Below are 288,358 nucleotides of genomic sequence, written 5' to 3'. Positions count from 1 at the left end.
ACCAGCGCTACCGGGTTGTTGCCCGCGTAAACGTACGGACTAGCGTACTGGCTCTGTGGATCGATTTGATAGAATCGGCCGATCTCCGGATCATACAAACGCGAGTGGAAGTTGTACAAACCGGTTTCTTCGTCCCACTCCTGGCCGGTGTATAAATAGCACAATCGCCCCCTAAGATCTTGCTCCGACTTTCGGAAGATGTGTCCATACGGATGGTAATCGTAGGATGCTTTAACCTCACCGTCTTTGATCACCAAGCGAACCGATCCTTCATGATCGGTAAACACACTGTAGAATTCACCGTCCCTCACAAATCCGATTAAACCTTGCTGGGAGTAGATGTAGTTCGTAACCTGGATGTCTGGAGGTTTGCTTCCCGTCAAAAATGTCATTTGCATATCCACCAAAACCCTACCGTTCAAATCTCTAAGGTAGTACTTTTCGGTCCACACGTTGCCATCCTTGTCCAGCACCTGTTTGAAAGTTCTCTCGCCGCGTACGTCATACTGCAACAGTATCGATCGTCCATCGATCATACTAATTCTGGAAGGTCGATTCGTCAGCCGATCGTACTCAATTCGCTTGATACCCTTGTGCGTGGCTACCGTTACGCTGCCCTCGCTGTCGTGTTCCACGGTGTACTGCTCTCGGGGACCAACTCCGTCGAGCTGCTGTTTGCTGATCGAACTTATCTGATTAGTTCCCGGCTTGTACTGAAAGCTGTACTGATCAAAACCCACGTAGAACGTTCGGTGGTTTCCGTTAGCATCGTACTGACTGGATAGGATGTCACCCGGTGATTGTCCCAACCGAGTTCCGAAGTGCTTCTGCAGTATGCCAACAATCTCCGGTAGATGGCTTGTAAATTGCTTCAACGCGTTCTGCAGGGCCGGATTGATTGCGTTGAACGTTTTGCGCGAGTGAGCTCCGATGAAGTTCTGCGATAGCAGCTGCTCACGCAGCTTGCCGCAGTCGATACCGGCCGACCAACCGGTGCATTTTTCCTCGAACACAACCGGGGCGATAGTTTTCCGGTCGGCAATGGCGTTCAGCAGCAGAGCGTGGAGTGGTCCAAACGGCGGAACGCTTGCTGCCAGTGGTGATTGCGGTCCGGGTCGACCATAGCAGCTTCCCGAATCGATACAGCTGTTGATGATGAATCCTTCCTGCGTCAGGATGTTCCAGACTTTTTTCGAACTGCCGACGTTCAGAATTGGATCCCAGGAGGTGGCCGTCAGTGGTTTGAGGTTTTCCTCCAGCTTATTTTGGAAGTATTTGGCGTCGATTAACTGCTGATGGCTGTCGTAGTTGTACAGATGACCGTACCGCTGGGGGAAACTTTGTTCGTGAATCAGTCTGCGGAAGGCGTTGGTTCGGCATGCGTCAGCGATCGAATCGTCTAGGTTGGGGTAGAAGGATCGCTGCAAGTGTTGCTCGGCGCACATGTAGCCGAGCTTCAGGAAGCTGTCGATACACGTACGTGTTTGGGTTTCGCTCACGTTAGCGGCCACGATATCTTGTAGCAGAAGTTTAGACATCGAAGGGTTACTCCTGTCGTACCATTTCGCAGTGAAGGCTGTCTTCGATATTAGTCCTTCGGTAATCAACGGGTACAGTGTTCCGTATCCTTCCGATTCCGAGTAGCTGATGTTTTCTTCGATAAAAGGATCCTTGATTGTCGTGAGGTATCCGGGCTCGTTGTATTTGAACTCCCTTCGATAGGAATGCTCCGAATCAGGTTCAAAATGTATGTCTTCCGTCAAGCCGTCTGCATTGTAGCGCAAGCTTGCAAACAATTCTGGCAACACTGGCGTTCCGATTTGGATCATATCGCCTGCCAGGTTGTATCCGTAGGCCACCTCGAAACTGCCGTTAACCGCGATGGGATAGCGGATCAGGGTGAGCTTATCGCCGGAGTACTCGTAATCGATCGAGTAGGACGTGTTGAGAGCCGGCACCACGTGAACCTTACGGACTATTTGATCGTGCTCGTTGAACAGCAAACTCTCCATCATCTGATCGGTTCCGATACGCCTAATCGATTGCTGCGATCGATGCCGAATGTGCGGCTGTGGGTCAAACTCACCGTGGTAGTAGGCGGCGTAATCCTTCGTCATGAGCGATAACAGAACGTCACCCAACGATTCTATGACAGTTTGATAGTAGGGATCGATCACGGCTTCTTTTACGATTTTTCCCGTCGGTCCGTAGGAAAGGTAGATTATTTTATCGGCATTTTTGGTGGTTTCATTCGGTAGATGCATTAGGATGCGAAGTTCTCCGTCAGTACTGTACTCGTAACGCTGAACTCCGCTGTCTGGCGTTCGTTTACTGATCATACGCCCGAAATCGTCGTACCGATAAGCAGTACCCCAGGTAGTTTGTAGTGTTTTTTCCTCCTCAGATAAGCGCCCTTCCCAAAATGGTTCACTACGACGGAAAGTGTCCGCTAATCGATGGTATACCGGGGGCAACTCCAATACCAAACGATCGGCAACGTACTCGTAGGTGGTAAGTCGTTGATCGACATCAAACAGTTGAACATACTTAGCAACCTTCTTGCCGGTCGAATTCCACACCGTGACGTGCATCGTTACGTTCTGTTTGATCTCCACTTCCTGGTTAAAACCTTTCGATGGAGGAAACAGAACATCCAAGAACTCGCAGTTCGATTTTTGCGAGTATTTTCGCGAATATTTATCACCGAAAGCATACGCCTCGCCCGGTATAAAAACCTGCGTTCTGGAACTCGATGGATTGTTGGCGTAGTTATTGCGGAAGTACGGGAACTCTCCGCAGTTCGGATTGAACTGCTTCACCAGTCCGGTCATTTTGTTCGGTTCCGTTTCGACGATGAAGTCCTGGTAGTAAGCGAACATTCTACCGCCACCTTGCTTCGGCACCTTGGTCCACTTGGTAATTTTGACCGGCCGATCCAGGTCATCGTACAGGACTTCCTTGACGCGAACCGTTGCGGCGTCGTGCAGCACAACCGTCTGCACCGGCAGTCCCAGCAGATTGTAGTAGGTGATCTTCACCGATGGGTCGTACAGCGCGATCATTTCGCTGAGGGTCACCTTCCCGGTGATCAGCAAACCGAACTGTTCGATTGCGGACGCGGCGGAATTCTCCGCTTCGAAAGCTAGGTAGCCTTCCAACCAGATTGCTCGGTGAGTTCGGGAAACGAGAGCTACGACTTCACCGGATTTTGGAACGTTTTGGGTGACTCCACAGGTTTGAATGTTCTCGCAATTTGCTGTGTCTGATGAGCAGAGGATGTTCGTCAGATTGTCGTTCGTATGTAGGCTGATTCCGGCATCGTTAGACTCCAGATTGTACAGGAATCTAACTGCAAAAACTTCACACTTCGTGTGTAATTGCCTGCTAACTCTATGAGGGAGTTCAGAAGTGTGCTTCAACTGACCACCGCTTATGTTCCAGAACTCTGGCTCATCCCTTATCCAGTGTGCTGCAAACGATTCATCCAGTGACACGTACTCCCCTAGACGGTGTGGCTTCATTTCCATCACCTGCGGTAGCTTGTCCGGGTAGATCCCCTTCAAATGTACCTTACTGTAGGTTATAAATTCCGTAACCGATCCTTGTTCCGAAAAGTGAACAACTATGTTACCGTTCGGATCCAACAGATACTGTTTCAACAATCCACTGTTTGTCAGCGTGGCAACCGGTATCGGAAAGGGGGCTCTGTAGATGTGCGCTTGAAGATCAACATTAAGCGGCGAGAAACGAACATGGTCCACATCCAGAGCAGAACCTTGGGAAGGTTTTAAAGTAACAACGGCTTCGGTTGGGTGTAGTGATGGCAAATCTTCGCCGGCTAGGCGCAGTTCCACATAACTCCAATCGCGAATTTTCTGTTTTACCTCGGCCTTGGTAAACGTTCGTACAATTCGGCCAGTTTTATTCACCAGGTGGGCCTTGATAACGTCGATACTGTCCCCGAAGCGGAGTTCCCTCTTCAATCGCATCCAGCAGGAAAACACGAACATATGGGTATGATCGTCGACCGTAAAGGTCCCCCGAATACGAGCTTCCTCACCCGTCAGTCGGACAAATCGGTCACCTAGTTCGGTAATAAACTCTTGCCCACTGTACGTCCACCTTAGCTTTCCACCAATCTCATTTCTTTCATACGCTTCAAATCCATGATAGAGGTACTCCCCGGACTCCACGGTCTTTGGATTAACAACCACAATCGGAAGTTGTCCCGACTTGTCGGTAAGCGTTTCCGTTTTGTTGAAACCCGGTCTTTCCGGTTCCCGTTGGGGTTCAATACTCTCCACAAACTGCCCATCGCCGTCGAACAACGCTCGCGCTGAAGTCCGTTCCCGCGTATCGAAGCTATGCTCATACCACCCGTACCGGGACGAGTTTCCACCGGGCAACATTCGACAGCGGCGAAAAACCAATCCACCCTCCAGCGGTACGATATCTTCCGCAGCGTATTCGTAGACCGTCACGCGCTGCTCCCCGGACGACGAACTGCCCAGCCGCAACGTTTGATTACGCAAAGCCACAACCTCCGGCTGGATAATTCCCTGCAGCGGATAGAAAGCCACGGTTTTGTTCTGCTGATCGATTGTCCCCACCAGCAGGTTGTTACTGACCCGACTCAGCCGTTCTCCAGCGGGAAATTCAAAGATTCTTCTAGCCGGAAAGTTGAACATTCTTATGTAGCCAGCCCTTGCGCCGACGTTAGCTTGCGCCAGCAAGTACTGAGGCCAGGACAGCCGAAGAGCTTGCCCGTCGTTGGTGTTCGTTTCGAATACCAACTGCTCACCCTGATACAGTTTATAGGTGTCCGCAGGGTCGTCGGTTTTTCGGATTTTGTAGTCTTCCCCTAATTGCATCTCTTGCCCCGCTTGGGGCGGTTTTTGATGGAAGGTTTTTCCATCAAAGTAGACCGTTTTTCCTGCGACGTGAATCCCTTGCCCGTTGACAACCATGCCGAGCAGTGAAACGTCAAAAGCGTAGGGGTGTGCCAGTAAAATGTCGGTGTGAAGTTGTTCCGTTTTGTTGTTGTGCGTGTGAACAGCTACCGCGTACATTTGTTGCTTTCGCACGGAAGATTCTGTCGACGATTCGATGCTGTACTGTGCCGCGGCAAGCTCGGCGTCGATCTTCGTCACCGAAGGGCCGCTGCATTCTTTGACAAATGCTACATATTTGTTGTTGTTCAGTTTGTAGCCCAGACGGCACTGATCACCAGCTTTCGACTGGACATCCAGCTGCAGATCCTCAATTCGGCCATGATATATTCTCCAGTTGTCCTTCAATTGAAGCTGGTGCTTTTCATCTAGGATGTGAAGTACCAGGCGAATTATCAGTACACCGTTGCTTATTTCCAAAGTTCGGATCACGACGATGTGTTTGTAAAATTGGACCATGTCTAGTTTTAATCCATGAAGCAGCGCGCTCCGCGCTGCCGGTGTTAGCTGAAAGCGATCAATCACCTTTTGCATCAATTGGATTAATTCCGGTTCGCAAGGTACTGTATAATACGTTGCCGTTGCTAACCTTGCATGTTCGTAAAGAATTTTCATCGTTGGTGAGTCATCATACATGATGGTTCCGAAGGAACTAGCATAAATCGAAAAATTCTGTGAGAGCTGATTAGGATCCTTCTGACGTTGAAGTTTCCCATCACCATCCAAACTAATCCGGGTCAAAAATTGTTGATCCGCAACGTAAATTATTTCCGAACTAGCCGTTACGGTTGCCTGTTGCGTTAACAGTTCCCTTTCACCAACAATCCATTTATTTGCAACAAAATGATAACATATTAAAACTTTATCCTGCTCATCTGTCACAACAACCACAACAAACAGGTCTTCCAGTGTAAGAACTTGGTAGGCGACGATTTCTCTTGTCCCACTGACGTCTCCGTCTTTAACAACGATTGCTAGCGGTTCGATATCGTTGGTTGCTTTGATGTGGTGCATCCCAGCAAGCAAATCTCGGACGCGAACCTTAATCGATCTGCCATCACCGGATTTATCAACCAGCACACTGTAATCCGGTCCATAGGATAGGCTGAAATCGTCTACATTCAAAGTCTCTCTACTCACTGTGTGGTTTAACCGGTTCATCTCGAACTTACTGTATTGCAGCGACGAGCTTAACCCGTTGGGAAACGTAATTTTCGACAAAAGCTTCGTGTCCGAATCGTACTGAAAGTCGAAAATAACATGCCGATCTTGATCGATTCCGGAGAGAAATTCATCGGTTTCACCCAACCGGGAGTAAGTGAAGCTTATATTTTGACTGTAGTTTGGTGTTTTGACTTTAAATTGGTCCATCCTTTGGCCGGTGTACTTAAACTCAACGGAGGCATCGGCATCGGTTGTGATTTTGGACATTTGCACATCAGCGTCCGCCAGAAAATGGTACTCATAATCGACGAAACCTCCGGTTTGCTGTTCCTCCCGCGACAGAAACCACGAAACCGGCCTAGCTCTAGCTTCGTCTGCCTTCCGATATTGCGTCGCATTCCTAGTTCCGTAATTACCGAAAAAATAGGTGATCGACGTATTTTTGCTGAGCATTTCCCACCGGTTACCGGCTGTGAAGTACTTAAACTCCAGATCGTCATAATTCTCAATCTTAAACTCCCAATAATCTGCGTCCGGATTGGATTGACGCGACAGCGGAACTTGGTTGTTTTCCTTTACGATCACGTACCGATGGTTCTCCTCGAAAATGCTTCCCCGGTCGTCGACCGAGATGTAGTCGAGCGGAAAGGACCAACCACGACCCAACGCTTGTTGATCCGGAACGTCGTGGTACAGGAAATGTTTCACCACATGAATTCCGAACGGATTGTCCAACTGAATCAACGGCAGGGAAAGCTCAATCTTTCCGGTCAGAGCATTCACCGGTTGAAGCAGTTGCTTCAGATCCAACTGCTCATGTACCCAACGCTTGTACTGGGTGTCACGATAAATTTTCGGTATTTCTGGTGGCGGACTGGCCGGTTGCTGTTTGTTTTCCGGGATTGGAATGTACCAACTTTTGGTCGGTTTGATTTCGACGGTAAGTAGCTTGTTTTCCTTCAATATAACTGCTTGTTGAACTTGGTGATCCAGTTTGGGCAATAATTTTTTTAAAACTCCAAAACGGAACGTCAACTCTTTACTGGAAATCGCAACAGTTTGCAGATAAAAACCGAAGCGATCGGTTACTACTTCATAAATCTGAAATCCAGCTGGTCCAGTACAAAGCAACTCGTCGAGTCCATCGTTGGTTAGATCACGAGCAGTGATCGTGTTAATGTAGTCGGCGTCCCAGTTGTGATAGCTGGAAAAGTCCGTACTGTAGTATTTATGTTCGTATGATTTGCTGGTTTCGTTCAACTGATAAACGTCCAATCCTGCAGGATTGAAGTGAAGCAATTCCTTGTTCGTTGAATTGGTAGAAAGTTTAGCAAACATAATTCTGTCAAATGTTGTAGATTCTGTGTTTAGTTCAATAGCTTCACAGGATGCAATTTGCACAAACTTAGAAGAATCATCCATCCGGAAGATATGAAGTCCATCCATCGTTCGTAGCAATACAACATTCAGATCACTTTCGTCGAAATTAGGCGCAATTGAAATTGCGCTACCCGCTTGCACTGGTATTGGCACGTTCTGAACAATCCACAAAGAAGCTGCGCTGTAAAGCGATAACAATTTCAGCTGTTCACCTTCTCGCACCAACACGTCACTCTCTGATCCCCGCCGGTTAAACTTTCCCATAAATACCTGATCATATCGATCGCTAGGTGAACAGTTGTTCATGCTCACAAACCTATCATTCACAAGTTGATATAAGCAAAATTTTCGATCCACTCGCAACATCACAGTTCTTCCATCACTTAGAACTTCCCACGGATAGCTTGAACCGATCGGCGCAGCCGACGGAAACGCATCGTACAAGGCATCCACAATAGTCCAACCACCCGTCGCCTCCACGCGACGAAACGCCATCAGTTGTCGATTGTACTTCAAATACAGCACTTTGTCCGCAGGATTAACCATTCTCACTTCAACGGGTCCGTCCACAGCATTTAACACCTCAACCGGTGAGGAAACTTCGAACGCATCGCGCCGTAACCGAAATTCGTCCGATTTTGCTTCCATGATCCCCAATTTATTCGAGCTAGTATCGTTCCGAAACTTGTCCATGCACTTAACCGCAGTTCGGCGTACCCTTTCAATTTATATCTAATTTGTGTGTATCGTAGCACGATTTGAGCAAATAATTTCAAGTGGAATCTCGTGCAGAGGTTGACATGTTTTCCGAGCCTGATAAGAACGATAAACTTTGTACGAGGGTACACTCATCGACAAGGATGTAGTCTTCGGACGAGTGACTCTTCGATACAAACTATGGAATTTACGCACAAATAACCCTTTTTTTTTAAACTATCAATTATCTAGAAAAATTAAAATCTTATGAACAAGGGTCTTGGCATCCAAGAGCCAACATTAAAGTTTTTTAGTTCAATTTGTTTGATGTGCAACCGGGTAACGTTTGTCGATCTAGCAGTCCATGCGCGTGATCGGTAAACGTCAAAACGTTGGTAAAGAACACAGTGTTGTTTTAATTCTGATTCATTCCGAAAGAACAGGGGTCAAGATTGGATTTTAACCGAAGTTGTCACTACTGGGTCACAGAATTAATAAAGTATGTCCTGAAAATGAACCATTATGGGTTAATAGTGACAAGAGGAGAATTGTGGAGCCTAGCATTTTAACTAGTGGATAAAAACCAAGTGAGTCATCCTTTTTCTGTCGAAACAGAGCTTACGTCTCTTGTTCGATTGAAGTAGATGGTTCAAGGCATCTGGGTTGACCATTTATTCGAGTTCCTCCAAGAGATTTATAACAGTGATCAGTTGCTCCCGAGCCAAATATGGAACGCGGATGAGACGGATCCGTATCGTAAGTAAGTACTGAGCTATGGTTTGTGTTGAAGATCGTGTCTGAGATTATTTCGTTTTTATAGATTCCCATAAGTTTTGGCAAACAAAGGGGCACGTCAAGTAGTGGGAGCAGTTTCTTCAAAAAAGAGATGAGTAAATATAACAGCCATAATGGCGCTGTCCGCACCCGGAGACTATATCGCTCCAATGATAATTTTCCCCGGAAACGTACTAATGATGCTCTGAAAATTAGATCATTTTGGGGAACAATTTTTGTGCGTTGCAAGAGTGATTTGAGCACAACAAAACAAGCACGTTCTCCATGTGATTTGATCATTTTATGGCGCACGCCAAATTTCCCTAAAAAAGGAGGTAAATTCGCAAATAAACCGTCAGTTTAATTTGCAAATAAAATTGGCATTCTATACATGATTCTACTGCAACCATTCCCTTTGTCCGACAGGTTGCTTCGATATTCTATAAGAATATAGTACAAATTGAAGTCTCGTGCGAAAACGCACAAAAAAATGACGGAATATAAAACTCGACTCAGTTAATACCGGGTCTAGTTCAACATACGAAAAGTATTAAGTAGTCAAAATAAGCATTTTTTATTACACTTTCATATCAAAATCAAACTAGGGTAGATGCTCCAGTAATGGAGGGATTATGTCGGGGGATGGTGTGTAAAGACAATTTGAACGCTCAATTTATCAGTTTCCAATTGAACTACCTGATAATATGGTGCACCATAGTGTTGGCATTAAATACATACCAAAATTATACCATTCTGCAGATTAATATATCTAAAATATTGCTTTTCCTGACATTAGTATGTGCTCCTAAAGTAGTGGTAATGTTCCTATAATAGTGGAAAATTTGCCTATAATAGTGGAATGTTGTTTACCGCCTTAGCAACGCTTGCAATGAGCATGGCAGCAGGTGGATAACAACGTAGGCTTGTTAAAATGCTATAGATTGTTACGAATTTCTTAAGCAATTGCACTCTATTGGACTGCTGAAAAGGAATTTGTAATTTTTTCACCAACATCTTGAATTTTAACTGTGTATCTTAGATAAAACTGTTAACAAATATAGATATTTAACAATAGAAAACGGAAATTATCTCGAAATCCGCCAAAATTATGATATATTTCGAGTTTCCACCACTACTGGTACTACCACAACTACTGGAGCATCTACCCTATTTATTCCGATTTGATTTTGTTTGAGCTACTAAGTTCTCCCCGAATTCCTCGCTTTATCTTTTCTTCACGGGCTGCTCTGATCAACATGGGCAGCCACTTTATTAAACTTTCTCTCCATACCATAACTACAACATCCCGAGTCACTCTTTGTCAGCTTTCGCCTGACAATTGCCAAATATTTCCCGATCGGGTGAAATTAGGAACAATTAGGTGGATTGAGGTCTTTTTCAATTAAATCCTCCCCGGTTCTGACCATCGAATAACCATTGAATAATCGAATCTCTCGGTGGTAATGGCAGGCAACTTTGATATATGGCAGAATGTGTTTTAGGCACTCTTGCCTACAATTCTTCCAATTCATAGCCTGATTTGTAAGGAAATGTAGATCAGCCGTTGCCAAATAAGTAGTTGTCTAGCGAATTTATCAGCAAAAGGAGCGAATTTATCAGCAGAGGGGAAACAGCGAGTAGAAAAAATTAGAGAGAAAAAGATGGAAAACGATACAAAGAGAATACCGTTCTGATTCGAACTTAAAACAGTTTCAAACTTCGAACACTTAGAATAAAATGCTCGCTAGTATCGCTAATATGGTAAAATATTATGCTTATTGCATACCACCGGATAAAGGACATTCTAACGAACAGGGTGGTATACAATTAGCATAATATTTTATCAATTTAGCGATACTAGCGAGCATTTTATTCCAAGTATTCGAAGTTTGAGACTTTTTAAAGTTTGAATCAGAACGGTACGAAACACAAAACAATCGAAATCAAAAGCGAAAAGAAGAATAGTGAAAGTGAAAAAAGAAAATCGATAGAGGAAACGAGGAAAACGGAAAAAAGAAGTGAAATGCAATGTAAAAGGATTAAGATAAGACATAAACGGGAAGAAAAAGGAGAAAAGTAAAACAGAAAAAAACAGACTCGAGTACGACAAAATGGGAGATAAAAAAGGAAAACCGAAGAGGGAAGGAAAAAAGGGAGCCAAAAACAGAATAAACGTGATAGAAAATGAATGGGGCGAAAAAATGGGGCATCAAAAAGGCGAAAAACGAAATCGGCGAAAGAAGGAAAAAAGATGACTGAGAATGGGAAAGAAAACAACAATAGTGTTCAAGTGAAAAAACCGGACTGAGAAGAAAGATAAGAAAAGATGGGACAGGCCAACGAAGAAAAATTGAACAATTAAACAGGAAATACGGAACAGAAAAAATGGAGCACAAGGGAAAAAGCGGAAAAAGAGGAACGGAAGTGAGAGCAAAAATCCAGAAACTGGTACAGAAAATGAAAAAAAAAAACGAAACAAAAAGTGGAAAATTGTACGATCGAAACAAAACAAACTCACTCGTCATTAGGACCAAGTCACCCCCTTTTAGCGTGTGCGTCATATTAGCGGCTCACGGTACTTTAGTTTGCACGCATTTTTTTTTCAACCGAACGAAGATTGCTTCGCCATTTTGAGTTTTGCCATCACTACAGATGTTGTTCTATCGACAATATCGATTTCATCGGCAAAGCAGACGAACTAACTAGATTTGCTGAAGTTTGTGCCTGTGTGTTGCTCCGTTCATAGCATCCTGTAGCGGCATATTGAACAGCCCACATGAGGGACCATCACGTTGATAAAGTGCCCTGCGAGGTTAGAAGGGCCATGATTTTACGGTCGATGGTATCATACGCAACCTTGAATTCAATGAAACAATTGTGCGTTGAATTCTGTATTCATGGACTTTTTAGAGGATCTGCCGCAGCGTGAATATTTCATTCTTTACTGACCGTCCTTCAGCGAACCCGGAAGAGCACTTTCCACATTCTGATGAGTGCCACTGTGCTGAACTTCTAAAAGTGGGGAGCGAGCAGCTGTACGTAACAATTCGCCGGCTCATTGTCTGGAACAGGGGTGGAAAATAAATATCGGGAGAGTGGTTGATTGGCCTCATTTCGCCACTATCGAAGCATTACGTTGCTCAATTTAAGGTGCTCTCCCTATCCTGTATTGTAGACTGAGACCGGTAGCGGAGTTCTTCGCCGGCGAGTACTAAGCTGGTTTTCATGAGGGTCGCTTCATGATGGATCAGATATTTACCCTGCATCTAGTAACTGCCGAGTTCCGAGAGTACAACTTGCAGACTCATCATCTTTTTATGGATTTCAAGGCGGCATACGATTCAGTCAAACGAAATGAGCTGTGACAGTTAACGCTAGGACATGGTTTTCCTACAGAACTAGTTACGTTGATTTGTGTGACGCTGATGAGTAAAAATTATGAGTCAGAATAGCGGATGAGACCTCACGTGCTTTTTGATTTTGATAAATGTTGAAATTGGCTGAAGTTTTTTGAGCGTTTCAGTAGAATACGAAGATTGAAAATAAAGAAAAAAAATCCCGATTTAATTCCATTGTTAATTTTATAGTTTTAAATGGATTTAAAAATCATAATAGAATTCTTCTTGAATTTCAATGTTAAATTTCCCGAAAAGTATAACAATTAGCGGAATTTCCTTCGTGAGTAGTTCGATTAGGCGCAAATCGTAAGTTTTCCGCAGCCTTGCTTCATCTTCCTCATTTTTCACATCGCAGTTATTTTTAGTATATAAAATATTTTCAAAAACATCTTCATATTGCGAATATACGCGTATAACAGTAAAAGTTCGTGTTAGTATCTAAAGGGATCGTAAAAATCGTTTAATTCAAGCTTATTAAACATTCTTTTAGCTTCTTCGCTTAAAAAACAAGATTGCGAATGTAACTCTTTGAATGCATGCACTATTTTAGTATCAACCATGGTCATTGCCAGTATATTTGTTGCGTATAGTATTCCATGGTCGCATACTTGATTACTTGAATGTGAATCTATGAAGAAAACGACAATTTTAGCTATAGTCAATCATAAAATTCAAAGAATTTTATCTTATTTAAAAAAATTACACCTTCACAATTTTTAAAAACTTTATGCATATTTGTATATTAAATCGCCAAAGTTTCATCAAGATTCGTTCGCACCTTTTCGAGTTATGCTTTAATAAAATTGGCATGTTTTTAACCTGAAATCGGTTATAACTTATCTATACCTATAAAGAAGGATTTCTGTCTGTCTGTCTGTCTGTCCTGTGTTCCTTAAAGAATCAAAAACTACTGAACCAATCGGCGTGAAAATTTGCATGTAGAGGTTTTTGGGGCCAGGAAAGGTTTTAGTGATGGTTAGAGACCCCTCCCCCCACTAAGAGGGGGGGCTCCCATACAAATGAAACACAAATTTCTGCATAACTCGAGAACTAATCAAGCAAATAGAACCAAATTTGGCATGTGGGTGTTTTCGGTGACAAGAATTTATTCTAGGGTAATTTGAGACCCCTCCCCTCTTTATAAGGGGAATTATAACTCCTCTCCCCTTTAAGAGGGGGGGTTTCCATACAAATTTCCTCATAACTCGAGAACTAATCAAGCAAATGGAACCAAATTTGGCATGTGAAGGTTTTCGAGGGCAAGAAAATTTTCTATGTTGAATTAGGACCCCTCCTCACTTTAAGAGGGGGGGCTCCTGTACAAATGAAATACCAATTTCCTCATAACTCGAGAACTAATCAAGCAAATGGAACCAAATTTGGCATGTGTGTGTTTTTGAAGACAAAATTTTTTTCTATGATGAATTGGGACCCCTCCCCACTTTAAGAGGGGGGGGGGCTCCTATACAAACGAAATACAAATTTCCTTATAACTCGAGAGCTAATCCAGCAAATGGAACCAAATTTGGCATGTAGGTGTTTTTGGAGGCAAGAATGTTTTCTATGATGAATAAGAACCTCTCCCCACTTTAGGAGGGGGGGCTCCTATACAAATGAAATACAAATTTCCTCATAACTCGAGAACTAATCAAGCAAATGGAACCAACTTTGGCATGTGAAGGTTTTCGAGGGCAAGAAAATTTTCTACGGTGAATAAGGACCCCTCCCCACTCTAAAAGGGGGGGCTCCTGTACAAATGAAATACAAATTTCCTCCTAACTCGAGAACTAATCAAGCAAATGGAACCAAATTTGGCATGTGGGTGTTTTTGGAGGCAACCATTTTTCCCATGATGAATTAGGACTTCTTACCTTTTTAGGAGGGGGGGGGCTCCCATTCAAACGAAATACAAATTTGCTCATAACTTTAGAACTAATCAAGCAAATGGAACCAAATTTGGCATGTGAGAGTTTTAGATGGCAGAATTTTTTTTCTGTGGTGTATTACGACCCCTTTCCCTTTTAAGAGGGTGGGCTCCCATACAAATGAAATACAAATTTCCTTATAATTTGAGTACTAATCAAGCAAATGGAACCAAATTTAGCATGTAGGAGATTTTTGAGTCTTGAATTTATTTTATGATAGTTAGAGACCTCTCACCCCTGTGGTAGGGGGATATGGACTCTCATACAAATAAAACAGAAATTTTTGCGAAACTCAAGAACTAATCCAACTCGAGAAATTCGAGACTCTTCCATAAAACATTAATCAATAACAAGACCACAAAAACTATCTATAGTAACACTAGATCATTCAGGACGAGCCGGTCGCGAGTGTTGCCGGTGACCCGCCGTCGGAAGCGCCGCCCACTGAGGGGCTTGCAAAACTCGAGAAGTGACAAAGATCATCCGAGATTCATGATTTATGTACAACACAGGTTAATTTGTGGCAATACGAAGTTTGTCGGGTCAGCTAGTTAACTCATAAAGAGAAAGCAACATAGTATTCTGCAAAAATATTCCTCTCTTATGTATAAAAAGGTTTGTGGAACATTATATTGAGCTACCTGTTGAGATAAATGAGTTATAAGAGGAAATATGATTTTACGGGTCGTCCATAAACAAACGTGTACTGCTGAAAATACGTAAGAGTTAGAAATTTGAAATGTTTAGAAAAGTTATGTGAAATTAATCTATTTATAATGTTTCGAAACTAAGAAATGGAAAACAAACTAATTTTAAAAAAAATATTACTTGAATTGTTGTTACGGTATCATCTAAACATTGGACGACCCTTTCAAAAGATGCATCATGTTTTCATTCAAAAAGTTGCCGAACACTTCATTGAGCTAGAATCTTCTGTAGGCGCAAACTTTTTTGTCCGTCTAAAATCGCTTTCTGGACCATAGTGCAATGTACATAGATCATTATAACGTGGAACAGAATGGTCATTCTGTTCCAAACCAAAAATTCAACCTGAAAAAAGTAGATTGGAAACCTACTATTTTGAAGGGTTTATTGTTTGCAGAGTACCTCTATACAAAAGATACGATTTATGCAAAAATCTCATTTTTGATAAAAATGGTCAATATTGTCTATATAATTCGGAACAGTTCAATTGCAGCTGCGAATTCGCCTTTCTGCGTATTGCGTTTTGTAGCTGAAGTCCTGTAGCTATTCCTCTCGGCGGCCCTTTACGGACATGAATCATGGACGCCAAAGGAAGCCAAAGGATCGACGAGTGCTTGGGGTTTTAGCGTAAAATTTTGCAAAATACAAAATGGAGTGTAGCACAGACGCATGAACCACGAGCTGTATTAAGAATGTAAATATGCTGTTATAATGAAGATAGTACAGTGTGACAGTCTGCGCTGGGCTGGTCACGTGTCTAGAATGCCCGACGAAAGAGTAACCAAAATTATTTTAAGCATAGAATCAAGAAGAGGCCGTAGACTTCGGTTAGACATCGCACTGATAGATGTGCGCTATCGAGGATGATGCACGTTCAGCTGGTGTTCGAGGGGTTTGAAGAATGGTAGCACAGGATTGAGTACTGGAGGACCATAATCAATTCGACGCAGGATCGATAACGGACCGTCGCCACTGAAGTAAACTGAGTATGGAGCCTAAGCCGACAGTTCAATATTTATAAGTAGTCAAATAACTACGGATGAAATACTAATTCTACTTTTAAATTCTCAGAATTGAAGCTGGTAATATAAGTATTTTCGGAGCTTGGACCCCAACAGCTTAACTTAAAAGATTTCATGAATCATGGGGCCCCAGCAATTGAACATTCGTGGGTCGCAGAAAACGTTTCACTGAAATTAAAATTTTGGAAAATCTTATTTTGTGTTACGACGAAATTTTTACTGGGGCCCACCGGGCGTTTGCCCGTTTGCCCGGTGGGCCAGTCCGCCTCTGGAATTGCACCCAAAAGTCCTACGTTTTCAACCTAATCGGCCGGTATTTTGCAGATTACTTTTAATATACTCGCTATTCTACGATTACTTCGTTTTTCCAGACCGAGGCATTCTTCTGAAAGGTCGGGTGCCCCTCTTTTTTTTTGGGCACGCTAGTGCAGATCATAGTTACCCATAGTAATCCATAGTAACCCACGAAAAAAAGCCGCAGTATGTTACTGTGAAAACGACATTAATTGGATATCTTTCAAAGCTAACATTGCAATGCATTGGCTTTCTCAAAACAGACAAGGATCTGTCGTAACAATTGCGTTCTATATTTCAGCAGTACATGCAGAGCACTGTCAAGTTAATAATACAATGTATTTTTCTTTCGTGACATAACTTTTACACACTATTTTCGTACTTTTCGAAAAACTCCACCGCTACCAGTCCCTCCAAACTATCGAACCACGCTGCGCTAGCAATGACAGTCTCCCGGACAGCATCCATAGTTTCCTCACTGACCACAGTCTGCAACACTGTTAGTAGCTGCTCCAGCTTCTGCCGCTGCGTCTCGTTGTTCGTTCGGCGTGCAATTCCCGTCAGCATGCTGCTGAAACCACCCTCGCCAAGAACACTGAAACGAAATCACCCAGTTTCATTTCATTAACCCGATCGCAAAACCGAACCGAAATCCAGCTTACCTGAGCAATTGTCTTGCGTTATTATCCGCCATCAGATAATCCACCGCTATGGCAACACCCTCGAGACTTCCGCCTACTATGGCTTCCACGATCTGGGTCCTTTCGGTAGACAGATAGACTACATTCGGCAACTGAATCGCTAGCAGCAATGCTTTTATGCTGTTTTCGTCTTTCGAACATCCAACGGCACTGATGAGTTCCGTTCGTTGAGCTTGATTGGTTGAGCCGACCATCTTCGGAAGCAGGTAGGACAGCTCGCGGTACGTTCCGTCAAGAAGTCCGTGACAGTAAACTGCGGATGCCACATCGGGATGCACCGCAGTTCCGCCGTCAACTTCCTGCTTTAGTGCCGTGTACGCTTTATCGAGACAATCTTGGATGCCGACACGGCAGGCCCAGGTGGAAATGGTCTGCTTCAGATATTTGTGAAGAGTTGGTTCTTCCGGGGAAACGGTGTCGATCTGCAGGGTTTTGTACACTTCGGAGACGATTTCGGTGACGAATTTGCCGAAATTTGCGTAGTGGGACGTTCCGAGGAGTTTGTCGTAGAAGTAGTTCAGAACAGTGTTGGCAGCTGCCCAGGGAGCGTATTCCGTTTCGTAGCGTAGGTATTGCAGCAACTCTAGTGCTACGGACATATCCAACCGTTCCGAACGGGCTAGGTTGAATGCATCGTCAATCAGTTGAGCACGGTTCGAACGGCTGATCGAGAGAGGATTGGTTAGCAATGCATCGATGATAAGCTTCCAGTTTTGCAGGTCATAGTTCACTCGGTAGTAACCAAACTGTTCCCGGTTGAAGATGATCCACTGGTTGTCTGGTGTATTGATTGTGAGTTTGGCAGCCTTGCTGGTTAGCCAGTGAACGTCCTCGGGTTCGGCAGCCCTCGGTGCACTACGTGCTACATAGTTGTAAGGTATGCTCCAAACGTGATCGTTTGGCAAACGTTTGTTGGCGATGAACCGTTCTTGTGATATGATCACATCACCATTTCTGTATAAACGCTTGACATTCAGCAGGGGATATCCTGCCGCATCGGTCCAGGATTCCATCAGCAACTTGACAGTGAGCCCATCTGGCAGCACGCTTTTGTCTTCGATGGCTGTCTGCAGAGCAACGTACAGGTCATCCGGTGTTGCCGAACTTAATTTGTGCTTTTCGAGGTAAATATTTAAGCCCGTTTGCCAGTTTTGATCACCAAGAACTTGACGGAACATATTTAAAACACTTCCAGCTGAAGCATAAAAGATCGAAATTGATGACGCTTATACAATGTTATTTTTAAACAGAAAACTCACACTTCTGATAGGCTATTACATCAAAAAGATGCCAAACTTCATCCGGCGAAGCCGCAGGATGATTCATTGGGCGGACATTTTCGGCGGCATCGAAACCGAGCGCCCGCTGAATAACTTCCACATTGAACAGCTCCCAATACTCCAACGCCGGAAAAGCCAGTGTCGCCGCATAGTACTCATACAGCGTGGCAAAACCTTCGTTAAGCCAAATATATTCCCACCACTTGGGGCTAACCAAATTGCCGAACCACTGATGGGCAAACTCATGGGCAATAACCGTCGTCACTCGTTTACGACTGCGATAGCTATTAAGCGCCGAATTGAACAGCAATGCCGGTTCCCTAAAAATATACAATCACAGAATTATTATTACCGCGATAGTTTAATCTCACATCCGCAGCAATAAATCGCGATGACCTACCCGTAGGTGACGAGACCCCAATTCTCCATCGCACCGGTACCCCGATCCGGAATGGCGATCTGCGTTATCTTGGGCATGTAGTCGTAGTAGGGCACCCCCGTGTATTGGTCTAGTGCGGCCAATATCTTCGTTCCAGCGTCCAAAGCCAACTCCACCTCATCGAAGGCATTTTTTCTAGCCATAACCTGATGTCGGTCGGCGGCTTTTGCCGCGAAATTGGTCACTGCAAATGCCAGCAGATAAGTGGACATCTTCGGGGTTGTCCGGAATTTTGTCACCAAATAGTTCGAATCGCTTTCATCCGGATAGACGGAACTTATCATCATGTTCGATACTGCACTGTAGTTTTTATCGTGCGTAATCCAGAGTGTGATGGTGGTTTTCAGGTCAGGCTCATCGTAGCAAGGAAACACTCGCCGGGCTAGAGTTGCCTGGAAATGAGTCGATCCAACGTACTGCACTTGATTATCTTCGTCCCTGTAGGACGACACCAAGTATCCGCTCTGGTAGTTTCGCATTGTACCACTATAGGTGACCTTCAAGATGTACGTTCCGATAGTTAGATCACTTTTGCTGGTAAATACTACGTGCTCAGTTCGGGTGTCGATTGTAAATTCTGGATTATCGATCACCTGTGGAAGGCCCAACCCTACGACCTTCGACAACTCTGTTGATTGTATGTTCAAATCTTGCAGATTCATTGTCACTATTCTAGTCAGCTCCAACACCTCAAAATATATCTCCGTGGTAGCTTGGAACGTTAGATTATTTTCATGAACATCGGTAAACAGCTGAATGAAGTAATGCGAAGGCCTGGTATTCCTTGGCAGAAAATAGGTACGGTCGATTTCTCGAGTCGCACGCTCCGGGTTCACTTCCGTTAGAAACGAGCTTTTCTCCGGCAGAGGACTTTTCGATGCACTTTCGCTCACAATCAGAACGCTGCTTAGAGCAAGTAGCAGAAAGTTTCGAATTAATGTTCCCATTGTTGTTTGTGTGCTCGATTGTGACCGTTCCGAGCAGCGACGAATATGTACTAAAGTTTTTCCCATCGAAGCGTGAGATTTTAAAATGCTTATTGGAGCAGACAGATAACGAACTATGGCATCATTAATTCCCGGGACAGTGGTCAGTTGATTGGAGAGGTGACAGAGATAGGGGAGCGTCTTCCTTTTACTACCCACCGCAATCGATATGCAACGAACGAAGTGATAAGAGACTAATCGATGGTTATTTTTGATTACTTTGACTGCACTGTCTCGTGTTCTACATTTAAGTGTCTCATGTCCAATAGGAGGAGATTGTTGATTCTAAACAGCATGTACTACAGGATTGTTTACCAAACTTCTTTTGGAATTTCGAGTCAGGCAAATTTTGAAATTTACGTGTTTTTTTTTGACGGATTCAGGAACTTTTCGAATTTATGCTGTTTTTTCACAGCTCCAAATCGTGACGAACGGTAAAATACGGTGGGAAAGTCACAGGTCCGGAAACTGTACTCCCAGATACTGACGAAGCCTGATTGTCATTGTCCGGCAGCCCATCGTAAAATGCTGGACTATTACGAAACAGGCAGTACGGAAACATGAACAAAAAGTGAGTTTCCGTACAGAAGAATGTAACAAAACACAAATAAAAAACTACATAATCACAAGAAATTCACAAGAAAACAATACAGATAAGTTTATAGAAAATGGCACAAAGCAGTAACAAAATTGTTACAAAACAGACAAAAACAGGCAAAAGTAAATTAAAACAGATTTAGTGACAATGGCAATGAATAGGTCATTGATCATGCTGCAGTTTTGGATATATTTGAGACTGACATACAAAGATAAAACAAAAAGCTCAGACACAAAATGATAAATTTATAAAATTGACTGTTTTCTGACAGTTTGCTCTACACTTCTAGAATATTTTTCTGTCTCGTTTCATCCGTTTTATTGTCACTTTTCTCCCACTACCGTTATTTTTAGTCGCCATTTTTTTTTATTTTCCTGGCAATTCTTTGGAGACTTTTCTGTTATTTTCCTGACATTCTTTTCTTTTCCTTCATTTTTCTTCCATGTTCTCAATTTTTCTTCCACGTTCTAAGCCATGTTTTGGTGACTATTCTGATACTTTTCTTTCATTTTTCTGTAATTATTTTTCATTCTTTTGGGTTTTGGTTTATTAACCATTTTTGGTGTTTTTTGTCATTTTATGTTATGTTGAGGACGAATAGACTGGCCGCACTGCCTGGCTACTGTCGATAAGTTGTGAGTCGGTGAGTAAATGCGATAAGCGGTAGATGACGTTTCTGATCTTGACAAGTGAAGAACAGGAAACTCATGTAAACGTCAGGAGAAATAAAAACATTCGGATTAAGTATATTGAAGTGTAAAGTAAAAGGAGTAATAAATTGAATATTTAATAATTGAATACTATTAGTATTGCGGATGCAGATTAGTACGGAATAATTAATAATTCTTTATTTGTTATTGCTATACACGTAAGGTTAAACAGAAAATTGATTATCCTAGTTAAAATAGTTCTTAATCTAAACAGGCTTACAAAAGAAAAAGATTGATTTCCGTAGTCGAACAAAGGATTACAAGATTGAACATTGTCACGATTAAAAAACTTATAAAACTGTAAGTAATCTATCTAAAATCTAAATATCTAAAATATCTTACCTGCTAAAACTTAAATGTAACAAACACTTACACACTATTTACAAAATTAAAATAGGCATTTATAGTGTCAGTTATAAAAGGAGTGGATCCGTCTGCAAGTGAATTCTCAGTTTGATTAATAAGTGTTTAAAACTTATTCTAAAATAAAATATTACAGTTTTGATCAGCTTTAAAAGAGAGATGGCAAGGACTTATACAATTTCAATTCCGAACATTATCAAAAAATAAAACCTCAAAAGATGGAATCCGCCAAGGAATGTATGTTTTGCGATGCTCCGAATTCCGCATGCGACATGGTACAGTGCGATACTTGTGAACTTTGGGCTCACTATTCCTGCGCTGGAGTGACGGAAGCGGTGAAGGATCACGACTGGAATTGTAGAAACTGCACTAAGGAGTTGCAAGTTCCAAAAGCGAAGAAACCGTCGTCCAAGAAAACCGGAAGCCAGAGATCAAAAAGTGACGGAGGATCGGTACAAAAATCGAACATGTCGTTGGAAGTTATACCGAAAAACTTGGAGATAGAACAACGTGCTAAGGAAAGGCAGTTGGAAGAGGAAATGATCTTGCAGGAGAGAAAGATAGAATTAGAGAGAGCGTTGAAGGAAAAGCGGAGGCAGAAAGAAAAGGAACTCCGTGGAAAGCAGTTGCCACAAGAGCGGGAGATGAAGCAACGTCAGCTGAAGGAAGAGCGAAAGATGTACGAGGAACAACTGGCGGAAGAAGCTGCTTTTTTGGAGGAACGTAGGAAGATGCGAGATGAGTTCCAGAAGGCGAAGCAAAATGTCGTCAGGCAGTATTCAAAAGAAAACGAAGCCTTTGGTGATGCGCGAAAAGATAAAAAAGCTGTGCCTTTCGATAAGAACGTGGAATTCTGGTGGAATAAGCAAGGAGAAAGTTCGAAACCAGCTACTAGGAAAAGTTCAAGTGCAGGAGAAAAGTCGTCGAAGGCCGCAGCCAATCTCGAAACCCTAGCCTGTGTTTAAAGGCGAACCGGAAGTGCGGCCAATTTTCATTAGCAGCTACGAGTTCACGACGGAGGCTTGCGGGTTTTCTAATCTCGATAACCTCAAACGGTTACAGGATTGTCTGCTGGGGAACGCGCTAGAAGCTGTAAGAAGCAGGTTAGTTCTTCCGGATTCGGTCCCGGATGTCATCGAAGATCTTCGGCGTCTCTTTGACAAGCTTGAAAAACTCCTAAAAACATTACTCGCTAAAGTCCGCAACTTGCAAGCTCCCAGAGCCGACCGGCTGGAAACATTTATTCAATTCGGGCTCACCGTGAAGCAACTGTGTGACCACTTGGAAGTTGCAAAGCTAAGGGAACACCTCCACAATCCAATGCTGGTCCAAGAGTTGATAGAGAAGCTTCCTGCGAACTGTAAGTTCGACTGGGTACGCTTTAAGAGAGGGGGAAAAGGCGCGCCTCGCCGAATGTTCACTAATTTTATGAACGACATTGTGTCTGACGTTTCGGAGGTATCGGAGTTCTCGGTCCTAGATTCATACTTTTCCGAATGGTTCCAGTTACCATCATCTACTTCGGAAATCGCGCGCTATATACACTAGCTTTCCTCGATGAAGGCTCTTCCACCACACTCGTAGAGGAGTCGGTCACAAAGCAGTTAGACGCCAAGGGCTTCGCTGAGCCGCTGGTGATCACGTGGACCGGAAACGTTAAGCGGTACGAGAATACATCCCAGAGAATGGATCTGATGCTATCGGCTAAGGGATCGAAGCAAATGCTGCAATTGATGAATGTGCGCACTGTAGCGGAGTTGAAGCTGCCGAAACAAAGCCTGAAACGACAAGAAATGGCCGCCCGTTATCCGCTTCGAAATGTGCCTGTGTCAAGCTACGATTACACCGAACCTGGAATAATCATAGGCCTAGATAACCTACATGTATTCACTCCTCTTGAATCGCGCGTGGGCCAGTGCGGAGAGCCGATCGCAGTGCGATCGAAACTGGGATGGATGCTATACGGACCCGAGCGCCTCGCACCGACGGCTGAGACTCATTTGAATTTCCACTCATTTGATGCGCTATCAAACGAAGGCTTTCACGATCTACTCCGTGTGCAGTACGTTTTAGACGACACCAACGCCGCTTCCGCAGGGCTACTTGAGTCGGCAGAGAAGCAACGTGCGCGGAAAATCCTTCAAGCTAGGTGACCGATTTGAAACGGGACTGCTGTGGCGTGACGACGTGCGATGATTTCCTGATAGTTATCCTATGCCCGTTCGGAGAATGAAAGCGTTAGAGAAGAAGCTAGATAAGGATCCAGAGCTACACCGAAATGTGCATCAGCAAATACGTGACTACGTTATCAAGGGCTACGCACATAAAGCGACAGCTGAGAAGCTAGCGGAACCGAATCGAGCGAAGGTATGGTATCTTCCGTTGAACGTTGTGCTAAATCCACGAAAACCGGGGAAGGTACGTCTAGTTTGGGACGCGGCGTCAACCGTAAACGGAGTGTCGCTGAACAGTGAGCTCTCCGTGTTCAGCTCAGTTCATCAAGAACCTGAACGCGTCTGAGCTTGCAGAGGAATTTCCTGAAGCTGCGGCGGCGGTAGTAAACAATCACTACGTAGATGACTACTACGACAGCGCTGACTCTGTGGAGCAGGTTACCATGATGGCCAGGGATGTATTTTACATCCACTCTCGCGGTGGGTTCTATATTAGGAATTGGGTATCAAACTCGCCGGAGTTCCTGCAAAACATTGGTGAGTCGTCTCAAAACCCATTCACTTCAACAGAGATAAAGATACGATGGACGAACGTGTGCTGGGGATTATTTGGGATCCAACTGAAGACGTTTTTCGCTTTTCTACCGCCGTGCGGGATGAATATCAGCCTGTAATCCAGGGAATCGAAAGGCCAACGAAGCGTGTAGTATTGAGCTGCGTGATGTCCATGTTCGATCCGCAAGGTCTTCTTTCGCCATTCACTGTGTTCGGAAGGATGCTGATTCAGGATTTGTGGAAGACTGGTTGCGATTGGGATGATCCAGTGGACGACACGTCGTTTGAAAAATGGATGTGATGGACGAAAGTGCTACCTCAAATTGCCGCAATCAAGGTGCCACGAAGATACTTCGGGGATGCCAAGTTCGACGACATCGAGAACGTTCAGCTCCACATCCTAACGGACGCAAGCAGGGGAGCCTACGGTTGTGTCGCCTGCCTTCGAGCGAGAGTGGACGGTGAGCCGGGTGAAAGTAGCGCCCTTGAAACCGACCTCCGTTCCGCGACTGGAGTTGCAAGCGGCTGTTCTGGGTGCGAGACTGGCAGCAGTGGTGCGGAAGAATCATTCCTTCCACATAAGTCGACAATTCTTTTGGACGGATTCGACCACTGTGCTTTCATGGATCAGGTCGGATCAGCGGCGTTATAAAGAGTACGTCGGTCTGCGCATCGGGGAGATCCTGACCTTTAGTAGGCTTCCGGAGTGGCATTGGATTTTGGATCCCCACAAAGTTAAATGTGGCGGATCAACTAACAAAATGGACACGAGATCCAGAAATGAGCTCCGCCGACATCTGGTTTAACGGCCCGGAGTTCATGTACAACGCAGAAGAAGACTGGCCGAAGCAGAAAATAACGCAAGCGTCGACGAAGGAAGAGTTGCGGGCGCATCTTCTAATTCACGACGTGGCACTCCCAGCTACCGTGATTGATATCCAGCGAGTATCAAAATGGACGGTGTTAGTTCGTACGGTAGCGACAGCATTCCGTTTTCTGTCAAACTGAAGAAGAAAGGTGAAGGGATTGCCGCTAGAGACGTTGAGAGCCACACCGGCACCGGCGAAGATTTTGAAGACGCTAACGTATCCGGTTGTAAGAGTTTCGTTGCAGCAGTGCGAGTTCGAGAAAGCGGAACGGATACTGATGAAGATGGCGCAGGCCGAGGCGTACGGTGCAGAAATAAAGAGCCTCCTGAAGAATAGGGAACTACCAGCGGATAAATGGTTACAGGTCGAAAAATCTAGCTTGCTATATAAGCTAACTCCGCTCATTGACGACCAAGGAATCCTTCGTTCAGAAGGTCGTTCGGAACGAGCCGAGTTTCTGCCGTTCGATCTTCGTTTCCCTATCATCCTGCCGAGGGAACATGGTGTAAAGGCGAAAATAGTGTTTTTTTCCTTCATTTTCTGCCAATATAATTTGGGATTTTATAGGTTTTAGTTGGTTGACTATTTTTTAGAGAATGTTCTGTCATTTTCCAGTCACCCTTCTATTATTTCCCCTTCACTTTTCTGTAATTTTTGAACATTTTTCTGTTTTTCTGGTCATTTTTATATATTTTTTCGTTCATATTCTTCTATGTTTTGTGATTTTCTATAATTTCCGATCAAATTTTTGTCGTTTCTACCGTTGTGACCATTTTATGCCCGTTTTATGATTATTTCTTTGTCATTTTCATTTTTGTTATTTTGCTGTCGTTTTTCTCTTTTTATCATTGTTATGTTATTTTCTCATCATTTTTCTATAATTTTTTACTTTTTCTGTATCACTTTTCCATTTGTTCCATGTGCTTTGTCTCATTCGTCTGCCTGTTTTCTTTATGGCATTTTGCTCTCACTTCGTTTGTCATTTTTTACTATTTTTCTCATTTTCACATTTGTACATTTTTTCATTTATTCACCTTTTTCTGTCTTCAATTTATTATTTTTATGAGTTTTCCTCAATCTTTCGGTTATTTTTTTGTAATCTTTCTGTGCCTTTCTTCTCATTCTCCCAGTCATTTTCTTAAGAATTTTATGGACTGTTAAATTTCAGTTCCTTTACCTTTTTTCTGTCAATTTCTGGGTTTTGGTTTTTAACCTTTTTTTTCATTTACCTGGTTTTCCTGTCATGTTCCTGTTCTTTTTTCGTTAATTTTATTGTTTTCTGTTTATTTTCCTCCCATTTAGTCACTTTTCTGCCATTTGTCTGTTATTTTTTGGTAATTTCTCCGTCATTTTTTTCAGTTTCTCACTTTTCATTTTCATCAATGACTGGAAAATGTTTTGGACTTTACTGTTAGTTTCTGGCAATTATTCTGTAATTGTTCTTTTGTTTTCGTGACCATTTTTTGGAAATTTTTCTGTTATTCTCGCTGCATTTTTCGGTAATATCTTATTTACCCGCTTTTACTGTTATTTTTTTCAGAAACATTTCTGCCATCTATTTTATTTTCTGCTCATTTTTTGGTGATTTTTCTGTAATTTTTCTTGCATTTTCCCGGTCATTTTTGGTATTTTTTTTTATCATTTTACTGTCACTTTTTCTTTGTTTCTCAGTCATTTATTGTCATGTTTCTGTTTCTGTTCAGCCGTTTTGCTGTCACATCTGTGCCATTTTTCTTTCACTTTCCTGGACGTTTTTTGGTTGTTTTTCTGTCATTTTTTTTATATTGATTAAAGCAGAGGAGCGTTTGGTGCGAAAAATGTTAGACTAAATACTGGGAAAGTTTCGATCTGCGGCTAAAAATATATTGGGTTACTTTGTGGCAGTGGGACTCCAACCCGCAATTTCTCGATTAGTACTCGAGTGCATTACGCATTTAAACTATACCACACCCATGGATTAATTAGTCTCAGATCTAGTTTTGTGCCTACCAGTCCAAGCTTTCCATCTTTCGCACACATACGCTCCCCCGGAGAGTGTCATTTTTTTATTTTTCTCTTCATTTTTCTGTTTTTAAGTCACTTTTCTGTTAAGAAAAACCTTGTTATGTACTGTATAAATGCTTTTCTGATATGCCAAAATATTTTTACATTGCGTTGAGAATTCCTGCTTCAAAAAAAATATTTAGCTCTTAGTTTTACATAAAAAATGGAATTGCTTGCTTTAAAATGCTGAATCTCGGGATCGGCAAAGAATACCTCGGGGCGATGAGTGATTCTTATGTAAAAAAATCTGATGACGAGGTTGAAATTTTTGAGTTAAAATTGTCTTCATTGAGAGAAAAATGTAAATTTAGTTTTCAAATTGAGTTTAAAAATGTTTGGCAGCGCTGGTCATCAAAAATAATATCTTTATCGAATTCCTTTGATGATTTCCTTTGAAAATGTGAAGATAGTGTCTTTCTAAACTTAATATTTCCGGAGACATAAGCAAAAGAAAAAAAAAGATTTTGACAAAATCGGGTATTTTCCTTAAAAATGGAGGTGCTCCCATTAATCAAGGAAATGTTCGATCCGTACCAAATTTTGGATTTTTACTTTCTGACCGAAAACGAACATTCTGGCAAAATTTGGTTCAAATCCTTGAAGGTCGATTACACGTTTGAACTTTTTCCCGATCACTTGGCATGGAATGTCCCTTATGAACTGTATGAAGCTATATGGTAATGAATCTCAAAAAATGAAGTTTTTTTGATTTCTGCCTAAAAAGTATTGATTCCTGGTGCCATTACTCTATTTTCAGTACCCCCGACAAATTTCTCCCATAAAGTTTGGGTTGGTAACATCTCAAAAGCAGGCGTAAAAGCTTTAAATTTCTTTACCCTATTCATCATAAACAACAAAACAGCTTTCTTTCCCGAAAGAAGTCTTTGAAAGCTCTGAAATCTTGTAAGAAAAGTACCATTTTCCTTTGTCTATATGAATTTCTTAACTTTCTTCTTATTTATCTTTCCACTATCTACTCTAAAGCAATCTAAATGTAAATGAGCTGAATTATTCTGTGGTTCAGCGTTCCCATGAACAACAAATCTACTTCAGTAGGTCCAATAGGATGCAAAAATAGATGCACGTGTGCATCATCATCAAAACCAAAGCTTTTGTTTGCGGTGTTATTTTTACGTCCCTTCCCATTCTCCATGCTATAAAACCATTCCGACAGGATTTTCCAAATTGAATTTCTCCTTATCCTGACCGAAAACAATGGGATTTTTTCAGAATCGTGTGAAAGCGATGTCCACGACAGTCCGGAGTCCAGCCGGTTGTTGTACATATATCCAATTGGTAACGGGGGTGCTGTAAGGATGTGCGAAAAGCTCCGACCGGTCGGTGTGGTCACTTCACGCATTCAGCGCCTGTCCTTTGTTGTCCTTTGAGCGGACAGCAGGAACAGCGGGTAAAAAAAATAATTAGTTTTGCCTGCGCTTTTGATTTGCGGTGCGGCTGCGTGCAGGTGTTGCGATTTTTTGACAATGGATCCAAGTTACCTGTGACTGATGATGACTCAGATCGGTACACTGCGTAAGTGCATACGTGATGTGACTGGATGTGATCCAAATAAATTTTATTCAATTAAAGTGTTCGGTTTTATTTTACCAAACGCTAATGGTTTACATTGAATCAATTTTGATATTTTCGGCAACAAGCCGTTGAATGACTCCTTGCACGTATTTCATTTTAGCCTTATCTCATTGCAAAAGCGGTCCATGCTGTAACAGCACGCCTAGCATGCTTGCTTTGCCCAATAGTATAGTCAATCTAAGTACGGATACAATCTGCCGTCCCATTGGAGTGGATAATATTCTGGTCTAGCCGTAAATAACCGTGCGGTTATTCGGGCAACCCTTATCGGTAATTAAATACAGTAATGACCCGATTTTGTCACCCCCATGATGAATTTAGTGGTGACAAAATCGGGCATTTTTTCAATTTTTATTTTTTTGCAAATAACTTAGAACATACTATACATATTCCATTCTGATCACTTTTAGGGCATTTCGCACTCTCTTCAACCTCTCTGTTGACATTTGTCACCTTTTAACAGCACAGCTTGCAAAGGTATCAAAGCACGCGTTTTTTAATTGTGCCGAAATGGTTGATTATAGTGGTTAACTTTGTTCAGAGAAATTTCTCAGCGTAAAAAGCTCTTTCTTATAGTATGAACGATTCTTTGGTTAATCCCCCTAAAAGTAAGACACAAAATTTATTTTTTAAGCAGTAAGAGATAGAGCAAAACACCGCTCTGCAAATTTTTTAAAAAGATTATAATAAAGAAATTTGCCAAAGAAAGTAACCTTCTAGCTATTATAGTTGTGGAGATAAGAAAGAACTTTTGTGGAAACTCCACGATAATTAACTTTTTTAACACAGTTCTTTCCACAGTGTTTTAACACATTTGACATGTTCGACAATGATTTTTAAACAGTCAAATTATATACTTTTCTAGAATACAGTAACTTGCTATCGTCAATATTTGAGAAGAAAATTCGAATTTTCTTGTAAAAATCATGCAACTTTCAATAACAATGACTCCCAAACATACAAAAACGTGCAAGTCATTCATTACCCATGTAAAAGTACAACAAAAATACTACGGAACGCTGAACAAATTAGCCTGACCCTGCATGACCCTCTACAGAAATACACGCATTGAAATTTGTTACTCGGTGGGCTTTAATCTCTACCTTTGAACAAACAACAATCAAAATACAGCTTGTAGAATGTTTTGTAGAAAATGTGTTCGAAAAACATGCCCGAAAAAGTTTTTTAGAATATTTTGGGATTGATTTTTTTGTCTATCAAATAAAATAGAAAAAGGCAGTAAAATGCATAAAACCATAGTTTTGGACCTCTATTTCATCACACAGACAAATTTTGAGTGAAATAATTTACTCAAAAAATATTACATAAATTTTTACAAACTCGTCGTTCGCTCCGGTTGTGAAACAGTGAAGTTCTCCGGTTATGAAAAATTCAGAAAAACGATTATTCAATACTTTAATGATCACACACATTTTCAACACACTTTTCAGGTACATGAGAGCCAAATCCGCATATTTGAGATCTCGAACTTGCTGTTTTTACATACATTGATTACAATTTAGATTTAGATGACTAAATTAAGAAACTGATAAATTACTTTGCATTTAAGGTGTTTTCCGTTAATAAATGAATGTAATATTTTATTTTCATTTCATATTTCTTTATTTTCTCCTTTATTTTTATTTTCTTTTATGGACTTTTCGAAGTGTTTCACAACCGGGGGCACTTTGTTTTTGGTCAAAAAATTCTATGTCTCCCAATTTCGCTATAACTTTTTTGTTTCAAGCAAAAAATATGTACTGTCTTTAGCAAAAACATACGTAAGTCTTTAATCTTTCAAATGCTTTAAAAAGATTTGGAATTAAATAATCCGTTCAAAAGCTATGACCAAAAAACAAAACCTGTTTCATAACCGGGGACATTCCCCCACAAGTTTCAGTGTATTTGAAGTTACGTAACTATGAAGTGTATTTGGTGTTACGTAACTATGAAAGCATCCCAGGTAACCAATAAGCATCACCAATGCTATTCAAATGCAAGTCAATAAGCACTTAAATCGCCTTAAATGTTACTTAAATGCTATTTTGGCAAAATATACCGCTACTTTACTGCTAACTTTGTTATAGTGCTGACAATGCTGATATGCAGCTAATTACCGACACGAAGAATTTTAATATAATATTGGATGCCAGTGGCCGGCGCTTCCGACGGCGGGTCGCCGGTAATACTCGCGGCCGTCTCGCCCTGAATGATCCAGTATTACTATAGATAGTTTTTGTGGTCTTGTTATAGACTAAAACATAAGTCACTCTCGTATTTCTCGAGTTCGATCACCCTACCACAGGGGTGAGAGGTCTATAATCATCACAAACTTACTCCACTAATCGATGCAAACGGTCTTCTGCGTATGGAAGGTCGACCTGGACCAGCAGATTTTCTGCCGTTTAATTTGCGTTTCCCCGTGATATTGCCCACGGATCATCCTATAACCTGGAAAATCGTCCAACACTACCATGGTTCAGCCCAAGGTTAGTCAAGAGAGGTTTTCTGATGTTCAAATTTGTTTTTCACCCCCGCTGGGTTACTCTTGACGACCACCGAAATTTTCAATGCGGAAACTGTTGAATGTATAAACAACGTCGATGGTTGCTAACCAATCGTTCCGCGCACTTCTCTTCTACAAACTGTGAAAACTAGATCACCTATTTTAACTCACCTTGGTTCAGCCATGGGTATCGGGAAACTGTGAGGAACGAGTTGCGACAACGTTTTGCGATCCCTAAGGTGGGGTCTGTAGTGGCTAAAGTAGCAAAAGCATGCGTGCGGTGCAAGATAGATAAAAGTTGGCTACGCTGTCCTCGGATGGCTGCGTTGCCAGTACAGAGAATTACACCGTATCTACGGCCGTTCTGCTACGTGGGACTAGACTATTTTGGACCAGTAGTCGTGACCTCTGGGCGCCACAGCGAAAAGAGATGGGTCGTGTTGTTTACGTGCCTGCTAGTTCGAGCGGTTCACCTCGAAATAGCGCACTCACTAACTACACAGTCGTGTATGTTGGCCATCACTCGTTTTGCTTCCCGTCGAGGTCCGCCACTAGAACTGTTTTCCGACAATGGAACGAATCTAAGGGGAGCAAGCAAGGAAATGGTGGAGCAAATTCGTAGTATCAATGAAGATTGCGCAGGGGAAATAACGTCAGCATCTACAAAGTGGAACTTCAATCCTCCGGCTCCGCCTCATATGGGGGAGTCTGGGAAAGACTGGTCCGTTCTACGAAAGAAATACTGAGGAAAATTAACGATGGCAGACGACTGACGGACGAAATTCTCGTTACTGCGATAGCCGAGGTAGAAGACATAATCAACAGCCGTCCACTTACGTACGTCGCTCCTTCTCGGATAATTCCGAAGCTTTAAGCCCTAACCATTTTCTTCGTGGAGTTGCTCCGAATGAACCAAGGTTCCAGCGGCAGCATTAAAAGACTCTTATCAGCGGTCACAGCAGATAGCCGAAGATATGTGGAAAAGGTGGATTAAAGAGTATGTTCCTACAATTAATCGACGCACGAAGTGGTTTGGCGAAGCAAAAAATTTGGCAGCGGGCGACTTGGTCTACATCGTGGACGGTGATAAACGGAAATGTTGGGTGCGAGGGGTCGTTGAAGAACCGATAATCGCAGGAGATGGTAGAGTACGGCAGGCCTAGATTCGTACCAATAGTGGTTTATTTAAGAGAGCGACAGCGAAGCTTGCAGTGTTGAAGATCAGTGAGGGTGACGCTGGACCGGATGTAGCACAGTGGTCTGAAAATCAAAATAGTTGGCAGAAACTCCATTTTGCAAGTATTTTGAATTGATCAAATAACTCAAAAGTGTTTTTCTACATACCCATATGAGCTTAAATCTTCGTTTTGGTTGTTCGTTTCTTAGTTTTCTAAAAGCTATAGCCTTCTGAACTTGTTGAATAACATTAAAGCCGGTGAAATCTTTTCAAAAACACGTATGGTTATTTCCTATAGGTATGTAGCAAACGTTGCATAAATATCATTAACAATAACATATTTAGTTGAAAGACATCTATTTCAATATTATTGAGAAGGTTACACTTATTTAAAATATTATTGGTTCACCGAGTCTGGCTTGATTATGACAAAAATGAGGACGAATATCTAAACTCTTTCGAATTGACAGTCGTAACTTATGGAACCCGTCGAGTTCCGCTGCCATATTACTTTTAGTGTCAGGTATACTTGTAAGGAACCGATTAAACCTAAATTTGGCTGCAACTTTCTGCAACTAAGAAAGTAAAGACAAATCTTAGAGAGGATGTACGTATTCATGTACGCAAATTCCTTGCAATGGTTTCAATATATGATAGTAGGCATTGATTATTCTGCATCGATTATTCCAGGATATCGTGGAAATGTAAGGGACAAGCACTAATATAGTTTAATAAATTGATTTTGAAGTATACTTCAAAGAAAGTTTCGTAGCGCAAAATAACAATTTAGTTTGTTTCGGGAATATCGAAACAGAATGAGGCGCCTCTAAGGCACATCTGATGCAAAGGCTCATTTCAACAGGATTTACAGGAGACATGGCACTCCCATTACATCTTATTATTAGGCTTGCATTTTAGATTGAAGGCCCCTTTACGATAAGGATATACAAGGTCCAAAACTAATGTTTAATTTAAAAAGTAATCAAAAGTATTCAAAATGTAACACAACATCGAAACAAATCATGGAACTGTAATTATCGTTCGCTGTATGTTACAGTACATTAATGTATGCTCCAGTCTAAGTTCGTAGCTATTATCAATATATCTAATACAATAAATAAAATATGAAAAAATAATTTCACACATTTCAGTGGAAGAAAATAGAAGTCTAATATTAATTAATCAAGGGCATAGGGCCGCAAACAAAGCAATTACAAGAAAGTTTTTCTGGTTAACTTTTATTCGTTGTTTCATTAGTCAGACCGCTACGTATTTCGCCTACGACTTGCCGGCTTCATCAGTGTCTGTTTTGAATTAGAACTTCATTTGTATTTCTTTATTTGAAAACTTATTTAATAATAAATAACTTGAGTCGCAGAAATGTGAAAAAATCTTTCAATAAAAAAAGTACTTAAGCAATTATTGGATAACAATCCAATCAAATGAAAATGTAATGTTATCCAACCTTTCAGTGCCTTATAAGGCAACTGAGAGTTATCAAATCAACTCAACCATTACATAAAAACTTAACCAATAATTAATGTTATATTATGGTAATAACGTGTATTAAAAAGTTAACCTATAATTTAAGGGTTAAGCACTAGTTGAATGATATCACATAGTTCTCCTGAGTATATCTACCAACTTCGCTAATGTTACCTACCCTCTAGGAGACCGTTTTGACATTTCGGCCAGCTTTTTGGACTTTTGGACCACTGTGCGTAGCCACCGGACCAGATTCACGGGCGGGGGCATGTTGCGATGGAAATCGCCGAGCAGGCAACCCTGCCGGAAGTGACAAGCGCGCAGTTCGCGGTTCCTTGCAACACAACTTCTGTTGATGAACGTTTTGCTGCACTTTGCAACACGTATAATGAAGGCTAAACTCGAATGTAAATAAACCGTATTGCAAGTCATGCTTAGGAGAGAAGTAAAGTAAAATCGTGAATTGGAAAAATCTATTTGATATTGAAAACTAAAATTAAAGGAAAAATCTGATAGTCAATTGATGTATTTAAACTAACTAAACCTATCTTACCGCTAATTTAAAAATCTCAAGCCATCGAACAAATTATAAGTAGGAGCTAGTAACGAACGCAAATTGCTTAAAATATCTTACTATCTAGTTGATTCGTGGGAGCCGTGGGGACGGATCTGAAACTAAATTTGTAAGTTAAAAAATAATTTAAAATGCAAAACTAAATGAAAATAAAACCTGTACTTAAGGTACCAGTACACTGTTTGCTGAATCATCCAATATTTGATCTATTTCATCAAATAAATTTGAAAACCCGTGTACTGACCCAACCAAATATTCGAACAAATTTTATTTTTCAAAATGTCGCCGAGCTTTTCCAATAAAATTTGGTGGTTTGTAAAACAGTGTAATATGCCAATCAAATTAAATTTGTTTTCGTAACATTTTGCGCCGTTCGCCTGTTTGTTTGCTTGAAACTTATCAAAAAAGCTCACAATGTTTATTATTTGAACTGCTGTCAAAATCGAATTTGGTACAGGAAAAATCGTGCAGAAAGGAAGTTTTGCAAAGGAAATGACACTGGAATAAATCAGGACATTATTAAATCAATAGTGAAAAGTTAAAAAGATTATGAATAATGAGGAAATCATTTTATAGACCTATTTTTCGAACATGATTTGTTTAACGAGAAATTAGCAGTCATTAACTTTTCGTCGGAGAGCCCAATTTCAGAAGCAGTTTTTGGACCCAATAGCTGGGGTCTGGTTGTAAAAATATAAATACTGCCTTCTTCTTGCCAATCAGAACACAGCGAATATATTTTCATGAACAGAATTTTTGTTTCAAATAAAAAAACTGCTTTTGAAATTGGCAGAATCGATGACGACTAATTTCACCTTAAATACCCTCTAAAATTAGGCACTACCACGTATATAATACTACATATGTGAAACATTATTCTAGTAAATCTAGTAAATAAATAGTCAGCATGTAAACGTTCATTTCAGGATCGAAAGGCTACATTCTGTTTCTGTTAACATGGATAATTTACTAGAAAATATGAACAATATTGTATGCATATCCACCTGTTCGCGCGCTTAATGGCGGCTAATGGGTACAGTTTTCGACAATGTTTATTTGCTCACGTATGCTTGAAAGTTCTACAACAACTAAGGCTGGAAATATCAACTTGCCAAAGGCATGCTAACGTTCTCCCAAATTGTACCCACTAGCCGCCATTACACACGCGTAAAGGTCGATACCTAAAAACTATTGTTGGCCATATTTGTTTATTTGTTTATTAATTAAAAGTCAACAAATTTTGCTATCCTACTGACTATTTAAAAACTAATAGCAAGAGCTCTAAATCGGGTTTTCAATACGTTGCGGCTGACGTCAAAGTCGAAAACACAAAACGGTTGAAGTTCCGTTGTAAGCCGGTTATAGTACCGAAAGTACTGTAGTTAGTTCTCCGGTGCGGTATATGCAAGAAGAAATTGTTCCGCGTTAAGCGAGACCGAGTTAAGATGTCTAGTCTTCATAGAATCCAAGGACAGTCAATCCGAGATGTCAGAACATCTGATACGAAGACGGCTCTAGTTACGTCCCGACGTGTTAGCAGGGTGTCCAAGTTGATTAATCTGCAGCGCTGTTCGTAGCTTGGTAGCCGGAACGGGTCATTCCATGGTAACCTACGGAGGGCAAAGCGGATAAACCTCCGTTGCACCGACTCTATTCGACTAGCAATATTAATATTGCTGTTGTAGTTGGAACCCGTAATCCACCTTTTCGCGCGCTTAATGGCGACTAGTGGGTACGCTTTTCGACAATGTTTAATTGCTTTTGGGAACTCCGCTCACGTATGCTTGAAAGTTCTACAACGACAATTATGGCTGGAAATATTAACTTAACCCTCTCTGTCCCATGGTAGCACATGTGCTCCATGACTTCCGATACTAAAATCGACCGATAAAATTTTTGAGGCATTCAAATATGGATATTTTGATTTTGTAACGTAGTAAAAACATTATTTTACAAGGTGTATAGTTGCGTTTGACGAATTGTTAATTAATAGCTTTTTTACATGACCAAAAACTGTAAACCACCAAAACACCCCTGGGACAGAGAGGGTTAACGTGAATAAAGCTGCCAAAAGCATGCTAACGTTTTCCGAAAGTTGTCTCCACTAGCCGTCATTACGCACGCGAATAGGTGGATAGCTGTGTGACATTCAATTTTATTCTGATTTTGTGTGTCGCAAGTAGTGCGCTGTAATCGCACAGTGATGCGCTATCCAGCTTTTTACATCTGCCATAATAACGGACGGTATCAGGATTGCTAATGTGCGACTAATACAGTGGTTTGTGTGCATCGTGAAAATTTTTTCGCACCGAAAAAAAATTGGATATGCAAACAAACCGCGTATACGTATACGCGGCGAACTGTGCATGCGGTAAATGTCAGCAACCTCTATAATACGTACTAGTACTTCATAAACTATGTACATTACAGCAAAAATTAGACTGCAAAAATGAAATACTGCGGAAAAATAATGTCCCAAATTCATTTTTCTTGAATAGTAGGGTTATAGATTACCGGATAATAAGCGCTTGATTAACTGTTATTCAACAGAAATGTTTGTTGGATATATCTGGCATCTGCTTACGACCTTTTGAAAAGTTGGTGCCGAATTTATTATATACCAAGCAATGCCTTTATGTAAAGAGCATTTTACGTGACAAAGCGACATGCTGACTTGCTGATATTGATATTGCGCTTTCCCTGTGCTGTGCTGGTACTTTGACAATCCGCAGATGCCCCACGGGAAAGCAAAACAGAGCTGCCACAAATACAGATTTTGGACCCATCAATTAGTTCAGTTGCTGTGATTGCTGGCTCTACTAATGTTCCTGAATTTTAAAGTAGTCCATAAACTATTTATGTTATTTAAAAGATTAGATCGAGAAAATTTAATACTCCGGAGAAAACGGTAGGGTCCCAAATTTATGCATGCACAAATATCTGTATTTATGGCAGCTCTGAAGCAAAATCAATATCAGCAATGTTGTTTGGTTCGTAAAATGGTCAATTCGGCTCATATTGTTCTTGGACAAACGCGACACGGCTGACATTGGTATTGATATTAGTGATGTCCGAAGTTTTTAATTATTCGATTACCGATTAATCGATCGAGTAGGCACTGTCCGATTAGTTCAGTATTCGTGCTAGTAGTAGTGTTCGACATCGGAACGAAAATTGAGGTCCGGGTTCCGGTCCGGTCCGGTCTGGTAAAAATCGGCACGAATTTTCTTATTCCGACTTTATTCCTGTCCGATTTGGCTCTGTTCCGGTTCCGGAACCTGAACAGAGCCAAATCGGACCGGATCATTAGTCTTTTTAGTCGGAATAACAAAGTTCGTGCCGCCTTTTAACCGGACCGGACCGGAACCCGGACTTCAATTTTCGTTCCGATGTCGAACACTAGCTAGTAGTATTCGACTATAAATATTCGAATATTTCGTTAAATTCGATTAATCGTACGATTATGAACGATTAATGGGGATTATTCGCATTTTTTTATCTTATTTAAACTATTCGATTAATGAATCCCTCGTGCCGACAGTATTCGATTACAAGTTATTCGATTATTCCATGCTGTAATCGATTAATCGAGCGATTACCGGACATCACTAAATGTAGAAATTGAATTTACACTCAAGTCGCTTTTTACGCGAAGGATACGTCCCGCGTAAATCAAAACCGCGTAAATTCCGAAAACCGCGTAAATTCTGAAAACCGCGTAAATTCCGAAAACCACATAAAAAAACCGCGTAAAAAACAAAATTTCGTGTAAAAAACTGTGGATTTCAACACTACGTGAAAAAATAGACGTTTTGAGCACATCCGCGTAAATTCCAAAAACCGCGTAAATTCCGAAAGCCGCGTAAAAAAACCGCGTAAATTCCGAAAATCGCGTAAACATAGTCGCGTAAAAAAACGCGTAAAAAGCGACTTCAGTGTATATAAATTGCATTTTTTCATATCGCAGTAATTTGTATTAATTATTTTGAATTAATAATAATGACTGTATTAAAACGTTTAAAAAAATTAAAATGGCTTTCAGCTTCCTGTTAAATGAATAGCCTCACTTTCCGAGCGTACTTTTTTGCATATTTGATCTGTTTGATCTGCACAGAAATCTGCTGGGGCAAACATTTTCGGGCCGAATGTATTTGATAATCTCACGAATTTCATGCTGTTTTGCAAACAGTGTACTGGTCCCACAAAATATGTCAAAATTTATTTGATTTTGTAACACGGGTAACGTCTCAGATCGAATTTTTGACATCAAATTTGACAAACAGTGTACTGGGCAAGACAAATATGTCTGTCAAATACCAAAATTTGCCCAAATTCTGACAGGAAGAAAATTTGACGATAAAGCAAACAGTGTACTGGTACCTTTACAGTTTGATCAGTCGTGAAGGAATACGCTGATTTTCATTAAACGGTTGAAAGAATCCGAACAAATAAATTCAAGACTCCAAAATTCCCCACATGCCAAATTTGGTTCCTTTTGCTTGATTAGTTCTCTAGTTATGCAGAAATTTGTGTTTCATTTGTATGGGAGCCCCCCGCCCCTCCCCCCTTATTAAGGAGGAGAGGTCTCTAACTGTCATAAGAAGCTTCCCCGGCCCCAAAAAAAACCCTACATGCAAATTTTCACGCCGATCGGTTTAGTAGTTTTTGATTCTATAAGGAACATACCGACAGATAGACAGAAATCCATTTTCTAGGTATAGATTTTCCAACACGCTTCCTCCCGTGGTACTAGTATTAAAATACACAGTCCATTCCTCTTTTTTCTCTCTGAAAGTCCGATTTTACTGCTACGCAACTGCACACTATACATAATAAAAAAATGACATGAAATCTGAGCAGAAAAGTAGTTCATTTTGACAAATCAAAAGCGTGACAAAATTGGGTCAAAAACATGACTAAATCCGGGGTGACAAAATCGGGGAGTGACAAAATCGGGTTACCACTGTATAACAAAGATACATAGAGATGTTGACTTGAAACTTGATACATAGTTTATGAAAATAAACTTTTAATATGAACTTGATACAAACCGATTACAAAAAAAGTTTAAAAAATAATATTAACAGGTTGGTCTTTTTGGTAAAATAGGTTGATTACGTACGTTATTTCACCTCATCTGTCAACTATGCTGCAGCAGGCCTTGAGCTCTTGGTGCCAAAAAGGAATAAAATCGCTCAATCATTTAGATACCTATCGTTTGTGACAGGTATTTTGCGATCTAATAGAGATCGTAATACCACCGAAATAATAGTTCTTTCCTTTCAGTTCCTTTTGTGATGACCAGACCAAAACAAAACTGACCTGACTAACGGGGCTCTGTTTCCCTTATTTTCCAAGAAACTTACAACCGCAAGAAAATTGATCCGTTTGTTTGAGACTGATTGCTGTTTTGTTCTGTTCTTTCTGTATTATTTTGAGTTCTGTAAAACAGGAAATGTTTTAAAAAATGTTTATTTCTCGCACAAATTTTTTGTGTTTAGTGTATTGGACGATATAAAAACCAAGCCAGATGAAACAATATTCATATTCCAGTAAAACCAATCAATTATTTCAATCATCAAATCACAGCTGCAGCTTACCGCAATCTAACGGATGTTTCTTTTTCACTTCTCCACAAAAAATTTCAGCCTTCTCATCGTTCCTGCAGCGCGGCACCATGTCCACCCTGAACCAGATGCATCGCAGCGGGCCGCACATAAAGCAGCGTCCCCCGAGGCAACCGCTGGACGGGAAACCCTTTGCCAAAGGCATCATCCTCAAGACGCTCATCAAGAAGCCGAAAAAACCGAACTCGGCCAACCGAAAGTGCGTCCTGGTGCGGCTCAGCACCGGCAAGGAAATGGTCGCCTACGTGCCCGGCATCGGGCACAATCTGCAGGAGCACAACATCGTGCTGGTGCGGGTGGGGCGAATGCAGGATCTGCCCGGTGTTAAGTTGAAATGCGTCCGCGGAAAGTACGATCTGCCGCACGTGATCAAGCAGCAGAAGTGAGATCGCAGCAGGCGGATAGCGGGTTTGACATGTAGTCGGCATTGAGCAAAGCCGAAGAAGTTTTGTGTATATTATAGAAGAAACAAACGATTTAACAGTTGGATACGAAGGAATGGAAACGAAAGAAGGCACTGTATGGGTTAACGTAAGTTTTTCCTAGAATATTCCGGTTCGTCCATGGAAGAAGGTAAAAGAGTTGCAGAAAGTGACTCAACAGTTTTGTTGCTGCCTACCTTATGACATATCTCAGAAGAATCTGCATTGGCAAAGCCGCATCGGTCATCCGTAGGAAAAGAGCAAACAATGGAAGTTGTTAGAAGGAAATTTGCTAAATCACCGGTCCGTTTTATTTTCTCATTTGTTGCATTGATTTGCATGAAAAGGTTACACAGATCGGTAGAGAATGTGGTTTACACGCAAATTGATGATGAAGGAAGCGTTTGAAGGTTTTTAACGAATTCTATGGGGAATGCTTCAACTAAAATATTTAAACTTCTGTCTGCAAATTGTATCTTCACATGTGAATGTGGGGGTGGGACGCGAAATTGTCCCAATTACCTGATAGAGAAACGTTAGCAAAAATTTCGCGTACAGTAAAATGCATTTTCAAACAAAGCAAAGAAAAGCATTAAAAGCATCACATTGCACGCAACCCGCGTATCAGCCACATGTCATCGAAATGACCCACAATGCGGAAACAATCTGCCTGCCTGGCTGCCTGTTTATCCTGGACTGGACGTTAAGTACCCATTCGCCGAGGTCCTACATCGGCAGCAACCCTTGCCGATAGTAAGGAAAATAAGAACAGGGATTAATATTTCACAGCCTCCTCTTTACCCCGCACGTTGTCATCAGTGTCCTCGCGCACAGCCTGCTTCGGGCCTGCACTGTTGTGCAGTCTGCACAGAACACAGCCATCGTCATCAATTGGCGAGTGAGTTATTGAGAAATATGCAGCACAAAAGAGGTAAAATACCGTAAAGGATTTTCCAACCATACGGCAAAACTGCCCAATGCCCAAATGGCAGGTGAGATCGGGTTCGGCGAAAATTAACCCAAGCGTTATGAAAATTGACGACAGTTGGCAGGAACGAACGGTGAGATCGTTCCTATCCTCTAGATTGCTATCTGTGTTTGACCATACGGCGATATTTCTGAAGGAATCTGTAAACTTTATCCTTTGTCAGTTCCAGTGCATTTGGTTCTCATGTGCTTGGATTCGAAATTATGAAGCGTTAATTTTATGCAACCTTCTCCGATGCGATTTTGATGTCTTTTCGAGTCGCTGTCTGTCCATAAAAAAGTGGTCATCTGTCAAACAAAATCGTTCAATCATTCGCAGATCGCCTTTCGCAGATCTTTTTTGTTCAATTCAAGCTGTGAAAGCCTGACACGAATTAATAGAGATCGTAACGCCACAAAATTGCTTGTCCTTTCTTCGATTATGCTATACGTTTCTTTTTGTGTGCGATGGCCAACCAGAACGAAATTGACCGGATTGGGTTCTGGTTTCTTTGTTTCCCGAGAAAGTTACAATCGCAAGAAAATTGATCCGTTTGTTTGACACTGATTGCTGTTTTGTGTGGTTTGCATTGTTCGGGTATTCTTCTGTGGGGTGATTTTATCCAGTGGGATGTTTATGGACTTTGTCCGAGTTGCCTATCTCCTACTACGGCATCTATTTTATGGAAGACATAATAATAACTTTTGCTAAACACCGTTGGAATTCAGCGAACAATTGTTGAGCCCAATTTTAAGTCTAGCTACAATTATGGAAGACATAATAATAACTTTTGCTAAACACCGTTGGAATTCAGCGAACAATTGTTGAGCCCAATTTTAAGTCTAGCTACAAGTCCAATTTAAAACCAATTCATTTCCACTTTTTAAGTGTAACTTTAAGTTGCGTGATGGTGGAAAATTGTAAAGAAAAATCGGAAAATTCTAATCTTTGCCACATGCCACAGAGATGTTTTATTCTCCGCTTTCCCAATCATGGCTAAATCGGTTCGCTTAACTGTAACGACCAGTTCGTCGAGTCTACCCTGTCGCTTAGCTCGGCAAACCACTTCCTGTCCTCTTAAAATACTCGCATCATTTTCACTGAAGATGACTTCCATTCACCATTCCTCGTTCCACAACTTGCTTTACGGAAAATAAGTTGCTAAACAAACCAGACACGTACCGTTTCCAACCGTCGACACCATCTTTTCTTTACCGGCACTCGTATCTCGTAATTATAATTACTCGTAAAAAACACTCCAGAGTTCACGACGTTTATCAATATCGGTGTTTCTAATTTCCGAATCCGCTATCCACTTACTTACTTACTTACTTAATCAGCTTCGGGTCGTGGTTTCCTCTGCTGTACGAAGAAATCGTCTCTATTCCACTCGGTCCACGGCCGCAATTCGCCAGGCACGTAGTCTGCGTAGGGTCCGCAGGTCGCCTTCCACTTGGTCGGTGTTAAGTCAGACCGAACCAAGTGACAAAGCTCTAACTTCGAGAAAAACGCGTTCAAAGTTTGCTATTCTGTATGGTTTATATGTATCAATCGTTCGAAATCATCTCATAACTCTGGCTGTTTGTAATATTATGTAGTCTGGTTAGAGTAAAATATAGCTTAGAAAATTCTTGATCGTTTGCTGTCATTAACTCATATTTTTCAATTTTGCGACTTGGTCCGGTCTGATTTAACATCGACCACCTGATCGATCCATCGATCCGTTATTGAGAACTTTTTTAAACGGACTGTCATCCGACATCGTCACGACGTGCCCAGCCCATCGCAGGCGACCGATTTTTGCGGTGTGAGCGATGGGTGGTTCCCTAAGCAGCTGATGCAATTCATGGTTCATTCGCCTCCTCCACGTTCCGTCTTCCATCTGCACTCCGCCGTAGATGGTGCGCAACACCTTCCGTTCGAAAACACTAAGGGCGCGTTGGTCCTCCACGAGCATAGTCCATGTCTCATGGCCGTAAAGGACTACCGATCTAATCAGCGTCTTGTATATTGTTAACTTCGTGCGGTGGCGAATTTTGTTCGATCGCAGAGTCCTACGGAGTCCAAAGTAGGCACGATTTCCTGCCATAATGCGTCTTTGTATTTCTCTGCTGGTGTCGTTGTCTGCGGTAACCAGTAAGCCCAGATATACGAACTCTTCTACCACCTCGATTTCATCACCGTCTAAATGAATCCTGGGAGGGAGGTCAGCATTCACTTCTCTAGAACCTCTTCCTCTCATATATTTCGTTTTCGATACATTAATGACAAGTCCAATCCGTTTGGCTTCAGCTTTCAGTCCGATGTACGTTTCCGCCATCCTCTCAAAGGTACGTGTAAAGATGTCAACCTCGTCAGCGAAACCGAGAACCTGGCTGGACGGACTTCATGAATATCGTGCCACTCGTGTCTATCCCCACTTTTCTTATCACATCCTCCAAAGCGATGTTGAACGATGAAATACTGCATAAATGATGCGTGGGCAGGTTGTATTCGTGACATTTCTGCAACACTTGCCGAAGCGCGAAAATTTGATCCGTGGTGGCACGGGCACCCATGAATCCCGCTCGATATTGCCCCACGAACTCCTTTGCAAATGGTGATAGTCGACAACATAAAAGTAGGGAGAGTACCTTGTAGGCGGCGTTCAACAGTGTGATTGCGCGGTAATTACAACAATCCAACTTGTCGCCCTTTTTGTAGATCGGACCCACGATGCCTTCCGTCCACTCCTCCGGTAGTAGCTCCTCCTCTCAAATCTTGACAATGACCCAGTGCAGCGCTCTAGCCAGTGCGTCACCACCGTATTTCAGCAGCTCGCCGGGTAGCTGACCAGCCCCAGCCGCTTGATTGTTCTTCAGCCGACCGATCTCTTCTGCTACCTGCTGGAAGTCGGGGGCTGGTATTCTGTCGTCTTCTGCACGCGCTCCAAGATCTATTGCCGTATCGTCACCTTCATGTTCAGCTACATCGCTGTTAAGGTGCTCGTCATAATACTGCTTCCACCTCTCGATCACCTCACGTTCGTTCGTGAGAAGATTACCGTCTGAGTCGGCGAAAAACGTCTCTCGGCTCCTCTTTCGATAGATTTTCTCGTTGCCTCCTCTGGGTTTTCTGGGTTTTCAGATGGCCTTTCCTGCCTGTTGTCGGGACAGTTTGTTCGTTTTTCCACAAGCGTGGCACTTGAACGTAAATTTCCTCCTGTAAACTCCATCGAACATTGCTCTACCGGTAACGTTTCCAAAACGCTTATCAACTGGTTGTATGATTTTGGCATCGTTTACAGCAGCAAACTTCATCTCGGCGGATTGTAGTTCACGTACTACCTTTTTGAACGCAAGGATATGTCCCTCCATCGACGATTTCGTTCCGGTCGGCCGGTTCAGTAGAAAGAAAATTCCTAACACATCCTTCCGCTCAAATGTGTGTTTATGCGTGTTCCAAATGTCGTGTTGGGAGATCGTTTACCACCAATATATTGCAGCTGAGATTGTGAAATTTCGTGGATCAGGATTGACTAGCAGTTGACGTCTTCTTGCTTCCATCGTTGTTTCATTTGCTTTCGCTTCTTCTCCGCCATTACGTTCACAGCATCAGTCCCGTATTCTGGGTAAAAATCTTCGAATCATGAGCACGGTTCTCATCCATTTTCGGTTCTTCCAACAAAATGGTGACGTCTAGCAGATTCGATGAATGAAAAACTTTTAACACGACTCACGATTACTATGGTTACCCACCCGTTGCCTGGGAGCCCATAACCTGCAGAGAAACACGAGTTGTTAACGCAGTGACGATTTATTAACAAAAAGTTTAACTCACATCAGACCTTACTGGTATTTATAGTAAACATATGAAGCTAAGGTTGCTAAACTTTGCAAAACTAAGGCTGGGTCTGTATATCAACAATTCACAGATGGATTACCGGATCTAGAAGTAGTCCGTCTTCTTCTGCTCTTCAGTAAAAGAAGCAAAAATGAAAAAATGAAGCAGAAGGAGAAAAAACGACGGAAAAGAGCACGAAAAAACGTGACCGCGATAAGCGCGATAAAAATGAGACTCTTGATAAGAGTCAACTAAACTGATGAGATCAACTAAACTGGTCGCAGTGATGAGTCCACACAGGAAAAAAAAGGTGAAAAACGAGAAAGAAAGGAGATAAAGTTAGAAAAATATGAAAACTGGAAAAAGAGAAGAAGAAAGGGGGTCAGCCCCGGCGTAGTGGTTAGCAGTCACGCCTCTCACGCCGAGGACCAGGGTTCAAATCTCAACCCCGCAGAAGTCACGAATGACCCAAAGCTGGTTAAAGTGACTATAATCTAAAAAAAAAGAAGAAGAAGAAAGAGAAGACTGAAAACGGGAAAATTATAACCAAATAAACGAACTAAGGAAAAATAGGACTGAAAATAAGAGAAAATGAAACACGGGTCATAAAAAAGGAAACCGAGAGGAAAAGAGGGAAAACGGATAAAAAGTGCAAAAACTAAGAAAACGGTGAAGAAAACAACAAAATGGAACAAAAAGCGGAAAAACGGGACTGAAAAAGACGAAAAGCGACATAGAAAAGAGGTAAAATTTGTGAGAGAATAAGACTAAAAATGTAAATTTTGGAGAAATATAAACGAAAACGGGAAAATGGGACAGATAGAGAAGCGAAAAAAACAGTAAAACAAAGGACTACAGAAAAAGGTAACACGGAATAAAAAAAGATAAAAATCGGGAGATAAAAACAGAAAAGCCAAACAGAACCAAAAAAGAATAGAATGACTGAGCAATGGGGCATCAAAAAGAAGAAAACGGAACAGACGAAGATGAAAAACGAGAAGGAAAGAAGATAGAGTTAAAAAAATACAAAAACTGGAAACGAGAAAAAGGGCAAAAGAGAAGAAAAAAACCTTTGTTATATAGTATAACAAAGGTAAAAAACTGAAAACGGAAAGATTATATCAAAAAACGATTGAAAATGGAACAGGAAATACGGAACAAAAAAAGGAATACGAGAAACTGATAAAAATACAGAAGAGAAAAGAAGAAAATGAGATTTTCTCTCAGGAGGAAATAAAACAGAAAAAAAGAAAATAAACTGGACAAGAAATAAAAAAATGGTTGGGGTGAACCAACCAACGGTTGAAAGCCCCATCAAATAGTAAATAAATAAATAAATGAAAAAATGGGATAGAAAAGTAAAACAGTAAAAGAAATAGAAAAAAATACGGTAGTCGAAAAATGGAGAAACCAGAACAAAAAAAAAGAAAGAAAATAAGTCAATAAAACATAAGAAGGAAAAATTTAACCAGAAGTCAATTGGGGTAAGGCAGGACAGAATAAGATAAAGAACGGAACAGACAAACGAAAAACGAGATAAAAAAGAAGTTAAAATTCGAAGAAAACCGTAAATCGGGACTGAAAACATGAAAAACAAATGGAACAGGACAGAGAAAGAAACAGGAAAATTGGAGAAACGGGCTTGAAAACAACGGGGAAAAATGGAAGAAGAAAGAAAGAAAGGGAAAACTAGACGAAAAAGGAAATTCGAAACTGAAAACAAGAGAATCCAAACGTGAAAAGTAGAATAACGAGAGAGAGAGAGAGAGAGAGAGAGAGAGAATAAAGAAAGCTGCAAGAGGGAACGAGAAAAACGGTTAAACGGGATATAATTGGTGAAATATGGGACAAAATGGGACAGAAGCAAAAAAAAACAGTAGAAACGGAGAAAAGAAAAAGGTAATACTGAAGAGAAAAAGATGAAAAACGGGAGATCAAAACGGAAAACCAAAGAGAAAAGGGAAACTAGGGAGCCAAAACTGAATAAAAAGACGGAAACCACGGACAAACAGTGCGTTAAAAAGGCGAAAGCAGAACAGATGAAGGCGAAAAACGAGAAAGAAAGAAGATAGAATTCGAAAACTGGAAATAAATAAAGGAGAAAAGAGAATGAAATGACTGAAAACGAGAAAAATTATTACAAAAAAAAACGAGCCGGGGGAATAATGGAACAGGAAACATGGAACAGAAAAAAGGAAATCGAGAGCCAAGAGAACGGTGCAGAAAAGGAGAAATAATAGAACTGTTCAAGCTATGTTCACTGGCCGGAATAGGACCCACAGGACGGAATGTGATTCGAAAGTAATTCACTTCACTAGTAGGACTGTAATTTTATTTCCGACCGGCATGACCAGTAATCGAGATCGAACTGAACTCATACTGCGAAACGATCATCTCCTCACGCGATAACACTCAACTGTAGGATCTCACCGATCTGCTCAATAAAGTGAGCTTCTATAACATACGTAACAAGAACAAAATACGGGAAAAGGGCACTGAAAAAAACTGGAACAAATAGGAGTAATTCTCGCTGAAACGGGGCCAGTACTGACACGTGGTTTTCAAATATTGGAACTTTTGCACTTAATTGGTTGAAAATGGTTAAAAAATAAAAATTACACTTTTAATACCTCGAAATAGTGGACCCCTCGTTCGCCAAGGGGCCTAGCAGTTTCAAAAAAAGGTTGAAATTTGAGCAAACCTTGAGATCTATATCATGTGATATTTCATAAATTTGCCATGAAAAAACTAACAAATGGCCCGGTTCTGTAAACAAGAAGAACAGGGCTTTCAAATGGAGTAAAAAAATTTTGGCGGTCATTTTGGATTTGGCCTCCATATTGGATTTTATCAAAAAATCGCCGTTTTCACCATGAGCCCCCCGACCGATTTTTATTTTAAGACCACCGTTGGAAAGCTGAGAAAAAATGCTACAAAAAACATTCATACAATTAGGTTTTTTGTGTCAAATAATTTTAAGTCTACATTCATTTTCGAATCGGAAATAGGCGAAAAAATTGTCGTTAACTTAACTTGTTAGAAAGCGATTGTCAACGTAAACAAAATGGCGTTTATTGCACGCGAAGTACAGTTTAATTGTTATGTAAACATGACTGAGATGGATTTTTAAAACAACTATAACTTTTGAGGATACAAACAGATACAGTCAATTGACACTTGCTTTTACAGGTTTTTTGTTGTACTTTTAAGTAGGAGTTGTTTGATCTGCCACCATTTGCCACCTTGGGAAATATTTAAGCTCAAAAAAGTACTATTTTTTACCAAAGAAGCTCAAAATTTCCGAAATTTTAGAAAATAACATATAATAATGTTCTACAGAAACGTTGATTTTAGCAAGACAAACAACTTTCTAGAACACTATGAACACGTAAAAATTTACTAGAATAAGTCAGGGTTTAAAAACTGTTTTAAAGGGTTTGTCCACGCTTCATAGATAATTTCCATGAAGAAATACAAGTATGGTGTCTTTGACAAAGTTGTTTGTATTGTTATTTACTACAACTTTGCCCACAGTGCCAAACCTGTATCTCGAATATACGAGAAAATAAATTTCGTATCTCACTTTTAAGGATATTAATCACCCAAAGATTTCTCTCACAAGAAGCGGTTTGTTATACCAAGAAATGTTCCTAAAGATACTACACACGAAAAACTTCACGTTTCGACGCAATGTCACACGATCACGTATTTGGCTGTTTGGACCACTGTGCCAGGGAACCAAATTTGGCATGTGAAAGTTTTTAGAGACAGGATTTTTTTTTCTCTTGTTGATGGAGACCCATCTCCTATCTGAGTGGGAGTGAGGGGGAGGTTCTTTCATACAAATGAAGCACAAATTTCAACCAAACATGAGAATTATCCTACTGGCAACTAAAACACAAAATGTGTATTTCTCGGGTAAGAAGCATGTTCTGAAGAAAGTTTGAGCCCCTCCTTAGTCAATAAAGAAGGATGCTTGAACTCAGTGCTACACTATGCTCAAGTAGTTATTCTAAGGTTATGCAAGAGAAAATTACGTTCAAATTGACAAGATACACAAATAATCTATAAAATCCGGTGGTCAGCTAACTATTTCTTCAAAGTAGAAAATTCTCAAAAAAGTGCACAATTAACGAGCTAGCAACGGTGTCAATAAGCGGAAGTGAAAATCGATGTTAAATAATCAACATTTCAAGGTTCGAGCAGCCGGCATTTAACAATGTTAAAGGCATGTATGCTTGTTGCAGAAGAACCGAGTGATTTTCCAGATGGATAAACAGGAAAACCCTCAAAACGAAAGTTTTATAAAATCTAACGTAAGTTATCTTTTGTTTCTGAACTTTTCTACCTTTGACGAAAAAAAAAATGGAAAAAGAGTTGCCGAAAGTGACTCAACATTTTTCTCTGTTTCATTTTGAATCTCCGAAGAAGCAAGCGATTTGCGTCTTTTAAGCAAAACCACACCGGTCACCCGGACAGAAATAGCAAACAATAGTACGCAAAAGTTGAAAGTCGCTCAAAGAAAATTGCTAAATCATCAGTCCATTTGGTCCATCCATCGCATCGGTCGGTAAGGCTGATTTGCATAACAAAAGTTACACAGCTTGGTATAGAATGCATTTTTCATAGAGAAGAACTTCATTACACGCAAATTGATGACCGAGAAAAAGCTACCAAACATGTTAGGCAAAGTTTGCAACACTTTGGGGACTCCGCCGTGGAATGACTAAGTACAAATTGAACCTTCCGTTGTATCATCTTCATCTGAACAAATGTCGAACATGGATTTACTGCGAAGCAGACTGTAAATCTCCGAATTGGCAGGCAGAGCTTGTAAACCCATTGAATCAGAAACCCATCATCGTCTCGATGCAGAATTGTTTTTCTCGTAAAATTACACCTCGGTGACACCTACAATCTGTAGATTTTGTTTTATGCAGTTTCTCCCTGCTAAACCCATAATTGTACGCCTAACTTCGGACGGATTAGGCAAGTAAAACAAACAAATCCTGCTTCGATCTTCCTCCTTATGTTCAACATAAGCAAATAACCATCCCAATTTTAACCATTTCCTTGAATCATGATGGACAAGAAAAAGAATCCGGTAAGCTTATCCGCGCCACAGCACAGCACAGCACAGAACAGCACAGCCTGATGCAAAGCGGAGAGGAAGCTGCAGTCAAGGATCGGTGCTCCGGTTAAACAAGAGCCCAACAAGCCGTTTGGTCGAGCAATTGTCACATTAACACCTTCGAAAAGTGTTTTTTTTTCTTCATGCTCTGCTAAAATCCTGGAAGTAATCTGTTTCTCGTTTTTTTTTTGGTGAATCGATAAAAATTTAGTCCCTTAAATCCTTTTTCCCAGCATCCATCCCTGACTGTGTGCTGTGTGTGCGCATCAGTCATTGTGCGAATTTGAGCTGATGAAGAAGCTGATGGCACACTGTGGCAACCAGAAGAACCCGTTAGCTATAAATAGTTATGAAAGGTGTGAAAGAATCCCTCAAGCTAAACCGTTCTCGTGTGAAAGATAAAACCATTTAGGGCATCATCCGTTTTCGAGAAAGCTGTCACTTTCAGCCCCCGGAACGAATATAGAATAATAGATGCAGAGCGATCATGATATTAGGTTAGTTTCAAAAGCTGCATCAAGCCGTTATTTACGTGAGAAGGCAATCTACTCAATTGTGTGAGGTTCACGATTGCATTTTTCTTGGTTATGGTGCTAGGACATTTGCTATCTAGTCAAAGTTCGGAGCAATATTATATTGAATGGCTAATATTTTGGCATTTGTTCATGACTTTTTATAAAGGATGATTACGAAATATGCTGCCAATTATATTATAAGTAAAAATTTCAAAAAGTCATCGAATTGCGTTAAGTGTATATAGAATCCCAGTAGGCATTTGTTGTCAGGATAAGTTAATTTCATAAGTATTTCACGAATCAATTCTAAACTTTCGCTATGAAAATCTTGGACTATCCACCCGTGAGTTGGCTGAACTGTTGGATCATCTCGGTTTGGATACAAAAGCTCTGTTCAAACGAAACCTGCAGTTGTCATCGAGAGACGTGGCGAAAATAGCAAGAGTTTCACAATCCTATTCCCAGAAAACAAAGCAGAGGTAGATTCTGGACAACTTTAAAAGCGCAAATTATACCGGGCCAAAACGCAGAGCAAAATCTGGAGGAAAAGAAACACTCAACAAAACTCTACAACAATTCTACTTGTTGTAAAAACGTACCTGCTGTAAAACAGTTTTCGGACAAATTTTTCAAATTTTATTCCTCTATTAAGGGGGGGGGGGGAGGGGCATAGTACCTTTTTCAATTCTAAAAAATCGATTTTTATTATTGTTTATATCAAAAGATTAACATTTTTAGCATATGTGTTTGAAGCCATTTCGATGAATTCCAAAAAATGACAAAGTTACAGTTTCCGCGCATGTCTGGAACGATTATCGGTACCATAAATATCTCAAGAACGCGTCAAGCGATTCTGTAGCTTCTTTTTTTGTTTCAAAGCTTATAAAATTGTCTTGTCTTTGACCCATCCCTTTTTCGATATTGCAATTTATGTATTTTTTAGAAAAGCTTAAAGTCAATTTTTCGGCTAAAAAACTGATTTTTATGTTTGAATGTCCGCCATTTTGTTATGGGTTCGAATTTTAAAAAAAGGATTGGTCAAAGACAAGATAATTTAATGTACTTTCATGTCGTTTTGGAATTTTTCATTCCGGATAAGCCCCCGAGCGCCAATCCATGGTACCGCAATTCATGTTTTTCTCGTGTTCAAGGAGCCGTAGGGGAGGGGCAAAGAGGTTCCCATATGTTAACAAAATTGTAAATATTAGTACAAAATACAATTTTGCAATGCAAAAAACCCGAATCGATTCGCCTTTCGCGTTATCCAGAAAAAAATATTTGAAATATGACCAAAAATATGGTGTAAAAAGTACTATGCCCCCTTAATCAGAGCAGAGTGTATGCTGTAAACTGCAAAATAAAAAAAGAGCACGAAACGTTCAATCTAGAACCAGAGAGAAAGAGAGAGAGAGAGAATAAAAAGAGAAATCTACAGAGAGAATCTACAAAAATCGAGGTAAAATCCGCAGACCGTAAAAAGGGAAAAAAGAAAAGAATAAAACGGGAAAAAAGGATAGCGAGGTAAAACAAGGAGACAAGACAGAAAAAGAGGAAGAACGGAAAAGAACCGACGGAAACAGAAAAGAAAGACAGAAAACAAAATACAAGCCTGAAGTGGAAAAACTGGCCTATAAATGATAGAAAACACATTTACAGAACGGAACAGAGAAAGAAAACCACAATGAAAATTAGGACCGAAAAGTGTAAAAAACGGGACAAGAAAAGAAGAGAAAGAGGATTGGCAGAAAAAAAGAAAAAGGGAAGTAAAAACAAGATAGAAAAAACGCAAAGAAAAAGAAGGAAAACGAGACAAGAACAGAATGGAAAATGGAACGGAAAACAAGAGAATCCAATAGGGGAAAAAATAGCGAGAGTGGAACAAAAAACCGACAGAAGAAACGAAGAAAACGGGAGAAAGATCAAGCGGTATATAAAAGAAGAAAGATGGGGCAAAATGGGAATGGGATGGGAAAATTTCTACCCATTCCTACCAAAAGACAAGAAAAACAGAAAAATGTAAAACCCGAGAGCAAAAGGAGGCCAAAACAGAATTAACGTGACAGAAAAGAAGAAAAACCCGAGCGAAGAAACAGAACAGACGAAGATAAAAAAACGAGAGGAGGACAAACAAAAGGACGAAAACAGGAAACGAAAAAAAGCAAAAGGGAAGAGAATATTCGGAAAATGCGAAAGAAAATTGCAAAAAATGACTGAAAAACCAAAGGAAAAACCATGGGTGAAAATAAGAAAAAATGGGACAGGAATGCAAAGAAAAGTGGAACAATGAAACATAAAACAAGCGTCAGATAAAAGGAAACTGAGAAAAAAAGAATACAGAAGAAAAAAAGATAAAAATGGGAGAGCAAAAACCAAGAGAATGATCAAGAAAAGAAGAAAAAGCGGAACAAAAAGTGGAAAAACAGGACTGGAAAGGAGAAAAATGGAACAGAAGAGTGGCAAAACATGTGAGTGAGTCAGACGAAATATGTCAATCCTAATTTCAAAAGAAACTTCGTGGCTAATTTAGTGTCAATGTTCAAATTCAAGTCAGTTAGGGTCAGTTCCGGCGTAGTGGTTAGCATTCACGCCGAGGACCCGGGTTCAAATCCCAACCCCGCAAAAGTCAGGAATGACCCAAGCTGTAAATAGATTGAGCGTAAAAGGTAAGTATTATAACTTTTCTTACATTTCAGTGTTTTTCTTCTTCACAGGATTTCCTTCTACTGGATACAACAACAACGCGGGCAACGTACAGGTAAGTATATGGATTTTCAGGTTACGGACTTTCAACTGGCTACAGTGTATAACGGTACGTATTGTGTGATTTGTGCAACGTACCTGTATTGAAATACTGTAAAATGTTTAACCTTCAACTGCTACTGATGCGAAAACTGATCGCAATTGCTTTTTATTCAAATTGCACTATTAAATGGCTTTACCTTCAGCCCACTCTTTTCCGCGGACTAATGATATTTTTTATATTCGACACGGTATTCGATTTGTTTATATAAACAGTGAACCGTCAATCCGTCAATGTATTCGCTCATAATGAAAGGTATGTTGTTCACATTTTTGCAATGACGAGGGGCTCGTCAACATCCCCCGACCCGTGAACCACTTCCTTTCCCATACCGACTACTTCCATGACTGCCTATTTCCCCGCATTTATATCGTACTCTGCCTGCGTGGCGGTGCACTTCACTTGCCGAAATATTATCTGTAGAGTAATTCACGCCATCAGCTGCGTAATTCCGACTACTATGCAACAACGTATGATGACGTATGCGGCATCCATTTATTGCACACTCTTTCTGTGAACGGCACGGCCATCTCCGATGCGGAATCAAGCACAATCGGCACAGATTCTTCTGCCGCATTCCTTTCCAGAGCTCCGATATCCAAAGACTTGAAATTGGAGCAATTCCCGATCTGATGGCTGCCCTTCTCGCAGTACGAACAAGCTTTCGACGTTGATTCGCCGACTTCACTCTCCGTGTACGACGTGGCCGGCGACCCACTCCTGTGAGTGAACAACCTCTTCTTGGGCTGGCGCTTCGCGTTTGACTGCTTGCCGTAATTGTTCCCGTCGTCGCCTCCAACGCATAGCTCAGAAGCTAGATTCACTAGCTCCGACATAAAGCTGTTGAACGTCGCCAAATTAACGCAGACGAATCCTCTCTTGAAGGAAGCCCACTGCATCTTCAACTCCTGGAGCAGCATCGGATTAGACAAGTGCGCTTGCTGATCGGTCAGGATAATGTGGTCGACAAGATTTTGAATTAGCAGACCGTATGCAACTACGCTGTTCAGATTTTCCGACTTCGGCGGCGGAGCGTTTCTCACCTTCTTCAGCAGTGAACTAATCAATATTTCCGGCCTTCCATAGAGCTTGTGCAACGTCTCCATCACGTATGGTACGGATGCGGGCAAAAGCAGACGACTCTTGACTACTTCCAATGCACTTCCTTTTAAACTTCGTTGCAATCAAGCCAGATTCTCGGCATCCGAGTATCCGCACACTTCCGTTGTGTTCTTGAATGAACTGTAGAAAAGGGGCCAATCTTCGGGATCTCCACTGAATTTCGGTAACTCCCGAGGCATGACTTGTCTAGCCGCCAACTGGGCGCTGGTTGGCCCTATCACACTGACCGACGGATTACTCACAGCTTCGCTGACTCCTATTGCTGGTGTCGCTAAAGATATTACTCCTTGTCTAGTTACTGGAACCGAAGATGTTGTTCCTAGTTCAAACCATACGGAATCAAACCAGCAGTTTTCGAAACTGCATTTGTTCTCGAATATGAATACGGAATCGGCAAATGTGAATACGAAGTACAAGTGGCACAAGACTGTTGTGAATTACCGTTAATGGCGCTTAACACGTGCGGAATTACAGGAATCAAGCCTGCTGAACTTGCAATCATTGCATTCATAGGATATGAATAAATCGGTGTCGCATCGTAACTACTGGGGAGGTTATAGATCCCGGTCAACGTTGAACTGGGAATCACTGGAATCGCCGGCACAGACAAAGCAATCGCGGAAGAAACAATTGGCGTCGCAACTACAGACGTGACAAAGCTTTCACCCACTGTTGCCACTAAAGTCACTGGGATTGTAAATACACCGGACGAGATATTTCCGGGTATTGATGTTACAGCTAGAGCCTCGTAAAACTTTGCCAAAGCTGTGACATTGCCACCAGGGATCGGAATTGTGGGATCCAGACAGAGCATACCCTGATTCAGTGAACTCTTCTGAGAAATTCCTACGATCGAGGAAGCTGTGGTCGATGGTAGTGCAGTGATTACTGAATTCAGCTTACTAACGGTGGCAACTGGTAGGGTAGCTTTCTGTCCGGATGTAGATGGCTTCGACTGTCCCATTCCGTCCGTTTGAACGTCTTTGGTGAACCACTTCTCCATCCGATCGCATTTACTTTTCATGCTAACTCCGCTCTTCCTACTGCACGGCTCCTTTTCATCCTCAATCTGCGCCATCAACTCGTACTTTTGCCTCACGTACTCCTGCTCCTCCTCTATCTCCTTCAACTTGGCCTCCTCTTCCAGCTTCCGAGCACGCAGCTCTTCTTCCGTGCGCTTCTTTTTAAACTTCCGCTGCTCCTCTAGCAGTTGCAAGCTGAGCTGCAATTTCTGGGACACTCGGCTACGCTTACTGACTGACGACTCGTTGAACGACACAGCCGACTTCGATCCGACATCCGAGTTTGTCATGCAATCACTGCACTTCCAGCTTCTCTCTGGCTCGGCAATCGATTCGGTCACACCCGCGCAATGAAAGTGCACCCACGTATCGCACACGCCACAACACACCATGCCTTCCTGCACATCGGTACGAAGCGAAAAACGCTCCGATTGGACGATTTTACAATACTTCGCGTTACTCGCAGCGGTCGTCGCGTTATCGTTCCCGTCTGACATTTCGAAAACCGATCTAGTTTGCCTAATAGTTGAATAACTATATCTTTACTTAAGATTTATCTTACAGATATCAGCAACCACAATTAGCGATCGATGGCGGTGACAGAATAAAAAAGGGGTACCGCCTTTACTTGCATATGCTCCACTCTAGGCTGCAATCAACGCTTCAGTTAAAACTCGTTGCTCCGGTAACACCGTTTTATATTTTTGCTTCCAGGCAGGTGAACTGCAACGACCGATGAATCATCCAACTCCGGATGAAATCTTTTTAGAATGTTCCCGACAGTCAGAACCCCAATTTAAAGTCTAGTTCAATTCCGATTCGAAGTAAAATTTCAAGTCCAATTTCAAATAAAAACATTGAATTCTCCCTTAGGTCCGATTTCATGTCTAATTCGTACTAAAACTTCCAGTCTAAATTATTCCAAATTTATATTCAATATTTAATCCAATGGTTAAGTCCAATTGCCAGTTCAATTTGTAGTAAAGCTTCAAACCCTATTTAGTCCAAGTTCTAGCCTAATTTGATGTCCTATTTCAAGTCTAATTTCGGGTGACTCACCTTTTGTTTATATTTGGGCGCACCAGTGTTTATAGCCAAAACCAATGGACGCACCCATGAGCACGACTCCTATACCTTCTCTATAAAATCTTTCGCTTCCAATCCCTTGAGTTTGGATTCAACTTTCTTCAGTGTCGCAAATAGTAAACGCACCAACGGCCGGGCAACAGGTTCCACAAATTTGTCGATAGGAATGTGAATTTTGATGTTATCCGCACAATAAATGTTCTGCTTACCTAGTGTTCATCTGGTAGGGAAATTGTGTATAATGTGCCCCCCCCTAAGAATAAATGGATATATCTCTGTTATGGTTCCCCAAATTAACATGACAACTACGAGTATATGTTGGTATTCAAGCTGACAACCAATTGCAATTGTTTATTTCAGTATTGTGGAATAAACATGCTAGGAATTATTTAATAAAAGCACCTAAATGTTGTGTTTCTCGTCTGCACGGGGTAAAATGCCCCACCTGCGGTATAATATGCCCAATGCGGTAATTTGAGTATTTCTACCAGTGATAGACCAACTCTATTTTGTAGAAAGTAAAACTATTTCCTTTGTTTTGCAAAATATCGTTATTTTATGTAAAATAAACCTAGTTTCGGCCCTCTGGTGCACTTTTTCTTTTCTGCATGGGGCTAATTATACTGCAGCTATGGCGTTTTGTACCGGGTAGTTGAATTACCTAGAATTTGGACGTTGGTAATAAATTATTCCCACCACGGTTGCTCTACAATACTAATTGAATTAAATAATGGCAATTGGCTTCAACTTAGATCTGTTTACCTATGTTTATAGCCACATTTGCAAGTGGGGCATATTGGCCTGCTTTTACTTATTTGAAAAAATATTAAATGCTAAAGCAAATTAAGCGTTTCATACCGTTATTTTTGGCAGGGATGTCTTTTTAAAGTTCACTTTACGCAATCGAATAGCAACAACCGGTTATTTACAGATTTTGACAAGAAAATAGCTTATGGAAATGACGCCAAAAGTTACATCGGAAGCTGCTTAAAAACAATTTTTTTTTTGCTTTGTTTTTACAGCATGTGACAACTGTCATACTTGCATAGTAGGCTAATTCCATCAAATACTATGGTTTCTGAGTGGTTTTGCATTTTGATTTCGCTTGTTTAGCGAAAAACGAAGGGGGGGCACATTGGCCAGAGGGGCACGTTATACACAATTCCCCTAGATACTTTTTGCTGACTTGACAGCCTCCCAAGAGCACACCTAATTTCTTCGCCCGTGTTATTATCCAACAAAGCATGAATTTAGCCATCAATAGCAATACCCATTGGCGGAACTAGAGGGGGGCTAGGGGGGGCTAAGCCCTCCCTAGAAAAGATTTAGCCCCCCCTAGAAAAATTGACTAAGTTTTTTAATTTTTGAAAAACCAATAGTTAGACAACTATAGATACGAAAAACTTCAGAGTAAAGTTTATTTGCATGACTGTTATAAGATTCCAGGCATTAATGTGCATTAAATTTTAATATGCCGACGAAATAAAACGGTTGAAAAAAATTCCGGGGGCTATAGCCCCCCCTAGAAATGAGCGCTAGTTCCGCCAATGGCAATACCTAACTGTTAGCTTTGATTGGTCACGGACATTTCCGCATCGAACAAAGCCGATACTTTTGCGCGTGAGCCTTGTATTTCTTATCTGGTGGTTTAATTATTGCATTTACACTGTTACGTAACATAATGCTCTCAATTATGTTGGACTCCGGAATCGATTTTTATCAGGCACTATTCCGTCGATTCTCGCACATTAAAATTCTTTACAATCGTTAGCCAAAAATATCATTTCCACTAGTTTTGTTGTTCTCTTCGTCCACAATTGCATACAACCATTATTTTGTCGGCCTGTTGGAAAGCTTCGTCACCAGAGTTTAATTTCTGGGATAAAGTTGTCCAAATGTTCGCACAACGAAGAATGCGAGATACAATATCCAAGCTTCCGAACGACTCCTGCAGGCCATGTCGTTTCGTATACGTTTACTTGTATGTTGCTGTATCTTAACCGACAATACTGCCTCTAACAAACGCGCATAGTTACAGGAACGAATTGGAGTTACTTACCTACTACAGCAATTCCCGAACTTCCGAACAAAGTTTCCCGAAATCTTGATCGACGTCGCAGATCTAATCATGTAGCAACCGCTTGCCGTGGCATCTCGTCCTGATCTTAATCACCAATCCCGGCTCCAAGTTGCATATCTAGGGCTTTCGATCATACGCTAATGCTAATCACACCGCACACAAGCAGATATTTTTTTCCTCGTTTATGTATCCTCCTCATAATTTGTCACAGCAAAAGACATTGAAAATATTCACTAATTGAAAATATCTCCCTAGCCAAAAAAGACATACTTGATACAGTTTGTGATTCTAAGGACACAAGCCGGGGTAGCTCTTGCTGTATCAAGAATTCCTACGCCCACGCCACTCTCCGCTATTCGTTTGTACTCCACCAAAAACAGTCCGCAACACCTTTCGTTCAAATACGGCAAGTGCACGTATGTCTTCAGTAAGCAAAGTTACAGTCTCCCAAGTTCGAAGAGGACTACCGCTCTGATTAGCGTTATATACATCGTCAGCTGTGTAAGGTGGCGTATGCTCCTTGATCGAAGCGTCTTGCGGAGGGAAAACTAGGCCCGACTTCCAGCTTGAATGCGTCGTTGAATTTCCTTACTCGTATTCTTGTCGGCGGTGACCAGAGATCCCAAATATATGAATTTATCAACCATTTCCAGTTCATTGCCGTCAATAGTCACTGTCCGTGGGAAGAGAATGTCGTTTAATCTGAAGTTCTTTTCCTACCAACCACCTGGTTTTTGGTGCATTGAATCGTAACCTAATTCTCCTAGCATCCGTTTTTGATCGGCCATAGATTGCCTCCGCCGTCTCAAGCTAATGGTGTCAAGGTCGTCTGTGAAGGCGTGTAGCTAAGTGCTTTGCGATTGTTTACGCAATCGGTAAAAACATTATAAATTGTATCAAATTTCGACTTTGACACGACCATTCAACAGAAAGACTATTGAGCTATCTAGTTCAAAACATCAACCAAAGTTCAAAACGAATGCAGCGAATGTAGCAATTTGTACGAAGTTTGACAAATTACCACTCATTCCAGTTCATTGAAAACTTCTCCTGCCAACTGCTGTTTTGTTTTGTGCAAAAAAACTCTAAGTAGGAAGCAGAGTGCCATCATTTATCAAACTCTTTTGCAACCAACAGCAGCGGAATCTAGCACGAGGCAAAGACAACACAGGCAAAGGATTCACCATTCTTGCCTATTCGGTAGGAGAGACAACCCGGACGTATGTAGGTACGGTACGGAGACGGACATATCCTTTTTCCTGAAGTCAAACAATTCGCAGAAGCGACTGCCAGACAGCCAGCCAGCCAGCCAGAACAGCCAAGTATTGAGCGAAATTACATCGTTTGTTTATTTTTTCGACTAATTTTGGCCCAGTAACGGCTTGTGTCTGTCTGACTGTCTGAATTGACTTTTTGTTTATTTTCACTTCGGATCCTCGAACAGCAAGCAAGCAACTCATCTCGGAAGAAAAGCTTTAGCTTTGCCAGCAGCACATCTGCTACGCCTTGCAGTTCCGCCCTCCGGAGTAGTGGTTTGTTTCTTTTCTTGAAAGTTGTGATCATCATCATCATTAGTGTGCATCATGCGCTTGTTTAGGCTTGCAGCAGAGCTAGGGGGTCGCGTAGCGTAGTGGTCCCAGAAACGGTTGCAGACGCAGAGCAAGATCCGTACTCTTTTGAGAGGCTCGAGGGACAAGAGGGTACGTAAACAGTTCCGTCGTTGATGAGAGGAAGAAAAATAATTTTTTCTTCGTCTCTAGAACGAAAAGGGTTTCGCTTTTGATATTTTTGGCTCGTGTTGGCTATCACTGATTTTTTTTAATATCATGTTTCACGATCATGTTCGCAGAAGGTTTTTGTTTGAATTACGTTCGCTAGAGGGGATGAATGAAACTAATTGAAAGTGAACTTTAGAGATTCCACGTGCCTCGGAGTTTGATCTTTTATTCTTTTTACTTTGAATTTGTATAATTTTCAAATCCATTCAAACTTATTTTTGAGATGGTTAAAATGCAGGGTAAATTAGTACCGGGCGATTGATTGTTTTGATTTGAAATGTTTTTCTGCTATGATTTTAGACACATAAACGTGTCAGATGAGCAAACCCATGTGGCATTTTTTCCGTCAGGAGCTGGGTCAGGAGTAAACAAAAAGTAGGTAACTATGACAACTCACGTTTTTTTGCGAATTTAACTTTATAGCGCTTCATGTAACAATTTTCGCTCAATAGCTTAAACAGAAAAATGCAAAAGTGCTTTGAAATCTCGTAAATTCGTATTTAGACTTATCTGTGGTCAGACTAATATTTTTTCTCCATTGTTACAGATTGTTCCTCGATAATAGTGGCAAGCTTGATGATCCATCAAATCGATAAATCTCCAGCCGTCAACACTTTCTTCCGAAACTCTATACCTATACAGCAGAAATCGGTGCATGCGCTTTGCCTTCCCGTCCTGAAGCGAATCGGCAACCCTAGACGAGGTAACCCTCATTTGCCTACGTACATACATGCCTTTATGACATCCCTTCAGCTACGCACATGCATCACGCACGATCGATCGAAGTGGCTGCATGTGACCGAACAGTTATAGCCAATGGCTGCAATGTCAAACGGTAGTAATAGGCGATAACCCTTCCTATCCTGGGTGCTTTCACTTTTAATCCTGTCACCCCCGCCTTCGTCATCTCCGTGCATCCTTTTCAGACAGTCAGACAGACAGACCGGGCTGCTCTATTTCAGGAGTGTTTATTTATTTATCCAAAGGCATGTGCAGGCAATTGAATCAAAGCCCGAGGACAGCAGAAAAAAAGGTTTACCTTCTATCGGTTTTTAGCCCTATTCAGGCAGGGTTTTGCATTTTTTGTTCGATTGTCAAATGTGAGAAAGGGCGTTGCAAATCAACACTTAATTGATGATAAAAACGGTACCGGGCTGCGCTTCATTGACTTTAGATGCAGCTTGATGGGTACGACGACAAAAGAGAGCGACAAAGGAATCTAAATTATACCGTTAATCTGTTCGAGTTAGATTGGTGCCTCGAACAAGTTCGTCGCTGTGGGCTGCATTGAAATCACCTAGTTCCCAGTTCAACTGGTTATGACTCCAGCAGCGGGACAGCCAACGAGAAAACCCTAACCTAAACCCGGTTTAGAATTAGTGCGATAAGTCGCTCCGATTGGACAAAATAATTGTATGATTCACATCGCGTGACTATTTATAGGAAACAAACAGAGTTGCATAATTTCGGGTCGGTTTAAACCGTTTAAACTCAGCCCTTAACCCGTCATAGTTGCGTCAAGTTTGGTGAATGAAAACTTGTTTTCATTCTCGTTTCGTTTCCTAATGAATGTCTGTACATGCAAAATACGAGGTAAACAAAAGCGTTTATTTGCGATTTTCTTGCTCAGAACCTGGAAGCAGCGGCAGTGGCACTGGCGACAGCGGCGTCTAAATGTATTTACACCGCTTCGCCAAATATTTACCCGGTCTAGCAAGTCGGTCCGGTATCGTTTTTCCACAGTCCGGTTTGAGGCACCGAAGCACCTGCTGTTTCGGAACGAACAAGGCACCGACATTTGAGAATCGGTACGGTATGAATAACTGTTCTTGCAGACGCAGTTTTACCACCCACATAACAGCTTCGACGGGAGAAATATCGTTGTCTTCACGCTCAATTACACAATGTCCGGAAGTCCGACGTATGATCGATGATCGATGACTTTCTTCGACTGGATAATAATTCCCATTTTTTTTCTCATGTCATTTAGCTACCGGTATTCCCTCCTATACAGTCGAGATGAAGTCGTTTCTCACGGAAGTGGTCGTCAGAGACAATTCGCTGCGCTTCGATGACCGATGAATGAAAGTATTCTTTCGGAGAAAGCCGTTATTCTTTTCGGTATATGTACTGGAAAATCCAGAAACTCCAGGCAAAGGACATCCGTTGATTAGTGGCTAATATAATCATATAATCAGATTATGTGTCCAGGACCCGATGACATTCGGCAGAGCAAAGACACCGAAAATGGCTTTAGATTTACTGAGCAAAGATAACACCGGCGGAAAGCGGTTGCAGTAGGTTGCGACAGGTAGCAAGCAGACTGCTGTTCTTTTCGTTATGCTTGCGTGCCCAAACTTGTAATCGTAACCCAAACTGTCATTCATAACAAATTCGGTAAGTTTCTTAATCTGTTCATAATGCATGTAGGTATCTTCTAAATATAGACATTAAAAGTTGTGGTACCATTTGTTTGTATGGTCGGTTTCCGACCAGTTCAAGTATTTTGTAGATACAATATAAAATGAGTTTAAAATTTGTTCACAATCTTCAGTCGTACAAAGTTTGCTGACGTCTACTAACAGGGTGTCGATTTCCTGGAGAAACCTGGAAAATCAGGGAATATCAGGGAATTCATTTTTGGATCAGGGAAATCAGGGAATATCAGGGAATTTCAAATGCTATCAGGGAAATTTTATTTACCCGGAAATATTGTTGATCAACTTTGGAATCGAATCAAATTTCGTGTAAAATATACGCAGATTGATCGGTTGAATTAAAACTTGTCACATGTCTAGTGGCGATTCGATTATCTTTCAGTTTGTCGTAGATTTTTTATTTGTTTTGCGCCGTACAATTGTCAGACTTCACTCGCTGTAGTGCTCGAAATCGGCAATGGCAGGCCTCACGCACTTCACGGTGCAGACATCAAGAGCCGAAAGTGGGATACAGACTGTTATTTACACGCGATCAACAGCGTTTTCACCAATTGTAGAATTTTACACTCAGATGCCCCAAGCATTAATTATCTTCCTTCAGCGTCCATGATTCATGTCCGTTAAGGGTTACCGGGAGCATTAACGTTCTGTAGAATTTGCGTTTATGCGATTTGGCAACCTTCAGGACTGGTTCAGCTGGTTATGTAATACGCAGAAAGCTTACATGTTTCTCTGTTCTGACGTGATCCGCAGTGAGCCCGCGACTTTTGGCCTAGTTCTTCTCATCTGTCATTTACTGGCATTCGACATTAAACAAGCTGTTACACTGTCTTCCACACGTTGTGCCTATCACTTCCTTCGTAGTTGTTGGCGCCATGGAGGATCCTCCACAGCCCTCTTACATCTTATTCCCTTTCTTCCTGCTGTTCTGCGATTCGTAGATCAAGCTTTCTGGTGTACTCCACTGCAACGTCATATGCTGTAAACCGCTTAATGTTGAAATGCAACATCTTCTCAGTGCGAGCCTTCACCGATTTCGATAACCTTGCGCGGGTCTTACGACGAGATAGTGGTCAAAGTCGATAAGAAAATACCGTACATTGATGACTTCCAAAAAGTATCTAACGTTAAGGATCGGTCTGGGAGCTAGAGTTTTGAATTTTCAAGTCGTACGCACCCCATAAATCCTTTCGAGCCTGTCATCGAATTCGTTGCTAGTAAAGCAATGTCAATATAGCAAGTCTTGGGCTTAAACCGTCAACAGACATTACCCTTCTTTATCGACAGACTTCGCAGCCGGTTGTTAGTTGTTAGGTTGTAGAGTTCAGGAAAATTACGGGGTCAGTGCAACGATCCTACTGACTCTATCTAACAAAAACCGCCTCGCCGAGATTCGTACACGACTGGCTTGTTAGATAAGCATCGTACCTCGAAGCTAACTGCGCGGTTCAATTCGTCCCTAGTATCATCAGATTTATGATTTGTTGGTGAGTATACGTAAGCTGTAGTTGAAGAATTTGCCATATACGATCATCGGACCGAACGGTCGGCCACCGAACTTCCTTCGAGTCAATGCAGGTCTCAAGTCTTGATAGTTGCAATCCGAAATCATGACACCCAGCTTTAGTCTTAACTTCGCATACTGTCCACCATTGAAGGTTAAAATATTTGCCATGTGGACATTTTCTAACAATTTAGCTAGCTAAACTTTTGCCGTACCTCGAGGCCAGCAAAACGCACAGTTTTGTACCAAAAATCTTAAGTGAATCATCTCCTTAACCCCATACTTTTTGCAGCAGAGATAATAAGCTGAAACTTCCAGGATACTTTTGTTTTAGTTCAATTAAAAAACCGCAGACATGTGTCCACCTTTCGGCAAAGTTACTAGTTTGAGCGTTCTGAAAGTTAGCAAGATTTGTTATGTTTACACGGCTGTAATTTTGTTGTATGTAACATCTAAGCTTTGTGGAAAACAGATCGATTAGATTATTTCCCAATCTTTGTTTCTTTGGATGCAAGTTGATACCTCAAACATAATTGTCCCTATAGAATCGATAGAAGAGTGCGTTGCGTTTTCGAAACGCTGGTAAGAAATAGGTTAAGAATCTTTGATATGTGTTCTTAAAACATGAAGAAATCTAGCTTTAGTTAGCAGGTCGCATAAGCCATGGTAAAGGGTTAAAAACTAAAGCCAGAAATCGCCCAAATAAGCTTTATACTCGAGTTTTGAGGGTCAGGGAAAAATATTTAATGCATCAGGGAAAATCAGGGAAAGTCAGGGAATTTTATTTTTGGATTTGAGTCGACACCCTGACTAAATAACAGCAAATCACCAAGACAAACAAAAATTACCATCTTTTCGAATACATATTTTTATAGTTTACTGTTGTCACCTTGTCAGATCAGTCAAAGCAAACTGTGGAATGGTACAGTTTTTCATAATTTTCACCACAGTTCATTGCTAGGTATTGTGATACCTAAGAATTCTCAGATGATAACTTGCAGTAATTAACACAGAAAAGGAGGATCATTTTGCTCGTGAAACTCAATCAATTCATCGGTAGAAAAGCAAAGTGAAAATCAACCTTCGGATATTTTCGACCTGCATCCAAAGCCGGGGTCCATATGTTGTTATCAAACGCTGGCGATCTTTGAACGGAACGAACGGAAGCGGCGCAATTTCCTGCCCTTTGCCCATCCCAACCAACAATTATGAAATTATCTCTAATCCTTTTTCACGCTTCACCATATGGTATGGCCACACCGGAATAATTTGTTTCCAAAAAACCGGGGTTTTTTTTTGTTTCTTCCGATTCCGACACAATGGGTAATCCTTTTAGAGAGCGCATATTGAGCCATTATTATTCGCCAACCGAAGAAGTGCGACGAAACGAATTTCCGATTCGGCCGATCTCGGTCGGCCGCCCGAAATAGGATTAATTTCAATTAGAGGCTCACGCGTAACCGGCCGCTCATCTTGAGGCAAAGCCGGACTACACCGGAACACCAACGTCTGTCCAACTACGGCAAAACTGAGGCATCGTGCGCCATTGTTGTGGTACTCGAACTCGAAGTAGTTGCTAACATATTTTCCACCTGAATGCACACAGCTTTGAACGCGGAGTAGAAAAGTTCTGGTCCTTGGAAAATGAATGAAATAAAAAAAAGGTTTTGAAGGAGTTCGCAATTGAATAGAAATCGTTTGTTCGTCAAATGAAAAAGGAAGTTGAGGGAGATTACTGTGGGCGTTCATTGTTTGTTATTTCCTTGTTACTCTACTCAATTGTAAGAAAATGTCCAACTCTGTCTGAGTACGATGGCTTGGTATTGCAACAAAAATGTTCGGATTTATTTGTCATCCGAAGCGTTTTACATTTCAATTCTGGGCAATTTATAATAGCTACAAATCTTGGTCTGTCTGTCTGTCTGTCTGTCCTGTGTTCCTTATAGAATCAAAAACTACTGAACCAATCGGCGTGAAAATTTGCATGTAGAGGTTTTTGGGGCCAGGAAAGGTTTTAGTGATGGTTAGAGACCCCTCCCCCCACTAAGAGGGGGGGCTCCCATACAAATGAAACACAAATTTCTGCATAACTCGAGAACTAATCAAGCAAATGGAACCAAATTTGGCATGTGAAAGTTTTCGAGGGCAAGAAAATTTTCTATGTTGAATTAGGACCCCTCCTCACTTTAAGAGGGGGGGCTCCTGTACAAATGAAATACCAATTTCCTCATAACTCGAGAGCTAATCCAGCAAATGGAACTAAATTTGGCATGTAGGTGTTTTTGGAGGCAAGAATTTTTTCTATGATGAATAAGAACCTCTCCCCACTTTAGGAGGGGGGGATCCTATACAAATGAAATACAAATTTCCTCCTAACTCGAGAACTAATCAAGCAAATAGAACAACATTTGGCATGTGGGTGTTTTTTTTGGTGACAAGAATTTATTCTATGGTGAATTGAGACCCCTCCCCTCTTTATAAGAGGAATTATAACTCCTCTCCCCTTTAAGAGGGGGGGCTTCCATACAAATTTCCTCGTAACTCGAGAACTAATCAAGCAAATGCAACCAAATTTGGCATGTGAAGGTTTTCGAGAGCAAGAAAATTTTCTATGGTGAATTAGGACCCCTCCCCACTTTAAGAGGAGGGGCTCCTATACAAATGAATTATAAATTTCCTCATAACTCGAGAACTAATCAAGCGAATTGAACCAAATTTGGCATATGTGTGTTTTTGGAGACAATTTTGTTTTCAATGATGAATTGGGACCCCTCCCCACTTTAGGAGGGGGGGTCCTATACAAACGAAATACAAATTTCCTCATAACTCGAGAACTAATCCAGCAAATGGAACCAAATTTGGCGTGTAGGTGTTTTTGGAGGCAAGAATTTTTTCTGTGATGAATTAGGACCTCTTCCCACATTAGGAGGGGGGGCTCCAATACAAATGAAATACAAATTTCCCCATAACTCGAGAACTAATCAAGCAAATGGAACCATATTTGGCATGTGGGTGTTTTTGGAGGCAACCATTTTTCCCATTATGAATTAGGACTTCTTACCTTTTTAGGAGGGGGGGGGGCTCCCATTCAAACGAAATACAAATTTGCTCATAACTTTAGAACTAATCAAGCAAATGGAACCAAATTTGGCATGTGAGAGTTTTAGATGGCAGAATTTTTTTTCTGTGGTGTATTACGACCCCTTTCCCTTTTAAGAGGGTGGGCTCCCATACAAATGAAATACAAATTTCCTTATAATTTGAGTACTAATCAAGCAAATGGAACCAAATTTAGCATGTAGGAGATTTTTGAGTCTTGAATTTATTTTATGATAGTTAGAGACCTCTCACCCCTGTGGTAGGGGGATATGGACTCTCATACAAATAAAACAGAAATTTTTGCGAAACTCAAAAACTAATCGAACTCGAGAAATTCGAGACTCTTCCATAAAACATTAGTCAATACAAGACCACAAAACTATCTATAGTAACACTAGATCATTCAGGACGAAACGGTCGCGAGTGTTGCCGGTGACCCGCCGTCGGAAGCGCCGCCCACTGGGGGGCTTGCAAAACTCGAGATTGTGACAAAGATCATCCGAGATTCATGATTTATGTACAACACAGGTTAATTTGTGGCAATACGAAGTTTGTCGGGTCAGCTAGTATATAGATATATAGATTGAGAAAATTGTTGTATATTCGGGTTGCTGTCACATTTAGGCAAGTGCCCTTTGGCCGTGTGGTATTCGGGCTAGTGTGATAAAATCTTCTGTAACACCTCCGTTACCAAAAAATCACAGAAAATGAAATTAGCGTTAGACAAAGATTTGAATTGGATCTATCACGCTGTATAAAACTTCGAAATGAAATGCAAAGCCAGATGACGCACGCTGTGCCAGCAGAACTCAACTGTGTTTTAGCTTGAAAAACAGAAAGCGGCTTTGTCGTCGATGTGAGAACTAGGAAAAACTAACTAGGGTCAGTAGTCCTAGGAAAGCGAACCGGTTCGCCCTGAATCACCTGTTTGCAGCATCTGGCTAGTAAGCTGACTAACCACTTCGGTTCCTCATCGTTGTGTAGGTGATCTAATGTCTATTCGGCCTCGCGTCCATTCGGCCTCGTGTCCATTCGGCCTCACGTCTATTCGGCCTCTCGTCTATTCGGCCTTGCGTCCATTCGACCTCACGTCCATTATGCCTTTTGGAAATATGTCCTCCATCCAGTATGCCTCATATCCATTATGCCTGACGTCTGTATGCCTAGCGTACTATGCCTTGTGTCCGTATGCCTAACGTCTGTATGCCTCGTGTCCCGTCCCCGATTTTTACTGCAATGAGATGTGACGAGACGTACAACGCAGTATCAGCGATACTTGAAGATGGTCCGGTGTTATGAGGCGTCCACCCATGAACCGTTGGTTCTGACTATGACCGAATGAGACGCCCATCGGAGTAGTAATGGGTTCAAATTTAAAAACCTGAAACCAATAGCTCGATGAGACGAGACATTCAGGTTTTCAATTGGCAGAAAAGACTTAATATAACGAGACGTCCATCAAAGTACTGTTCATCAGAAACAGGAGCGAGACGTTCATTGGAGCAGCTTAGAGTAAACGTGAAGCATAAAGAACTTTGTCAACGGAGAACAAGTTAGCCGCAGTCAAGCTGCAAACCCAAAACACGCATAGAAAGAACCAGGTTCAAGATAGTCTGATGAAGTTGTGGTGTGTGTTGATTTCATGAAGTTAAATTAATTGCATGCAGCCATCAGTATCGAAATCTACGAATGCTGTGGGGTTGGTTGCTTGATTGAATGCGAAACGTTTGTATTTAGCCAATATGTTTGAACGCTTGAGCGATCTGGGAAGAATAGGTAACCGATGGAAGCGGCTATGGATTCGTTGCAGGATGTGGTTGATGTTGCTAAACACTATGTAGCCGATGTCGACGCATATTGAATTTCTTTCCACGAGTTAATGATTTGTTAGCACTGCGCAATGTAATGCTGTCTTTCGAAGTGTTTGAGCAGCGCCACTAACAACGGCAGTCACAAAGTAACGCGTAGTTAACAGCAACTCCGACACGAAGATCCGCGCTTAGCATGCGCTGCAAAATCCATGGATCAAAGCATGCAGAGAAATTCCCTCATAGAATCGTCCTCTTTTCCTACTGAGTCACCAAAGAGGTAAGACGTGAATTGATAGACTTTCTGCGCTAGCTGGCAGAGCCATACAGAAGCTATCTGTCTGTCAAAAACTTCCAGGTATCTGATTAGTGTGTATTCGCAAATATTTAACCTCCCTGGAGGTGTACCTCAAGGAAGTATCCTGGGGCCCATTCTGTATATCATTTATATATCTGACATTCCTCTCCTCCCAGGCGGTGGTGTATTATTTCAGCGGGCGACACAACAATCATGTACGCGGGTCACGTCATACGTATCTTTAAAAGCAAGCTTCAGAGTAGTAGAATTAGAGGATTGCACCCAGGTAACCAATAAGCATTAAAATAAGCAGCGAAGCAACCGCTTATTGGCATATCTGGCATTTTATACTGCACGCTGTTGTATATTAGCTTTTTGCTGCATAGCTGTTGTAAATTGGCATCCAACATTCTATTCATATTTTTCGGGTCAGTAATCAGTTGGAAATAAGCATTGTCAGCACTATAAGAAGGTTAACAGTAAAGTAGCCCTATATTTGACCAAAATAGCATTTAAGTAGCATATATGGCGACTTAAATGCTTATTGGCTTACATTTGAATAGCTTTAGTGATGCTTATTGGTTATCTGGGCAATATTTTTTGTTTTCTTTTTTATCGTTGCTAGAGACTAAGTTTAATGGATATAAACTAAAATACGAAGAGATATGTTCACACTCGGTAAACGAAATCATTTGAAGTTTACGTGCATTAGAGCAAATGTCCCCGGAATACGTGGATGAATTGAGTGAAAGTGAGAGCATCAATGACGTCCTAGATCCGAATGTAGTGTTTTACTTCGCAGGGACGACGAAGTTGTTCAAAAAATGAACACCTCCCCTCCACCCTGCTATAAGTCCTTGCGGTTGCATTTTCGCTAAATACATTTAGCGCAAATACAAACTTGAAAAACCATTTTTTACTGAAATTGAAGAAAAGAAGAAAACTTCCAAATTAGGGTTGTCCCAGTCTGGGCACGCTAGTTAGTATTCGAAATTTAACCTTGTCTAAAGTTTGAATCAGAATATCCTTGTGGTATCTCTCGAGTGAAGCTCAAAATTTGAAAAAAATCAAAAACACAAAATCTATACCTATACCTATACCTATCTATACCTATAAAGAAGGATTTCTGTCTGTCTGTCTGTCTGTCTGTCTGTCTGTCTGTCTGTCTGTCTGTCTGTCCGTATGTTCCTTATAGAATCAAAAATTACTGAACCAATCGGCATGAAAATATGCATGTAGAGGTTTTTTGGGGCCAGGAAAGGTTTTAGTGATGGTTAGAAACCCCTCCCCCCACTAAGAGGGGGGGCTCCCATACAAATGAAACACAAATTTCTGCATAACTCGACAACTAATCAAGCAAATAGAACAAAATTTGGCATGTGGGTGTTTTCGGTGACAAGAATTTATTCTATGGTAAATTGGGACCCCTCCCCTCTTTATAAGGGGAATTATAACTCCTCTCCTCTTTAAAAGGGGGGGGCTTCCATACAAATTTCCTCATAACTCGAGAACTAATCAAGCAAATGGAACCAAATTTGGCATGTGAAGGTTTTCGAGGGCAAGAATATTTTCTATAGTAAATTAGGACCCCTCCCCACTTTAAGAGGGGGGGCTCCTGTACCAAAGAAACACAATTTTCCTCATAACTCGAGAAGTAATGAAGCAAATGGAACCAAATTTGGCATGTGGGTGTTTTTGGAGACAAAAACTGTTTCTATGATAAATTGGGACCCCTCCCCGTTTTAGGAGGGGGGATCCTATACACATGAAATACAAATTTCCTCATAACTGAAGAACTAATCAAGCAAATGGAACAAAATTTGGCATGTGAAAGTTTTCGAGGGCAAGAATATTTTCTATGGTGCATAAGGATCACTCTCCACTTTAAGAGGGGGGGTTCCTATACAAACTAAATACAAATTTCCTCATAACTCGAGAACTAATCAAGCAAATGGAACAAAATTTGGCATGTGGGTGTTTTTGGAGACAAAATTTTTTTCTATGATGCATTGGGACCCCTCCCCACTTTAGGAAGGGGGGTTCCTATACAAATGAAATGCATATTTCCTCATAACTCGAGAATTAATCAAGCAAATGGAACGAAATTTGGCATGTGGAGGTTTCTGGAGGCAAAAATATTTTCTATGGTGAATTAGGACCCCTCCCAATTTTAAGAGGGGGTGCTTCTACACAAATGAAATACAAATTTCCTCATAACTCTAGAACTAATCAAGCAAATGGAACCAAATTTATCATGTGGGTGTTTTTGTAGGCAAGAATATTTTCTATGGTATATTTTCTATGGATTTCCCCACTTTAAGAGGGGGGGGCTCCTATACAAATGAAAAACAAATTTCCTCATAACTCGAGAACTAATCAAGCAAATGGAACCAAATTTGACATGTAAGTGGTTTTGAACGCAAGATTTTTTTCTATGGTGAATTGAGACCCCTCTCTTCTTTAGAAAGCGAGTTATGGCCCATCTCCCCTTTAAGAGGGTGGGCTTCCATACAAATGAAATGCAAATTTCCTCTTATCTCGAGAACTAATCAATCAAATGGAACCAAATTTGGCATGTGGGAGTTTTAGATGGCAGAAATTTTTTCTATGGTGAATTACGACCCCTTCCCCTTTTAAGAGGGGAGCTCCCATACAAATGAAATTCAAATTTCCTTATAACTTGAGAACTAATCAAGCAAATGGAACCAAATTTAGCATGTGGGAGATTTTGGAGCCTTGAATTTATTTTACGATAGTTAGAGACCTCTCACCCCTGTGGTAGGGGGATATGGACTCTCATACAAATAAAACAGAAATTTTTGCGAAACTCAAAAACTAATCGAACTCGAGAAATTCGAGACTCTTCCATAAAACATTAGTCAATACAAGACCACAAAAACTATCTATAGTAACACTAGATCATTCAGGACGAGACGGTCGCGAGTGTTGCCGGTGACCCGCCCGCCGGAAGCGCCGCCCACGGCACTATGGGCCAGAAATTAAAATTTCGGGACAAAAATATTTGCGGTTAAACAGCATGTCTCAGCTCAATGTGGTCTTCGGCAACTTTTTGAATAAAAAATTGATGCATATTTTGAAGGGGTCGTCCAAAATTTAAGCGTTATTTAAACAACAATTTAAGTAATAACTTTTTGAGTAAACTTTTTTTTACCATTTTTGCTTCAAAATATTAAAGATAAACCAATTTCAAGTAATTTTTGTGAAGATATGAAACTTCTACCTTTTACCCATTTTCAGCAATAGACCTTTGTTTATAAACGACCCCTCAAATCACATTTCTTCTTATAACATGTTTATTTCAACAGACAGCTCAATGTGATGTTCTAAAAAATATTTTGCACATAAAAGAGGAATATTTTTGTTGAGGACTGTTTTGCTTTATATGCATTAATTAATAAGATATAACTAATTTTAGGTTAAAAACCGTCTGATGAAAAATCCGAATATCTTAGCCATCTGCAAGTATCTGCAATTAGTTTGCATACCAGTTTGTAGGGAATTATTAATGCTATCTGACCAAATGTGTATTTCAGAGAATACCTGGGAATACCATGGCTGGGAATACCTGGGAATAGTGCGGATTTCTTTTTCATACATTTTATAACTTAATAAATATGCGTCCTAGCATCAAACAGTCTTCACAGAAAATATATATTTCAACATACTAAATAACTTTGTAGAACATTTTAAAGCAATAAAATAATCGTGTGCAAAGTTATTAAGTGTAATTGATTTTAAATGCTCTTTTTTAACACATCATTATATTTCGTAACCGGTAAGAGATAGATAGTTACTTTATTCAGCAAAGTTGCTTATTTTAGTGTTTTCTGCAACTTTTGGAGAAAACACTTTTTTTTAAATTATTTATGAAAACAAAAAATTTGTATCACCCTAATAGGTGAATTCATGGTCACCCTAATAGGGCAGGAAGATACGCTATATTTTATTATTTTACTTCTTCGAAGACACCACCCTTGAAAAAAATACACATTTTTTATCAAACGGTTTTTAGCCTAAAAACAGTTATATCTTATTAATTAATGCAGAAAAAGCAAAACGGTCTCTAGCAAAAATATTCCTCTTTTATGTGCAAAATGTTGTCTAGAACATCACATTGAGCTGTCTGTTGAAATAAACATGTTTCAAGAAGAAATGTGATTTGAGGGGTCGTTTATAAACAAAGGTCTATTGCTAAAAATGGGTAAAAGGTAGAAGTTTGACATCTTCAGAAAAAATACTTGAAATTGGTTTATCTTTAATATTCTGAAACCAAAAAGGTGAAAAAAAATTTACTCAAAAAGTTATTACTTAAATTGTTGTTAAAGTAACACGGAAATATTGGACGACCCCTTCAAAAGATGCATCATTTTTCATTCAAAAAGTTGCTGAAGACTACATTGAGCTGAGACACGCCGTTTAACCGCAAATATATTTGTCCCGAAATTTCAATTTCTGGCCCATAGTGCACTGGGGGGCTTGCAAAACTCGGGATTGTGACAAAGATCATCCGAGATTCATGATTTATGTACAACACAGGTTAATTTGTGGCAATACGAAGTTTGTCGGGTCAGCTAGTCTATACCTATAAAGAAGGATTTCTGTCTGTCTGTCTGTCCTGTGTTCCTTATAGAATCAAAAACTACTGAACCAATCGGCGTGAAAATTTGCATGTAGAGGTTTTTGGGGCCAGGAAAGGTTTTAGCGATGGTTAGAGACCCCTCCCCCCACTAAGAGGGGGGGCTCCCATACAAATGAAACACAAATTTCTGCATAACTCGAGAACTAATCAAGCAAATGGAACCAAATTTGGCATGTGTGTGTTTTTGGAGACAAAATTTTTTTCTATGATGAATTGGGACCCCTCCCCACTTTAAGTGGGGGGGGGGCTCCTATACAAACGAAATACAAATTTCCTTATAACTCGAGAGCTAATCCAGCAAATGGAACCAAATTTGGCATGTAGGTGTTTTTGGAGGCAAGAATTTTTTCTATGATGAATAAGAACCTCTCCCCACTTTAGGAGGGGGGGCTCCTATACAAATGAAATACAAATTTCCTGATAACTCGAGAACTAATCAAGCAAATAGAACCAAATTTGGCATGTGGGTGTTTTCGGTGACAAGAATTTATTCTATGGTAAATTGAGACCCCTCCCTCTTTATAAGGGGAATTGTAACTCCTCTCCCCTTTAAGAGGGGGGGCTTCCATACAAATTTCCTCATAACTCGAGAACTAATCAAGCAAATGGAACCAAATTTGGCATGTGAAGGTTTTCGAGGGCAGGAAAATTTTCTACGGTGAATTAGGACCCCTCCCCACTCTAAGAGGGGGGGCTCCTGTACAAATGAAATACAAATTTCCTCCTAACTCGAGAACTAATCAAGCAAATAGAACAACATTTGGCATGTGGGTGTTTTTTTTGGTGACAAGAATTTATTCTATGGTGAATTGAGACCCCTCCCCTCTTTATAAGAGGAATTATAACTCCTCTCCCCTTTAAGAGGGGGGGACTTCCATACAAATTTCCTCATAACTCGAGAACTAATCAAGCAAATGCAACCAAATTTGGCATGTGAAGGTTTTCGAGAGCAAGAAAATTTTCTATGGTGAATTAGGACCCCTCCCCACTTTAAGAGGAGGGGCTCCTGTACAAATGAAATACAAATTTCCTCATAACTCGAGAACTAATCAAGCGAATTGAACCAAATTTGGCATATGTGTGTTTTTGGAGACAATTTTTTTTCAATGATGAATTGGGACCCCTCCCCACTTTAGGAGGGGGGTCCTATACAAACGAAATACAAATTTCCTCATAACTCGAGAACTAATACAGCAAATGGAACCAAATTTGGCGTGTAGGTGTTTTTGGAGGCAAGAATTTTTTCTGTGATGAATTAGGACCTCTTCCCACATTAGGAGGGGGGGCTCCAATACAAATGAAATACAAATTTCCCCATAACTCGAGAACTAATCAAGCAAATAGAACCAAATTCGGCATGTGGAGGTTTTTGGAGGCAAAAATATTTTCTACGGTGAATTAGGATCCTTCCACACTTCAAGAGGGGGGGCTTCTACACAAATGAAATACAAATTTCCTCATAATTTGAGAACTAATCAAGCAAATGGAACCATATTTGGCATGTGGGTGTTTTTGGAGGCAACCATTTTTCCCATGATGAATTAGGACTTCTTACCTTTTTAGGAGGGGGGGGGGTGGGCTCCCATTCAAACGAAATACAAATTTGCTCATAACTTTAGAACTAATCAAGCAAATGGAACCAAATTTGGCATGTGAGAGTTTTAGATGGCAGAATTTTTTTCTGTGGTGTATTACGACCCCTTTCCCTTTTAAGAGGGTGGGTTCCAAGGGGTCGGTCACTCAGCACAGCCGTTTTTATGTTAGGCGACTTGAAACAAACCGAACTGTGCCGATGCTGTACCGAAAGTGCCTAACTGCAAGATTTGTTAAATTCGTTCTAATCTGATAGATCTGGCAACCGTGCGAGATGATTTTGACAACTGGCAGTGCTCCCATTTCATCTGTAACATTGAACCGGAGGTGTGTAAAGCCATATAAATGGTATTTTTATAGGGCTTTCGAGGTGTGCCGCTTGATATCTCTGGAGTGCCTGGGCACAATGTGCTGAGTGTCCGACCCCTTGGTGGGTTCCCATACAAATGAAATACAAATTTCCTTATAATTTGAGTACTAATCAAGCAAATGGAACCAAATTTAGCATGTAGGAGATTTTTGAGTCTTGAATTTATTTTATGATAGTTAGAGACCTCTCACCCCTGTGGTAGGGGGATATGGACTCTCATACAAATAAAACAGAAATTTTTGCGAAACTCAAAAACTAATCCAACTCGAAAAATTCGAGACTCTTCCATAAAACATTAATCAATAACAAGACCACAAAAACTATCTATAGTAATACTAGATCATTCAGGACGAGCCGGTCGCGAGTGTTGCCGGTGACCCGCCGTCGGAAGCGCCGCCCACTGGGGGGCTTGCAAAACTCGAGATTGTGACAAAGATCATCCGAGATTCATGATTTATGTACAACACAGGTTAATTTGTGGCAATACGAAGTTTGTCGGGTCAGCTAGTTATCTATAAAGGTAAATTGCAACAAGCGTGATCGCAATTTTTATCGTATCTTTTCAAATGCCAAGTTTTACAACAGACTGAACTCAACTAACTTTGATTGATGCACCATCATTCCCATGATTAGCTCGTTTCTCACACAATCATTATTCAGAGCTTTTTTTTATATAAACCAACAAAATATCACAGATTCTGAATCATTCCAGCTTGCTAAATACGCTGCCTAAAACTTATTCTCCCACCCATAACCATTCGCGAAGAATATGAGAGACAAAAAATTCACACGATCCGCCGTAAATTACCTGTCAAGTTTTGCAAACCAAAACTCTTCTAAATTACGAGGCCAAACAAAGCCAAACTTTCATTCTATTTTTTTCCGGGTCGGCCTAGCCGTACAACTGATTGACTGACCATCAAAGGTATAGCGCCTCGAGCCGAAACATACTTAATGGTGACCTGCGACTGCACCAATATTTAACAGGAATAATAAACCCTTTTCTTAGGCGTTATTCGCAAATGTGACACACCGTTGTTGCTGCCGCTTCACTTTTCTAATCTACGCAGATTTCCACATATGGGAAAGCGAATGCCCGGACCGGAATGCACGTAAGGGACAAATCAATAAAGCCATTCCTCGTTTCGTGAAAAAGGTCCCCGCATTGATGCGGCGCAGCACATCCTAATTCAATGCAAACAAATTCTCACGCATTCGGTTGTAAGCATGACGAGACGACCTGCGTGAGACAAGGGGACGCGTGTGATCATTTCACTCTCTCTCGTTTTGTGGTCGTCTGCGTCTCTTCTCTATAGTAGCGTCGACCGGATCCACCCCCACCTTATTAGAAAGGGTTCGGTTGTGTTTGCTTTTCCTAGTTGGTCCGTCCGGTTGAGCGTCGTTTCGCTTTCACCGGAATGAACGAACGGGATTTCTGAATTCCGTTCAAAATTTTTCGGCAGAGTTGTTGTCCCTATTGTGGACTGCGGTGTGTTGTTGAGTTTCCTGTTCATTTTTCCCAATTTTGATTGGGGAAGCTGACTGTATCCCAATTGAAACATGGTTCTTCGGCGCTCCAATTCGCATTAAAGTAACCGCTGGATTATCTCTTGCATAGTTTATATCTGTCAAACTTTTGGTGTAAACATCGCAAAATGTGCAAATATAGGGATGTTGACAGTAAAATTCTGATTGTAAAAATATAGATTTTCCTTTGTCCCGAAAAAAAAGCGGTGACTAAAAGTGAACAAAACTACTACGGATACGAGATTTGTTCAATCATCATTCCAAACTCTAGTATCGCGCACAATTCGGGTACTGATTTTTCAATTTTCCTTTACTTTCTTTCCAGCTTCCCCGTTTTCACCCCAACAAGAACGGTAGAAACCGGGAAGGGACCGCAAAAAGTCACAGGCAAGTGTGTCGTCCTTTGGGCTAACGGCAGCAGAGGCAGCACCCAACAAATGATGCGAGAGCATTTCAGGGAAGAGGAAGAACGCCCGCTAAATCCTAAACAGGGAAACAGGCAAGTGCGGCCCGGGTGCGCTAGGCTAGGCCGTTGTGTTGTGACCCTTTTCATCTGCATTCGCTCACTCTCTCGCTGCCGGTCCTCTTACCATCGTTTCGTTTCGCACTTTCTCCGTGACAGTTAGAAAGGTCCGGCATGCTACGATGTCATTCGAGGGTAAGTAGGATAGCGAGTGTGAAAGAGTTTCGCTTTTCAAAATTTTTGGCAAAATTTTTGCATATTCTCGAACCGCCGGCCGGCCGGCTAGGCGTGGGCGAAAAGGGTTCTCGGGCGGCAGGTATAAAAACCCTATCGTTGGTCAGTTTGCGGTCATTGACGAAAAGAATTTTCTACTATACGGTTGTGGTTCCGAACGGTGACGAGTTCCAAAACGTTTCAATAGATTTTTAGTGAGCAGAAAATTTTGATGTGATTTAGTTGAAGGACTTTTCTTATAGTGAAATTATTGTTCCGGTTTATCGTGCTACGTACAGATAATTTTGTGCTAGAAGTATTCGATATGATCGCCCAATTTATGATGGACTTAAAAGCAGGTAATTATCAGTTTTATTCGTAAAAAAATACGAAATATTTTTTAAGAGGAAAAAAATTAAGCTTCGATGTTCGTTGCACAACGTTGCTAATCACTTTCGTTTTCTTACTTACAGAACATCGCACCAGTCCGTCACTGTATCCCCCAGTGTCTCCAAAAATGCAAGATATTTACCGTCCAAATTCGACCGACTCGGGTGTATTAGATCTTTCGAAACGGCGTGATTCGGTGGAAACGCGCAAAACTCCGTCGCCGTACAACAGTTTTAGCGAGGATGGATCACCGCCAATGCAGAGCTCACCCATCAATGCAACCAACCAAATCCTGCTAAATTACCAAAGCATCCAGCATCGAGACCTTTCGCCAAAAACCCAACACCGTTTCGATTCAGCAAACCTTGCGCAGCAAGGTCACCAGTTGCCCCACCCTGCGAGTTTTCATACTGCTCAAGGATTCCCGATCGGACATCCAATTATTCCGAAACAGGAAAATCTTCCGCATCGCCCCGAAATCATGCCGTATTTACTCCAGGCCGGCGCATTACAACAATCGCAACACCAATATCTACACAGCCCAATTCAGCATCATCGCGAATCCGACTCCCTTTCGGAGTCCGGATCAGAAGGTCACATCCTTCCTCCAAACCACAAATTACCTCTGCTGAAACAAACCCCAACCGATCATCTATCATCCAACCAGTCGTCAACCAACAATCCATATCCAATGGTTATCGGTCGAGACGGCAAACTGGCTCGTCCTTTCAAAGCTTACCCACGGGATCCGCTGAGTCTGACCGCCGCCTTCATGGCCAGTGACTCCATCTTGGATACAATGTCAGCGGAAAAGTACAACGCTTTCCGCAAGCGAATGCTCGAGCAGATTCGTGCCGCCAACGGCGGCCAGGCAACGGTTTGTAATCCTAAAATGCGCCGCCTGAACAAGTCGCTCAGCGACGCATCGGAAACCGAAAGCGTATCGGACAAGATGCCGGAACCAGCGCAGAAAAACGAGCCAGCATCACCATCGTTGCACCATCAAGCCACACCTCCATTCACCGGCGGCGGCGCCGCCGCCATCGCAATCGACTGCAACAACAGCAGTGGCAGCAGCAGCAACAACGCAAGCAAATCAGCCAACGAAGCGACAAGCGGTGGCAACAGCAATGGCGTCAGCACAACCAACGGCGGCAGCGCAGGACCGAAAGACTCCGCCTACTACGAGCGACGCAAGAAGAACAATGCTGCGGCGAAAAAGTCACGCGATCGACGCCGCATCAAGGAGGACGAGATCGCCATTCGGGCCACCTTTCTGGAGAATGAAAACATGCAGCTGCGGTACGAACTGGCCGCCGCGCGGAAACAACTGGCCCTCTACGGGGTCACTGCGGTGTCGCCCTGAGCCGTTGCTCTCATGTCGGGAGTGTGTGTGTATATAATAGGATGATGGGGGTAAAGTTCCTTCAAAGGCGCCGTTAGTTGTTTATTTTTTCTGCTGGCAGTATTTAACCGCAAAATTTTTTGTGATATATAGGAGGCGTAGATTTGTAATTATGACTGATTTTGACTTATCCGCAGACTGATGTTGGGAAGACTGAATAGATTGTAAGATAGTATAGCTTTTATTTGTAAATAGTTGGAAATATATACGTATGCCGCATTGTCTACTTAACCATTACAGTTTAATAATTTGAAAGAAATTTATATGATCACATTGCGATTGTTTCGAGCTCAACAGATTTAATAAATTCCCTCCACAATTATGGATCACCAACAATTATGGATCACTTTTGTGTTTCAAGTTAAATAACTCAGTTAAACAAACTGTTTGAAGGTATGAAGCATTTTTGCAACAAAATATACCCTATTAACTAACTTTTAACACATAAAACATCCTTTAGATCCCGACATTGATGCTTTTTCAATGAGCGTACAAAGTTGTTATCGAGAATCTATCAAAATGTCTGTCGTTTTTTCAATCAGCATAAGCAGTACGTTACGTTCCTCATTCATAAGGTTGCTATGTAACATAATCACCAATTTTCGAGCAAAAAATGACTCGTACATCTTTACGATTCAGCGAAATATTGGTGGTTGCCAATGATTTTCCTGTAAAAATAATTAATTTTCAAAGTGATCCATAATAGGGACCAAATCAAGGTAATTTATCACAATTATGGATCACTTTGATTCCAATGTAATTTTTACAAATTCAAACAGTTTAGCATCTATTACAAACATTTTTTAAGCAGAATCGAAAGCTGCACAGAGCTGAGTTTTTGGAAAATGCTGTTTCTAAATTACGCAGGACAGGAAAGCTACGTAAGGCAGTAAAACGCTATGATGGTACATATGCAACGGTTCATCGCAAAAGTTATGCGAATATTAGCTCTCATGCAACAATCTAAAACGTTAATGTTTTCCTTAACTTTGTAGAGAGTTTGAATTTACTGGATCTTCGAGCTTTCGGTCACATACGCGCGATTTCCTTCTATGTTTATTTTTCATTTTTTCGGTTTATTGTCGCCTTTCCACTGTTTCATACAGAGTCGCATCATAGCAGCGATTAAATTAAAGTTTTGCATCGATTAACTTTTCCGAGATCCACTGTACTTACATCGTTAATAACAATTCGGAAAAAAGAAAACTTCATCCTATACTAGTCTTTTCGGAGCCAACGCAGCTGGTAAGCGTAAGATTCTTTTTCCAGGACAAAAGGATTTCAGTCGTTCACACAAGGTCTGTCATACGATTTGAAACATGTTATTTTTATGTTATTACATGATTTGAATAAAGTTCATTGAGTGAATTCGCTGCAAAAAGTGTATTTTTATTTTGATCCATAATCTGATAAAAATTGTTTCATAATTGTGACCGCTTCCAAAAGTGATCCATAATTGTGTATTTGATCAGTCATAATATAAGCTTAATTTCCGTGGGAAACTTGCACTAAATGGATTTAATAACTGAATCAACTGAAAGATTACATATTTCTGTAACTAAAAACATTTTTTTTTATTCTATTGCCACAAATTAACCTGTGTTGTACATAAATCATGAATCTCGGATGATCTTTGTCACTATCTCGAGTTTTGCAAGTCCCCCAGTGGGCGGCGCTTCCGACGGCGGGTCACCGGCAACACTCGCGACCGGCTCGTCCTGAATGATCTAGTGTTACTATAGATAGTTTTTGTGGTCTTGTTATTGATTAATGTTTTATGGAAGAGTCTCGAATTTCTCGAGTTGGATTAGTTTTTGAGTTTCGCCAAAATTTCTGTTTTATTTGTATGAGAGTCCATATCCCCCTACCACAGGGGTGAGAGGTCTCTAACTATCATAAAATAAATTCAAGACTCAAAAATCTCCTACATGCTAAATTTGGTTCCATTTGCTTGATTAGTACTCAAATTATAAGGAAATTTGTATTTCATTTGTATGGAAGCCCACCCTCTTAAAAGGGAAAGGGGTCGTAATACACCACAGAAAAAAAATTCTGCCATTTAAAACTCTCACATGCCAAATTTGGTTCCATTTACTTGATTAGTTCTAAAGTTATGAGCAAATTTGTATTTCGTTTGAATGGGAGCCCCCCCCCCCCTCCTAAAAAGGTAAGAAGTCCTAATTCATCATGGGAAAAATGGTTGCCTCCAAAAACACCCACATGCCAAATGTTGTTCTATTTGCTTGATTAGTTCTCGAGTTAGAAGGAAATTTGTATTTCATTTGTACAGGAGCCCTCCCTCTTAGAGTGGGGAGGGGTCCTAATTCACCGTAGAAAATTTTCTTGCCCTCGAAAACCTTCACATGCCAAAGTTGGTTCCATTTGCTTGATTAGTTCTCGAGTTATGGGGAAATTTGTATTTCATTTGTATTGGAGCCCCCCCCCCCCTCTTAAAGTGGGGAGGGGTCCCAATTCATCATAGAAAAAAATTTTGTCTTCAAAAACACACACATGCCAAATTTGGTTCCATTTGCTTGATTGGTTCTCGAGTTATGAGGAAATTGGTATTTCATTTGTACAGGAGCCCCCCCTCTTAAAGTGAGGAGGGGTCCTAATTCAACATAGAAAATTTTCTTGCCCTCGAAAACCTTCACATGCCAAATTTGGTTCCATTTGCTTGATTAGTTCTCGAGTTATGAGGAAATTGGTATGGAAACCCCCCCTCTTAAAGGAGAGAGGAGTTATAATTCCCCTTATAAAGAGGGGAGGGGTCTCAAATTACCCTAGAATAAATTCTTGTCACCGAAAACACCCACATGCCAAATTTGGTTCTATTTGCTTAATTAGTTCTCGAATTATGCAGAAATTTGTGTTTCATTTGTATGGGAGCCCCCCCTCTTAGTGGGGGGAGGGGTCTCTAACCATCACTAAAACCTTTCCTGGCCCTAAAAACCTCTACATGCAAATTTTCACGCCGATTGGTTCAGTAGTTTTTGATTCTATAAGGAACACAAAACAGACAGACAGACAGACAGACAGACAGACAGACAGAAATCCTTCTTTATAGGTATAGATTAGAGAGGTTTTCAGCCTGCGGCTGGTTCGCCTCTTTGTAAAAAATAAAGAAATTCAATTTTGTTTCTGCCAAAGCATTCAATTTAAATTTGGTCGAATAAGCTGCAGTCTTTCAGGAACAATATTATCGTCGTTTCAGCTACAGCTACAGTCCGATCCTCGCTCAGTGCCTCCCTTACGCTTGATGAGATGTTGTAGGTGCGTCGTGGTCCCTCGAACTCCGGACAGAACGTAATTATGTGCTCCACAGTTAATGTGACATTGCATATCGAGCAGGTTTTCCTGAATTCTCCGATGCCTGTTAGATTGTGCGTTATTCCTGTGTGTCCAGTTCTTAGCCTTGATAATACTTTTCTTTCTTTCCAGTTCTTTCTTTCAGTCCAGGCGATAGTTGCGTTTTTTATTTTTCGCAAGAAAATATCTTCACAGCCGTGCCATCTTTCTTCCCATGCTCGTCTCATTTTGCTTTCCAACCACTTTTTGACGTCTATGTAGGCCACTTTTTTGGTGTACAAAGTTCCTTTTCGCCCGAGTCCGGCGAGTCTATCAGCAGCTTCGTTGCCAGGGATGCCACAGTGCCCTGGAACCCAGATGAAAATTGTGTCTGTTCTGGTATCTTTCTGTGTTGCCTGAATCCACGGGTGGCGAGCTGTTTGCGATTCGAGTGCCTGAATTGCGCTGAGGGAGTCGCTAATAACTGCGATTGATTGATCAGACGGAGATATTCCTGCTGCCTCAGCTGAGAAGACCGAGTTGATGTTCGGGAGACGGTGGAATTGGTCTATTAGATCTTCGTGGACGCCGAAACCGACACGTTCGTATGCCTTTGAGCCGTCAGTATATCGGTGTGTATGATTGGGATACTTCTCACGTAAAAGTTCCGCTGCAGCCATTTTGATGCTTTCAGGGTTGCGATTCCGGCGCATTTCATGCTGTAGACTACGGTCAGTGCGTAATGGGTGAAGAGCCCAGCCCCTGTCACCGGTCCAGTGTATTTGGGTCACGGGTGGAAGCTTTTGCCCCATTGTCTGTCGTAATGATTGGTTTGCATGGGTAAGGAGGTGTATCCTTCGGTCTTTTGGTTTGGTTTTCTCAGCGTGTCCTGCGGCTCGTTTTGCGATGGTAAGGCTTACCAGAAAATCGAAAGGTAGTGTTCCCAGCTTGGCGTGGGTTGACAATTTTGGAGTGGAGGGGAGTAAGTTGGATATGATCCTCCTAGAATGATTATAGGTAGGACCAAGTGTGCGGACAAGTTCGGTATCAGCGCTGCAGGTCAGTTCAACACCGTATAGTAGCCTGGAGTCTAGTATTGCTTTTGCTACTTTCAGTCTCGTTTGCCTACTGCTGTTCGTTCTGCGCCCCGATATCGCTCTGAGGAGATTTATGGTGGTTTTGCTTCATCTGTGCAACATGTTGTTGAAACGATAGCTTCCTGTCCAATAAGACGCCCAGGACTCGCATCGTTTTTTGATGCTTAATTGGCAGGCCGTTTAGAAGGGTCTGTCGTGAACTGGTTTGGTGATTACTAGAGCAGCAGTGGAGTAGTGTGCTTTTATCTGGAGCGAGCTGGAAACCGGATGTCGTCGCCCATTTTTCCACAGCTCTGACCGCTGCTTGTGTTCGCCGGAAGAGAGCTGGCATTGTTTTGCCACTGCCAATCAAAAGGATGTCATCGGCACAGGCTATTGCGTCGATGATTTTTGGTAGGTTGCGGGCAACGGTGTCCATTATGACGAGGAAGAGAGTGACTGCTAGAACGGAGCCTTGAGGAACTCCAGTTTCCTCCTTCAGTATTCTCGATCGTGTGTTGCCTACGGTGACCTGGAACGTTCTATCGGTGAGAAAGTTTCGAATGAAATAAAGGGTGTTGCCGGATAGTTCCCATGTTATCAGTTGTTCGATTGCTTTTGGCGTCCAAGCCCTATTATACACCTTCGCGAGGTCTATAGAGACAAGATTCGTATGCAGATTAGCCTCCTTCGCCTTGCCCAGAATATCACCTAGTGCAGCGAAGTATGTACCAGTTCCATGTCCCGATCTAAATGCATGTTGACGGTGGTCAAGGAGCTTTCCGGTCTTTAAAAAGTGTGTTAGTCTTCTGTTGACCATTCTTTCCATGGTTTTGCAGATGCAGCTTGTCAGTGAGATAGGTCGATATCCTGCGGGATCCGTATTGCTGTTGTTCGGTTTGGGGAGTGGTATTACAAGGCTGTGCTTCCAACCTTCCGGGAATGTTCTTCCAGTCCATTCGCGGTTGATTAATTGTAACAAGCATTTTTTGCCAGATGGGGGAAGGTTTTTTAGCATCGAATATCCCACCTCGTCGCCTCCTGCAGATTTTCCCTTGGCTTTACAGAGGGCGAAGCTGAGCTCGGTCATGGAGAAGGGCGAGTTAATATACTCATTCTGCCCTGATTCCGGGATGACGGTATTATGGATTGACTGGTTTGATACGTCGTTTTTTTTTTGACAAAAGCTAGAGAGTAGTTGCCGATCGATGACATGTCCGCGAAATGATTAGCGAGTTCATTTGCCACCGTGTTTGTGTCGCGCGTGAACTGGCCTTCGATTTGTAGAGTAATTCCCGTGGATCGCCGCTTGCAATTCATGGAATTGACTCGACCCCAAACCTCAGCTGGAGTCTGCTGCTCACTTATGCCATCCAGAAAGCTCTCCCATGATTCCCGCTTGGCATTCCGGATGACTGGCCTGCATTCATTTCGTAGGGTACGATATCGCTCCATGACTGCCTCCTTGGAAGGGTCTTGATCTGCCATTCGTTTTGCGGCCCGGAGAGCCTTTCGCCTAGCTTTCACCACTTTTTTACCTCCGGCGACCACCAGTGTATGGCCTTCCTGCCTAATTTTGAATTGTTTTGCCTAATTGTTTTGGGAATTGCGACTTTAGCAGCTTTTACAATCATGTTCGTAAACCCCAGGATATTGTTGGGGCGACGTTCTTGGATCGTGGTTGACAAGTGACTGTCGAAAAGGGCCCAGTCTGCCTGCTCGAACAACCACCGTGGTCGTTTGGTAATGTTGATTGGTTCGCTGTAGGAGTTGATAACGATGGGTGTGTGGTCACTTCCCATCATATCGACATTGATATTCCAACCCAGTTTTGGTAGCACTTTTTGACTGGCCAGAGATATGTCGATTGCAGACTGAGTGCTTCCTCGGAAGAAGGTGGGAGATCCGTCATTTAGTATCGTGAGCTGGGCTTCCTCAATAACGTCTACAACGATGGATCCTCGCTTATTCGCTTTTCTGCTTCCCCAAGCTGGATGGTGGCTGTTGAAATCTCCTAGCAGGAGACGAGGAGCAGCAGGGATTTGTAGGATCGTCTCCCTCAGTTTCGATTTAAGATTCGGGATTTCCTGGCACGGCAGGTACACGCTAGCGATATAAAAACATTTATAAACTGCTTTCAAACAATTGTATGCGCTGCAATTGATTGTTTTAAAATCATACTTCTGCTTAAATGGTCCATAATTGTGGGGGAACTGTACTCAGATTTCATGGAGATTAAGGAGCACCGCGAGCATTTTCTTCCACTTTGAACACATTTTCTTTAGCACTGCCGACTGTCGTCCACCCGTTTTTCAATATGTCGAACCTCTGGACTATTTGGAGGATTCATCTCTTTTGGAACTAAATCGACATTATTAGCTGCATATCACTCTAGCACCACTTTAGAATTGTCTAGTGAAAGCGAGCTAAATCAGACCAGAATTCGCTATGACCGCGTTGCTGATATTGTTCAGGGTTTTGCGTGAGAAAAAAAGAAAGGGAAGCATTTTTGCTTTTGTCATCACGCACACGTTGACAGTTCGGCATGAGATTTTCTGTAAGTGCGAGCAGCCTATGAAATCTTTTTCAATGCCGTCATCGCGAATGTAACGGTACCTTTATGTTAACGAATGAGTGGCAAACTTGATGTCATTGTTGAGAAAGCGGTGTAAGGCTCAGCCTTCTCAGCCTACACCAGCTATATGTTCCTTACCAAATCATGACCTTCTAGGCAATTTTATCAGCAAACACAAACTTTACATGTCTGCTACATCACCACGCTCAGTTGCAATATAAAAATTTTATCGCGAAGTTGTCCGAAATCCATTATTACGCAGGTTACGTCATTCCTCATCGTACAAATGCCTCGGGCATTGGTTAGCTACCGAATCCTGCTTCAAGTGCCGATTCGGATGTTTACTGGCACTGTCTTCTCGTGCGAGGATATTCCGCGTGGTTTCTCCTCAGCTCTCGGTCCCTAGTTTCGGTTTTCTTGAAAGTTCTTTGTTCCCTTTCCACACCTATGAACATTACACACTGTTGATTTTGGCATTTTTATCACTTTAGCCTACTTTGATGCAGACCACTTTGGATTTGTGCAAGATTTTTTTTTAATTGTTCGTCAAAAACAGTAGGTGCATATTAAGAAAACTTTCAACAAGTTTTTGAAAGAAATAAGGGTATAATTTGCATCACCTCTATATATGTTAAAGTACAAGTCTCTTTGTGTCTATGATGCAAAGCTCGTTTTTCTAACGTTAACGTGACTGAAATTTTCAATGTTCAGAAAGAACCGAAATCGATTTCCGGATCCAGCACAGAGCTAAAAGCCTTTCATTCCCCTAGCCAACTGCGGGAACCAACTTTCTACTCCATCAGTGTTAGATTTAATTACGTTTCAACGAGCAATATCGCAGCAGCAGCAGCCGCACAACACCCACTCGTTCGTTCGTAAAACGCAAAAACCATCCAACATGCGGAAGTGTTATCTCAACGTGTCCTCATGTGTGTTCAACTTCCTTCCTTTCCCTATGCATCATCAGTACGCACATCATCAGTTTGCTGGAACAGTTTGCTTAATTTAGACATGACAGACCCCATCTAAATGCCTTTATTTTGATCCGAATGGCACGCCATCGCTTATTGGTGGACGGAATGCCTGGAATACATATGCGGGACGAAACGCGGTAGGCAAACCCTTTCAAACTTTCCTTCTTCTTTTTCTTCCTTGCACCAGCAGCATCCTATAATCCTCCCACATAGGACAAATTTTCTGCAGCCACATTTGTTTCCTGCAACAGAAAGGGGAATCTATTCGGTCGATCGGCCGGTCGGAGGGTACTGCTGAATGACGTGCCTGAATTTGCACAGAAATGCGGAACTTTTCATCATTCTTCTGTATAACGGCACACTTTTGTTGCATCTGCCGAACCGGTGATGCAGGGAGATTAGAAGATATTGGTTGTTCAATTCAACGAACCTCGAAGTTTGGTGGAGCTGCATGGTGGGTTGATTAATTAAGAGAGTTTTATTATTTACCATTAACTTCTCGGCTGCCGCTTCGAAAGAAAACTGACTCGAAATGGGTTAGTTTGCCTGAAGGATAACTATGTTAGCAACTTTTTCCATAAAACTGCCGGTAGGCATTTTATGTAGGAAAAATTAAGCTGAGCTAAATTTCATCACACCCTTACGGTCCGAAAGAAAGGGTCAAGCAAAAAGATTCTTCGCAGGCTAGTGGGCGGTTTTACGACGGAGGCTATTAGCAATTTTGCAAAAGGTTTGTGAAAATGAATTGCATGCATGCAGCGTGTCCAATGGGTACTGAGAAGCTTACAGCTAAAATTTCTATTACTATTAGAATTGATTGCATGTTCAATAACGAAACTTACTAGTCCGAGCGAGCCTATCCGTATAAGATTATGCTGCACGAGACACCTCGGTTCCGTCTCCTTGCCAGTAATCCACCGTCAGTTCTTGCATTCACACCCTTATCAGTATGTCGCAAAATATCTCCAAATTCGGACAATCTCCTTACATAAAGGATTCGCTACGGTCAATAAACACAACACTGTCCTCTATTAGGCTCAAAATTCGGTCCGTAAGCAACGTCCAGCAAACGAAGAAAACGGCAATAGACATCGGTGGCAATATTTGCATATAGGGCTTAACTCTTTTTGGATCTTCGGAAACGAAAAAACCCTTTTTCATTAATCATTAACTTTACTTTTGCCATTTCCCAACCGTTCTTTGTTGTTTTACTGCCCAGCGTGAGGCCTGCTGCGATCCTGCCTTACATGGCAGCTTTTCTCTGTTGCGTATATGGACATTAGGTATACAGTTTCTGTTTATTGCCAAATTGCACGATTGCCAATAAGACAACCGAGTAAATGGTACTTTTATGTTTGCTCCAAATTTCCGACACCACTTCCATCCCGCCGAAACCGAGGGCTCTAAAGGATTGAGAAAAAAGAAAAGAAGGTAGAAATATAACCTTGAGTTTAGAAAAATATTTATCCAGGAGTTTAATTTCTCATCGATCTTGGCTCCGTAGTCGGTGATGTGGCTGTTGGGTGTTTGCTTATTCTTGAGTGTCCGAATTCCTACAGTGCACTTCAATGCGACCCGCCTTGTTGATATTTTCGGCTTGTTCAAGTAGTTTGTAGCAACACGACACAATGAGCCGTTATGCAAACAGGATCTGTCCACTCGATGGCTCCGTTCATCTGCCGTAGAGTTACCTTCGAACGGATCCGTTTAAAGTCGTCTGCTGGACAACGTGTCTTCTTCCCTGAGGCCACTGTTTTTTGGAACAGCTAGGCTGTGATGCTTTTACATGAATCAACCAACGTGCGCCGATGATGGACCCGATCCGATATTGCAGGTTAGGCTGTATGTGGTTTTATGAATTCTTTACGAAACATGAAACTAGGAGTTGAATTATTTTCAAACGACACTACAACCTGACTAGTGGAAAGCTCGTCTTGAACAGTGCAAATCTGAGATTCACATCCTTATGCTTTATTCCGACGCACAGGGTGCTGGATGGGTTCGTCTACGGCGGGTCTTCGTCTACTTTCCAGACATATGGACAAGAAACCAGCAATATAACCAATTTTGATCCGAAGTACAGTCAAACTAACCTGGTATTAATATTTATGGATTGTTTCTTCGCTATCGAGGAAAATATTATGTTAGAAAATTACTACTTCTCACTATTTGTTCAAAAAATAGAAGTCCTCTTGATTTTTCTACCAGTTTTGAGTATGACGAAGAGTAACTACTTCACTAATTGAAATTTTGAGCTGCGATTCCACTTTTCTATAGTAGGGTATGTTGCTACATCGTCGTAATTGCCTATTCCCGTCCTATTCAACACAAATTATTAAAAATATCGGCATTTTTATGACACACAATGCAAAATTAGTTATTCCCTAATATTTTAGTTAGTTGTCCATCATACGCGATCAATCAAAGTGAGCTGAGATCTATTCAAATGCTTTTTATCATTAAATAAGTCCTGCCAGCCAAATTTCCTACGTTTTTTCGTGCGACGAAGAAGAAAATGTCGACTAATCGTTTTAATTTCCGTCCTTCATAAATGAAAATAACTCACGCAAGGCATTGTCGTTATTCTACAGCCAGGAAAACTTACCTGACCTGCAGAAATTTTGTAGAATAACATTTGTCATGCCGTCCTACAGAAACACATGCGCATTAGCGTCGTAAACATTATTGTGATTTTTAGTTCAGACGATGAAAAATTTTGATGGACGGATTTTAAAACGGTACGACGAATTTTAGAAATAAAGTCAGTTGCGTAATTTCAATAATATGCTTTAATAGTCGCTTTTTAGTGATTTCAAAGTTCACGGATCGGAAGGTAAGTGCGTTTTAGTCAAATCAGCACAAGAACTTTTGGAGTATTCATTAAATCCATCCAACAAATGATGAAAATTAGAATGGCTTTACTTATTACGACGGGAATTAGAAAATAACTCTAGTTGGGTAGCTCTTGCACACGGCTCAAGGAATGCGTGCATAGATTTTTGTAAATAATTCCTGTCTGTCCAGGATAAACGCAAGAAATCTTGCTTATGGCGAAGTGAATTTTCGTATGACGGTCTCCCGCTGGAACATGAAAAATTGTTCCACTGAAAAATGTAAGATCCGAAATATTTTTTCGGGCTAAATGGTTATACATGTACTTGCGGATTAATTCCTATAAAAACTCACAATAAAATATGGATCGTGTTTACGTATGATGAAGAGGGTCCGTAACCCTACTGATCTTAATTTCGATTGAGTTGTTTGTCCATTCAATTGAAGATAGAATTAACAAAAGGGCGAATGTCGCAAGCGTAAACAAACCGAGTGAGAGTTGAATTTCCTATGCTGGTCCAGCAAAAAATAACTCTCACCCGTTTTGTTTACATTTGCGACATTCGCCCTTTTGTTAATTCTATCTAGAATTTTGCTGGCGGAATGAACAATCTTTCGATCTGAAAACCAATCGGTCGGAATCCAAAATAAGGGTGCTAGTTCTTGAGATATGGTTTGAAGATAACAAAAAAAACAAGTAACAATTGTAAAGCCGCTTGATTTTATTTGAATTTTATGAAACTTTTATTGCGGTAATAATCATTGCCTCATTGCCTGAATCAAAAACTACTTAAAGTTAGGCATAAAGCCACAATAAAACTGTTAAAACACCAAAGTTGTTGTTGCTGTTTATAGTATAACATGATAAAATTAATTGACTGTGCCACATCTCTTATAAACTTACAGGGTGTGTGGCCAATCCGTGCACCTTTGAACCGCAGAGGCGCTGGACAAAGAGAGACTGTAAAACCCCCTTACTCAGGTAGCACCTTAGGTAGGTTCAAAGGCACACGGGCACCAGCGAGCCACATGCCCTGGCGCGTGTTGTGGGTTCAAATCCGGTTATAATCTTAGATTATAGCTTGGTTCAACCCACGCACCTTCCAGTATAGGACAAAAGGTAGGAGTCACAACGACTACTTGTTGAGCGTAGCTACCAATGACCCCCCCCCCCTCACCATCTCGCTCTTTCCCCACCCCTTCAAAAAAAATTTCTTTACTTTTCCCTAACGTCCCTCCTTTAATTATGTAGAACCACCGTTTCAAAAAAATTGTAATTGGCTGACCGCATTTCAAGGTCAAAGACTAAAAACACGAGTTTGGACCTTGAGTTTGGACGCTAAATTTCCAGTTAGCGATGCCCACCCCTGCTCTCGACATTACAAAAATTACAAATATCATCTTGTACAAAGCCATAATTTCGGCGATGATATCCGCCTGTACAATTTCGTGTCACAAGATCGGTAAACAGGTTTAGATCTACTTACTTACATATCCTGGCTCGCTGTCCCTCAGGATTTGACCTACAATATAATGTTCTCTTAGTCTGATGGATCATTGAAGGTAACTGGTTTTGCAGTGATAACAGTTTGCTTCTGGCGCTAGTGTACATTAAATCGTTCATATACACTAGCGCCAGAAGCAAGTGGTTGTTGCTGAAAAACTAGTAATTTTCAATGATCCGTTGAGACTCAGCAACATTTGACTCAACTCAATACACGGTTTTTATGGCATTTTTATTCTGGTGAATTGCAGAAAGAAAATTTTTATTAGTTGTACAGTCAACTTTCGTTCGTTGGGCTATCTTTAAGTGGGCTACGTTTTAATCGGGCTCCCGTTAATTGGGCTATAGCCCATCTAAAACGAAGTCAAACGTCATTTCTGACAGCGTATTTGTTCTTCTGAGGGGCTCTTGAATATAGTTCATTCAAGTGTGGAAAATATTTTATATAGAAAATATTAAAATTAATTAAATGTAATACAATTGCATCACATCGTTTTCCGATCAATTATGAACTTGACCCTCCCATTTTTAGAATCACGGTGAAACAGTTAAAAATGCCAATACAGCCTTAATTCGTTAATTGGGCCACGACTGCACCCTAGCTGATTCGCTAATTGGGCCGACTGACAGTTGTTAGAAATTTCTAAACTCGAAAATTCCATACAATTTTGACATTCAAGTTGTCACATAGCCCAATTAGCGAACACCCAATTAACGAACCGCCCAATTAACGAACCACCAATTAACGAAACTTTGCTGTATATATTAACATTGTCGCTTGAAATTCTACTCTTTACTTGTTAAATAATCTAGAAATAAAACAACAACGAAAAGATTAGTTTCCACTTTGATTCCGTATTTAATATAAGTGCATATTTGTATAAACCTTTCTGCGACGATTTCGACAAAAACAATCGATACATCCCTCGGTTTTGACGTCTCAGCCCAATTAACGAAAGTCTTTCACTAAATGGGCTAAGAGCTTAGTGCAATCAGCGAAAGTTGACTGTAGTTGAGTTGTACGAATCATATCCGACAGCCTAATTCTAAAAAATAATTCTTTTGAAAAAAAACTAATTTGAGAAACGAGCAAGCACCAAATCGGGTCTTCGCTAAGGCCGCCAAAATGTCACGCTACGGTTCTGGGTCCAGGTCTAGAATCTGGGTGCAAAATCTGATAAAAAATGTGGCGTGAAACATGGTCCACCACGACTTAAATATACGAGGCTAGTGTTAGACTTTTCGAAGTCCGTTGGTTCGACGAGACTCGAACTAAAATAAATTTTATTAGCGAATATGAAGTTAACAGAAGTTTATGCGTGTTACTCACAATTCGCTATGTAAGCACAAATCGATTAGGATTGGGCGATACCGTATCGATACCCGCGATATCGATACTCGAAGGCCGATATTTCGATATATTTCATCGATACTTACGACGTCGATATTATGCTAAATCGATAATTCCATCCCGATACTGTTTTGATAAAGCAGGATATGCAGCTGAAAAAATATAGACTAAAACTAGGCCAGGAAATGCTAAAAAAAAACAAATTTTTTAGGATTTTTTTCGCGCTGTTTTCAGGTAGCTACTAAGCTTAATTCTCAAATTTACTTTATTGAAAACGACCTCGGCACAGCCGTTTTTATGCTAGACGACTTGAAACGAGCCGAACCGTGCCGATTTCGGTACAAGTGCCGAACTGCAAGATTTGTTAAATTCGTTATAATCTTACCGATCTGGCAACCGTGCGAGATGATTTTGACACCTGGCGGTGCTCCCATTTCATATGTAAAATTGAACTGGAGGTGTGCCGCTTGATATCTTTGAAGTGCCACGGCACAATGTGCTGAATATCCGACCCCTTGGAATTGATTCTTATGCAAAACCTTGAACAATGTAACTTACATGTCTAACGCTTATTGAATAGCGCGTACGATATGCGATTTTCAGCAATTCAAAACTGACCAGAGAGCACATAGAGTAGTATTGGGCGTTGAAGGCATTAACAAAGACTTTCCAGCTTTTTACGCGCCATAATAGCGGTAAAAGTGGCAGAGGTGAGACAGAGATCGAGCAGAGCTAGAACCGGAAAGGAGCAACTCCCGGCGGAACTCTACAGGAGTGGCCAAGAACCGCCAGCAACGACACATCACTGGATGGTTTCAGGGGTTTGGGAGAGAGCTACCGGATGAGTGGATTGAGGGTGTGGTTTGTCCCATCTACAGAAAGGGCGATCGGATAGATTGCTGTAATTACCGCAGCATAACGCTGGTCAAAGCCACCAACAGATTTTGTTACGTCGTCTATCCCCGGTGGCTGGAGAGTTCGTAGAATAGTACCAGGTGGGCTTTTGAAGGCCCGTGCTACTACGGATCAAATTTTTACTCTTCGGCATGTCGTCTAGATGTGTCGGGAGTGCAACCCATCATATTTTTGTAGATTCCGGGGCAGCATACGATTCAGTCGGGCGTAAACAGCTGTGGTGCGGTTTTTCGTACAAAGCGACGTGTCCGAAATAGAGATGTACTGGAGCGAGCGATGTGTTGCGTGCGTGTTTTGGGGGCACTCTCTTTGCTCAACATGTTTTTATTGATTAATTTTTATGAATCCCTTTTTTTGAGTAGCATTTCCTAATCCCAGAATGCCGCCTTAAATAGTATCGATAAATCTAATATCGATGCTTCACGAGCGATATATCGACGGTATCGATAGAGCGGCGGATTTGATATTGATATTCAATTATCGATACCTTCGGGAATTTTGCCCAATCCTAAAATCGATCTCTTACTCTCATAGGACTGCCATATGGAAAGTTTGTGAAGATTTGGTGCAAAATTGTGTCTATCCTTTTCACTCTTTAACAAACCTGTGCACCGACTTCACAAATAGAACAAACTTAGGAAGGTGGCAGCACCGTTTCGCGCACATAGCGAAAAAACTGTGACCGTCGTGCAGGGATACCAGACTTGCAGATTTGTCTGCAAATTACAGATTTTTGGAACGGTCTTGCAGATCACAAATAGATTATAAATTTGCAGATATTTGCAGTTGTTCTGACTTTTATTGTTTTGGTACAGATTTTTGTTCGAAGCTCTTTAAACTTTCACAGACTTCCTAAAAAAGTGTGCAGATTTTCGCAGATTATTTTTAAACTAGAAAATTCGAGTAGCCGGAAAACTGCTCGATTTTTTCGGTTTTCGAGCAGTTGCAGACTTTTTTTTTAGAAAATATGGCATCTCTGCCGTCGTGACCGTTACTTCTGGGACAGGGGGGGCTAAACTTACCGGTTTAGCTCTGCAACTATCGAGTTTGTTCTTTGTTATATGGTTGAGAAATTTGTTTTGATTCATATTATTTTCATATTTGCTATCGTTTTTATAACCGATCTGCCTACCAAAGAACCACAAAATGTCGACATTCCGGCCTTTTACTTGTAACGATTTTTTCAAATTCAATAAAATGTGAGTAACTACGTTTGTTTGCAATGATAACTCTTTTCAATGCATTTTTTTTTTCTAATAGAAATCTTGATCTGTTGATGGAGACTTACATTATGTTACACTATATACGTCAATTGGCCCGCTGGCCGGAGTACTGTCAAGTGGCCGAAGCGCCGAATGGGGAAATTATGGGCTACATCATGGGTAAAGCGGTTGGTGAAGGCGAAAACTGGCACGGCCACGTGTCGGCGCTTGCAGTATCTCCCGACTATCGCCGCTTGGGACTGGCTACAACGTTTATGTACTTCCTTGAGGACGTATCGGAAGAGAAGCGCTGCTACTTTGTGGATTTGTTTGTACGTGTTAGCAATGAGGTGGCAATCGGTATGTACACCAAACTCGGTTACATTGTGTACCGAACCGTGTTGAAGTATTATGCCGATGAAGATGCTTACGATATGCGGAAAGCATGCTCACGAGACGTACGACGGAAATCGATGATTCCAGTGAAGCATCCGTTTCAAGCGAAAACTAAGTAAGTACTAAGTAGTCATCCAATTTGTCCAAAAAAATTAAATCTATTGAAAAAGTTTGTCTCAAAAACCGTATAATTTATTGTAATGTTTTTTTTGTTCACTTAAGTAAACGATAAAATTTTAAATTGTTTCTATAGTTTTCTATTACTTATTCTGTAGGTTGTTGGTCGATACCAGCGTCATTGGTGCTGGTTTCGGTGTTAGGACTGGACGTGCCTGGCGCAGAGGGTGCAACGTTTTTGGCTGCTGCATAAGCAGTTTTAGATTTGACCGTGCCATCTCGTCCTCGGGAAAGATAAAATCGGACACCTCTTCCCAGCCTTCTTCGACTCCGCTTTCGCACACAATTTTCTGCCGTTTCTTGACTTTTCGGGGCATCTTGGACATCACCTTACGCAGACTTTTCGCGTCACCGTGTTCTTTTTCGAAATCTCGGTATTATCAGCGGTGAAAAATTTACTGGCTCTCTCGTAGACTGCGCAGTTCCTTATAGCGCAGTTCGAAATTTTTGTAAGTTGGCCAAGCTTACTTCTCCGGTTGCCACTCCATCCAGCGCTCAAACACTTGCCTTGCACCAGCCACATTTTCCAGCATATCTTCCATGTAGGTCTACCTATACCAAAACTGGTTCACCCGGAGAAGTACCGTCACGGCTCGGTCCCGCAAATTGCGGGCATGATTGACCTGGCGGTTCTTCATTTCCATTTCGGCATATTTCAACCATCGTCTTTATCGTTGGAACTCTTTCTGCGATTCCTCCCACCTCCCCTGCATACTTGATCCAGTTGCTTACCACCATTCGATTTCTACGCAGATTATCCTCAAACGTTTTGCGCTTCCGCTGCTGGTAATCGGCCAATTCGGCTACATCGGAATCGGAAAGCTGCTTCGGCTGTGGTGGTAGGATTTCCAAATCACGCTCTTTAACTTCCCTAATCGATTGTTTCACAGTAATTTAAACTTCTGTCGCAGCCTTGTTCTTGACCCTTGCCACTTTGGGCATTTTTTGCGTGTTCTCCTTTATGATGTAATAATTTTTTCAACAGCAAAATGCACTAACTGAACCGATTTTTAACTGATTCTCAATCTCAATCAAAAATCAACGTTGTTCTAAAAATGAACGTCACTGCTAGTTGACTTCGTTGCTTGACTTCAACCAAAAACATCGAAAACATCCCATCAAGAAGACTAGCAAGTGCAAGGTACAGACGGTAGATAATCTACAGACGCGCAAAGAGCGTGGCATAAAACACCAATCGAACCGTCAAATCGAGGCACCAAATGAGCAAAGTAAACAAACTTGTGTTTCTTATAGGCAGGGAAGACTAAGTTTTGTAATCTACCTGAAATGTTCAAACTTAAACTATTGATTTACTAACAACATATGGATTAGTCACCCTTAATATATCATATAATGCTATAAAAAATTCGATTGGCTTGTTCAATTTGCAAAATATGCGTGGTAACTCGCACGTTCCACGAAACGTATCTCGCGATTCACGCAACTTACTGCTGATTATAGGAAGATTGATCCAATTCTTACTGGTTGCCAAAACTGTTTAAATAAAATAAACAAAAAAAAGTGTTGCCGAATTGGTAATTTTTCTCTTTGCGCGTCTGTAGATTATCTACCGTCTGTAGTCAGGGGCTTGCGATGGGTGCCATGTTTTTGTTGCCAACATCTCAGCACATCTCGACAAAGGTTGGCAGCAAATCTACCTGTCAGACGGGCGCTATTTCTTGCATTTTTTGAAATAGCGCCCTTCGTTAAGTGGACTGTCAAACACCGTTCGTTAAGATACGGATAGCACCCCGCTGTCTGTAGTGCAAGGGGGATCTATCGGTAAGGAATTGTGAAACTCACATGCGAAGGGGCAGTCAGGTAACCATAATTTTCAATGCCGCTCTTGCTACTTTTTTTCTTACCGATTTGCTGCTCTTACCTGTATATGTAGCTTCTGAAAAGTTTATTAGTCTGTTTTATTTACGCTAAAAAGCAGATAAATGCATTATCGGGATCAAAACAATACAAACGACAATTGCGCTGCGTGTTTGGGCTTGAGTTTTTGTCAACTGCAGCAGACAAAAATAGAGTTGCGAGTCCCTTGGCTCGAAATCAATCACACGCCGTTTGGTCCATGACAGTACAAACGTCATGGACCAAACACCATCTGCGGTAACGCACACATGTATGGAATTTGACAGCAATAAATCCCCCCTGGTTTGGTCCATGACAGTACAAACGTCATGGACCAAACACCATCTGCGGTAACGCACACATGTATGGAATTTGACAGCAATAAATCCCCCCTGCAAGTGGCAACTCTGCCAAAAGTCGAGCGACAGCAAGATCCAATGTGTTATATACAGGTGTGGCAATGTTGGTTAAGTGGTGTTAGTGCAATGAAGAAATTTCATCATGGTGTGGGTGGAATCGTAAATCGACCAATCACGATGTAGCGTGACGTCAAACTCCAAAAACAAACCCCATTATCCGACGCGGTTTGTTTTTGTAGTTTGACGTCGTTTTCTGATTTTTCGCTACTACAGCAAAGTTTCGTTAATTGGTGGTTCGTTAATTGGGCGGTTCGTTAATTGGGCGTTCGCTAATTGGGCTATGTGACAACTTGAATGTCAAAATTGTATGGAATTTTCGAGTTTAGAATTTTCTAACAACTGTCAGTCGGCCCAATTAGCGAATCAGCTGGAGTGCAGTCGTGGCCCAATTAACGAATTCAGGCTGTAATACCATCAAATGTCTTCATCTGCCACACCTTTTTAAACCTCATTGAGCAAGACTCGACAGCCAAGGCAGAGCTGCCATAAATACAGATATTTGTGCATGCATAAATTTGGGACCCTACCGTTTTCTCCGGAGTATTTAATTTTCTCGATCTAATCTTTTAAATAACATAAATAGTTTATGGACTACTTTAAAGTTCAGGAACATTGGTAGAGCCAGAAATCTCAGCAACTGAAATAATTGATGGGTCCCAAATTTATGCATGCACAAATATCTGTATTTGTGGCAGCTCTGCACTGAGAAAACTTTTCGTATATAGTTTCTATGTGTTTCACACATAGATTTTTTCCAAATGCCCAGTAAATGAACTTTATGTACCAAACAGTTACCATTTATGTGTTTTTAAAATTTACCTTTAAAATTTGCACATACTATTCATATGCATATAATTTTCATGTGTACCTCTAAGCGGATTGTGTTTATATGTGGCACATAATAATCACAGACAAACAGACGAGACACTCGCGATAATTCCATCGTCCAATCAAAAACCACTCATTTTTCAAAAAAGCATGTTTCGCAACATGAGCACACCGCGGCGCGCGAGTGTTGCTTTGAGTTTTCAGTATAAAACAATTCAAATGTATCCAGCTTTTTACGCGCTATAATGGCGGACGCTATAAATTGTGTTCGTAATATTCGAACAATCTTTTTGACAACTCTGCATCCATCAAAACTGGGCACTCTTCTCATGTACGGCAGTGTTGCTCTTTCTTTCGTTTACGCAAAAAAGGAGAGCAATAGTTTTGTTTACATTTCGCACATTTTTGCTCTCCTTCTTTGACGTAAACGAAAGAAAGAGCACGGTAGTGTTGCAAGAGAAAAGTGCCAGATTTGATGTATGCAGAGTTGTCAAAAAGATTGTTCGCATATTACGAACACAATTTATAGCGGCCATTATTATAGCGCGTAAAAAGCTGGATACAAAAGCCTACACCATAAAACCCTGCAAATGCTAGCTACTCCGCAACATGCATAACAGAGGGTGCTAGTGTACAAGCAAAATGTGCAGGACGATGGTTTTTAAAGGATTTTCTTCTAAGTGTCATGTCAGTTCGTCAGTGTAATAATCATAAGGATTTTCATATGGAAATTTTCCATTAGTTATGTGCGGATTATTTTGAGTGTGAGCCAAGGAGCGACAGTATATCTAGATAGAATTAACAAAAGGGCGAATGTCGCAAATGTAAACAAAACGAGTGAGAGTTACTTTTTGCTGGACCAGCATAGGAAAATCAACCCTCACTCGGTTTGTTTACGCATGCGACATTCGCCCTTTTGTTAATTCTATCTTCATACAACAGCAATGCCACAGACAAACAGACATAACACTCGTTTTTTCATTCTTCGCACCGATTAAACCGTCTTTTCAAATTTGGGCTTAGTTGGGAATGTCTCCTTTTGGTCAAAGTGGCGCTGTTTAACGGAAGAAGGGGATGTCCCCCATAAAAAATACTTGCTATTTCGAGGGATATTCATGTTGCTCTATGATATTTGGGAACATCGTTCATAGATGGCACTAGTCTTCAGGCAAAATGTGTGGTACGATAATTTTTGTTGATTTTTCTTACAAGTGTTATGTCTGTTTGTCTGTGGCAATGCTATCTGCCGAGTTAAAGTTGAACTTTCACACAAGCTTTCACATACTAGTGTGTGTATATTAGAATATGAATGTATACACAAACGACACAAACACGTATGCAATGCATTGCCACGCTCGCACACATCTTTTCCCACCAATACATGTACACACAGCTTCAACTTTTATCGGGAGGGGTGCGCTGTTGCCAATGAGGTTTAAAAAGGTGTGGCAGATGAACACATTTGATGGTATTAGTAGCGAAAAATCAAAAAACGACGTCAAACTACAAAAACAAACCGCGTCGGACAATGGGGTTTATTTTTGGTGTTTGACGTCACGCTTCGTCGTGATTGGTCAATTTACGATTCCACCCACACCATGATGAAATTTCTTCATTGCACTAACACCACTTAACCAACATTGCCACACCTGTATGTATCACATTGCGCTGTTGCTTCTGTTGCTCGTCATTTGTATAAACCTTTGCACGGTGCCTAACCTCAACTCTGGTTTGACGTTTTTGTGTGTTTTGTTTTGATTCCCTTTGTAACCTAATATTATTGCTAGTGGGTTTATTACTTGTAATTCGTACCACTTGTTTGCGGAAACCGGAAATACCCGACTTTTCCGAAGCAGGAAAATGATAACAGTTCTGTACAACATATATTTTTGTCCTTTTTGCAGTTTTTTGCTTCTGGGTCTTGCGAATAAGTAATCAAAACAAACCCCACAACACTGTCAAACCTGGGAGGAAAAAAACGCACTGACATCTGCGTGCAATGCTTTATGGGGACGAGGAAGAGATGTCAGTCTTCTTGATGGAATGTCTTTGCTTCAACGAGGCTTCAACCAATGTGATATATACAGGTGTGGCAATGTTGGTTCGGTGGTGTTAGTGCAATGAAGAAATTTCATCATGGTGTGGGTGGAATCGTAAATCGACCACTCACGATGAAGCGTGACGTCAAACTCCAAAAACAACCCCCATTGTCCGACGCGGTTTATTTTTGTAGTGTGACGTTTTCTGATTTTTCACTGCTAATACCATCAAATGTCTTCATCTGCCACACCTTTTTAAACCTCATTGGACTTCAACTGCAAATCTAGATAGAATTAACAAAAGGGCGAATGTCGCAAATGTAAACAAAACGGGGGAGAGTTATTTTTTGCTGGACCAGCATAGGAAAATCAACCCTCACTCGGTTTGTTTACGCTTGCGACATTCGCCCTTTTGGTAATTCTTTCTTCAAATGCCTTGGCAAATGCACGAAATGCACCGTAAAATTGACCTATTGGAGTAAAAACTGTCGTCGTGACGCTACCTGTTACGATGGGGATAAAAACGAAAACAAACGTCAGATGCGGTATACAGCAAAGATTCGCTAATTGGTGGTTCGTTAATTGGGCGGTTCGTTAATTGGGCGTTCGCTAGTTGGGCAGAAATGTCAAAATTCACTGTCAAAATGAATCATTTGAGGGGTCTAGAGATGCGATTCAAAATTATATTTATTGTTGCTCATGGAATAATCCGCTGGATTCAACGTCACAGATTACATCTAACTTTGTAGCTAGAGGTAATGTGGTATATTTGCGTTTTGTCGCTGTTATTCCCGGCGATACAGCCATTGTCTGCTTAAAAACAAACTAGTCATATCAACAGTCGATTATTAAGCATCATACTTGAATGCAAAGACAGCAGACCGAAATGTTTACTTACTCAAATTTCAAACTTAACCACATTTGCAATATGTATTCCAAATCATGAAAGTTTTTAAAATCAGAAACAAAAATAATTTGCGTACCCCTCAGGAAACTGTCAGTTCGCCCAATTAACGAACACGAGTCGATAGTCGTGGCCCAATTAACGAATTCTGGCTGTATTGCTCTTTGCATTGAAAGTTGGATTTTGAACACACTTGTTCAGTCAAACAATTTGTAGGTGAGAAAAGTTGCCAAAATTTCGTGGGAACAAACCATGAATCTTGGTTGATTCCTATTTGAATTCTAATGCTTACGTAGAGTTATTATCGACACTAAGAATAATATAAAAATAGTTTCTAAATACACAATTCCACGCATAATTCATAACTTGAACAAATATGCAGCATATATAAAATAAATGAAAAATTAAATACTAATTGCTTTTCCTACAACTGGTACTGGCGCCACTGCTAAATCAAATGTCAGCTCAGATGGGAGAGTTGTAATGATGGGAAATGCCGATCAAAATCTATATCGATTATTGATAAAGTGTTCTTATCGTTAATAATTAATAACGATAATATGATAGTATAAGCAAAAATACCTGAGAAATAGAACAAAAATGTTAAAATAATAACAAGCCAAGAAGAAGATTTCACTCAAATTTTCGATATTCTTCCGTGACGATAAAGTTTGATGGTATTATCGATATAAGATTACTAGCGATATTATCAGTAGCACACTTTTCATCACAGTTTTGAAGGTTGCACTTTATAACTGTGCAGTCCAATTGAGAGCGAAGAGCGCAATATTTCTCAAAAAATGTTCAGTATTGCTCGTTTCTTTGGTGGCAAAACGCACTGCTCACTTTTTTGATAGCTTGAAATCGTCGCAGAAAGAATCCGTTTGGCTGTATGTAAGTTATAAGTATATATTATGCTTGTCTAGCACGTAAGCTATTGATTGTCAAGTAAATCATAAACGATTTTTTCCCCCGCGACTATTCTGGCGACGGTTTCGCCCGCGACGGTTATAATTCATCGCGTACGGAAGGGTGAGAAATTGATAATAAATTTAATTTTTAACTAGTTTTCGATTGAAAACTTCACTAAATTTTCATCCTTAATCGGTTTTTGCACATTATTGGAATGTTTTTCTACTTTGCAAAATCTTTATGTTTGTTTTGTATCGGTTCAAGCTTGGGTTCAAGACAAAGTTTTGAAGATTAACATCTGTCAGTCCTAGCGAACCATGTTGCTCCGGCACTGCATGGAAATATGAATGTTCTCTTTGGTTATCCTGTATCCTGTATCTTGCTTGCAATAGCAGGTTTCTGTTAATTTCACAAAAAAAACAACTTTTTAAAAATTGGGCACGTCAATTTTTATAATTTAACGTAATATCACTAATACAGCAAAGTTTCGTTAATTGGTGGTTCGTTAATTGGGCGGTTCGTTAATTGGGTGTTCGCTAATTGGGCTATGTGACAACTTGAATGTCAAAATTGTATGGAATTTTCGAGTTTAGAAATTTCAACCCGGTAACAATGTGACAGCTCCCATACTAATCAAACGTACCTAAAACTGCTGGTTCATGGTTCACGACAGATGCTTGAAAGCGGCGTAAATATCGAAGAAAGAGTTTATTATCATTTGTTTTGGCAAAAAAATCCCTTGTGCATATAAGATCTGAATTAGTTTATTATTTCAATAGAGTATTTTACGAACTGACAACATTATGTCAAGTACCAAAACGTTTCCGTGGTAATGACAATAGCAGCATAACTGGTTCTTCTGTCATAATAACATGCTCTATTTAGTTTTGTCATGTAACAGAGTGTTTTTTGTACAACTGCAACGATCTCTATTACTTGGATTTACTCTTAAATTTTGCTTAACTTGTTCTGTAACGACAAAATCGATCCGGCAATCATGAAAGAGCATTTCATTTTGAATTGTGCAGCGGATAACTTTCAATGAAACACGCAATATTTGAATACTTTAGAGCAGACAACTCGTACACAAGAGTGACAATCTTGTAATAAATACCGCTTTTTATCTTGTAAACAAATCAATCAAACAACCCACCAAGAATTCAAACAGTTTTACCGAAAACATGAAATAATGCTGAAATAATCAATACGCACTTTTCAAATCGTTGTCCAGACAGCTTTTTGCGTTCACATTTAACGTAACAAAAATTAACATTTCCTTTGGAAATGGAAGGTGCGTCAATTTTGACCGGCACGTAAAAACGATCGTCGCGACATTTTTGACACTGGCGCTTGCACTGGCGGGTGTTATGGGAAACTGTTAATAACTGTCACTTTGTTACGGGGTAGAGAAATTTCTAACAACTGTCAGTCGGCCCAATTAGCGAATCAGCTAGAGTGCAGTCGTGGCCCAATTAACGAATTCAGGCTGTAGTGATAGTGGTGGCACAGACAAACAGACAAGACACTCGCGTTAATTCCGTCATCCAATCAAAAACCACTCATTTTTCAAAAAAGCAAGTTTCGCAACATGGCTACATCGCGGCACGCGAGTATTGCTTCGAGTTTTCAGTATAAAACCATTCAAATGTAAAAACCCTACAGCATAAAACCCTGCAAATGCAAGCTACTCCGCGACATGCATAACAGAGGGTGCTAGTGTGCAAGCAAAATGTGTAGGACGATGGTTCTTAAAGGGTTTTCTTCTATGTGTCATGTCAGTTCGTCAGTGGTGCTAGTGTGCAAGCAAAATTTGTAGGACGATGGTTTTTAAAGGATTTTGTTCTATGTGTCATGTCAGTTCGTCAGTGGTTCAACCGTGGGTTCAACCAAGTGGTTTCCAACAGCAATGATTACTTCGCACCTTTGAAAAAAGTTACTGATTACCTCTGATTACCAGTAATCAATCTCTTGAGATTACTAAAAATTAATCATGATTACCAATGATTACTTAAGACTTCGAGTCAAATTTAAAAAAATAAATTGTTGGACAAATTGAGTTACACACTTTTGAATTTTACAAGCAGAATTCTTATGCGAATCAATAATTTTGTTTAAATAGCACTTCCAAATGGAGATAAATCGTATTGCGCATATTTTAGGAGTTTTGAGCCAGAGATGCCAATGTTCCTGATTTTTCAGGATTATCCAGATTTTTTGGTGAATATCCTGATATCCTGACAAGTCGCTCTTTTATCCTGATTTTGGAAAAAAATCCTGATTTTTATACATGTGAACTAAAACCTGTAGAAACGTAACCCTCATTTCTCTTCTCTCCAGCGTTATACTCTAGAGGAATCTATCTCTATTTTTCTATAACTCTTTACTTTGAGCTCACTTTCGTTTAGCTGCCGAAATTGAACCCTACGAAGATGAAACTAGAAACGTCAATGCCGTCTTAACCCACAATTACTCGCAATGTTGTATTTTGTACAACACCTGTGGAACGTTAACTTTAACTCGGTATATCTCGGAACTCTGGCAATAAAGAAAATCACTGTTTTCAGCCAGGTTCATCTGCAGACCAAGATCTTTCAATCGGTAGACAAGGTTTCATAAGTTTTTCGCCATGTGGCGTTAGTATTCAAGTCAATTTCGTTCTGTTTTACCTTGCCTATGAATCGATGTTGGCGCGAGTAATGAAAGGCTAAGGACGTTCGTTTTCATTCCAAATTTCGTGTAATTGCGACTGTGGTAGATAGTTAATGCATAAGTTAATGCATAAAATTTGGGCATATTGCTTTCTTAAAAAAATTGAAAGAAAAATCCTGAATTATCCTGATTTTTATTTCCTGTGCATCCTGAGTTCTTAGAAAAAATGTTGGCATCTCTGGCTGTAGCAGTCCGGATAGTCCCGGAAATGTTACCTCAATCCATGCTAAAACGCTATTCACGGTCATGCTGTTGAGCGAAAGTCATTCACTTTCGGCACTATAGAGCTTGCTAAGCCCAGTGCAAAAGGCTACAAAAACTTATCGTTTATCACTCAAACGTATGTTTTTTACCGGGGTATAACTGGGGGAAAACAAAAACAAACGTGTAAAATCAATGTAAAATCTAACAACAGCAACAAGCTGGAAACTCCGCAATAGCGTCCGCCATTATAGCTCGTAAAAAGCTGGATACTGCCCAAGTAACAATTTCAGGCTGATCAAACGCTTTTATAGCTGATTTTATTCAACTTGTGGCTGATCTATGGTTTAGGTTTAGAAATGAAAACCTTTTTTCAGCTCTTAAACATCTAAATCTGGTGATTTTATCAAGCTTCAGGCTAATTAATAGCTGCTTTCGAAGCTGCAATGAAGCTTAATAGAAACTTTTTTGCACTTTTAAATAGCCAATTTGCGCAATGCTGTCAATTCTATTTTTAGAACGAGAAATAGTTTTGCAATCTACTTTTCCAGTCGCTTAATCAACGCTTCATCAACCTTTATGCAGCCAAAAAAATCTATTTTCAAATTTAAAAAAATGGAACGCTTCATTTTTATTTCGCCGTGAACGCGATATTTTTAGTTTCGAATAACTTTAATTCTTACAAGTAAAGCTAGCTAATTAAAAATGCATGTCTTTTTTCCGGGAATTGAACCCGCCATCTTTTGATCCATAAGCACTCACCGTATGATCCGCCCCATTTGCATCTGCAGAACAGATAGTGAGAATATCTTTACACCTGAAGCCTAGCCCGTCTAGCGTGTAGCAGTCGATAATGTCGATAACTGACAAACTTTTGCTGTCAGCCAAATTGCGAAATTCTATGATCTGACAGTATGTGTGCTGTGAGCCGAATGAAAACTTGGTAGAAGTTTGTAAAGCCACTTTAACACCCTTAAGCAGACTTAAAGTAGTTTGAAAGCTGTGAGCATAATGAAAGCTTCCACTCTACATTTTAACACCTTTAAGCAGCCGTAAAACGGTTTGATGTTTATGGCTGTTTAGATGCAGATTGTTTAGCAAAAAAAATCCGCTATTAAGCTTTTTTATCAGCTTTTGGGAGAGAACTGGTTTGAAAAACTTAAAGTAGCTTACACATCGCTTATTTAAACACCATTTGAGCGCTTACTTTATGCAGCTTTGATCGCCTTAAACCAACCCGTAAACAGCCGTTGCTCTTGCAATTCAGCTACCGTTGTTACTTGGGTGATTACCTTTAATTACCTAATTAATTCGTAAATGATTACAAAAGTAATTACTGGTTACTACGCGTTGATACGCCTTGCTTGGGTTCAACTCGCCACATCGAATGAGACGCATACATTCACACTTCATAACATCGCTGAATAACGATTATCGTATACCACGTATACCACGCAAAGGTGCGAAATCAAACGTGTTGATATCTCTCTAAAGTCTAAAAATTTTCTTTTTCAAATGGCAAAGTTTCTCTTAAGGTATTTTACCAGAATTCCAAAATAAGAAAATATTAAAAATATTTTCGTGAAATTTTTTTTACAAACTGTGAAAACTCGATCACCTACCTGTCTTTACTAACCTTGGTCCCAGTGTTGCCACATGTACAGATTTATCTGGAAAAGTACAGATTTTTTCGAATTTTTTGGTGCAGATTCTGTACGGTACAGATTACAGATTAATGCCAAAAAGTACAGATAGGTACAGATTTTTCTGAGTGTCAAAAACTCCTACTTTTTCTTAGTGCTGTTTCTTGAAATCAATAGAGAAACAATTCTTAGTATGAATGAAATTAATACAAAACGTGTTTATATCTAAGTTTAGCAGAGATATGTGCAAACATCATCAAACAAATAAATGATTTGAGACTCGTGCATTTTTTTAATGCTAACAAACGAAATTTATCTATGCAATCATTATTTTTAATGGTACAGATTTTGGTACAGATTTTTGGAAGAAAAGTTTTTTTTTCCTGTATGGACTCATCACTGCGACCAGTATGGTTAGATCTATTGTGATGTTTGTTGTATAACCCGCACTGCATTTATTTTGGCTATAGTCGCTATTGATTGAGCGATATGCTTATTGAATTTTATGCGTGCTTGTGTGTAATTTGAGTACCCTTCCTTCAATGCTTTTTCTCTACTTTACCCACCTCGTTCCACATGACAGCGCTGTCCCCAATTATAGCCATCCCTGGAACAGCTTACCAGTGCATTGAACTATAAGGGTGTCATTTTTGCACTGTCAATAGGCCATAACGGGATTAGAGTGACTGTATACAGAGTGGCGACAATGTCAAAATTGGAATGATAATTATCTGTCAGTGTCATTCCAATCGAGCAGACGACCTATCCAACGCGTATGCAGGAAAGAGAAAGAAAAACCTTGGAAAAACCGCATTGCATACATTTGGGATGACTTGTCGCCACTCTGTATATAGTCACTCTAAACGGGATAACATAGAATTTAGCACGAAGGAAGGGTGGTGCTGGTGAGGGGCCTGGGAATAAACCCATGCTAAAGTCACTTTGCCATCGAATGGCCTGATTCTACTAAGATTCGAACCCATGACCATTCGCTTGTCAAAGCAGACTCGATAACCTTGCGGCTACAGAGCCCCCCTCGGAAGAAAAGGTACAGATGAAAAAGATTTTTGCCCCTATACCAGTACAGATGAATATGTGGCAACAGGGGCAACAGTGCAACACTGCTTGGTCCATCAGACTTTCAGACTTTACATTTGTAGGGTTTTACTCTAGCATCATCGGTGGCAACTTGAGTGACAGTGACGTTCGTTTGCAAAACAAAACTTTATTGCAAATCGTATTTGTTTGTTGTTCTTTAAATTCATTTTCCTGTTGAAAAATTCATTAAATCGCAATGGAAAAACCACAAAAAATGCCCAAAGTGGCAAAGGTAAGAAAATATAACACAGCCATAAAGAGACGTGCCTACATTTTCGATTTATATTTATTCAAGGTCAAGAACAAGGCTCCGGCAGAAGTTCAAATTACTGCGGAACAATTGCTGAGGGAAGCTAAAGAGCGTGATTTGGAAATACTACCACCACCGCCGAAGCAGAAGATCTCCGATGCAGCCGAATTGGCCGATTACCAGCAGCGGAAGCGCAAAACGTTCGAGGATAATCTGCGTAAGAATCGAATGGTGGTAAGCAACTGGATCAAGTATGCACAATGGGAGGAATCGCAGAAAGAGATCCAACGAGCGCGATCTATCTGGGAACGGGCGATCGATAATGACCACCGGAATATTACCATTTGGTTGAAATATGCCGAAATGGAAATGAAGAACCGCCAGGTCAATCATGCCCGCAATCTGTGGGACCGAGCCGTGACGGTACTTCCCCGGGTGAACCAGTTTTGGTATAAGTATACCTACATGGAAGAGATGCTGGAAAATGTGGCCGGTGCAAGGCAAGTGTTTGAGCGCTGGATGGAGTGGCAACCGGAGGAGCAAGCTTGGCAAACGTACATAAATTTTGAACTGCGCTATAAGGAGATTGACCGAGCCAGACAAATTTACGAGCGGTTCGTTATGGTACATCCGGAGATTAAAAATTGGATCAAGTTTGCACGATTCGAAGAGGCACACGGCTTTATTCATGGAGCACGTTCAGTCTACGAGAGAGCCAGTGAATTTTTCGGCGATGATAATACCGACGAGCGGCTGTTTATTGCATTCGCAAGGTTCGAAGAAGGTCAGAAAGAACACGACCGAGTTAGGGCTATTTACAAATATGCGCTGGATCACTTGCCGAAGGACAGAACCGGCGAGCTATACAAAGCGTATACAATTCATGAGAAGAAGTATGGCGATCGGTCGGGAATTGAGGACGTGATTGTCTCTAAAAGAAAGTTCCAATATGAACAGGAGGTTGCTGAAAATCCCCTGAACTACGATGCCTGGTTCGATTACCTGCGGTTGGTGGAAAATGAAGCCAACGTGGAATTGATACGAGAAACGTATGAAAGGGCCATCGCAAACGTTCCTCCCGCCATGGATAAGAATTCATGGCGAAGATACATCTATCTGTGGATAAATTATGCCCTGTATGAAGAACTGGAGACGGAGGACTTGGAACGAACGCGCCAAATATATAAGACCTGTCTGGAATTAATTCCGCACAAAGTTTTTACTTTCAGTAAAATATGGTTGCTTTACGCACAGTTCGAAATTCGTTGTAAAAACCTGCAAGTGGCACGCAAAACGTTGGGCATGTCTATTGGAATGTGTCCGCGAGATAAGTTGTTCCGGGGTTATATTGATATAGAAATCCAACTTCGCGAGTTCGACCGATGTCGAACTCTGTACGAGAAATTCCTCGAGTTTGCTCCGGAAAACTGCACCATATGGATGAAGTTTGCCGAATTAGAATCACTACTCGGCGATATCGACCGAGCACGGGCCATTTACGAGCTAGCCATCCAGCAGGCACGTCTAGATATGCCGGAGTTACTTTGGAAGAGCTACATTGACTTTGAGGTACAGCAGAGTGAATTTGAGCTCGGCCGACAACTATACGAGAGACTACTGGAGCGAACAACGCACGTAAAGGCTTGGATTTCGTATGCCAAGTTTGAGATGGCCGCCGAGAATGAGGATAACATCAACGTACAACTATCACGTCGTGTTTACGAACGAGCAAATGACAGTCTGAAGAATGCCGCCGAAAAGGAATCTCGAGTGCTGATTTTGGAGGCGTGGCGAGATTTCGAAAAAGAACACGGTGATGCGGAAAGTCTGCGTAAGGTGATGTCCAAGATGCCTCGAAAAATCAAGAAACGGCAGAAAATTGTGTCCGAAAGCGGAATCGAAGAAGGCTGGGAAGAGGTGTTCGATTTTATCTTTCCCGAGGACGAGATGGCACGGCCAAATCTAAAACTGCTTGCGGCAGCCAAAAACTGGAAAAAGCAAAAAGACGTTGTTCCACCCTCTGCGCCAGGCACGTCCAGTTCTAACGACGAAACCAGCACCAGTGAGGCTGATACCACCAAACAACCTACAGAACCATTGGAAGAAAGCTAACTATTTCACATTTTAATGTTGAAAGCTCTTAAGTTAAGAAATTAAAACGTCTACAATAAAATGCACGGTTTTGCGACCAAAAAAAATTTATTTTGGACAAATTGAATGGCTACTTAATACTAGTTCTCTATCAGTCCACCTCGTCTGGTCGAACCGGATGCGTCAATGGAATCACCGATTTCCGCTGTACGTCTCGCGAGCATGCTTTCCGCATATCGTATGCATCTTCGTCAGGGTCCCCGACGTAATACTCCAACACGGTTCGATACACAATGTAACCGAGTTTGGTGTACATATCGATTGCCACCTTATTGCTGACACGTACAAACAAATCCACAAAGTAGCAGCGTTTCTTTTCCGATACGTCCTCCAGGAAGTTCATTAGCGTTGCAGCCAGTCCCAAGCGGCGATAATCGGGGGATACCGTCAGCGCCGTCACGTGGCCGTGCCAGTTTTCGCCTTGGCCAGCAGCTTTACCCATGATGTAGCCCATGATTTCCCCAGTCGGTGATTCGGCCACTTGAAAGTACTCCGGCCAGTGGGCCAAATACTGCATGTAAAATGACAGACAGTAAGTCTCTGTCAGCGGATCCAGATTTCTACGAGAAAAAAAAGCAAGTTGAAAGGGGTTTTCATTTAAAACAAACGCAGCTACTTACACTTTGTTGAATTTGAACATATCGTTACAGGTAAAAGGCCGGAGTGTCGTCATTTTGTGGTTATTTTATTAGAAGATTGGTAATAAAAACGGTAGCAAATCTGGGGAAAAAGCGTGAATAAAAATAAATTTCTCAATCATAACCATAACAAACTTGATGGTTACAGGGATGTCCAAATTTAAGACCGGTAACGATAAAATGTAAAAATGAAACTCAGTCACGATAACTTACACGTTAATAACATTTTGTTCAATTCGTATGCAAAGCCAGGGTTGTGTTGCTTTTACAGATCACTGAAACCATTAAGGCTGTGCGAGATTGACTTTTTCGGTGTCGAGACGAAACGAAACGAAATTCAAGCTCAATTTCGATCAGGCTAAATTAGTCGAAACGAAATTATGACCAATTTCGAACTCTCGAAACGAAACGAAATTACATTTTAATTTCGTCGAAATTGAACGAAATTTTTTTTATTGAAGAAGTTATAGGCTGGAAGATGAAGTGGGAAAGGTGCCAAACAGCAATGTCTCTATTTATAAACCTAGTTGCCCTGATCTGCGACACAAACCAGACCTCTCTAGGCTCTAAAAGGCCCTTTTTGAGATACTGCAGTCTGCGTCTTATTAGTGCTCCGCAATTGCAGAGCAGGTGTTCCGAGGTTTCGTTCTTCGCATTGCAGAAGCGAAAGACATCTTGTACAAAACCAAGATCATAAGCTTGATAAACTTGCTGAAATCTCTCATTGAGATAGAGCAGGTTTTGAGTAACCTTAATACTCGAACTTATAAATCACCCACATATGCTGATAACTGAAAGGAACCGTAGAATGACATTCTAGCATCCTTGATAAAGACCCGATTTGACGCCTTCCTCAGTTTTAAACTCAGTTTGCTTTCAAGTTTATCATTCGATAGCTTAAAAAAATATTTTTTTCGATAGCTTAAAAAAATATTTTTTTATAGCTATATTCTTTCTAAAGCGGGGTACGCTGTTGAAAAGTAATGGGTAAAAAGATAGGACAAGAAATGCTCAAGAAATCGATTTCGTTTACGATTTCTTAAGCAGTACGCACTTCATAAGAAATATTATTTCACGTTCAGATGGCGCAGTTTTACATGCAGGTGAATTAAAACGTCACTTTTCCGTACGGAATAATATCCGGCGCAATTATTACCACAAGAAAAAATGACAGGTGGTTGCTTGCATTGGAGTTGTCAAAATTTCTTCGGTAAATAGCAAGATTTTTTCTTGAGCTGTTTTCTTTTCAGCAGCGTACCCCGCTTAAGAGTCGAAGGAAACAGTAGGAGATAGTAATGAAACATATGTGTGTTATAGCACAGAGAACAGACATCCATTCAGGAACAAATTTTTCGAGAATTCTTGGATAAAATTTCAAACTAAAATCACCTAATATGCTAGCGACACCACCACTATAGTTTCCCAACTAAATGATTCTTTTGATTTGCACACTGACAACCTTTGGCTCTTCTGGCGCTAGTATATCTGGACTGTGACCGGTAGCGCCAGAAGCTACTTCCCAGTAAACCATTTGGTTTGTATATCTCGATTGCAACTGAGGTATACGAAATCATATCTGAACGAAAAAGTTATATTTCACGCCATATAAGACCATATATGTACCAAAGTGGAGGCGATATACGTGCGAAAATTTTGACAACTATTTGTAATTCTATTTTGCGCAGTTTTTATAACACGCAACTAAATACTCCTGAATATATGATATAGATATAATGAAATATTGCAATTGTCTATCCTGCTTTATAATTCACAGTCATGAATTGTATATGAAGACACGCACGACTGCAAAACAACTTATTGTTCACTTCGATTTGACATACTCTAATCATTATACAATTCCAATGTGAAATTGACATGAAAACGATTTAATGTGGACTTTCTATTACGATTTTGTGTTATCTGGGTTAGCTGTTGTGAGTTTAGTGTAGAATTTGATGCGCCTTTAGCGACATCATCACTATAGTTTCCCAACTAATTTGACATAAGTTTTATCCAAGTGAGGACCTTTCGCTTGGATGTCTGTTCTCTGTGGTTATTATTTCCAGAACGAGACAAAACTTGATTGGGGAAAGAGCCGAAATTAGATCCGGGAGGAGGATTAAAGCAACATTTAAAGGTTTGAAAACCGTTCTTTTTATCAAACTGGGAGAACGGATTGAATCAAGCTATAATGGAAACCAATTATAATCGGATTCGAATCCATCTTTTCTGTCAAGCCCCATGATTCGCCGCTATAGGCGGCTGTACAAGTTAACTAAACTTGCTTTTTGCAGCTGAAGTATTTTTTATGCAAAAATTTGGCTTTGAAATGAAAATGTCTAAAATGTCCAAAACTCCTGTTCAAAATAGATGAATCACCCTATTTCGTTTTTTAAATTCAAATATTTGTTCAAGTCAGAGAATCAGCGTTGACGATTTCTTTTGTATCAAATTCCCATAAAACCTTTCGACTCCGATTTTGTCACGTCGAATGTCACTTTGCTCGACTGGTCTACTTTTGGTATTATGTAAGTCACATTCGACACGATTTTGTTGCGCAGCTTAGCTCAGTCAACCGCTAAAAAGCGAGTGACTCAACCATCTGCAAATGACGAGCGAGCTGTTTTATTTTGGAGGTGCATTGAGCCGCTATGCTACCCGTTCTCCTCGTACTAGACACTCGACAGTGACTGAGTCAATTCGAGTTGCTCGACATGACTTACATAGTAGGGCCTTATTTTTGAGTTGATATTTCATGTTCAATTAAGGTTACAGAGCTTTGGCTGTGAAGAGAATGCAACATAAATACTATTTTTTTTGAAACGATGATTCTACACTTGATGAAGGGACGGTAAGGGAAAGTAATGAAGAAGGATTTTTTCGGGAATGAAGGGGAAGGGTGGAAAGGAAGGGGGGGGGTAATAGGTAGCTATGCTTAACAAGTTGTCGTTGTGACTCCTATCTTTTGTCCAATGCTGGAAGCCTTTCCACCCTTCCCCTTCATTCCCGAAAAAATCCTTCATTACTTTCGCTTACCGTCCCTTCATCAATTGTAGAATCATCGTTTCAAAAAAAAATATTAATATATGCCTGACCGCATTTCAAGGTCATGACTCTTGCAAACTGTTATATTGTCAATTGCAAGGAAAATTATCCAATCAATAAGTGCGCAATCGCTCATAAAAGTGCTATTTTAGCTTAAATCGTTTCGGTCTCTTCGGTGCACTTATTGCTTGGAAGATAACGAAAAAGTGCGCCGAAGATACCGAAACGATTTAATGCAAAATAGCACTTTTATGAGCGATCGCACTTTGGATGGTACAATTTTCCATGCAATTGACAATACCTAATTCCATTATCTAGAATTCGGTTCGAAATTTCGCGAAATCTCGCAAATGACGAAATTTAAAATTCGGTTTCGCGAAATTTCACATGAAATTTGACGAAATTCAACGAAATATTTTTAAGATTTCGCGCCTAGAAACCATGAAACCTTGCATGAAACGAAAGCCTGAAACTAGAAATATTGCTCTTGCAGTTGAAAACCGTAATAATCGATGTGCGACATTCGGTTTTATTCTTGTTCTGTGTGTCGCAACTACGTCGCATGTGGTGCGTTGTGTGCGACATAGTTGCGACACACAGAACAAGAATAAAACCGCAAGTCGCACGTCGATTATTACGGTTTTTAACTGCAACAGCAATACTCACAGTAAGAGATACGCGGAAACTAAAGCCGACGATTTGGCATCAGTAAACAAAAACTGCGAGCACTTGCTACGGAGTAATATGCTGTAGCAGTGTGACTTGATTGTTTCCAACATGATCCGTTTCAGTTTTATTTAGGTAGAATCTAACACACACTTTAAGCAAGGGCATGGTGTGTTGCTATCTCTTTCTCATGTAGGAGTGAAGAGAGCAACTTTCAAATGGTCCTCGGTAAAGGGGAATTCCCAGCAAATTTTTTGGTTCCTGTCAAAATTAACATTTTGGTACCTATGCGTGGGACATCGAAAATGTATGAATTTGACAGCCACTTCACCCCGTAGACTTTAAGGGCATTTTGAGTAGTTTCTTTCAACCAAGTTTTAGCTACATGCGACTTATTTACAGGTAGACTCATTTAAGAGTAGAGTAAACATAAATCAGTTAGAGATGGGCGAACGCTCACAAGCCGTTCAAATGCACCGGTTCACAAGAAAGAGCGTTCAAACTAACGGCACTTGAAAAAAAACCACGGTATTTCGAACGCACCTGAAGGTAATCTTGGCGAACGTACTGGTAGGGATGGGTGAACGGCTCACGAGCCGTTCGTATACGAACCGGTTCAAAAAAGGAAAGCGTTCGAAACAGCGGCTCTTGAAAAAGAACCACGGTTCATCAAACATACCCGACGGTCACACGATGTTTGTTGAACTGTAATTTACCGAACTGTTAACATGAGCCGCTCGTTTGAATCAGTTAGCATCAGCAAATGAACGGTTCAGAGCCGCTCACAAAGAGAGGGGTTTTACCCACTTCTAGTTTTGAGAATATCTTGTTTAAAAACTGTTAAAAGCGCATAGTTTGTACTGCAAAATTTAACGGAAAATGAACAGTCATTAACTTTTCGTCGGAAAGCTCAATTTCGGGAGCAGTTTTTGGGGCCAAAACAGGGGTTCTGTATTTAACATGTATTCACTGCATTCTTCTTGTCAAACTGAACACAGCGAATATATTTTCATGAACACAATTTTTGTTTCAAACAAATAAAAAATGTCCAAAATCAATGACGACTCATTCACCTTAATGCGATTTTTTCGGGTGTATTCTTGGCCCTTTTTGGCACATTAGAATATTATAAATTGAATATAGGAGATTTTTACCATATTTTTTGCGCAGCAAGCACGTAACGTGTATCGAACGTCTGAGTTGTCAATAATGTCAATTTTGATGTCACATCTGCGCGAAAAATGGCGTCCGTTGATGAATTCGAGCAGTGCAGTACTAGAAGCCAGCAACCATCAAAGCAGTGTGTTTTGTGTGCGAGCTAGAGCTAGACTAAAGCCAACAATCGTCGTGTGTGGAGCAGCTTGGCTGAAGTTTGTGCAATTTGTTTGCCCAATTTGATGTATTCGTGGCGTTAAAACGTGTGCAAAAGTTAGTGCGAACGTTGTGGCCCACTTTGGGGTAATTTCCGCGTACGAAAAGTGTACTTTGGAAGGTGAGAACGGTGTTTGAAAAAGTAGGCGATTTCCATTTTCTTGATCAATTTCTCGTCGGGACAGAGAGAGAGAAAGAGTGCAAGTGCTTTGTGCTGGTTGCCCTTCTCAGTAGGCCAGAAAGAGATGGCTATGGTAAAATGTCCAAGAAGGCTTGTGTTCAAGAAAAAGCAGAAGCAAAGTGCCGCTGTTGGCTTTAGGCTGATGATCTGATCGCCAAAGTGTTTTCTGTGTTATATATTATTTTCGGAAAAAGTTTTCCATTCCGATCGATGACTAACCAAATTTTCAGTTAAGAGCCATCATGTGTTTGTAGAACATCGAACAAAATTATAGTTTTCGGGTTAAGGTTAGGTGTTTCTGTTCCTCTCTCTTGTGCTGGTTGCATAAAATGGAAGCGAAATCGTATGTGAGACGGTGAACTTTCGGTAGTAAAAAGAAGTTGAAACGTGTTTTTTGTAATGCGGTTTAAATCAAAATTTTCCTCTATCTGCGCTGAATTTTGTTGTCCCCGCACGCAAATTGTTTTGATTATCAACCGCAACAGCATTTTGGCATTTTCCCATTATCAAACGGGTCCGAAAGAAAAGCAGTCGAAAGCACACAGAACGTAAGTGGATAAAAGAACAAAGTGAGCAAACGAAGAGAGAGCCAACAGAGCAAAAAGCGGGCAGTCGAGAGAAAAATAAAGTGTGCTGTGGTTGCAGAAAAATATTTCATTGCCCCCAATCGAGCAGTATGTGTCGAGCTCGGTGCGAACAGCTCGAACTTATTACGAAGAAAAACGTTCGTCGAAGTTGGTCGCATTACGAATAAATACTACCGTAGTCCGTACCGTAGGTACAGAGCAGCAGAAGTAAAAGCAAATAGAAAAAACGAAAAGTAGTGTGCAAGCGAGCATCAAAGCGAACACACGGTTACCGTTGTGTGAGTGTGATGCCAAGGAAAAAGCGGGCCATTTTCGACCAGAAGCTCTGCGAGTGTAGTGATAAACGGTTACACTAACACCAGTACGTCTGCCTTGACGGAAAGTGTGGATTTCGCACTGTGGAATTGGTTGCTTCAAGCCGGTTATAATTTAAGTTCTTAGAAAATCTTTCACAGCGTTGTTTTAATATTTTATTTATTATTTATTTGACTAACTGTTGACGTAAGACATTTGTTTTTTAAATTGTCAATTACGGTATTATACATGACATCATTTTTACATATATATTAATTATTTAAAAAAATATGATAAGAAAATTTGCAAAGGTAAAATCAAGTAAAATTACCTTAATGTTAGTAAATATAAAATTAAAATATGACGTCGAAAACCAGAAGTTTGATACTTTTTAATACAAGCTTTTATCTTTTACACCGAAAGCATGTGGCGAAAGTCACTATTATAGAGTAAGGAGGGGTAAAAGTGCGATGCGGGTAAAAGTGTGATTCAATGATTTATCAGTGCAGATTCCGAGTAAATTTTCTACATTGGCATGGATGGGTGACTACTTTGACAGCTTCAATCTAACGTAAACTTTGGTTGCTTACGAAGCCTAGTTGCTGAGTTATGTGCAAATGTTCTTTTAGGGCGGTTTCGATGTAATTTTTCATTATACGGCAAATACGATATCAACAGGAGGATATTACCTGTTGAAAATTTATAGCAGTGCTTTACATCAGTCACATATCTGTTTTGAACATACGGTGAAAATAATTTACAAAATATATTTCGCTTTTCCGTAATTTAATCTAACCCCGTCAAGCGCCTAGCGGGGTAAAAGTTCGATTCACGGACGAGGCAAAAGTGCGATTCATGGACGAGGCAAAAATGTATAGCTAATTATATACAGCTTCAGGCACTATATCACAGATACTAGAAATGAAAGATCAGAAAACTGTGTGCTCTACAGATGTTGGCCGAAGAAAAACAATGTGTTTCCGCTGATGAAACAAAAAACAAACGTTTGGAAAAGTTTCGATCTAACGGAGGCTGCAATACACCAGCGCAAAATAGAAAAGATGCAAATTGAGAATATTCCTTACCGAAATATAACGCAGATTGAAGATAATACGGTTTTGATAGCTACTGCTGGGCTAATTTCATGGATTCTAGCTTCGAACTTTTGCCCCGCTAGTGGGGTAAAAGTGCGAATCTGCACTTGATCAGAAGAAATAAGAATTTATTTTGCAAAACACTATTACCGCAGATGATTTATAGTTGAATGTGAAGACATTGAGTTACTGCATCACTATAAAATATAATATGTTGTCCTTCTTTATATCACGAAAATTTATGACAACTTCAAACATCGCACTTATGCCCCGCCCTACTCTATGCTATTTAAACTAAATGTGACTACATTAAGGTTTTAGCGTAACGGTAATGCAGGTAATGAAGTATAAGCAAAATGCTCTCTCACTAAAAAAAGTTATTTTAAAATATACACTAAAGTCCCTTTTTACGCGACTCTACACGAATTTTAGAATTTACGGTTTTTTACGTGGTTAAGATGGTACTTCATTCAATGTAAATGTTGAAAAATATTTTAATTTTATCTCAAACAGTTTCGCTGAATGAATTTGTTGATTTTTGAAACAACGGATTGATTAATGATATACCAAAAAATCGTGGATCATATTAACTCCTTTAATTTCAGTGGCCCCGTGGATTCGGATGACGCGCACAATGACTTGTAACCTCAGCAATGTTACTGATATGACCACAGTCGATGATTTGTTAAAAAAACATGTTTTAAACAAATTTCAAAATTTAGCAACATCCAAAAAAGCCGTGTCACGGTCCCCCAAGGAACACCGGAGTTATTTCGGAACCGTGTGACATGGCAAATTTGGTAAAAAATATATTAAGTCAAAAAATTACTGCCATTTTAACAAATTGTCGACGCTAAAAATGACTAGAGTTGAGTTAATACACTTGTAAATTGTGAATTTAAATGCTATTTTGGCCAAATATACAGCTACTTTACTGCTAACCTTATAGTGCTGACAATGCTAATTTGCAGCTAATTACAGACACGACAAATTTGAGTAGAATTTCAGACCAAACTCGTGACTTTAGTCATGACCTTGAAATGCGGTCAGGCATATATTAATATTTTTTTTTGAAACGATGATTCTACAATTGATGAAGGGACGGTAAGGGAAAGTAATGAAGGAGGATTTTTTTCCGGGAATGAAGGGGATGGGTGGAAAGGAAGGCGGGGGGTAATAGGCAGCTACGCTTAACAAGTTGTCTTTATGACTTCTACCTTTTGTCAGCGACACGCCCTGGCAGGTGTTGTGGGTACAAATCCGGTTATAATCTGATTACAGCTTGGTTCGACCCATGCACCTTCCAGCATTGGACAAAAGATAGGAGTCACAACGATAACTTGTTAAGCATAGTTACCTATTACCCCCCCCCCCTTCCTTTCCACCCTTCCCCTTCATTCCCGAAAAAAATCCTTCATTACTTTCCCTTACCGTCCCTTCATTAATTGTAGAACCATCGTTTAAAAAAAAAAAAAGAATTTCGGATGCCAATTTACAACACTTATGCAGTCAAAAAGCTAATATACAACAACGTGCAGTATAAAATGCCAAATATGCTGATTTGCTGCTTATGTTAATGCTTATTGGTTACCTGGGATGGGTAGTTTAATATACAAATCTGCAATTTTTCCTAACAGTAAAGTAGAAACCCCCCCCCCATTGCTTAGCCAGAAAGCGGATAGCAATATTAGCCGTGATAGTACAACATTTCGCGTAAAACCTTAAGCGGAATGTACCATTTCACGGAAAACTTTTTTGTGGAAAGTACCATTTCGCAGGGGTGATCCTCTCCTTACTTGCTGTCGCTCGTTCGGACCCAACTCACTAGACCAGTAGGTCAGTAGACCTAGGAAAACAAATAAATAGACAGTGGTGATTTCTGCGGGGGGTTTGCCCCGCCCCCGCCCCAGTGACCGGCGCTTTCGACGGCGGGTCGCCAGGCAACACTCGCGGCCGTCTCGCCCTGAATAGTCTAGTGTTACTATAAATAGTTTTTGTGGTCTTGTTATTGACTAATGTTTAATGGAAGAGTATCGAATTTCTCGTGTTCGATAATTTTTTGAGATACGCAAAAATTTCTGTTTTATTGGTATGAGAGTCCTTAACCACCTAGCACAGGTGAGAGGTCTCTAACCATCATAAAATAAATTCAAGACTCCAAAATTCCCCACAAGCCAAATTTGGTTCCAGTTCTTTTGACATCCATTGCAGGAGCGTCGAGTTCGCCCTGACGGAGTTACTATGGAAACATCCACGATTGTTTGTTGCTGGAATGTAAGAATATAAACATTGTTTAGTTTTGCAGATCAGCTAAAGAGGAACATAATTGAACGGATAAGAAGTGTTATGTATTTTGGTTTCGCAGTTTTCGCAAACTTTAGGGAGAAAGTCCAAATATGCTCATCGAGAGCAAACTTGGTAACGGCTCGACCAATATGAAGTTATTCGCACAATTGTAAAAAGTATTCCAAGCCGGTACTTTCAGGAAATTATGGCCGCAAACCACTACAAAAGTTTGAATCCGTTCAGTTATGTTCCATTTCAGCTGATCTGCAAAGTTAAACAATGTTTACATTTTTACACTCGAATAACTCAATTGCCGCCATTATTGCTCGTGGAAGCTGGATAGATTAATAAACTCAAAACACTTCCATTATGGTCTAGCAGGGTGTCGATTACCTGGAAAATCAGGGAAAACCTGGAAATGTCAGGAAACTTCGTTTCAACCTGGAAAAGTCAGGGAATGTCGGAGAATTTCATTTCGAAATTTAGAATTTCATGAATGTGCGACTGACCCGCTGTCTACCAGAACACGTTTCTCAACAACGGTTGGAGCGATTTGATCGACTTTCGGAAGGGCTCACCACCTAATTGATCATTATCAATATTTATTGGATTCTTCGATATTGATCGGATATTTAGCACAAAAGCTTTATGTACAACTCGTGCTAAATTTGTTTATTTTGCATGGAAAGTGACATAAAAAGTCCGTGTTAGGCTAGCGGATGTTGAAATGCACAGCGCATATTATTAGTCTGTGCATCACTATGGTTGAAACAATACATTTTCTGCTTACTCTGCGGGTAATGTTGCAAGATTCTTAAAACTATTCTCGCTTCGAGAACAACTATTCATTGGGTCATGGGAGTTGACATTTAGAAAAAATCCAACCTTTAAAACAAAGAAATTTTGCATCTAGATAATTCCAGACTTGCGGACCGAAATCAGACTGTAACCGAAACAAGAACGAATCAAACTGAACCAAAATCAGCTTTTGAAAATTAACTACGACATTTAACCCATTTGTGCCGGAACCCGGATTTTAATTTTTATTCTGATGTCGATCACTAGTGAAAACCTACGATTAATTCGTTTTGGGAGAATGAACCATTTTAGCCTCAAAATCTTGATTTAGTCAAACAAATCAGTCATATGTTTGAAACTCGACTGGGAGCACAGAGTCGATAGAATCGCAAATCCGAAGTTACCCTGAATATTAAAAGCTAGCTGTAAGTAGATTGAATAAAAACGATCTGGATCTGGATTCGAATAATAGAACGAAGCGCGTTGCTCAATTCATCGTCGCCAAAAAGATGAATTTGAATTAAAAAAGACAAATGGATTCATCAAGAAAGAGTAAATTAAAGAGTTAACAACCAATTTAGTCTATTAAACAGTAATAAAAGAGAAATTAGCGAGATATTTTGCAACTGGATTATTTTCGAAATACACCTGGAAAACCCTGGAGAAGTCAGGGAATTTTATTTTCACCGGATAATCGACACCCTGTCTAGTCTATCCATTCAAATGCTTATTTTGATTCATTACGTTACTTTGAAACGTTTATTTCATGCGACAGTTTAAAAATTCTTGAAAACTAAGTTAAACTTCGGAGCTAGGATTAGACGAGGGTAGGAGGGTAGACGATCTGAATTAGAAGCTGGTAAAACCATAAAAATTGATAATAGCAACTTGATAAGCTTGCTATAATGAATATGGAGCAATTTTCAAATTCGTTTTCTGTTTGACATACTATGTTTACAAAGTATTGATGATAACGATAACAGACATAACTTTGCTTTTTATGCGAAAAATATATCTAAAACTAAACGGACTTGTAGGAGTGTTAAATAAAATGTTTCTTCTTATTATAGGTAAGTGATTAAAAATGGAAAGTTTTCAGTCTTTTAATCAACCATGGTAAAAATTTCGCGTAAAGGGCATATAAAATCGAAAAAAAGAGAAGTAAAACGCTACAGCAAATGAAATATCTAAACCGTGACCAAATTTCGTCGTCAACAATTCCACAGTGCAAAACCAGTGAACCACGGCCAACGAACGAGCGATGATTGCTGAAATCCGCGTAATCGTTTACCACTACAGCTACACAGCATAAAGCCTACTGTGCTGTTGGGTTGTGTTCGTGAGGCCATACAATGCCATATTCGTCGAATCGCTCTGATGTGTGCTGGTTGGCTCGCTGCTGGCTGGCTGCGGAGCGAACTGTCTGAATCGCGGTTTGTTTCGTTCGCATTTCGTAGCGCCCGATTGTGGGCCAGAGCGCTGGGTAAATGATTGGAAATGATCTCCAGCAAGTGATTAGATTCGAGCTGTTCTGCTGTTCCCCGTATCTGTTACGAATCATCGACGGCAGGCAAACCGGGCAACGGATGATGGCGACAGAACGTGTGCTTTCGAAGATAGCTCCCCTCCCCCGGGGGATGTTCCGTGGCCAATACGTTTCCTTTCAAACTGTTTCCCAGTGGGGAATTGTGTGCGTTTATAAAGCTATCTCTTCGTACTCGATTGATGATAATGTTCGTACAATGGCTCGAAAAGGCGAATCAATATTATTACAAATTTACAACCATATTTTCTTCGTTTAGTGAAACCTACCTTCAGTGCTGTGGAAGTGAATTTATGAAAAGTAATGCAAAAAGCTAGTATGAAAATTGAAGCATTTCCAAAACGTTCGAAAAAGAACAAGTGTTATTGAAAATTGTAGGCAAAGCTTGTGTTGAAATAGTGTAAAACCAAAATCGTAATTGACTGGAAGAAACACGAGATGCGTTCACAACAGGTGAAGAAGAATGGTCGATTCGTGTCCGCTGGCTGTCGCTGAGAATGTCCGTCTTCATTGTGGCACCAACGGCAACTACAGCAGCGGCAATACCAGTAGCGACGAAGACCATCATCGGAAGCAGCTGGAAGTGATAAAAATGAACAGTGCAAATGTGTTGGAGGCTGAAACATCGTCACCCGTCGAAATTGTAGAGGAAATCTATCTCAACGATCAGCAGCACCACGGTAATCTAATTATCTTGTCGGAAACGGAAGAGGACGATCAGGAGAATGGTGATGGACCGGATGAGGATGAATCTGGTGTGATTGTAATGGGAGGTTCGTCCGAGTGTGATCGGGGAGATATCCTTACTAATTGTCAAAGAAAAGATCATTCGCAGCAGAAGGATTCGCAGAGCGAAGCAGCAGAGCAACCAGTCGATAAAGAACTTAATGACGATCTTGAGATAATAGAACTTTCGTCAACCCCTCCCTTAGAAACCGAACCTAAGCAGGAAGACGATTCGGAAAACGTAGAAAACGAGGCTGAAACACAATTTGTAAATAATAACGATAGTTCAGCAATTAAGCACAAACATACAGACGATTTGGAAAAGAAAACTGCCAACAACGTTGTTCTGACGAATTGTATAGTACGGACGACGTCACAGGAATCTCTAAAGGAAGAAGGTCAGAATTCTTCCAAGCGAGAAGAGATGGGTGTTTCGGAGGAGAATCGAAAAGTCGAACCGCTGAAAATAAATCTGAACCGGGAACCAATCCGAACAATAATAAAACTTCCGCAAAGTTTGGGATCTGCATCCGAGCTGCAACCTTGTTCGCCCAAGATCACAATAAAACCTCTCAAACCACCACCAGCGTCACAAGATCCCGATGCACCAGCTGTCAACAGCATTCCGAAGTTAACCATCAAACCTATCGTGAATCCTGAAGAATGCAGCACAAATACTTCTGCATCATCTTCCGACCAAATGCAAATCATTCCCAAATTGCACATCAAAAATCCTCCCTCGGACAGTTCCGGTGCAGACGGAGCTGAGCCACACATTGTGCCTAAGCTTACGATTCGCGGCGTCAATCATAGCAATCTGTCTGCTGGAACTTCCGGAACCAGCAGTAGTGAGACGGCGTCCGGTTCGACAACGCAGAATTCCTCCAGCAGCTCATCGCCTCCGATGGTTCCTAAACTAACAATAAAGAAGGATAATCATCATCACCACAGCAGTCATCATCATCATCACCATCATCATTCGCACCACAATAACCGGGTGGTGACCAAGGAAGACGAGTCAACATCATCGACAACTCCTCCAACGATACCGAAGTTACACATCAAAGCAATACCGGAACCGCCAGCATCATCAGCATCGAGCTCTAGCGGAACTAGCGGCTCCAGTTCTGGCCCTGTGCTTACCAGTTCCGAAGGTGTCAAGCTTACGATCAAACCAATTCCAGAACCTCCATTGCCAAAACTAACCATCAAAACAAGTTCCCTGGACAGTAGCGATGCCGCCGTAGTGTCATCCACTAGCAGCAGCTTCTCCCCAAAACTTGTATCACCTCCGCCAGCGTCTCCAAGCGATCAACATTCGAGCATTACGTCCACCATTCCTAAGCTTACTATCAAACCTATTCCCAAACCGCCACCGGTTGTGCCCCGAGATCCGTCTGAAGTACCAATTCCTAAGCTGACTATCAAACCGATGCCACCGAAGCCGGCTGCAGCCTCCGAAGATAGCTGCTCAAGTGAAACCAGTATTAACTCGCTAGAATCCTCACCAATCTCGTCGTCTTCATCGTCGGCTCCAAGTTCGGTCATCAACTCGCCGTCGGTGGTTCCCAAATTGACTATCAAGGTACCAAAAGAAGGGGATTCCGTGGTAACTTCCCTACCACAACTTACCTCTACCTTTAACAGCTTCACCGCAACATCAACCGCATCTACCATACCGCCGATTCCTGTCGTAACCAAGTTGAATATCAAACCTATTCCTCCGCTATCGCATAAATCAGCACCATCGCCGTTGACTTCGGCGACCTCACCTCCCAAGCAAGAGCAGCAACCACCGAAGAAGGAACCGCAGATTACGGTTAACATTGCTTTGGAAGAGCCGGAACCAATCATCATTTCGAAAATCACCAGCAAAACCGTTCCCGGTATGAAATGTCACGATGTCGAAACGCATGACGCTGCATTAAAATCGCTGAAAGCGGAATCTTCGCCGTCGACGACGGCAACATCGAAAGTCGACCCGTCCAACAGTTCAGAAGGGCCCGTACCGAAGCAACCATTGGAGGTAACAACGAATTCCAAATGTTTGGATTCCGGCTCAGAATCGCCACGGATTATTCTCAAAATCAACAAAGGAAGCTTGTGCGCGAAAACGATTGCCGATCCGGTCAGCAAATCGGCGGAAGAAAATGTATCCAACGAGTTGAAAAGACCGGCTCCGGAGTCCGCTAAGAAGGAAACCTCCGACGCGTCGGAGAGTAAGAAAATTAAAATGACATTTAATCACCAGTCTAGCGCGTATGGTGCATTATCAAAACTTTCGAACTACCTAGAAAACGACGTGATAGTGATAGATGACGACAGTAAATCGGACTCTGTGGAAGATACGGTAGAACGCAACGAGGTGGAATGCCCCGTACCCAGGCCACCGCCGCTAACTCAAATAGCAAGAATGAACTCTATCCATCCGGAAGCACCGAAAAGCACGCCGCCGGTGCAGCAGCCGGTTTTCGAAACCGGAAACAAGCTGAAGGAAATGCTGACCAAAGCTAAACGTCAGCGAATGCCGGCCATCGCATCACCCCTGCTAGATTCCGAATCTCGTCCGAGGCGGGCAGCCGCTCTGCAAGCAATTCCAGCGTCCGTACTGCTGCGGAGACATCCGACCGTTGTGCCACCTCCACAGCCACCGACGGTGGTAGAGCCACCGTCAGCGATTGCAGCATCGAACATCACCAGTGTGTTACTGCTAGAAAACGACGGTGGTTCAAGCTCAGACTGCATGATCATTGACGATCCGCTAACACTGGCTGAAAAGAATGGCACTTCCAGCAACAGCAATAGCAGCGGTTTCAGTACTCCTTCCACCATCACCACCGCAACAATCACTTCTGCTCCGTTGAATGCTGTTCCTTCGCTGATCACAACTCCAGTCGGGCTACCAATTATCCTTCCTCCGAAAGTCCGCATGAGCACCCGTAGCGGTGCCGGGACACAACCAGTCGCTGCTAAGGAAATGCCCATGCAAAAAGCTCCGGACAAAGACTCCGGTTTGGATGAGGGCAAACCGGAAACGGAGGATTTACCTACGCCTGCAAAGCGACCACGCGGACGACCAAAGAAATCGACCCTTATCCGAAAGGTGTTGGAAGAAGTGCCGCCTCAACCCGTACCCGATCCAGCAGTGGAAGCTAACGGCAGTACGAGTTCCTCCGAACTACCACCAATGATACCTGATTTGTCGCTTTCGAACGAAATTCGTGTTTCACCCCGAATAGTGCTGAAACCTCTAACCCCATCTCGGTTGGAGGGCAAAACGTCTCTCTCACCGGCAGAGATTCCCAACCTAGCAGCAGCAGCCCATCCGGTAGCACCCATAATACCCGCTACCGGGGATGCATCCAGCTCAGCACGTGATCCGCTCACCGTAGCGGAGGTGAAACCCCTGGTGTGCGACGCTACGGAACCCGTAACTCCAAGGTGAGTGTGGCTTTTATATCGTTATTTTAGTTCTTAGTTCAATTGCAGTTCTACAAACTGGCTGTGGTTACGAATTCTTTCTCTCTTGAAAATAATGGGGGGAGTACTTAATGCCAATTTTGCTCAAAAATACCAATACGTATCGATCCATATTTCTTACTTAATTGAATAGTGTATTTTATGAGAATCTTTCCTGTTTTAAAGAGTCCGGTACCTAATTGATAAAATTCAATTCATCGTACGAATCAGCTCAATTTGTTTCGTCGAAAAACCATATTCTAACATCTGCCACCGCTCGTTTTGTTTCACTAAATCGTACGCCGCCTTAAAGTCCACAAGCAGATGATGGAGTCTGCCTCAAGTCGATGTCCTTTTTTAAAAATAGAGCAAAAACACTTCTCCTGCGATTTTTTTATTTCGCCCAGATCCTGGCAATGATCAGGTAAATTGTTTCCCAGTAGCCTAGCTCATTAGTTGCCTTCTTAACCTGAAACTGCAGTAAGGATGTAACTCCTGGCCTGATTTTTGTGACTTGTTGACCAAGCTTTCTGGTGTATTCCATTACCAAGCTCTCTGCTGTCAACCGCAGGATGTTGAAACGCAGCATCCGCTCAGTGCAGGTGTTCGCTGCGTTCGTCAACTTTGAGCGATCCAATCTTACCTACGACGAGATAGTGGTCAGAGTAGATATTTGGCCCCATAAAGACCATGATCGATCTGGCAGCTAGAGTCTCCATTTCGATGCATCCAGTAGGTGTATTTTTGAATATTCAGACATGGAAAGCAAGTGCTACAAATTGCCATATCTTTGGCCACGGCCTTCATAAGTGACTTCATAAGTCTCAGATCGTTTTCATTGATAACCTTTTCTTCTGATCTGTGGATTTACAGCTCCGATTACGATTTTCACGTCGTGGTTTGGGTACTCTCCTGAGGACCTCTCGAGCCTAATATAAAATCCATCATTTGTCGTCGTAGACGTTAATCAAACTTTGGTTGAATTTTCCAGTATTTCTCCAATTAAGTCTTATCCCGGAACTTTAGCCCTCGAACTTCCCAAACAGCAGTGATCTTCACTTTAATTCGAGGTAATTCTTGAGCAAGCAACCCAACTCGTACAGGTTCATGGAGGGTTCGGACATTCGCTACCTTGCGGGCTACAGCATTCCATATTCAGCCGCTTGCTACAATGCAGACGCTGTTTGTGCCATCCCTAACTTGAGAGACGGACATTTGACGGATGCGCCTCCGACAGACAGAATTTGAACCCATTACATTCCTGAATGTTGCATTGTAAATCCAAAAGATGAGACAATGATGTTGTAAATAATAGGCCGTGTTTCTGCAAATAATAGGCCTTGGAAGTAATACACCACAGCTAGTATTGTTAAATGGAGAGCTTGGAGACTTTCTGTCGCTTTCACTAGATGGATGAAGTCTTCCCGAGCAAATTGAAAACAGTTGTGACTATCTGAAGTTCCTCAAGGAAACAACCTGGGTCCTTTACTCTTTACTCTATCTATATACGAGCAGTCTATACTGCTTACTTACTTACTTACTTAGGTGACTTGCCGTCCTGAGACAAAACCTGTTGAACAAGGTTTCTTCAATTTATTTAGTTGTGGGCTTGGCGAATGACCAATTGGTTAAAACCACATTAAATAACAATAAAAAAAATTAAATAGCAATAGTTGTGGGCTACTACTCTCCAATTCCTCTGACACCGAATACTCTCGCCCAATTTCCGATCCACCTGGTTTAGCCATCTTGCTCGTTGAGCACTTGTTCTTACCGGATTTGAGCTAAACACCATTTTTGCAGGGTAGTTGTCCGGCATTCTTGCAGCATGTCCTGCCAATCGCAAACCGTCCTGCTTTAGCCAGTTTTTGGATACTGGGTTCGCCATAGAACTGTGTGAGTTCATGGTCCATCCTCCGCCTCCATACTTCGTTCTCTTGTAAGCCGCCAAAGATTGTTCTTTGACTCCTTTCCTCCTCCTCGAGCATTGTTCATGTTGCATGCCCGTAAAGAGCAACCGGTCTAATGGTAAGCTCGACTTCCGCTGATAATACGCCTCTGAATCTAACGACTGGTGCTAATGTACCTCAAACTAATCGCCGTCGATCATTATACTACTCCTCGAGCGGTGTCGGTTTTAAACGTATTTACCTTTAACCCTATCTTTTCTGTTACGCACTTTAGTCTGGTGTACTGTTCAGCTATCGCCACAGATGGTCTGCCGATAATATGCATCAATTTGATGAGCTTCCTGGGAAAGCTGTTCCCGTTCATGATTTTCCACAGCTCTTTCCGGTCGACGGTATCATATGCGGCTTTGAAGTCAATGAACAAATAGTGCGTGGAAACTCTGTATTAACTGCCCTTTTGGAGGAATCGCCCCGTTAGCTTCGAGGTACGATGCTGGTCTAACTAGCCACAGTTGTCGTATGTTCGAATCTCGGCTAGGCGGTGCTGCTAGATAGAGTCAGTAGGATTGTTGCACTAGCCCCGTAACTGTCCAGTACTCTAACAGCCGGCTGCGAAGTCTGTCGATAAAGAAGGATAATGTCTTTAGATACGGTTATGCCCAAGGCTTTGTTTTTTGGAGGATCTACCGCAGTGTAAATATTTTATCCATTGTTGATCGTCTAGTGATAGTTGGCGGAAAATGATTTGGGACAGCACTTTCCACTCCTCCGGTCGCTTTTCCGTATCCCAAATTCCGCTCCGATGCCATTGGGCTGCTGGCACATTTTCGCCCTTTGTTGCACCGTCGAAACCGCTAACAGTAGCATGTTGTCTGTTCTTCGTGGGTGATGTTAAGATATACTTGTCCATAAAAACACGCTTGATTGTTTGAGATTGCAGCAGCTGGCTGGACCCGATTTCTTTCAATTATTCTATTCTGTGTCCTGCATTGCAAGGGGCTAGTCAGATTTGTGCCCCAGGAGCTGGGACGTAAAATGTACTGGTTGGTGACCAAAATCTGAAGACATTTGACATTATTTCTTGCGACCGGTCATGCGGCAGATTTCTAGTACACACGCACCGAGAAGAAATAATAGAATAACGATAGCATCTACAAAAGTTCAAATTAATGGATCAAATCCCATTCAAAAAAAACGATAGCATCGCTTGCTCATCGTGTCGTACATACTTCGGAGCGGCAGAGACACGCTTCAACGTTCTAGCACTATGCATGACAAAAAGTGTTGCGGCAGAAAGCCGCATTGTAATATTCCTTGGCAGTTAGCTTCTATTGTCCTGCTGAATCTAGTCACAAAAAACTATTGTCCGTTCGACCGAACGGGATACGCAAGAGCTATTGTTCTGAATGTGGAAGAAATCTATTTACAACAAGTGTATAAAAGGCGTTCAATAAATAGCAATCAGTATTCAGTGCACTAGCAGTCACCGCCGCTGGCGGATGGTTGTCTCTCGATATCTTGTTTTATTTTACTGTGACTGTGACTGTGTGAGTACTGTTACTACTTACTTGTGTGAAGAAACCAGTCCCGTTAGTACCTACCCTGACGGCGATCCCGAACAAAAGGTATAGTGGTTTTTGGTATTCTCGTTTGCTGCTTCATTCGTGTGCCTACGGCTTTTCCCTAAATAATGCGAATTTAAAGAAGAACGTTCCCAAAAATAAAAACGAACTCTACTGCATCTATTCTCGCAAGATCTTTAAAGTAGTGATCAACTTTCAAAACCGTGCCAAAATGCAACAATTTTTATTACATAAATTTCAGGTGAAATGCGCATCGATAATTACACCTAATTCTCTATCGCTTGTCCATACTGCGTCATTTTCTGTGACTGGTCACAGTGCAAATAAGAATGTTTGCTTATTATCATGTACCTACGTATTCGAGCCAGTTTCAACGCATCAAGAGACAGGCTCTCTCGATACAGACACAATACGAAGCGACGGTATTGGCTGAAATTTTGACATGGCGCTGCACATTGTCAAACGTATAGAAAAAATGTAACCGTTTTGGTCCCTGCCCAGGAGTGAATCTAGACTGTGCGCTCGGCAGAAGGAGAAGAGAAGAAGAGTGATCTCTCAAGGGCTAACAGGTGACACAGATTCATCTTTCTAATTGCTAATGAGTCTCGGGATCAGTGTTGTCTTCGTTCGCTATACCGCTCTTTAGTGCACTCATTACTTGAGTCCTGCTCAATAGTTTGGTATCCGTTTCAAGCTAGTTGGCTTATGAGGATCGAAGCGCTGCAACAAAAGTCGTACGTTATGCTTTTCGTACGCTACCATGGAGCACCCGTTGAACTTGCCTCGATATGATACACGGTGCAGATAATTGCTAGGACTCGAACCCCTTGAAAAGAGACGTATGACAGCTCAAATTGTGTTCGCTGCTAAGCTCTTGATCGGGCAAATTGACTGTCCACGTATCCTGGAACAGCTGAATCTGTACGTTCCGGAAGGGGTCTTTCGAACAAGGAACTTCCTTCATGTTGACGCTCGGAGACATTCGAATCCGGATATTCGTGCATCGTATCTACTTTCTAGCCCTATCCTGGATAGATATGCCACGATTGGACCTAACGCACCTCAATATCTTCCCCTTCAGCTGCCTTCGGTCCCTAGCTCCGGTTTTCTTGAAACGTCTTTACCGCTTTTCCACACCTACTTTCTCTTTTATAACCCTTCAGAATATTACACTATTGATTTTTGCATTTTTAGCACTTAAGTCAACTTTGATCCAGACCACTTTGGATTTTTCAGGCGTTTGTGCAAGATTTTTTTACGTCATTCGTGCTTCATTAGGTATTGCTCATGCATTCATAAACATGCTAACAAAGTTCTGTTCCTACCTCACCAGCATCTTTGGCTCGAACAGCCCTTTCCTACCACAAGACGCGTGTCGGTGACACATGAGGAGCGTCCAGATTTATTCGCTTTTTTCATCGAATGATCCGCATGCATTTTCTGTGAAATTTCTGGATATCATGAAATGCTTGCAATTACTGATTTGCCTCCCCAAGGTAAAGCCAGAAAATTCTTTCCAGCGAATTTTTTCAGTACGTCAAAACCACCAGCTGACGAGAAGAAGGTTGGGATATTTGGAATCAAATTGGCAAGTAATAACAATGATCTTTAATTGAATCCGGAATTGCCTCGTCCAATGGCACGAATAAACTATTTGTTGTTTCGCTGTCGATATTCAACAATGCTTATTCTGCAATCGGCGATGTTCAATGTCCCGGCTATCACATTAAAGTGCGTTTAAATTGGGCAATTTTTGGCAACATATGGAATGCGACACATTGCTAGTTGTTGCTCAATATTGCTTCTGCAGCTACCGTTTCCTTGCGTTACGTTGCCTTAGTTACTGGTAAACATCGGGCAGTTAGGAACAAATTGCATGTTACATATTGTCAATCTAGACGCAGCTTTATGTTTAAAGTGATTTTACGGATTTCACGGATACCGAAGCAAAACCTGCATCCAAAAAGGAATTCCTCAACATATAAAAAATATTGAAATGAAGTAAGCAGGTTCAACGCAGCGCTGGAAAATGGTTTTTTTTTGTAATAATTTTTTGATTTGCTGGTAACGAATTTAAAGGTTTCAATTGTCGAGTTAAATTGATGAATTTTTTATAACAAGTAAGTTTCCGTAGCAATCTCGATTCCCGGACGTAAATTCTGTTTAAGTAGAAGATTTTAACGTGGATCAGTCATCCATTTAAAAGTCGATTGCCTACCGAAATCCCGAGCTTTTTCATTTTCAGTCTAAACTTCATCAACCTATTAATAACCGCGGATGTAATCTTATGTTTTTTATTAACATGATCAATTTTGCCCGTGCGTAATGAATCAAGCATCCCGGCAGTTCTCGTTTCGAAGCAGATTGCTCTTTACTCGAGCGTGTTTCTGCACCTGTTTTAATTTACGTGTTAGTACGTATAACCAACCATGCCTCCCGCGGACGAGAATGCTGCAACCGATTACCGCTGGCGGCAATCAGCTGATTGTAGTGTCCCCCTTTTTTTCGTATCTCTGCATTTGAACACACAACAATCGGCGGCCGATTGAGAGACACTAATGGTAGTAGTGGAATCTCGCAAGGACGGACGGGCTGTTTTGTACCCTTTCGTTGTGTTTAGTAGTAAGCGCCAAGCGCGGCACCGCGTCGCACCGCCGATGATGAAGGCCGTTGCTTCGAGCCGACAAAGTTCCTCTCGCGTATTCTACTATGCCCACCACTGCCAGTTGTAGTTCGCATTCGCACCGGAACGATGACCATCACAAAGCAGGTATTAATCCACTTGTTTCGTTCGTTACAGACCCCGAGGTAGAGGCCGTGGTCGTGGTCGCGGCCGTGGACGAATCTCCGCATCTGCCAGAGGTGCAAAATCAGCACCACCAGCACCCGTAATCAGTAAGTATCCTTATAAGTTGTCCTTATAACATTACAATTTATGTTTGTTTTTTGTTTCCTTGCAGATGAAGACGGTGTTGTTCTGCCGCCATCGACGGACTCCCTCATGGCAACACCCGTTCGGGGTCGGGGTCGGGGCCGTGGACGGGGTCGCGGCTTGGGACGCGGTCGTGGTCAAGGGCCTGGTCGCGGCCGAGGACGCGGTGGTGGTCGTGGTCGAGGACGTGGTAATTGGCGTTCGAAGTCTGCCAGCCCGCAGAAAGCTCCTCGCAGTCCGGTGAAAAATGCCACACCAGATTTCAACGCCTTTATGACACCGGACGGAACGGTAAGTTTGGTTGAATGTTGAAAATAGCACAATATTTATAGTTTGATTCTCTGTTTACACAAAGTACAATGAACTTCGAAATTGGGCTGATTGCCGTAATCGTGAGGCTTGATTTGAAATGCTTTAGTAACCAAACCTATGCATCAACGCTGTTGTAGGACTGTCGTTATGAACAACTAAGTGCTCGAGGTTGGATCCTATTTCACTCTCTCGTGGGCGGTCTTTTGTTCCATTCTACTCCGTACACGTTTTCTGCCAACTGGCCGACTAACCGTTTCACCTAGCCACCCACCCGCTCTCGTATGTTCGCTCATTTGTGCTCACCCGCCCGTCGGTTCGTCCGTTCGCCGGTTAGATAGAAACTGGTCGCAAACTGCTCGATTCTTGGATTCTGGTCGCCGAGCGCATCACTTTTGGGCCGCCCAATAGCTGCTGCTGCTCCCAAGCATCTGCAGCGCGCGACCGACCGCCCGTATGTACGAAGGAGAGAGAGGAAACCGGCAAACGCATTTTTTCTATAGGATCCGTCATTACCTTTTTTGTTTTGCTCCGGATATTCCGCTCCGCGCGCGTCCAGGTTTCCTCTCTCTCTATTCGTAGGGTTTTTTTTTCGGTCGGCACCGGTGTTGTTCGATCATCTATCCTCCAGCGAGTCGAGCGGTGACGGGTGGTGGTTGGTAGTACTAGTTAGAGCGGACGGACGGAATGCAAAAGTCCTTGCAAAAGATTCTAGTAGCAGCCCGATGATAACTGATGGCGAACTGTTTCTTGATCGGTACGCGAGTGCAGTCGTGTGGCAGCAGGTTGCCGGTGTTTGATTACTAGCTGCTGCTGCTGCGTGTTTTGATGAATAACTATTTTTATTATTTTATTGGTAGGTGTAGCACTTTCTGTGCACCAGTTAACGGACTGTTGATTTCCTAGTTGGGAACCATTAGGCGTACTTTACCGATTCAGTTGAGCATCATTAATTTTCCGACAATTTATTATTTACTCAATTGAAGTAACGCGAGTTTTTTTGTCGAAACTAATAACAAAACAATACCTACGTCGTAAAAGATTCCTTTGACCAACAACAAACTTCCGACACAAAAGAGGAATGCAATTTTCTGATTTAAGAAGAATTGGAATGGAATCTTTGTCCCTCGAAAACTCTGATGGAATCTAGTACATAGTATGTTATGATGGAAAGAGAAGTCGTCAGACGAAAAATAATTTTTTACACTTATAATTATACAATTGCTAAGGAAGATAAATTAGAAAATCAGTTTTTGCGGATGCGTAGACTACATTATGAAATAGATTATTGATATTTTGCTTAGTAAAATGGTTGAGAAAATTCGAGATGACATATTGAATTAGTTTGTTTCATCTAACAGTTGGAAACAATAGAATTAAATCAATTACAGATCGTGCTTTACATCGTCTAATTTGAATGTGAAATGCTGTATCGCTGTTATAATGTTTTGTAAATCACCGAAATAGTTTATTAAAAGGATCCACTTTACCAGCTTTTTCTCACAAACGACTTACAAACATACTAAAAAAATGCGAAGCAAACGCTTTCCGGAAATTTGTCATCATCTTTGTGTGCTCCAACCGATACATTCTGGCTTTTGAGTGAGTCATAATCGAACAATACAAGAAAAAATGCGCGTAGAATCAACTTGTTCGACTTCAAGTGACTCGAGTATGATTTTTTTTGGATTCTCCGACACCATTCCTTCTTGCTGAAAGTATTCTATATTACCAACAGTGTATGTATGCTCTTGCCAGGATATGTTATGACAGGGTGGCAACTACCTGGAAAAACCTGGAAAACCTGGAATTGTCAGGGAATTTGAAATTACCTGGAATAATCAGGGAATTTTTAACAAAATCAGGGATTTTTTCAAACAACCCCCATGATCGATGCATTGAGCAGTCAAGAACACTTAGAAATAGAAGAAAAAGAAGTACGGCATACAAGCGATAGATTGGGCTATCGATAATTAGCTCAGTTTTTTGCAAAGGGCCTTATTCTGCGAGGCAAGTGAAGTAATATAACAAATTTAGTTTGCACTTACTTTGCGCGTTTCGTTTGGCGTTAGTCAAGTCGAATCGAATGACATTGAAGTTTCAGGACGGAAATTTTGCGGCATGTGACACAATTCACAGAACATCGAAGTAAATCCCAGTGGCAACGCAGCGAAATTTGGTTTTCGAGAAAAATGTTGGAGAAATTCCACTGACTCACGGCAGTGCATAAACTTGCCATACTGTTGAATGTTACAAGTTGTAACCGAAATGCGGGTGTAGCGACCCTACCTTCCACGTTACGAATTTTTGGCTCTAGCTTGGGCCCGGAAGAGTAAATCCCGATCAATCCATGCAAAGTGAAATAAGTCGCGTTGGTCAGAAAGTAGAACAACCACCAGTGGTAAAGCGAAATCAAAAATTAGCTCAATTAAACTGCTTTTTTGCATGGTCCTTGGCTGGGAGAACGAAAATTAAACGCGTGGCTGGCAGGAAAAGCGCCACGGCGGGTTCAAGAGCTAGCCGCAATGGGCACTAAAACTCCGCTTGCGCCTGAGTTTGCGAATAAACTTGCGCGGGCAAAAGAACAGATAAGGAACTCACGGGAGGAGTGTAATTTGCTGGTCGGCAGAATAAGAGAAAGTGATTGAAGAATTCCCCTAGGGAAACAGAGTAGGTGGGGAAATTTTTCTCAATACCTCGTAGATTGATAAACACATTTTCAGTTAAAATTATATCGCAATATGAAACCTAGAATTTTATTAAACACCGGGAAAACCCTGGAAAAATCAGGGAATTTGGTTTTTCGTATCCAGTTGCCACCCTGTATGAATTAACCAAGACAAATTATAGCTTGATTCTAATCTCTGGAAGATTAAAAAATCAAGGCCTTATAAGTTTCCGGAAAATTGCAAGTAAAATTCGCGTCAATTCATAGTATTTTGGTGACAAAAATTTTACGAAGACGTTTTTTGGTTGTTTTTGTTGTTGTTCAAGTTTGAAGAACAAATATTTTAAGTAAAAATTTTAGCAAATTTTCTCAGCGATTCAGTAAAAACATCTAGAGGAAAAGTGATGATGCAAAAGCGAAATGTGAATTCGTAAAATTCACATGCAAGTCCACCCGCAAACAACAGAAGCCGCGAAAAACGTCTCCAAACGTTTTTGCTACGAGCGAGGAACGAAGTCAAACGACGCTAAAGAGTCATTCCACCCGAAGTGTCGGAGTCCCGTGCAATTGACCTTAAAGCAAAGCCTTAGACTTAAACGACTTAAACGTCTTTCCAAGACTTGACCCTTCTTTATCGACAGACTTCGCAGCCGGCTCTTAGAGTACAGTCGTTTCAGTAATTACAAATCGCTTTCGACCTGGTCGAGCCATCTTGCATGTCGAGCCCCCCTGTGTTTAGTTCCGGTAGGATTGTTGACCAGAACTGTTTTCGTCGCACTTTCGTCAGGCATCCTTACGATGTGTCCGGCCCACCGGAGCCTACCGACTTTCGCCAGATGTACGATGAAAACCTCTCCAAGCAGTACCTGTAGCTCATGATTCATACGCCAACGCCCCTTTCCTCTTTCTGACTTTCAGTCTGGTGTAGACAGCCTTCGCCGTCGCGATGTTCCCGGTTATGGTATCAAAGTCATCTGCAAAGCCTAGGAGTTGGCTATCCTTGGCTAAATCGTGCCTGTCGTTTCGACGCTCACTCGTCGGATCATCCTGTCAAGAGCGATGTTGAGTAACATGCAGACTAACCTGTCTCCTTGTCTCAACCCTCGCCGCGTTTCGAAGGGACTGACTCGAGAATGTCCCCGAGATATGCACGAAACACTCGATCACTCGATCCAATGTAGCGCGGATCGGTCGCATCAGTCTATCCGGAAAACTGTGTTCTTGCATTATCTGCCATAGCTGGTCTCGGTCGACTGTATCGTATACTGCTTTGAAGTCAATAAAGTTGTGATGCGTGGGCACGTTGTACTTCCGACATTTCTGCAAGTTCTGTCGGATGGTAACAATTTGATACGTGGTTGCCTGGTAATTTCTTACGAAACCTTATGCTATCAGTGACAGCCGGCGTAACAGGATCAGGAAGAGTACCTTGTAGGCGAAGTTTACTACCGTTAAGCCGTGATAGCTGCAGTCGAGCTAATCACTCTTTTCGTAAATGGAACCCGTCCATTCCTCCGGTAGCTGCTTCTCCTCCCAAACCTTGGATATATTCCAGTGATAGAGCCGTTGCCAGGATCTAGGCAGTCCGTACCGGCGGTTTTGTTGGTCTTCAGCAACCCCATTTCTCGTTTGACTTCTGGGACATTACTATCTTCCACGGGCACTCCTAGGTTAACTTCCGCTTTGGTGCTTTTTACTCCTCAGGATCATCAGTATTTGGCCAAGTTCTCCCTAGTGGCAATGTTCAGATAATCTCTCCAAGCATTTTTTTTCTTTTCACCACTTGTTGGCATTTCCCATCAAGTCAATCACTTTGTATACTCTGGAGCTCTTCCTCTGCCCCTGGTGCGGTAGCGGTCTCTCCGTTGGCCGAGCATATTTTGCCACAACCGTCTGCGAGATTTGAAACAGTCAACTCGTAGTCAAGCTCTCGGCAGATAGCGCGTTATCTAGCCGCCCAATGTTGTTCAGCCGAGGAGAACGGTTTTAGCGTGTCTGGTATACGGTTGACAGTATTGAGCGTACATACAGTGCTACTGCATTGGTCAGATGATCCGTGTTTTTTTTTAGCCTCGCGTACAATGCTTCCTTCTCATCGTCGTGTCTGCCTTCGGGCGGGCAGTCCACTTTTGATGATGCTGTAATTGAAGAAACGGCCTTTTATCCTCAACAGCACATTCTCTCGGTGATCTCGTTCCAATCTATCAACCGATCCTGCATACTGCCCAACACTACAAAGCCCGTTCCCAGTTTGTTGGTAATGCTGCCGCTCTGGTAAAACTCGGCCTTTCCGCCGCGGATCTCCCAAATCCTCTCTCTTTTGCGATAGATTTCCTCCAGAGCTACGATGGCGAATTTACGGGGTTCATGCTGTTCGAACACCAGCGAAATTTAGCGACTTGCAGTTCCAAGTTCCGAGTACCCATTCGTCGTCCTTATTTCGTCGCCTTTTTTCCTGTACGGACTCATCTCTGCGACCAGCAACGTTTGATCTATCGTGATATCGCCCGGGTGTTTGCTGTATAACCCGCACTGCATTTATTTTTGCTATAATCGCTATTGATTGAGCGATATGCTTATTGAATTTTTTATGCGTGCTTGTGTGTAATTGGGTACCCTTACTTCAGTGATTTCTCTACTTTGCCCACCTCGTTCCACATGACAGCGCGCAGTCCCCAATTGTAGCCATTCCTAGCGTGGCAAAACCAGTGCACCAGTGGGTCTCATTTTTGCACTGTCAATAGGCCATATCGGGATAATATAGAATTCAGCATGAAGGAAGGGTGTTGAGGGGCCTCGTCGCCTTGGTCGATTCCGAATATTTCGATTCTTATTTGCTTGAATGCTCGTAGTAGTTTGATTCAAGTGGGTTTCCTTGCTTGGGCCACCCTATCGAGTCTCGAGGTGGGGCTGCCGTCTCATGGTGCCGAAACAACACTGTACCCCCTTTCCTGCCGGTATACGACTTTAGTTTCCACTGGGATTAGTTACCCGATCTCCGCTAAGGTTGCTCGTATTCCGGCTGGTACCCCGAAGAGACGGTAAGGGAAAGTAATGAAGAACAGAGGCGTTGTGGTTCATAGGTACCAGCGAGCCACATGCCCTGGCGGGTGTTGTGGGTTCGAATCCAGTTATAATCTCAAATTATAGCTTGGTTCGACCCATGCACCTTCCAGCATTGAACAATCTGTAGGAGTCACAACGACAACTTGTTAAGCATAGCTACATATTACCCCCCCCCCCCCCTTCCTTTTCCCTCTTTCCCCACCATTTCCAAAAAATCCTTCATTACTTTCCCTTACCGTCCCTTCATCAATTGTAGAACCATCATTTAAAAAAAAAATATTAATATATGCCTGACCGTATTTCAAGGTCATGACTAAAATCACGAGGTTTGGTCGACCCCGAAGAGGTAGCGATAAGAATTGATAGATAAGAGACTAAGGACCACTATGGGGACTGTATTACGCATTATCCAGCCGCTCACCAACCAGCGAGAATCATGGGTAGAATTAGTTTTTGTAAATACTTCTTGACGTATATTTCGATGTTCGTCGAAGCAGTTGTAGTGAACAGTTGTGAAATTTTACCCCAGCCACAAATAGTTTGTCAGACCATAGTCTTTTTACCAATTTTTTTACTTGAGTGGGTGTTTTAAACTACTGGTCTAATAGTTTCCGAATGTCGGTACAGTATTCTCCCAAAAACAGAATTAGATCGGATTCAAATCCTGAAGTTAGAAAGAAAGCATCTGCAGCTGTAGGAAACGATCAAACACAAAAAGTTTAAAACCTTCTAACGGGTAAGACCGTCTGTAGACGGCCTTCGCTTATGGAGCTCCACAGCCACATACGAAATTTGTCTTGAATTGATAATATGAGAAAAGTGTTCAGAACAGATTTCCTGACATGTTGATACTAATATCACAACATTCTGACTATGCGTTCAAAAGTTATCATCTTTCAAAAACAAGAATTCCGGAAAATTCGGAAAACATTATGGTGCGAATATTCCCTTTTTTATGTTTGAAGAAAAAGGACATCTAGAACACAATGTTCGATCTTAAATTTTTCCTATGAGTAATTTACATGCTTTTTTTCAATTTTGTGATATATTGGAACTGAAAAAATATTTGGGTAGAGCTGTTAGGCTTTAGGCATGTAAAACTAAAAAGAGAAATCGGACTATTTCATACCTAGCGGCAGTGCTGTTAATATTCATCAGCATAGCGTTCAAACTTCTGGATTATCAGTCTATCTTGCATTGAAAATCTGCTTGCTTTGATCAAACGTACATAATAACTAAATGCAGTAAGCATGAACTTCATGCACGAGAATATACAATATCAGCGCCCTGTGATATTGTAACAAACTGATATTCACGTTTGAGCAGTGAAAATCAATAATAAAAAATTATGTTGTTATTTAGCATCTATTGCGTTCAGCTGTTGGACATAAGATTTTTCTTTTCATTTACTGCATTTAAAATTGTTTTTTTCCTGAAGTGAATATCACCTTGTGGATTTGAAAATCACTTTCTCCTGTTCTATTTTCACGATATATTGAACTTGTATACTACGATGAAAATCACTGTGCAGTTGTACATACGAAACTCAGAGGCATAAAAAACAATGTATGCTAAGAAAAAAGATTTTCTGTTTTGTTTGAAATTCGGTGATAATTAAAGGCCCTGCCTAGCGGTCCCCCAGATAAATATTTTCCCACGAAAATCAACACTTGATCTTCTTTTGAGTGTACTTTCATGATAAAGTAATCATTTGCTCGATCGCATCGTTTTTACGATGTTGCCCGTTAGAGGGTTAATGCGAATAAAATCTTGTAGAACTAGGTCCTCGAGATAAAGGTTCCCGAGGGTATCACCAGCAAGTGGAGGCAGTACGTTACCATTGACAGAGCGATTACATGGTCATCAAAACTACAGCTCGTGACAAATGAAGTTACTACAATTACAATTACAACGGTTACATCCGGGAATTCGGGTTACTTCGGTAGTTGACACGAGGTCAAGATGTGGAGTGTGAATCGGTCGAAGCCTACTTAAATCTTCTGATGACCACTCGGTCACAAATTGGCTGCAATCGGATTAGAAGTCAATGATACCATTGAATGTCCACTATGCTGTTTTCGGGACTACCGAACAGGTACGATCCCATGATCATGGGTCTTGAAGTATCCCGGTGGATACTGTTAAAACGAAGATTCACCTGGATGTCAAGTGGTCAGATGGTTCGGCAGGATGCGATGCTGAAAGGACGTTCTATGACCAGAACCGCTTTCACAAGCGAGTGGTCATGGGTTCCAATCATAGTAGAATCAGACCTTTCGATGTCAAGTGACTTAAGCATGGGTTTATTCTCAGACCCCTCATTCACTCTTCCTTCAAGCTGAATTCTATCTTAACAGATAAAGCGTCTTGACAGTGCAAAAGTTCCTTTTATACACACTTAAAAAATACGGTAAAATTTACCGAAATATTAACAGCTGAACGTTCGGTAAAATTTCGTTGGTGCATATCGACGTTTACGGATCTTTAGTAAGGTTTGGTATCAATTTTTTTTACCTGAACGCTCGGTTGTTTAGATTTCAGTCAAGTTTCACCGAATTCGGTGCTTGTGTGTAGTTAAGTGATATTGGTCAGAGGAACGCAATGAGTCTGACTGCTATAATATGGGATGAACTGGCAGCGAGGCACGAGTTGGCAAAGTAGAGAAAGCTTTTAAGAAAGGGTTGGGGATTTACCCACAAGCACGTATAAAATTTAATAAGCAAATCGCCCACTAAATAGCGATTATAGTAAAAAGAAATGCAGTGCAGGTTATACAATAGTAAACACCCGATATCACAATAAATCAACGATACTACACAATAAGCTGGTCAAACATAAAAAAGCATGTTTGACACTAGGCGTCGGAATGCAAGAAGGAACCGGAACTTTCAAAGGAACCACAGAGGGAGGGGTAAGAACAAGTCGTATACACATTCGACGTTTGCGCTATCGAACGAAGGAAAATTGATTAAGGAAGATTGGACTTTCGAGTCTGGATCTTCGTCCCATACGTGTTGTGATCTTGAAGGGCTGGAGAACCCTCGAAGTGTGATGATTGCCAACAATATGGGGATGTTCGTGGTGGCTAGGGGTGACCTGGAGATAGAAACTTATATAGTTGGTGAATTCTTGAATTATGATCAAGATTGCTTGCAGTGACACCAACAGAAAAGGTCACCGTAAAACTAGCGTAAATTTCGGGACAAAACTGACGGTCCATGTTCCGAAAGTGCGAAGGAAGAAATAGTCCAAGTCCGATGCTGGAGTATTCGTCGGATATGCAACAGGAGGACCAAGGGATACCGTGTCTACAACCCACAAACCAAAAAAGTTTTCGTAAGTCAAGACGTTGTGTTCTCGAACGAGCAGCAAAGTGGACAACAGAATATAGAATCGTTTGAGCAATAAGTGATGAAGTTTCCCGTAGCAGAATAGGATGTTGCTGATGGGTTGCATTCCAATCCGGCGAAAGATGATGTGACTAAGCATGCTAAAGCCAGAGAAACATCTGGAGGACAACGTATGCTAATCAGAACAAGCATCATCATCATCTGCGCTCTATCCACAATCAGAACACCAACTCGAACTTGTAAGGCGCAGTGGACGGGAGCACCGGCTTCCAGGCAAGTACCTTGTTTTGAAATGAGTTTCGACATCACTTCTCAAAAGAATTCTGTATCTCAAGTGCAAAACAAGCAGACGAATCGCTGCAGAAATATTATGTCCGACTCAAGGGATATCAGCAGGTGAAAGGCGTAGTGTACCATTAAATTTACGCGCCTGTGGTGAGGTATGCGAACTGCATTTGGAGGTGTACTCGTTGGATGCAGTTACTGCGTCAAGGTCAAGGAGCAACTGATGGCAATATTCTTGATGAAAGTTCTCGGCGTTGCGAAGCAGATTCTCAGCTCGTCTGAATTCGCGGAGTGGATAATTATGCTGAACCAGAAGCGTTACATGGATGAAATGAGCCGGCCGAATTCAGAGACTTTAGCAATGCAGTCTGGGGAAACGATGCTGAAACCAGATACGCATTTGTCCATCCTGGAGGAGTGATAACGTGGCATTGTAGGCATCAACCAACTGTTGTCTTATCAACAAACCTAGGCTGAATATATGACTTTTTCGGCTGCGACGCAAGAAGCTTTATGGTGCAGATCGTTCACAGTCGAGCTGTCTGAAAGCGAATCACCAGTACCACTGTATTATGATAGCAGGAGAACCATTTGCCTAGCGGAACTTAAGTATTTAGGTTTGCGTCATCGTTTTGTTAAAGAACAAGTTGAGAGAAAATCCATCGTGCTACACCACGCTGAAACTTGATTGCAAACTGCAGATATCCTGATGAAAGCAGTTGCCTTCCTCAAACTACAAAAAGCAAATTGAAGTTAAGGGAATGCATGGGTGAGGGGGATCCCAGAAATCCATTAAGTTAGGCAATAAACTTACTATCATTTTTCTACCGCTGCTATCGGACGTTTTTCTATTAGGGTAGACGCACTAGTAGTAGTGGTAGCACTACTCCACTATTTTTGCAGACTTTGGTACAAGCCTGATAAGTATCGAACTACCTTCTTCTTCTTCATCTTCTTCAGCAGCATAGAGCCGGGGTGGCTCGTGCTGTTTCAAGCACTCGTCTCCATTCAACTCGGTCTTGGGCCACTCGTCGCCAATTTCCTAGTCGTCTCAGAAGTCGCAAATCGCTTTCGACCTGGTCGAGCCATCGTGCACGTTGGGCCCCCCTGTTCCTGGTGCCGGTGGGGTTGTTGAAGAGGACTATTTTCGTCGCACTGTCGTCCGGCATCCTTACGACGTGTCCGGCCCACCGTAGCCTGCTAACTTTCGCTAGATGTACGATGGGAGTCTCCCCAAGCAGTGCCTGTAGCTCGTGATTCATACGCCTCCGCCACTCTCCGCTTTCAGTTTGTACTCCGCCAAATATCGTCCGCAGCACTTTCCGCTCAAACACGGCAAGGGCGCGTATGTCCTCCGTAAACAGCGTCACGGCTTCACGTCCATAAAGAACTACCGGTCTAATAATGGTTTTGTACATTGTTAGCTTCGTGCGGCAGCGTATGCTTCCTGATCGTAGCGTTTTACGAAGGGCAAAGTAGGCCCGATTTCCCGCTTGGATGCGCCGCTGGATCTCCTTACTAGTGTTGTTGTCCGCGGTCACCAGCGATCCCAAATACACGAACTCCTCTACCACTTCTAGTTCGTCGCCGTCAACGGTTACCGTCCGTGGGAGGCACGCATTTGTTTCCTTTGAGCCTCTTCCTTTCATGTATTTGGTCTTCGACGCATTTATTTTTAGCCCAATTCTCCTAGACTCCACTTTCAGTCTGGCGTAGATTGCCTCCGCCGTCGCAAAGTTCCTGGCAATAATATCGAAGTCATCTACAAAGCCTAGAAGTTGGCTACTCTTGGTAAAAATCGTGCCTCTCGTTTCGATGCCCGCTCGTCGGATCACCCCCTCAAGAGCGATGTTGAACAGCATGCAGGATGCACGCTACTAATAATCGAACTACCAGTAACAGTATTATTTGATAAGTATCAAAGTTGTACCAAAATCCGCAAAAACAATGGAACAATTCGAGCTTCTACCACTACTGGTACTACCACCACGAATCGTGCGTCCACCCTAGTTTTGACAGCTTCTGTTTTTATAAGTTCACAGATTTAAACGTTCTTTTGCGCGATGAACGTTTGATTTCGACGTGTGAACCTTTTTGGTCACATCCCGTCCTGAAATCGCATCCTTTTGCTCAAGTGCCTTCATTATACGATTATCCAAAAGAGGGCTGGTGGGACCTTTTATCGGTTTATTCAGTTTTCTTTCTTAATGACAATTAGTCATATACGAGTAAATAAAAAAACATCAGGTGGTGATTTTAATTATCGCCGCAGCGACTGTCGGCAACGTACTGCTTGTTTCTACGGCATTGACCGACATCGGTAAAAAAAAGCAGTCATACAAAAAATATCGTCGCATAGTAAATGTGTAGCGCGTATACAGCAAATGATAGAAGTGTAAAGATAATACAAAATTAGATATTAGATTAGTGATTAGCTAAAATAACTGGTGGCAGCAGTTTAGTGAGTAATACATTCGAGTGCCAACCGAAAGAGCGTGGGTGTAAGCCTCACCTGCTATTGCACAACCAGATATATCTTCTATTTATATCAAAATTTTCCAGGTTATCCAATTAATCATTCTTTGCACTTCCTCCTTTTTCAAAATATTCATTAAATGTCAATGTTACGTATTAAGTACAGGAGTAGTTTGAATGATGGATTGAATTAATTTGAATGAAGGATAGTTTATTTTTTTATTGGTTGTTTATTAAATAGGGTAATTTGCCAATCGTATACTCAAGCCTGGTTTTTGTCTCAAACAAAAAAAGTAAAGCCATGGCTTAAACGTGTTTAACACTTGACTCTTCTTTATCGACAGACTTTGCAACCTGCTGTTAGACTATAGGTCAACTACGGGGCTAGTGCAATGATCCTACTACTGACTTTGAACGGCACCGCCCAGCCGAGATTTGAATTATTGTAAACGGGTTCAATGATAGTCAAATTATACAACATCAATCTGACAAAGTCTTAATGAATAGTAAAGGTCACGTTTAAGGTTAACTTAAAAATGTGAAATAAAAATGTGAAATCAGTTTTCCATTACCGTTGACCTTTTTTTCTCTAAACTCAAATGAGCATCCGACTAGTGAGCTATTGAACATAAAGCTAATAAACGTATCTCATACAACGATATGATTTTTTTTTAAATGTTACACAAGTAACAATGCGGTGGCTTCAGTGCCATTTCAATGCCACAATGAGACTTTCTGTCAGCGCAAAACAAAGAAGTGGTATGGTACTGATTGTGATTTGAGGAACAACATATCAGGAACTTCTCACAAAAGGGTATCATTACCTACGCGTAGGCTATCCGAATGGCTGCAAGCGAAGCGTAAAACACCTTCTACATGGGCTGTGGAAGGGCGATGTAAACCAGTGAGATAATCATACAGACCAACGGAGCCATAAAGTTTGCTCACTTCGATCCATATTGATATTAAATCGCAAACCAGTCGGCTCTGGTCTTCCCAATTAAAAGCACACCAATCGCAAAGATATACATGTACCTTTCTCCCCAGACCAGACATCATGTTCGAGAAATGCTTTTGTGCATGTAAGTGAGAGAATCAGAATAAAAGAAAATTGCACAACCGCAGAAGCATACGCTGGTAACATGCAACAAACAGCAACCAAAAGTATAACATAGTTTCTGCTCTCTTTAATTGGAAAATGCTTATAATTCTCTTGAAAAATTTATGAAATCCTTCATTGTAGCGCATATTTTGAACAACACCCACCACCCACCACTCTCCTGCTGCTTGGCTCTCGCTGTTGTCAGCAATCCCCATGATGTCACACGAACTTATGCTGCTTTCACATCAGAAGTCACATAACATCGGTTGTTCCGCTCCTAAAAAAATCACCTGCTCCACCCGACCGCTTCTTCCTTCTTCGCATGGGTTCCCTCCCATTTGACAGCACCATAGTTCAGTCCATCCAGTCGTCGTGTCCCGTGTGTCAGATGTAGAGGGCAAACAGGTTTTCCCGAAATGGCACTAACGGGAACACCACGGCAGGGAAAGGCGAGAATCGGACGTCGTTCGTTTTTTGCCAGAGCCGGGAGAGCAAGAAACAGAAACGAGAGCGATCTGGAGAATTAATCAGGCATGAGCTGAGCATAGCGACGACGACGACAACTCTTCAGACAAGAAGCCGATAAATTTGCCCCGATTCTGTTGAACGCATTGAATGGCAATTAAAATTGGGTGGAATTTCTTTTTTTGCTTTTTTTTCACCCAACTAAACTTAAGATAACATTTTATTTCGACGCACGAAAGCGTTCGAGTGGTTACTAGCAAAAATCAATCGAAAACTATGCATTACTCGGATGGATTTTATTACTGTTTTGGTAAATGTTGAATTATTTTTAACCTAAGATTTTCAAGCGATTATACATAAATTGCTCGCTGTCTTGCTCGATGCAACACAAACAAACAAAAAGCCCATTTGGAGCGGATTAACACTATCACCATGGAAAACACATGCTTTTGACCATTTCCTTTTCATTGTAGCAATTATTGTACATCAAGCAAGTCCGCGAAAGACATTGATTCAGATTTATTTCTCCCTCCCGTGAATCATCGCTTAAAATCTAATAATATGTAGAAAGCAAGCAAGCGCTCTACAGCAGCAGCGGCAGTAGCAGGGGCATGCATGGATGGAACATATCAATCGCAGCGCTATATGATTTTTTTACGATTAATTCTGATCGCAAATCGTCATAATTTGCTAAACACTAACACCACGGACATACGGTTGGTTTCCGTTGATGAGGTTGGCCTGGCACTGGCTGCCCCCCCCCCCCCCCCCCATCCATGGTCTCCTCGGTTTGAGTTGTGTGTGCCACAAGCCGCAGACACAATGATGAACCTTTTATTAGTACGATATGCTCGAGAGTGTATTCTGTTCCGACCGAGTACGGATACAAAGTCGTACAGCGCTTCTCACTGTGAGTGTATGCATTTGGATGTTGGTTGGAATATACATGCTTCACTCTCCCGCTCCGCGGTTTGATTGCGTAGTTCGCTGTGCATTTTGCAAAGGGCATTGAGGGTTGAACTGGCGGTAGACGACACATCGTGCAGTCAACGCAATAAACCAATTCCTCAAGGTGGGAGAATATTTCCGCAGTTGAGAGATGTGAATGTGACTTGGCAATCATTTTTCTTGGCATGATTTAATAAGACATTTTTTGGGAAATGTTCGAAAACATGAGTGAACCGCAGTATTTTTCCACATTGTTGGCTAGCTGGCACCCCACGTTCTCCTTTTTTTAATGTTTGCACTCAGTGCTGCAGTTCCCAGTCCAGTGCAATCAAACGAGGATAGAGCTAAGAAAAACTGAAACATTATCATAACACTTGTGCAGCATACCATTCCGAGAATATTCTCTTTCTTGACATGCCATAACGCTATTTAAGCAACATTGTAGGAAACAAGTATCCAAAGTACCCGAACTGGAACTGCTGTGGAATGATTGTCTGTAGAATAACTGAAACGAGAGTTAAACGAAATAAAGTGGCAGGGGAAAAATGGAGCTCGTTACTTTGCAAAGTACAAATACTTGCGAGCTACTCTGTTGTAACTTTTCCACTCTCTTATGTTTCAATATCTCCCAGGCCCTAGAGCTAAACGCCTGCTTTGCTGCCTTGCCTTACGTAGTACGGTGTGACTGATGGTTGCCAGTTTGAGTGATGATGACGATGTAAAAAACAACCGACCATTTAGTAGGTCTTCCATTCTAAATGAGACTATAAAGAGAGCATACAGAAATACATGCCTACGACAAACATGCAGGCAAAGCTCCTATTAATCGTTATACCACCCTCGCTCGTTCGTTCGCTCGCTCGCTGAGTTCGGAATTAGCGTCCCTCAGTTATAATTGCTTCCATCCCAGTAGGAAGTTAGTTCAACCCGGTCGGAACTTTTGCTTTCCGGACGGACGGTACAGCGTTTGTTGGCTTACTAACACAAGATATCGAATTTCACGACATATACCTACCTGCTCAAAAAAAACTAAATCAATCGCTATAAATGACACCTAGGGTGTCTGTTCACTTTTGCTGGTTATTTTTTTGTTAAACATATGGTTTTTTTGTGATGTCAGTCAGTGACCGTATGTTAGTCAACAGTACGGTTTTTGCTTTTGAAGTAGGACTGGGTCTTACTGGAAATGAAGGTAGCAAAGTATTTTAAAAAATCAACAAATGTGAGCGTCACGAAAAAATGATAACAATGCCTTGGGCTTAAATGTCTTTTCTAGGACTTCACCCTTCTTTATCGACAGACTTTACAGCCGGCTATTAGAGTACAGAACAGTTACGGGGCTAGTGCAAAAATCCTACTGACTCTATCTAACAGCATCTCCATCCCAACAGGATGGATGCGCATTATTTCTCTTTATATCAACAAATTTGATGTCCTGAACGTAAAATGTGTTCGTAAAGTTTGCAACCACTCCTTGTGTTGGACAGTTTGGACCGATATTCTATTAGAATCTAAACAAAATTGATGTCTCGTGCGAAAACGTGGGTGACGGAATACGAGTTCTACTGACGCTTTTATCCCAGAATTGATTGGCGACATTTCATTTACTTGGTCGCAGGGTACAACAGGGCAGTTAACTGTTGCAGGGTGTCAATTAACTGGAAAATCAGGGAACACCTGAAAATGCCAGGGAATTTCGTTTCAACCTGGAAAAGTCAGAAAATGTCAAGGAAATTCAACGGAAGTCATGGGTTGTTGGCGTTGGAAGTAAATATACCGAACATTTCAAGTATCTGGCACCTCTTTGTTGAATGCTTTCACGTGTGTCCAAGGGGAATAGAATATGACAAGTGCACACAATCTATCTGGTGTGTAATGTACATATTTCAAAGAGTTTTGAAATTTAGAATTTCATGTCTGACCGGCATTAAACATGGCAACGTTTCTCAGCAAACACTGGACCAATTTGATTGATTGTGGTTTCAAATGGAAGAGATCACAACCTAAATGATGATTATCAATTTTTTTTGTTTCTTTGATAGTAAGCAGATATTTAATTCAAAAGTTGTGTATAGAAATTTGGTTATTTTATACAAAAAATGACATAAAAAATCTGTACTATGCTGGTCTGGTGACTGTTGACTCGCAAGGCGCATGCATTTAATCGGTATAAGGTCTGATTGTTGTTAGAACAATACTTTTCCTCTGCGGTCAATATAGCCAGTTTTTCAAACCACACTTCTATACTTCGAGAACAAATATTCAGTGCGTCGAGGAGTTCAAAAGACCAACAATTCAACCTGGCAAATTTTGCATCCAGATCGAACTTCCGGGTCAAGGTTAGACTGTACCCCGAACGAAGACGAATCAAACTGAACTATGATCAGACTTTGAAAAATCGCTACGACATTTAACTTGAATAGACCGGTACCTAAACGATCACTAGTGAAACTCTACGCTTAATTCGTTTTATGCAATGGAGAGACCATTTTAGCATGTCCTAATTTTTTTCCGAAATAAATTGCATCGCATTATTTTCTTACGCTTAATTTAACTATCGGTTGAGCTCGGGGCACCAAGTAGTCCAATAAACCATTCGTTATATGTTTGAAACTTGATCACAAACCCAAAATTGTTCTGAATAATCGGAGCAGTAGCTCGAATAAGAGGACAGAAGGGTAAGTTCCAAATAATAGAACGATGTTGCTTTGCTTAATTCATCGTTACGAATTTTTATTCTGATGAACAAATGTTTCCTCGAATTTTGATAATTAAACGAAATATTCGGTCGGACAAATCAGGTTTTAGATTAAAGAATTTCTTCAAATTAAGTTCTACATATAAATACCAAATTGCTCGTAGGGTTGGAGGAGATTTATGCTCCTTCATGAACACGGGGACAAACAAACAAGACCATTGGAGGCGATATACGCACTGAGGAATAATTTTGAGCGATACACTTATATTTCGATTTCGATTTTGGCAACAAATGCGTGTCGCTTATGTTGCCAAAATCGAAACCGTGCCAAAATCGACACCCTTTTTCGATATGAAAAAATTTAATGTAAATGCTTTAGAAGTTGACTAAATATCATTAAACACCGATTGCAACCATTTTATGTTTAAAAAGTCCGACAAGAGCTATCCGTCCGGTGCAAATAAGCTAGTGACACCCTGCGGTAAGACGTAGTCCTACGGCAATAAAAATATTATTGTTCGAAACCACATAACTTTTTTTCAGGAACATACTCAGGGCATCATTTTTAAAGCATGTATGCGGAAACTGATTGATATTTAAGCATGTTTTTGGAAGAGAAATATCTTGTGTTGCCAAAAACGGATACTTTTGTTGCCAAAATCGAGGCATGCCAAAATCCCCTACGAACCTTGTCGTGGTGTAGGGCTTTTTGACTAATCAGTAAATGAACAGCGGTCACGTTTACTTCTGAATGTGGGTATATATCAAAATACTTTTGTGATTTCAAGTGGGACTCGGGGTAAAAATTTACCAAATGTGATTGTTGCGTTGTTCAGAAAGTGCTTTTATTCCGTTTAAGAATAAGGCCAGTATGGGGATCTCTGACAATAGATTAAGTTTTCTGGGATTCATCCCTATTTATCACAACTGTCACAAATATCTCCGAAAAATGTCGGATTGATTGAGTTGGTCGGGGGCTTAGGGTTAGTAAGGGGATGTAAGCGGGATACCAGATCCGATTGGATGCCGAAGAACCACTCTGTAATAATTACGGGTAATAGCACTTCTTAGGTAGCAGATGGGAAAATTAGGTCGATTCGTGTCGCGTGTTCGAGTTTCGGCTAGACGGTGCTGCTAGATAGAGTAGGATTTTTGCACTGGCCCCGTGGCTGTCCTGAGCTCTGATGGCCGCCCGCGGGCTCTGTCGATGGGAAGGGGTCGAGTCTTAAAGAGACGCTTAAGCCCAGAGCTTTACAGCACTTTGGTCTCGAGGGTTGGAAGGCGAGCGAGTCTCTATATTTTGAAGCTTCTGTCGACTACCGCGAACGTCCAGCTTGTGCTGCGCTCAATTTACTTTGTATCGTGGGAATACACTGTGCATGCTAAGGGGATGAAAGATTAAATTTGCCCTGATAAGTTGATAACCACTAATGCTCCGAAATTTGTCTTACCTATTCGTTCATTTGTTTGTGTTGGAAAACTGAAAGCGGGCGCGCGGTTGAAGACCGGTGTCAGGCGGGGCTGACGAATCCTCCACTTCTTCACTATACCACATATTGCAACTCGAGTGGTACAAAAAGTCCAAAGCACATTTACAAATTCGATCTATCATTTTTCTTCTCATCGTCATCATTATTATCATCATCGTCATCATCATCATTATCATCATCATCGTCATCATCATCATTATATTTAAAATATGACTTTCCGGCCTTTGGCAGAGAGATCTTAGAGTCAGTTCGTGGAGTCCGCGCAGGGCCGAAACGCCTCCGCCTGCGGGTATAGGCGTGACGGCTATGCTTGGGGCTCTACCTGTGTTTTAGTGGGCGACAGTGCCTGTCTCGTCAGGTAGAACTGATGTTTGAGGTCTCCCTGACACTTTGTTGACATCACAAAAGGGCCCAGCGCAGAGTTTTATACGCTATTAAGCGACCAGTTGGATAACCCGAAAAAAAGGAAAATCGAGGCATGCCAAAATCGAACCATGCCAAATTCGAAATCCAACTGCATTTCAATACGATAAGATCCGATTAAGCGCGACCAGCTGCATGCAGCTATACGAATTTGTGCTGAAAATCGTATGTTTGTCAGTTACTAGCATTATAAACGATAGAATATCAATTCAAGCGCGCTTTATTAGGTTTTATTTACGAATTCGAGTTTGTTAAGAGATATTTACGACGGTTTTCGTACATTGATAGAGTAGGGCGGGGCATAAGTGCGATGTTTGAAGTCGTCATCAATTTTCGTGAGATATAAAGAAGGACAACAACATAATATATTTTATAGTGATGCAGTAACTCAATGTCTTTACATTCAACTATAAATCATCTGCGGTAATAGTGTTTTGCGAAATAAATTCTTTCTTCTGATCAAGTGCCGATTCGCACTTTCACCCCACAAGCGGGGCAAAAGTGCAAAGCTCGAAACCATGAAATTAGCACAACAGTAGCCAACAAAACAATATTATCTCCAATCTGCGTTATGTTTCGGTAAGGAATATTCTCAATTTGCACCTTTCCTATTTTGCGCTGGTGTATTGCAGCCTCCATTAGATCGAAACTTTTCCAAACGTTTGTTTTTTGTTTCATCAGCGAAAAAATATAGTTTTCCTTCGGCCAACATCTATAGAGCACACAGTTTTCTGCAGATCTTCCTTTTCTAGTATCTGTAATATAGTGCCTAAAGTTATACATTTTTGCCTCGTCTATGAATCGCACTTTTACCCCGCTAAGCGCTTGACGGGGTTAGATTAAATTACGGAAAAGCGAAATATATTTTGTAAATTCTTTTCACCGTATTTTCAAAACAGATACGTGAGTGATGTAAAACGCTGCTATGAATTTTCAACAAGTAATATCCTCCTGTTGATATCGTATTTGCCGTATAACGAAAAATTACATCAAAACCGCCCTAAAATAACATTTGCACATAACTTAGCAATTATTCTTCGTAAGCAACCAAAGTTTACGTTAGATTCAAACTGTCAAAGTAGTCACCCATCCATGCCAAATTAGTTAATTTACTCGGAATCTGCACCGATAAATCATCGAATCGCACTTTTACCCCTCGTAACTCTATACGAGTTGGTGCTGGCTGGGTCTACTGATACTGTTACGTCGTCCCGTTAGAAAAATCAGTTAGATTAAACTTGTTGGTCGGTAGTTGCGTACGATAAACGAGGATGACACATTATATCGTCGTCGTCATCATCAGCAGCCTAGAGCCGGGATGGCTCGTGTTGTTTCAAGCAGTTGTCTCCATTTAACTCTGACTTGGGCCAATCGTCGCCAATTTCCCCGTCGTCTCAGAAGTCGCAAATCACTTTCGACCTGGTCGAGCCCTCTATTACGTTGAGCCTCCCTGTTCCTGGTGTTGGTGGATTTGTTGAAGAGAACTTTCATGTAATTTTTCAAAAGGACCTAAGTAACATTGAGAGTCTCTTTGGGGTCCCGCTCTTCTGATTATTACGGTGAAATGAATGCTTTTCAACAAAAAAAATTTTTTTTTGTGACTAGCAATCGATTCATGCAAAGCTAATATTTTAAAGTACATTTGCATCGCCATGGCAAGCGAAAGAGAAGAGGCTCAAAGAGAATCTCTCATTGTTACTTAGGTCTTAGGTACGATGGGAATCTCTCCAAGCAGTACAAGTAGCTCGTGAATCATACGCCTCCGCCAATCTCCGCTTTTAGTTTGTACTCGGCCAAATATCGTCTGCAGTACCTTCCGCTCGGACACGACAAGGGCGCGTATTGCCTCCGCGAGCAGCCTCACGACTTCAAATTCATAAAGAACTACTTGTGAGTTTTGTAGGAGGTACGTGTTTGTTTCCTTTGATCCTTTTGCTGTCATGTATTTGGTCTTCTACGCATTTATTTTTAGCCCGATCCTCTTAGACTCCCTTTCAGTCAGACGTAGAGTGCCTCCGCCATCGCAAGGTTCCTGGCTATGATATCGAAGTCATGTACGCCTTGTCTCAATCGTCGTCGCGTCTCCAAGGGACTCGAGAGTGTTCCCGAGATGTGCCCAAAACACATCACTCGATCCAATTTAGCTCTGATCAGTCGCTTCAGTTTTTCCGGAAAACCGTGTTCATGCATTATGTGCCATAGCTGGTCTCGACCGACTGTATCATATGCAGCTTTGAAATCAATAAAGATGTGTAAGTACGTTGTACTCCCGACATTTTTCAAGGCCCATGGTTGCGCGAGTCCCCATGAAGTCCGCCTGGTAATTTCGTACAAAACTCCAGCGTAACAGTATCTGGTACGTAGACGACGTTTACGAGCGTTATGCCGAGATAGTTGCAACAGTCGAGCCGATCATCGTTTCTGTAGATGGGACAAACCACTTCTTCCATTCATTCCTGCGGTAGCTTCTTCTCCTCCGAACGTTTTTCGGCCATGTTTATAAAGTTAGGCAGGTGCTTATCAGCGACTTTGTTGGTCTCCAGTAACTCAATTTCACTTCTTGTAGTTTAGGTACTGAGTCATTACCATCGGCCATCAGCACTCCAAGGTTAACTTCCTGCCTTCTTCTGCCACTTGACCATCTGACCATCGGCACCTCGCGCTCGTTTGTGATAAGATTCCCTTCTTCGTCCCTATACATGTCCGGTTCCAGTGTGAAGCTCTTACGAGTTTGGTTTATCTTCTTGTAAAACTTGCGCGTGTCATTAGCTTGGAATAGTTTCCCGGAATACTCTAAAGGATCGTGGGTGGTCAACTGGCTCCTTGCTCATCGGTATTTGGCCCACAGTACCCGAAGAGCTAAAAAACAGCTGAAGAGGACGACATCCCAGTCACAAACATATGAGAGTCGAAAGCGAACGGTTGTATTGTTAAATCCATCGGATTCTACTAAAAAGAACAGAAGAGGAACTACCAACGAGCGGTTTTCGAGAGGGATGATCCACAACGGACCAAGAAATGTTTATCTTGCGACAGATTCTCGATGAATTCCAGGAACTTGCAGACTCACCATTTATATACTTCAAGACGGTGTACGATTCAGTGAAACGAAATCAGCTATAGCGGATTATGCTTGAACGCGGTTTTCCAACAAAACTGACATCGTTATCATCGGTACTAACCGTAGAGCTTTTGTAGAGTCGTCCACGTATATTAAGGAGGAATCTACGAGGATAAAATATATCATAAACTCTGCTAAAACGATGTACACGGTGGGGGGTAGAGAGTGTGATAGCCTTTCGGGTGTTAGAGCTGCGCTGGTGATAGATGGAGACATTTTTGAAGTTGTCGACGAATTTGTCTATCTTGGCACGTTAGTGATATGCGACAATGATGTTATCCGTGAATAAAAAAGCTGCATTGTGGATGGTAATAAAGTCTTGGGTAGGCGTTTTTGATATCGGATTTTAATGTTCTTTTTAAGTTTCACTACTAGCAACTACTTCAATACTTCAATACCGTGACAAAAATGTCCATTTTATTTTAGCTTCAAATCAAAAAAGATCAAAAGTAAAAGAAAACCATTATAATAGTTCATGTGTCCTGCTTTGAGCTTTAGGACCTGCTCCAAGCGTTTCGCAAAGCTCTCCAACAGGTTCTATAGGTGCTGCGGATCTGGCTCTTCTCAGGTGCGCTTAAAAGCTCTAGAATAGTTTTTTTTGGTAAAACCAATTTTATTTGCCAATCCTGGCACCGGGAACCGCCCACAAATTCTCGAAGGGTGAGGCCCGTGCTTTGTGGATGCCATTCTCCTTTGATCGGACAAGATCGAAAGGAAGACTTAGTTTTCTTGGTAGTATGCTCTTCAAGGTCCGTCTGGTACTGTTTCTCTGCACGCCTGCTCTTCGAATAGCACCCTTCAGTGTTGAACAGCAAATTCGATAGCCCGTCATCTTGCTTCGAACCATCTAACGTCACAAACGAGTCCGATGTCTCACCCACTATCCCGACGCTTGATTTTGAACCATCTAGGGTAGCACGTATCAGCCTAATCAGTTTTGTTGGAATACCATGTTCAAGCATAATCCACCACAGCCCATTTCGTATAACTGAATCGTACGCCGTCTTTAAATCTGTAAACAAATGGTCAGTCTGCAAGGCGTCCCTCTTGAAAGGTTGGCTGCAACGACCTCAGTCTGAGAAAAAGAATGCGGAAGAGAATTTTGTATGCAAAATTGTGGAGAGAAGTGCCTCGGTACTAGCTGCATTCGAGTCTATGTCCCTTTTTGTAAATAGGACATTATGAGACTCCCCAACCGGTCCGCAGGTAGTTCCTTCTCAGTCCATACCTTTAGTCGTTCGCTCCCGACTTTCAAAAGTGTTCAAGTCGGCATAATTTTTTATGGAAACAGAAAAATCGTACAACTTATAACGTGTTCTTAATTATTAACACCGCTTTTCTACTAACCTTTTTTCTCTCTCACATCTGCAGGACATCCACCGGCGGAAGCTGCAGTTCCAGGCGGTCTTCCCGGCGGCAGTTACCACCGGCAACAGTACGAACGCGGGGCCACAACTTTTCGAGGAGGACACCCGAATGAGCGGCGATTTCAACTTCACCACTCCGACGCGACTGGTCAGTTCCGGCGGTGGACCGAACGAGGAATCGCAAAGTTCCTTCCTGAGCAGTGCAAGCGTAACCCTGGACAACACCAGCGCTACTATGCAGACAATCATCTCATCAGCAACGAGCAGCGTGCGGAAGCCGAAAGCGAAAATGGAAGTCGGAGATATCAATGGGTAAATTTGGCCGGAAGTTTTGAATAAACAAAAAATAATTTCCTTTCTATTTCGTTGATAGTCAAACGGAGTTTTCGGTGGAAATGATCGCAGAATACGAGTGGCCTCGACCAACGGCGGTTAACCCCCGCTGTCACGGTGATGCGTTTATGATTCAAGAGCAGATCGCCGAGTACCTAGGGGTGAAGAGTTTTAAGCGGAAATATCCGGACTTGATGCGAAGGCCCGTCGACATGGAGGAGCGTAACTACATCATGGAGCAAGGAATGGTTTCGGAAAAAATGTGTGATTTAGGACTGACTGCCGTGTACGCTTCGGAAATTCTGGACATCATGAGCAATGATTATCCGGATAAGTACGAGGAGTACAAACGATATCAGCGGGAAAAACTGTATCGCGATCGACAGAAGTACTTGCGAACGGCAGCGGCAGCCATTGCAGCCGAAGGCGTTGATCGAAGCCAAATTCAGAAAGAAAGGGCGATTCGATCGGCTGCCAGTTGGAATACCATGATGAATAAAGAGTAAGTGACTGGAGTAACTCCGCATTTGTTTTTTGTAACGCTTTAAACGTGATAATTTTTTTTCTAGACGAAAAGATATGCGGCAATCGAGCATGGACCTTCAGACGTACACTGTGCAGGTGCCTCGGGGACAGCAAAACTTACAACTGGATAGGCCTGTTGAGCAAGCTTGTCACTATCCCGTTGCACTTGTACCCGGACAATTTTCAGAATACTACAAAACTTACACGCCGGAAGAATTAGCGTATGTTTCCTTTTGCCGCTTTGCCTTATTGATGGTCAACGGAATTATTAATTTGATTTTTCCAGGTGTTATCCAATCAACACAGCACTTTTGGAACCGTCCCATTTGCAGGAAATTCTGCAATCGGATCGATACAAGCAATTGCTGGCGGAGATGACTGCGGAAAGTGATAGTTGCAGTAGCAGCAGTAGCAGTAGCGATGATTCTGACAGTGACAGCAATAGTGACAGTGGTAGTTCTGATTCGGAGGATGACTCTAGCAGTAGTGCAGAAGATTCCGAGGTTTGTGTGGAATGAAAGTGTTTCAACTATGAAGAGAAAGCAAAACTTATGTTTGCACATTTTGTTGTAGGATTCCAACGCTCCGCTGAAGCGAACAGTGGTCAGGAGGTTGCCGTCTGTTAGCAGCAGGTTGCAAGGTACACCACTTAAAGCAACCGTTTCAGCGACGACCAGTTCAACTGCTTCGACGGTGGCAGCGGCGGCTGCTAAACCGGAGAACAAAAGCAAATCGCAACTGAACCCGTACCTATGTGCGGTCTGTCAGGGACCTCAGAACAAAAATCAGCTGAACCAACCGGAACGCTTCATTCGGTGTTCGATTTGCCGGCGAAGAGGTGAGTGTACAGTATTACCATAAAGATGTCCAATAACAGCACCAAAAGTTATAGATCTGCTTGGGTTTGGTATAGGGTTTGTCAAAACTCGCATTTAAATTTACCCATTACCAAAATGTTCAATGTTTGCTGTTTAAATTTTGAATCATAAGGCGGTATTCTTCTGGCTTGTTTGGGTTTCAACTTCAATTAACTTGCTTTAGGTACCGGATTATTAAGAAATTTCAGTGACCTTAAACACTGTAGAGACTAGAGTTTCCAACTTCGTGAGCTAAATTGCCCCTTTCTACCCATCAATGCTATTAGATTACTTCTTGTTTGTACGAAACCGTCGCAAAGCGGTTACCCACATGTTTTGCACTGGATTTAGATCCGGACGCGTTGCGCGTTGGCCACCATAATAGTTCAATTTTCCAGTAGCCAAACCAGGATTTTGCAACCGAACTAGCATGAATACGTTAAGCGTTATCTTGCTGGAACACAAAATTTTTGCGTCAGTATTTCACTAGATTAGTTGAAGATCGTGCCGCTTGTTGATATGTTGCTATTGAATTGACTGTTGATGCGTACCGTCAATCGTAGCCTTAATTTTCATCCATAATTTTGCATGATTTTTTGCGGTCGATAGTATCATGCGCAGCTTTGAAATATTTGTATTCACAGCCTTTTTGTAGAATCTGCTGCAATGTAAAGATTTTGTCCGTCGTTGGCCCCTCCAACGAAGCCGGTCTGATAACTTCCAACAAATCTATTTACCAATGGTGAGAGCCAGCGGAGGATGCTTTGAGAGAGCCCTTTGTTAGGAGCAGGGATGGCACGATCACTTTGAGACGGTACTGTCAATTGAATGTGAATTGAGTCAAAGTGATTGCGCCATCCCTGGTTGGGAGCATGTTGTAGTTCAGGCGGATAATCCCATCCTCCAACTCCTTAGTAGCTGTTCTGTACTTAAAATTTGTACAATCAGCAGAAACAGATAGGTGACCAGCTGTTTGTCTCTAAACGATCTTCTGGCAGTGGACTATATGTGGAGGCGGCAGCGAAAGCAAGAATATTAGCGGGAAAAAACAAACTCTTCATATAGCGCTTAAAAGGGCTGGTGGGGTCGACTTTGCTCGCTCTCCTTTCAATGGGAAAATCCAAAGGGGCAGTGGACTAAACAAATAACACCGACTGCTATAATGTCAGTTCATCGTCACCAGGGTAGACTGCGGACGATGCGTCCCAATTTCCAGTTGAGGGGTGGTTGGCTCCGGTCATAAGGAAGGACGATCATGCCCCCACGAACATTGGACATCTCTCGTTGGTTCTTCTTTCGGGTTTGCAGGGTGTTCAGATAATCTCTGCTCCAAGCACTCCAAAAATATTCACGGAGGAGTTGAAGATGCGTCTGGTGGGATGAAGTGCCACTCGATTTCACGGCTACGACAAAAGGATTCGATGGCGTTCACAGCGTGCTGATTCTGGAACTGCTGTATAGGCTGTTCAATTCATGATTCGGAAGTTTCGGCGGACGATTAATCTTCGTTTAGATGTCAGGAAAGCATCGGTGCTTAAATCGGAGACGACTTCCCGGTTGCCAGCCTTAGTTGCCATCAGCATCGGACGACGTGACCCTTGTTTAATCCAGAAGGGGCCGGCGTAATCCATACCGGTTATAACGAATGGGGGCGATGGCATCACTCTCGACGCTGGCAGGTTTCTTATTAGTTGATTGGTTGTCGTTGGGTTCGTTCGGAAGCATTTTACGCATCGACGGGTAATGAAACGGATGATGGATTGAGCTTTCGGGAGCCAGTACGTTTGGCGAAAAGCATTCAGCAGACCTGTTTGCTCGACGTGAAGAAGTTCGATTTGCATCTGCTGGATGAATCGACGAATCACCGGATCCTTATTCGGTAAGATAATTTGATGGCGGCTTTCAAAAGGTAGTAGCAATCGGTCAAGTCGGCCACCAACACGGAGCAAACCGTTAGTATAGATAGGACGAAGATTTCTTAACCTCTTGCATGGTTCGTTGTCGAGGACTCGTTTGATTTCGTCAGCAAAGTGTGCATGCTGTACGACGTGGATGATGGTTTCTGTTGCACGGCGAATCTCAGGGACGGTCAGATGGGGTCTAAGTTCTCGGTCGGCTGGTTTCTGCTTATGGCAATTATCAGCAAACCGACGAATGTAGCCAACAATTCGTTGTAGCTTGCAGAAATTGCTGTAATTGGAGAAGAATGAAGGCATATTCATTCTTACATCGGAGATGGCGACGGCAGCTTGCAGTTCCGGTGGCGCTTCCTCTGGTATCTCGTCTGGAATAGCACGTTGGTTGCTTCGGGAAGCTGTCCGGGAGAGATGACATCGGCTGGATTCTGATGGGATCGGACATGTTCCCACCGGAACAGGTCTGTGTGCTTCTGGATCACAGCTACTTGATTTCGCACGCAGCTGTAACTGGTCGATTGGTTTCTTTAGCCAGGCCAAGACAATCGTACTGTCGCTCCACAGCACAACTTCCTGACCCGGCATATCCAGAGTTGGCAGTACCTTCGTCATTAAACGGGTCAACAGGAGAGCGGCGCACAATCCTTTCCGTGGAATGGTGAGCTCACTCAAAGGGACCATCTTCCACCGAGTTAGCTCCTGACAGTATGTCGTCCATGTAGGTCTCCTCCTTCACTATGCGAGCGACGATGGGAAAGTTTTCGCCATCTTCCTTGACGAGCTGTACCAAGCACCTGGTTGCTTGATAGGGGGCCGATGCGATACCATAGGAGACAGTGCACAACTCCAAGACACGCAAACGAGTCGTTTCTCCGGCATCAAAAAACACTTAAGGACCAGAGCGCGGTAGTCATCCAGGAGGGGAAGATCACGGTTGAACGACAGCTGGACAATGAATCTTCCAGATTCATCCCGCTGGTAGATACATAGGAAGTGGGTTTCGCATACTTTCTCGTCGGTGGACAGGTTGGAGACGTCTGGTACTTTCTCGATATCTGCAACCGATGCGTGGACGTATTTGGGAGGAACGTTGGATGCATGTGGTGGCTCTACCATGATGCCAGCTATTATCCACCAAAGCTGTGTGTCACGTAGCTGTTGTATAATTCATCTGCTAGGCTGATTTGACCAGGCCTCAGTGAGAATTCTCTTCGAAGAATAGTTCTCCACGAATCAGCAAGTCCACTTTGTCGGGTATGTGGAACTTGGGATCGGCAAGGACTAGTCCTTCTGGGATCATCCAGTGGGCGATGTCGATCTTGGAAGTTGGAATTGTCCCAGACAGCACACGGTATGGATGTGCTTGATTTCTCCTGTCGTAGATCTGAGCCACCGCAGTCAACAGTAGTACAGTCATGGTGGATTGGGCGAAGTTTGCAGAACATGTTGTTTAAGCCGGTGGGAAGTGATACGTTGGCTGGGTTCTACATTCTCATGGAGCAACGTGTGATGTCGGCGTTGACACTTGTGGCATGTCTTATCGGAAGGGCAATCTTTGGAGTGATGGCCTTTGCGCAGGCGGTTCAAACAGCAGCCAGCTACTCGGATCTTCTCGTTCTTCTGAACTGGGGTTAGGCTGGATAGGGCCGAACACTGGACGTTTCGATGAGGACCGCCACAAGTTTCACAGGAGACTGATGGTTGGGATGGACTGGTCGACGCAGCATGGCTCCTTTGTGGTGGATGGGTTTGCTTTGGTTTCGATGGGGCTGATTGGACTGCCGCTTCACAGTTGTCCAAAACTTGGCATCTGGATTTCAGGAAGCCGATAGTCTGCTGGTAGACCCGACGATGAGAAAGAAGCGTTCTACGCGAGGCTGGAGGCAACGTACGACAGCTGCTCGTCACGGGACATCAAGATCGTCTTCGGGGATATGAGCGCCCAGGTCGGTAGGAAGGAAATGTATAGACCGGTGGTAGGACCCCATAGCCTGCACACCGACACAAACGATAACGGCCCACGATGTATAAACTTCGCAGCTTCCCGAGGCCTGGTGATCCAAAGCACCTTTTTCCCGCGCAAGGATATCCACAAAGCCACCTGGAGATCACCTAACCAACGTACAATAAACCAAATTGACCACGTTCTCATAGAGGGCCGGTTCTTCTCTAACATCACGAACGTACGCTCCCGTCGGGGTGCGGATATTGATTCTGACCATTACCTAGTAGCAGTACATGTGCGCTCAAAGCTGTCCACCGTATACCGGACACGTCAAAGCCGCCCTCCTCGGCTGAACATCAGGCAGCTAGATAACCCACAAGCCGTCGAGAACTACGCGCGAGTACTGATTGAGGCACTGCCTTCTTCCGAGGAGTTAGGTGCTTCAAACCTCGAAGACGGTTGGGGCAGAATACGCTCGGCCATCGAAGAGGCCGCTACCGCGGCACTAGGTATTGAACCTCAGAGTACACAAAATGATTGGTTTGATGAGGAATGCCAACAAGCGGTGGAGGAGAAAAAAATGCTTGGAAAAATTATCTAAGTATTACCACTAGAGAGAACCTGGCCAAGTACCGACGAGCTAGGAACCAGTTGACCACGATCCTGAGGAGAAAAAAGCGCCAAAATGAGGACAGAGATCGTGAAGAATTAGAGCAACTATTCCGAGCTAATGATACGCACAAGTTTCATGAGAAGGTGAACCAAACTCGGAAGGGCTACACACCGAAACCTGACATGTGTAGGGACGAGGGAGGGAATCTAATTACAAACGAGCGCGAGGTGGTCGACAGGTGGAAGCAGTTCTTCGATGAACACCTCAATGGCGAAGTCGCAGAAGGAGGCGGAACGGAAATTAACCTAGGAGCGCCCATGGAAGATAGTAATGTCCTAGCGCCTGATCTCCAAGAAGTTAAACGAGAAATCAGGCTGCTGAAGACCAATAAAGCCGCTGGGAAGGACCGCCTACCGGCAGATCTTTATAAACATGGCGGAGAAACGCTAGCAAAGGCTCTACACTGGGTTATTTCGAGGATTTGGGAGGAGGAAAAGCTACCGGAGGAATGGATGGAAGGAGTGGTTTGTCCCATCTACAAAAAGGGTGATCGGCTAGACTGCTGCAACTATCGTGGTATTACGCTGGTAAATGCCGTCTACAAGGTACTCTCCCAGATCCTGTTACGCCGGCTGTCACCGATAGCACAAGGTTTCGTAGGGAATTATCAGGCGGGTTTCATGGGGGCTCGCGCAACTACGGACCAAATTTTTACTATCCGACAGATCTTGCAGAAATGTCGGGAGTACAACGTGCCCACGCATCACATCTTTATTGATTTCAAAGAAGCATACGATACAGTCGATCGAGACAAGCTATGGCAGATAATGCACGAATACGGTTCTGATCAGAGCTACATTGGATCGAGTGATGTGTTTCGTACGCATCTCTGGGACACTCTCGAGTCCCTTCGAGACGCGACGAGGGTTGAGACAAGGTGACGGTCTATCCTGCATGCTGTTCAACATCGCTCTTGAAGGGGTGTCCGACGAGCGGGCATCGAAACGAGAGGCACGATTTTTACCAAGAGTAACCAACTTCTAGGCTTTGCAGATGACTTCGATATCATTGCCAGGAACTTTGCGACGGCGGAGGCAATCTACGCCAGACTGAAAGCGGAGTCTAGGAGAATTGGGCTAAAAATAAATGCGTCGAAGACCAAATACATGAAAGGAAGAGGCTCAAAGGAAACAAATGCGCGCCTCCCACGGACGGTAACCGTTGACGGCGACGAACTAGCAGTGGTAGAGGAGTTCGTGTATTTGGGATCGCTGGTGACCGGACAACAACACTAGTAAGGAGATTTAGCGGCGCATCCAAGCGGGAAATCGGGCCTACTTTGCCCTTCGTAATACGCTACGAACGGGAATCATACGCCGCCGCACGAAGCTAACAATGTACAAAACCATTATTAGACCGGTAGTTCTTTATGGACTTGAAGCCGTGACGCTGCTTACGGATGACATATGCGCCCTTGCCGTGTTTGAGCAGAAAGTGCTGCGGACGATATTTGGCGGAGTACAAACTGAAAGCGGAGAGTGGCGGAGGCGTATGAATCACGAGCTACAGGCACTGCTTGGGGAGACTCCCATCGTACATCTAGCGAAAGTTAGCAGGCTACGGTGGGCCGGACTCGCCGTAAGGATGCCGGACGACAGTGCGACGAAAATAGTCCTCTTCAACAACCCTACCGGCACCAGGAACAGGGGGGCCCAACGTGCACGATGGCTCGACCAGGTCGAAAGCGATTTGCGACTTCTGAGACGACTAGGAAATTGGCGACGAGTGGCCCAAGACCGAGTTGAATGGAGACGAGTGCTTGAAACAGCACGAGCCACCCCGGCTCTATGCTGCTGAAGAAGAAGAAGAAGATAGTCTGCTGGTATTTAGACAGTTCATCCTTCTTCTGCGTTGCTTCCCAAGCCTGACGCGTACTACGGTGGTGTAGTTGAAGAAACGGCCTTTATCCTCAACATACGTTGATCGCCTTCCAATCTTCCTCCCTATCACTAAACAGCCCGTTCCCAGCTCGTTGGCTGCTCTACCGCTCTGGTAAAGTTGGGTCTTGCCGCCACGAATCATCCAAACCTTTTCGTCTTTGCGACAGATCTACTGTAGCGCCCCGCCGCCCAGCTTTCTAGCTGTTCCAGCAGAACCCTACCGCCTCCCACGAAGTTTCAGGTAGCAAGCTTCCATTCAACGTCCTTTTCCGAGTCGAATTTCCTTGATTGTTCGTAGTTCGTAGTTCGAGTAGGTTGCCTTTTACTATGGCCACGCTACAATAAGATCAGGCGTTGATAGTAACTTGGTAACGCTAATTTAATAAATTATTCGACCACGAAAGCCTGAGGGATGACGTTTGCCGGTTCATTATGACTACGTAAGTGCGGCCTGCGATGTTCAAATTCAATTTCAATTTCAAAGCTTGATGCGAAAAGTTTTACATTCCTTCATGGTTGCGGTCTACTTCGATCATTTTTGAACATTAGTAGGCGTACATCAAAAAATCGTGGACTACTATTGGCAATTATTAATGCAGCAAAAAATTAAAGGTTAATTATTAGGTTGTAGCAGGGAAATAAAATTTGTAAATCCAAAAAGATACCCACCGAGAATGGTCATTCCTAGTGCTCTACGTTGACTAATAAAATAAAACTGCACCTTTGCAGGCGAGTGGCAGCTGGATCATTTTCATTAATCTTCATTACCTTCTCTTGGCATTTTAATAAGTGCTTTTTAATTAGGGTTATGTTTTTTACTTTCTAAATAGCAATTATACTTTCATGGGCCGTATATATTTTAATTGTTATTATGATTGTGTCGTCCGGCACACTTTGTCAGTAATCACTAGGAACAATTCTTCCGAAAAAAGCGTACCTATATCATCTAACAAATTTCTGCTTGCCCTTCTTTCGTCCGCCAGCCCACCCGTCCTGCATTTCAATGTCGGCCAAGATGTTCAAACGTGCTCTCGAGTACCCGTGGCAGTGCTCGGAGTGTAAATCCTGCCAAAAGTGCCACCGTCGACAGAACGCCTCGCCAGCAGCAGCAGTGACGGACAGCAGCCGGAAAATGGTGTTCTGCGACCAGTGCGACCGAGGCTTTCATCTGAACTGCCTGGGGCTGCGTAACGTTCCCAATGGTAATGCATTTCTGCTTGTTGAAACCTTATTGTCCCAAAACATTAACAACGTTTTTTTTGCAGACCGATGGCACTGCACGGTGTGCATAATATGCAACCGCTGTGGCGCGCGAAGTCCGGAGGGGCATCCGAATCCGTACTTGACACCACAGCAGCGCGATAATCTGTCAATGGTCGCCAGCTGGACGCACGAATATGCCATCAATGAGCTGACTCGAATACGTGAGCACGTGGTGACGCTGTGTGTGCCTTGCGTGCGGCTACGAAAGCAACAGGAAGACGAACGGCGGCAAAGGTTACAGGAGTCGACCGAGCAGCAACCTCAAATCGGTAACAACAACGCTAACAGCAGCGATAGTGTTATTCATAGCAACAGCACTAGTGGTAGTAGTAATAGTAGTATTTCCGGCACTGGGAAAGAAGCAACTATCGGTTGTAGCGGTAGTGCAAGTAGCAGTAAAACTAACAACAAAAGCACCAGCGGCAATAACAACAACAATAGTATCGTTGTTGGATCGACGACGACGATGAAGGCACCGGTGAGGATGGTTTCCGGTGCGCCAACGAAAACGCCTTCGAAAGCGGCAAAGGGGTGAGAGTAATCATGTTCCCGTTCTTTTTTTTAATTTTATTTTAATAGTGAACATTCAAATCATCGGTAAGAATCTGAAGACGTTCGTTCTAGTTTTTCCTATTTTTCGTGGTGGGCAGTTCGGAAACAGTTCGTTTAGTGTAAATTTTAGAATCGAATCATTTTGTACAAACAAATATTATAAATAGGTAAGAAGAGAAACGGAGAGTCGTTACGTTGTTTGTAGTTTTTTTTCTTGTTTTGTGCACTGCGAGAGCACCTTCTCTCATCTAAGGTTTACTATTCTTTTTTTGGTTGCGATGAGGAATTTGAATATCTGGAGTTATGGTGCCATCTGGTACAGTCCAAGATTTTTGAAAATAGCTCATTTGGGCGGCAAAGTTTTTGACATATTTTAGGTATGTTCAATAATAAAGTGGTTCATAGATAATTTGTTCTTTTCAAAGTGTTTTCAGGATTGTCATCTTACACATTGTGTTGTTCACCGAAAGGGATTGAAATTTTATTTCACTGAAAGCATTTACACCAATACGTAGTCGGAAGTTTTTCGATTATCGTATTAAACATGCCAATTTGTTTAGTAGAAACTGTAAGTTTTTACAGTTATTGAAAACAAAATTACGGACTTTAGCCCAAAGTATGCTGTTTAACTAACTTTCGCTAGTAGAAAATACGTTGTCAACCAGATTTTGTTAACACACAACCAGAGCACATGCGAACATCTATCACCCAACAGATGAGTTCAATTATCACGTCGGGAGTGCTATTCCTAAGAATAGAGCGCAGCAAACTGATGTACAGAACCCTTACCCGTAGGATAAGAATAAAGTTTTAGTTGCCGGAGAGCCGGAGAGAAATTTATTGTCTATGGAAATTGTACTATCTAATGGGAAAAAATCTCATCAAATCTGTTTTTGTCGGTAAGTCCACACGATTCAAACACACACAAGTAACTACTATTGGCCACAAGCCACCTATGTACAGAATCGTACGGTAAACGAGCAAAAGGTTAATTTTTAATTTGTAGTTAATACTACTTTTCAAAAGAGCATGTACTGGTTTAAAAATAGTAGCAGGATGTTTAAGAGAGAAAGTATGTTTTTTTCATATTTTATGTAGGAATGGGCGAACGTATATTCGGTCTAATATTTTAATATTGTATAATTGCAAAGAAAAACATTATTCTACGGTAAGTATATATTGTTAACACTGACAAAATAATGTAATATAAACAAGGATGTGCGCATTGTAAATATATCGTCGCAAAAGGAAATTAATACACTAGGTTATAAAATAAAGGATACAAAAAAGCTAGTAAGCATAAAATGAAAGAATACTACTTCTAACAAGTATTAAACTCTTTTTTTTTCGGTGAGAGGCAGACTTTCGAACGCTACTTAGTGTGTAAAAAACGATACTATGATGAGAATGAGAGAAAAAAAGAAGCGTAAACAGAGAACGAACGAGCGAACAAAGCAGCATTTTCGTAGCAAAAGGAAAAATAGTCGTTATTTTAGGAAACTTTTCTCTCTTTCGCTTCGCTCGGGAAATCCTAGGAGGAGTTATAATTTCATAAATCATAACCAACTGCTGGCTCCTATATCTATCACTTTCTCACTCACGAGATGAATGATAGGAAGCAAAACAAAACACACACACACACAAGACAACCATAGCCTACTTATCTACGTTTAGGAACAGCAGCAGCGCAATCTGGGAGGTAAAATATTATTTCGTATTATACTTTCGGATTTTTTCTCTTAATTAATACAAAGGCGTAAGCGCAAAAGCGATCTAGACAGATTAAACAAAGGAATAACATTAATAAAAAAGCAGTAGCTTGTAATTTATTAAATTGACTATACTTTTAACAAATAAATTTTTATAAAATATTAGTCAGATCTATTTGATTTCGAAGGAAATTACCGTTTATAACTGTTTAACAGCAATCCACCGGATCATTGTCAGGATCTGAGACCATTAGCGGAGTCCTTCATCGGCGAATACTCATCATCTCTTTGTGGAATTTAAGGCGGCGTACGATTCAGTCAAACGAAATGAGCTGTGGTAGATAATGCTAGAACATTGTGGATTTCCAACAAAACTGGTTAAACTGATTCGTGCGACGCTGGGTGGGTCAAAATCTGAGAGAGAGGCGCGAAGATGGTCTTTCTTGTTTTCATGCTTTGCCTGTTCTTCTTCATATTGAGTTTGCTTTCATTTTCAGGCAAATAAATCAAACTTGTGCGTGAACTCCTCATTGGACGTGTAAAGTGTGCGTTTTATAAAGACATATTTTGGTGCTGATTGTCCCACGGTTATTTCAGTTTTCGCAAAAACATTAATTTACTATGAATTAAAATATGAATTATCAATGCTTTTCCATTTTTGACCAACGATAATGACTGGCTGCATTTGACGTTAGATTTTTTCCTGTTGGCGAAGCTCTCTCAGGTCAAAATAGCCGTTTTGGGTGGACAAAAGCAAGGGTAGGGATGCACTCTCTAACCTGCTATTCACCGCCTTAAAAGATGCCATACGAAGAGCAAAAGTAGAACGGAATGGAAGTATCATCACGAAATCTCACATGCTGCGTAATTTTGCGGATGACATCGATATTATCGTAATCAACCGTAAGGCAATGGAAGAGACCTCTAGGCTTTTCAAATGCGAAGCGCGTGATTGGGACTTACCGTTAGCACCGTCAAAACGAAGTACGTGGTTGCTGGCAGGTAACATGAGGGTCCAAACAGGCAAGAATCGTGGACGCTATAGGAAGCTGCTCTACTTTTTTTTTTGTTAATTTATAGTCACTTTAACTACCCTACGATAAAACTGAACCTTGTCGTGGTGTAGGGCTTTTTAACTAATCAGTAAATGAACAGCGGTCGCGTTTACTTCTGAATGTGGGTGTATATCAAAATACTTTTGTGATTTCAAGTGGGACTCGGGGTAAAAATTTACCAAATGTGATTGTTGCGTTGTTCAGAAAGTGCTTTTATTTCGTTCAAGAATAAGGCCAGTATGGGGATCTCTGACAATAGATGAAGTTTTCTGGGAGTCATCCCTATTTATCACAACTGTCACAAATATCTCCGAAAAATGTCGGATTGATTGAGTTGGTCGGGGGCTTAGGGTTAGTGAGGGGATGTAAGCGGGATACCAGATCCGATTGGATGCCGAAGGACCACTCTGTAATGGTTACGGGTAATAGCACTTCTTAGGTAGCAGATGGGAAAATTAGGTCAATTCGTGTCGCGTGTTCGAGTTTCGGCTAGGCGGTGTTGCTAGATAGAGTAGGATTTTTGCACTGGCCCCGTGGCTGTCCTGAGCTCTGATGGCCACCCGCGGGCTCTGTCGATGGGAAGGGGTCATGTCTTAAAGAGACGTTTAAACCCAGAGCTTTACAGCACTTTGGTCTCGAGGGTTGGAAGGCGGGCGAGTCTCTATATTTTGAAGCTTATGTCGACTACCGCGAACGTCCAGCTTGTGCTGCGCTCAATTTACTTTGTATCGTGGGAATGCACTGTGAATGCAAAGGGGATGAAAAATTAAATTTGCCCTGATAAGTTGATAACTACTAATGCTCCGAAATTTGTCTTACCTATTGGTTCATTTGTGGTTGTTTGTGTTGGAAAACTGAAAGCGGGCGCGCGGTTGAAGACCGGTGTCAGGCGGGGCTGACGAATTCTCCACTTCTTCACTATACCACATATTGCAACTCGAGTGGTACAAAAAGTCCAAAGCACATTTACAAATTCGATCTATTATTTTTCTTCTCATCATCATAATTATCATCATCATCGTCATCATCATCATCATTATATTTAAAATATGACATTCCGGCCTTTGGCAGAGAGATCTTAGAGTCAGTTCGTGGAGTCCGCGCAGGGCCGAAACGCCTCCGCCTGCGGGTATAGGCGTGACGGTTATGCTTGGGGTTCTACCTGTGTTTTAGTGGGCGACAGTGCCTGTCTCGTCAGGTAGAACTGATGTTTGAGGTCTCCCTGACACTTTGTTGACATCACAAAAGGGCCCAGTGCAGAGTTTTATACGCTATTAAGCGACCAGTTGGATAACCCGAAAAAAAGGAAAAAAAGTTAATTTATAGTCACTTTTAATAAAAAATAATAAAAAAGTTAATTTATAGTCACTTTAACTAGCTTCTGCGGGGCTGGGATTTGAACCCGGGTCCTCGGCGTGAGAGGCGTAAATACGAACCACTACGCCGGGACTGACCCCAAGCTGTTCTATGATAGCTTGGGGTTTCTGAATAATATGAATATAGCCACTTGCCTACTACCACTTGCTTTAGCAGAACGTCCGTTCATAGCAATAGGCCTATCGTGACAAAAAGAATTGTACATATTGAACGATCAGCCAGCCAAAAGGGAATTGGCCGCTAAGCAACATCACTAACACGTACCAGGGGTGTTGAGAATCGCCTTCCAGGGACTAGATCCATGAGCCAATCGTTGAATAAGCCCTCTCAATGCAAAATGACCCCGGCAAGTGGGGAGAAGGGCCCGCTCGTTATCCATGATATGTTGTTAACCGAACCAGGGTTAACCTTAGAAAGTTGGCTGCTCCACTCACATTGTTGCAGACCTTCAAGAGTTTCCTCCTAGTGATTCCGGTTGACTCCTCACTCCATCCTACAGTCTTCCACTCATATGATGCCTCTGTATTCTGACCTTCCCATGAATTTATCATATAAGGGTATAATAAAGTTATCGCATGATATATATAGAAATGAAATTAATATGGGTAAAAATGGAACAAGCTCACCAGCAGTCCTTTGAATCAGATATAGTTGCATCATTTGAGTTTCCATCAGTCCTACATCTAATATCCACGTACATTATTAGCAAGTTTTACGGTCAATGTTTCTATTGTATAGTAGGTGTTTGAAGAGCTAGAACGAAACAAACTGGAAATGTTGCGGTGACAAAGATGGATCAACTTTGAGCATCTCGGCTGAAATACGGTCAGTTAGTAGCTGACCAACTCTGTCTTTTGGCGGCATCTTTGTGTTCATCCTGGTACCACTAAGACGGCAAGAAATATCGTACAACAAACGGATATCAAATTAACTAGCGGCGGCGGTTTCCCCTTATTCGGCTCCCTAGTCCAGGCTCTCCTGTCCCTCCTACAAGCTCTCCAGTTCAGCGTATCGTTTACGGGCAGATGTCTTAGCCGATCTGGTACGCGCTCGCTCAATGCAGACCTTCGCCTTTCTCTGCTCGTCCTTTTTCCGCCAAGTTTCATTCGAAATCCATCCCCTCCGCCAGCTGCGCACTTTGCCGAGGGTTTTGTCTTTGGTCGTGAGAAATCGTTCTGATGCCGATCCATTGCTCTTCGATGGTTTCATCAAGTGGCCAATCCGAGGCTCGGAATCCAAGTTCGACAAAAGCCCTTTCAACCTCAGCATTCTCCAACCGGCGGACAGCGTAACGGCACCCAACTTTCTCCTCCCGTCGTTGGACACGTGCGACGCGCAAACGCATCCTAGGCACTAGCATCCAAAGGTGCGTTCAAGTTTCGAATGAAATCGCTCAATTGGATTTGGATGCCCTCTTCGGGATATTCTCAGTCACGCTGTTCATCAGCTGGCTCTAGAAACTCTCTTTCACCTGCAGATCGACAGGATCTGTTAGCGCGTAGCATTGTATTGTAACATTTCTAATCCGTGTTCTGAATCTAGCAACGATTATTTTTCGTTTACCGATATTCACTGTACATGTCCCACTGAGCTTAGTAGGAGTCCAACTCTTCTTGTATTCTCCAGTACCTGGCTAACAGACCTCGCTCAGCGCTAGGATTTCAAGCTTCAAGTGACCAGCATCCCCTGCGAGTGGAGCCAGCAGCTGGGCAGGGGGCTGTCATCCTAGTGACCAGGCGAGCCATTATGCCCCTTTCCTGTTTGCGTACGACAACCGAGATTGTATACCCCAGCCGGCACCACGTAGAGCTAGTGATGCTAAGGAGAACGGTTGGTGAACAGAGGTAAAGGATTTGCACATGCCCACCCTTTTGCCATGCCTTTTTTTAAAAGCTAATAATAAAACTCTTGTTGGAGGACCTAAAATTGCTTAACCTATAGGTAAGAATTCTTGAACCCTCATTTTCTTACCTTTGAAAAATTGAAACCAAGCAAGATTGATTGCTTTTTAAACCCATTTGAAAATTTCCGCTTATGCTAAGCATATCCGCCCGTCTTTCGATTGAAATTCAAAAGTACAACAGCAAAAATAGGCAAATGGCAAATGAAATAATGAAACCCCCCGGCTTTTCAGCTAACTGCCATAACTGGTCTAAAAAGCGGTCGACACAAAAATGTCGCTTCACCGGCGAAAATGGAGAGCGAAAAAGTGCTGGTCACACGCACACCATCAGCGCATAGACACCAAAAAGTCGCTGAACCAAATTCAAGAAGAAGCAACAGACGGCTTCAGCTTCACTGACTGAACAAGGAAGCGGCTTGCATAGCCGTATATGGGCGGCGTGCGCTAGAGCAGGATAGCTGGTTTCGGTTGCGTTCGCTTGTGTACGTGTGATTTGTTGTAGAATCATCCACATCGCGGCGAAAAGTCAATCTTTTCTTCTTTTCTTTGTACCGCAGCCCACAGTCGTGCGAATAACGAGCGAGAGTGAGGAGGCGACGAGTGTAGTGGATATCGCTCAGCTAACATTAATTCCGCCGCGGTAGGCATAGTTTTTTAGCAAACATTTCGTACATCCGTCGTTTCACGGGAACGATTTCCAATTTATTCGCTTATAGTTTCGCAAAAAGTGCGTGGAATTCAGTGAGAGAAAGGCGTCGTGTAAAAGTTGCCTAGCTAAAAGCAGCCAGCGAAAACCACAAGGATCACCATTGCCTTGCCATAGAGCTAGCTACTTCGCGACCAGTGCGTGTGTGTGGAACGGGAAAATACTTTGGCGATAACGAGAGGAAAGTTTTCGCCTCTGGAGGAATCATTTGCCAGTTCCTGCTTGTTAATGTGCTTTTTACTGAGTTTTGCCTTTTCGTGATGTAAACCGTCGCTATCAAATAGTGATCTCTAATCCGTTTTTTTGTGTGTTCAATTTCGAGGAAGATAAAGAAGTAGATTCGTTAGATTTTTTTGCAGCCGCTGGAGTGCTCATTCTTCTCATGTAAGTTTCATCAGAAAGAAAACGTAGAAGATAGTGGTGTGTGGATGTGCTGCAGACAGAAAAAAGCGCTGGAAAATATGCCGTTTGATCCAAGAATTTGGCTATGTGTTTGTGCTACACACAGAACCAGAACAAGATGCCGTGGAGTGATTACATTATTAGTGATCGATGAGTACACGGGATGACTAAAGCGAATGAAAGCAATGCGACGTAGAGGACTGTTGCATGTTCCTTCGGCAGGAAGTGGACAGGAAGCACTCGTTTGAAAAGGGTTACAGAAGCGGAAAGCGGTGTGGAAGGTTACATTCTGACGCGATCGATGCATTAGTCATAGCCCGAGAAAGGCCACGAAGTAGTAAACGTCAAATGGTTGAAGTGCTGCCAAGAAGGCTGCCGATGCGTAAGGGGTGGTTTAAAAATTACGTTTACTGTAAATATAATTTTTAGAATGAAACTGAAAATTTGTTGTTGATCAACGTTTTTGCAAAAACAATTTTATTAATAAAATCTGTAAAAAAAACTTGAATGGATTAACATAAATGTAACACATTCACAAAAATGGAATCAATATATGACGAGCGCTGCTCAGGTCTTGGATCAAAGTTTGAAAAATCTACTTTGTGGAACATGAGTTGAACGCGACATAAATCCTTAAAATTTGTTGAATGGTGCAAATCATTATTTCAAATGGTGTGCCATAATTAGCCGTTTAGATAATCTGTAATATAAACGTACGTATCTCATGTAAGATGTGTTAGTTTATGGTTTTTACGATATCAGCAGAGTTCAAAAATTGTACTGCTTTCACTTTAACATTTGATTAGCTGAAAATTTTGACTTCCATTGCCCCTCGTTGCAATCGAAACTAAATAGATGCATTTTTTCTATTCGGCCATCACTAGACCTAACGGCTTCGCAAGATTGACACGTCCACTGAAATTTAATTTAGGAATAATTAACCAACTAATCAAGGAAATGTAGGTTGTGCGATAAACGCAGGAATAAATTTCACAAACTATCAATTATGCTAAAAGCCGGTGATGAAGTATCGGAAATGCTCAATCTCTGCAGCGGCCTCAAACTGTTCAATTCATACTCCGCTGCCTTCTTTCATAATCGAAGGCAAGGCACGTTGTGCCAACCTGCTGACGGAACGCCGCGTTTTTCCTCAATGGAATTTCAACGCATAATCGCACTTGAAAGCCAGCAGCAAACAAAAGAGGAAGACGTTAGTTTTATCCGATTAAGAATTCTGATCATAGAATTGAATTGGCGTCAGCCGAGCTAAACTTAAGCAAGGAAGCACCACGAACGATGCCAAACTAAGCCGGGCTTATTAGCTGCGTATAAATCGCAATGCACGAACTAGAAAATATTTGATAATTGCTGATGTACCGGATGCATGAAATAATTTATTTTTGACAGGCAGAGGACACTTAGTCAATATTTTAGAGTTTTGCTGAGTTCGCGCTTGCGTTTTAACATTATAGCTAATTGTTTCCGTCTTTACAAATTTTAAAAATAAGTGTTCAAAATCCTTCGGCTGACACGTCTTCATAAGATTTATCTTTCTTTATCAAAACACTGCAGTTTTTGACGAACATTAATAAATTGTTTAATAGTTTTAAATGAAGCCTAGGTGCTACATTCCGTTATCGAAACTTCAGCTTCTGTTTTTATTCGACAGACTTTGCAGCCAACTGTTAGAGTGCAGGACAATTGCAGGGTCAGTTGCTAAGATCCTGTTAACTCTAACAGCATCTCCCAGTCGAAATTCGAACATACGACGACTGACGACTGGCTATTATAATTTTAAATGTAACACGTATTCAAAAAACACTAAGTAGGTTGGGCATGATGTTTGTGTTTCATGTATGCGGCAGCGATTGAGCCATGGCTCATTGACTTTGACGGAGTTAAAAAAAAATGTCTCGCATCCCGTTCGCACGTAGACAAAACCCTATACCGAGCTATCATTCTACTAGAGTGTCAACAAAAGCAAAAATACTTCCCTCTTTCTTTTTTTCACACAAAAACCACAAAAATATCAACAACTCCTTTGATGCGAATTGCGTCGCTATGGATACAAATAAAAACAACATTCGCTGAATTTCACAAAACGGGTTTTTCTTGTGTATATCGTATGCCTACCTACATAATGAAAATTGACTTTTCGAAACATCTGCGGTGATTTCACGGATACCTAAGTTCTGAAAATTTGTTTCGAATTGATCAATTTGCAAGGTAGGAGTTATCCCATAGTGGACCCTTTACCTATAATGGACCTCGGGTACAGTTTCGGCGTTTATTAGCTTGTGCTTCTTATTTCCGAGGAAATATGACATGAAATAGAAAGTACTAAACATGCCACACATTCCAGTTTATAAAGATTGAGCAGCGTTCGATTATTAATGCCTTAAAATCGATAATTTCAACAAGTGTGGGTCTATTATGGGTTAACAACGCAAAAGATGTCGCCATTAGTGGGCCCTCTCCATGCAAAATACACTAGAATTCTTATAATGGAACCGGTCTCTATCCTATTGTAAACCACAAGGTCCATTAAAGGAAAACGGACATTCCAATCTGTTTTAAAAAATGTGCAAAATATAGAGATTATCAACACAAATTAATATTTTTTTAGGCTTAATCGAAAGTTACTTGTATTGTAAGAGCCATCGGTTGCGTGTTTAGCATTACCAGTTTAATATAATTTGTGGAAGAAAACTACTCAAGTACTAACTGGTCCACTAATGGTTAATTTACCCAGTAGTAGGGGAAAGCCACCATCATTTCAAGGATTTGCCAATGTATGTGGGTAGAATTACAGTAGATCCAAATTTGATTATCGAATGAATTTCACACTAATGCTGTTACAAAAGGGCCAACAGGGATTGGGCGGACCCACAAGCAGAGGCACTTGTGCGCATTCCGGGGTTATAACAGTCGCCTTCCAGCATTAGGATCCTTCCATGTAATAATCAATTTCGCTGTACCAACTTTAACCCACGTGATGATTTGTTTGTTTTGAATTGAGAAGTGCCATATTTGCTTCAGACCTTAAGGATTCAGGTTGGCAATCCACTTCATCATCCAGCCCTCCACATTTATGGTATCAATAATAATATGATATTAAGATGAAATATGGCATATATGGGTAAAACTAGAACAATCTCACCAGCAATCCTTCATATGGAATAGAGTAGCGTCCTTTGAGGTTCCAAAAGTGCTTCTAATAGTTAATTTAATTTTTCATTCTGGTATCCATGTGCAGTATTAAAGCTCGTTTTGGCCAAAGTGTTTACTATATAGCAGGAGATGCTTCAGAAGCTAAAACGAAAAAAATAATTAAAATAACTTATTAGGCTTACCTATTAGCTAGGCCGTGAGGCTCCGCCGTCTGCCCTGAACCGCAGTTTTGAGATCAGACATCCGGGAATCATCCAGTATCGCACCTCCTAGCTTGGCTACTCAATAGAGCAACCAGGTATGGCCACGTGAAGGCGCTAGGTAGGGGCTTGGGATGGCTTGAGCTATATTGGACGCTCCTCATTTACCTTCTCCATTTCATATCCTCGAATTGATCAATTTGCAAGGTATCTAAAAATATGCGTTGCTAAATGGTGGTTGGGTTAGTCATTTTTTACAGTACCAAGGGGAGGTAAATGTACTGAGACTGACGGAGGAAGAACAGCAGACGGGAAAACGGGTGGAAGTTAATGATTTTATAAACATTTTCCTACTCTAACATGCTACCTGTTTGATCCATTTCTACCGAAATAAACTGGGATGTACCTAGAACTACTAGAAAACGTTTTGGTTGGTCGTATCGGACGATGTTAATTTCGCCGCAATAACATTCTCTAATAACTTGAACTACACTATCTATTGGCATGTTCCAAAAAGAACTATGCCCGTTCGGAAGCTGATACGACGTCTGAAATCCGCGAGGAATGCTGCTCTCAAGAAATACTCAAAATATAGAATGCTACCAATCCGTAACCATTATCTGTCAATCAACACGCCTTACGAACGATTGAGTCGAACCTGCTTCCGGAACTACCTAAAATACGTCGAACATAGACTGAAATATGAATCCAAATTTCTTTTGGAAGCACGCGAACGCAAACTCCAGATCTTTCATTGGGTTCTCTGGAGTTCCACAAGATTCCTATCCTGGACCTTTGGCCTTTCTCGTCCACTTCAACGATGTCAATGTGCTAATTAAATGTCAGCGACTCTCTTTTGCCGACGATCTTTAGCTGTATGCCAAAGTTGAAGGTGCGGACGATGTCGCATTTCTGCAGGAGCTACATGCTACATTGCTACATGCTGCTGAACCCAGACAAATGTGAAATTATTACATTCTTCAGGAAACTAAACCTTTTCTTTTTCGACTATATGTTATCAGACGTGCTCTAACGTCGCGAAAACTATGTCAAGGACTTGGGAATACTGCTTGACTCAAAGCTTGATTTCAAACAGCACATCGCATTTGGTGTCGACAAGGCCTGCAGGAACCTTGGATTTGCCATACGTCAAAGCTCTACTGCGCACTTGTCCGGTCCAACCCTGAGTACTGCGCTCCAGCGTGTGAATTCCTTACTTCCAAAATGGAGTTGACCGAATTGAATCAATTTGTTTCGCTGTTCGGAGATTGCCCTGGAATCCTGGATCCCTCCCAGCAGCTCTGCCAAGAACAACGCTGTAGACTCATCGATCTTGACCCCTTTGAATACTCGTCGCGATGTGATCAAAGCAGTAGCTATTGTCGATATGCTGACCTCGAGAATGGATTGCCCATGTTTTCCCACGAATTTTAACATACACGCTCAAAGTCGCATTCTACGTACTGGCTCTTTTCTGCTTGTATCGCAAGGGCAAACCAGCTACAGCAGCTTCAGTACGATCACCGGTCTGCAACACTTCTTGAATCGTTAATCGAACAAAGAGAAACAATGATATTCAGGATAATTAATCGATCCATGTTTTCATGCAGCTCCAAGCATGATATGCTCGAGATATTCCGCTGCAATCAACAGTCTGCAGTTCTGATTGGGCTCCCATAGAGTCACTTTTACAAACATTTATAGCTCAGCCAACCCTAAAATCCACATGATAACACTTCAAAAACTGCTTGATTTGAAACCAAACCGAATTTTCGAAGTAACCCGAAATGGACACGAGCCTACTCAATATTAGTTTCAGATTTGGAGGCGTTTAGATGGAAATTCTTCGTTCAAAACTACACTTTTTCGCATCTTGGGTTCTCTCAATAGGTTATGGGCACTAAGCACAAGGACTGTTCTTAAGAAAAGAGCAATTTCGTGAAACGCTGGTGAATATGAATATTGGATTTACCCTATCCAGATTTTCGTGAAAGCAATAACCGAAGTCTTCTAAGTGAAGATATGCCATGGAAAGAAGCTGAAAAGAATAGGTTCATTGGAAAGAGCTGTTGGCAAGCTGCCTAACTGATGGTTGCCTGGAAGTCGAGAAGATGCTGCTAAAGACAGTCTGCATAGTCGGTTGATGTTGCCTAACCAGAACGGTAGACGTTGGGGATATCGCGCCTCTGCGCAATTCTGCCTATTGCGTCATACGATGGACGGTCAATGATGTTGATAAGACTGAAAAACGTCCATTAACCCTGCTTGAAACGAAGTTCAGAGCAGTGGTAGATTCAATACTAGTGCGATGCAAGCTCTAATGGACAATCTACGGACCGAAACAAGCGACAACGACCTTCATAAGTTGCTAAAAACGCACTACTTGTTTGAAAAACCAGTCATTAGTATTTCGGTGAAATCCGCCAAGGACAAAAAGTTCCAAAAGACTACGAAGTGAGTCGGTGACCAGCAGTCGGGCAGCCTCGAAGCGCTGGCCTATTATGGAGGCCGGATGATCCAACGTTTACTAACAGCTATTCAATGGCGTTACGGCGGCTAAGATCGAAACCTTCGTAACAACCTCCGTAAAATGCGCAACCAATATTTCTTTACTAAAAGCAAATCTGATAGAGCTAAACTTCGGGAGCGTGAGGATGAGTATAAAGCTGTCCTTACCGCAACATATGACAACTATTTGCAAAGGATTCAGTCTGCTGTTAAATAGGACCTCCTGTTTCTGGAATTTTGTTAAGAAACGTAAAACTGGCAACAATATTCCTCCGTCGGTCAACTTCGAAGGAACAACTTCTCACTCGAGCTCAGAATCAGCTAATCTTTTCGCTACGTTTTTCGAGGGCGTATTTGGTAAAGCATCACCCGTCTAGCGACACAACTGCATATACCGTTCCGTGATATTATTCTACCACTAGTGCAGTTTTCTATAGACGAGGTTCGCAAAGCTCTTGACGATCTCGATTCAACGAAAGGACCCGGAACAGACAGTCTACCACCAGTATTTTTAAAAAACTGCGCCGTTTCGCGTGCATTGCCGATTACCACTGTTTTTAACCGCTCAATCAGTAGTAGATCGTTCCTCATTGCATGGAAAATGGCGTCCATCGTGCCAATCCATAAGTCCGGAAGTTACAAATCGGTCACCAATTACCGTGGCATATCCATACATTTGCAACCTCAGCAAGGTATTAGAAAAACTACTTCATACAACTATATACAGGTCAGTTGCACCGATCATTTCTAACAGCCAGCATGGATTTATGAAGCATCGTTCGACAACATCAAATCTTATGTGCTACGTCACAGCGATATCACGTGAGCTAGAAGCTAAGCGGCAAGTGGATACGATCTATTTTGATTTTGCGAAAGCTTTCGATACTGTACCACACAATTTCATTATTGAAAAACTGAACTACATCGAATTTCCCTCATGGTTTACCGAAAGGCTTTACTCATACTTATCCGATCGCAAAGCATTCGTTACAGTAAACTCCGTGCGCTCCAGAACATTTGACATATCGTCTGGTGTCCCTCAAGGCAGTGTGCTTGGCACGCTCATCTTTATAATTTATATTAATGACCTGGTCGAGCTACTGTCATCATCGAAATTATCGTTTGCTGACGATCTGAAAATTTTGCGGGTGGTTGCTGCCCCTGCCGATTGTGTCGCATTATAGGAGGATATTAATCGTTTGCTAGTCTGGTGGAGTGACAACGGCATGCGTGTTAACAGCAATAGTGTAAAGTAATATCATACAATTGCCGTAACACCGTTTTTCTTCATCAATACAGCATGGGACCGGATTGTCTGGAACGTGTTAACTCTATTCTCGACCTAGGCGTTACTATTGACTCTAAATTGAGGTTCGACGAGCATATAAGTAGTCACCGCTAAAGCATACACCGAGCTTGGTTTTATGCGACGCCATGCGTCTGGATTCACTGACGTTTATTGCCTCAAGACGCTATATTGCTCTCTCGTACGCAACATTTTGGAGTATGCTTCCCCGGGTTGGGGTCCTGCACACGTAACACAGATCCTTGCGATTGAGCGAATTCAGAAAAAAAAAACCTTGCGATTCGCCTTGCGTCAGCTACCGTGGAATGATCCAGTCAATCTTCCCAGTTACATAGACCGTTGTCAACTGATTAGCGTGGATACACTCGCAGTCCGGCGCGTCAAACAGCAGCGTCTATTTATATTCGACCTTATAACGGGCAATGTGGATTGCCCGGAACTCCTGTACCAGATACCGTGGAATGTACCTCCTCGTCGGCTTCGGAATCCACCGTTATTGGCCATCCAATTCCACAGAACAAATTATGGTGTGAATAATTGTTCTAATGTCTGCTTGCGTTCCTTCAACGATGTTTGTAATGTGTTCGATTTTACTCTGTCTAGAAATGTTTTTAGTAATAGAATCCGAGGCTTAAATTAGTTATTAAATAAACAACCTGTACGACATAGTCGAAGATGGTGAAATAAAATTAAAGACAGCTGGAGAAGAAGTTAGAGAAGATTCCGGTGTTCCAAACGGACGTCTACAAGCACATTGACGATTACCAGGGGAAAAGAAAAGCCCCATTATTTTGACGCGACCAAACAATTCAAGGTGTGGTAGCTACCTCTGCCTGTTGTTCTAAACCTCAAAAATGAGGTAAAGATACGAATGTATCCCTAAATTCACAGCTGCTGAAGGATCCTGACGTTATCGTGCCGCTGTTGTCCGTAATCGTTGGATTCCGGGAGAAAGGTATCGCTATCGGCGGAGATCTGCGTGAGATGTTTCACCCGATGAAAATTATCACTTGAGATCGAAGATTCCAGCAGTTCCTCTCCCGGAAAAATCCCAAAACATAATGCCAAAACATATGGCGTAGTGACTGCGACTGCGGCGACGCAATTGGAGACGAAAGCTGAGAAAAGTGGAAACACTGGACAGTTGTATTGACGAAATTATCACGACATTTCAGTGTAAGCCGAAATATACATCTTTGCGTTGCATATTTGCGACTGGTCGGTCTTCAATGAGGTCCCTCGGATTCCTTAGGTCATATCTCAGTCAAAAGTGGAAATAGCGATCTAGAACGCGATCATGTATGGTATACGGGCCCTCTTGTAAAGGATGTGCCACATTAAATTGCATCACGAAAAAAACGTTGCAGAAAATTTCCTAGTTGACCGATCCTTTTCAAACTTTCAGACAATAAAATATGACCCTTTAGTAAGTTTTTGGCATATTTATTTCATTTAACTGCAATACCATAACCGCATGCTCGCAGCTTACGCTTAACTCCACTTATAAGGTTCTGTACAACATCTGGTTGCAGCTTTCTCTGTACGGAAATCCACTTTTTCTTCATGTCTCCCTAAGATTTGACCTCTTCGGGATGTTTTGCCTACTTCATAACTACATAGAGCGATATGTTGAAAGCGTACGCCAAATTGTCGATTCCTTGGAAATTCACGATCTTCATTTGCTATTTGGGGATTTTAACCAGCCTAATCTGGTTTGGAAAGAAGGTATTACTGGCTATTTATTTGCCCATCCAACCGAATCGTCATTCAGTAGATCCAGCTCCATTCTTATTGATGGCATGTCGCTACTCAACATGAAGCAACTGAATCACATCGTTAATTGTAGAAATCGCATTCTTGATTTAGTGTTTGCCAATGAAAATGCTTTAGAAGAGTGTAGTATCAGTGAAGTTGTTGAACCACTTATTGAACTGGACCCGTACCACCCTGCTCTACTCGTTTCACTGCGCTGTTCCGTTCCTGTATCTCTTACCGAGCCAATTGAGAATGCTCAGTTTGATTTTCGAAGGACTGATTTTGCTGTTTTGCGCCGTGCGATCGCACAAGTTGAATGGGTGCCTTTATACAATGCCGTGAATGTCGATGAAGCAGTATCTTACCTGAATAATACACTGCGAGCACTATTTATCCTACATGTTCCCAAGCCTCGACCAAAACCTAACCCTGCTTGGTCAAACCGTCGTTTACGCGAATTAAAAAGTGGACGTGCGAGAGCTCTTTGACACTACTCGAATAATCGGAACCCGTACACGAAAAGAGAGTTTGTACTCGCTAGCAATGCTTATAGAGATGTTCAGCGAACTCAAAATGACTTGAAACGCAACCCCAAAAGTTTTTGGTCATTTGTGAATGGGAAACGAAAAACACTAGGTCTGCCATCGGTAATGTCTAACAACGATGATTTGGCGAGCTCTCCGCGTGAAATTTGTGAATTGTTTGCCGGACACTTTGCCAGTGTATTTAAAAACGGATTTATTCCTGCACAGCAAATCGACGAGGCACTTCTGAATGTTGAACAGGGGATTTTAGAAATGCGGAATGTGACGTTTACGGAAGCAGACATTAAAAATGTGATCTACAAACTAAAACCATCGTGGCGGCCTGGACCGGATGGCATCCCACCGATTATTTTTAAAAAATGTTGTGATGCTCTTTGTGCACCTCTCACTGCTGTTTGTAACCAGTCCATATCGCAATCGACGTTCCCAGATGCCTGGAAGGAGTCCATCTTATTTCCTGTATACATGAAGGGAGATCGTGCTGATGTGGCCAACTACCGTGGAATTACATCTCTGAGCAGTGGCTCAAAACTGCTTGAAATCCTTATAAGTAAACAGCTGATGTACGAGGCAAAACGACACATCTCTTGTGATCAGCACGGATTCTACCCTGGACGGTCCACTGTCACTAATCTAGCGGAATTTACATCATATTGCGTACGAAAAATAGAAAATGGTGCTCAAATTGACACAGTGTACACTGACCTGAAAGCTGCCTTCGACCGTGTGGATCACAATCTGCTTGTAGCTAAAATAGAGCGTATGGGTGCAGCGTCGAGCTTTGTTAACTGGTTGAAATCGTACTTAGTGAATCGCCGCCTCTCAGTAAAACTAGGTAACGCATCTTCTAGCGAATTTTGCAATCGATCTGGCGTACCACAAGGAAGCAATCTCGGGCCCCTTCTGTTTTCCTTATTTTTCAACGACGTGTGTACTGTGCTTCCAAGAGGCTGTAGATTGCTCTACGCTGATGACCTGAAAATTTACGTACTGGTCAAATCATTTGAAGATTGCCAAACATTGCAAAATCTCATTGATATCTTTGTGGAATGGTGTCGAAAGAATGAACTTTCTATTAGTGTGTGCAAGTGTTCGGTTATTTCCTTTAACCGTAAAAAAGAACCCATTACTTGGAGTTATCACATCGGCAACGAGTGCCTGGAAAGGGTATATGCTGTTAAAGATCTAGGAGTGATACTAGACTCGCATCTTAGCTTTCGGGAGCACTACTCCTACATTATATCCAAGGCCAATCAAAATTTGGGTTTTATATTTCGAGTGTCCAAAGAGTTCAGAGATCCGTACTGTTTACGCGCTTTGTACTATTCTATCGTTCGGTCGATCTTGGAATACGCTGCTGTAGTTTGGAGCCCTTACACTGGAATTTGGACTTGAGGCAGTTCAACGGAAATTTTTACGATACGCATTGAGACACCTTCCCTGGCAAAACCCTTCAGTGCTCCCGCCGTATCAAGACCGTTGTAAATTACTCGATATGGAAACTCTCGCCAAAAGGAGAAATATTGATAGGATACTCTTCATCAGGAAAGTTTTGCTGGGCGAATTGGACTCTCCAAATATCCTCGCTCAAATTAACATAAACGCTGCTCCACGTGCCCTTCGCAGCTCAGATTTTCTTCGGCTGGATTTTAGAAGAACTGATTACGGACAAAATGAGCCAATCAGAGCTATGTGTTGTATGTTTAATCGTGTATATAGTCACTTTGATTTTAATTGTTCTGCTAATTGTTTTCGAAATCGTTTGCAAAGTGTGAATGTAATCTAGTTAGCCTGTTAGTAGCAATTTAGTATGTTTTATTCATGTAGACACTGTTGTCAGATGGATCAATGTTAATAAATAATAAATAATAATAAATAAATAATAGCCCAGTATTTTTCGATGAGCCTTAGTTACAGTGTGTTGGGTACGAAAGCAGCCCCGTTGGCTTCGTACCACTCCAGGACATCATTTGAATAGTGGCACGAAGCTAGATCCATTCTGAAAATCGTAGGGCCCTTTTGTTGGTTCAACAGAGGAATTAGATTCTTTTGAAAACACTCCTTGAGGTAGATCTGCCCGTTTACAGTCCCGGTAGTCACGAACGGCGCACTTCGTTTCTCTTATGAGCAGGTCGCGTGACAAATCATGTATTTCTTGGCAAACTTTGAAAGTTTATGTTTCCTTACTTCCTCCGGAACATCATACTTGTGATGGGTCGGTGAAGAACAGTAGCCTTCCGGAAGTCCGCTTCCATGATGAGACAATGAGGCTTCGTCACCATCTAGGTGTACAGTTTCCGCGAACGTAACTTTCCCACCGTATTTTGCCGTTCGTCACGATTTGGAGCCTTTTGCACTTTGTACGCGTGCAGCCCCTCGGCTGGGAGAAGCTGTTAGAGTTTAAGTTAATATTCTAACAGCTGGCTGCGAAGTCTATCGTATGAAAAACAGAAGGTCAAGTTTCGATAATGGAATGTAGCACCTAGGCTTTGCGTTGCTTTGACGTGCATCGTAGATGCCGATATCGAGCCCCAGAAAGTCAACAAGGACTGTGCAACCAGTGTTAGGAGCGCATTTACAGTGGGGCATTTTAATCCACCAGCAGCACCGCATATGGGCGGCATATGGGAGCGGATGGTGAGATCTGTAAAGAAGATGCTAGACGCCGAATGAGCATTATCCGACAATGTACTGCAAACTACGTTGACATGAATGATCATTTCCCGGCCGTAAGTGTATGTACCACAGTAGAACTTGAATATAGATGTATCTAACACTCTGAATCATTTTCTTCGTGGATCGATAGCTGAAGCGAACTTCATGGTGCAGCCAGTGCACTCCGCGGAGGCCTTCCGAGACACCTACAAGCGTTCTCAGGATTTAGCTTGCTACCTGTGCTCTGATTTAACTTATTTGGCCCTACCGCCTCAGGCAAGCTAATTTTAAAAAGGTTATACGAAGGGCATTTATAAAGCTACCTATGTATAAAATTGCCAAATAGTATTTGCTCTATCTGCTGTATTTACGGCGCTCTTTGTGACCAACGAGCGTGAACCGGGAGGGCACTATAAATACATAAGATAGAGTAGTGTGGTGCTCAAGTATAAGCAAGGTGTGGGCCAAATGAGTTGTCCCTTTGAAGCCCGCGGCCCACAATCACTTCTGACCATAATTGTTCGCTGCAAAATGTAGAATGAAAGGTCTCAGTTCATGTCCCAGAGCTCTCCGCAGTATGTATATTGGAAAACATTCAGCTTCACTGAATGGTCCTATGAAGTCTCGTAAGTTTATTTAGAAATGTAATCAATTGAATATTTACTAATTTAAAAACAATAACTACAGTTGCTAGATAGAGTCAGTAGGATTGTTGCACTAGCCCCGTAATTGTCCTGTATTCTAATAGCCGGCTGTGAAGTCTGTCGATAAAGAAGCGTCGTAATGCAGTCGCCAAGGCCTCAGACATCATGATGATTGCATAATTGCAATCATAAGTATAGTGAGAATAGTCCTCGTACATTCTGGCAATACATCAGAGTGTTTACTCAGAAATCTTCAGGCGATTTTATTTACTCTGGAAAACTTGGAATTGCCAAGGAATTTCTACATTGAAATCTGTCTGAAATATATCGTTAGCCCTATCTAAAACTAATTTTTAATTTAATCATTTTAGTTCAAAAGTTGTCATTCAACCCAAAAATAGATTGAAATCTTAAAAATTATATTGAACGTGTAATACAATGTGACCTTACTGCAGAAGTAAGCTCCCAGTATAATGGCAATAATCGTGTGAAAGCAGCTGATATTGATCCATGCTGTCGAGTCGACGGGCCCGCATTACTGTAATCATGCTTGTTACTGAGCTCAACTCAACTCAACTCGCCAGTTCCCTTATGCTGGCAAGCAGTAGTGCAGTGCTCTACATTTATCGCTATCTCATAGTTGGACGATGAATCATCATCATCACCAGCAGCAAAGCAGCAGCCACCCCTTGTACATTGTACATTTCAGAAACGAAAGTAGAGGAAACAACATCCTTCATCGGTCACGTTGATAATAATAAACGAGTGCATTTGTGGTCCAAAATAGAACCGAATCGTTCCGACAATAGCTGCGCGCACATATGACATCAACCAATGACGTAGCATGACCGAAATCATGCCAACAATTGCATACACAACTGGCCAGCCGGCCAAGGTCAGGTGGCGTGTTCTCGTATATGCTACGCTCGTATAACGCAAAGCTAATCGCCAAATATGTTTTTTTTCCTTTCTTCGCTTTCGTCATCGGCTCCGTCTCCACCGCCTACAGCTTCCGAGTGAAAAACCCACACCGACATTCGTTAATTCCGGCTCACACTCCGGGCCGGCACATATGATTCGCAAAACACCTAACCGCTTCGTTGTTTTAATTTTTATTTTTCTTGTATCTCCCTTTTCCAAACAGCCAGAATTCGCAGAAGCAATATCATACACCCGTACGTAATTAGTGCAAATCCATTTAAATAAGGTGAATCACGGTAAATACACAAGAAGAAAAATCATTCGAAAAGTTTGCAGTTCACGTTAACAGCAGCGGCAGCAGGTCTCCAGGAGAAGCCCACGTGTGCAAAAGTTCCGAATCCACCCGCACAAAGCCTGGTATTTAGAATCTGTGCTACGTGTGGGTGCGACACAGAAAGTAATTTGTTCCGAAAGGTGAAACCCCCTTGTGCTGTGCAAACAGACTCCGGCAGGGGGCAAAAAATTGTGGCTGTCTGCTAGATCTGGCGCCCCAGTTGGTTGGTGAAGGTGGTGGTGCTGGTGGTGGAGGCAGTTTGCTAAAACACTTACGCCCTCAGGTTTGACGAAAACCACTTGACTAGGCGAAACAGCATAACGACAACAACAATAACAGTGAGAGCTACAATTGAAAGGAAAAAAAGGTGTAGGAAAACCACAGCAACAGGTCGGTCGGTCGGTCGTCTGCCACAATGCGTGAGTACAAAATCGTCGTGCTTGGCAGCGGTGGTGTGGGCAAGTCCGCCCTAACAGTGCAGTTTGTTCAGGTAAGTTGAATTTGATTATCACACATGAAACCTTTTGCGATTGATATGTGGATAATGTCATTGATATCGGTACTCCTGTTCTGCTCTATATGTTTTAAGCAAAAACAGCGGTTAATTCAGCTTAAATAGTAAATGAATTCCATTGAATAAAACCGCCTTCCATAGGGTACATTCTTGTGTAAAAACGAATGCAAGTCTTCTGCGGAGCGACCCCGAACCGAATCACTTAGACTCTCAAGAACATGGGTGCGTATTGAATCATTGAACCATGAAAACAAACCATAAACCATTGAAGTCGACGCTAGAGCGCCCCAGCCCCGCCGCAGTCCTTGCTGCACACATGACGTATTCACTGTGTGCTGCTTCTGGGCTGTGTCGCATGCCGCGTGGCGATTTGTGTGCATTTTTCAATCTATATCTATCTAACCCAGTGTTTGAAATTCATACAATTCCAGAGAGTAGCGAACATAATGCAGCTCACTCTTACCCTGCCATTAAAGCAGAACGAATAGAACACTAATTTAACGTGGGCATTTGGCATTCTTGCGCCTACTCCCGTAGAATCATTTTTATTGCTAGACTAGAGCTACAACAGCGATGGTGCACAGAGTTAGACGAGTTTTTGCTGATAGATACCACAAACGAACCGCAAAGCGGCATGTATCTCTACGAAGCTTTGATATGTTTGCGTTCATCATTAGATGAATGATATTTTCTATGTTGAGGGAACTTTTTTCATAAATGTTTGCTGGAGAAAATGTTTGACAAAAATATAAATATAGTTACCAATATATTTTTATGTTCAACCCTTCTCAAGCGGACTGGCTTAAATGTTGGTTTCTCATTTTGTTTGTAAACTTGTAATATGAGCGCAATAGTTAAAAAATCTGAGGTCGCTAATTTTCCCGACAAAGTTTGTGCAAAATTTTCTGTTTCTGTTTCTGTTTGCAGCACGCGGTGGGGCAGTTAGAGCCAAGTCTGTCCAGGGCTGAGATAAGGTGGTTGTGATAATGATAAAAGAATCCTTGCGGATAACACTAGCGCCATAATACGTTGGTGATTATGGATTAATGAGGAGGAAGAAGAGTGACAGAACTTGGCTCGTTATAATTGTGTACTTGGTGAATATAGAATAAGATGGCTTGTACTTATCTTGTTTTCTCCTTCCTTTGTTTGTTTCCTCATCTTGTTCGACCCTTTCTTACTTTGTGCCTATTCACGGCACCACGGCGTCCTCATCCATCGTTGTCACCAGTGTAGTCATCTGTGGCTGATTTCTTGCCTCCCCTCACGACAACATTGTTGCCGTGAGAAGAAGCGATAGAGATCAGGCAGAGAAAGAAAAGAAAAGAAAAGAAGAAATTTTTAGTCAACATGTTGATTGCAATTTTCGAGTTAGTAATATCACGAGAATTCTATGTCTGTCCATCACCTATGCTACTACTGACTAACTACTCGCTAGGATGGACGCTACTCATCTCCTAACTACCCATGTTATCACGATTGACCCAGCGCTGTTCAACAACCTATGCTCATTAAAAGCCACAGCCGCTTCTTTATCTACCATCTTTGCAGTATTGTAGCTGTTGGCGTAAATTTTCGAATATTTTGTGCGGGATATTATTCAAGAGCAATATTATCGCTCAGAACTATCGAAAAACTACTTGAACTTCCGAAAAATAGAGCAGATGCGATATAATGGGGACTGGTACTCTCTCGTATTATTCCCGGTGGCATTAATTGCCTATTTGTAGCGGTAGTCAACCGATTCGTCGGTATGCTTTTCAGACCGTGGTCAATTGAAATGATTCTGTAACTAAGAAAGGATGAGGTGGATCAAGTAGAACTTCACTTGGAGATATGTATATATGCCGTGTTAAGTCTTAAGTGCAAGCTGTCACTGAAGCAAGACTTAATAAGATGTTAACGACGTTGATAATTCTGTGAGGATGGTATTGAATCGAAAAAATCCTCATACCATGGCCATATATTATGTACTATGACCATATTTTAGGAAGTGGGAATGATGGTATATTGAGGACAGCCCTTCGCTATCGCTTGAATCAACCAGAAAATCGATTATCTGTTTTTACTTGAAGAGCTATACTCTAAAAAGATTTAGTTAGAAGTGGAATTCCAGTTGAAGTCTGCCAGGATTGGGCAATGGACAGCACAAATGCATATCGAGGTTATAAGCTTTTCGAGAGATCCACAGTACTGAGTCCGAGCGCGACGACAGCAGCAAGAATGGAGAGGAGCAGGCCGCCGGTGAGTCCGGCTTAATGGACTCTCCGACAGTAGCTCATCAGCATTAGGAGGGTCTTTGGGATACAAACAGCGTCATTCGTGATAATTTTATATTGTTAGTTGAATACCGTTCGCGGTTAATCACAAGACATGCAAATCACTCTAATAAAGGAGGGAAATAAGAAAATAACAATAATACTAATAATGTAATGTATATACTGGACACTATCACTTGTTGTTCTTACAAAATACAATAATCATTTACCTTATTCGCCAACCGGTTTCGGGTAGATGTTACCCATCTCGGGGCTAGGTCCAACGAAAGTGAAAATAACAATAATAATTATAATTCATTACATCCAAAACAAAAATAATACAATAGAGGGGACAGTAACAACAACGATAGCAATATTAGTAATAATAGTAATAACATAGGAAACTGACACAGGAAACACAGCTACTGACTATAACTTCCTGCCCATTAATAATTGTAGTTTGGCAGCATAGGTATAAGAAAAAATTCCCACTCATCATAGAACACTCAAACATATATTCATTCGTACCTATACACCCATGCACACTCATACATGCATACTGTGCTGTCCATAATCGCATAACAGCCACAAATTCTATAGCAATCTCATAGAAAATGTCTCGATTACGCAAATAAAGACATCACATCATTTTGGAACACTCGTTCGTTCTAACTAGCGATAAATTTTAATTTTCATGAGTAAGTCAAAATCTCATGAATGGTGGGTAGGATTTGGTTTCAGTTTTCTAGAGAAATTTCTGTGCATACCAGCATTTCATCTAGGGAACTGAGTAAGCCCTCCCGGTGCTTCGGCCTGAACGGACTTGATTTAAAATCAGATCCGTTCAATTTCGCTCCATTCCGCATTACGAGACACATGCTACACGTAAAGGTAAATTATGCAATACTACATACTACACATATATCCAACTTAAACTATATTACATTCTACATGCGGAACTAAGATTTTTAGGTCGGTTAGCCGAAGTACGCGTCAAACCACCTATCCATGGGAGGGACAAAGTTTGTGCAAAATTTTACAATGAAATCGTTTAATTGGAGTCTACTTTAAAATTAGCAAAAGCAAGTGACCAACTGCTTACGTTTGCTTGTTTTAATTATACTCAGGATATTTGTAAAGCTCAATGGTACTACCATTAAACTGAGGCCCGATGCAGCATGTGCATGATAATATCTTTAAATGTGCTTGTAGCATTTTGGGCATCAAACATCGATATAAACTCAGTTGTAGGCATTTGTTTAGTAGCATCTAAAACAATGCAAAATTATTCGAAAAATAATAAAAATATGCATTTAATCAGAATTCTACTTTGTACTATAGATAGTTCTATATGTTAGTGATATGGAAATCTAGCTGAGTACCCGATCTTCATCGGGGGCCCCTTTGAATCTCAGCCACTTGTGTACATCTGTACGGAAATTTTCACAACACTTTTATTTTGTTTGAACGTCTTTTGCCCACCCCTATTTTGTCCCCCAGCCACTTGCAAATCTGTATTTTCAGAAAGTGGGACAGAGCCTTTTTGGCCTTCTTGAACTTTTCCCTTGTCATTGGCACTTTATCCGCTGCCTTTTTAGATCCCTTTAGATCTCTTTAGTCTCAGGCATTTAGTACATCTGTACATCTGTTATCGATCCGGACATGCGCATAATGTAAGGCAAACAAAGCCCTTTTTCCTTAGTAGAACCTCCTTTACTTACTTTATTCCTAGAACTTACTTTACTTACTTTATTGGCGACGGTCCGTCATCGATCCCGCGCCGAACGAATTATGGTCCTTCAATACTGTCGGTCCTGAGCTCCCATTCTCCAATCCTCTCGAACTGACCGTGACTGACCAGCTGACCGTGCGCCGTCCCCGTCTACGGCCTCTTCCTAGTTCTCTGTTGAAAATAGTTCTGGCTACTCTTTCGTCAGGCATTCTGATCACGTGCCCATCCCACCGCAACCTGCCACATTGTATTACCTTCACTATATCAGCTTATTTGTATACTTGATACAGCTCGTGGTTAATGCGTCTGCGCTACACTCCATTTTCCATTTTGCCACCAAATACTGATCGTAGAATTTTACCCCCGCGCTTGGTGGATCAGCCTAAGGGGGTGTACTCCGACTCCGGGTGGCGGATAGGAGTGGGAGATGAAGAGAGTCAGATTTTTTGTTTTCGCTTTCTGCTCTTGGTTATCTCTTATGGGAGCAGTATTCATTCACACTCACTGCCCGGTAAGAGTTTGTCGAGCGGTGTCGGACGGACGCAGGCAAAAGATTTGCTTGTATTGGACGATGTTTGACCGACAATTCTTACCGGATATACCATATTTTATCCAAGATTGAAGAATTTTAGGATTGTAGTATGCAGCCTCACACAGACCACCGCTTTTTTATATATCCTTGGATATAATGAAGTATACAGTCAGTTCACAATCATGGGTCACACACAATTATGGGTCATTTTAGCTTTTTCTGCTAATTATTGCGTGAATATTATACGAAGTGATTACTAAAATTGTTACTCATAAGTAGCACTAACAATTTGAATAATCATTAGGTGATATTTAAACGCTAATCAGCAGCTAGAGCTAAAATGAACCACAATTGTGTGTGACCCATGATTGTGGATTGACTGTACTTTAAAACCCAACTATGATTTTAGTTTTTGCGGTTTTGAATAGGTAAAATATTTTGGTTTAGACGTTAGAGTAATGCATTAGGAGTAGCACAAAAGACAATTAGGTATCTTTTATGTATTGGAGAACAATTTTGACAAAACAAATTGTTATGGATTTGTCAATTGTTTTCGAATTAATAACAAATGTAAGAGATGAACAATTATGCTGACACGACGAGACTAGTAGCGAACAAATTAGGATAAAATAAGTTTAGAAGACATTACATGGACCATGACCATAAGCCCAACTTGAGTAACTCTTGGCTGGGTCCTCTTGGTCCTCTTGGAATATTAACGTCCATTTATAATGGGAACAGCTCGCCAGTCGGCATAAGATCCGATTGGCAATACGCTGCAGCCAATCGATTTGCACCAAAATATTTATTTAAAGTAGGTAGTAATATATTTGAACAGTTGGCTTTTACATTTAGTAATAGAGCGTTGCGATACCTCTAGACTTAAGTTTATGAGGAGGTTGGCACAATGCAACTGTTGCAAAGCAAGACAACATGATTTCTGGTGACTTTTTGCAGACAAGAGTAGAATTCAATTTACTAAGACAGCATACATTCGGGCTTGTGGTATTCGGGCTAATGTTATAAAATCACAAAAGATGACACAAAGAGCTCACTAAGCAATCTTGAATGATATTGGTCCTCTTTCCAAGGAACGACGTTCGATTGACCGAAGCGTATTACTTCGACCGACCAATATCTACTCGGTTTGCACCTGAGCTGGACCGAGACCCAATTAGCTATACGCTACAGTCCTTCAACTCGCTTAAAAAAGTATTTATTGCTGAATTTTACGCTCAAACCCCCAAGCATAAACACCATTTAGGCTCCCACGTTCCCTGTCGTCTGTTAATGCTTCTTAGTCCCAATCTCGCTGCTTCCCATTTAAAAGGGCTAAAGGCCTCTTCCACCGGAATCGGTTGATTCCAATAACATGACGTCATTCGCAAAACGAAGAAACTTGTAAGGTTTCGTGATGATAGTTCTGTTCCTTTCCACGTTTGCCCTTCGTACTGCACCTTCCAAGACAACCCAGTAATAATTTGTCACACGACGTTGAACAGACGCAAGCAAAAGTTCTGCTTGTGTCGGACGACGTCCGTCCAACAATTCTCACCGGGAATGTTGAATAGCTGATTAGAGAATACATCGCCTTGGTTCAGTTTATCCAATGACATGAAAGCGGCTGAGGTTTCACCCGGTACTCTAACACATGATTTTAACTCATCCTGCGTCGCACGAACCAGCGCAACTGCCATATTCTAGCATTATCTGCCACAGCCCGTTTCGTTTGACTAAATCGTACACCGCCTTTAAGTCCACAAACAGATGAGTCTTCAAGTTTTTCTTTCGGAGCTTGTCTAGTAACTGACGCAGGATAAATATCTGCGCGGCGAGGAACTCCACTAACGGTCTCAGTCTACAGAACAGGATACGGGAGAGCACCTTATAGGCAGAATTGAGCAATGTAATGCCGCGATAGTTTTTACTCTCGAGTCGATGTGTAGGGTAGCTCCGAGCTACCCAACGGAATTTCTTCAACAGATTACCCCGCCAACCAGACGGGTCGACAGACTTCCAACTTATTTATTCACAAATTTTTACCTAGCTTGAAAAACGGAAGAACAATATCCCGGTTGAACTTCAATAGCTGAGAGTGCTTTTATGGGGGTCATATAGAATTCAGCAAGAAGGAAGGGTAATAAGAAAGGCCTGAGAATAAACCCATGCTATCGCAATAGATCTAACCATACTGGTCGCAGTGATGAGTCCATACAGGAAAAAACAAAACCCATGCTAAAGTCACTTAACATCGAATGCCTGATTCTACTAAGATTCGGACCCATGACTACTCGCTTGTCAAAGCAGACTCGGTAACCTAGCGGCAACGGAGCCCCCATACAAGAGATGTTACATAGCGAGCTAAGTTTATTGTGGTAAGAAAAGCAATCGTAATAAGATCTGTGATTCAGGTTTACGAATAGTTTTATTCGAGTTAAATAGTCAGCTTATATATTACATTTGACTCGTTCTTCTTCGCGCCCGACTGTATCGTATGCTGCCCTGAAATCCACGAAAATATGATGCGCGGACACGTTGTGCTTCCGATATTTCTATCGGATTTTTCGGAGAGTGATTATTTGAGTGGCACGGGTTCCCTTAAAACTCGCCTGATACTGCCCTACGAAATCTCTTACTAATGAGGATTTTTTTTTGTTAGGGGGGACTTAGACTACTTTGTCTATTGAACTGAACTGAACTAATGAGGATAGACGACGTAACAAAATCTGGTAAAGCACCTTGTTCAACTAGTATTCAACTCATTACGCGCTCGTCGAAACTTTGTCTCGTTTTTCCTCTCCTCCCTCCCTAGCTCATTGGGCGTTCCACCGCCCTGATAAATTGTCAACTAACTATTTTGCACCATAATAGCCAACTGTTCTGCGAAAAAATATATTTCCTTCACTGGTAAGTTATTCCTCTTACCTTAAAGCTATACGTTCAATTGGAATTGCAATTCACCAGTTCTCTTTTTAGTGGCTTTGGATTCGGTACTGATTGAATTTCCAGTTCTCTAGAAACAATGGTTTCTGAAAATAATAGTGCCACCTTTTCCTGATCCGGATCAAAAATAAGATTCATTTATTTTATGAATAAAATATGAATGTGAATTGGCTTCGCCATGAAATGAGACACGTTCTACATAAATAATTCAATACAAAAGCAGCTTTCGCCTGAGAGCGCGTGTGGAACGAAACTGGATTTAAAACATCCATCCTGCCGATAATTGTGTCATAAGCTTTACCGAGACTGTGCCAGTGCACTGGCACCATCCGCACCGGCACACCAGGATAGATGGCTTGGCTAGCGAAATATCCTGAGTCTATTTTAAACCCATTCCCACCCGAAAGGCTTTCAACCGACGGATGCCAACTGCAGTCGCTTCCGGCAGGTTAATTCCAACAGAATTTGTCATGTGTGCTAAATGAACGTCGACGACCGGTGCGCGTTCTTTCTGCTGCTGCTGCTGCCAAGTATCCGCCAAACGCCACTACTGTCTCGTCAGCGCAGCGTCGTCCTTTCCGATAGCTCAATGAACGTGTAAGTTTGTTGTCCCGCAACCATGAATGTATATAGTAGCGTACTCTGCTTCTGGTTCATCCTCCGATCCGACCCGCAGCAGACGACATTCGCAGTATACACACATAACCCACCGCGAAGCAAGAAAGTTGTCCTGGTTCTGACTGAGTTCATGTTGAAGGTAGCATGTATGAAATTCCGATGCAGGCTGGCTGCCTGGCGTGCGCTTTACAGATGGATGTAATTACAAACAGGTGGTGGTGTTCTTTGCAGCGTGCAAAACTATGCTGCAGTGCTTATTATATGTGTTGTTCTTAATTAATTTACAAACAAGAACAAAAATTTTTGTAAACCATGTTACTTCAATATGTTGAAAAGTCATGTTAGCACGAAGCCAAATTGTTTCGAAATTATTTGAATACCTCAGTATTGAATGTGATGTTGTATTCATATACAAGAAGCCGGGGTTAACTGGCTGTTAAACCATCTAGATTGATAGATACCTATGAATGAACTGATCGATCAAATTCTGCTAGGAAGCTAGAATTCAGTAACTCTTTATGGCGTGTAGTTACACGTACTTCATGTTCCATCCGTTGAAGGATATCGACAACAACACTCAGCACACGTCGATGATTGGTATGTACATTTTGATTGACTTCGGGGCTCGGTCAGCAGAGGGCACCTGCTCTGCTGAACATGGTCCCGGCACTTACGTACGCATCGTTGGCAAACTGTGTTGAACACATTTCCGGTAAAAAAATGACCGATTTTCCAATGAAAGCACAGCAAAGGAAAAAAAACTGTCACACACAGCCTCCCTGGAGCGCGCCTGGTTCGTGCATTTGTCAGCTTCTCCTGCCCTTGCACACAGCTCAGGCAAAACAAGGTCCTTTCGGTTCGGGGCAAGAGAGCATGGGAATACATTTGTTCGGTGAAGCAAACACAATCGGTACACGTTAAAACGGGTTATGGCTTCAACAGCACACATTCTGTGTGTCATTCTATGGTTCAAGCGTATATGATGCAGACGTCATACTATAACTGCTACATATACTTGATTTACATTTTCCGAAGAACTGTGTTGCCTGGCTGACTGGCGTGCTGACACGATCAAACACGGCATGTCACTATCTACAAACATGCGAGAGGTCTACACTGCTGAGCTGTGCTCCGAACAAATAGAGTGTGCAAAACGGTGTACAAACCGCACATACCTTCGATGAGACGCTGTGAATGAACTATTAGGATGTCTTCCAATCCAAGTACAACGGTGTAACAGACAACAAACGTGTGAATGCAGGATTCAATAACTGTCGAAATAAAATGAATCCGCAATCTCGTTATTTGAAAGTACATCACTGTTGTGCACAATATTCGCTCGGTATCTCAAAATTCTGTGCTACCCTAATGAACTCACATTGTACACATTGTATTGATTTATTAATATCGAACAGAACCGGATGGCAAGCAGGTTCAATGCTCGAGTGTGTGTACATAATTTGACCTTTCCGGCGTTAGTTAGTTGACATGATATCACTCTTTGCGCAAGCCAATGTGTTCCATTCGTGCAGTCTCTCTGTTGCAAAGCAACACAAGAAATAACTTCGGTAATTTTAATTTTATTTTATTGACCAGTGATTGAAATTTTCCCGTGGGGAAAAATTATTTAAGGCTTAGGAAAATTATTATTAATTCATTGTAGATGTAAGAACTCCCGTTTATGGGTTCTCGACCATCTTATTATTTTTAGTATTTGGTCCGAAAAGTACCGAATTTGTACAGCAATTTTTTACCTATCTAACCAAAAATTATATTTTTTGTAAAGTGGAGGACGCTTTGGTGAGAAGAATAATAAACTGGATGAAACTGAGAGATTTCATTTCGATATGAGCCCAAAAATATATTGGGTTGTTCAATGGCAGGTGGGACTCCAATACACACTTTCTCTCGGTTGGTATCCAACTGTTTTTTGCAATTAAACTACCGCCACACCCTTCTATTAGATAGTCTCATATCTAATTTTGTTCCTCCACTCTCAACCATTCCATACAAAATGTTTCCAGATATTGATAAACATTAACCAAAATTGTTTAGTAAAGATTTCTTGTTTGAAAATCCTAAATAAAACTCGATCACTCTCGACAATATCCCACGAATCCCAATCTGTCGGACCGTGATTTGGCCAGAAAATTCGGTGCTACCCATAGTACCGTGAAGCGAATTCGACTCCGGCAAAGAATCAAGTCGTATCGAACTAGCAAACAGCCAAACCGATCCATAAACCAGAATAGTGTGGCCAAAATCCGTGCTCGAAAGCTGTACGACCAGGTGCTAACCAAGTTCGACGGGTGTCTTCTGATTGTCGATGAAACCTATGTCAAGGCTGACTTCGGGCAAATGCCAGGTCAAAAATTTTACTTGGCAACACCTTCCAAGCAAATTAGAATTTGGTTTTGCCGACAAATTTCCACGAAAATCTATGATTTGGCAGGGCATTTGCAGCTGTGGTAGAAAAACGAAAGTTTTCGTTAGGAATAAGACAATGACGTCGGAACTGTACCGAAAGGAGTGTCTCCAAAAACGAATTTTGCCGCTCATCCCATCACCATCCATCCCGTGATGTTTTGGCCAGATTTGGCAAGCTGTCATTACAGCAAAGTCGTTCAAGAATGGTATGCAGAGAAAGGGGTCCAGTTTGTTCCGAAAGACCTTAACCCACCCAATTGCCCCCAGTTCCGCCCTATCGAGAAATACTGGGCAATCATGAAGAGGAGACTCAAGGCAAAGAGAAAAGTTGTAAAAGACATCAATCAGATGACGACTTGGTGGAATAAGTTAGCCACAACGATGGACGAAGAAGGTGTGCGCCGCCTAATGAGCTATATTACAGGAAAAGTTCGCGAATTCCTTCAAAACCGTGACGAATAATTTAATCCGTATTTTTTCTTAAAAGTATGAAGAAAATGCTACATTTGTGTAAGAAAAGATCTTGAATTCAATAATAAATAACTGAAATATACGCAATTGTTTTTGTTCCAATACTATCTGAAGCAAGCTTTACTCCGCCAAATATCGTTCGCGGCACCTCCCGCTCGAACACGACAAGGGCGCAGTTGTCGTTTGTGAGTAGAGTCACAGCTTCAAGTCCCTAAGAAACTACCGGTCTTATAAATGTTTTCTCCATTACCGTAGCTTCGTAGGCTTGGCTTTTTGATCGTAGCATTTTACGAAGGCCAAAGTAGGCACGATTTTCCGCTTGAATGAGCCGCAGGATTTCCTTACTAGTGTTATTGTCCGCGTTCACCAGTAATCCCACGAACTCATCTAGCACTTCTAATCCGCTGTCTTCATCGGTTGCCGCTTGTCGACGGGGCACGTTCGTCTCATTTGAGCTCCTTTCAAGTATTAATTCTTCGATGAATTTATTTTTAACGCAACACCTCATAGACACCGCTTTCAGTCTAGTGTAGATTGCATCCACCGTCGTAAAAGTCTGACTCAAATAGATCAACCTCGTGTTTTTATCTTGAGCTTTGCAGTAAGGTAGGATATCTAATTAGTTTTATTTATAACCTTAATTTCTTACAATCGACGGAGGGAACGGTAGAAGAAAGTCATGTGATCCGTTCCAAGCCCTGTGGGGCCCACGGCTTACGGTACACATACTTGATAAGTATTGCTTCAATGACCCTCCTTATCCTAATTTTCCGCTTTTTCCCCTTCGCGTCTTGTCTAGCCCTGAAGATACAATCAACACCTTTCTTTCATTTCATTTTTCTACCGTTCCCTTCTAAATTCAAATTCAATTCTTAAAAACTGCTGTTTAAAATAAAAATTACGACATCAAAGTCATCTGCAAAGCCTAGAGCTGGATGCCTTTGCGAAAAAGCATGCCTCTCGTTTCCATGCCAGCTCTGCGTATCACTACCCAAAGTGCGAAGTTGAAAAGCATGGACTCGACCCAATGTAGCTCTGATCAGTCGCGTAAGTTTGTCCGGAAAACTGTTCGTGCATTATCTGCCATAGCTGGTCTCGCTCAACTGTATCGTATGCTGCTTTGAAATCAATAAAAGTGTGATGCGTCGGCACGTTATACTCCCAATTTCTGCAGGATCTGTCGAATGGCAAAAACCCAAGTAGCAGTTGTTTTCAATGCTTATTTTTAATGGTGCCATTAGTTCTGTGCTGGTGTAAGGTAGTGCTGCTTCCTAGCTCAAAAAATCATACTGTTTTTCCACGTTTATTTAAAATGTAAGCGGCTGGTTCTGCTTAAATTCTTAATGGAGTGAGCTGTCTGAAGAGAACTCAATCAATTTTGTTCGCTCCTCCTCAAGGTACGTTCGATCTATGATCCCGAGTCTCTGTTTCTTTTTGGCGATGATGACATCGAAGATGGAATTCCGAATTGGAGATCCAACGTGAAGCCACTAAACCCGAACGATGTATCGCAGAGAGGGGTTTAATAAAGCAAAGCCATGGGCTTAAACATCTTTTTAAGACTAGACCCTTCTTTATCGACAGACTTCGCAGCCGGCTGTTAGAGTACAGGACAGTTACGGGGCTAGTGCAACAATCCTACTGACTCCATCTAGCAGCACCGCCTATCCGAAATTTGAACATACGTCGATTGGCTTGTTTGACCAGTATTGTACCTCGAAGCTAAGGGGGGGGGGGTTTGAGAGCGGTTTTTGAAGATCTATAATTTCTATGTTATGTTCGCCGACATTTCTCTCAGGCGTACAAAAGAATGAATTTGAGGTTTGAATTGAAAATTCGTGTTTTGTTCAATGAACGAATCTGACTTGAGTGCATCTAGCATTTCGAAGACCCATAATCGCACTACTAGCCTTTCTGATCCATGAGTCTATAGTCTTGGTAAAATTCCCCCTCCTCAACCGGTTTTACTGCAAAAAAACAAAGCCATGGGTATAAACGTCCTTAAAGACGTAACCCTTCTTTATCGACAGACTTCGCAGCCGGCTATTAGAGTTCAGGACAGTTACAGGGCTATTGCAACAATCCTACTGACTATCTGGCAGCACCGCCCAGCCGAGATTCGAATATATGACGACTGGCTTGTTATGCCAGCATCGCACCCCTGAAGCTAATTGGGTGGCGGGGGGTTTTAATGGACAGTAATTGGAGGGGTTGTCAGTGTGGATTCAGCGACGTTGACTATGAGATCTGTTGCCTTTAAACTATTAGAGAGCAAAGATCATAAAACTTGCTGTGTATTTCATATCGCGCTTTGGAGAGCAGTCGTTGATCAGGGCGGGATCACATCATTGCTTCATTATCAAAGGGTTCCAGGGTAATCTTCGATTTGGTTGACTATCAATGGCCCCGATTAAGAACTATGTTGCAAATCGAGCGAAAAGCAAACGATACCGACCTGTACGCGAGCGGGTGTGAGAAGTATAGCATCCACCGCATACTCCACTGCCTCGTAGCGTCGTTCTGTGCAGACCGCTCACGAAACAAACAGCTCGTGAGCTGTCAACAGCCGGCGAGCGCGAGTAGGATGTATGGCTGCAGATTTTGCTTCTTTTTTCCTGCCTACTTCTTTCTTTCTTCATCTTATGCCATCGCTTCACGTGCGAGTACCGGTGCGGGCCTTTGTGAGCGTGGTCGGTATCAACTGCTCAGTTTGCAATGACGAGCGAAGGCGACGACATTGGCGATTGCTGAATACACACTGGCAAAAACTCGTCGCACGGCATAACCATGATTTATCTTTTTGAAATCATTAAAGTTTTGGAATTCTTTAATTTTCTCCGAAATGATACGAAACGTCGTGATATGTTCCATATTTGTTCGACCAGCACGAAATCCTGCCAGCTTTGATCGACCAGCTTCCTGCTACCGGAGTGTAGCGTCAATTATCTCCTAGATCCGGTTAAGATCTTGCAGAGTGATACAGAGCAACATCATGCTGCACAAGCTCACATAGTCAGATAGGTTTGATTTCTTAGGGACTTTTAATAAAAGCGTTTTTGCATTGGTCTATTGGCGGCGACCCTTTCTTCTTCCTCAGGAAGCTTCCTTCCTTAGCCCAGGCGCTCTTGTTCTGTATACACCACTCCGTATACGTAAAATTTTTATCTCCCCAACTTGGCGTATCGTTAACAGTCTTCTGTCTTCGCTGGTCTGGTTTTGTGCCCTTTCAATGCTAGCTGTCGCTTTTCTTTGCTTATCGATCATCCTTCAGATGCGAACTAACTTTACTGGTAACTTTTTACTAATCCTACTACACTCAAATCTCGTTTTACGTCCACTATTGGAGAGACGTAAAAAAAAATCGGTCGTCAAAAATGTGGACGTTAATTCAAATTTTGAACGTAAAACGAAAGGACGTTAATTCAAATTTTGTACGTAAAAAAAGAGGACGTGATTTCAAATTTTGGATGTAAAAAGAAAATGAGTTATTGATTTTTTACGACGGCATTAATTCAAATTTTGGACGCAAAACGAAAGGACGTTAATTCAAATTTCAGACGTAAAACGAGAGGACGTTAATTCAAATTTTGGACGTAAAACGAGAGGACGCTAATTCAAATTTCGGACGTAAAAAAGTGTAGTGTATTCTAGTGTACATTCTAGTGTAGTGTACTCTATCGTCTTTGTTAACAGCCGTTGAATTCGATGATTTACGCAAATAACGTAAGAGAATCAAATTATCCGCCATTACTGCCAATTTTTTTTTGGAACCGATGGACTAACTATGAGGTTTCTGAGGACTTCATCGGTTGACAAACGCTTCGTTTATTCTTTTCGAGTAGTTTTTCACCGTCTGTATCATCCTCTCCCATATGCCGCCCATATCGGGGGATGCCGGTGCATTGAATAAACTCCAAGAACTGTTCGGCGTAATAAATTCGGTCATTGTTTGTTGTGAGCTCCTTCGATGCTCCCATGAAGTTTGTCCTTTTGTCGCGGATTATTTTCAGCGGAATCGTACGTTTCTAGGAACAGTTATGGAGGACCGTCGTACAAGGGTCCATTGAGAGCTTGTGAGTTATCTTAATATGGATTGCCCTTGCGGCAAGGCAAGTGACGCAAGTGAAGATCTGGTACGGGCCAAAAGATCAACCCCTAGGTAAGAAAACGGACGAACGAAAACTGCCAATCGGTCTTTAGGCAGATCCGCCGTCATAAGGGGTTGCTTGCAAGACAATGAATTAGTTTAAATTGGTAATTGAATTGGACTTAAAAAAGGTATTGCTATTAAATAAACTGTTTATAAAGAGAATTTAGGGAAATTTCTAGTTCTCTCAAATCTTAAAATGCTTGAAACTTCTCAAAAGATATTTAGAAAACTTTGAGATTATTTAATATTCTTTATTATCGTCGGACATTTGACAGCTTGGCTTGGCAGCAGAAATGCACATGCTTTGATCCTATCATCATTATATTTGAGATTCTCAAGAATACTAATCCGACTTTAAAAAAGGTTGCTTTAGATCACATAACAAAAAATAAATGCATCTTACCTTGATTGAGTGCCAAGATAAAAATTAAAGAAATAATGTAAAGCCACAGCCGCATACTGGCATTCGGTGGGCCGGAATGATTATTCGGCACAAGTGTTTTTTTTTTCATGTTCATAACAAGTTCATCTGCTGTCATAACTCGTTCGATCACTGAAAGTAATTCTGACAAACCGAAATAACTTTTGGCCATTTCTAATCTTGCCGGATTGATATATCCGGATGAGTTATTTTCAAACACATTTGTTCATTTTCCGCCTTCATCCCAAACGTAATGTGTGCTAAATGCAATCTGAAATAACTTCGGAACGTTACTTTGCTTTACGATGTGATGAGTAATGTTTAAAGTTTTAGCATAAACATATGACTGTAATGGTTTTATTTCAATGTGCTTTGCAAGTTCACTTGGTGCAAGTTTTCTTTTAAAGGATACTTATTTTCAACGGATTTTGAAAATGTAAAAATTTTCCCGTTTTTTGTGATGAAAGAGCTTGAAAGGTTGTCAAATGACTGGTGGTTTGGTTTTTAGCAAGCTGCAGCAATTTTTGAAAGAAAAACAATAATCATTGAACATATGAGAATTTCTGTTTGCATTTGCAATCAATTCTGTTGAAATCAAAAAGCAAAGATGAAAATGTTTTTTTTTTCTGTTATCCTACATGCAACTTTTAATTAAGTTAATCTTGAGGGTGTCAGCAAATTTGTCCCCGTAAGAGTTTATTTTTCTTCTAATATAAATCCCAATGGGGACCAAGACGCTTTCTTTAGCTTCGGCAAATCGTTTAAAACGCTGACCAACTATACACAAAATAAACATTAAATTCTAATTAAAGCAATATTCTCTTACCTTTGGGCATGCAAAACTACCATCAATAACAGTAACTACCTACCTGCATGCTACACAAGCGAGACACAAATGTGAGCTTCAATAGGCTGATGTCGAGATAGAAACGAATGAAAAAGTTTTGGAAAAGCTTCTGGCAGCATTCGATTAGTTAATGAAAAAATTTAAATGGGTGATCGCTGTTCTGGGATGTAGCAAAAAAGTGTGCAATTTGATTTGAATTTGTACACTTTTTTCCTGTGACTAATTTTCTGTAGCAATCGAATTTAAATATTCAACGCTGCAGTAATCTAATCTGTGTCGAGCTTCATTTGATTTGCTATTGTTTTAGCTTAAACTACTGATTAATGATGACAACGATAACCTATTTAATATTACGCCCTTCGTATGAAGCTACAGCACACACCCATCAAAAACGTCAATTAAAAAGCAAAACATAAACGCCCCTAATAAATAGCAGCATTAAAGAGCGGAACGAAACCATCTCCCTGAAGAGCCCTGAAGCGGCTGCGTCGCACCTCTTCAATTGAACCCTTTAAACGCATTCCCACGGAGCATCCGGTCCGGCCGGCTGGCCGGCCGGCGTTGGTACTCAGGCAAAGTGTTAACGGCTCAACCCGAGCGCGCTTCAACTCAGCGTAAAGTCAAAAACACAGAAAAAAATGCTTCCCAACTGCTGCCACCGCATTTCCCGCAAAACACATCGATACAGGTACCTACATGGCAAACACGATGTGCTGGAGGCCGCATCATGTAAATTTTGGTGGTTTCGGGTTCGTAATCCATTAGCATCTGCCAGCAGCCGCTCGAAAGCCGATAGTTTAAATACTCTTGCCATTAAGTTTGAAAGCGAAATCGCGCACTGCACCACAACCTTGACGCGAGAAAGTGTTGCAAAGATAGAGGCGGGCAGAAAAGTCCTTATTTGCATAATTAGAGCCTCGCGTTTGCACCAAATGGCAGTAACAGCAGCAGCATTTATCGCATTATTATACGGTATGATTGTTTGCAAAGTACACAAATGTGGTACACTTCATTGATCCGAGCAGCAATAGCGCAGGGACCACTGCTCACATTAGCTCTAATCTATGGTTTATTTATATGCCTACTGCTAGAACGACCAATCGAATCTAATCGTTGTGACATTGTACAAATGATAAGCTCCAAATATATGACGGATAATCTGCGTTGCCAGAGCCAGAGTGGAAGCAGACTGCTTTTAGAATACGATAAATCAAGATTTTTCCCGTTTTGTGAAATGTTTCTCGTGGTTTCTTTACAAATGGAATTGATCAAACAAGGCTTGTAGTTTTAGATATTGTAGTACAAGGTTGTATCGCATGATAAATGGTGGTTCGACTTGTTCTTTTTGGTTCTCCTCCAACAGAATATAACAGTAAACCACAGTCCTTTCCATCAATATTTTTCAACGATAGTCCCCGTCCGTATTTTTCAGTTACAAAGCCTTGAAAACTTTCAATAAATGGGAAATTGATGCATCAGTTTGGGGTGCAAAAGCAAGTTTTTATTTTAAACATCGCACAGTGAGAAAGATGAATTCTCCATTCGAGAAAAATCGATTTTTGTTATTATATCGATAGATTAACATTTTCAGCATACGTCTTTGAAGCCGCTTAAATGAATTAAAAAATGACAAAGTTCAGCTATTCGTACCGCGAATGTCCGGAGCGATTACAGCGCAAATAAAAACTTCAACGCCGTTGTTTTTCGAAACCTGGTTTTCAAAGTCGGTGCCATGAATGTCTCAAGAACGGCTCAAGCGATTCAAAAAATATGGTGTATCATCCATTGGCCCCGGTAAAGATTTCTGAGTTCCAATCAGAACATTGCATAGTAATGGTCCAGACTGAAAACTTTTTTGACTTTTTTTTCAATTAAACTATGTTTACAGTGTCTTTTTTGCGTAATGGAAGACCATTTTCTTAGAATTCCACAGAGCAGATTGAAGTTTAGTTTATTTGAATCTGCAAAGCTAGCAACACTGTTAAAAAAACTTTGTTATATACATACTGTATAAATGCTTTCCCGTTATGCCAAGGTGTTTTTACATTGCGTAGAGAATCACTGATTCAAGAAAATTTAGTTTGCTCTTAATTTTACATTAAAAATGGGGGATTGCTTGCTTTAAAACGCTTGTATCTCAGGATCTGCAAAAAATACCTCGGGGCGATGAGTGATCCTTATGTAAAAAAAATCTGCGAAACACGATGAAATTAGAATTTTTGAAATAAAATTGTCTTCATTGAAAGAAAAATGTAAATTTAGTTTTCAAATTGAATTTAATAATATTTGGCAGCACCGGTGTTCAAAAATAATATTTTTTTCGGATTCCTTGGGTAATTTCCTTTGAAAAGGTGAAAATAGTGTCTTTTTAAACCTAATATTTCCGGAGATATAAGCAAAAGAAAATAAGAGGTTTTGAGAAAAACGGGAGGTGCTCCCATCAATCGAGGGAATGTTCGATCGGCACCAAATTTTGGATTTTTACTTTCTGACTGAAAACAATCTGGCAAAATTTGGTTCAAATCCGTGAATGTCGATTAAACGGGTCTCGGACACTTCGCCCTTCGCGTGGAATGACCCATATGTATTTTGATGATATCAAAAATCAGAGGGGTTGTGTACAAGACACGACCGCATATATAGGTGACGCAGGACTACGTAAGTCTCTTTGTAGTGATAGTGGCATGTATTCATGCTTGTAATCATTCGATTCTTCATGTATACATGCTATATGCAACATATATACATGCTACATGCGTTGTATGTAACATTTATCAAAGTAGTAACATTGCATACGTTCAATTAGTATCAATCTACTATATAAAAATGGATTTCTGTCTGTCTGTCTGTCTGTCTGTCGGGATGTTCTTTATAGAATCATAAACTACTGAACCAATCGGCGTGAAAATTTGCATGTAGAGGTTTTTGGGGCCAGGAAAGGTTTTAGTGATGGTTAGAGACCCCTCCCCCCACTAAGAGGGGGGGGGGGCTCCCATACAAATGAAACACAAATTTCTGCATAACTCGAGAACAAATCAAGCAAATAGAACAAAATTTGGCATGTGGCTGTGTTTGGTGACAAGAAATTTTTCTATGGTAAATTGGAACCCCTCCCCTCTTTAGAAGGGGAATTAGGACTCCTCTCCCCTTTAAGAGGGGGGGCTTCCATACAAATGAAATACAAATTTCCTCATAACTCGAGAACTAATCAAGCAAATGGAACAAAATTTGGCATATGGGTGTTTTCGAGGGCAAGAATATTTTCTATGGTAAATTAGGACCCCTCTCCACTTTAAGAGGGGGGGCTCCTATACAAATGAAATACAAATTTCCTTATAATTTGAGTACTAATCAAGCAAATGGAACCAAATTTGGCATGTGGGGCTTTTAGGGGGCAGAAATTTTTTCTATGATGAATTAAGACCCCTCCCCTGTTTAGGAGGGGGGCGAAGGGGTCCCATACAAATGAAATTCAAATTTCCTTATAACTTGAGAACTAATCAAGCAAATGGAACCAAATTTGGCATGTGGGAGATTTTGGAGTCTTGAATTTATTTTATGATAGTTAGAGACCTTTCACTCCTGTGGTAGGGGGATATGGACTCTCATACAAATAAAACAGATTTTTTTGCGAAACTCAAAAACTAATCGAACTCTAGAAATTCGAGACTCTTCCATAAAACATCAGTCAATAACAAGACCACAAAAGCTATCTATAGTAACACTAGATCATTCAGGACGAGACGGCCGCGAGTGTTGCCGGTGACCCGTCGTCGGAAGCGCCGCCCACTGGGGGGAGGCAACTCCCCGCAGAAATCACTACTGTCTAGGTTTATTTGTTTTCCTAGGTCTACCTGGGTTTCCTGGAACGAGCGACAGCAAGTAAGGAGAGGATCGCGAAATGGTACTTTCCACAAAAAAGTTTTCCGTGAAATGCTACATTCCACTTTACGTTTTTCGCAAAATGATATTCGGCGAAATGTTGTACAATCATGGCGAATATTACTATCCGCTTTCTGGCTATGCAATGAGGGGACAGGGGAGTTGTTTTCTACTTTACTGTATAATTTGTATATTAAACTACCCATTCCTGGTAACTAATAAGCATTAACATAAGCAGCAAATCAGCGTATCTGGCATTTTATACTGCACGTTGTTGTATATTATGTTTTTGACTGCATAGGTGTTGTAAATTGGCATCTAAAATTGTATTCAAATTCTTCGTGTCGGTAATTAGCTGTAAATTAGCATTGTCAGCACTATGAGAAGGTTATCAGTAAAGTAGCTGTATATTTTGCCAAAATAGCATTTAATTAGCATTTAAGGCGACTTTAATGCTTATTAGCCTACATTTAAATAGCATTGGTGATGCTTATTAATTACCTGGGATGCTTTCATAGTTACGTAACTGAATCATCTAAGGTTGAACTCCTCAGAAACTTGCAAAACTCGAGATTATGACAAAGATCATCCAAGATTCATGATTTATGTACAACACAGGTTAATTTGTGGCAATACGAAGTTTGTCGGGTCAGCTAGTATATATATATAGAATGCCAGTGTCGCTGTTTTTCTACAGGACTCATTGTGGTAAACATGATGCCAACAATCTGTATCAAGTCTGTGAATCGGGAACTTCATTGTCAAAGTTGCTCATTGTTATTTATCTGTTCTTTATCTGTGCGCTGGTTGGTGCTGTCAGTGCGCTCTCCGCTGTGTTTTTATGCCAGTGAAATGGTTTTAAATGTTCTTTTTCTTTTCGTCCGGATGAATAGAATCCAACAACTGCGCCCTTTTGTACCGATTTTTTCAGAAATTTGAAGCCAGCGAAGTTTCCAAACACATTACTTGGCAGCCATATTTGAAATTTTAAACTGGTTGTCAATGTTTGACAACGAGATTCCCCTTTTGATGAATTTCAGGCACACACACATTTGCATATATAATGTAAATACATTATCTGAACATGTGTGATGTTTACCACGCGCACTGCGGCGACACTGGCATTCTATATATATTGATTATACTGTTCAATTCTCAAAAGATTGTGCATTTGAAAACAATTTAACAAAATCAAGAACACAAACTATTGCTTTCTTGCTATCTTACTGAAATTAAAGATTGTTTTTATTATCCATGGTTTCCCACGTTGAAGGGATTTTACCAATTCAATCCTATTTTATCAACAGCACATCTTTTCACTACACTTATGAAACGGCAAGCATGCGTATTCATACAGAGTCGTATTATAACCGAACACTACAGCTGTAGCACATTTTTTTCCAACACAGATATCAAGTTCGCCTAGGTTTAATCGTCTCGCAGTAAAGAATTTGCGATCTGTTAGGACAACTACCTTGTGTCATTTTTTCTGGCACACTTCCCCAACACAGACATCAAATTGGACTAGGTTTAATCGCGTTCGTAAGAAATCTGTTGGCACGAGGGGGTTTTGTTACTCTCTCTGGCGTACTTCCCAAGCAAGGACATCAAAATGGTCTAGGTTGAACCATGGTGTTAAGAAATCTTGTTGAAATGAGGAGACTTGGTTACTTGTTTTGGCTTACTTCCCAAGCACAGATATCAAATTGGTAAAGGTTTAGATCATCGTAAAGAATCTTCCAACCAATCACGAAGCGAGAATTCTGGTACAACATAGGTTCATTATTTTCAATTTTTCAATAGTTCAACATCAAGAATTCATACTTTTCTTTATTTGGGTCAATTCTTAGAAGATTTTCCGATCGATTGGTGTAAGAATATTGAAAATCGATTGGAAAACCGCTGAGCTATTAGCGTTCAAAACCTTTCATTTTTCGTGACGCTCGCATTTTTCGATTTTTTGACACCCCATCTCAAAACTTGCCGTAAGACGTAGTCCTACGTCAAAAAGGGTGGTTTTACACTTTAGCATACTTCCCAAGCACACTATAACGTGGGCTGCTTGCCCGCGATTTCTCTCCCGTTCACCAAAGCTCTTCAGGCCGTTTAAGACGAGTGGCTTACATCATAAACAGAGTACCTTGGAGTAACACGACTAGGCATTTGCCTGCCGTCTGTCGGTCAGCCTTATTATACTCTGCAGCTCGAAATCATCCTCTCATAAATACATTAAAGGCGCAAATCGCCATAATCACGTTCATTTCTTCCATGGCCCCAGAAAAAAACAAAAAAAAAACAGTAGACACGGTAAACTTCTGTTGAAATTCAAAATCGGTCGGTTCCATGGATCTTCTTTGTCGATTTCCTTACTATTTATAGGCCCACTAGCTGACCCGACAAACTTCGTATTGCCACAAATTGAACGATGTTGTACATAAATCCTGAATCTCAGATGACCTTTATCACTATCTCGAGTTTTGCAAGTTTTTGAGAAGTTCATGGGTGTTTTAATATACAAATTTTCCTCACAGTCATGGGCGTAGCGACGGGGGGGGGGGTTTGGGGGTTCAAACCCCCCCCAGAAGAAAATTTGATTTACACTTTCAAGCTTGAAATTTCATAGCTAGGTGTGAAGCACAAGAAAATTTACGGGGCTGGTTGTATGATCCTCGACATCGTTGTCAGCAGCTTAGAGCCGGGGTGGTTCGTGCTGTTTTAAGCTCCATTCAATTCGATCTTCCCGCCCAGTTAGCTTCGAGGTACGATACTGGTCTAACAAGCCAGTCGTCGTATGTTCGAATCTCGCCTAGGCGCTGATGCTAGAGTCAGTAGGATTTTTGCACTAGCCCCGTCGTATACACTAACAGCTGGCTGCGAAGTCTGTCGTGTAAAAACAGAAGGTCAAGTTTCGATAACGGAATGTAGCACCTAGGCTTTGCTTTGCTTTGCGTATATCGCCTCCAAAATGGTACGGATATGCGGCGTCAAATACGATTTACGCACTAAGTAATAATTTAGAGCGATACACTCATATAGGTATTTCAATACGATAAGATCCGATTAAGCGCGACCAGCTTCATACAGCTATACAACTTTGTGCTGAAAATCGTAGGTATGTAGCTGCAGCTTGTACTCCACCAAATGTCGTCCGCAAAGGCGCGTGTGTCCTCCATGAGCATTGTCAAATCCATAAAAACTATTGGTCTAATAGGAGGTTTGTACATTGTCAGGTTAGTCCGGCGGCTTATGCCTCTTGATCTTAGCGTTTTGCGAAGGGCAAAGTAGGTTCGATGTCCCGCTTAAATATACCGCTGGATCTCCAAGCCTCCGCTTTCAGCTTAGCGCAAATGGTCTCCGCGTTAGCAACGTTTTTGGCTTTAACGTCAAAGTCCTTTGCTTAGCTTAAAAGTTTGCTAACTATATAGAAAATCAAACCTATCGTTTCTAAATCTGCTCGTCGGGTTACTTCAAGAGCGATGTTGAAAATCATGCAAGATAAGTTGTCAGCAGCACTCTCGCCGCGTCTCGAAGAAACTTGATCCTATGGACTCTAACAACCTCCCTCGCCGAGATTCGAACATACAGTTTTAACAGAAAATAATTCCCCATTTCCTGAATGTCTTACGGTTAGGTTAATTTTTTTTTGTAAACCCCCCCCCCCCCCAGGAAAAATTTCTGGCTACGCCCGTGCTCACAGTAAAATAGAAAACAACTCCCCCATCGCTCAACCTGATAAAATAAAGCGGATAGCATTTAAATATTCGCCATCATTACGAACCATTTCGCCGAATACCATTTTGCGGAACACCAATTCTCGGTTGACAATAACGCGGAACATAGAGTTTCACAGAATACCATTTCGCGAAAAACCTTACGCGGGATGTACCATTTCGCAGGGGTGACCCAACTGAAGGAAAGTAATAGAGGTCAGTAGATCTAGGAAAATAAATAAACCTAGATAGAGGTGATCGCTACGGGGGGCTGCCCCCCGCAGTGGCCGGCGCTTCCGACGGCAGGTCGCCGGCAAAACTCGCGGTCTATGGCCGTCTCGCGCTGAATTATTTTATGTTACTGTTGATAGTTTTTGGTGGTCTTGTTATTGATTAATGTTTTATAAGTAAAATTATCCCCCTACCACAGGGGTGAGAGGTCTCAAACCATCATTAAAAAATTCCTGCCTCCAAAACCCCCCACATGCCAAATTTGGTTCCATTTGCTTGCTTGCTTCTAGAGTTATGAGAAAATTTGTATTTCATTTGTATAGGAGCCCCCTCCCCTCCTAAAGCAGGGAGTGGTTTCAATTCACCATAGAAAACATTCTTGTATCCAAAAACACCCACATGTCAAATTTTGTTCCATTTGCTTGACTAGTTCTCGAGTTATGAGGAAATTTGTATTTCATTTGTATGGGAGCCCACCCTCCTAAAAAGGTAGGGGGTCCTAATTCATCATAGAAAAAATTCATGCCTCCAAAAACACCCACATGCCAAATATGGTTCCATTTGCTTGATTAGTTCTCGCGTTATGCAGAAATTTGTGTTTCATTTGTATGGGAGTCCCCCCTCTTAGTGAGGGGAGGGGTCTCTTACCATCATAAGATCCTTCCCTGGCCCCAAAAACCCCTGTATGCAAATTTTGACGCCGATCGGTTCAGTAGTTTTCGATTCTATAAGGAACATTCGGGCAGACAGACAGAAATCCATTTTTATAGGTATAGATTTGTATGGGAGCCCCCCCTCTTAGTGGGGGAAGGGTCTCTAAGCATCATAAGAACCTTCCCTGGCACGCACCAAAAACCCCTATATGCAAATTTTCACTCCGATCGGTTCAGTAGTTTTCGATTCTATAAGGAACACAGAGCAGACAGAAATCCATTTTTATAGGCATAGATTTGTATGGGAGTGGGGGAAGGGGTCTTTTGCCATCGAGAGAACCTTCCCTAGCTCCAAAAACCTCTACATGCAAATTTTCACGCCGATTGGTTCAGTAGTTTTCGATTCTATAAGGAACATAGGGATAGACAGACAGAAATCCTTTTTTATAGGTATAGATTGCTACCGCTTTTTTTCCTTAGTCTAAGTGCGGCTTAATTTTGCATCCGGATCGGAACCGGAATCAAGCCAAATCGGACCGTAACGAAATCGGACCTAAGAGGTTCGTTCCGATTTTTATCCGGACCGGATCGGACCGGAATCCGGATTTCAATTTTCATTCCGATGTCGAACACTATTCAAGACGTTTTCGGGTGTTCAGCCCATGTTAGCACATTCACTTGTAGTAATTCGTTACAAACCAAGTTTTCGTTTCCAACTTTAAACAGTAAACGAAAATCTCTGTTAGTAGCACGGCCTAGCAGTCAATAAAATCAGTTGATAAATAAGTTCGATTGTGCGCTAGCGGTTCGAGCTGACATATCCTGTCCTTACTTTATTCTCGAGTACAGCGTATTGTGGCTACAAAAGGAGTACCAGTATATGAAACACTAAAAATTTTAAAATTATGCTGCAGCCCAACTTTATTCAGAAAAGTTGTAGATAATAACTAGTTCTTCAATCGTCCCATGTATAACCTTTTCAAATTCTGCTTGACTGCTTAACGGTACTGGCAAATGAATGTGAATTGCGTCAAAGTGATAGCACCTTCCCTGTCGGCTGCTGTATCGGTCGAGCCATTTCTAAGAAAATTTCAGAGTGAAGACCCTCGATCACCTTTCTTGGATTATGAATAATTAAATAATGGAAAAGGTTAGTTCTTAAGACAAAACCGAAATCACTTGTCAATGTCGCGCTGCCGGAAGACAATTTACAGTACAGCAATACGGATTTAGGGTCCTTGATCAATATTTTCTGCATCCACCTTTTATGTCGGTATGTAAACGCTGTATAACTTTCACATTTACCAACCGATTTCTTTCATTCGATATGTTTTGGAAACGCCATTTCAGTACAATTTTCGCCATGTATCGCTTCACACCGAAAGAACGCGCTGAAATAGTGACACTTTACATCGAAAATAGTCGTTCCATTGTGTTAACTCAACGTGCATATCGGAAAAAAATATCGCGGCAATTTCAACCTCTCTGGCGGTGTTAATGAGCAAAATTGCCGCATTTTGGGAACGGAGAATCCTCACGAGATTCACGAAATGCCCTTGCATGACCGGAAAACAACTGTGTGGGCCAAAACCATCATTGGTCCATATTTTTTCAAAGAAAATGAAACTGTCGATGGAAATCGATGTCGGTGGATGTTGGCTCATTATGTCTGCCCACGAATGCGCGAAAAAGGTCTAGAATGTTACTGGTTTCAACAGGACGGTGCACCATGCCACACTGCGAATTCAACAATCAATCAATTTCTGCAACGAAAATTTCCGGGACGTCTGGTGTCAAATAGGGGCGATATTGACTGGCCACCCAGATCACCTGATTTAACCCCCCCGGACTTCTTTTTGTGGGGTTATCTGAAAAGCAAGGTTTACGCGAACCAGCCACAAACTATTGACGAGCTCAAGGCAAATATTCGTACGTAAATCGACGCTATAACACCCGAGATGCTCAAAAAGGTAATGGAAAACGCGAAAAAAAGGAGTCAATTTGTAATTTAAAGGTGGTCACTTAATTGATATTGTTTTCAAAAACTAAACCAAGAAAATTTTAAGGAACCAAACTAAATAAAAATGCATTACTAATAGAAATCGGTTGTTTTTTCTTAAAGTTATTCAATGTTTTCATACCGACATGAAAGGTGGAGCACCCTGTAGTTCACCAGAATAGTTGCTGTTTCCATATTCTGCCGAATAGCTGGTACATCATCTGGGCTGGCAAAGATGGATCAGCATCTCGACTGAAATGCAGTCTATACCTTGCGTTTTATTGTATTTGATACTTCTGACTGCTTGAAATAACTCGATTAATACGCCGAACTATAGACGCTGCAGGTTTTGTTGGTCTCTGACATTTAAACTCTTTCGTTGTTTAAAATGTGCAGTCCATCGTTTAAGCTGCGCACAATTGACAGCGAAAAAAGGCAGCCGTCGAAAAAACTACCAGAGGCGTCCAGAATGATAAACGTATTAGAAAAGCAAAAAGCTAAGTTTGTTACAGAAGAAAATCGTCATCCTCGATAAAAAATCAACTTCAAAAAAGTTGAACATTGTTTTCTTTGTACTTCGTCTTATAAACAGGAAAAATGGATAAATAAAAGTAATATTTCTGTTGCCTTTCGCGTTTAAAAAAACCGGCAAAATCAAACAAATTTTGTCGGGAAAACCGGGAAAAAAGCGGGAAATCAAAAACTTATTTTGAGTGGCCACCCTGCTCTATGGTTTAAAGTTTCTGTCGACTACCGCGAACGCCCACATAGTGCTGCGCTCACTTTACTTTGTAAACCTATTTTGGGACAGTGCATAAATGCCATCAGGATGTAAGATGAAATTTATTCTATGGGTCGAGCCCTGATGAGTTGATGGCCACTGATGGTCCGAGATTTGTCTTCCAATTAGTTCATTTGTGATTGTTTGTTTTGGAAAATTGATGACGAGTGCGCTGTTGAAGACAACCGATGTTAGTCGGGGTTGACGAGATCTGTACCTCTTCACTATACTAAATATCCAATGCAAAGCGTATTTACAAATGCGTAGGGAGATCTCACAGTCAGCTCATAGAGTTCGCGAAGGGCCAGAAAGCGTCCGCCTGTACTAGTGGGCGACATTGCCTGTCTCGTCAGGTACAAGAACTGGCGTTTTGAGTCTCCCTGATATTCAGATGATGACCATACAAAAGGCCCGGCATAGAGTTTTGTACGCTGTTAAATGACCAGCCTTTTTTATGTAAAGAATCACGAGAAATCGATGGACGATGGTCTCAACGCGCGGAAATACCGGAGGGTTGCCCGTTTTGCACCCTTTACCCCTATTTCGTAATTATTTTGAAAGAATCGTTTACAAACTCTCTCTAATTAAAGGTTAACTTTAATGAGACATGTAATCGCCGTTCGATCTACCGACCTTTTCAATCTGAAGAACTGAAATGCCCTTGAAAATCTTTGATAAATGTAACAAATTCTCATTTTGACTGTCTAAGATTCTTGAATGAATTGGAACAAATCAGACCCCTAGATGATATTGTATTGGAATTTGGAATTGGAACATTTTTATACTTTTCTTAAACTGGAATCTCAAATTAGAGAGTTGGCACAAAGATTTGGCGGAGTATTGTTGGGCGATATTGGTCCTGTTGGCCCGTGGAACTGCGTTCAATTGACTAAAACGTGTTAGTTCGACCGGCAAAAATCTGTCCAGTTTGCTCGTGGGCCGGACCGCGGATTGAGATCCAATTAGCAATCCTTCAACTTGCCAAATAAAAAAGAATGTTTATTGTTGTTTAAACACCTGCCTTTTTAGAAACCAGGAATTTCAATTATCGCACGTGAATAAATGCTGATAAAATCAGTTTTTAATTCAAACCAACAGCAACACAACTACTCAATCCTAATTATTTTTTTTTGTTTCATACCAAGAGCGGAACGTGTGTCGATAGCTAGTTACGGTTCACACGGGCTGCGCTTACGTTACCACCACAGACCCCCGCGGGTTGTTTGTTACAGCGAAAAGCGAGAATCGTGTCTCAAAATTTATTCTCTAATCATAAGCACTGTAAACATACCATCAGAGTAGGTACAGCACACATAGCAAAGCTTAGCCCCATCCTGGTTTGCTCTGTATTCCTGTGTAGGTAAATGTATTCCTTTGCGTTTTTTTTTTTGTTTCCTGCAAGCTCCGTCAGCACTCAGCACAGCAGCAGCAGGTTGATGCTAATATTCACCGCCCGCTCCATTCCCGGCGCTTCCGTTGCCAAAGCAAACTTCTTGTTCCCCTTTCTTCACCCCTGCCGGAGAGTAGGAACTTCCATAAACCATCACCATCTTTCGGGGCCCTACCGTTCGGTAGCATCATTTGTGGCAAGGCTCTGAACCGAACGACCACGATCGGTGTCATGCCTCGTGTAATTTATCATTCCTTGCTTCCGATGCGATGGTGGTTTGGGTCTAATGCAAAAGGCCTATCACTGGCATTCCCCATCCGTTCGATGCTCCCCTTATACCGACCAACCTACCAATACACACACTTTGCAACAAACCTGTTGCCTGTGCCACAATTGCTCTGCGTTCGAAATTGATGAAGACATTCGTCCTCTGAGAGTAGGCACAGCTGGCTTCGGCTTGGCTCTTGTGCGAGGACCTGAGCAGAGCAGCCTCTACCTTACCTTGTGTGGGAGGAAAAAGTAGATTGACTTGAATCGCTCGGATGGTTTTTCCCCGTTAGAGGTTATCAAATAAATGTTTCCTTCTTTAACCTTTTCCCGGCTTGATGTTTTTTTGTGATCTCGTTGGTCGTTACTATTATTTATTTTTTTTATTGGATGGAAATGTCCTCCATCAGAACGACAGTTGAAGGCCGGCCACAGAACAATACCCAAATCTGCATCCCTGATACGATTCAGAATTGGATTGGAATGCACTCCAGAAAATTTGCATTCGTTTTCACAAAATAAAAAATGAGTAAGGGGTGATTAATCGGGAAACCGCTGCCGGCGGTTAAAATCAATGTTTTGCGCATATTTTTTCAATGACATCCTGCATCAATTTTCGATTCTCTTTAACATGCAAAAACGTTACATTTATTTTTTATTTTTCTTGTTTGTTACAGGGCATATTCGTGGAAAAGTACGATCCAACGATAGAGGATAGTTACCGGAAGCAGGTCGAAGTGGACGGACAGCAATGTATGTTGGAAATTTTGGACACTGCCGGGACGGTAAGCGAGCAATGCATGGTTGTTGCATCGAAAATCCGTTTATTAAAAATGCCTTCTTTTCCTCCCCTACGATAGGAACAATTCACTGCGATGCGAGATCTATACATGAAGAATGGACAGGGTTTCGTTCTAGTGTATTCGATCACAGCACAGTCGACGTTCAATGACCTGCAGGACCTACGGGAACAAATTTTAAGGGTGAAGGTATGCATATTCGGATGAATGGAGTCAAAATCGAGGAAGATATAAGCGAGGATGTTCTGTATATTTTAGGATACTGACGATGTTCCAATGGTGTTGGTCGGCAATAAGTGCGATCTGGAAGACGAACGAGTAGTCGGAAAGGAGCTGGGCAAAAGTCTCGCCAATCAGTTCAACTGTGCATTCATGGAAACGTCAGCCAAAGCCAAAATTAATGTTAACGACGTAAGTAGTAGCGATTATCAAATTTGTTCTTTGTTGCTCCGTAAGTCTGCTCTGAATTGTCACAGTCTGATTTAGTGTTCTAACCAGAACAATTCCGAGATGGTCGAAGAAAAGTAAAGTACAATACACTCAAGTCTCTTTTTACACCATTTATTTTAACGATTTTTGTGTTAACGCTGTCTTTTTACATAAGTTTTTGAATTACTGCGGTTTTTTCAGCGATTTTCTCGCTGACTTTGAATTAACACAGTTTTTTCACGTTGATTTTTGGATTAACACGATTTATTTTATGACGATTTTTGAATTACCACGGTTTTTTTACAACATTTTTTGAATTAATGCGGTTTTTTTAAAACGGTTTTATTTTATGCGCCATGTGCCGTGTAAAAAAAGACTTGACATGGCCCATAGTAGGCTGCCATGTTTTACTCTCTCGAAAACATCAATTTCCTTACGGTGTACAACTGGTACAGCACACACCTGGTACAACTCGCGGTTCATGCGCGGCCGCGCATTACATCGTCCAGTTTATGCCAAGAATGGGTTGAAGAATCGTACGCTCAAAAACATTCAACTCGCTTTTACGAATTAAATTCCTAAATCGCACAAAAAAGACTGCATAAATCAAATTCGCATAAATTACGAAAATTACGGCGTAAAACTAGTCGCGTAAAAAGGGTCTTCAGTGTACACCAAGCAGTCGCCAGCCACTAGCGTCCTGGCATTTGTGGCAAATTTCTAGACTACAAGACTTTTGCTGGCTACGTCGTCAATCACTTCGTCATCTAATTTTTGCCGCTTCTCTGCACATCTGCCCTTCGAATTACCATGCTCAATCATATTCCACCGCAGCTCACTTTACGGAATCATACGCTGCCTTAAAGTTGATAACAAAATGTTTGTTGAGGATCCTTTGTGCAGCGTCCCTATCGAAAATTGCATTGATATTCATCAACAAAGAATTCGTAAATCCATAAAATAAGATGAAGCAATGAATTTCGCATGCTAAGTTGAAGAGGGTTACAGCTCGATAATTGCTGATGCTGCAGTTGAATCGATAACTCTTCTTATAGATCGGGTAAATCAGACCTTTCAACCAGTCCGCCGATTTTTCTCCTCAGCCTAAACCTCAAAGTATGGTTCAATGGATTGCGCAGTACAGCCGTTCTCTCTCGACCTTAAGAAGTTCCAGTTGCCTTATCGTTTTCTGCTCTCTCGTTGTTTATTGCACCTTGTCGAAAGTTAGTGAATCTACAGCGTCAAGCTCAATCTTATTTTTTTATCGACGACTCTGTGTTTTTTATCATTCAACCGGACATCAAAATTTTGTTTTGTATGCCTGATTGCCTTCGATATTCGGTAGCTAAGTTCCCTTCCCCGTCGTAGTACAGTTGAGCAGGATCCAGGTGCCGATTCCGTTGGTCGGTTCAAAGGAGCTGCTCGTATTATACCAAGTGAGGCACCCTTTCAACAACGCAAGAATTTTATCCTAGTGTTGACTTCCTTTTAGAAGCCTAGAGCCGGGGTGGCTCGTCCCGTATCAAGAACTTATCAATAACTCAATAACTTATCTCCGTTCCACTCGATGCTGGGTTACTCGTCGCCAACTCATTGGGCATTTCGACACTTACAAGTTAACTTCGATCTGGTCAAGCCATCTAGCACTTTTGGCCCATTTATTCCTGGTGCCGGCGTGGTCGTTAAACCTTTTGACGTTGACAGATAAGAATGTCCCCAAGGAGTGCCAGCAGCTCTGCATCGTGCGTTTGTGGAACTCTTGGCTCTTCGTTTGATTTCGCCAAAGTAAGCAAAGTCACAGTTTCGTCGCCTCCATTGCATTGACTCAGCCCAATACTTCCAGCATCCATTTTTAGTCTTGTAGCTCGAAAGACGAAATTACCTGCCAAAGCTGGTTTCGGTCCACAGTATAGTATGCTGCTTTGAAATCGATGAATTTATGTTGTGTGGGCACATTGTATGCCCGACATTTCTGCAGAAAATGTTTCCTAATGGTAGTCTTTCCAACACACATAGGGAATAGTAGTAGAAAGCAATTAAATCAAAGGTGTTTATAATATCAGACAGAGTGGGACTCAGAAAGGGTCATTGAAGCAACGCTTACTAGACTTATTATAACCGGATTCTAACTCTTTTAAAGCCCACTTGAGAATTCTCTACGAAATTTCGTGCTGTCGATGACAGCCGCCTGTGTAACAAAAGTCAAACCGATCTCCATTTTTCTAGACAAGACGGGACAAACCACTCCTTCCGTCGTCTTAGCTTACCAGATCTTGGAAATTAGTTAGTGTATAGCGCCGTTACCAACGTTACTATTTTGCATGGGCTTGCATTTCACCTCATTCTACAACATCACTATTGAGGAACCGTCAGGGTCCAGGGTGACTTGTTTTCGTTCGTCCCGTAGAACATAGATGCCATCTAGGAACCGACTTTTCTCCGCTGGGGATTAGCTCCAAGCCCCGAGAGCATTAACAGGACCTGGAAGTGAAAGACACGGCGTTTGCTGCCTTTCATCTTCTGCAGGGAACCTAAATAGTCTTCATCCTTTTCTTTTGTCCCCTTTTTCAAGTTCTTCCAGTTTACCAGGTTTCGATCTAATTGTAATGTCAATGCTGGCGCTTTCTGCCGACTCGTGATTCGGTCTAATTGTAACGTATCCTGGAATCCTGGGCTATCGTGGCTATCAATCATTGCCGATTGTTGCTAGCTTGAAACTGGTCTGACAGTACCCATCTGTTGTACAATTGCTTCCTTAAGTTGAATGCTGGCATGTTCTTCAGCTCTTTCGTGACCTAGGCAATCAGCTGGCTCTTAATTTTGGCCACGAAATTAATGAAGTTTCATCCAAAAACTTCATATAGGCCACAGTAGAAGAACGTTGGGAGGGTCGGCGGTTTTCGGTATAACGTTTATCTTCAGTCGGTCCATCTCCTCGGGTGATCTCTTGGCATTATTGGCTGCATATAAACCTTATTCGTGTGATACTTCTTGATGAAGGTTGTAGCTTTCGGTAGGCGCTTCGTTCACTGCAAATCTCAAAGGACAGAACAGTGGCTTAGACATTCCCTTCGCGCTGATCGTCAGCCACAGAAGGACCTTCTTGGAGAACTTGGAGATATATTTGCCATAATAGTTAAGTAGGAATCGTGATCCATTTTAACCTTTTAACCACGAAGTCGTGCTTCGCCGGAAAGATATTTTTACCAGCACATTCAGTCTCAACTGACGCTTTCGCATAAAAATGTCCATTCTAGTGCTCGTACACCAACAGGAAAGGAGGCACTCATGCTTCGCCTTAGTGTTGGCAAAAGGAATAGCCTTGTCAGCCTTGAGCGCCTGTTTCCAGGTTAGCAGCGGCTCACGACAGTGATCCCACTCACGGTGAATCGCCGATTTCATGCCAGGTACGCAAATGCATGCCAGGTTAGGGTCGGCGTACAACAGCGACTGATTCGGAGCACGCGGCTGACCTATGATGAAACGATGTGTCTCGTCAGTTATACCCAAGGCGGAAGGACTAAACCACCAGCAATTCTGGAAAAGACTCACAGCGGAATAATCGGTATGGATCCAAGCGAACGAAAAAAGACAACGTTTATTGGAAACTCGGAACTTGGAATATTAGGACTCCATTTGAATCGGCACGCGGGGCACGTGGTATGGTAAGGGAGCTGCAGAAGGTGAAGGTCGAGGGTGCAGTTGCAGTCATTCGATGGTCAACGACCGAAGAACGCGAATTCCGTACTGTAGATCCTATTATAGTAGATTCCTATTATAGTGTATTTTTTTCAATATGGCGTCTTCGGAAGAATTTCTGTATATCAATAGACGCAACGACTGGTGGTCAGTATTAGTTCGGAACTCAAACACAGGTGGCTCTGCAAAATTTAACTTTCTAATTTGATGATATAGAGCTATAGTATGTTCTAGAAAGTTTTAGAGAATCTTTTTATGAAGCTTTTTGCTGAAAATATTCTCTTAAGTATCACAATTTTTGAGATATAAAATGTCTTTCATGACGGACCCATAAAAATCGGGTTTTTCACTGTGATTTAGGGAAAAATAATGTCCTGCAAACATTTGCATCCACTAAAATCACACACTTTTGCAGAAGAAAGTAAACACGTATCTTCTATACAGAGCGAGTTAATGAACGATTTAGGTAGAAATTAGCCATATTTCGTACTGCTATACAATAAAAAGTTGGAAAAACGGGCAACCGAGATAGAATTAAAGTGAAAGTACATTTAAAACATGTTAAGTCATTTGTCTCTTTTAGTATCATCATCATTTAATTTGCATTCCCAAAAAGTGTTATTCAGTCTTTGGGAGACATCATAATGTTTACTATATACGATGCTAATCTAACAAGCCAGTCGTCGTATGTACTAATCTCGGCTGTGCGGTACTGCTAGAATTCAATAGGAACCTTACACTAGCGCTGTAATTGTCCTGTACTCTACTAACCGGCCGCGAAGTCTGTCGATAAAGAAGGGTAATGTCTTGCATCGTAAGAGACCAGTAAGAAAATCAAACTAATGTTAGGTAACTAAAAGTCATTACTTTGAGCGTTGTAGCAGAATCTCGAATACGGGAAGATTGTGATAGATTTTTGTTATGTAACAGAACAGAATCAACAGTTCTGTTGATTGGCCTGAAGCTAATGTGACACGCCAGAGCAGACAGAGATACCGAGATGCTAGAGCTGCCGAAAAAAGACTTCATTGCGGAGTCGGAGAATTGCTTCGAGAGGCACGATACAAGAAGCTGCTTTAATATGACCAACGGAATCAGGAACCGGACCGTGTCAACTCCTGTTATGTGCAACGACAAGGAGGGGAACCTGATTGCCGAAAGATCGGAGGTGGCTACGCGTTGGAAACAATATTTCGATGCATTGTTGAATGGTGAACAACGGTGATGGAACGGTCAACAGAAACAAGATAACGATTGAGGATGATGGACAAGCTGTGGATCCACCAACTTTGGACGAGGTTAGGAAAGCAGCGAGAGAGCTGAAAAACGGCAAAGCAGCTGGAAAGGACGGCATCCCCGCCGAACTTTTGAAAGTCGGGAGCGAACGGCTGTATTGTGCAATCCATCAGGTTATACTAAAGGTATGGACTGAGGAGGAATTACCCACGGACTGGTTGGAAGACCTCATATGCCCAATTTACAAAAAGGGCCATCGACTCGAATGCAGCAATTATCGAGGTATTACTCTCTTCAATTCTGCATACAAAATTCTCTCCCGCATCCTGTTTCTCAGACTGAGGCCGTTACAGGAAACCTTTGTTGGCGAATACCAGTGCGGTTTTCGAGAGGGACGCTCCACGACGGGCCAAATGTTCACATTGCGACAGATCCTCGATAAATTCCGGGAATTCAACTTGCAGACTCATCATCTGTTTATAGACTTCAAGGCGGCGTACGATTAAGTTAAACGAAACGAGCTGTGGCAGATTATGCATGAACATGGTTTTCCAACAAAACTGATTAGGCTGATACGAGCTACCCTTGATGGTTCAAAATCAAGCGTCGGGATAGCGGGTGAGACTTCGGACTCGTTTGTGACGTTAGATGGTTTGAAGCAAGGTGACGGACTATCGAACTTGCTGTTCAACATTGCATTGGGAGGTGCTATACGAAGGGCCGGCGTGCAGAGAAGCGGTACCATCATCACGAAATCTCATATGCTCCTAGGGTTCGCGGACGACATCGATATCTTCGGTGTTAACCGTAGAGCTGTGGAAGAAGCGTACGCGCATCTTAAGGAGGAAGCTGTGAGGATAGGGCTTATCATAAATTCTACCAAAACAAAGTATATGATGGCTGGTAGAGAGCGTGGTAGCCCTTCGGGTGTTGTAACTGCGGTGGTGATGGATGGAGATACTTCTGAAGTGGTCGGCGAATTTGTTTACCTTGGTACGTTAGTTACATGTGACAACGATGTGAGCCGTGAAGTAAAAAGGCGGATAGCGGCTGCCAACAGGACCTTCTACGGATTACGTAGCCAGCTGAGGTCCCGTACCCTACAATTCCGTACAAAACTCGCGCCCTATAAGACGCTAATTCTCCCGGTGGTACTCTACGGCCACGAAGCGTGGACGTTGAAAGAGAGCGACGGACGAGCTCTTGGCGTTTTCGAGCGTAAGATCCTGCGATCAATTCTTGGCGGCATATTAGACGAAGGAGTGTGGCGCAGGCGCTTGAATCATGAAATATACCAAGTGTACAAAGATGCGGATATTGTGAAGCGACTAAAATACGGCAGGCTACAGTGGGCTGGCCACGTAGCAAGGACGCCGGATGAGAGGCCAGCGAAAACAATATTTAGCAGAGAACCCGACAGAGGCCGACGACTTCGAGACAGACCCCGTACCCGTTGGATGAGCGCTGTTGACGAGGATGCTCGAGCAGCGGGTGTTAGAAGCGACTGGAAAGTGGCAGCCCAAGACCGAGTAATGTGGAGACGGCTCCTGAATTCGGCATGGATTCGATAAGCCGATTGTCGCCGAAAAAGTAAAGTAAAGTAAAGTACCTTTTTTGTACGCCGGAACATTCGGAAGCACACCTGGAAACACCCTAATGGAGAGGTCCACTCTAAGATCAACCACGTTCTGGCTGATAGTCGGCACTTTTCTGATGTCGCAGACGTGCGGTACTTCCGGAGACCAAACGTCAACTCGAACCACTATCTCGTAGTAAACAAGATTCGCGCCCGGCAACGAGGAAGAGAGATCACATATTCACTGTAACTGTGACACGCAAGAGCAGAGAGAGATACTGATATGTTAGAGCTGCCGAAAAGAGACTTGACCGTCGTATGAAACGCCAGCATTGGGGTCGCGTTCTCGCGAAGCCGTGATATTACTTCGAGAGGTACGATACGAAGAGCTTCCTTAAAACGATCAACGGAATCAGAAACCGGACCGTGCCAACTCCTGTTATGTGCAACGTCAAGGAGGGGAACCTGATTACCGAAAGATCGGACGGTGGCCAGGCGCTGGAAATAACATTACGATGAACTATATAACGGTGAACAAGATGGAGCTATTAGCAGAAACAGGTTAACAATTGAGGATGATAGACAAACTGTGGATCCACCAACTTTGGACGAGGTTAAAAAAACAGCTAGAGATCTGACAAGGACGACATCCGCGCCAAACTTTCGAAAGTCGGGAGCGAACGGCTGTATTGTACAATCCACTAGATGATGTGGACTGAGGAGGAACGGACTGGTTGGAAGGTCTCATATGCCCTATTTACAAAAAAGGCCATCGACTCGGATGCAGCAATTATCGATGCATTTCTCTCGTCGATTCTGCATACAAAATTTTCTCCCGCTTCCTGTTTCTCAGGTTGAGGCCGTTGCAGGATATCTTTGTTGACGAATACCAGTGCGGTTTTCGAGATGGTCCAAATGTTCACCTTGCAACAAATCCTCGATAAATTCCGTGAATTCAATTTGTACACTCACCATTTTTTATAGACTTCAAGACGGCGTACGATTCAGTCAAACAAAATGGGCTGTGGTAGATTATGCTTGAATACCCTACTTACTGGTTCAAAATAAAGCGTCACGGTAGCAGGTGAGTCATCGGACTCGTTTGTGAGGTTATATGGTTTGAAGTAAGGTGACGGACTATCGAATTTGCTGTTCAACATTGCATTGGAAGGTGCTATTCGAAGGGCATGCGTGCAGAGAAGCGGTACCATCATCATGAAATCTCACATGCTCCTAGGGTTCGCGGACGACATCAATATCATCGGTGTTAACCGTCCGTAGAACTGTGGCAGAAGCGTACACGTATCTTAAGGAGAAAGCTGCGAGTATGGGGCTTATCATAAATTCTACCAAAGCAAAGTATGTGGTTGCGGGTAGAAAGCGTGGTAGCCCTTCGGGTGTTGGAACTGCGGTGGTGCAGCTATCAACAGGGCATTCTACGGACTATGTAGCCAGTTGAGGTCCCGTAGCCTGCAACTTCGCAGAAAACTCGCGCTCTATAAGAAGCTGATTCTCCCGGTGAAAGAGATGGACAAACGAGCTCTTGGCGTTTTTGAGTGTAAGATCCTGCGATCAATTTTTGGTGACATATCAGGCGAAGGAGTGTGTCGCTGGTGCATGAATCATGAAATATACCAAGTATACAAGAATGTGGATATTGTGAAGCAAGAATGTCGGATGAGAGACCAGCAAAAACAATATTCAATTTAGCAGAGAACTCGACAGATGCCGACGGCTTCGAAGCAGACCCCGTAGCCGTTGAATGAATGTTGTGCTGAAAAAGTAAAGTAACTTCTTCTCCGTTTACCGGTTGCACAGACCTGCCGGTCCAAGACACGAAACGATGAGGCCAACTTGTTCTCGGTCTTTCTCTACGGCTTCTGCTGCTCTTTACGGTCGCACAGCACCTTCGGGCGCCCGGAAACAGACTTCCGTTCGACGATCTCACCTTTTTTTTAATTTAAAAAATGTTGTAAATGATGGCTCAGCTATACCACGAAGCGCCTCACAATATCCAACTTCTCCACTCCAAGCATCGAGCATAGTTTGTTAACTGTTTTCGCCGTGGCTGCTGCAAATCAATTGCTAACGCTGTCAAACTTTTCTGTAAGCAACAGGGTTGCTACGATTGGCAATGCATAAGTGAATTCACCACGTGGGTCGCAGGGTAATCGTTTCAAAAATTACCGGATAGGTTGGGAATGCTAATTTACTTCCCTAATTATTGCTAAGTTACTTATTGGTTCCTGTTGTTTTTCTTGATGCTTACCCATTCTGATGTTTCTTTTTTCATTTCGTTTCAGATTTTCTACGACTTAGTCCAACAAATTAATAAGAAATCGCCAGAAAGAAAGCCCAACAAAAAGAAGAAATCGCTGTGTGTGTTGCTCTAAGTACGCTATAACTACTATTACTACTACTAATGAAGGAATCAGAGGAAAACCTACAAATACAGAGGTAAACAGTAACGAAAAATAAAATCGTTCGAAGATAAGAGATAAAGAAAGTTATAAACATTATATTAATATTAATTAAAAGTAAAACGGGAAAACCATGTTACGGTGAAAAAGCAACAGATGAAGGAAGCAAAGCGCCGCAAGGGAATTGACAAAAAAAACTGTGCAACCGAATGGTAGACGAGTTTGTGGAAAAGTAAAAAAAACGGATTCGACGGAGCATGATCGTTTAAAATAGTTGTATCAGCAGAAAACCAGAAATCATTTCAATAGAAATAAAATCACTACTTACTTGATAATTTCAAGCCAAAACAAACAAACAAACAAAAACTACATTCTTGACGCGCTGCACAGAGAACTACAAAAATTAAACTATGGAATTTAAGCGAAGGAAATAGACGAGATATAAACAAAAAAAAACCGTGCATTGCTGCCACCGCCATCATTGTTAATTGTGATTTGTTCACTCATTTCTCGCACACACAAACACATAATCAAATATAGAAATGAACGTTCGTTGTAGCATCTTTCCAATACACGCTCGAAACACAAACGACGACTATTTTTATCATCGATGTGTTTCCTTCCGACCGGTGTGTGGTTACTCTTTCTAACCGTAAATTTTGGCTTCCAATTCTACACTCACACCAACACGTTTATACTGTTAGTAGACAGATAAAATAATAAAAAAAAACAAAAAACAAAACCGAAATTCTGAAGCTTGCTTTGGTTTAAAATAGGTAAAACTACAAAATAATGAAGAACAATAGAGGAAAATTCAAGGACTAGAACTTTTACGCGGACGCTTTGAGCTAATAAGAAATTAAAAACTTCAAGAGACTTTCTTAGAATAGGTGGAATACACAGTTGTAACAAACACACACACACACACTCTTTCAAACACACATTCACATTACACAGAAACATTTATATTCACATAGAAAAAATGTTCGTTCAGCATCCCCTCGAGTAAAATGATACCTTGCAACTGGATAGTATTATCAAAAAAAAATGTAAAGAAGGTTATATCCAGTAGAGAGACCGGCAACGGGTGAAACAACTAGATTTTGTACTGTTTTTAAGCGGTTTTACTAAATTTTCTACTGTTTCGCCAAATCTTATCGCACCGAACGAGCCCCCGCTCAGAAAAATGGAACCATCAGGGAAGGATGGTTGCGTGGGGTTATTCAAATTTCTCAGAATAAAGTACCAAACCAAAGTTTGAAACCGAAAATCAAATTTTGGAGTGCCAAACAACACCACCCCCCACTTTAGTGCATGCATCCTAACAAAATCACACACACCTAAACACACATACAGACCTATTAACCAATCCTATCGGATCACACACACACAATCAAACATTTCTAGGGTCTAGAACTAAAAAATGACCTCTCCAAAACTAAGCCTTCTTTCGACTGCTTGTTCCTCATTAGCTTTCCTACCTATCGTTGTTTCTTACGAATTCTATTGAAAGTTCCCTTTTCCCCGGTATTGACTTTTGCTAAAAAGAAAAACACTTTTATCATAAAAATAGAAATCGCAATCGAATTAAATGAAACTAACAAATTGAAATCATATGCATAGGAAAAAATAGCAGTTCGCCTTTTGTTCGAGTTTTAGACCGTATATAGAGAAAATGAAACGTAATCAAACATAAGCTCGTCATCGTCGTAGTTGTCGTCGTTACACACAAGAAAAGAAAAACCCACAAACACACACACACACCTTACACAAACGAGAGATTGCAGCAGCCGAGTCAATCAGCCGCGCCAATACAAGATAAACAAAAAACAAACAAAATGAGAAAAAATGAAAACAGAACCAGTAGTTGTAGAAAAGATTGATGCACCAAACCTCACTCCTGTCTTTCCTTCCCGTTGTGTACTGTCCTGCAACAACTGTTCTTGGGAACTATAGAATAATGGTAGATAGATAGTCCTTCCAATTCAGCACAAGCCATTCGACTTATTATATAGCAAAGAAAAGAAATGTGTAGTAGTAGTGGTGAATCATCAAAACTCTGGTGCAGTGTGAAATCACGCAGCCGTCGTGACTCGTAAAGGAACTAACGAACGAACCCCCGCCCCACACACACACACACACAAAACGAAATAAAATTTAGTACGTAAAACATACATTTGCAAGCTGATGTGATTGTCGTTAAAATTCCTCCACATACACATCCACGCACGCACGCACGCACATAAACATGAGTTGTAAGTTGTTAAATATTCAATGAAACCAGGTGTCGATCTCACCAACTTTACACAAACAGACACACTCACATACACACACATCCATCTCCTCTCGGTAGCGTGTGGCCGCGAAAACACCAACACACAAAAAAAACTTTAACTGATTAGTGCTGAATAAGGGTACATCTTGCTGCTCTGATCAGGTGATGGGGAAAAGAACGTAAGAATTAAAAAAAAGCGGAAAGATAACGCCGTTCTCGTTGTAACAGCACCGCAGCACACCGTATTGTTATCGTAATTCTATTTAAAAAAATACTTTTCCTCTGCTGCTGCGGGGTGTAACTGAAAACAATAAAATTTTTGTCAAATGCCGTGGAATTACTACCAAAACGTGTTTCCATATTCGTACAATACTGCTGTGGTTAACCAAAACCTACCCGTATAGGTAATTCGATTTTCACCTCTTCAAGGTGAGAAGTGACAAAAAACAATTCCACCCTGACTTCTCCCATGGAAACCGAAGCACATAGAAAACAAATGTTAAACACACTTACACGCATACATACAACAGAGACTCTCAAACAAACAACCAACCAACCACACCGCGCATACAAGCGATCTTCTCTCATATACGGAACATGAAGAAAAATGAATGAAAAAAGATATAACTGTGTAACCATGCAAAACAATCTATTTTCTAATGAATAAAAAGTATATATATACAAGATATTATGGACAACCCTCAGCTACACGTCCGAAAGTCGTCTATCTTCCCGTCGGGATGCGGCCGGAAAAAAATGCGAAAATTCATGATATTCCTATTAGGGTAAAGAACTAGTTTTAAGCAGTCTAAGCGGGTCACTGATTGTTTTACCTTATTACAAGCGATGGGTTGACTAAGTGGGGGATATCAGCATACCAATCTTCTTGCTATCTTTAGTTCTTCAAGCTGTTACCATTGGAAGACACTATTGTTGAGCTAAACTTTTGATTTTTCGCTTTAAAAGTTGGAGCGGCGGAACTAATTTTGAACACACCGAACCCATTTTCACCCGCAAGGTGCTATTTTAAGCAATCCTGAAATCTGAATTTTTTAACGTCCCGTTAAAAAATCCCTCAAACTTTTCCCCCTATTCAGTAAGTTCGCGTTCCTATCCGCGACCTACTAATCGACATCTGATGCGTAATCGGCATAGCGTATCGGCATAGATGCGTAAAATGCCATCTGTCTAAATTGTTTATCGGGGTATACACTCACCGCAAACGGTATTCGTCGTCTCTTTTATTCTCTGGTGTTCTTATGGGAAACTGCGAGTTTGACGTCTCACTCGCTGTTCATAAGGATGGTGGGAGAACAAAAGAGGTAAACATATAGCAGTACAAACGATCCGACTCAGAAGTGTTGTCAAAGCAAATAACATTGAAACACATCGTTGCTTTATTAAATCACTCTTCGTGATGCGTAGATCTTCGAGAATTATTGAAAAAGCTGTCTTTTGTGTTGTTTTTAATAAAGAAAAATTAATTATGAACATACATTTCTCTTGAAAGTATTGACCATAGGAGGTTTCAGTTAATTTCAAACTTAAAATTCTTATTTCCAGAACCGAAACAGTGTCTTGGCAACACGATAGTTCATCAGTTGTGCTGCAGCTGCTGCTAGTGGTGAACAGGTTCCGTCAATTCAGAATTTGTTTCTAGTTTTGTTAGAAAATAATAAAACTTTCGGCTAGTGACAAAGCCTTAGATAATAGAAAAAAAAAGAGATTGAATAATATGGTATGTGACAATTGAGTGCTTGACTTTTAGAATGGTTGTAATCAGTGCTGAAAATGTGATGGATTCGTTAGTAGCGAGGTGGCGATTGCCTTCAGCAGCTGAAAAATGTACGTTTTTGGACAACAATTTTTAATTCATCATATTTCTTGTCGGAAACCCAATAAATTGTGTTTGTGTGAATCAAATGTATGGTTAAATGATTTGTGAAGATGATCCTATCAAAAGATTTTGAAAATATGAATACAAAAGTGCATTTTCGACTCATTTATGTTCAACTGATTAAAATAGGTGACACTGCTTAACTCGTTCCTTACCCTAAATCCCATTTTAAATTACTCTTTAAGTCGATATCAACATTTTCGAGTTCAGTCGGCTTAATTAGATCCTTTCAAACAAATTTACTCGATGTGTCCTCCATTTTTATCAATGACACATCCACAAGACAACGATGGTCGGAAGCTCTAGAACACGCCATTCGAACATAGCCTCTGTTACGTAATTGTTGGCGATAGAACTCGAAGTTTTGATTTTCTGAAGACTTTTTTCAAAAGAGAGATGAAGAAGAAAGTCTTCACAAAATCAAAACTTCGAGTTCTATCGCCAACAAATTTACAAAATCCTGTAGTAGATTCTTCGCTACCGCTCAACAATTGCTCAATAAACCTTTTCCTGGCCAGTGCAAAACCTTGTAGGTTTTAATTAACAAATTTAGCACGTAAGCACTTGGGTAGGTTTTCTAAATTTTCAGCTTTACAGAGATTTCAATTATTTAGGTAAATAAGAGAAAAGAGATAATTATTAATATAGTTTTCCTTTAGATTTAAGTTGGAGTAACAAATTTTAGCACTAGTTTCAGTCGTGTTCAGGTTTGTTCTGCATCCGTTTGTATTATTGAGAGGTTATTCAGACATCCGATCCCTCCGCTGGTCGGTGGGTGTGGTTGACGTATGCGTTCGGTGGTAGTCGACTCAACCAGGGCTGGGCTCAGCTCGCTGGTCGACGTAGCGCATTTAACACTCCCCCTTTCAATGCACCAAAGTTCTGTCTGAGTTGCATTCTCACTTACGCCAACGTCGAGCACTGTGAGCTTGACGGCCGGTCGCTCGTATATTCCGTTAGAGGTTTGTACGGTGGCCCACCTGACTTGCCCGTCTGGTGCTACCTTGATGGCGATCACTCGACCCTTGGGCCAGCAGTTGCCAGGGAATCTGACGTCGACGATGACCACGATGTCGTTGATCTTGATTAGTTTAACTTCTTGGTACCATTTCGTTCTACGGGTCGGCGAAGGAAGATAATCGTGTAACTACTGCTTCCAAAACCGGTTCGCGATGCTCTGTGAAAGGCACCAGTTCTGTTTTTGCCGGATAGGGTTGTCGTCGAAACAGGTCCATGGGAGCACAGCACTCGATGAACCGATGAGGAAGTGGTTTGGCGTCAGCACGGGAGATTGATCATTATCGAGACGGATATCGGTCAAAGGCCTCGAGTTCACGATGTATTCCACTTCTATGAGTGTACTCCGCAGCATTTCATTGGAAGGCAATCGGTTCGGTAGCAGTTTCTACAGGTTCTGTTTCACGGTACGAATCAGCCTCTCCCAAGATCCGCCCATGTGAGGAGACATGGGATGGATGAAGCTCCAGGTCGTCTGCGGCGATCTCATCGTGGTGCAATTCTTCGAGTGCGGTTGGTAGTTCCCTGTTGGCGCCCACGAAGTTCGTACCACGATCGCTGTATATAGCGGCCGGCACCTCCCTCCTGCCCATCGAGCGTAACGCCACATTACGTAATGCCATAATACACGAGTCAGTTGTGAGCGAGTGCGCAACTTCCAGATGGATCGCGCGTACAGTCAGGCAAGTTTTTCCACTCGACGGCCAACGGAAACTGTCATTGGGCCGAAGTAATCCACCCCCATGTGGTCGAAAGGTTTGCTATAGACTGCGAGGCGTGACGGCGGCAAATCACCCATCAGCGGCGCTTGTGGACAAGCTCGTTCGCTTTTGTAGGTCTGACAACTATTCCGGACCGACCTGTAGACGGTTTTCATTCTGGGAACGCAGTAGCGTTGTTTCAGCTCATTTAGAACAACCAGTCTCGTGGTTCTGGTGCAGGAACCGCTGATGGACGTCCAGCACGATGAGCCTGGTGGTGCTGTGCTCCCGAGGAAGAATAACGGGATTAGCGACGCTACTGTCGATGAACTGGCAAGCGCTGGTTCTCCTACGGTTGCTAAGGAACCCCTTTTCATCCATAAACGGACAGAGGCGGAACAGAGGACTGTTCTTAGGAAGTTGTTTCCCATGTGATTCTCGACGGGTAGATAGGATTGCAAGCTCCTCTCCGTACACGCTCCTTTGTGCTATATGGTACAGGTAGCACTCGGCCTTGACCAGTTCGTCGTGCGTGACTGGTCCGCAGGCTTTGGAAGTCTTTCGTAATGTACGCTGCTTCTGCTGATAGCTCGGAATACGTACACTGTAGTTTTCAGGAGGATAGACCACTTGCTGAAGCGGCTTGTGTCGATGATCGGCTCGAAAGCCTTGAAGTGAAGATGAAGACCCAGCAAACCAGATATCGTATATTCACGTCGAGATTTAATCTTATATAAATGGATATCACATCGGACTCGTATAAATGTACACATGTTGTAAGCACATTGTGTAAATTTTATCGTATGTAATGCACACGATGATTGATATACGAATTAATAGTAAAAATCGTAAATAGGTCGAAAGATAATCGGTTTATGCTAAGCGAATATCGCATATGACGATTTCTTAGATTTAGTTACCAACAATGGCTATCATGAAGATGTAATCGTATTTAATTACAGTTTTCGTCGGATTATGTTGTGCAAAATGTGTTATATGACCTCGTTTTTGATTTATATACAAGCAGTGATAATCATGAGATTCTAGGTGCATTAAAATATGATTTGCATCCAAACACGTTCAAATTTGTTGTTATTTCTTTACAACAAAAACAACAAAATAGAGAGATTTCAAGGATATGTTTTTAATGCAGATTTGTCAACCAAAAAAATTAACGGTTTCTTCGCTTTTATTTTAAATTTAAATATCTGTTTATTTCTTTTGTTAAAATTGAACTTATTTTTATTGTGGCGAAACATTCAAAATACTATTTACTGGTTTGAAAAACTTTTACAATTACCTTTTTAACTATTTTAAAAATAATAATAATTCAAATAAGCCCGCCTAAATATTAAGCAGCAAGCATATAATGATTATGACATACTGACAAGACAATAAAAGGTCTTTTTGAAAAAGCACTTTTTGAGGAGTTTGATTGTTTTTTGGCGTATTAAAACCACGCAACGTAACGTTTTAAAAATTAAAAATGATAAAAATAGAAACTCATAATTTTTTAGATATTTCTCTGATAGATAAGTGAACGAACGGAAATCTTAAAATTTACCAAGGAGAGTATTTCTCAGAACTGGGCAAGTCTAGATTATGTTCCATTCCGCTAATCTAAATGCCTTAATATCAGTGCATTTTATGGCTTTTCAAAAGAAATGCGAATGTTAAGTGGAATTGGAAAAAGACATTCAGCATTAAACTGGTACAGTAAAAAATAATGTTTGATGCTTATTGTTGTAAGCAATTTTGAGCTGTCCTATGGCATTTAAATGTTCAGCATTCTGTTTTAAATAACTTTTAATTTCTTTTTAAGAGCTTCTGAAATAACAGACAATATTTTTGTACTTGAGCTTTAATAATATTATCTCCATGTAATCAAATATGAATATGCATATAACGTATTCTAATGTATATTTAGAACAATCTGTACCACGGAATGCTAACAAAGATACTGCATATCATTCCATGAAGTCAGCATTATCATTAAAATAAACGATCAAATGCAAACTTATTTACGACACTGTAATTCAGTCACAATTGACACAAACTCGTATGTCGGATGAGAATAAATCAAATCCGTACTTACATGTTCAATGCATCAGATAAGATCTCATTGCTTACATGTATGATGACTTCGTTTAAGATGTGCAAAAATATCATTGAGGTACTGATGTACCAGTAGCTTAAAGGTAATGGACAAATTCTTCGGTACGGGTGATTCTTGGTTCTAAACCAGGTGAGTACAGCTTGTTTTAAATGATATAGACAAAAAAGATAAATATTGTGACAGGTCGGTCGGTAATATATGGAAGCTTATGAAAAAAAGCTTTTTCAGCAAAGCTTTTTTATTTTTTTGTCTCATTAACTTTCAGGGCGAATAATTGGCTATAAATAGCCTGCTCTGTATGCAATTTTTGACACTTGCCATTTACCACATGGGGGAAAGGCGAAGGGTAGAGTAGAAATATTATCGTAACTGTGTCGAAATGCAATCCAGTCAATCGGCTCAGTCGCATAAACTGTTTTGTTTTGTCGGCATTTCAATTACTATGAAGAACTAAATCATGTATATCGCCTCCACTTTTGCATGTATATGCCGTTTCTGCGCATGATATATGATTTGATAGACCTTATATGCTGACGTTTATCTCATTTAGAATTAAGTTATACAGACCAAAATGTTTGCTGGGGATGCGGTCGAAGCTCTGTATCGGTGACTCTGATGGACTGCGGCGTAGCCGGCCATTCGTTTTCTGTTTCCCGAAGAAAGTCAGATCTACAGAACCATCGGCTAGAGTTGCTTAGGTCGGAAGTACTCTTCCATTTGGTCCCGTCGTCCGCCACGTTCAACATTCCTGTAGATATGTCGATTCGAGGATCTCGCTGAACCGTGCACCCACATACTGGCTGTACCGCCGATGATCCGAATGCAGCCAGCATAAGACGTCCCTGGAATCTGTCCAGAAATAGCGCTTTTGAACCTTGATAGACAGGGATCCTAGGATAGAATCCGCCAGTCTGACTCCTAGAAAGGTCGCCTGTAGCTCAGAGCGCGGTATAGAAAGACATTTCAACTGTGCAACTCTGGTTTTTGCCCCAGCTAGCGTAACTTCCACTATGCTGCCTTCCTGGAACCGTCAATAGACGACGGCCGCGAACCCATTCTCGCTCACGTCCACGAGGGTATGCATTTGCACTGTGCCTTCTACAGATGTGGTGATCCGGTAGCAACGGGGAATCTTGATATCTGAGACACGCGGGAGGATCCGCAACCATGTGAGCCACTTTTCGAAGTGGGAGTCGTGAATCTGCTCATCCCAATCGACTGACGCTCTCCAGATCTCCTGCAGTAGGCTTCGGAGAAACATCAGGAAGTGGCTGATCAGCCCTAGCGGGTCGAATACCATCATCAAATTCCTCAGCACTTCGCGCTTTGTAGGCCGTTGACGCCCATACCGCAGGTCAGGTTCATGGCGGGAAGACAGCTTGTATGTGAAGCAGTCCGCTGCAGTATTCCACCACATTCCGAGCACTTTTTCGGTGGTATCTGCTACTCCAATGCTCAGGTTTTTCTCCTCGGTTTCTTCTCCGTCTAGCGCAGCACCTACCGCCGGTGAGTTGGACACCCAATTTCGTATTTCAAACCCACCAGTTTCGTGGATTCTCTTCACATCCGTCGCCAGCTGGATTGCATTCTCCACTGTCTCAGCACTGATCAGCATGTCGTCCACGTAATGCTATTGGTTCGTTCGATTTGCCCTCGCGGCACCTGATCACGTTGCCCAAGCTTGCGTGGTCCAGGCCGATGAGAAGTCGCGGGCTGACCTGTTGGTATGATTCCAGCGGCAAGCCTTGCAGATGGCGATACTTTTCCTGCAGCTCAGGTATCCGTAACGTTTGCGGTCGAAGTTCTAAGCTTCCGAAAGTGTGCACTTCGGAAAGCTGGAACTTCTTAATGGGGTTCGTGACGCTGGAGATGCAGAAGTTTACCTTTTGGGACTGGCTTTCCATTCGGTTAGTGTCTCCAGCCCATCGGAGACATAGGGACTTCGTAGGTCCTTCTACACCTAGTTCTCTGGCCAGACTGTCCTCCATCAATGTGAGTTCTGATCCGTCGTCAAGAAAGGCGTAGGTTCGCACCACCTTCGAAGGCCCATGAAGTACAACTGGCACGATCCTAAACAGAATTTCAGATTGCCATTGGTGTACGTTACAGCTACTATTGGCAGCTTGATCCCCGCAGTGCCGTGGAGGCGTTGCAACCGGAGCAACAGATGAAGTCGATGGATACCTTTTTGCATCGTGGAGGAGTGAATGGTGAAGAAAGGAACAGCTGTCAACCCCGTAAACCTTGTTCTGCTTGCATGGACCGTGATGCCTCCGTAGACTCTTTCGACACATCTTAAACTCTCGTACAACTGCCCACCTCGAGTCATAGCTAAGTTCTTCCCAAGTAACCAGTGAGAACTTAATGAAGCAGAAATCAAGCCTTTTATTAGCCTATGGTGCACACCATATCGTGCAGCATAGTTCAACATGCCTATAAAAAGCTACTAGAAAGCCGGTTTTGGCGAAATACCATCCGGCTACATTAGTGCTTGAAGATTTACAAATGTCATAAAACGTAACGCCTGTTGCGTAACGGTAAAACGTCAAACAAAAAATGCGAAAAATATATGAACACCTTTTTTATCTTCCCTCTCTGTTATCCTTATACTTTTGTTGACGCGTTTCAAGATTGCTTTTTTGTTATTTTTCTTCTTCGGTTAGAATTGAACCGCCAACCAATCTGTCGATAACGTGGCTTGCAGGAGTAGGGCAACGCCTTTACCAGTTGATCTGTAAACGGTACTTGCGAGTCAGCTGCCAATAGCTCTACTTAAATTACCGAAATTCTTAACTCGGATGTTTGATTAGGTTATCAAGGTGGAATGGAGGGAAAGATTTTATTTTTCACATTTTTTTCATAGTTGCGCTTTGGAAGAATTACCTACCTTTTATTCGTATGCATATGCCATATAGATTCATGTTGATGTTTATTCTATCGACGGTGCAGGATTTTTCGTAAGATAAAAAGAGAGGGAAGCATTTTTTGTATCATCACACGTACGTTCGCAAGGAGGTTTCCTGCAAGAGTGAGCAGCGTTCAAAATCTCTTTTGATGCCGGTAACGGCAATAAGGCAACGGCAAGAGCATCTAATCAGCTTTTCATAGTGCGTCAAGCAAATTTTAATTCAGCATTGAAAATGACATTTTAAAGCTGCTATGCATTGACAATGCTGAATTATACCTGGCGGCATGTAACTTGCAAATATAGAACAGCTTTCAAGCTTAATTCAGTGCTTAGCGGTTACTTGGGTACACCACAACCAACACCGTTGAATATTCTGTTGGATGACTTTGACATAAGTAAATCCAATGAGAATGAAATTGAAGTTTGTAAAAATTCAATAGGACCAGCGTTTGCAAATGTCTCCGCAGAAATGCCGATACTGCCAGTTGCTCCTGTACCTGATAGTCTCTCAATGCCGGATAGTAATGTGTCACATGATGAATGTGATTCCACCCTGTTAGCAAATTCGAATATTGATGTTGGACCATCCTGTTTTTCTACGCCTGTTGCACAACAACACCAACGTCCAGTTCGAGCTGTCCGGCCACCGAGAAAACTGAACAATTACCTGATATTTTACCTTAAAGGGAGAGATGCTACCATAGAATATATCGAGTATGCCTTGCATTATTCAGCTTTTTACGAGCCATAATGGCGGACGTGTTCGTAATATTTGAACAGCATTTTTGACATTTCCCTAATACATCCCACGTTTTCTTTCCGTACGTTCCATTAGTTTTACCGTGAACGCGCGGAAAGAAAACGTGCGATGTATTAGGGAATTGTCAAAAATGCTGTTCAAATATTACGAACACGTCCGCCATTATGGCTCGTAAAAAGCTGGATTCAAATATTACGAACAGGTTCGCCATTATGGCTCGTAAAAAGCTGGATAGTCACCATAGCAAAGTTAGAAGTTTTTCATTATCAATTTAGCTTCCTTCGAGTAAAGACAGATTTTACTTTCCTCGTCAGTGTTTAATTATTACGAAGGTAGCAGGTTTATATATCTCGATTGCAACTGAGAAATACGGAATCATATTGGGAGCTTTGCCCAAAGTTAAACGCGGTCTAAAGGAAACACCGCGCTAGAACTGCTGCCAAAATGTAGTAAACAAACATGTTGTTCAGGTAACTGGGTGGCCAAAGGTAACTAAAACTTCATGATTTCTGTGTAATTTCATCCAATAATATCAAAATCAACCCAGCAACCATGGAAGGGCATTTCATTTTTGAGCACCGCGGTGGATAACTTTCAATGAAACTCACAATATATGAACGAAAGTTATCCAGCTTTTTACGAGCCATAATGGCGAACCTGTTCGTAATATTTGAATCCAGCTTTTTACGAGCCATAATGGCGGACGTGGTCGTAATATTTAAATGGCATTTTTGACATTTCCCTAATACATCGCACGTTTTCTTTCCGTACATTCCTTTAGTTTTACCGTGAACGTGCGGAAAGAAAACGTGCGATGTATTAGGGAATTGTCAAAAATGCTGTTCAAATATTACGAACACGTCCGCCATTATGGCTCGTAAAAAGCTGGATAGCATTTTTGACATTTCCCTAATACATCGCACGTTTTCTTTCCGCACGTTCACGGTAAAACTAAAGGAATGTACGGAAAGAAAACGTGCGATGTATTAGGGAAATGTCAAAAATGCCATTTAAATATTACGAACACGTCCGCCATTATGGCTCGTAAAAAGCTGGATATTTAGCCACGACTCATACGTTGCCCTTTTTGAGTTAAGAAAGAGGCTAGGTGGGCCTTCACCTTTCTTTGGTCAAACCAAAATAAAACTTCACAATAATTCTCGTGCGAGGCACAATGATATCCAACATCTAATGAAATATGTACCTCTTGTAACCCAGAAAACAATTTGGTTTGTATCCAGCTTTTTACGAGACATAATGGCGGACGTGTTCGTAATATTTGAACAGCATTTTTGACATTTCCCTAGTACATCGCTCGTTTTCTTTCCGTACATTCCTTCAGTTTTACCGTGAACGCGCGGAAAGCAAACGTGCGATGTATTAGGGAAATGTCAAAAATGCTGTTCAAATATTACGAAAACGTCCGCCATTATGGCTCATAAAAAGCTGGATATGAGGACACGCACAACTGCAAAATTGACATGCATACGATTTAATGTGAACTTTCTATTACGATCTTGTGTTATCTGGGAAGTAACGAGTTCTTTATGAATCTATCCCACGATCAAATTATTGCTGATATAGATTACGACTTGACAGTTTTACAACACAAATCAAGGGTGAACATGAAAGTGTTAAATTGACGTGAGTAGAGTTGCCGAAGTTGGTTATATCCACTATTAGGCACGCGCAAAAGTGAATTTGATAATTTGGACGCCGTAACTTGAATATAGTAATTTAAAATGAGGATATAAATCCTACAAACTCGAATGACCACATATTTTGGATACATCCGACCTAGTCGAAAGATAGTCGTTTGTGTGTTTTGTGTAGGTACGACTCTCTGTTTTTTATTTTTATTTTTAATCTATCAACATTCAATATATTATTCAGATGATTTCAATAATAGTAGCAATCGTAAAACATTCCGCTTGCGTGTAGTACAGTTTTAGTAAATTGGTTATCCGATTGGGTGCCTTAGAGGCTTTTCGTTTTTGAATAGAATCATTTTTAAAAGTGCCAATTCTTTTGTCACTGTAAAATGTCAGCTACAGTGCCTCCTCCTTTTGCAGTTACTGTTTAATTACAAAAAAAAATCCAAAACGGTAGCATGTGCTTAAGCGGGTGATTTTTCTTTCTGCTTTGTAAAAGTGAAAAAGGCGCACGTAATAACCGTTAAAAAACCAATAAGACTATCAAAAACCTTACTCGTGGTGTCTCAGGCCACAGATAGAGATAAAGGTGCTAAAATTTTGCAGATGACATGCCGGAACGACAGTGTATGCGATTCGAGCTACGTTGGACGGCGAGCTGAGAAAACTTTCGATAGCTTCCACCAGGGACTGCACGGAAACGCTGCCCCCCACCTGGTAGAAGAAGCGCAAATGAACGGTCGGCTTGGAATATTCCGCCTCCTGGTGCGGATGATTGCTGCCGCCGCCACTTGTTGCATCCATCGTGTGATAATGATGGGGATTGTGACGCTGATGGTGGTGATTGTGTGCGTGATCTTGCGTGTGATCATCCGACGACGAGGAACAGGATTCGTTCGAGGGACTATTCCCCATCGGATAGTCCTGGAGGAGTTTCCGCAGCACGTACGCTATCGTGTCGTGGATCTGCTCGCGGCTGATTGCCTGGGCCGTCTGGTTGTGACGTTGCAGGAAGTCGTCGCTCAGTTCGGCCAGTTTGGTCGTTGACGATGCCAGGCCTAGCAAAAGTTTGATTTTATTTTATGTCGGTAGTCGAAAAATTACAAACTGTAAACGAACCTGTGGAAACGTAACACACAACTGACGCGCAATTGTTCTCATAATTCCATCGTCTTCGGATGGAGATTGTGTAGTCGCCTATGGAGCATCCGGTTTCTTCATCTATTAATGAAAGAATTGAACTTTTAAAGAAAAGGTTATCGGAATTTAAAAACCCAAAACTTACAATCAAACTTGTCGTTGTGCGTGTGCGCCCAAACTTGCCACTCAACCAAAGCGCCTCGAGGTAAAGCCGGAACCACGATGTAATCGATTATAGCATTGGCAGTCCGTCGTTCCCACTGACGGCGGGCTTCCGAAATATAGCTTGGATTGGTTACAAAACAAATTCCCTGTAAAAGTGGAGAGGCCAATGTAAATGTAAATACTAACTTCTAGAAAAAGAAGACTGGTACGAACCTGAACGACATCGCGCAGCAATCCCTGGGAATTCATTGCACCCGCTATCCGGCTGAGATGGCGCAATGTTAGTTTGCACTGTTGCCGGATACCTCCTTCGATGATAGTCATGCTGCCCGGAACCAGAGCAATTTGGCCCGAAATGTACGTAATATGACCGACCTGGTTGGGGTGCAAATAAAAAAGGTAAGGATTATGGATCTTGTACCAAGCAGGCCAATTCCAATGGCTAGCTAGCGAACCTTCGTAGATTGACTGTAAGTTCCAATGTTGGCTGGGGCCCAGTGAGAGATTCCCTGGACGTGCATCGTGTGTCTTTTGTGTTGTAACTCGGAAGCTGCAAAAATAAGAAGGGATGATGTGATCAGAGCAAATCAGCTGCTTTTTTGTTGCACATAATTTTAATCTTAGTACAGCGGACAAAAAGCTTCTGTTAATAGTATATATCAGAGGAAGTCATGTCTACTACGAATTCCAAAAACATTTGTGATTCAAGCTTCCGGTGGATGGACGAATGACTCTCGAACCGCTCAAACGAACCATGGTTCTTCCAGCGTACTCGAAACTGGCACGATGTCCCGGAGGACATCGATAACGGTGATTCTGCCGCCAAAAAGAAACGAGCGCCCCCGCTTTTCACCCCTATTAGGTATATCATCAAGCTCGATGCCGAGTTCTTCCAGCTGTGCAATGAGGTAATCAATCAGGTACTCCAGCCTGCAACAGTTGGAGCAGCTGAAACAAATTCTTGTTGAAATCCAAGCGCCGCACTATACGCACTACATTCCCTCGATGAAACCACTGAAGGTGGTCCTACATGGGCTGCCGCCAATCGAGGTGCCAAAGGTGTAAACCTAACCGGAGAGGATTGGACTGAACCCACAGGCCATCTACCCGATGATTCGTTGGACTGAAGTCAAGGACAGTTCTCGAGATCAGTTGCTACTAGTAGTCCACTTCGTTAAGGGTACTCACCATCGGTACTCTACTCGTACGTGCAGGGGTGCACTGCGATCTGCGCACAACGCGATGATGAGTTGAAGTGTGCAAACTGTGAAGGAAACCATCGCGCCGCCAGCCGTAGTAACTCTAGGCGATCGGACAACCAGCCTGATCGTAAGCGCACCGATCGTCGACCTCCGGTCATCACGGATACTGTGTATCCTGCTCTTCAGCCTCGTCGGCCAGTCCCAAGCCTGCCCTCCTGCCTCTCAACAAGCAATGAATCGCCGCCACTAATGCTCAACAGCTCATCAAATGGCCTCCAACTCCCGTTCATCCCAGTACCACCTCGCGTCTACAGCTACCCTACCAGATCTAGGTCCTACCACAGCGCCTGGTCTATCTTATTAGGGTGTTGCCTCCGGTGCCCCTCTCACGACGGAACAGATCGTACAATTAATTTCAGAAGCAATCGCCATTAAGTGTTCCTGTAAAACTTTAGCTGAGCAGCTCCAAGCTGTAATCACCATCGTCAACGAATATGGACCGTAAAGTCCTCTTCACAGATAATTCCTGCAAGCGTTCCTGCCCGCTGAGGAACAAGCATATTGAACTGCTCGACTTTCTCAACCTGAAGAAAATCGACATCGCCATCATCACAGAAACAGCAACACAGAGTCGAGGTCAGCACGTCGATGGACCCAATCAACATAATTGCGGCCTGTATATCAGGGCCCGGGACGGTACAAACGCTCATATAATGATCCGCTTTGGATAAACTAGCTCGCCGGCGAGAGAAGTACATCATTGCCGGTGGCCTCAATTGCTCGACATGAAGTGTGGGGCAACCGAAGGACAAATCAGAATGGCACGTGATTGCGAGGCCGGCCACTACAACACCTTGGAACCGAACAATCCGACTAGAATCTCCTGATCGGGAGTCCACTCCATTTTGGACATCTCTATAACAAACGTGGTCATCTCCGCAGTACCAGAAGTCTTCGAAGAATTATCCTCCGACCACTACCCTGTGATACGGTAGCTGGACAGTCCGCTTCTACGAAACTACCATCGTCCCAACTGGGTCGAGTTTCAATGTATCGTCGACGACGACATCGATTCCGAACAGATTCAGCATACACCAGAGCTAATCCTTCCAGCGAGCAGCGAGACAAAATTAACATTCAAAAGTTCAAAATTTGTTCATTATGGGCCCTATTCTCACAGTCACCTCACCTCACCTAACGACTCCCCGTTTGATTTGTACAGTCACCCAGGTGAGCGGGGTCACCTAGGTGACTGTGAGAATCGCAAATTTTTCAGGTGAGGTGACTGTGACAATAGGGCCCTATATTCCAAGCAACAAGTGCGCCGAAGACACTGTCACGGTTCTATCTAGAACAGCACTTTTCTGAGCGTTTACGCACTCTTGAATGACATTTCCCTAATTTTTTTTTAAATGATGGCCCCAGACCCTATATGGTCTTTGCCTCCACCCCATACGCATCTTTGGAGTGGGAGGGACGTTATCTCTTGGATATTAAAATAGCTTTATAAACCATGTAGTACCGAATTGGGGCACAGGATTACAACTATTCCGCTCAACTCCATCAATGGGTATGAGCGATCCCTAAACTGTGTACAGCAATCGGGGCCACAAAAGACGATCATTAAGACTGTCGCAGTGACCTTTTAACCCAATGCCATTCTGGCATACAAAAAAAAATAGGGAAATGTCAAAAATGCTGTTCAAATATTACGAACACGTCCGCCATTATGGCTCGTAAAAAGCTGGATACTTCTGCTTGAAAAACGGTGGGTCACTTTCCTAATGAGATAGTTTCCCTGATGCCGGGTCCATAAACTCCGGAGCCTGTGCAGGCCCCCTTTTTTGAACCATTTGTAAAAAAGCAGATATTTCCGGATGGAAGATCGGGCCCTCCATTATTCCACATTAAGCGATCTGTTTCAATCACCTCATATGGAACGTCCATATTGGGCCTGGCTTCCATGCAGTCAGAGACTCAAGTTACTAAGGGTGTCAGATTGAATTCCCGAAGTTTGCGAAGATGACCGATTTGGTCACCTTCTAGTATGGTTTTACTCCTTTGCAACCGTAGTGCGCCGAGCTCTGCTTCCTTCTTCACATGAAGATGCAAAGGCAGTAAGCATAGCATTGCCTCCATGGCTGCAGTAAGTGTTGTACGCATGGCACTGGTAACTGTAAGACAGGCCAGGCGCTGAACTTTTTTAAGTTTGGCTTGGGCTGTCACCTCATTCACCTTAGGCCACTATCCAGCTTTTTACGAGCCATAATGGCGGACGTGTTCGTAATATTTTAACAGCATTTTTGACATTTCCCTAATACATCGCACGTTTGCTTTCCGCGCGTTCACGGTAAAACTAAAGGAATGTACGGAAAGAAAACGTGCGATGTACTAGGGAAATGTCAAAAATGCTGTTCAAATATGACGAACGCCGTCCGCCATTATGGCTCGTAAAAAGCTGGATACGACTGCAGCATAGGTTATCCTAGGCCGTGCAATAGTAGTATATGACCAGAAGGCTAGTTGAGGTTTCAATCCCCAGGTTTTGCCAAACAGTGACCTGCATGCCCAGATAGCCGAAGTTGCTTTCTTAACAGCATAATCTAGGTGGGCAGCCCAGTTCAGTTTTTTATCGAGAATTATTCCGAGGTGTTTGACTTCATTACTGAAGCGCAGTCTGACACCGTTCAGTATAGGGGGAGTAATGGTATGTTTCCTTCGCCTAGTGAATGGTATAACGACTGTTTTGGTGGGGTTTACATTAAGTCCCTCTTGTGAGCACCATAACATGGTGGTGTTTAGAGCTCCTTGCAAGCGACTTGACAATACTGCGTCAAACTTACCTCTGACGATAAGTACAACGTCGTTGTAAGCAATGGTCTCATAACCAAGCTGTGATAGCTTGTGAAGGAGTACGTCGGCCACCAGTGATCAGAGCAGAGGGGAGAGAACTGCTCCCTGTCGACATCCTTTGATCACCGAAATCGTGACCGACGTATCTCCCAATGATGCTGTAATGTGTTATCGAAAGCACCTTCAATATCAAGAAAAGCACAAAGTGCTCTCTTGATATTTGAGCGATTTCTCAATTAACGTCACTAAGCAGTGCAGTGCGGTTTCCGTAGATTTACCGTGTTGGTATGCATGTTGACTTACATGCAATGGAGAGTTTTTTAAAAACTCGTTGCTGATATAGTTATCCGTGATTTTCTCCATCAGCTTAAGAAGCGTTGAAGTCAGACTTATCGGTCTGGAAGCCTTAGGCATGGTTTTGTCTTTTTTGCCAGCCTTAGGTATGAACACCACCCTGACTTTCCGCCAATTTTCCGGGATATATCCCAAGGTGAAACTGGCTCGAAAGAGGTTGATGAGCTCGGACATTATAACAGCGTCCGTTTTTTGTAAGAAAATGGGTAGAATACCATCCGGACCTGGAGACTTCATTGGTTCAAAAGAGCTGAGTGCCCATTTGATCGAAGCCTCCGTAAACAATCGGCGTGCAAGTGGAACCGAGTCATTTGGCACATTGTGTAATGACCCATTCCGCTCCTGCCCGCCTATGTCTTGTCCGGTGGTCACTGTCGAGCTAGGGAAGAGTGTGTTCATTAGAACTTCCAGAGTTTCCCGACATTTCCCTAATATATCGCACGTTTTCTTTCCGTACATTCCTTTAGTTTTATCGTGAACACACGGAAAGAAAACGAGTGACGTATTAGGGAAATGTCAAAAATGCTGTTCAAATATTACGAATACGTCCGCCATTATGGCTCGTAAGAAGTTGGATTATTAAAATATGAATTTGTGTGGGACTCGCAAAATGGCTGCAAGGCACAATATTGCTGTTGCAGTCGAAAACCGCAATGAGCGACGTGCGACATTCGGTTTTATTCTTAATCTGTGTGTCGCAATTACGTCGCACGTAGTGCGCTGCATCCAGCTGTTTACGAACCATAATGGCGGACGGCGTTCGTAATATTTGAACAGCATTTTTGATAATTCCCTAATACTTCGCACGTTTTCTTTCCGTACATTCCTTTAGTTTTACCGTGAACGCGCGGAAAGAAAACGTGCGATGTATTAGGGAAATGTCAAAAATGCTGTTAAAATATTACGAACACGTCCGCCATTATGGCTCATAAAAAGCTAGATACATCACACGTTTTCTTTCCGTACGTTATTTTAGTTTTACTGTGAACGTGCAGAAAGAAAACGTGCGATGTGTTTAGGAAACGTCAAAAGTGCTGTTCAAATATTACGAACACGTCCGCGAACACGTCGAACACGTGGATGCATAAATTTGGGCCCCATCAATTATTTCAGTTGCTGTGACTTCTGGCTCTACCAATGTTCCTGAATTTTAAAGTACTCGATAAACTATTTATGTTATTCAAAAGATTCAAAAGATCGAAAAAATTAAATACTCCGGAGAAAATGGCAGGGTCCCAAATTTGTGCATGTACAAATATCTGTATTTATGGCAGCTTTGCCTAAACAATTCGCGATGACGACATTGAAAAAGATTTCGGAGGCCGCACGCCCTTACAGAAAATCTCATGTCGAACTGTCAACGTGTGCGTGATGACAAAAGCAAAAATACTTCCCTTTCTTTTTTCTCACGCAAAACCCTGAACAATCCAGCTTTTTACGAGCCATGATGGCGCACGTGTTCGTAATATTTGAACAACATTTTTGACATTCTAGCAATACATCGCACGTTTTGTTTCCGCACGTTCACGGCAAAACCAAAGAAACTTGCAGAAAGAAAACATGCGATGTATTTCTGAAATGTCAAAAATGGTGTTCAAAACTAGATAGAATTAACAAAAGGGCGAATGTCGCAAATGTAAACAAAACGAGTGAGAGTTATTTTTTGCTGGACCAGCATAGGAAAAACAACCCTTACTCGGTTTGTTTACGCTTGCGACATTCGCCCTTTTGTCTATTCTATCGTCAAATATTACGAACACGTCCGCCATTATGGCTCGCAAAAAGCGGGATATCAGCAACGCCGTCACACACTGATAAAAATAGACACGGCGTTACCAAAAGATCTTACACATGAATTTCAACGTGCAAATATTGATAATCTTGTTTCATATGTCAATTATTCGGGTATCAGAAGTGTTTCCCTTCGATTTAACGTGAAATGAGATATTTCATATGGAAAACACGTTAAACAACCATGCTTTTCCAACAAACCTTCAATCAACACGGTAGTCACTGCTTTAGCACCGCAAATCCACGTGTTTTACCATTAGATCGTATCCTGTTGCAATCCACATGAAATTAAGGTGTAAGTTTTTATAAATATTTCACTGGTTTTACACGTTTAATCAAAGGGTAACTTTTATGAAAAGTCATTCTATTTGAAATTCACGTGGCTTTCACGATGAGTTGATGTGAATATCAGATCATTTCAAAGTGTTTTACCCATGGTTTTGCAATTGAATATGATTCATGTGTTATTCCTATGGAACTGTAGTGATTAGCACCAGGAAAATACCGTGTACCCCCGCTGGAATGACCTTCCTTAATCTGAACATTTTTCATCTGAACCCCGTTGGTATGAATGCGTTCACATTAAAAACTGATCAAGCGTCATACACAATTGACGGTTAAGTTGACCGGGCAAATTGAAAAAAAAGCAAAAAAACTTAATACGTTTCCTCTTGCTCAGCAGCTTTGGCAATATAGCTCATATGCAACTTATTTCTCTCCAGCACTCAAAATAGACAATTTTAGTTGATACTGTCGAGCCACGTTTGTTTTAGTCAAATCAAAACAACAAGGTCATAGGGTGCGCGCCTTGCGCGTATGTGAAAGTGAATAGTTACCAAATATTCAGATTAAAAATGAATTCGCCTGATCTGAACGAGGTGTTTTTCATATTAGCGGGGGTTGAGTGGATCTATCACCCTTATTCTGCGAGTCACGTGACTAAATACGACAATTGTCGCTCGCCGTGACTCGCCACGGCGAGTCGAGTCACCCAAGTGACAACCGTGTCACCTAGGTAACAAACTCCTGCCACTCAAGTGACAGATCGTGTCACCTGATTCGCGGCGACTCCAAAATAGTCACGTCACTCGCCTCGCAGAATAAGGGTGTATGTGATCTGCACTTTGATCGCACGTGTATAGTTTTTTCGGTGTAGTTTTTCGGTTTTTTCAGGAACGACATCACACCGAAAAGCAGGAGAAAATTTTTAATGGGACTAGAGTGACTATATACAGAGTGGCGCCAAGTCATCCCAAATGTATGCAATGCGGTTTATCCTAGGTTTTTCTTTCTCTTTCCTGCATACGCGTTGGATAGGTTGTCTGCTCGATTGGAATGACACTGACAGATAATTATCATTCCAATTTTGACATTGTCGCCACTCTGTATATAGTCACTCTAAATGGGACTTGTTTCAGTTGTCGGTTCAGTTTTCGACGTTTTCGATGAATTTCAATCGACGTTCCTAAATTACCGGCATCCCTGCTCACATCAACAGAAACAGATGGATCAACATAAAAAAAAGAACAACGCGATTGAACGGCAATGTTTTGTTGATAGGCACGATTATTGAGTGGAATCTTATTTTCTCGCGTTACAATGATTGTATTCATTATTTGGTTATTAAAATAAAAGCCAAATACTTAAAAAGAATCGGAATATTGAAGATACAGACATGCAGTTCCACAACGGCTCACCGGTACCTATATTTTGTAGTGAAACAGTTTTTTTTCCTTCCCGCCCTAACACGCTTTGCTTTATCTTAGCTTCTTAACTTCGAGGAGTATTGCACCGAATACAGCGACGAAATTATCTGGATCTTGCAGGAAACAGAACTGAACCGGCTGACGATACGTTACACATCACCACAACTACGGTACCGCGAGATAATGGTAAACTTTATTCGAAGTATTGGAGAATGCGAACTGCTCCGAAGATCCACTGTCCATTTGGGTATGTAAATTAATTTAAGAAATTGTTATACATATCAATTTGCATCGCCCTTCCTTTTACAGCCATCTACCTGTTAGATGCTTTTATGGACAACCATAGTATTAATGATAATCGTCTAAACCTTGTCGCTTTGTCCTGCTTGCTGCTGGCAGCCAAAATGGAAGAAAACGAACCAAACGTTCCTACACTGGCCAGCATGAATGAGTTGGTTCGAAATCAGTATCCTTTTTCAGATTACACGCTTCTCGAGGTGCTTCTGCTGAAGTTTTTCGAATGGCATTTGATAATTCCTACGGCTGCCACTTTCGTGGAATTTTGGCTTCTCAACGTTGTGGGAAAATCAGACTTTCATCTGCTGACCAGTGAAGAAACGTTTTTCGAGCGGCGTGTTCGTGCAATCGAGCTTATTCTGGAATTTCTCGACATAACCCTGACGGATATTAAAATGACCAACATTCGCCCGTCGCTGCTTGCGGCAGCCTGTTTGGCTGCTGCCCGTTCGTCGCTGCCGGTAATCTGCATATGGACCGAAACGATGGAAGAGCTGACCGGTTACTCGTACGCAGAAATAGCAACGCTCACCCGCGAGCTCATGAATTGGAGAGCATGCTTGATTACGAGAGAAACTGCATGTCGTAAACGACCCGCCGGCGATTCCGGTTATTTCACCGAATTTTCCGGCGAGATAGACGAAGACGGCCTGGACGAAACTGACGAGTTTGAGTTCGACACAGAGGAAAGTGACGAAGATATTGCTTGGTTTCTCAGAAAAAAACCGAAATAGACAGGCACGGGCGGGTAAAAATGTCATGTAAACATGGTAAACATTCGAAATAAATAGAGAAATCGATTACAGTAAGATATTCATTTGTTACAATGTTTGTGAAATGCTAGTTACAAAATGTTATATGAGCATAACAAAACAACTACAGGAGTGATTTAAACTTTTCAATAGTCAAAAACAAAATTAAAATATAGTAAGTACTACATTAAAATGGTAATTTGCAATCGCTAATGATAGCGAAATAAAATGCTATCACGTTTGTTTCAGTTGATAATAGTTGTATAAGTAACAGTTATCGGTAACCATATCGGTCTATAATTAGAGTTTAAATTTAAGGAATAAATCGGCAATGAATGTTGCCTTAACATTATCATTGCGAATGATTAAATATTTGCAGCTATTCAACTTTTCCTTGGAAAATAATTCCCACAAAATAAAATGCAAAAAATGTATCGGATTGAAGCTGAGTTAAATCCCCAAAAATGCTAGTTATCGAAAAGACTTGCCCTAAAATTTCCTTTTTTTATCTGTGTAAGTTTTACTAAAAACTGGTTAGAAGAATCTCATAATCTTCGCCTGATAGTCTTCACGAGTCTCCAACTCTCCACAGCAATTTCTAATTAAGGTAAGCGCTAGCACAGTATGCTTTGATTATTTGTTGCCATAGTAAAAGAAGAAGTTTTTCATTCGGGTTTTAAGTTCCTTCAAAATGAAATAGGTAGGATACACGACTTAAATATACGTATATTTTAGTCGTGGGTAGGACAGTTTTTTTGTCAAATTAGGAAGTAACAATTTTACGACAAGGTTTATATCGAAAAATCTTTGGTAAGGTAAGACTTTCTGACGAAACTTGTTGAAATGCTTCGTACGACGCTGTTCAACATCATACATCAGTATGTATTGCGGATAACGTTGATATTTTCGGAATCAACTGTACAACAGTGAAAGGGGCTTTCAAGGTGAAAGCAGCAAGGTTGGGGCTCACCATGACCACAGCCAAAGCGAATAGGGAACGTGGGAATAAAAAAAATGATATTAGCGTCGAAGAAGGTAATGCTAGTTCCGTCTTCGCGTTTAGAGCTCTTGGACTGCCATTGACCAATCGCCGCTAATACCAGCTGTTGTAATATCGCACATCTAATAAGCAAGATGCCCGCCTCGAAGTTGTCTCTGTCAGGATCTAACGCTCGGTCGCTCTTTTCCAACGCCAAGTTTCATGACCGCAGAATACCACCGAAAGAGTGTCTTATAGAGCTCGAGTTTCCTACGGAATTGCAAGACCGAAGTACGGGACCTCTGCTAGCTACGTAATCCATAAAAGGCCCTATTGGCAGCCGCTATCCGAACTTCGTTTTGGCAGACTATGAACCTTTTCTTCGCAGCTTCCTCCATAAGATGCGTGACGCCTCTTCCACAGATCTCCGGTTAACAGCGATGATATCGATGTTGTCCGCACATCCCAGGAGCATGTGAGATTTCATGATAAACCGCTTCCCTGCATGCCTGTCCTTCGAATAGCGCCTTTCAATGCAATGTTGAATAACAATTTCGATAGCCCGTCACCTTGCTTCGAATCATCTAACGTCACAAATAATTCCAATGTCTCGCCCACTTTTTTGACGCTTCATTTTGAACCATCAAGGGTAGCATGTATCAGTCTAATCTATTAATGTTAGTATAAGGTATCTTTTGATGGGTTCATCCCACAAGGTGGTCAGCTCGGACCGTTTTTGTCTGTGTGGACTCATCACTGCGACCAGTATAATTGATCTATCTGTCCGAACCAGTCGAGCCTCCCGCCGCCAGCGTTCATCACAGTCGTCCCGGTCCTGCGGTTGGAACTGGAGGAGGGGTCTTCCTGCCCGCAGACTCAGGCAAGTACTTATCATCCGGTGACGGTATTTTGCCTGTAGTTTCTCGGAATTCCAGCGGATTCACACCTCTACCATCTCCCACGGAGCATACTACACTCACGCGTAGCACTGTGAGAAAGGGCTTGTTGGTGTTTTATCAAAATGTACGGGGATTACCGACCAAAATAGGTGACTTCTTCATTGCCGTGGCTGAATCAAACTTCGACATCATCGTTCTTACCGAAACGTGGCTCGACGAGAAAATCTACTCAGCGCAGTTGTTCGGCGATTCATTTACGGCATTTCATTGTGATCGGAGTTCACATAATAGCAACAAATCACGCGGTGGTGGCGTGCTAATTGCGGTCTCAACGAGGCTAAGTGCTTCCAGCGATCTCACCCCCATATGCAATACACTCGAACGAATATGGATAAGAGTTAAGTTACCTGGTCACACAATGAGCGCAGGAGTTATCTACCTTCCCCCAGATCGCAAAGGGGATCTGAACAGCATTAAGGATCATATCAGTTCCATCGAGGCGGCTTACTCAGACCTCTGCCTTTCGGACTTCACGCTATTATTCGGCGATTATAATCAATCCAGTCTTGTTTGGAGCTTCTTTCCTGGCCCTGCACCACCTGTGGTTGACAGCTTGCGATCGAACATTTCGGTTGCTTGCGCTGTTCTCTTAGACGGTTTGTCTTTGCATGGTCTAACGCAGATAAATACGGCGGTCAACAGAAACTCACGCCTGCTTGATCTTGTTTTGGTCATCGAATCTGCAACCTCGTTTTGCTCAGTCCATGAAGCTGTTGACCCGGTAGTTCCACTTGACGCTGATCATCCCGCTGTTGAAGTGATAGTGGAGCTGCCAATCTCCTTTGAATTTGAAGATATTGTCGACGCAAGTGACCTGGACTTTCGAAGAGCAAATTTTTCTGCCTTAGCCGAATCAATCAGTCGAATTGATTGGAGTAGCCTCGACCGTTTTGCGAATGTTAACAATGCTGTTTGTCACTTCATCCAAACCATGAAACACCTGATCTCCGATTGTGTTCCCACTCGTAAACCAGCGTGGGGCGATGCTCGTTTGCGATTTTTGAAGCGCCTTAGATCTTCCGCTCTACGAAAATACAGTAAGCTCCGATGCCCATTCTCTAAGCGACAGTTTAACATAGCCAGCAATAAATACCAAGCTTATAATCTACTCTTGTACAAAAGGTACACTTTACGAATGCAATCCAACGCGAGAATCCTAGATCATTCTGGTCGTTCGTGAATTCCAAGAAAAACGAGGTAGGACTGCCTGTAAACATGTTTCTGGGTACCGTCTGTGCGAACACTGCCGTGGAAAAATGCGAGCTATTTGCCACTCACTTCAAGAATTCTTTTAACACTTCTGTTGGTTCGGAAATGCAGACTGCCTCTGCAATCCGAGATACTCCATGTGATGCGATCAACTTGAATATATTCCATATAAACGATCAACTCACTGGCGTTGTTATTCGAAACTTTTCTCCGGCAGAATGTATTTCCTGAATCATGGAAAAAATCCATCATGTTTCCCGTGCACAAAAAAGGAGATAACAGGAACGTGGATAACTATCGGGGTATCACATCACTTTGTGCCTGCTCGAAAGTGTTGGAAACCATAGTCCACGATGTACTTTTTATGAGCAGTTCGCAGTACTTATCCGTTGATCAGCATGGATTTTTCCCTAGAAGATCAGTTGCCACTAATCTAACGCAGTTTGTCTCGTTCTGCCTAAACGTCATGGAGGAAAATGCGCAAGTGGATGTTATATATACAGACTTAAAAGCTGCCTTTGATCGTGTTGATCACGCGATATTGTTGAATCGATCCTGGAATTTCTGTCGCTTTTATCAGATGGATGAGGTCTTACCTCACTGACCGTAGTTTATGCGTCAAAATCGGTCCGGTAGAATCGGAACTGTTTTGTAATCTATCTGGGGTTCCACAATGAAGCAACTTGGGCCCTTTGCTTTTCACACTATTCATCAACGAGCTCTCTATACTGCTGCCTGCTAAGATATACCTGCCAATAAAAACCACACTTGACTGTTTGAGATTGCAGCAGCTGGTTGACCTACTTGAGGCGTGGTGTACGAATAATTTGTTAACAATCAGTGTACCCAAATGTAGTGTAATCTCGTTTTACCGCAAACTGAACCCGATTACCTTTAATTATTCTATTCTGGGTCATGCGCTGCAACAGGTTAATCATATTCGTGGCCTGGGAGTGAATCTTGACTGTGCTCTCACCTTTCGTTTGCGCTTTGAAAAGATCATCTCAAAAGCTAACAGGCCACTCGGTTTCATCTTTAAAATAGCTAACGGTTGACGCGATCCGTTTTGTCTTCTTTCTCTATACTGCGCATTGGTGCGATCATTACTCGAGACCTGCTCAACAGTCTGGTCCCCGTTTCAAGCTAGTTGGATTGCGAGGATTGAAGCAGTACAAAAAAAGTTCGTCCGTTATGCTCTTCGGATGCTACCGTGGAGCAACCCGCTGGACTTGCCCCCATTAGAAAACCGATGCAAATTGCTAGGACTTGAAACCCTCGAAAAGAGGCGTACGACTGCTCAAGTTGTGTTTGTTGCTAAGCTCCTGATCGGCCGTATTGACTGTCCGCCTATCCTGGAACAGCTGAATCTATACGCTCCGGAAAGGGCTCTTCGTACTAGGAATTTCCTTCATCTTGACGCTCAGAGAGTTAACTACGGCCAGTTTAGCCCGATAAGATACATGGCAGCTCAGTTTAACACCGTGTACGAGCTGTTCGATTTTGACATCACCATAGACACTTTTAAAAGTCGACACCTGCAGAGACGATAGCTGTTTGCTGTTTAAGTGTAGTGTTGTGTAAAAGTATCGGTAACAAAATGTAACTCTTAGTTAGTCTATATTATTGTTCATCAAGACAATATTGTGTCGAATGAATTTTATAAATAAATTAATATCGCCCGGGTGTTTGCTGCATGACCTGCACTGCATTTCTTTTTATTTATTCATTTATTTATTTATTGATTCATATCCATCCGACCTGTTAGGTCTCCATGGAAGATTGGTTCGGATGGGGAAAAGCCTCTTGTAGGCATAAATAAAAACCTCATCATCTTCTCTTAACTATGTACAAATTCAAACTACAACACATTTTTTTTGCTATAATCGCTTTTTAATTAGCGATCCCATATTATAGCCGTCCCTGGCGCTCAAAGGAAACAAACGCGCGTCTCCCACGGACGGTAACCGTTGACGGCGACGGCGACGAACTAGAAGTGGTAGAGGAGTTCGAGTATTTGGGATCGCTGGTGACCGCGAACATCAACACTAGTAAGGAGATCCAGCGGCGCATCCAAGCGGGAAATCGGGCTTACTTCGCCCTTCGTAAAACGCTGCGATCAGGAAGCATACGTCGCCGCACGAAGCTGACAATGTAGAAAACCCTTATTAAACCGGTAGTTCTTTATGGACTTCAAGCCGTGACGCTGCTCACGGAGGACATACGCGCCCTTGCCGTGTTCGAGCGGAAAGTGCTGCGGACGATATTTGGCGGAGTACAAAGTGAAAGCGGAGAGTGGCGGAGGCGTATGAATCGCGAGCTACAGGCACTGCTTGAAGAGGCTCCCATCGTACATCTAGCGAAAGTTAGCGGGTAAAGATGCCGGACGACAGTGCGACGAAAATAGTCCTCTTCAACAACCCCACCGGCACCAGGAACAGGAGGGGGGGGGGGGTAGGGGCAACGAGTGGCCCAAGACCGAGTTGAATGGAGACGAGTGCTTGAAACAGTACGAGCCACCCCGGCTCTATGCTGAAGAAGAAGAAGCCGACCCTGGCGAGAACTCATTCGTTCCTTTGACCAGTACACTTCAACTATATAGGAGTGGCTTCAGCGGGTAAATATAGAAAGGTTGTATTTGAAACATTGCTTCTGCTTGCTTCTGCTTGCCTCTGCCTGCCTTTGCTGCACATCGTCATTCGGTCGCAACACATCGGCAGGAAAGGTTGCATTTGAAACATTGCTTCTGCTGCTCATCGTCATTCGGTTAGCGGCTTTGGTTAGCGACACATCGGGCAGGCAGCTTTCGAGTCACATCCGTGGCATAATTTTAAAGATTGTATTTGGAATATTGCTTGCCTTACCATGTTACCATGTAAGAACACAATCCTTTAATGTGCAACTTGGGCATCTATATATGAAATTCGTACAAAAATTATCGGCTTTAGCATTGGGAGACGAATTACTCTTCATTCGTAGTCCTACGTCAAACCTGAGCCTGTGCCACACTAGGCATGGACGCTTGTACTTTTTAGTGTTTCAATAGTGTACACTTACGAAATAATAGCGTTTCTTCATTCGGGCCAACTCTTAGAAGATGTTCCGTTCGATTGGTGTAAAAATGTTTAAAATCGATCGGGAATCCGCTAAATTATTAGCGTTCAAAACCTGACCGCTTTTCGAGAGAGATTTTTTGGAATGACACCCTATCTAGCCAAACCTTGCCGTAAGACGTAGTCCTACGCCAAAATTACGGTTAAAAAAAAATGCAGATCAAAATCAACGCAGATAACTTCATAATTTCTGCTTTACAAATTTACTTTTCATTTACGGTTAGTTGTGTAACCAGAAATAAAAAATTCAAACACCCCACGAATTTTGTGCGTATCTTTGTAATAAAATAAACAAACACTTACCTGACTTTTCCCGATTATAAGCTACTGCCTCTAGCACAATATGACAGTTATCTGGAAGAGGGCATTCTACACAAACCTGCGAAAATATGGAACAACGATGAAGAACTACCTACTTAAAAACAGGTTGATGACAAGTTAACTTACCCTTGTCGGTGGATTAGTAAAGCTAAACACTTTGGAGTAGATCTCATTTAGAGACGAGTATTCGTTCATATCACGCATATACATAGTAATGTAGCAAATTTGACGAAGCGAAAAAGAATTTGAAGTTACCAAATCTGTCGAAAGGGAGCAAAGTCTTACAAAAAAGTAATCAATCATAACCTAAAAACTTACTTTCCAATGACGCAAGTGCGATCTCCATTGCTTGACTAGACGATTCCGCTACACCCTGAATGCCGGCCACCCACATCCAACCCTTGCAGTTAACGATCGCCCGAGGATGGTTCGTCAAGGGTTCCTTTTCACGCTCACATTCGTGAGCTCTGGTCCGATGGGCATCCTCCGTCCCGCTGCTGGCATCCTCTCCACTGTTGTCTAAACTAATCCCTTTGGTTATAATTTTTACCGGAGACCGCGGAAGGGTTAATTCCTTTTTGTAATCTTTGGATATGCTGTTACTTCGAGACATACCACTGCCAGCGTCAATCTTGTTAAGATCATCTTTGCTGAAGGAATTCCGCATGACAGCCACCCGTGCGTTGGTTTCTTTCTCGATTAGTTCCAGCTCCGTCTCGTTGAGATCTGGATCACTCAGGTCGCTGTAGCTGCTCTCGTTCAAATCAACAACGAAGTCAAGAGAGTTCTTAATCACTACCGTATCGGTACGTTCTTTTGGCACCAGTCGGAGCTTTGTAAAGTTAAGATAGCCCACCGGACAAACCGGATCGGCGGAACTTATCACCGTCTGCACATCGTCAACGACGATGCGACTTTTGAACAGCGGACAGTCGAGGGTGAATGTTTCGTACTCACCACCTTCGCCGCAGACATTTAACCCGTACTTATCCTTCATCTTGACCAGGTGAGTCTGCATCTCTTTAAGCGATTTGCCCAAATGCCTGTCCGGCATCAATCCCAGTGCAGCCACTTTTATGATGATCGCATACACCTGGCAGTCGATCATCTCCTGCAGCAGCTCAGTTTGATCCCTTCGCCAGAGGTAGGCCAGTGAAATGAGCTGCAGCCGGTTGCAACTAGAACAAAGGAATTAAAGACAATTAAAACTACTGAATGAAGCTAGATTAGATTAGCGAATTGAAAGTCGTTAAATGATAGAACAAATATGAACAATCAGTTTTAGTTTGGTAATTAACAAGTCCAATGTGACTTCAATCATCACTTCTTACGTAAATGATAGAAAAGTAATTTTGCAACGTGATCAGAATCATGTTGGTTATCTTCCGTACACAGATGCATAGAGCGGACACAAATCTTATAATAGCCCTACATTGTATTAGACCGTAAAGTCCGCCTATAAAGAACGGGCTTTATCATGTCAATCATTTCGTGGACGATACTTACACATTCTCCACTCGAACGCGCTGATAGTCGGACAGAATGGCCCCGACGGCCACTGCTTCCACCTGTTGTTCCTCCTTTATCTGGCGCAGTAGGTCGTACAGATCTTCCACTTCGTCGTCCTCCGTCGGTTCATAGTTGCCCTTGGTGTTGATCGAATTGCCTCGAGTGATCTTCCGGTATAGCGGTAGTTCCATTGCCTGCGCCAACATGTCGATGCCCTGATGGCCCACCGTTTGGTACATGTAGCTGTCCAGCTCATCTGCAGTGGAAGAATGCAGTATGTAGTGATATACTATGTACTGATATTTCAAATGAATGATTAATTTAACTAGTTAAAATACGAATTCTTGCACAAATATAGGTTACAAATATGTAGGGCAGCTTGCTGCTGACTAAGACTTCTCCGTTTCTTTGACAGTAATATTCGTTTCATTACAAGGAAAAACAAACTACTATGTACCTCCATTGTATTCTCCAATTTTATTGTTTCACTTCAAAATTTCACTTTTTTGAAAGGGTTTTGAAAAAATCGCATGTAAAAAACATTTGCAATCATAAAAAACTTTGAGCTGCAGATAGGGATGGTAAGATCGCTTTGACTCAATTCACATTCATTTGACTGTACCGTCTCAGCCAAGTAAAATTTGACAAAGTTTTATATGGGACATTTGTAGAATTAGTTATTATCTACAATTTTGCTGAATAAAGTTTTGCTGTATCTTTTGTAGTTACGGCGCTACAATGCTAGTAACTCGGTAATGACTGAATGAACATTCACTTAGTCACTAAAGAGGTGCTAGCATTGTAGCACCGTAAATACAAAAGATACAGCAATACTTTATTCAGAAAAGCTGGAGATAATAACGAGATAATCCCTGGCTGCAGATCAACATATTTTCTGACAGCTACTTGGAATTGCAGATCACTAAATTTTGCAGGTGCCGACCGGGTGCTACTCGAACACCCTAACCTCGCGTAAACTCGGCATTGTAGCTCTGCAGGAGACCTGTCGCAAAGGAAAAGTTTGAAAGATCCGCGACGGAAATGCCAACTTTTACCAGAGCGGTGGCTCTACCAACGAACTGGGAACGTGTTCTGTAGTGTTGGGTAGAATGCAAGATCGCGTGATGGATTGGAAGGCGATCAACGAGAGAAAGTATTTATTGAGGATAAAGGGCCGTTTCTTCAATTACAGCATCATCAACGTGCGCTGCCCGCCCGAAGGTACCCAGATAACACAAAATCGTAATAGAAAGTTCACATTAAATCGTTTTCATGTCAATTTCACATTGGAATTGTATAATGGTTAGAGTATGTCAAATCGAAGTGAACAATAAGTTGTTTTGCCGTCATGCGTGTCTTCATATACAATTCATGACTGTGAATTATAAAGCAGTATAGATGATTGCAATATTTGATTACATCTTAATCATATATTCAGGAGTATTTAGTTGCGTGTTATAAAAACTACGCAAAATAGAATTACAAATAATTGCCAAAATTTTCGCACGTATATCGCCTCCACTTTGGTACATATATGTTCTTATTTGGCGTGAAATATAACTTTTTCGTTCAGATATGATTTCGTATATCTCAGTTGCAATCGAGATATATAAACCAAATGGTTTACTGGGTAGGCCCGACGATGAGAAGGAAGCGTTCTACGCGAGGCTGGTGAGATCGTCATCGGGGATATGAATGCCCAGATCAATGAACCAGCTTGATCACGTTTTTATAGAAGGCCGATTCTTCTCTAACATCACGAATACACATTCCCTACGGGGCGCCCTAGTAGCGGTATATAGGCGCTCTAAACTGTTAACCGTATACCAAACACGTCAACGCCGTCCTCCTCGGCTGAGCATTAGACAGCTAGATAACCCGTAGCCGCAATCTGCCTAAACTACGCGAGAATACTGGATGACGCACTGCCTCCTTCCGAGGATTCAGGTGCTTCAAACCTCGGTTGGGGCAGAATACGCTCGAGCATCAGAGAGACTACTACCGCGGCACTAGATGAAGAGCCTCGGAGAATACATAATCATTGGTTTGATGGGCAATGTCAACAAGCGGTGGAGAGAAAATTGCTTGGAAAAATTATCTGAGCATTGCCACTAGGGAGAACTTTTATACTAACATACTAACGAACTAGGAACCGGTTAATCACGATCCTGAGGAGTAAAAAGCGCCAAAGGGAGGACAGGCATCGCAAAGTTCAGTTCTTCGATGTACACCTCACGACGAAGTTGCACAAGGAGGATAAACGAAAGTTAACCTAGAAGTGCTCATGGAATAGAGTCCCAGCACCTGATCTCCAAGAAGCCAAACGAAAAATCGAGTGACTGAAGACCGACAAAGCAGCTGGTAAGGACCGCTTACCGGCAGAACTTTATAATAATTGCCGAGAAACGCTGGCAACGGCTCTAGACCGGGTAATCCAAGATTTTCGTTATTTCCAAGATTTAGGAGGAGAAGAAGCTAGCGGAGAAATGGATGGAAGGAGTGGTTTTTTCCCATCTACAAAAAGGGTGATCACCCCGACTGCTCCAACTATCGCGGTAAACGCCTAGTAAACTAATAAACGCCGCCTACAAGGTACTCTCCCAGACCCTGTTACACCGGCTGTCATCGATAGCACACAGGATCGTAGGGAATTATCAGGCGTGCTTCATGGGGCTCGCGCCACTACGGACCAAATTTTCACTGTCCGATAGATCTTGCAGAAATGTCGGAAGTACAACGTACTCACGCATCATATCTTTATTTATTTACCAAGGCTAACCAACTCGTAGGCTTTGCACATGACTTTGATATCATAGCTAGGAACTTTGCGACGGCGAATGTAATCTACACCAGACTGAAAGCGGAGTTCAGGAGGATTGGGCTAAAAATAAATACACCGAAGAAACAAACGTGCGCCTCCAACGGACGGAAACCAGAGAAGTGGTAGATGAAATCTGGCCTACTTTTTCCTTCGCAAAACGCTACGATCAAGAAGCAAAGCCGCCATCCGAAGCTGACAAGGTACAAAACTCTTATCAGACCGACAGACAGTTCTTCATAGACTTGAAGTTGTGACGCTGCTCACGGAGGACATACGTGACCTTGCCGTGTTCGAGCGGAAGGTGCTGAGAACGATATTTGGCGGACTATGCCGTCCGCTATTATGGCTGGTAAAAAGCTGGATACAACATATGTAGGTACATGAATAAATTGGAAACGGCACAGAAAAAAATAGTTCAATCCGCCGTTGGAAATTTAGCCTCTTACCTAGCAACTTCTACCCCCACCTCCTCGTGGTACCAGCCGGGATACGTGCAACCTCGGTGGAGATCGGGTAACCAACCCCGGTGGAAACCAAGGTCGTATACTGACAGGGGAGGAGGGCTCCTTCGAGCTACGTTGGCCCTTCGGCGATACTGTGGGGTTGGTTGCGGGCTTTGCAAGCCTGAACCACTAAAAAAACCAAAGCAATGGACTCCGTAAGTAATAATAACTCTAATCGGAACAATCGGCAAAGACCCAGGCGACGAAAACGGACTAACGATTGGAAATTAGGAAGCTAACCAGAGTACAGTAGTTCTGAGGAGACCAATGCCCTTCACTCTAGACCACCGTTGAGCTAACTACGCGCGCAATGAACCACCCTAGCTAATTAACAATTTTAGAAACATAATAAACTTAAGTATGTCGACTGATTCTATTAAGAAAAAACTTAGGTTATTTCTGAGAGGTCAATTATTTGACACTCAAACCTCTGCATTTCATATTATATTGTGTTTGGTGTTTTATTTTATATTTGTAGTCTGTAATAGATGACGGGCAAAGCACATACATCTTGACAATAAATATTATTCAATAAAAGGCGTAAATTTCTTAGACCAACCTCGTGTTTTTTCCGGTTATAATCTCAGACCACAGCTTGGTTCGACCCATGCACCTTCCAGCATTGTACAAAAGGTAGGAGTCACTACGACTGCTTGTTAAGGGTAGCTTCTCTAACCCCCCCCCCCCACCTTTCCGTTCTTTCCCCTTCATTCCAAAAACAATTTCATTACTTTCCCCTACCGTCCCTTCATCAATTGTAGAACCATCGTTTCAAAAAATATTAGTAAAATTCTTGATAAAGGACTCTTGGAGCCTTCGGCTAGTTCTCCTCATAAAGTAGTACAATTTATTCGAAACATTCTACCATGTTGGGACAAAAACTGTTCTTGATGTTGCTTTTTATTAACGACACTTCACACCTGTTAGTGTATTCGTATCGGACCTTTCAAAATGGATTTCTGTCTGCCTGCACCTATGTTCCGTATAGAATCGAAAACTACTGAACCGATCGGCGTGAAAATTTGCATGTAGGGGTTTTTGGGGCCGGGGAAGATTCTTATGATGGTAAGAAACACAACACAACACAAATGAAACACAAATTTTTGCATAACTAGAAAACTAATCGAGCAAATGGAATCAAATTTGGCATGTGAGGGATTTCGAAGGCATGAATTTATTTAATAATGGTTTGAGATCCCTTACCCCTGTGTTAGTAAGGGCGGACTCTCGTACAAATGAATCAGAAATTTTTACCTTTTTCCTTTTTTTGGGTTATCTAGCTGGTCGCTTAATAGCGTATAAAACTATAAAACTTTTGTGATGTCAACAAAGTGTCAGGGAGACCTCAAACGTTAGTTCTACTTGACGACACACTATTTTGATTAAAGCAAACTGATTACCTGACCGAGACAGGCAATGTCGCCCACTAAAATACTGGTGGAACCCCAAGCATAGCCGAAACGTCTCTGCCTGCGGAGGCGTTCCGGCCCTGCGCGAACTCCACGAACTGGCTCTGAGATCTCTCTGCCAAAGGTCGGAAGTCACTTTAAATAACATGATCATGATGATGATTAACATGATTATGATGAGAAGAAAAATGATAGATCGAATTAGTAAATGTGCTTTGCCCTGGACATTTTGTACTACTTGAGTTGTAAAATGGAGTATAGTGAAAAAGTGAAGGATTCGTCAGCCCCATTAAACACCGGTCCTCAACCGCGTGCCCACTATCAATTTTCCAACACAAATTGCGGACCGTTACTGGTCATCAACTTATCAGATTATTTTTATTATTTCATCTTACATCCCCCAGCATTGAAGCACTGTCCCAAGACAGGTCTACAAGGTAAATTGAGCGCAGCACGATCTGGACGTTCGCGGTAGTCGACAGAAGCTTTAAAATATAGAGTCGCACTCGCGAAACCAAAGAGAGTGCGCAGTATCTATAACGGAAATCCGTCACCAAACCCCAAAACCCGATCGATAGAAATATTATTATTGTGAATTAAATGTAAAATAGTATAAAAATTGATAGCACCTTTAATATTGTCTGTAATCATAGAATGCTCCTTCGGCATTCAAACCAGGTCTGGTATCCCGCTTACATCCTCTTACTAACCCTAAGCCCCTGTTCGACTCAATCAAACCGGCAATTTTCGGAGATATATGTGACAGCTGTGATAGATAGGGATGAGCCTCAGAAACATTCATTTATTAATTATCAGAGATCCCCATACTGGCCTTATTTTTAAACGGAATAAAAGCACTTTCCGAACAACGCAACAATCACATTTACTAAATTTTTACCCCGAATCCCACTTGAAGTCATAAAAGTATTTTGTAATCCCCACATTAGTTAAAAAGCTCTACACCACGTCAAGGTTCAGTTTTAACTTAAAAATAATCGAATTCGAACAATTTCACTCTTCCATAAAACATTAGTCAATAACAAGACTACCAGAAACGACCTATAGTAACACTAGATGATTCAGGGCGAAAAGGCCGCAGGTCACGACTGTTGTCAGTGACCTGCCGTCGGAAGCGCCGGCCACTGCAGGGGGTAGCGTCCAGGATTTATGTACAACGCAGTTTCATTTTTGGCAATACGAAGTTTGTCGGGTCAGCAAAAGACAACACAAAGACACACCACAATAGATCAAAGAACTGGTCACAGTGCTTTAATGTCCCTAACAAGGAAAAAAACACCGTAGGCTGAGTGTGAAGATCGGATCCGAGTTTTCCGATTCGTTCAGCAACATCTCTGGCGTACCACAGGGGAGCAACCTTGGATCCCTGCTCTTTTCTCTTTTTATAAATGAACTATCAGCTTTCCTGCCACTAGGCTGTCGGTCTTTTTATGCCGAGGATGTAAACATCATTAAGGTAATTAAAATGGACTCCGACTGCATTGAACTGCAATGTCTTGTGGACAATTTTGAAGATTGGTGCTCGAATAACATGCTTACCGTCAGCTTCTCAAAGTGCTTCGCCATCTCCTTTCGCCGTAAAAATAAACCGATAGTTTTTACCTACAACATGGCGGGACATTCGTGATTCTTTGTACTATGCACTTGTAAGGTCTATTTTGGAGTTCGGATCTGTGATCTGGCGTCCATATCAACGAATTGTGGATCGCTAGAATCGAAGCATACAGAAAAAAATTCTGCGGTATGCTTTGCGCAGTCTACCATGGTGCGAACCCAGCAACCCTCCGCCATATGAGGAACGGTGCCGTTTACATAACTTGGAGGCTCTCGAAAGAAGACGTGCCAACGCTCATGCCACGTTCCTAGCTAGATTGCTATTAGGAGATATTGACTGCCCGGCCCTTCTGAGTAAACTGAATTTGTATGCTCCTGAACGACACCTCAGAACTAGGTATTTCCTGCACGCTGCACCTGAAGGGGCGAAATGCAAACTACAAACCTTATCCGATTTATGGCAATGCGTTCAGAGGACGACTATCTCGTAGACGATATTTTTAAAGTGGTTTTAACCCCGAGGGTCATTCACCAGATGATTAATTTGTAATTGTACTATTGTATGTATTTACTGTCGTATGTGTTTGAAGATCACCAAGAGTCCGATACTTTTTGTCATAGTGACATTTTACCAATTATGGTAATACTGGAAAGCAATCATTCTTGACTAAAGTCGTGTTATTTTTAGAAACTTACAACGTTAAGAAGGTTGTGTCGAACTCCCCCATGTGGTTTTATTTTCGGAAAACTTCTTTTAATATCGAAAATATTTTAACTACGATTACGTGTACCTTAGCGACTTGCTAAGAAACAAGTCTTACAGTGATACGGGATTTTAAAACTATGTTCACATAAGGAACAAGTTTACACTAAAACTAGTTCAATAAATAGGCAAAGGGGAATTAGTTCTTGTTTAAAAATGTATGTTTGAATTAAGAACAGCATATCATACATATTAAAAGATTAATAGGCTGTCTCGTATTGCCATGATATAACTATATAAGGTACTTTTGCCCTAGCAGACAAGCATTCGTGAAGCAGGTAATTGAGGCATTGAGAAAACAGTTCATACTTTTGAGGAAAATGTTACGGTTTGTACCAAGACAAACCCGCATAGAAAATGCCTTATCAATTCCTATCAGCGCTATTGTAGTCCCCAAATAAGCGTTCACGTTTCCGATATGTGCTAGTCACATGCCCGAAACGAGGTGCGAAACCAAAGGAAGAAAGGAATGGTATGCTATCAGCGCAATCATTTAACTAACAAAACAACGGGGAAATGGTCCGCCTACCTTTATCTTTCGGGTGCAGGTTGGCCAGTGCTATCACCTGGTGTCCTTCCGCCGTCACCTGCATCATGTTGTAGGTGCTGTCCTTGCCGCCGCTGACGAGCGCTACGACTCGCATTTTGGAGTCCGCTTATTTCCGTATCGCGCAAAAAAAAGAAAACGATCCACACACAACCCAGCCAGAGACGGTGTGTGTACAGATGAAATTACTTTGTTTGCCGCTGGGTGATAAGACACCAAACGAGCCGAAAATATATCCGACCCGGGTAGGTAACAAAACAAACGCTAAACTCTAAAGTCAATAGGACTGTATAAGTAATGGATGATGGAAATAAAAACTCAACAACTTAAAACATTAACAATGTACGAACGCAGAACACATTACTACAATTTGTTTTCCATCATTCTAGGTGCACTTTTCTCAGTCACTTTGTTCCGTTTCACTGGGAACGACATTTAGGTAGCAGCTGTTTCCACTTTCAATTTATTTTTCGCTGCTGCAGATTAGCGGCCAGATATGTTATTCCATACGACGATGACGACGACGACGTCGACGACCTTCACTTGCCTTCCTTTCCCTTCAGAGGGGCAAAGCTCTACGTACCTATAATAGGTGTTATGTTATGCATCAGAAACACAGGCGAATGATCTGCTGCACCTGAGGCTGCGGCTGCTTAGCAGCGAAACTTTTTATTTTTTTTTTCTAACTGGTCGTATAACACGCAGAAACCTACCCTTTTCTCGGCAGGAAGGATGCTGTATGTTTTCCGCTAGCGGTACCACTTATCACTGGAGCTTCCCATAATCCACTGACTGAATGGTGGAGAATGTGCGGACGATGCACTGTCTGCCTGCTATTGCTGCATTCCCTTTTACTGCGGTAATATTATTGTTCCCGTCTGCTTATCGTTGTCGTCGCCGTCGCCATCGTCATAATCATCTCGTGCTAATAAATCACTAATCACACGGGCGTCCGCGATTGTTCACGCGCAGATTCCGTCACCCAGCGCACAAGTTCGTTCCGCAAACGATTGGAATGATAACAGATTTGCTGATGAAAATAGATGTAGGTCCGTCGAGAGAAAAACTTTCTTCTGCTGTTGATAGAATAATATATGTTGCAGCTGCCGCGCAGATCTAAAAAGGATTTTTTTTCACAATAAAATCAACGATTTTGACACTTCTCCTTTGAGTAAGCTATAAGGCGACTGGCGAGGAGAAAAGGAAGAAAATGTGTGAGTGTTGATGGGTTGTTCGAGGGGTGGTGGGAAAGGAAAGGAATTACCGTTCGGTTCTCCTTGCGGTCCGGCGGGCGGTGTTTTGATTGAATGACAGAGCGGAGCACACGATTTGTTATGCAAAAGAAGCAGTGCTGGCAAACACTCTATAATGATTGGAGGGAGGAGATCAAAGAATTCGAGCAATCGAGCAGTCGTTTGAAAATGTTGTCTGCTTTGTTGATCAGGATCTTTGATCAAAATGGTTCAAAAAAATTTAAATATTTCACATTAGTGACATTACTTACTTACTTTAGTGGCAACGGTCCGTTACCGATCCTGCGTCGAACGAATTATGGTCCTCCAGTACCGTCGGTCCTGGGCTGCCATTCTCCAATACCCACGAACACCAGCTGAACGTGCATTGTCTTCGACAGCACACACCCACCGGGTGCGGGGTCTGTCTCGGAGTCTACGGCCTCTTCCTGGTTCTCTGCTGAAAATAGTTTTGGCTACTCTTTCATCGGGCATTCTGGCCACGTGTCCAGCCCACCACAGCCTGCCACATTGCGCTACCTTCACTATATATCAGCATATTTGTATACCGTGTACCCCCGTTGGTATATGACCTTCTTTAATCTGAACATTTTTAATCTGTACCCTGGTGGAATGAATGCATTCAAATTAAACACCGATCAAGCGGCATACACAATTGACGTTAAAGTTTACCGAGTAAATTGAAAAAAAGCAAAAAATCTTAATGCGTTTCCTCTTTGGAACTTACCTCTCTCCAGCACTCAAACTGCCGAGTCAATTACCTCTTCTACAAACCGGACGTTAGAATTCGCGCATGTTTGAAATGTTTTCAAAACGTTTATATTCGTCAAATCAAAACAACAAGTTGTCATGGACCAAATGGTCTGCGCCAAAGCGAGAAAGGAAAAAAAACAACAAGTTCATAGGGTGCGCGTCTTGCGCGTATGTGAAAATGAATAGTTACCAAATGTTCAGATTAAAAATGAACTCGCCCAATCTGAACGAGGTGTTTTTCATATTAGCGGGGGTTGAGTGTACTTGGTACAGCTCATGATTCATGCGTCTGCGACTCCATTTTGCCACCAAGTACAGATCGCAGAATTTCACGCTCAAAAACCCCAAGCACTCGCCGATCAGCTTTCTTTAGCGTCCCTGATTCGTGTCCGTAAAGGGCCACCGGGAGGATTAGTGTTCTGTAGAGCGCCAGTTTTGTGCGAATTTGCAAATTACGGGACTTCAGCTGGCTACGTAATCCGTAGAAAGCCCGATTCGCGGCAGCAACTCGTCGTTTCACTTCGCGGCTTACATCGTTGTTACATGTCACGAGTGTACCAAGGTATATAAATTCCTCCACTACTTCATATCGTTCCCCATCTAACTCCACCTCGGCACCAACACCACTTGGGCTCCCACGTTCCCTACCAGCAACCATGTACTTCGTTTTGGCGGTATTAATGGTAAGTCCCAATCTCGCAGCTTCCCTTTTAAAGGGCCTGAAGGCCTCTTCCACTGCTCTACGGTTGATTCCGATTAGGGCTGTCTAACCGGTAGTACCGAAACCGGTAATACCGACCAATTTTTGGATACCGAAATACCGGTTTTGGCAAAGCAAAAAACCGGTATTTTCTAATATCTTAGTTTTTTCAAACTCCTTATTAGAAAAAGAACTAAGTTTGATGGAAGATTGTAAAACTCATAGAAAAACAACTTGGTGATAATGCTGGCGAGATTCTGCGACTACTAACAATGAAGAAGGTGAAATTGTGGGTCAAATAATTATAGCTTTTGAACCCGTTTAAGGCACAGTAGTTCAATTTATTTTTAAACAACTTGATATTTAAAAGCCATCAAATTATTCGAAGTTCTCAAATAACGAATTTAGGAAACAAGATCAGGGCGCAGCAACGTCATTTATAAGTAAATCACTACTCAACAATGAATTAATGAAGCTTTAGTTTCAACTGAAGCAACGCCGCTTCGTTTTAAAACTGGCTTCAATCGGCCTCAATGAAACGGTTTTCACTTCATCATGTCAACCGATCTTAAAGTTTCATTTGTTAAATCAAATGTCTATCGAATATTCATTAGAAAACCACAATTTAGCGCATATTATAATTAACCTACTCAACATCGACAAATCGTGCCTGACTGTCAATCGTAGTAATTTGAAATATTCACTAACTTCAGTTGAAGCTTGCTTAAAACGTTCAGTTCATCAAATGAAACAAATCGCTTCATGTATACAGCGAAGGTAAGAGAAAGTCAGCTTCATTTATTTGTTTCGAGGATGCCGAGCCCTAGTCAGAATACGAGAATATTTCCGCTTTTTAGGCATTCTTGCCATTAAAGGATCTGCCAGGAAAGACTTTGTAATATTTTTCAAGTATTTCGAGTGATACATTGATCAAACAGGCAGATAAAATTTCCAGGCTCTGCGAATAGTGGGATTGATAATAGAGAAGAGGAGATATCTGTAAACGATGATGAAGAGGATGACGCTATGCACGGGTTCTGCTCTGGGGATGCAGTAAAATTCGTGAAGAGACAATAGGAGACCGGGGTATTTAATATGCTGGAAGCGACAATACCGGGACATTTAAAAATAGTTAAAAACGGGTTTGCTACTATAAATTTGAAGAAATGAAAGAAAAGTTCCTGAAGCGCTTAGAAACGTTTGTCAGACTTCGATGAAAGCAGAAGTGTTTTCAATCGTTGGAAGCGCTGGCAATAAAATCTAGCAAGGGAAATAAATCACTGAGCGTATTATATCTGCTTAAATTCTACTTTGCTAAGGAACAATAGTGAAACTAAAGTTTGAAAATAGTTACATTTACTGAAAAACATCGATATTTCTATTGATTCCGAATAATCTGCCAATACCGGTATTTTACCGGTACTACCGGTATTTTCTACGCCAATACCGAAATACCGGTTTTCACCAAAAGCACCCAATACCGACAGCCCTAATTCCGATGATATCGACGTCATCCGCAAAACCAAGAAGCATGTCGGAAAACCATGTTCTAGCATTATCTGCCATAGCTCATTTCGTTTAACTGAATCTTACGACGCTTTAAAGTCCACAAACAGATGGTGTGTCTGCAAGTTGTACTCCCGGAACTTGTCTCGCAACTGACGCAGAGTAAACATCTGATCCGTCGTGGAGCGACCCTCACGAAAACCAGCTTGGTACTCGCCGACGAAGGACTCAGCTAACGGTCTCAGTCTGCAGAACAGGATACGGGAAAGCACCTTGTAGGCAGAATTGAGCAATGCAATTCCTCGATAGTTTTTACACTCCAGTCGATGTCCCTTTTTGAAAATTGGGCAAATGGGGCCATCCAATCACTCCTCCGGCATTTGTTCTTCCTCCCAGATCCTGACAATGATCCGGTGGATTGCTTCGTACAGCCGCTCGCTCCCCGCTTTTAGAAGTTCAGCCGGGATACCGTCCTTCCCAGCAGCCTTACCGTTTTCAGCTCACTGATTGCCTTCTTAACCTCCTCCTGTGTTGGTGGCTCCACAGCTCGACCATCGCTTACGATTTCTATCCTGTCCCTGCTGATCTCCGCATTTACTTCTACATTCAATAGTGTCTGAAAGTGCTCCTTCCACCTGGCTGCTATGGCCGTTTTGTCGGTAAGCAGGTTGCCAGCACTATCATTGCACATCACAGGCATGGCAAAATTCCTGCATCTCACCGTTTTATAGAAACTCCGTGTGTCGTTGCTGGCGTATCGCTCCTCTGAGCCAGCGAGCACGTGCTCCTCGTACTCGCGTTTCTTTAGACGATTTTCCGCAGCTCTAGTCTCTCTGTATCTCTCTGTTTTGACGCGTTGCCGCATTGAGTATGCGACTCCTGGCCTGGTTCTTTTCATCTGTCACTCTCTGGCATTCGGCATCAAACCAGCTGTTACGCTGTTTTCCACGCGTCGTGCCTACCACCTCTCTCGCAGCTGTTTCGATGGCACCATGGATGTTCCTCCACAGCCCATTTATATCTTCTTCTACCCGTTGTTCTGCGATTCGTTGGTCAAGCTTCCTGGCGTACTCCACTGCTACGCCGTCTGCCGTTAACCGCAGGATGTTGAAACGCAGCGTCCTATCAGTGCGAGCTTTCGCCGTGTTCGACAGCCTTGCGCGAATCTTACTCACTACGAGATAGTGGTCAGAGTCGATATTTGGTCCACGAAAAGACCGTACATCGATAACATCCGAAAAGTGTCGACCGTCAATCAAGACATGATTGATCTGAGAGCTAGTCTCCATTTGGATGCCTCCAGGTGTGTTTCCGAATATTCAAACGTGGAAAGTAGGTGCTACAGATGGCCGTCCCTCTGACCGTGGTAAAATTTACGAGCCTCAGACCGTTATCATTGGTCGACAGATGCAGGGTATGTCTTCCAATAACTGGATGGAAGAATTCCTCCCTCCCGATCTGCGCGTTTGCATCTCCGATGATGATTATCACGTCGTGTTATGGGCACTCTCCATAGGTCCTCTCAAGCCTGTCGTAAAACTCGCCCTTAGCATCATCGGATTTATCATTTGTCGGTGCGTATAAGTTGATTAGGCTGTTGTTGAAGAATTTGCCCTTAATCCTCAACACGCATATACGGTCATCTACGGGCCTCCACCGGATATCTCGTTGCTTTTGTTTTCCCAACACTACGAAACCGACTCCATGTTCTGCTTTCTTACCGCCACTGTAGTAGATGTGGTACTTGAAAGAAGTGCCTGCAACAGGGTCTACTGCACGGAACTCCCTTTCTCCGGAATTTGGCCACCGAATTTCCTGAATAGCAGCGATCTCCACTCCGAGTTGATGCAGCTCTCGAGCAAGCAAGCCAGCCCGTGCCGGTTCATGGAGAGTTCGGACATTCCAGGTACCAAGTTTCCAATCGTTAACCCTTAATCGTTTCCTTGTCCCTTGCCGTGTCCTATACCGATTGTTCCGTCCTGAATTTCTTTGTTCGTTGTTCGTGGTAATTAAGTTTTCGGTATACTACCTCACCGGGGTCGCGATACCTACATCCCGCTGATGGGTCTGCCATCTTAGGTATAGCTTGCGGGATACAGCATTTCATATTCAGCCGCCCGTTACGAGACAGACGCTGTGTGAGCCGCCCCTCACCTGGAGAACAGGCGCTCTAGTTTGCACCTCCTAGCTTAGCTGCTTCAGTAAGTACATGAAGCATTTCCGGGTAAGGCCATCGACTGTCATCATTTGACTTAGGTCTGCGTGGAGGCGCCAGGTGGGAGCTTGAGACAGCCAGAGCTATGTTTGACGCTCCTTCCAGGTAACTCTTTCCATTTCATACCCGTTAATGGCATTAAATGTTAGAAAAACCAAGCTAAGACATGTATTCTTGAGTTACATTTTTAGGCTTGATATTTTATTCAGGTCATTGCAAGCACTTTGAAACATTTTTTTTCAGGACGCAAAAATTTAGTTTTTTAGTCTTCAAGAGACTTCTTGAAGGATTCTTAAAATTTTTGCTTGAGACCGTTTGGATGTTACGTAGCTCTTTGCGGCAAGACGGACCAACGATGGTCCAAGCCGTCTCAGTGACAACACAAATAAAAAGCAGCTCTGTGCAACTTTAAATTTTCGTTTTTGTTTGCCTTAAATTAGCTCTGATACAAAAAGTATGCTAGCCAACTTAATTCCGTTGCTTTCTTTCGAAAACTGAGCAAATTTTGTACTGAAAATTGTCCTTAAATTGTCTACTTCATAAAATTTAGAAACTTTTTAACAGCAAAAAGCTTTGAAATATCTATTTCTCAAGACGTTTTCATCAAATTTCTTGTAAAAACCGTGTTAAAGTTGCTTTCATCTTTTCACAATTCGTTCTTTGACGTGAAATACCTGTCTCTTTGAGTTTCGTCGCCATTTCCTTTTAAACGTATTGTGTTGGGTTTTGGGTGTTGAACTAGTATCAGAAAACTGCACAAATTCATGCATCACGCATAGCACTTTAGATCACCGCGTGCATTAAGATTCGCATTCGATAAAATTTCTCCTTTGATTGACAAGTGAAACGCAAAAACGTGTTCCAAATCTAATTTCCTATTAATCGAAAGTGACAATAGTAAAACTCTTAGCAAAACAATTTCTAACGCAATCTATTATAATACATATAATGATAAACTTTCGAACCTCTGCCGTTAACCCACAACGACCAGTCCTTTCTCCCACAGGCTTTTGGCAAATTCGACTTTATCCTCAACCGGCAAATCTCCGATGGTCACCGGTTGCGGGTACATTTTAACCAACAGTTCGACTGCGAGGGCAGCATCCTGGTCTACCTCCAAGAAGTTAGGCTCGTACTCGTGATACTCCCGTGAATTGTCGGTGTGATAGTAAATACGTAGCTTGCTTTCTTCGCTTATCAACCGTAGGACGTTGCGACGCAGGAGGCGGACGGTCGTCCGATCGGTGAACGCTACTCGAGCCGATACCGTCCCGTCCGGGTTCGGCTCATAATTTGCTCCGTAAACCGTTTTGGGAATTTCGTCGGTCGTCACCAGCGGAGGCAAGGCATCGTGCTGGAAACGTTTAGCCATTTGATCCACTGCGATGTCAATAGCTTCCTCACTGAAGACCGTATCGAAAAGGCTTTTGATTCGCTTGACCAGCTCTTTCCGTGTTGCCGTTTGGTTATCCGAATGGACGATTCCAAAGTGTTGATGGAGATCGAGTGGAATTCCCTGGCGTAGACTCAGTGAACTGTCGGCAGCCTGTGCGAGGGCATGAGGCAGAAATAGCTCCAGCAGATCAGCCCAACTATTTTTCTGATAAACACTCATCGTTACATGTAACGAGTGATTGCCCGGAACAGTGCAGGCTTGATGAATGATCCCCCGTGGAAAATAGAGCAAATCTCCAGGTTCTAAAACAACATCCAAAATCGGAGCTCCGATCTCTTCCTGCTTAAAATTAGGAGACGAAGTCCGGGGCAGCACTTCGTCCGCCTCTCGAGGACTGTACAGCTTCCAGTGCTTTCGGCCTTCAACCTGTAGAACGAAGGCTTCTATATCGTCGTAATGTGGAGCGAATCCTTGACTGTTGGGTGGAGTTAGATAAAAATTAGCCCCAGTCATGCAGTGGAAAAATTCCTGCAAGGCAACGTTCATTTCATAAACTCCCGACAAATACGTTTGTGGATTGAGCATTCGAATACTGCAACCTTCCTCGTAAAAGGACCACATATCCGGGGGCAGAACTCTTCCGTCTGGATTGTGGGTCTTACGTTCACCCTCCCGGTAGGATGTGACATCAATATTTTTCGTATACTCGATATTATGCTTGCGCAGCATTTCATCGATTTGACCGCGGGAGAGCAAGGTACTGTAGAAGGCAGGATTGGCGCGTTGTACTAGCAACGGTTTTTTCTCCCAATACTGAGCCATGAAATCGTCCACGGATGTCGGCTGAATTACCCAGCCGAACTTGCGCCGACCAACGTCTACGCTGTCATCGTTGGCTGTATTATTAGCGGGGAAATACCGGACAACGGGCGTTTCCGGCTCCTTTTTTACGACCTTCGAAGGAGTAACTTCGAACGGAAGTGGCATAATGCGACTTTTGTTCTGAGCTTTCGACGTTTTCTTGTTCTTTTTCACTGGTGTCGAAAAGTTCGAATTGTTGTGCTGTGGTGAAACGATAAACGAATTATCAAGCATGCTCTCCGAATTCTGGCTGGCTGCTCGTGAATTGTTCAGACTTTGCAAACTTTTGCGAAGCTTCTGCTTGTGTTTCTTTGCCTCCTGCAGTTTGATTTTGAGCCCAAATTTTTGTTTTTCCGGTTTGTTGATTTTCGAAGGCGAAGCTGATGCATTCTTTAAAGGGTTAAGATTGTAGCATATATGAAATAGAACGTAAATACAAGGTGTACTCACTTTTTTCTTTCCCTTCTTAGCAACGGGTTCTGCATGTTCTAGTTCACGTTTGTGTTCTTGCAATAGTTGATGTATCATTTGCTGTTTGGTGACTGGCGACACTTTCTTTTTCCTTGGTTGCTTTGATGCTTTATGTTGCGGCTGAACCGATTCCCGTAACACCGATTGAGGCGTGTCGAATATTGACGGCGATTTATCCATCACTGGGAAACATGAAACTTATATATCCTACATAACGCCAAAAATAATAAACAATTTAACTCAATTGAAGTAAGCACCTTAATACGCTCAATACTTACTAAGTGAAATCAAATAAACGAAAAAACTACCGGAGGATGCTTGTTTTATGAAAAAACCGAAAAAACGTGCACCTAAGCATGAATGGAAAATGTTTACCATTTGGTTTTGGCTCCTTTTTACTTCTCTTTTTTTAAGGTAACTGTCATTCTTCACACGTATAAAGGACATAAAGAAAGGTGAAGAACAAAACTTGAAAATCCCAAAAATTCGAGCAAAAAGCGTTCCCATATTTTATAATGAGCATATCAAATCTTTTAAAAATTGCAAAACCGAAATCATAAAGGTAAAGTTTATAGGCCGGTAAAAATTGATATTATTTGATAAGTTAAACAAGTTGAGTTCAAATTATAATTTTTATTAAAGGTTAGTCTAAAGTTTTAAAAAGAGATCACGGAATATAAACACAAAAATAGGCCGGGAATTGCGTTTTTCCCGTAGAGAAAATCTTCCTCGGCAAATCATGCGTAGAAATTATTTAATTCGAATAAATAGTTCTGTGCTGTTTAATTTTAAAGCCGAACAGTTTTTAACACGCACATAATAAGAACATCCAAAACAAAGCTTTCTCCGCTGGAATGCAGCTGTTCGGACGTTTCCGGAACTAAATTTTTTATGCAGGTCGAATTACGATGTTTATCGTACAGCTAAAAACTGCAATTATTTATTTAGTCAACTTTTAATTAGTGATTATCTAATTATGTGTACTCACATGAGTAGCTCACCGTTTAAATTAATCCGAAACTCTTTTGTTCCTAAAGCCTCCTAGGCTCCAGGGTAACTACCCTGCTAATCCTACTTAGAAACTGCTTCCCATACTTATTTACAAGTTACAAATTAGTTTTAGTAAATTTACCTGTTTTAATCACAAATTTTACTATAAAAAACTTGAAAAAAGAGATAAATTGTTGATAAAATTACCACTTAGTTTCATTTATGCTTCGTTTTTCTCCTTCCGTCGATGACAAATGGTCACGATGACAGTTCGTAATGATGACAGTTTCGCTCACTGTTGAGGAGCGCTTCTCACCTCCGGTAGGGTTGCCACTGGTGCCGTAACAGCCATGCTCCATAATTCTGGTGTTGGTTCACTACTAGAACCAGACTTACGCTCTCCAACTTCAGGCACCGCCAACTTAGCTACCGGGCGTTTGTAGACACCCTTGGTTGTCCGCACTATCACTTGCCTGACGGGCCCGTCGATGCCCTTGATAACCTTCTCCACGATTCCTCGAATCCACGTCTTTCTATTCTCGTTGTCTACAACATAAACTACGGCACCAGGCTCGATCGGTTTTTGATTGTCGTACCGCTTGGTTCGCTTGTTGATATTCGGTAAGTACTCCAACAACCACCGTTGCCAAAGCTTGTCCGATAACGACTGGGACCGCTTATAGTTGTCCCTCAATGCTTCCGCTTTGCTCGCTGAAACAACATACGATTCTGTGCCACCTGGAGGGTAGCCGCGAAGGAAGTGATTGGGTGACAATGCTTCCTCTGTATCCGTCCCCTGCGGCATGTATGTCAACGGTCTTGAGTTGATCGCGTCCGTCGTCCATCGCTGATAACGCTTTCCTTCGCTGAATCGTTTCCAAGCCCCGCCCACATGGGGGGCTGCTGGTGGATTGAAGTTCCACCTCGTTCTCGCATCCGTGAATACTTCGCTACAGCTCATACCGATCCCAAGTAGCACACGTTGTCACAATTGAGTCGCAGCGGCTGATATGCGACAAATTTAAATGTAAAACTTCGGTTACAGTAACCTAAAATATAACAGTTGTGTAACCGAAATAGCGCAACTTATGTAACTAAATCTGGTTGCATTAACAGTTACTCAATAACCAATATGTAACACGTATAGTTACAAAATGGTTACTATTGAAGTTACACATAAACTGTAAATTGACTTTCAATTGGTGGCAAATTAGTTATCTTGTAACTTTTATTGCATAGCGAAAATGTAGCAGGTTTATTATTTCAATCTATGGCTGTCAACGTCAAGCAGTAAATTTAACTGTTGAATATAGAAGAGTGTATAAATTATTATTTCAACACAAATTTTAATGCAGTTTCAAATTTATGGTGAAATGCATGATTCTAGCTTTGAAAAATTCACGCGCTCTTATTTAATATAGCTTTTCGTTACTTACTTCTTTGAAAAATTGATGTTTTGTAAATCAAATATAAAAATTTAAATTTTAATTTTTTGATTTTTTAAATTTATTCTTAGCAATAATGAATTAGTGGAGCATTCACCTAGAAACCATTAAAAATCAAGTTGTTTTCGCTATCACTTCTATCACAGTAAAATTCATAGCCATTTTGCCTTTGGTTCTAACCACTACACCATCGTCCTTGAAGTTTTGTATCGTTTTCGGCATATTGCATGAAATGATTTTAAGCAGCCATTGTTCATTGTTCACATTGTTGATATCGGGAAAAGGTATTTTTTAGTGATTGTTGTGAAAAGAAAGTGTTAATTTAATATCAAAGAATAGTTTCAGTTTGAATAAAACAGTTACCACCAGTGTTAATCATAGAAGGTTACATTTCAGTTACATTCTAGTTGTACGTAACCTTAGCCTTCGACCTGATTACGGTATCGGTTATACGGTAACCAATATTAAATCTGTTGTAGTCACTTATTTCTTATGTCGTCATTTCTAAGTTACACTGTAACCTATTTTCATTGCCGGTTTCGTTTCGATGTAACTTGATCGTTTTGACGTTTGAGAATAATCATCATTTGTTTACTTAATACCAATGTCTGGGCGGAGAAGATTCCAAGTACCATCAATTAAGTAAATAAACGCATTTACAAGAGCATTTCCCAACCCGTGTACCAATTGTTTATCTTTACCATTAGCAATATTCTTCAGGTCTAGTTTTTCCTTAATCCGTTGTGTTTACAAGGAACAGTGAACAAATTGTTTCGAAAATGTTACTAGCCGACTTTTTTTGACTTCGTAACTGCTCGTAACGGAAAATTAACTGTTTTGCGACCAGCAAGTTGATGACAGTTTGGAAAAAGGTTTCATTTGTGTCACTTGATAACTATTTGGTAACTCGTAACTGAAAGGTGACTGTTTTGCGACGACCAAGTTGTTGACAGTTCGAAAAAAAGGTTTCAATTTGGTCATTTGGTAACTACCTGGTAACTTTTTGAGATTTTTGTCACTAGAAAACTAAAAAGTAACTATTTTTAATTTTATGTTACCTAACTCGTTACAAGTATCCTAAATGTAACTGCTGTGCAACCTTTTTGTATTTTTTTATTTTTATGATTAGTTACAAGTGCTACTTGGGATGTTCTTCATCACTTCCTTACTCGCCGCTACGAAGTTCGTCCCATTGACTGAGAAAAACTCCGTTGGCATTCCTCTTCGACACGCAAAACGCCGTATCGCCATCAAACATGCCAGACTTGACAAACTATGGGCTACTTCTAGGTGGATTGCTCTAGTGACAAGGCAGGTAAATAATGCCACCCATCGCTTCTCTACACGCCGACCGACGGTAACCTGCAAAAGGACCGAAGAAGTCCACCCCAGTAAAGCTGAACGGACGACGATTGGTAGTTACGCGTTGAACAGGTAACGGTGCCATCCTTAGTGCTTCCGGTTTGCATTTTCTAGTTTTGCACCACATACAGCTAGCCATCACCTTCCTGGCTTCGGCTTGAAGATGTGGTATATAGAACCTCTGGCGCACTTCGTTAGTGACCGTCTCTCGTCCTGCGTGGCCGAGCCTTCGATGGTAATGTTCTAGAAGTTTCCGCGTGGTATGATGGCCCTTCGGTAGCACTATCGGGAAACTCAGTTCGAACGGAAGAAACTCAGCTGTTGACAATCTTCCTTCCATTCCTATCACATCGAACTCATCTAACATCGGCGGCACTTTGTAGAGAGGACTGCTCTTCTCGAGTTTGACTCCAGTTGATCCGTCTGTGCCACGACTATTCAGCAAAACTCTAACCTCGTCCAGGAACGCTTCAATCTGAGCAAGCTTCAACAGCGCACTCTCTGCCACTTGATACTCCTCACGGGTCAATGGTTTCACGATCGTCAGCAGCTTCGTCATGACCAACGCTTTGACGTTCGTTGATGCTGGAACTGTTTCGATAGCCTTTCCTAGCCTCTTTGCCCGTAGATTGTCGATAAACCTCTTCACACATGCCAGCGTTCTGACGAGCACGTTCCACTTGGAAAATCTGGATACGTCCACTAACTGAGCTTGTGCTTCGATGTCGTGTAACAAGAACGCCGTTCGCATCTCTTCTTCTACATTCGGTTTCGTGGATCGATGCTGCGGCCACTCAGACTCTGGTCCAAACAAGAACTGTGGACCCCGGAATCAAGAAACCAGCTGTGGGCCTTTGTTCGACTTGGTCAATTGGTCTGCTACATTTAACTTGGTTGGCAGCCATCGCCACTCCGATGGTTGTGACCGGCTGATGATCTCTCCGATCCGGAATGCCACGAACGGCTTGTATTTCCGTTGATCGGAGACAATCCACGACTGCACGGTGCGAGAGTCCGTCCAATGGAAGACTTGCGTCACTGTCAAGCTGTGATTCTCTTTGATTGTGTCTGCCAGACGACATCCCAAGACGGCCGCCATCAGTTCCATCCGTGGGATCGACAATTGTTTGATCGGAGCGACCTTTGATTTCGCCTGTACCAACGCAAACCGAGGGATACCCCCAGCCAGGATGCAAAAATAGCCCACACATCCATATGTCTTTTCGCTGGCGTCTGCAAAAATGTGCAGTTGCAGCTTTGAGTAGTCGAGGGCTAACCTATCGCCGAAGTAGTACAGAGGAATCTGCACCGCCTCAACATCAGCTAAGTGACCCGTCCACAATTTCCAGTTATCGAGTGCTTCACCTTCGATAAGTTGATCCCACTCACAGCCCATTCGCCACAGAATTTGGATCAGCGTCTTTGCATAGAAGGTGAACGGTGCCAGTAGTCTTAGAGGGTCAAAAAGACTCATGACGCAGCTAAGTACTACACGCTTTGTAGGCGCCTGTTCGTCGTATAAATACGGTACGAGTCACGCATTTTCGTTGTGAACATGAAAACGTCGTCTCTTGTGTCCCAAACTATACCCAAGACTCGTTCGGGGTTGGTCGAATCAATGTGAATTGCCTCCTTATTTTCCGTTTCACCCATGCGCTCCAGGAAAATGGGGGAGTTGGATACCCAACTCTTGATTTCGAAGTCCCCTTTGGAATGCACAAATCTTACCTCACTCGCTCTCTGGACTGCCTTTTCAACCGTGTCAGTGCTATCAAAGTAATCGTCCAGGTAGTGTTTGTGGACGATCGCTTCGTATGCTTCGGGAAACTGCTCGGCGAAATCTCGAGCATTCGTGTCCTTTACGTACAACGCCATGCTAGGAGAGCAGCTAGCACGAATATCGCACAGTCCATCACGTTTCGTTCTGGTACACAAACATTTGGGCCTGCCTGTCCTCCGGCCGGATCTTAAGCTGTTGAAACATCTCGCGGATGTCACCTTCAAACCCGACGAGATGTTCCCGGCATTTGACTATTACGGACGGTAACCACGTTAAGTAGTCCGGTTCTTTCATTAATTTGGAGTTAAGTGTTTACTTCCGCCGCCGCGTCCCATACAAGGCGAACTTTATTTTTCTTTGGGTTGACGACGACATTCAGCGACAAGTACCAACACTTTTCTGGATGAGCAGAATTTAACTCCTTCGTCGCTTCTCCAGGTACTGCTCAATTTGTTGCTTTACTGCCGCTTCCAATTGCGGGTTCGTTGACAGCTTTTTCTCAAAACTCTTCATGCGCCGCAACGCCATCGGCAGACTGTCCGGAAACGTGGGGTTTTCTACTTTGAAAAGCAATCCGGTCATGAAGCTATCGCCGACACGAACTGTCCTTCTCGTGCATTTCTCGTGCCCTTCTGTCCACCTCCGATTCTGGCAGCATCTCAGCCGAAATTCCTTTTTCTTCGAGAGCGTACTGCGACTTGATTGCGACTAAGATCGTGCAACTCTTCGTTTGACAACCCGGCACACAAGTGTTGTCCCAGAAAACCTTCACCAGTGATTAACCCTCGTGGCCCATAGATCAACCAACCAAGTTTTGAACGGACTGCAATCGGTTCGCTTGGTTGACCGATGCGCGATTCCAACGGGGCGAATATTTCGATGTGTTTGAGCCCAATCAGAAACATCGGTGGAGACAGGGCATATTCGGCTACAGGCAATCCTTCTAAATGTCGATATGTTCCGGCCACGTCAGCAAAACTCATGGACTGTGCTGGCAACTTTAGGTCTTTCACGGTGTGTTCGCTGTGAGTCTTTTTCCAATTTAGAGACCCCAGCGGTCCAGGAGATACGTAGCGGCTGAGTAGTACCGTTGCATTGCAGCTTCCTAGCCAACGAACTGTCGACCAGTGAATATGACGATCCTTCATCTAGGAACGCGACTATCGTAACGCTCTTACGTAACGTCCCCGTTGAATATCCAGACCGGCACCATCCTAAACAGAATCGAATTCTTGTTGAAAACGTTGTGGATGTTACAGTTCGACTGAGCCTCGGGAGGATGTAGTAGGCTGTTGTGACGCTCTGAGCAATCTCCCACTGTACAGCGAATATGCAGCTTGCACTTCGTCTTTCCGTGAGCATTGAGGCATATCTGGCATAGTTCCCATTTATCCACCGCTTTCTTCCGTTGTGGCACACTTAGCTTGCGGAAGTTCTCGCAATTACGCAAGCGCTGACTTGTTTGTCCGCACATGACGCAGGGTGTTCGATATTGCTTATTAATTTCACCGGTACCGTCGAATCCACTATGTGTGTAGACGTAGCTCTTCTGTTCCTTATTCGTGGTGTTCTTCGCTTTCCCCATTCTACCACCTCTGCTGTGGTAGGAGGATAAGGACTGTCGTACAAATAAAACAGAAATTGGTCATTCATTGCCATTTCAACCTTTATGATGCACACAAGTGATTTTTAAAAGAAATCTCTATATCTCAAAGGTTGCAAGCGTTGTACTTATGAACCCCCGTCCAAGTATTTTCAAAGCCACCATTGCATTAAATGAAGAATTGAGTCTGAATATTTCGCTCTTCTCTTTTAAACAATCACTTAAACAATGGCACTCACAGATTCTTATAAACATACATATGCCAGAAATGCAGTTTACATTAGTCTTTGATCTGATATAGTCCTACGTCACCCTTTCGTACAACCCTTAGGGCTGTATACCTTGTAGTTTTTTTAGACATTTTCCATCGAGCCACTAGAAATCCTTCACCAACCTGGAACAGAGGAAGCAAATTACTGCAAAGGATGCTCTGGTACCATGCAGGCTCCGTTCGACCTTGGGAAACTTTATTAGACCCCTCAAAGCATTCATCCTTAGGCACGGGTCGCATTGCACCAACCCATCGACATCTCTATATCGACCTGCAGTAAACGTCAGCGACAGCATGTCCGGGGCTCAAAATTTGACAGCGGGCCCAAATCAGACTGCTGGCAGTTGAGTGAAACGCAGTGCTGACATGCTATCTCATTTTCGCACACGCGAGATGTTGGCGGCAAAAACATGGTTGTCTGCCGATAGGGTGCATTGCACCGACGATTGGGGTCGTCTTCCGCATTTCGCTCAGAATGTAGCACGCTCCTAGACTGCTTGCGACATTGAGAGCAAGAGATTTTTACAAGATTTGCCGCGAAAGCTACTCGATGTACAGCTCCGGATGGACACACTACTAATTTGCCATGGAGTCATCCGCAACCGCACGTCGAGCGACAAATATTACCACTCCTCCTTTATCCTGATGGCTTGTGTGACAGACAGCTTGGGTCCCGATCCAATTTCCCCATCACTTGTTCACTCTTTTTAGGAAGGTCCGTCATTGGCGGAGTTGTCGAACAAAAGATGATCTGAGATAGCACTTGTGTAGGCATTTGGATGATGGAACCGGGGCCTACGTTCTTCCTGGTTAAATTCAACCGGTATTCCTCGTCAAACCAATCAGTGATTACGGCAATTCCTCCAATCCAAAGGCACTTTAACACTATTCCGAAAGTCCCAATCCTAAAAACTTTTCGTTCCAGGCCTACTTTGACTGCCATCATCTGACCGGATATTATGCAATTCAGAAATGCAATCGAATACTGCAGAAAGTATAACTTTTATTCCGATATAAATCATTATATGTATCTTGCACAAAATATGAACCAAAGAAAAGCTTCATTTACGTTTTTTTTTTTTTCAATAGAAAGAATTACACAAATCGAATTTGCTTCCAGCACAGGTTCCATAAGTTGCTGTGTAAATCTTTCCCTAGTAGCTTAGGCACTAACCAGTTGGAGTAAACTTTAAGTAAATTACGGTAAAAAATACAATAATCTTTTTCTTTTCCTTCTCTTCGTTCCCTAGCATCTGGGCATCATTCTCTAGGCTTGGCTTTGTATTCGACTAATCGGCCCCCGCTCGGCGCCGGGGCGGGGGTCCCAATTTTGACTGGACGATGCTCGATATCGAGTTTTTGCTCTAATATGATTTTTTGTTTTGGTTGTTGAATGTATATGAAGTAGTGCTTCACGCGTGAGAGACAGCATCTGATAAAAGACTCTCTTCTAGAGGGGGAAAAAATAGTAGTACGTAATAAATATCAAGGGCAAAACAGGGTGTACTTATGTGACTATTACATAATAGGTATGTATGCTAACCATATGTTAAAGAACAGGAAGAAAAACAAATGGTAAATATGCTTGAATGCTTTTTAACTGTTTTTGTGTGAAATCTCTCCCACGTCCTTTAGCCTAAGTCTTATGATTAAGGAAAAAAAAACAATAAAGAAATAAAAATAATATAATTTGCGTACGGTACACAGTATAAAATCATTCCAGCTTTGGTCTCTGATTCACGAACAACAATCTCCTTTATGTTTGGGACGACACTGTCCTGGTTTACAGCTGTTCATAGCGGGTTAAAGGATTGCGGGTGGGTAAAACCGGTGTGCGGAGATTCGTTTTACTTATCACACTAATATATATAAGTATATAACTCAACATCGGTGTATTCTAGCTTCTAGCTTGCTCGTTTCTTTCTTCTTTTTGCTTTTTGGTTTAAACAGGCACACTGATTGCATTCTGGTTTCGCTTGGCAAAATGGCACTTGGGTTTTTTTTCTCTAGACTTTATCCTTATTGCTCTTGAACTTTTGAGTTCAGTTTTTCTCATTCGATTAAGTATGTGTTGAAGATCAATTGCCTAACATCATCTCGTGCGTGAACTTTTAACAATATTATGTATAAAAGTAGACTTAATATTACTTCACGACAGTTTTAAACAGGAAAAAATTTGCTAGGAGAAAACAAAGCTAACAAAGGATCATCACAATTGTGGGACTCTCATTGTGAATGGATGAAAATAGCACCGCATCTAAGAAACGTTCAATTCAATCGATGCGACTCAAATCGTGGCTTAGGATGAATATTCTTGGTCATTTCTAGTAATAAGTTGTGCCAACATGCGCCTCCATCAAATGAAAATTTTGATGTAGGCGAAACGTAGGTATAGAAATGGAATAAGCAGAGTCGCGAGTCGTATCAGGAAACAGTACAGTTGAAAGGAAATGATTAACTATTATGGAAAAGAATTGTTCAATTCTGCTGCTTTTAAGCAGCTTGTGCTATTCGTAAACTGTAGCCGTGACGTTGTTGAAAACATCAATCCAAAAATTAAAAACAAAACAGATTTTCGTTGATAAATATAACTTATTGTAAAAGTCCGTCGCGTTGCTTTTGTTACGAGAGTTCGTGCGCACCGTCCGATTGTCTACTCTAG

The 288,358-nt window shown here is 41.9% G+C and overlaps 12 protein-coding genes across 17 annotated transcripts in view; 7 read left to right on the top strand and 5 right to left on the bottom strand.

Annotated features, from left to right (window-relative positions):
- Positions 1–8,141, bottom strand: part of LOC128739361 (uncharacterized) — a 10,026-nt gene extending 1,885 nt beyond the window's left edge. Inside the window, exon 1 of the mRNA XM_053834845.1 lies at positions 1–8,141. This exon is cut by the window's left edge and continues 1,885 nt beyond it. Coding sequence (XP_053690820.1) covers positions 1–8,141 — 8,141 coding nt within the window.
- An 8,529-nt stretch (positions 8,142–16,670) lies between these two features.
- Positions 16,671–19,674, bottom strand: LOC128739360 (aminopeptidase N-like). Its single transcript, XM_053834844.1, has 4 exons — positions 18,689–19,674; positions 18,268–18,608; positions 16,970–18,203; positions 16,671–16,902 (listed from the first exon to the last, which is right to left on the bottom strand). The coding sequence occupies exons 1-4, from the start codon at positions 19,672–19,674 to the stop codon at positions 16,671–16,673; spliced, it is 2,793 nt and encodes a 930-aa protein (XP_053690819.1).
- Positions 19,675–21,602: 1,928 nt separating this feature from the next.
- LOC128739359 (GRB10-interacting GYF protein 2-like) lies at positions 21,603–22,349 on the top strand. The gene has a single exon (XM_053834843.1). It carries the CDS (start codon positions 21,603–21,605, stop codon positions 22,347–22,349), a length of 747 nt encoding a protein of 248 aa, XP_053690818.1.
- A 17,688-nt stretch (positions 22,350–40,037) lies between these two features.
- LOC128739358 (40S ribosomal protein S12, mitochondrial) lies at positions 40,038–40,373 on the top strand. The gene has a single exon (XM_053834841.1). The coding sequence runs from the start codon at positions 40,038–40,040 to the stop codon at positions 40,371–40,373; it is 336 nt and encodes a 111-aa protein (XP_053690816.1).
- A 38,301-nt stretch (positions 40,374–78,674) lies between these two features.
- On the top strand, positions 78,675–80,461 carry LOC128739357 (protein giant-like). The gene is made up of 4 exons (XM_053834840.1): positions 78,675–78,687; positions 79,005–79,064; positions 79,179–80,012; positions 80,103–80,461. The coding sequence occupies exons 1-4, from the start codon at positions 78,675–78,677 to the stop codon at positions 80,459–80,461; spliced, it is 1,266 nt and encodes a 421-aa protein (XP_053690815.1).
- Positions 80,462–96,161: 15,700 nt separating this feature from the next.
- Positions 96,162–96,732, top strand: LOC128739356 (N-alpha-acetyltransferase 20-like). The gene is made up of 2 exons (XM_053834839.1): positions 96,162–96,214; positions 96,276–96,732. The coding sequence occupies exons 1-2, from the start codon at positions 96,162–96,164 to the stop codon at positions 96,730–96,732; spliced, it is 510 nt and encodes a 169-aa protein (XP_053690814.1).
- A 12,794-nt stretch (positions 96,733–109,526) lies between these two features.
- On the top strand, positions 109,527–111,822 carry LOC128741317 (protein crooked neck). Its single transcript, XM_053837049.1, has 2 exons — positions 109,527–109,632; positions 109,696–111,822. Exons 1-2 carry the CDS (start codon positions 109,597–109,599, stop codon positions 111,760–111,762), a joined length of 2,103 nt encoding a protein of 700 aa, XP_053693024.1. The 5' UTR covers positions 109,527–109,596; the 3' UTR covers positions 111,763–111,822.
- A 26-nt stretch (positions 111,823–111,848) lies between these two features.
- Positions 111,849–112,544, bottom strand: LOC128741318 (N-alpha-acetyltransferase 20). Its single transcript, XM_053837050.1, has 2 exons — positions 112,422–112,544; positions 111,849–112,361 (listed from the first exon to the last, which is right to left on the bottom strand). The coding sequence occupies exons 1-2, from the start codon at positions 112,472–112,474 to the stop codon at positions 111,893–111,895; spliced, it is 522 nt and encodes a 173-aa protein (XP_053693025.1). The 5' UTR covers positions 112,475–112,544; the 3' UTR covers positions 111,849–111,892.
- A 4,948-nt stretch (positions 112,545–117,492) lies between these two features.
- On the top strand, positions 117,493–170,459 carry LOC128741483 (supporter of activation of yellow protein). 3 transcript variants are annotated; one of them, XM_053837338.1, is made up of 11 exons: positions 117,493–117,642; positions 124,564–128,471; positions 134,783–134,877; positions 134,943–135,205; positions 158,686–158,993; positions 159,055–159,516; positions 159,584–159,760; positions 159,826–160,042; positions 160,113–160,377; positions 167,794–168,012; positions 168,076–170,459. In XM_053837338.1, exons 2-11 carry the CDS (start codon positions 124,768–124,770, stop codon positions 168,606–168,608), a joined length of 6,243 nt encoding a protein of 2,080 aa, XP_053693313.1. In that variant the 5' UTR covers positions 117,493–117,642; positions 124,564–124,767; the 3' UTR covers positions 168,609–170,459. The 3 variants fall into 3 exon arrangements, with proteins under 3 accessions (XP_053693313.1, XP_053693314.1, XP_053693315.1); XM_053837339.1 differs by having other exon boundaries at positions 117,493–117,663; XM_053837340.1 differs by having other exon boundaries at positions 117,512–117,578.
- Positions 170,460–175,206: 4,747 nt separating this feature from the next.
- LOC128741922 (ras-related protein Rap1) lies at positions 175,207–232,756 on the top strand. The gene is made up of 6 exons (XM_053838046.1): positions 175,207–175,759; positions 189,706–190,306; positions 220,320–220,427; positions 220,503–220,631; positions 220,701–220,853; positions 229,686–232,756. The coding sequence occupies exons 2-6, from the start codon at positions 190,232–190,234 to the stop codon at positions 229,773–229,775; spliced, it is 555 nt and encodes a 184-aa protein (XP_053694021.1). The 5' UTR covers positions 175,207–175,759; positions 189,706–190,231; the 3' UTR covers positions 229,776–232,756.
- A 10,558-nt stretch (positions 232,757–243,314) lies between these two features.
- LOC128740379 (uncharacterized) lies at positions 243,315–270,237 on the bottom strand. Of its 4 annotated transcripts, XM_053835921.1 has the most exons (12): positions 269,804–270,237; positions 269,674–269,739; positions 269,073–269,361; positions 261,473–261,731; positions 260,285–261,144; positions 260,093–260,226; positions 259,949–260,024; positions 244,889–244,983; positions 244,647–244,808; positions 244,414–244,579; positions 244,248–244,349; positions 243,315–244,186 (listed from the first exon to the last, which is right to left on the bottom strand). In XM_053835921.1, exons 3-12 carry the CDS (start codon positions 269,185–269,187, stop codon positions 243,681–243,683), a joined length of 2,475 nt encoding a protein of 824 aa, XP_053691896.1. In that variant the 5' UTR covers positions 269,188–269,361; positions 269,674–269,739; positions 269,804–270,237; the 3' UTR covers positions 243,315–243,680. The 4 variants fall into 4 exon arrangements, with proteins under 4 accessions (XP_053691896.1, XP_053691894.1, XP_053691893.1 ...); XM_053835919.1 differs by having other exon boundaries at positions 269,073–269,566; positions 269,674–270,237; XM_053835918.1 differs by lacking the exon at positions 269,674–269,739 and having other exon boundaries at positions 269,073–269,673.
- A 6,189-nt stretch (positions 270,238–276,426) lies between these two features.
- LOC128743067 (bifunctional lysine-specific demethylase and histidyl-hydroxylase NO66) lies at positions 276,427–278,594 on the bottom strand. Its single transcript, XM_053839585.1, has 3 exons — positions 278,524–278,594; positions 278,225–278,452; positions 276,427–278,164 (listed from the first exon to the last, which is right to left on the bottom strand). The coding sequence occupies exons 2-3, from the start codon at positions 278,423–278,425 to the stop codon at positions 276,491–276,493; spliced, it is 1,875 nt and encodes a 624-aa protein (XP_053695560.1). The 5' UTR covers positions 278,426–278,452; positions 278,524–278,594; the 3' UTR covers positions 276,427–276,490.
- Between the last annotated feature and the right edge of the window lie 9,764 nt (positions 278,595–288,358).

The sequence above is a fragment of the Sabethes cyaneus genome, chromosome 3, assembly GCF_943734655.1.
Source record: "Sabethes cyaneus chromosome 3, idSabCyanKW18_F2, whole genome shotgun sequence".
Classification (NCBI taxonomy): Eukaryota; Metazoa; Arthropoda; class Insecta; order Diptera; family Culicidae; genus Sabethes; species Sabethes cyaneus.
Note: the sequence above shows the minus strand (reverse complement) of the source record. Positions and strands in the feature narration are given on the sequence as shown.

Coding starts and splice junctions, on each gene's coding strand:
- LOC128739360 (XM_053834844.1), bottom strand. CDS start 19,674: ATGGGAACATTAATTCGAAACTTTCTGCTACTTGCTCTAAGCAGCGTT. Junction 18,609..18,688: donor TGGGGTCTCGTCACCTACGG/GTAGGTCATCGC, acceptor GTATATTTTTAG/GGAACCGGCATTGCTGTTCA. Junction 18,204..18,267: donor TGTAATAGCCTATCAGAAGT/GTGAGTTTTCTG, acceptor TTTATGCTTCAG/CTGGAAGTGTTTTAAATATG.
- LOC128739359 (XM_053834843.1), top strand. CDS start 21,603: ATGGAATCCGCCAAGGAATGTATGTTTTGCGATGCTCCGAATTCCGCA.
- LOC128739358 (XM_053834841.1), top strand. CDS start 40,038: ATGTCCACCCTGAACCAGATGCATCGCAGCGGGCCGCACATAAAGCAG.
- LOC128739357 (XM_053834840.1), top strand. Junction 79,065..79,178: donor TATGATGGACTTAAAAGCAG/GTAATTATCAGT, acceptor TCTTACTTACAG/AACATCGCACCAGTCCGTCA. Junction 80,013..80,102: donor CCGCCTGAACAAGTCGCTCA/GCGACGCATCGG, acceptor TGCACCATCAAG/CCACACCTCCATTCACCGGC.
- LOC128739356 (XM_053834839.1), top strand. CDS start 96,162: ATGTCGACATTCCGGCCTTTTACTTGTAACGATTTTTTCAAATTCAAT. Junction 96,215..96,275: donor TTTTTCAAATTCAATAAAAT/GTGAGTAACTAC, acceptor TTTTTCTAATAG/AAATCTTGATCTGTTGATGG.
- LOC128741317 (XM_053837049.1), top strand. CDS start 109,597: ATGGAAAAACCACAAAAAATGCCCAAAGTGGCAAAG. Junction 109,633..109,695: donor AAATGCCCAAAGTGGCAAAG/GTAAGAAAATAT, acceptor TATTTATTCAAG/GTCAAGAACAAGGCTCCGGC.
- LOC128741318 (XM_053837050.1), bottom strand. CDS start 112,474: ATGACGACACTCCGGCCTTTTACCTGTAACGATATGTTCAAATTCAAC. Junction 112,362..112,421: donor ATGTTCAAATTCAACAAAGT/GTAAGTAGCTGC, acceptor TTTTTCTCGTAG/AAATCTGGATCCGCTGACAG.
- LOC128741483 (XM_053837338.1), top strand. CDS start 124,768: ATGGTCGATTCGTGTCCGCTGGCTGTCGCTGAGAATGTCCGTCTTCAT. Junction 135,206..158,685: donor TTATGACACCGGACGGAACG/GTAAGTTTGGTT, acceptor TCACATCTGCAG/GACATCCACCGGCGGAAGCT. Junction 159,517..159,583: donor AATACCATGATGAATAAAGA/GTAAGTGACTGG, acceptor TTTTTTTTCTAG/ACGAAAAGATATGCGGCAAT.
- LOC128741922 (XM_053838046.1), top strand. CDS start 190,232: ATGCGTGAGTACAAAATCGTCGTGCTTGGCAGCGGTGGTGTGGGCAAG. Junction 220,632..220,700: donor AACAAATTTTAAGGGTGAAG/GTATGCATATTC, acceptor TGTATATTTTAG/GATACTGACGATGTTCCAAT. Junction 220,854..229,685: donor CCAAAATTAATGTTAACGAC/GTAAGTAGTAGC, acceptor ATTTCGTTTCAG/ATTTTCTACGACTTAGTCCA.
- LOC128740379 (XM_053835919.1), bottom strand. CDS start 269,187: ATGCGAGTCGTAGCGCTCGTCAGCGGCGGCAAGGACAGCACCTACAAC. Junction 261,145..261,472: donor CGCGTTCGAGTGGAGAATGT/GTAAGTATCGTC, acceptor CCTTTGTTCTAG/TTGCAACCGGCTGCAGCTCA. Junction 244,809..244,888: donor CTTACAGTCAATCTACGAAG/GTTCGCTAGCTA, acceptor CACCCCAACCAG/GTCGGTCATATTACGTACAT.
- LOC128743067 (XM_053839585.1), bottom strand. CDS start 278,425: ATGGATAAATCGCCGTCAATATTCGACACGCCTCAATCGGTGTTACGG. Junction 278,165..278,224: donor CTAAGAAGGGAAAGAAAAAA/GTGAGTACACCT, acceptor AACCCTTTAAAG/AATGCATCAGCTTCGCCTTC.